The sequence below is a fragment of the Homalodisca vitripennis genome, chromosome 5, assembly GCF_021130785.1.
Source record: "Homalodisca vitripennis isolate AUS2020 chromosome 5, UT_GWSS_2.1, whole genome shotgun sequence".
Classification (NCBI taxonomy): Eukaryota; Metazoa; Arthropoda; class Insecta; order Hemiptera; family Cicadellidae; genus Homalodisca; species Homalodisca vitripennis.
In genome coordinates this window covers 104,150,454-104,358,165 of record NC_060211.1, presented here as the reverse complement: position 1 = coordinate 104,358,165, position 207,712 = coordinate 104,150,454, and the positions used below count along the sequence as shown (strand labels likewise).

General features: G+C 33.6%; 2 protein-coding genes across 4 annotated transcripts; one reads left to right on the top strand and one right to left on the bottom strand.

Annotated features, from left to right (window-relative positions):
• Window positions 1–5,942: 5,942 nt before the first annotated feature.
• Window positions 5,943–118,987, top strand: LOC124362626 (tudor domain-containing protein 7). 3 transcript variants are annotated; one of them, XM_046817288.1, is made up of 22 exons: window positions 5,943–6,092; window positions 18,831–18,925; window positions 25,156–25,361; window positions 28,962–29,222; window positions 57,046–57,219; window positions 57,366–57,485; window positions 64,432–64,494; window positions 66,661–66,735; window positions 72,177–72,398; window positions 81,600–81,722; window positions 85,449–85,628; window positions 95,933–96,067; window positions 99,384–99,641; window positions 100,025–100,267; window positions 101,722–101,973; window positions 103,840–103,944; window positions 105,295–105,518; window positions 107,560–107,606; window positions 110,098–110,189; window positions 114,310–114,461; window positions 116,402–116,553; window positions 118,587–118,987. In XM_046817288.1, the coding sequence occupies exons 2-22, from the start codon at window positions 18,838–18,840 to the stop codon at window positions 118,811–118,813; spliced, it is 3,399 nt and encodes a 1,132-aa protein (XP_046673244.1). In that variant the 5' UTR covers window positions 5,943–6,092; window positions 18,831–18,837; the 3' UTR covers window positions 118,814–118,987. The 3 variants fall into 3 exon arrangements, with proteins under 3 accessions (XP_046673244.1, XP_046673243.1, XP_046673245.1); XM_046817287.1 differs by having other exon boundaries at window positions 81,600–81,785; window positions 118,587–118,986; XM_046817289.1 differs by lacking the exon at window positions 66,661–66,735 and having other exon boundaries at window positions 81,600–81,785.
• Window positions 118,988–120,773: 1,786 nt separating this feature from the next.
• LOC124362625 (carboxylesterase 4A) lies at window positions 120,774–178,532 on the bottom strand. The gene is made up of 12 exons (XM_046817286.1): window positions 178,417–178,532; window positions 147,019–147,108; window positions 143,804–144,138; window positions 140,758–140,905; window positions 140,466–140,651; window positions 137,510–137,706; window positions 137,230–137,392; window positions 135,269–135,471; window positions 134,077–134,212; window positions 130,422–130,560; window positions 125,277–125,521; window positions 120,774–123,638 (listed from the first exon to the last, which is right to left on the bottom strand). The coding sequence occupies exons 3-12, from the start codon at window positions 143,897–143,899 to the stop codon at window positions 123,514–123,516; spliced, it is 1,638 nt and encodes a 545-aa protein (XP_046673242.1). The 5' UTR covers window positions 143,900–144,138; window positions 147,019–147,108; window positions 178,417–178,532; the 3' UTR covers window positions 120,774–123,513.
• Between the last annotated feature and the right edge of the window lie 29,180 nt (window positions 178,533–207,712).

Here is a 207,712-nt window from a genome sequence, read left to right as displayed (position 1 = left end):
TCGTAGATGACAGGTTTATAAATGTCAGAGAGAGTAGCGCTATGGAGGTCCTCACCATCCTAGAAGATAAGACAAAAATAGTTAAAGACCGGTGCTTGGCTAATGAGTTAAGCCTACATGCTGGGAAGATGCATGACTTTGTGCTTAGCTTGTCATAGACAAAGGAAGAAATCTGTGCTTTGAAATCCCAGGGAATAATTTTACAAACTGACTTAAAATGGAGAAATCATATTGCCAATGTAGCCGCCAAACTAGCTAAGGAACTCTTTTTGTTGAGATCTCTACAGTGCAGTGTTACTACTTACATCGTTCTGAGCATATACTACACTTATATTCAAGGTAATTTTAGCTACGGTATCTCCTTAAGGGGTAATTTCGGATGCTATAAAAATATTTTACGTTAAAGAAGAGGGAAGTCAGGATAATTTGTGGCGCTCTGGTTCAAAACCATTGTAAACCTTTATTTATATACCTAGAAGTAATTTCATTGCCATGTCACTGTTTTCTGCTTTGTATCCTTGGTGGAAGTAATTAGGTTTTAATGGAAAAGACATTTTTTATATACTTCCACATAAGATTTAATAAAAAAAAGCGCTTTCGCCGGTTAAGGCATCATCAGTTTGACATTGTTTACAGAAAAAAACATATGTGTAAAATAGAATAAACATACGATAAAATAGAATAAAATATTTAAAACTAACTGTAAAGACCAAAACTAATAAATTATCAAAGAATTATGTAGAAAAATATGGATTGCAATTCATAATTTTGGAATGGATTTCTTTTTTCACTAATGGTATAAAAATATCACTGAAATTTACGGAAGGTTGGGAAATACAATTATCTTTTAAAACTGTCATACACGCACTTTCAATTTTATTTCTTTTAGTCCAGGAAGATTCTTTAAACACTACACTAGACGATTCAAGATTTATATGATGATTTTCCTTTACTGCATGTTCAACTAATTTAGATTTTTCAATATTTTCTTTTTTATAATTATAAATATGTTCTTTTACCCTAATTTCCACAGGTCTTGATGTTTGGCCGATATACGTCTTGTTGCAACCACAGTCAATTTTATATATCACATTTTTGGTTTCTTGATGTTTGTTTTTCGGTTTTAATTTTGTTAAGTAGCTTCTTATATTATTTTGTGACTTAAAAACAGTGCGGATGTTAAATTTATAATTTATCCTACGAATTTTTTCTGATGTTCCTTTTACATAAGGAATAGTTACGGTAGTGAGATAATTAGGATTGTCTTTTTTGGTAATTTGTTTGCAACTTTTGTTTTTAGCCTTAGCTCGTTCAATAATTGACGGAGGGTAGTTGTTTTTAATCAAAAGTTCTGTAGTATAATTTTCTCCTAAAATTTTATCTTTGTTATCAGTTACAAAATTATTAATCTTCTGGAACAAACTTTGTACTAATCCTATTTTTACATGATGAGGATGATTTGAATTATAATTAAGGTACTGTCCACTGAAAGTCTTCTTGTAAAATAATGTTGTTTTAATTGTGTTTTCTTTTGTTTTTGTTATCAAAATATCAAGAAATGGAATTTCCCTGTTAACCTCATTTTCAATAGTAAATTTTATCGATGGTCTAATTGAATTGATGTGTTTTAAAAATTCGTCTTGGGTGTTAATTTTATTTTCCCATACACAAAAGACATCATCAACATACCGTAACCAAATTTTGGGTTTAATACTCCAATTTTCAAAAGCAATGTCTTCAAAGTGGTCCATAAATATGTTGCTAATTATTGGGCTGAGAACACCACCCATAGGTAAACCGGATACTTGATTGTAAAATCTACTGAAAATAGTTGTGGCTAACACATACAGTAAGAAGTTCCATTACACAGTTAATATGTTGTTCTCATACTGAAATTGTTATCATTAGAAAGTCGTTGTCTAATCAGACACAAAGCTTCAGAGACAGGTACATTTGTAAACAGACTATTTACGTCGTAGCTGACCATAATATCATTGTAATAAATATTAATATTTTTTATTTTATTGATAAAATCTTCTGAATTCTTGATGTAAGAATTAGCTTGTCCAAATATGGACTAATAATAGGTAGCAAAATTTTTGATAACTTTGATACAGGAGAGTCAATGGAACTTACTATTGGCCTAAGAGGAATTAAATCTTTGTGAATTTTCGGTAGTCCATACAAATGTGGTGGCTTTGAATATTGAGGGCTTAATTTTACAATAAGAGGTTTACCTAGTTCATTTTCATGGTTTTTAGTGTCTGTTTTATAATTTTCTCAATTTTTAATGTAGGATGTAAATTTAACATCCGCACTGTTTTTAAGTCCCAAAATAATATAAGAAGCTACTTAACAAAATTAAAACCGAAACACAAACACGAAGAAACCAAGAATGTGATATATAAAATTGACTGTGGTTGCAACAAGACGTATATCGGCCAAACATCAAGACCTGTGGAAATTAGGGTAAAAGAACATATTTATAATTATAAAAAAAAAATTAAAAATCTAAATTAGTTGAACATGCAGAAACGGAAAATCATCATATAAATTTTGAATCGTCTAGTGTAGTGTTTAAAGAATCTTCCTGGACTAAAAGAAATAAAATTGAAAGTGCGTGTATGACAGTTTTAAAAGATAATTGTATTTCCCAACCTTCCGTAAATTTCAGTGATATTTTTATACCATTAGTGAAAAAAGAAATCCATTCCAAAATTATGAATTGCAATCCATATTTTTCTACATAATTCTTTGATAATTTATTAGTTTTGGTCTTTACAGTTAGTTTTAAATATTTTATTCTATTTTATCGTATGTTTATTCTATTTTACACATATGTTTTTTTCTGTAAACAATGTCAAACTGATGATGCCTTAACCGGCGAAAGCGCTTTTTTTTATTAAATCTTATGTGGAAGTATATAAAAAATGTCTTTTCCATGTCACTGTTGTCAGTTCAAACTTTTTATATGTTAAAAAAATATTAAGACATTTAATGACTCAGCCACACAGTTCACAGTTTCACACAAACGAAACTGTGTTCGTATTCACAGTTTTAACGAAGATATAAAAATAATTTAAGCACAAAAAATGTACGCATACTAAAGCACAAAATAGTTTTGAATATATGAGTATAAAAATGTACAATGCTTTACCAGATAATGTCAAGAAATTGCCGTACAATAAATTTAAGTCCGCAGTTAAGAGCTTCCTAGTCGAAAATTGTCTATGTGAGTATTTTGACGTCATTCAATCTAACTTTAACTGGAAAATATTCTAGGCTTAGTGTTCTTTGGCCATTATTGTGCTGTACAGTTTCCAACAATAAAATCTTCAATCTTGGTAAGAGTATGTATTTTTTTTAGATATCCTAACATTTAGTATAACATAATATTTATCAAAAATGTTGCTAAATACAGGTAAAATAGAAACAGAACGGTAGTCTGTAGCTTCCATCGGATCTCCCTTTTAGAATATTGTGATAACTTTTGAGTATTTTAGGGATCTAAGGAAAATTCCTGTTGGAAAGAGAATATTTATTAATTTAGTTAAGGGTTCAGTATGCTTCGAGCATACTTTAACCAGCCACATTGAAATCACAGGAATATCTATAAATGAAGTAATTTTAGTTACCGGTACGTCTGTGTGTACAGTGAAAGAAAATGAGACAGTCACTGTAATTCTTAGGTTAATCCAATTTTATTTTCAAAGGCTTTTGTTTCCGATTTTAAAAGAGAGGAGACCTTGCATCCCTTTAAGTATTGTGTGACAAAAATGTTATTCAGTAAATATATTTGTTCTCGCCGGTTTGAAAAAAATTCAACAATCATATTTTTATCGCTTTTATTCATTACTTTCATTAACTAAATTGTATTTTTAAGAATAATAGAAAACTAATACTACTCCTCTCGTTCTCTACCATAAAACTCATTCACACTTCATTCGTGCATACAACGAAGTACATTCGCATCTTCCATTAATTCATTATAAGTTTTTTTAGTAAAGCAATAGTTAGTGTTCTCAATCGTCTTAGAAACGTACAAAATAAATTCTTCCTCAGAGTTACTAAAAGGTCCTTTAATCAATCTGTGAACTGCTTTTAATTGTCTAACTTTTTCACCCTTTCGGGAAGGTCATTGGTTAGTCTGACACCACTTGTGAGTAGAGTTGATTAAATACACGTATTCTACAGTCGATAGCTACCCCCTTCCTTTTGTACCATAAGCATACATGTCATTGCCCTGCACAATTTATATTGGAATCTGCAGTAGGATGTCACATAAAAATATATAGAGGTAACAAACCAAACTCCCCAACGGGAAACTGACTTGGTTTTAGTTTTGGCAGTACTTTCATAACTTTCTTCTAAATCTTAAAAACCTAATAAATCTAACTACAGCCCATTTGATCCTAAGGTGTATGCCAAAGTTTAGATGTAAATGTTTAGTAAGCCATCCTCAAAATCCTCTGAGGACTACAAATAAGCCAGATTCCTCATTGCATAAGCTCCTGAAGCAACATTTGCAAATACATGATCAACATGAATCTTTTTTCTTGAGTTTCTGTAACACCCCCGTCCCCTTCTTCTCGCAAGCTGGATTGAGAACAATGGAAGATGACAATTTATTGCAAACTCAGGCACTAACCGACATTCTTTTTTACGATGTTTGGATTTACGATATTTTTAAGTTTTAAGATTTGAAAAGCAATCGCTGGAAGACTTTAAAACAAAATTAATTGTTATGATAAATAAGTCCAGGATTTTCTCGAAAGAGACTGACAGAGACAATCGACCGTATAGTCAGCTTAATTTTCTTTGTTTGCTGTTCGATTTCTGGGTTCACACCACCAACTATGTAAACTGCTGCGAAAAACAGTAAAGAATGGCGGTGTCTTACACTAACTAGAACAGTTAAAGTATTTGTTATAACATTACCAATAGCTGTGTTCGATATAGTGGTCACTTTAGTGGACTAGTTTATAGACCACTACTATCCAAATGAATTTAGTACGTGTGGAAGCTGCTGAGTTTAGAGATCTGAATGATTTAATACATTGATATTAAAACCTTTAATTATAACAAACTACTTTAATTTTGCTCGAATTAGGGATTGAAGCTCCTCACTAAAAATGTATTTCTGCTATCAATTGGAAACCTGTCGATTCTAACCACATCAGATTTTACGTCAGAACATAGAAATATGCTCAATCCATTCACCTTAAAATCTATTTCGCAGCCATAATGTACTTAAAAATGCTTAAATGTGATATCGTTGTACATAAATATATGACAGAACGAAATAGGAAGATTCTGGAAAGTACAGGGGGAAAGCTTTCAAAGTATACAAACCGAGTTTTTAGTTTACTATGAGTACTATTACACAGTGTAACTGTTATGGTAAAAATATTGTTAGGTAAGCTTTAACACGAAAAGTTTAATCTCAGTTAGTTAATAGCGGATCCCTCCAAAGAAATCTTTTGTTTTACAGTTCATCCAAGGAGGTCTTTGTCCCATCTTTCTCTTAGCCTGCGTCGGAGACAGCTTAATTAATTCTTGATAAACATTTAATGTCCATATTTTTCATTTGTAAGGATGAACAACGGCCCGGTTAGCCCTGTTTCAAATAAACTCCTAGATAGCGAACTTCTAATATTGGGTTGTTATAAAGGACGATATGTTTGTTTCCGTAAAGGGAAAGTAATCCGATTAGATATGCTTGAATACACGTTCACTTTCCATTCTCGTATCGAATTTTTTATTTGAGTTATGTAACTGTAATTTCAAGTGATTGCTTCAAACTGTATTTTCAGAGTCAAGAAGTAAATAAAATAATAAATAAAACAAACAATTCCATTCTATGATTCACTTAAACATATGCCAAATTGTTAGTCTTTGTATTGTCTTTTTTTCTTATCATTGGTATTTACGAGGGAGAACCGGAGGGAAACCCTGACTGAACAGTTTCCTGGCAAAACCGTAAAAAAGTATAGCGTGCAGTGCATTGCAATACGCCAATGTTGCTGAGTAGTTAGCTATCGCAAAAATTAGTGATTAGTATACTTATTAGTGAATCCGGCAGTAACCTAAAGGTTAGTTACAGGCTAATAATTACTTAATCTGTAAGTTAAATTGTTGTCAGTAAACCGTTGTAGACTGTTAAGAGTGTATATTAAAGTGATGTCTATTAAGAATGTTTTAACTAGGCACAGTAAGAACATACAAAAACCATATTGGCTTCTACTTTACTAATATGAATTTGTCTACTATTCCTAACTAATATGAAATTGTCTACTATTCCCAACTAATATGAAATTGTCTACTATTCCAAGTTACCAAGCCAAGTACTCATAAACCTTAAAACACATCCATAGGCAATTTCAAAATTTGTAACTAGGCAATGGGGCTGCAGTATAAAAAGTGACCACTTTGACAATAAAAAGATCAATTTTCGTGATTAGTATGTCAAATCATCAATATTTATGAGTAGTGAATCCTTGATACCACTAAGCTTACTGAAACCAAATTGACTTGTAGGTATTTCAAATGACAGTATAGTTCGGCTGTTTTTATATCTTTAAAAATAAGGCTGGGGTACGGTCCAATAAGCGGACCCGGTTTTTTATATCGAAATTGGCAAACGATATTACTTAATCATAACCATCGATATAATCAATCGATACTGATGAATTATTTTTAACAACTTAAATAATCTATATGAACAGCTGTAAACACTTTCAAATAATACAAGGTAATATTTTAAATTTCACGTAACATTGTGTATTAAAATGGCCGTCAATCTTAGGAAGCTTCACGAAATTGCTTTAAAAGACGATAAAATATGTTTTTTATGGCTCCAGGATGTTGGGTTAGTACCTAAGAATCCATTATGTGATATTTGTGGAAAGGTAACAAATGTAACTGTCAGAGGAGCTAACATGGTCGTCTTCAGATGCAAAAAAAGAAGGTAGCTAATGGTGGACACAACTTTAGTAAAAACGTTTTCGTTCTGTTTCATTTAGTTAAAGTTATGAGTTTCCATGATTTTGGTTATGTTCATTTATTATTTGTTATAATTAAATTCACATTTTAATTTAAACATATGATTGTTATTACTTTTATATCGATTGATAGTCTATGATTCGATATGCGAATATTAGGTATCGATGATTATATTCTTCGATATAAAAAACCGGGTCCGCTTATTGGACCCTACCCTAAGGCTGCAGTATGCGTCCACAACCACAATTGAATCAACTAATGATTTAAATGCTGTCAAACATGTTTACTCTGAAAGTAATTTTTAATACTAAACGGTTCAAACAGTAGATAATTGTGAAGTTAACGTCCGGACCGGCAAAATACAAGTTTCTCCTATATTTAAATACTAACCTATTGGTATGGTGCTCCTGAACAAAACTAGGGTAGGGTACGATAAGTGGACCCGGTTTTTTTATATTGAAATTGGCAAACGATATTACTTCATAACCATCGATACTGATTAATTTATATGTACGTACTATTAATTTAAATAACCTATTTCGACAGCTTTAAACACTTAAATAATACACGTAGGGTAATATTTAAATTTTACATAAGTAACATTTGATTATTAAAAATGTCAGTGAATTTTAGAAAACTACACGACATTGCTTTGAAAGATGACAAGACATGCTTTTCTTGGCTTCAACATGTTGGACTCATACCGAAAAACCCATTAGTGAAATTTGTGAGAAAGAACCAACAGTAACTGTGAGAGGAGTAAATATGGTCGTCTTCAGTTTTCCTAATTTTGGTTATAATAACTTTTTGATCACTGTAAATATTAAATTCATATTCTAATTTAAAACATGTGGTAATTCTAAGCAATATATGGGTCAACCTCGATTTTTCTCATATTACAATATAATGTTCCAATAGTCAATTAGAAAAGGAAATGACTAGAATTTCTTGCTGGAAAGCAGTTATAGGGAGCAGGCAACCGCCAGACGGTCATATATTGCTTAGAATTACCTATTAGTGATCAGGGGCACTGACGTGATCTGGGCTTAAGATTTGGAACTACTCGAGTTAATTTTTTTTCTAAAAGAGCAAGCAGCGCGAAGCGCTGCACAGCGGGCAGGCATCGTGCGTGATCCTTTTTTTTATTCAAAATTACTGATAAATTGTTATTACATATTACAATATAATGTAGGTAATGTATGTAAAACAATTTTAAACACATAATTACATGCCGGAAAGCAAAGTAAAACCAACCAAAAACCAACAACTAACCTTAATAGTTGTCGGAGTTGGAGTCTGGCTCAATGGGTTGTTGTTCACAGCGGTCACGGTACGCTGTGACACCGTTGTAGACATGTGAAATTGCCCGAAAGATGTTGTGTACTCTAGTTTTATAATCTGAATATTTTCTTTTAAACATAAACTCAGCTAAATGTCCAACAAGATGATATTTTCTGTTGCCGTACCTTGGGATATTGCCTCTTAACTTCCGGCCATAAACATTCAATGGTTTGGGTGTGTGCGCCGGTATCGGGATCAATGAAATTGTAACTGTGGTTAACAGTAAGATGTTGGTAATTGTTATATTGTAAACAATTATAGCTTTTCCAACAATCATTGATTACTGTTGTTCCCGGCAACACGTACTTTTGTATTATAGGTAACAACGTTTCTTGGCCGCGTGTTGGTACAGGAACGAAAAAACGTTTTGTTTCACGCTCAGTACCAGCGAAAACCCAATTCCCTTCAATAATACGGCCGCGATTATATTTACGTCCCGATTTTTGCCTCGTCAATCTCTACTGTTTTGCCCACCCCTCCAATAGGTTCTGATTTTTCAACTAGAATAATCACACAAACTTCTCTGAGATAGCTACTCCAATCTACTACAGCAACATGAGACAGGTCGAGTTCATGTCTTAGCAGGTCATGTGTTAGTGGTTTTAATAACACCCAATAAGCCACAAATCGGCACACTGTTTGCGTTGTGAGATTATGGTTTTCGAAAAAAGTTAATTTATACTGAGACACATACTTTTTGCACTGGACTTTCACTTTCTTCCGGTTACGATCAGTCTTTTCTATCCTGTTCCAACATCGAAACATGTGATCCGTTTCATTTAAGGTCATTTGACCCCCGCAACTCGGACATGTTTTATTACGTGGTAAAACCGTGGTCGTACAAAAAATTTCTTAAAGTACACTATCCTCAGAACAAACTATAAATGACGCTAACGTAAACTCGCACGAATTACACAAAAAAGGATTAACATCCGAACGGCTGCACATCACGATAGCAACTGATTAGGACCGGCCGCCAGTGACTGATAACGCTGCGCGGACTGAAATTAATTCAGTATATACCCAGATCACGCACGATGCCTGCCCACTGCGCAGCGCTTTGCGCTGCTTGCTCTTTTAGAAAAAAAGTTAACTCGAGTAAGTTAGTTCCAAATTTGAAGCCCAGATCACGTCAGTGCCCCTGATCACTAATAGTTAATTCTAAGCAATATATGACCGTCTGGCGGTTGCCTGCTCCCTATAACTGCTTTCCGGCAAGAAATTCTAGTCATTTCCTTTTCTAATTGACTATTGGAACATTATATTGTAATATGAGAAAAATCGAGGTTGACCCATATATTGCTTAGAATTACCAAACATATGATTGTTAATGAAGACTATAGATACTTTTATATCAATTGATAGTCTAGGATTTGAGATGTGAATATTAAGTATCGATGATTACATTCTTCGATATAAAAATCTGGGTCCGCTTATCGTACTCTACCCCAAAACAATATACGGTTTCAGTGGGTGGAAATGACAAATAACAAAGTTATGGAACATTAACCCATATACTGGTGACGGTCGCTGCAGCAACAGTTTTTCACTTTCAACCATTGGTCAAAAACTTTGCCACAAAAAAGCCACTTTATAAAGTAATTAATTCTTTTTGACGAAAGTAATGGTAGCATTCGATTGCGGATAAAATGTATCGATTAGTATGATGTTCGGTTCTTTTCAATCTTTGATACAAAATGGAAAGAAGAATATTGTATTTACTTTTTATTCTTGTCATTCCTTTGCTGTTTACGTGTTTGTTTCTTTCTTTTTGCAAGTATGAATTATTGTTTGAAGTTATTATTTGTCAAAAGGTATAAAAATGTTTTAAAAAGTAATTCTCTTTCTCGGGAGTGATGTAGTGAAACAAATAATTAGCGTTTTGTTTCCAAATAACCCAAGTTTGTAATCTATGTAGGCCTAGGTGAGTAATGTCAAGTTTGTATTTGAGCAAGTTTTATTTATTTTATATGTTGAATTACCATTATTATATGAATTTGAAATGGATAGGAACTATCTAGATCAATCTAGTAATATTAGAGTTGTTAGAGAGTGAACCAGTAGACCATAACTGATTTAGTACAAAAATACCACTTCTTTAGGTATTGTCCCACCCCCATAAAACAAAAAATATATATAAAAAAGAATAAAAAACAAAACAAGGATGTGACTTATAAAAGTATGCATAGTTAAAAAATACATATTTTATGAAAAAAAGATATATGACAATGTATAATAAAATAAATGTTATAATATATAATATATATAATAAAATAGAATTTCTTATATTTTTTATAAAATACCCTTGCAAAACCTGGAAAAGTGGCCTGCCAATAAAGGTAATTTATTTGGCAGTTCTTGGTTTAAAGTGGAACTGCTTTCTCACGGGGAGTAATGTTTGATTATTCTACGGGTGTCATGATCGTCTGTTACCATCATATTGGTTTCCGCTGACATCACCCATTACGCCATCTTTGGATACGTAAAATAACAATGTTGAAATCAGGAGAATTGACCCAAATAAAATATATTTTTGTTAATTTAGACCTTCTAAGAATAAAAGTTCATATCAGCCTGATAATTTGAAAATAATGCATACAGATTGAATCAAACTATCAATAAATCAATAAATAGTGTAAAAAACAAACATTGTGTTTGTTCCACAGAATACTCAGTTAAGCTATTGGGAGCAGATAACTCTAAAAACCATCGATAAATACAGTAGACAGATATAACAACAAATTTACATTTACTTTTCAATTACCAAAAAATATACTTTTTTATGACTTGCACTCCCTAAGACCATTTTTATATTTGTTTAGGAGAGTGAGCAGAATATGTTAATAATGTTGACAATTTGATTGGCTACAACGGCTTTTAACGTACTGTTACTTTTTTTATCGATATTGCCAAATGATATTACTCAATTATAACAAGTATATATATCCAACTGATATTTGATTTTTGAACAATAACTAACTTGTTTGAACTTTAAACACTTTCACATAATAAATGAATTGTCTTTTATAAGCAATAACAGACAATTGAAAGCTTGTGGAGGATCTTGAAACGAAGTTTAAAAAGTGGCATATCAGCCAACCTGCTTGCAGATTATCTCTGTGAGTATTTGTACAGAAGAAAGGTACAAATTTCTAGAGAGGATGCTTTCAACAACTTCTTGAAAGCGGTTAATCATTGCTACCCTGGAGAAAACATAGTTACGCATGTTTCTTGTTTTTTGTTATAAATGTTTTTTTTGTTATCATTTTGTTTATGAGTTTTTCCTATTTCCTGTTCTAATTGTTTGTTTGATTGTTATAGCTCCTTTATTATTTATGAGATTGTTATTATATGTATTATATTAATTATTTTATTTCAAATATGATTGTTATTATGACTATACAAGGGGGTACCCAAAAAAAAAAAAAACCGAAATTATTTGATAAAAATCATATATTATAAAATTTTTTACAATACGACCTTATCTCCTTCAAAATAATCTCCATTACAACTAATACACTTGTCCCAACGGTATTTCCATTGATCAAAACATTTTTTGTAGTCATCTTTAGAAATGGCTGCAAGCTCGAGCTTGGTTTTTTTCTTAGCCTCTTCAACGCTGTCAAATCGTTGACCTTTCAAGCCTCTTTTCATGTGTGGAAATAAAAAAAAGTCGCATGGAGCGAGGTCAGGCGAGTAAGGTGCGTGGGGCAGCGGAACCATGCCGTTTTTGGCTAAAAACTGCCTAACTGAGATGGCTGTGTGTGCCGGTGCGTTGTCTTGGTGGAAGAACCAGTTTCCAGTCTGCCACAAATCGGGTCTTTTCTGGCGAACACTGTTGCGCAATCTTCTTAAAATCTCCAAATAAAATGTTTGGTTGACAGTCTGACCTGGAGGAACAAACTCAGAATGAACAATGCCTTTAGCATCAAAAAAGCAAATCAACATGGTTTTGATGTTTGATTTGACTTGCCGACATTTTTTTGGACGAGGTGAAGATGGCAACTTCCATTGGCTTGACTGTTGCTTCGTTTCTGGGTCATAACCATAGCACCATGACTCATCACCAGTAATTACCTTTTCCAGAAAATCGGGATCATTTTCGAGATGTTCTTTCAGAAGGCGGCAAGTTTCAACTCGATGTGCCTTTTGATGGTCAGTCAGAAGTCGAGGAACAAATTTGGCAGCAACCCTTTTCCTAAATCTCCTGTTAAAATTCGCTGAACCGAGCTCCAAGTTAACCCACTACTCTCTGATAGTTCCTCAATTGTCTGTCGACGGTCGGTGAGCACAAGTTCATGAATTTTCTCAACATTTTCGTCCGTTCGAGAGGTTGATGGACGTCCAGAACGAGGTTTGTCTTCAATCGACATGTCGCCATTTTTAAATCGAGCGAACCACTCGTAGACCTGAGTTTTCCCCATAGTATCATCTTTGTAAGCTGTATTCAACATTAAAATAGTTTCTGCAGCATTTTTACCAAGTAAAAAACAAAATTTCACAGCTGCACGTTGTTCACTTAAACTTGCCATGACAAAAAACGAAACAAGAACAAAACAGGGTTAGCAAAAACAGTCACTACGAACGAACAGAATGCACTAGGACAACGGAACTGGGGTCACTGAGCTCGCAATGGGTTGCGCGACACACGCCTAGCGGCAGGAATGTGTACTACACGCTGCCGGCTGCCAGCAATACAATTCCGGTTTTTTTTGGGTACCCCCTCGTAGATATGTTGACAGGCTCGTATTCAATATATGAATATTAAGTAATGATGAATACATACTAATTGATATAAAAAGCTTATTATACTCTACCCAAAATAAAAACAACTGGTAATTATTAATTATGAATATGAAATAGAGGTAAAATGATCTTAAATTCAATATAATTAGATAATTATAATAGATATTTGATTCGACTGTTGTGGTGGTCACTTATTATACTGCAATCGGCTATGATATAATAGGCCTACAATACTCAAGTTGACTCTCTCAAGACCGGTGCAACCCTTCCTTTAGTTAACATGGTGTCAAGACTAAAGTCACGCTGTGCCCGTTACAAAAGGAAACAGAAGTGCCTGAGCCTAAGAGAGTATGGCTAATAGCAGTAATAGGAAAATTGGAGGTACCTTAATTAAACAAAGTAAGGAAATATTGTGATTTTGTATATGATTATTTTATTTGATATCCATTGTATGTTTATGGTTGTCCATGTGCCTAAAGTAGAACCCCTCTAATCTGCCCCTCGGTTGGTCTGTCGCTCAGGTTAATCCAACCATGTTCGATCATGCGAGCTTGTACCGACTTGTCGATGATTCACTGCCTGTCACTAGCCATGGTTTACGGTTATTATTGCTTGCCCTCTTCAGAGCCGTGTCATCTCTCGTTTTGTTTCTGTTGATGTGTGTGTTTTTTTACTGTACTGTGTAGTTTTATATTTTGTTGGTTTTAACACACAGTCTAGAGTTGTTTATTTTTCAATGTGTAAGGAGGAAAACGTAACTGTTTTGCTAAATGAAATAGTAGCAGTGCTACAAAGACTGGACAAAGGAGAATCGCAACAAAAATTGCAAAGAAACTCAATGTAGGCATTTCCACAATTAAGGATTGGAGGAAAAATAGGAAAGATATTGAATCGTATACAATTACGATTGATGGCAAAAACGCTTTTAAGTTTATTTGGGCAAACAGTGATTTTTGTTTATTTGCTTGTGGGTTTGGGCAGTGTTCCTTGAATCTAGTTTTAAATGCCCGATCTAGTTTGCCTGATGTAAATGCTGATACATTCCCCAGAGTTTAACTTGTATACACCAATTCTATCAATTTCATTCTATTTTACATTTTCCTTTTTGATTAAAATATTATAAGATCTATTTGATGGTTTAATTTTATTCTTGAGTTATACAGTCTTTTGATGAGAGATTGTCTTGTCTGGCTGTATTTTCTACAAATACACAATTTATTTTCGTTCTCCTCAATCATGAGCATTCGTTATTTACCATGTTTATTTTTTTTAATTACTTAATTTGTTTCAAAACCATTGAATGAGACAATTTGTTTTATAATATTGATTTCTCTTTCATAATTTTGGGGCCTAATGGCACATTTGAAAGTCTATTGTACTATTGAATTATATGCAGCTAATTTTTGCATATATGGATGGACGATATGAAATGTATAGCTTGATCAGATGAGCTAGGTTCGTAAATGTGTTCAATTCTAATTTAATAAAAATTTTCCAATTTTAATTTTTTTTTGTGAGACTCAGAAGTAACGCAGAACATATCAATAGACGAAAAAGTGTCACTTGTGATACGAGTGGGTGGAAGGCCTAACCTTTGAATATTGTAGGTCGCTAAAAATTCACTGAGTTGTAAACTCTCATTGGATGGTACGAGAGAATCTATGTTAAAATCTCTGACAATGACAATAGTATGCTGATTATTAGATGAAGTCCACGGATTCAGTATAGCTGACAGTGTCTGTAAAGCCGTTGCAAAAGATTCTTTATCTTGTTTTGGGGGGCGGTAGACTCCTAAAATGCACAGGTTTGACTTGTTGTTTATGTTGACAGAAACGGCGGACACTTCACAAATTAAAGGAATACTTCGATTCTCAATGTTTAGTGATACTACTTCATTACTTAGGCTATTCTGCTTGTAGATTGCAACCCCTCCTTTAGTTGTATTATTTCTACTAAATGCAGAAACCAAGCTGAAGTTAGTGAGCCTTGTATCAACTATTGTGCTCTCATTCTGACCGTGTTCAGTGACTATCAAAAAGTTCGGTCTGACTAGATGTAGTAGGTGGTTCAGTCTGTCGATTTTATTGTTAATGCGGTCAGTATTTTGATGGAAGATAGTTAGATTCTCCAATGTATTCTGTTTGAATTCATGAAATGTCTTTTGTACCCCGATAACTTCTTCATTTTGTTTTTCGTCTTGTGCCCCTCTTCTAAAAAGTTGTGGGAAGTTTCATCAATGTTCATTGGATGTTCAGGCTGCCCGTTGCTGCTCGAAGTTTCAGTTATTTCAAAAGATTGTAACGATACAGGACCTTCCGTTTTCCGTTTTGAGCATTGTGTTAATTCTTGAGTCTGTCTTACTTGGTTATGTGTTCCGTTGTCCCTAATTTCCTGATCCTGCGTTTCTTCCACACGAATCCCAGTAATTTGTAGGGAAGAGGGTGTGGATATCTTATTTTTATTTAAGAACTCTTCAATGTTATTAACATAGAATTCTTTTAGTTTTGATGGGCATAACATTTCCAAGCTTCGTGAAGTGTCTTTTACTTCGATATCCATCGGAGTATTTCGACATTCTTCAAAGAAGGCTAATCTTTTTTCGATTTTAATTTGGCTATTAGTAAGGTTGTTTATTTCTTTCATCAATTCTTCCAGGACACCCCCTCAACATCTTTTGATTCAGAAGATCCACCTGTGGTTACTATCATTTGCTTATCTTCTACATAAGCAACTTTGGAGTCTTCTAGGATACGTACTTTCTGCTGGAGGCAACGTATAGTGACTTCTTGCTCCCTTATTTCTTTAATTTGTTCACAGTCGTGATCTTCATAAAATTTGCGCAGTGTTGTCTTTTCTTCTTTTATTTTTTCGATTTGTATATCTCTCTCATTTAACATTTGCAGTAGCTGTTTTTCCCTTTTATGTAACGTATCATTGTCAGATTGAAGAATCTCTACTTCTTCCACTAGCGTCAAATATCTAAAGTTCAGTTGAACCTTATCTGCTTTTAGGCATTTGATTTCCTCGAGCAAGGCGTTACCTATTTCACCTGCCATTCTCAGTGCGTCTTCATCATTGGTAATGTTATTTTCAACTCCATCAGCATGACTTAGTTGAAGTTTCAGTTCGTCCAGGGTTTTCATTGGTACCCCGCCATCTCTCTCGAGATCAGAAGTGTCACAAAAGGGGCAAAACCATAGGTCGTACCCTTTGGCGTTAGAAACAATCTTTTCAAAGTGGTCCTTCATCATGTCCATACAACGTGTGTGATACCATGTACTACAACTGCCGTCGCAGAGAACACTCTCGCGTTATTTTGTACTCGTAGTTCGCAAATAGGGCAAATTACATTTTCTTTCTTGTTAATATTTTTATTGCAGATCTTAAAAACATTGTACAATTTGCTTTTTGCACTTCTCTTGGCGTTATTGTTGACAACAAGCTAGGGTTAGTATCCTGTTTCATATTATATAGTGCTGCAGGGTAAAGGGAAGACGATATTCGAAGGCTGTGGCTCTTGAAGAATCAAGCGTGGGTTCAGTGGTCCTTGCATCCACAAGCAGAGAACGGTTCATCAGTCGTATTTAAGTGGTGAGGTTAGCAGACAAATTGTAGGTTAGGCCTTGTTAGTGGATGTAATGCTAAACATTTATACAACTCACTCTAATGTTAAAATTTTTGTAGTAGTCGTATTATGAGGTATAGTCCATTGTGTGTTGATAATTCAGTCTTTATAAGTAGAAGTCCATATAACCACCACACACCACGTCAAGTTTTTTTTTTTTTTTTTTTTTATATATATCAATTTGGTTTCTTTATGTGGCTAAATGATTTTTGAATCTGCACAATATAGTGGATCACATGTAGTGGCCAGCCAAGCTTTACTGGAAAACAGCAGGAGTCACTGTGGCCATCCAAGTTGAGAGATGAAGTGATGGTAATCCTCTGATCTAAAAATGAGAAAGGCCATGACCATAGTGGAGGACCGTCGCACTGAGAGAAAATCACATAAGTTAAAAACCTTGTGCTAAGGGACAATTGACCTCAGGAGAGTTCACTTTTACTGATTGGTATCTTCCAGTTGAACCTATATTCAATACAGAAAACCCGAAGCGTCACCTAAATCTTTTCTTTTTTGAAGTTTATTTTTAACGATGGAAGAAGAGATCAGATTCCATATCTCGAAACGTAGTGTTACTGATTTTTTGTTTCATTGAACGATGGTAGGTGTCCGGAAAAATCCTGTTTCCTTCACCTAAATTTGGTCAACTCTATAGAAGACTAGGATTGACAAAAATAAAAAAACTATTAACAGTGAAAGTTTTCCATATTGTGAAGTTTTTAGTGTGTAACCAACAAAATACTCACTATTATTATGCCAAACAACTTAAAATGTAATTTAATCATAAATATAGGCAAGAATTAAGTATCAAATCAAGGACCCCTCTCAGCTAAATATGGCACCACAGTGCCGACCTACTTTAATGGTTAACGATTACTTCTTTATATATTCCCATTTTCTTATGTTATTTCAAGAATAAGACACCAATAAACACCTTTTGCATTATTTAAGAGAAAAAACAAAGAAATTAAGAAATAATGTGTTTAGTAATCAATATAATATCCTAAAAGGGTAGACAATCATCACTGCAACTTCCAACTCATAGTTAGTAGTGATGCAAGATTCAAGACATAGCTGTGTGCTCAACAACTCACACAAGCTGCCAGAGTGCTTAATGCAAGTGAGGCACACAGATTGCGAATGCTGACCGGCAGTTGCTGATGCTGCAGTTAGCCATCTGGCAACGCACTGGCCCACTGACATGACTGCATTACCATACATCAGCACTGTTGACCTGTTTATTTACATGCCCTATTCTGAACAACCTGACATCTGCAACATTTTAAATATAACAATACTATACCATTTTAATAACGACTATAAATTTAATTTTAGTTTTAGGCCAAGAAAATTTTTGACATAAGTAGTCTGCTATAGCTTCAATAAAAAATTGTATATTTTACTACATAAACCAGTTTTCATAACTAATCGTGGAGTGTTTTACACTGTCTAACCACTGTTTTAATAACTGTGGCGTTTGTTTGTGTTAATTCTATTTATGCAATCAGGTTGAAGGACAACGCCTATTGTAAACTACAAATTGATGTTTAAATTGTATCAGATAAGTTTAACAAATTAGTATGAAATAAATTTAACAAATATAGTTTACTGTCATTCATACTTCTTGACTTCTGACTACTTTAGTAAAAACTGCATTTTAAAAATATTTATATTTTGCTCATAATAACTCGTAGCTGTTCTGTTATAATTCTAAATCATAAAGCAAACTTGTATTCTAACCAGTAATGGGTTGATTTTGTTCCAGCAGCTTGCGCATTCATATGGTTTTATTGGCAAGAAAGTTGTATAATGGATTTTACTGCCTACATGATCTAATTATGTTTACAATTTTATTTACAACCTCTTATTTTTGAAATTGTTGTAAATGTTCATAAAACGTTTCCAATCAGGCAGAATGCTGGATGACTTTCACAGGTGTAACACACATAAACAGTGTATTTTCCTTGCCATCTTTTAAAGCAAACTTTGCAGCACCTTCTTGTTCTGTTTTCTTTAGCATCTTATTCTTTATATGGTATGAAGAGCAGTTATATAATTTTATTGTGCCATTTGGAGATTAAGTGGAGATTCTATTGTAATCATGTTGATTTTGTTCTAGCCTCAATATGGATGACGACGTTGAAGGAGTTGTCTGCAATATTAGAGCAGTCATCAAGTCACACAAAGGACCGATGACAGTCCATAGTCTTATGTGTGAGTAAACAACATGTTTATTAATAATAGTTATGTGATTTTTAAATATTGGGCCATGCTGTGTGTATAAAACACGTAAATCATTGGAAATTAAGTTGATATCTGAATGGCAAGTTCTGTCTACGTGAATATGAGTCAAGTTTTGTTGTTCTTCTTCTTATAAGGGACGGACTATTACCATGCACCTAAGCCTTAAGGGGTTTTTGTACACCTTGGAAGTATACCACGAGGCCAACCAGTTTACGGTTTCAGTAGTTCTACAAACCACAAAAAAAGTATCAGATCCTCCTGGGGAAATTCACCACTCTTGTCCAGACTACGAAAGATGGCATTTCCTTGTTTTTGCAGAACAGTCAAAGAGCAGGTGTTCAGCAGTTTCCTCCTGCTCGTTACACATTCTACAGAGTGGGTCCTCCTGAAGAATGCCGACCCTGTGGAGATGCTTCCTCAAGTGACTATGTCTCAAAACCCGAGAAGACATCGATCTACTTAAGGGGAGAAGGTGATTGTAGTACCATTCTGCTCATTCTCAGACTCGGATGCAGCTTCCAACTTTTTTCATGTTCAGTGTGAACCCACTTCGAGACAGCTACAAACGATTCATACCTAGAAATGCCACAAAATGGTTTTTGACACTGAGTCCAAGTTTGGCCAGGGCATCAGCTCTTTCATTCCCAGAGATCCCCTCATTAACAGGAAACCAACAAACAGTTACATTGTTTGTATCAAGGATGACACCCAGGTACTTGACCTCAGACTTTTAACTTAGTGGAAGAGTATCACTAAGAATGGACCAATAACCATGGGAACCACCCTATTCGTAAGTAAGGCCCTTATCCAGTCATATATTTGTGCATCAATACCACTTCTCGAGGCCGCATTGACAATCACCCTAATGACGTGTATTGTCGAAAGCTCCTTTGATGTACAGAAAGACACCTATGACTACTCCTTTCAGTTAGTACCTTCACAATTCTGCATACCAATTGATGCACAATTATGCATACTAGTTCTATGATCTTCCTGGAGTGTAAGCATGCTGGATTACATGTAGAGGGAACTCTAAGAGAGATCCCCCCAAAAAACCCAAGCAATAAATATTTTCCATGGTTTTGAGAAAAAATTAGGACAGAAATATCGTCCTAAAGGACTTAGGGCGATTCAGACTAGACCTCCTGCTTCGGTATAAACTGGATACCCATTCCCTGGATACTCTGCAGAACGGAGGAATGTACCTGAAGGCCACAGAGGCCCTGTACACCCTGCACATCAGATGAAGGGGAATATCCAACCACCACTGCAAGGAAACCAGTCTCACTCCTTCTCCCCCACGAGCTTTATAAGGACTAAACGAATTTATCATCCACTCAATTCTTCTGAAGTGAGGGTTATTTGAGTGTGGTGCATTTTGTAGGTCTTTCTCTACAGCTGAGTGGTTGATCCTTATCATAAATGATACAGTCCGAAAAGTGTGTTCCTACTATTACTTTTAGAACTCCCTCCAGTTCAGTTCATATCTACCTTGATCATCCTTGAGACCACCAAGTGGGAAGATTGGATTTTTGTTGGTAACTTCTGTAGCCATGTACAACCTTTCACACTGTCAGTGCAGAGTTTCTAACAAGCTAACCTCTTAGCCGTACAAGCCTTGCGGTTGTTCAGTGCAAGAGCCTCATGATAGGTCTGCCAAGTACCACAAGTTTTTCATCCCCTGAATAAAGACCTGAATCTCTTCTTCATAGAGACCAGTTCAGAGCTCCACCAGGCTACTTTGGATCTCCTTGGTTTTCCTTATACAACACCTAGTCAGTATTTCTAAGATTCCTATATTGAACTTCACCAAGTTCTAGGTCTCCGATTTTAAAGCAGATGTGGGCATGATCAGAGACGGACAGCTCGTCAGACACATGCCAACTGTGTATCTGATTACCCATACCCTCCGCCATCATGGTTGTCTTACCACCTCCCTACAAGTCCGTGTATGAAACGTAGGAGAATTACCAATGTTTGCAATCACTAGATTTCGGGATATTATATACCCCCAAAGGCTCTGTTCACGACACACTGCCCCTGCCCCATGCATCGCTTATGTACGGATGGCTTCACACCATGGGTTTTGAGGCCCCTAGTCCATACAAATGTATATATGTGGTGCAATTCCTGACAGACCAGTAGAGGCTGGCCATTTTGGAACTGTCACCACTACTGGGAGGTGCTGAGGGCAACCGCCGTTGCAGAGTGCACAATCAGGGCATTTGCCTAGATCTTTGGTTTCGTTGACAGCAGGGCCACATGCAGGATGCTAAACTAGCGTTTATCCGAGTCCGGACTCGAATCCCCCTTGGTCACTCCTGGTGAGGTATTTTTCCAGTTCATTGGGGGATTTCCTGAACAAGGTCAGCCCATCCCCTAGACCCCAGTCAGCTTTTTGGTTGGACTGTGTAGTAAATGTGTTAGTACTTGTTTTATGTAATTGTTCAGAGTGTGGCTGGGGATAAAATCTTCAAAAAATTCTCCGCTAGCACTTATTAACATTTGGACAAACACACTTCTGAGCCTGAATGTTAAATATTTGACACGATATAGATAAGATATTGTGCTACAACATTGGTTACACAACATAGTGCTGTAATAACTAAAATTTTATTGGTTCAAGTTAGTTTAAAAGTGATAAATATGATATTTTTTATAATTAAAGTATTGTACAAAAAGTTGTTTAATTTTAAAGTAAAATATTTTATTTTTATTTTCAGTATAAGTTAAATACAGGTATTTGTTTTAGGAACTTATTGATTCATTAGCTTGGCCTGATCAATAAACCTAATGGATTGTCTGTGGTTTTTCTTTTTTTTCTGGATACACATCCGCATTAAAGCAAAGATCCAGTCTTAATTTTAAAATGGAGTGTACAATTTTAAAAAATTAGATGAAAAATGGTAAATATTGTACTTTTTTATTTTGTTAATAGACTATCAATCAAGTTGAATGTACCAAAATCCTATTTCAGTATGACTTGGTGCTGAACTGGTTTTTTTCTTGTGATATTTACAATATTAGATAATTGTATTGCTAATTGCGAGTTTGTAGAATTGTGTACTGGAGCAAGGCCCATCACATTGTTTTAAGTATATGAAGAGGGACTCTCATGTTCATACTGGAGTGGATTGTTTCTGGCACAACATCAGCTATAATTTTACCAAGTGTCCTGTGAATCTATTTTTAAGGAAAATAGGGGAAGGCAGGCAACTATGTCGAGAGCCATCAGTGGTTCTCAGATATAACTTCTAATATATTTGACAAAGTACTAAATCTCATTAACTCTAATATTCAATTTTGATTCAGCTATTCATCTTCGTTAGTTTCTTTTTAAGTTAACCTGACCAATAAGTACCACCAATATATACAACTCAAGAATTTTTTGATTTGATTTGATCTGTAAAGCAAGAAACCTCAAGATCATAAACTTTGTAAAATTGACGCCATTACATTTCCTTGTGATTTTGTAAATAAAGAGATTCTGATTTCTGATTTCTGAAGTATTAAAAGTAAAGTCCTATAGTAGTCTTGGAAGTAAAAAAATAACACCTTTGACTACCTGGAAATATTATGAGAGTAAATAATTGTACACAAAAGAAATAATACTGTCCACATAGGATCTTAGCTCTATAATATATTGATTGCAACTGTATTTTTCCTATACATTCTTGAAATAACTCAACTTCATACTATTGTATGAATTTGGATTTTAAAATAAAGTCATTGCAACTCATACTGGATTGCATTAACTTAATTTTAAACAAGTATTTTCTCTACAACCATAAAGGGTTCATTATTAGTGTACTAAACATTTTTATAAAGACATGAGTCATGTGTGTAGGTGTAAATATCACGCTCAACATTTAAAATTTCAGTTTTAAGTTATAAGGTTCTCACTTTTTTTGACAATCGAGAATCTTTATTAGTCATTTAACATCATTTAAATGCATTGACATCGTCACCTGAGCTTCAATAAAATATTAGATCAAGATATATTACATTAAATGAGATATGTCTAATTCCAGTGAAAACCTGACTGGCCGAGATGAAATAACAGTCTTATGTATAACTAAGCATGGAAAATCAACTATAAATACATGTAAATAGATCTAGAGAAAATAAATTAATATAATTGTAATAAAACGGTAAAACATTCAATAATAAATAAATAAATAGTACAATAAAAGACAATTAAAAGTTACATTTCAAACATTTATGTAGGCTACAATAAAGATAGGTCTAAAAATTAAAAAGAAACATCTATCACAGACAGTGCCAGGTATTTATCTATATTATAAAAAGGTCTAGTTAACAGCCATCTATACATCACTGATTTTAATTTATTAAGACTAATGTTATGACTGGTAAGAGGTAGTTTATTAAACAAACGGATACCGATAAAAGAATACATAGATTGTGTTTTACTTAATCTGCAGTAGGGCTTATCTAAATATAAGCTGCCTCTAGTAGGTTAGAAATAAATGTCATTTCTGAGTAATGTCACCAAGATTCTGTTTTAATTTAGTCAGATATGAATAAATATAAAGGTTGATAACTGTTAGAATACCTTCCTCCGCAAAAATAGGTTTACATGTAGTTAAGGACGAGACACCTGCCAAAATTCTAACAGCCTTTTTTGTAACAGTAATACTTTTTGAATATCATGGCTGTTATCCCATATGGTGATTCCATACGATATGGTGCTATAAAAAAATGCATAATATGCGGATTTAAGATAATATTTGGGAACAAGTTTTTTAAGTTGGTGCAGCAAAAAAATTACTCTTGACAGCCTACAACAGACACTTTGAACATGGGTTTGCCAAGTCAACTTAGAATCTAAAGTTATATCCAACAGTCTTACACAGGACTTTAAATTTAAATTATACTTCGTTAACGTAAGATTTTTACAAGGAGAAAATAAAATATTTTGTGATTTATTATCATTTAGTAACAGACCATTAGATGAAAACCAGTGGTTAGCTTGGTGGAGGACATGAGTTCTCTCTACAAACAAGGTATCTATATCGTTATTTATACAATAAAACATGGAGTAATCTGCAAAAATTACTAAACCTCAGTCCACATTGGTAGGCAAATCATTTATAAGAACTAAGAATAAGAATGGGCCAAGGATAGATCCCTGTGATACACCACCCTTAACTGAAAGCTAACTCAGAAAGTGTGTTGTTGAAGTACACCCTCTGAGTGCGATCAGTCAGGTAAGTTCGAAAGAAGTTTAGCTCAACACCATTTAGGCCATAATGTTGTAATTTGTTAAAGAGGATGTCATGTGGAGCACAGTCAAAATCCTTTGTCAAATCACACAAGCTGGCAAGTGTGCTAGAGCAGTGTTCAAAACCACCTATTACTCCTGAGACTAGAAGCTCAACCGCGCTCACAGTGGACAAACCCTTGCTAAAGCCAAATTGATGTTTAGAAAAAAGAGAATTAAATTCAAAAAATTCACTAACCTGGTATATCACAGCTTTGTCAATGATTTTGGAAAAGGTGGGCACCACAGATATAGGTCGCTAGTTCTCAGCCAGGGAGGGGTCGTCCTTTTTAAAAATAGGCACAACTTTTGACAACTTAAGCAAGTCAGGAAACAGGCCTGTAGAAAGACAATTGATGCTAGCCGTAAGGGGCTCTAGTATCACAGGCAAAACAAATTTCACCAGATCAACACTGATATCGAAGATGTCTTTACTGGAACTGCTTTTGATGCTTTGGACACACTTCAATACTTCCTCACTTGAAACTAGTTTCCACACAAAACGTAGGGCTGGAACCTGGTAGCTGCTCATAAGTTGACCTGAAACTGCTATAGAAGGCGGAACCTGACTACATGCTTCTTTCACTGTTGCAATGAAGGTGTAATTGAAGTCATCAGGGGTTAGGTTGTGGCGGATCTTGCAGGCGTTTGAGCTGCCTTTATAACTGTTACTAATTTCCCATGCTGCCTTTCAGCTATTAGTTGCAGAGGATATATTATTCAGCATTGAAATTTAGTCTGGCATGGATAATAACTGTCTTGTAGGTTTTCCGAGCTTCCAATAGTGTTTTTATAAAAACATGAGTAAAATTAAAGTAAAGTAGCAAATAGAAAATAAGTTAAAAGAATGTATTTTAATGTATAGTCTCATTAATAATATTTATTTATTATATGAAATTATTTATATTTTTGTGTTTAGGTGATTACAAGACGATTGTGGGATCTCCTATTCCTTATCAGCAATTGAACTTTCCAACTATCGAACTATTTCTTAAAAGCTTACCATCTCTACGGGTAACTGGTAGTGGTAGAGACATGATGGTAGAGGCTGCTGCAAGCAGCTCCTCAGCGCACATTACCAGTTTGATTTCTAAACAAAAATCTGCAAAGAAGAAGGAGTATTATGTAAGTTATTTACAGTCATTGTAAGCCAGTGATTTAACTGTTTCAATTTTAGTTTGAGCTTTAAAATATTGAATGTTATAGAGATAGGGAACAAAGTGTTAAACTGAACAAATCCAAATTATAATAGCATGAGCTTTGTTATTCCACAGTGTTCCAAACTTAAACCTAATCTTTTCTTATCTACATTTAAAATTTACCATGTGATAATAAATAAGATTGAACAGTTTTCTTATTACTGTTTGTAAAGTCCTAAATTAACCTTAGCTAGTCAGTAATTTAATAATTTATAAGCCAGTTAATTATAAGAACTTAGAATAATAAAAGAAGTTCATAATTTAAGTGTTGCAATTTGTGTGGGGTTCATAGTATTTTTTTATATTGGTTGCCGAAGTGGCCTAACTTTTAACAGAAGGTGGACATAATGGTTGGTCTGCTACTTTTATGTATGAAGCATCAGTTATTTTTGCATCAGTATAAGTTTTTCAGTCGCAATTTCTTACAGAAGAGTTTTCTTTTATATTGCTTTGGAAGATCTGTGATTGTAAACCTTCTTCTGAAATGTTGTATATTTTACCAAAAGAGCTATAGGTGTCTTTGTTTATAGCTCGTGAGATTTAAACTATGGTAATGAGCCAGTGTTATAAAACAGATGTAACAGCAAGGTACTCAAACTTTTTTTTATCTTTTTTCTTCTTACTATTGTGTGACTTTTTATGTTTAATAATTGTTATGTTATCATTCAGTAGTCTTAACAGCTTCACGGTTTTTAATGTAATATTACGTTCATAGGAATTACAAAAAGGTGTGCTACTAATGTAATACCATGTATTTTTATATTGTTCCTGTTGTTAATCGTAATATTGCACAAGAAGAATTTTATGACAATCACGTGGCGCACAAGTAATTTGGGCGTTTTCTACTAGATGTCAGCACTTCCTTGGTCCTCTGTCATGAGTTTTTGCACCTTGGTGAGTCCATTGAAGTCACAAAGCGTAGACAGCTGCTGCGTATTTTTGCATGTCACCCACCCGTCCTGGAGTGGTTTTTATTTCTGGTGTTTATTGTACCATGGAAATATCCTACACACAAATAGATGATTGGCTTCATTTGCATGATGATGACATGACCCGGATAGTGAAAATGGTGTATTGGACCATATATATAAAAAAATTTAAAAACAAAAAATTCAGCAAAACAACATCATTTTAGGTACAAAAAACCCGTTTTTAAGAGGTTAAGGGAGGATCAACCTAATCAATGCGTTGTGGCACATGGTGGAGAAATCTCAATCCCAAAATAGTTGTGAACTGTGTCATATAATTATAATGAAAGTTACATACCTGTATTTTGCATTATTCACAAAGAGTGATTTGGAAAGATGGTAGGATTTAGGACCTTTTTTATTATATTTTACAAAAGTGTAATTTTTTCCCATTTACAATTTTTGTAAGACATAACAATGGCAGATGTCTGAAATTTTGTTATAGTTTATTTGTTGTAGATGTTACCAGTCAAATACAAGTAAATTGTTTTCTTCCGCATCATAAACTAAATAATATTAGTGTTAAATTATATTGCAGTCTGGATTTTTATTGAAATGTTTTGATTATTTTGATAGAATGTACATATTTTAAAGTGATTTACTCAATTTCCTTAGCACATGGTATAGTAAGGGCTTAAAAATTGTGAGACAAATAACAAGTTTAACCCATTTATGACGGAGTAAATTACTCTAAAGTTTGGACTCCAGAACTGGATATTTTCCATGTTTTAATATAAGAATAGGTGAACTTTGCTCAAAACTTACTGTATAAAATGCTGTGAAAATTTATAAACTTACCTCAGTTATTCCTTGTTGTTGTATAAGTACAAAATGTTCTTTTTTAAAAAAAACATACATATATTTACAGTTTTTTTATGCTTCTTCAGAAGTTGTTTTGAGTGTGAAACACCTCAAAACATGTTTCTAGATGAAATGGAGCGTGACACTTTTTGCATTGGTAAACAGTTTCACTTCTTTCCCTTGTGGCTTTGGTGGTTGGGGGTATCTTTTCTATAAAAGGAAGCTGCACATTTCTGCAGTATTTGCTCTGCCAGATTTATTCTGAATGTTGAAATTGTTTCCTTTTTCTTAGTCAAATATTGTGAACTATGAGGCAATTTGTAGATAGCAACATCAAAGAGATAGAAAAAAATCGTTTTGTATCCTTTTATAGTTCTTCGCATCACTGGGAAGGAGGACAACCTCTGATCTTGTTTATAAACCCCACAGCATATGTTTTCTTTCCAGAAGCTCCTTGAAGAGTTTTGGTGAATTGTACCAGTTGTTACTGACTGAGAACAATTAATTGATTAGGCCTATCAGTATTTTCTTTGCCAGTGTAGATTTTAGAATTGTAGCAATACCCAGTTTTTAAATCGCATTCTTTGTAAATTTTTATCCCAAACCTAGCTCTTTTTGATGAGATGAATTGTATCCAAGAAAGCCTACTCCGAAACATCATCAAGCTCTCATCAATGCAAATATTTTTATTAGGGGTGAAGATCTTTTTGAAAGCTAGTGAAAGATAATCAGCTATATGCCTAATTTTTCTCAATTTATCTGTTGGGTTTAGAGAAGATGAAAAATGGAGATACCGTGAAATTGATTTGAACCGATCCCTTGCCATTGTTTCACCAAATATTGGCACATGTTTTACTCTTCTAATTGACCAATAGTTGCTAATTGTAGACTTAGGATTCTGGGCCAACAGGATAACTAAGGCAAAATAGACCTTTAGTTAATTCACAGTAACGTTTTTCCATTTAGAAACCCTGTTGTTGTCTCCATCTCCTAATCCTAGGCTATCACTAGCATATTTGTTAGTTTCAGTACATACCTGAACCCAAAAGGTTTCATCACGAAAGTGATTGAACACATCTAATTCAGTGCAGTTTTCCCCTAACTGCCTGGAAATGACAGGATGTATTCCATGATTTCCAGTAAAATTTGCTGTATTTACAGTGTTTGGTCCATCACTCCACGTAAAGTCACTAGGACTATCTGGTGCGTTATCATCACTTTCACTATCACTGCTGTCATCGTTCACACCATCAGACATTTCATTGTCATCATTAATCATGTCATCTTGTTCACCATCATTTTCCTCATAACCTTTTTTGTCTAAAACATTAGCAAAATATGCCGCAAAATTTACAAACACATCGGCCTGGTCGTGGTCCACCATCTTGACCGGTTTGTTTACAAACAACAGACAGCTATTTTGCCCAGGTAATATTAGATGTAACAACAAAGAAGAAGAAAAACATAGACTAGAATATTGAGAACAAAATGCACAGTAACTGTGATATCCCACTGCGATCTATCGGCAATATATTCAACTACGTTGACGTCATGTGTAGCGGACGGACGTTGCCCGCCTTTAGTCGTTGCGCCATGTGAACTGTAGGACGGAAAATGCCCGTTCAATGTCTTGAATGGGTTAAATCTTTAAAACAACTTATAATGAAAAGAGAGTTTTTTTATATAAAACAGTGTTTGTCATAGAAAAAAACAGGTATAATTGTTTAAAAAACTGATACAGTTTGTCTCTTATTCAGCCTCCATCTTCACGGAGGGGTCGTCCACCTACAAGACAATCATACTCTACGTACGGAAGGCAGAGAGGTAGAGGTCTGCCCCCATTAGCCGCTCCTCGGTTTCAGAATAACGATAATAGGGAGGAGCAGATGTACTATCGCAAAGACGAACAGTATAACTACCGCAGGGAGCCGACTTACTATCGCAGGGAGGAGCATGATAACTACTCAAGAGAACAACCTGATATCGTAGTTAAATTGGAAGGAAATGACAAGCGACAGGTATGCATAAACACTAATTTACATACTTTGTAAATAGTATTTGACTTGTAGTTCGTATTTGACGTCTTTATGTTTGAACATCACCAAACATTGCTTCTAAATGTCAGCTGCTCGAAAGTAAACGATCGGACAATTACTAAAACATGTTTTTGTCATTCTTTTTTTACAGGAAACTGTAAATAAATAACTACGGTAACTAAATACCATGGTTTTATAAGAAATATTTCACTTCTTTGTAATTTGTATTGTGTATGTCTAAATTTGTGCATCGTCTTGTGGAGTTTTGTAGTCATAATTATGTCCTTTATAATAATATGCTGTATATATTTTGTCTTGGTATGTTTTATTCTTAGATAGGAGTGGATTGATTTTTTTTGCAATGCATAACTAATCCAAATAGTAATGTGAACTTCACTTGTTGTAAGTAAGCAATTCTTGATGGATTTCGAGTAACATGTTTAAGATATTATCACTGCCTGAGATATTTTCACTAATAAACCAACCGTCCCTTAAATCAAGACGTTTCATCCATGATATTCTATTCTTGCACAAACCTCTAAACGCAGTCCTTGATTGCCCAGCTCCCCTGGAAAATAAATACCCTTCAAAATTTATACTACTCTCCATCTTGAAAACAAGCAGGTAAAAAAAGGGAAAATGCATTACAGCGGCTCAACTCCATATAAAACTGGCAAACATTTGACTTTTTTCCATCAAAACACTGATAAGATTACAGAACAAAATTGAAGTAATGAAATATCTTCTACAAGATGTAAACCCTGTCTTGATTGTCTTAACAGAACATGGAAATTCTTCTGAAAAGATGAAAAAATCCTAATCAGTTTCTCACATGTAGTGTATTGCTGTGAAAATTATATCAAAGGTAGATTTGCTTTCGACAGAACAAATAATAACTCAAGGAATGAAACTATAAATCTGGAAATGAAAAATGTTAGCATACCCCTCATTTGCAAGATACGGGAATCAAAATTATTCTCAACAATTCTAAGTTAGTTTTTATATTAGGAGTCTATCAGCCACCCAAAAACTGGTTAGCCCCTCCTGAACATGCTCTAGACATTATTGCAGACATTCTTGACTCACTTCCAAGAACTAACTCACATATTCTAATCATTGGAGAGTTAACCCTTTTAGTGCCAGACGTTTCCTAGGTTACTTTGCAAACAGTGCCAAAATATATGCTCTGTGATGTATCAAGAAGAACCAGGCCAAACTTTACCTTTTTACAGCTGCCCATATTAAATGTTATAACTTTTTTAATTTTGAATTAAAACACCTAATTAAAAAGAATTCATAAAAATACACTTTAAAATAATTATGAACCTATTTAAGATAATAATTATGTGCACGCATTAAGAAAATGATATATTAGTAATAATTAATAACTTATATTGAATTATTTTCTTTTTTTTTCATTTTGCTTCTATAAATGCACAGTTAAAACATTCCTCACACAGGAAATGGTGTTACAGTTCTCACCCACAGGTATTGTAGTGTATAACTTCAAAAATTCACTGAACTATCTTGAAAAATACACTTTTTATACTCATTTATGTAAAAATATGAGTTGCAATATTTCATGAATTTTTTATATTTTATAAACAAATGAAATATAAAAATAAAACATTTAGGCCTATTAAAAACAAGAATGGAAACACATTTTACACATTGTACATTTTGTAAACAAATTCTTTCTGTGTTTTCTAAAACTTTCGTAGTTTTTGCTTTATTTTACATTTTAGTACTTTGGTATTATCTGGAAATCACACGTTTGAAAGAGTTTTTCTAACTAGGGTTCTAAAAAAAGTAAAATTATTACAATGGACAGACTTTATTTGAATTACTGTGAAATTTACATAACATGACGATCGGTTCTTGTTTTCCATCTCCCAAAAGGAAGCAATGTCGGCGAGGAGGTCACTCTGTTTCTTGTTTATATTTAGTTAGTTTAATTATTTAATTTTGTAAATATGTATACACTATTTATTGTTATCTGAAGAAGTATGCTAAAGACATACGAAAATTCTTAAAGAGTTTACCAATATTTGGTTTTTTAATTTTATTTTTGCATGAAGAGAATACATATTTATATATATATATATATATATATATATATATATATATATATAATATAATGTATATAATAATATAATATTTTTATAAATACGTCAGATATTAGGACCTTTTAAGTTAGTTGGAAGTACTTCCTCTTTAAAACAGATGTTTAAACAAAGTTACCTTAGTTTTTAAGATCACTTCTCTATCTCCTTACAGATAAATTTTGTTGGAGAATTGAAATGTTTTTGTAAGCTGTAGTATGAATAAACTTTAAAACTGACTTAAAATTAAGTAGTACAGGCAAAGTTTAGGGCGTCCATGTTTCAGACAGTTACAAAAGTAGTGTATTAATTATATATAAAAATAAAACAATGAATTAAGTATATAAAATAATACAAGGTATGAGTAGGCCATACCACATGTCATGTAACAGGCTTTGCTGAAGCCACAGTAACAATTTCATGTCTATAGCTCATTTTGTTCTTGAGATGCCCTGAGGACAAATAGACAGACAGACTAAAAAGAAAATGTTACACCCTCCAGCAGACAACAAACAAAGTTGTACCGGCCCACTGAGTCATATGCTTCAGTGACACTTAACCAAATCCCATCATAACTCATTCTTGTAAAAAAGAAGACTCATTTCATGCAAAATTAAAAAAAATTAAGTCTTTCTCGATGTATGTTACATATGCTACTATGTCACATGTTAAAATGTAATTTTATTTCATTCATTTTGTTTGAAAATGTATTTATTCTGCGATTTACTATTATTTCATTATGGGTACTCATAAGACCAATGTAAAAATATTCACTAAAGCTCAACCAAATCCTATGGAGTGACATGCACCATCACCGAACTCGATGTTACCTACATAGAAATGAAGCTTCTTGCAAAATTTCCAATCTATGGGTCAAGTTTATTGTTTAGATATTATGCAGATAGCCAGACAGAAATGAACCTTTCTAGTCTCTTGAGTGATAGGCTTCGCTTGGCTTTACTGTTTAACAATTTTATACAATAAAAATATGTAACAAATTTTGCAATAAAAACGTTTACAGAAGTGTTATATAAAATCTTTTGAGTATAGTTAGTTACAACACTACAATATGTATAGATATTGTACAATATTTATTTATTGTATGAGGTGTTGTTTTAAATAATGAATCTTACACTGCTGCGGATCAAGAAGGTATATGCATCAACCGCTATTAATCAACAGCTGTTTAGTGTGAACCTTTCTCTTTAGTATGCAGCTAATCTTGCTTCTGTAAACAACACCATTTAGTCAAAGCCTACTTGTGTTATTGTGGTATTTTTATTTGATGGATAAAATGGTTAATGTAATAGTAGAGCAAGAAATTTTTGTGAAATGTCACTTTAAACTTGGAAAAACTGCTACTGAAACTTATAATTTGCTGAAAGAAGTGTATGACAGTGAATGGTGGACATGTGTTTTTGAATGGTTTAAGCGTTTTGAAGACAGCAGAGAAGACTTTGAAGGTAATTTGTTGCCAGGTCACCCTTCTATGTTTAAAATTGATGAAAATGTTGATGGATGAAAACATTGGTAATTTGATTCGGTCAGACCGTAGATTAAGTATTCACGCAATTAGTGAAACTGTAAGTATCAATAAAGAATGTTTCTACTGACAACTTTTACACGATGAAAATTACCCACAATTTTCGAAAACAATAACTTGTGATGAAACGTTTTTTTTTTTACTTTTGATCTGGAAACGAAGCACCATTCCATGCACTGGAAGAGCCCAACATCACTGAGAGCCAACAAATTTAATGTCAAGTCAAAATTTAAAGCAATGATGATTGTTTTTTTTATATCAGTGAAATTGTGTATCTTCACTGGATTCCAAAAGGTCAAACAATTAATCAATATTACTACCTTTATGTATTTTATAAAATACATCAAAGAGTAAGGAAAAACGCCCTAAAATTTGGAAGGACAAATCATGGGCTCACCACCAACACAATGCACCAGCTCATTCTGTGTTATCTGTCAAGAGGCTCCTAGTCTAGTACAGCATCCTAGTGTTAGAACATCCACATCCACCAGATCTTGCACCATGTGACTTCTACCTGTTCCCTAAAGGTGAAATCTGCATTAAAAGGGACAACATTGGAGTTTGTGGAAGCTATAAAAAAAGAAAGTAGCATGTGTCCTGAAGGAGCTGACAGAAGATGACTTCTAGCACTGTTTCTAACAACTTGGAAAATTTGCATGGAGTGTTGTAGGGATAGAGTAGGATACTAAAGGTGACAATAAATATAATGTATAAGATAAAAATAAAATTGTTGACAACTTCAGTGTTGTTATTTAATAGCCCATATATTGGATATTTGAAAATTTGATGTCTTGTTTATATTGCATGTTTTTGAAAACACATCCAATTTTTCTTTTCAGGTTAGTTGGAACCAAATTACTCAACAGATGTCAATTACTTTTGTCCCAGATAGAAACTAAGACCTTCAGCCTCAGCATCCAAATAGCGTTTAATAGCAATTCTTGTTTGTACTTAAATTTGTTATTTGTACAAAACTGTTAATTGAAGACTGACTAAATATTCTAGCATTTTCTGTCAAATGGCTATGAAAAGTACTGTGATTTTATTGCTTTAGTTTTGTATCAAGATGATGTCTTTTGTCTGTTTGTTAGCGTATTTACTCTTAACTTTGCTCACTATTTTTATTTTCAATTAAAAAGTGCCTTTTAAGTGCTTATTTGACTGTATAATATAATGGGTTATTTGACTGTATAATATAATGGGACCAATGGTTTAACTCCAGTATTAACTATTCATTGTATTTTTTAAATGTGAACTATTGTATTTTTTTTAAGGAGATATTTAAGACAAGTGGATTTTAATTACAAAATACATTAGGTTAGTACATAATTTTATTGTAATTATGATGCAAGCTTGAAAGAATTACATTCTGTAAACTTTGATATTTAGGTATTAGGTTAATTAATTTATTTTTATTCTGTTACAACATAGGCGTTAGAAATTTAAGGAACACATAATTTTTTTACTTCAATATAAACATTCCATTGAGGTCTAGTTAGAACTTCTTATGTAATATTGCTGTTATGTCTTGTTCCAATAAAAATTCTGCAACTTTAGGCAATGTTTTATTTTTCCTGATAGTTATAAAAAGTATAAACACATTATTATTTGTTAATAAATAGATTACTTTAATTTTATAATTGGTTACAATTTTTAGTTAATCTAAACTATGCTGTGTTAAGATTATGTTGCTAAACACAAAAAAGTTACTTTTCTTCTTATTGGCTGAGTGTTAGCAAAGCCTGTCACCCGAGGGGTGGGAAGACTTCATCTGTCTGTCTCTCTGATTGCTCAATATTTTGAAAACGAACCAACCTCCAAGCTTGAAATTTTGCATGAAGCTTCATTTCTACGTACGCAACATAGACTTCGATGATGATGCATGTTACCAGTTAGGATTTAGTGAGTGTTAGTGAATGTTTTTACATTAGTCTTATAGATAAACGTAATGGGAATGTGAAATTAATTAACAAAAATGATGTATTATGTGGCAGATGTATTGAGAAAAATGTCATATGTAGACATTAAACTTTGCATGAAACTTTATTTCTACGTAGCTAAGAATGAGTTCTATGATGGTGCATGTTCAATCATGGAATTCAGCTGAGCATCATTGCAGCCTCAGTAGGCTGGCACAGTTTCTCTTTTGTCTGCTTGGATGGGGAGGGGGGGTTGTAAAGATTTATATTCTGTATGACTGTCTGTCTGTCAGTAGAATTAAATGAGGTACAGTCTTAAAAGTTACTTTGCGTGTAACCTCAGCAGAACCTATTACTCAACACTTTGTGTGGTGCACTTCTACCTTAAAATAAGTGGTTTTGGTCTCTATCTTCAAGTAAAGAGAGAATGAGTGAAATGTCTGAATTATTTCTTCAGAAGAAGTAAAATTGATATAGGGATGCAAATTGTTTAATGTAGAATATAATATATTATCATAAATATCAGGAAACCGATCTTTGTTCGGTATTTTTTCTGGTAAATCGTGTGTTGGGATTCATTTTATGATATACTTGTTCGCAAACAATAAAACTATAAATGTCATGGCTATTTATTGTTCTGTCATATTCTGCATTAAAGGATGTAGAGCAAAAGATTTTTTATGAAATTTCTGAATATGGTTAACAGTTAAAAAAATGACGTACTAATTCACTTGAAAATTTTGACTGCTCCATTAAAATACATCCATGCAAACAACAGTCACCAAAAGAATTTCTATTTATGTGATTAGAAACCCATTCCTCAGGGAAATGCAATGCATCACAATGGATACACAAAATTTGAAAAGAGTCCTGAGGCATGATATTTTCGAATATCAAAAATAATTCTTAGGACTGTGTTATGAAATACGTGCATGCATGTCTGTTTTTGTTCCTTTTTGTCTGTCTCCAATTGTGTGCAGTAGTGTCGTCTGGTCGAAACAGTTTTTACTAATCGTGTGTAGTTAGGTTATGTTTTGTTTTTGGGTGTATGTTATGTTTGCTCACTGAGTGAAGTAGATTTAGTGGCTTTTTTCGTGGTCAGTGGATAAAGTAGTGTGAATAAAGAATAGTCTAGTACAGTGAGAGTGATCTGTGTAATAACAATAGTTTTGAGCGTTGTGCAGTGTAGTGGAATGTTGGGGCAGGCTAGTTGAGATTGGGCCAGGCTAGGCCTATTCCTAAGACATCTACAAATGGCAAATTTGTGCTTTATAGTTGATATAGAGGTCTAGTTATACTTAACCAAGTGTAGGCTGCCGATTTAAACTTCTTTAGATTTGGTAAATTTTCTATTTCACTTGGCAGCTGATTAAATAGATTAGGTTCTATATATTCTGGTAACCTGCGCCCATAGTCTGCCCTTGAGGTGTGTATTTTATATTTAGCTAAATGTCTAGTGTTATGGTTTCTGTCCTGGGTTTCTCTAAATTGTTTGCTTTCATAATATATCTGTAAAATTTTAAATATAACAATCCTTTTGGTGTTAGTTGTTCCTTTAAATTATAGTGCTGGTCCAATTGATTGTCATGTATGTCCAATTCATTTCTGTAGAGTGTCAAAGTCAAAGTCAAAATCTCTTTATTTACAAAATTTCAAAGAGAAATGTATTGGCGTCAATAATACAATGTTAAAGTTTAAAATTTACAAAATAAATAAGTTGAATTGAGCATTCTTGATGTCTAAGATGGTCATGTGTCTTAAACATCTTTTTTGTAAATTTAGTATTTGGTTTAAATGGCTATTCGCTGTTGTTCCCCAGGTAGTTATTGATTTGAATAGTGACTTATAAACTGCTATCTTTGCTGGTAGAGTAAGTTTATTTTGTAGTTTATGCATTATGGCAATACAGGGGCTGAGTTTTCTCTGTAATAAATTTACATGAGGTTTCCATGTTAGCCTATAGTCAACAGTTATGCCCAGATATCTCACAGTTTCAACCAATTCAATACTCTCACATTGAAATTGCTTATGACCATGCAAACAATCACAATCATGGTATTTAATATTTACTACTCTATCAATTTTCATAGTATTTTGGCAAATATGCATTAAACATATCTTTTGGTTGTTTATTATCAAGCCATTGTCCATTTGTTTAGCATGTTAAAATTATTTTGGAGTATTTCTTCTGCAATTCTTGTATCTTTATGCTGTGACAGGAGTAGTATGTCATCTGTAAAAGCAAAAATATGATGATCCTCAATTTTAAAATCTCATCTAGACAAATTATAAAAAGCGCTGGACCAATATGGCTTCCTTGCGGTACTCCGTACTTTATATTTTTCTTATCGCTTAGTGAGTTCAATATTTTTACCACAAATGTCCTGTCTTTTAATTAGCTCTTAAACCATTCTAAATAGGGACCCCTCATTTTGAATAGGGCTGAAACAATTTAATGCTCTACAGTATCAAAAGCTTTTGAAAAATAATAAACAAAGCCAATCCATGCTGTTAACTATCCATAATTTTATTTCCTATATCTGCAAACCCTTTTAATGCCATTTCAGTGTTGTAATTCTTTCTAAATCCAAATTATTCATGACCTAATATTTTCTCTACAGATAATAATATGGCTATCGGATGATAATTTTGAAAATCCTATTACTGTTATTTTTGTATACTGGTCAACAATCTATGTTTTCAAGCAATCTGGAAAAATTCCTTCTTTGGTTTATTTATTAATCTAGTCAATGGTTTGGTGATGCCATCCATTGCGTTTTGAATGTCTTTCATTATTACTCCCATAGATTCCTGGGGACTTCAGCATTAATGCATTTTATTATTTTTCCAATACTTTTCAGAGTAGCCATAAGTATGTAGAAATTCTGTCATACACTGTTATCCGCATTGTCATCTATATCACATTCCTCCCTATAATCACAGCAGTATTTTATTCTATCAATGCCTTCTAAAAAAATAATTGGCAAAGCTATCCACAATTTCTTTGTTTACTCATGGTTTTTTCCATAGCCACCTCAATTGTTTTATCAATATTATTTTTAGTTTTTCTTCCCAAAAGATAATTTATGTTTTCCCAAACCTTCCTGGAGTTGTTTTTGTTGATTTAAAATAAATGCTGCAATACCTGTTTTTTCTATACTTTATTTTATTGTTCAATCTATTTCTTAAATTCTTGTACAAATCTAGGAATCTGATGTTAGAGGGGTCTCCTTTCCTAGTCTAAATATTCTGTCCCTTTCCTTTATTAAGTTTATTAGTTCCTGGTTCATCCATTCTTTCAGTGGAGTCTTTTTGTGCTGTCTACCTTTCTTACCAATTCTCCCACCTGCCCTTAGTTAGTTAAGGTTTGCTGGCATTTAACTTAAGCAGTACATATGGGACAAAGTATATGAAATAGATAAATAGATTTAATTTTAAAAGAAGTGAAATTGTTCATCAATTTATATGTATTACAATACAAATTTCCTTTAGGTTTGAACCTTCGTTAATTTATACAACAATTTTTATTTTTACTCTTTGGCATTTCTGATGAAACATCAGCTGTGAGGATTGGCTTACTACTCTTGTTATGATACGTCAGATGTCATTTAATAGAAAATGTAAACAAAGAAATAAAAAATAAATAAATATTGACTTTTTAACAGTTTTTCATTGCTGGAAAACATGGATAAAACGTTTTCTAAAAGTGAAACCTAGCTTGATCAATTTATCGTTCCCAAAACCCCCTGCATACAAAAAATCGTTAGAGCCATTTCAGAGATTCAGATTATATATGTACCGGGTGTCCCACAAAGAGGTTTAAACGTTTGATTTTATATTACTTACCCAATTATGCACTGACCATGCTTAAACTCTACACAATTCATTAAATAGGTTTTTAATATTTTCTGTGAAAATTTCAGCTCTAGCAATTGTTGAAACAAAATGGCATTTTGAAAAACTATACTTTAAAAACAGTATTTTTGGTTTTGTAAAATTGTTTATTGTCATATTCTAGAGAAATAAAGCAAACAAGACTACTACATAAATCCATCTGACCAACTTTCTTCACCACTCACCCCTGCGCACAATAATCATTTCAATCAAAATTAGAACATGGCCTGTTCAAAAACCTACAATTACAGTCTACAATTATTCAAACTGTAATCTATCCACAGCAACACACTGATAACAGCGCTTAACAAATGAATCGTAAGCTCTTACAAAGAAATTTTGCAGTATCCAGAGAAGTTACTCTTCAATTGATAATTCATCATTATTGAGGCTACGAGTATAAACTTGTTCCTTTAAGTAACCCCATAGAAAGAAATCACACACTGTTACATCTGGGGATCGGGGTGGTCAATCTAAAAAATCACTTCCACGACCAATCCAATGGCCATGAAGGTTGTCATTTAGTAATTGCTTGACAGGATTTACGAAATGAGGAGGAGCATCATCTTGTTGGAAGATTGCATGATCCATTTTGGGAACCGTAAAATGAGGCAAGACTTATTCATTTAAAACCTGTTCATACCTATTCCCAGTCTTTGTACTGTCTGAAATGTCGTAATATAGCATCCCATTACAACTAACAGCTGCTCAAACAGTAATTCCTTTTGATTTGAGTAGAGTCTGTTCAAGAATATGTGGATTACCGGTGTTGTAATAATTAAAATTATATCTATTTACAGCACCATTGCAGTAGAAAGTGGACTCGTATAAAAAAAACAATTTGAGTATGCCAATTAGGACCTAGCTCATGAAACTCAATGATATGAGGATAAAATTCCACTCTTCTGTCCGGATCATCTTCAAGAAGATTATGGACTAGGTGACTTGTGTAAAATGTAATTTTGCTTTTCTTAATTATTCTCTGTACTGAAGACTGGAACACCAGTTTCAAGTTCAACCTTCCTTAGTGATTTCGGTTTTTCTGGAGAGCAGAGCAATGATGCGCATCTTAGTACTTCTCTTTCCTCATTTGATCTTTTAGAGTACTTTTTTACCACACTTTGAGTTTCTAACAAAAGATTTTTCCACTTAGTTATTGTTAGATTGCTAAGTGGTTCAACTCCTGGGTGGGCAACCTGAAATTGTCTAATTGATTCTGTAATGTTGCCAAAAGCAATAGCCCACGCACAACACTTCTTTTTTTGTTCAACATTAACCCTTTTGATCCCGGGAGTTTTCGCATGGGCGTCTGCCCACGTCCCGGCGTCTGGCGCTCGGGTATCTGCCCCAGTCCCGGCCAAGATTTATTGAAAATGTAGTGCTTCGGCAAAAGTTACACAAACTTTTTATTAATAAATGGATTTTATTGATTCTTTTTTTAATATACTTCTCTAAGACTCTACTACAACATAAGCCCACCTAGAATTATAATAAAAATGCACACACAATTTTTTTAAAAAAATGATACCAAAAAATGTTTTTTCAAAATTTTCTGTTTCTATTTGATATAGAAGGCATAAAATGAAATTTCTGCTCAAAAATGAAAGCATTATGTCCTTGTACATATAAACATGAGTTGTATTCTAAATTTTGACTTAGTTATATTCACAAATAACTGAGATACAGGTTTACAACTAAATAATGCACATTTAGTTCCACAGGCACAACATTACGAAAAACACATGAAAAATGTATGTACAGATAAAATTAAGTATTGTCACTTGCTAAGTTACAAATTATAACAAAAGAACATGAATAGTTATATTTTAGCTTTCATCAATTGCTTTTATGATGATCTTATTGTTACAAAAAATGTTTTTTCTGGTGTGTTCACTAACACTTGTGCAGTGGAAAACACTTTGTGTGTAGTCCTTTTTTACATTTTTTACAAATGTAGCTCGATTTCTTCCTCTTGCCACCCAGTCTGGTGCTGGCTGCACTGCAAACACAGCAATTTCTTTCCTTTTTATTAGGAAGTTTTTCAAAAAAACGGGGTTAGTATTCCAGCATCGCCTCCACCTTGATTTTCATCATCACTGACATCGGTGTCTGGAATCGGGTGTCTCTGTTCTTTGAAATCAAACCATTCAGCAGATAAACTGTCAACTAGAGTCACTAAAAATTTTAGTCTAGTCATAGGATTGGTGGTATTTTGTTTATACAAAATATATGAATTCAAAATCATCCTGGATAACAAATTGAAAGTTAATTTTTTACAAAATTTGGCCGACCTGCGATCACCCATGTATTGGTGTAACATTTGGTCATGGCCATCCACACCGCCCATAAAGTTATTGTACTCTCTTATTATTTTAGGTTTAGTAGTAATGTATATTTTATTTCCTCGTTTTTTGATTTTTGTTGTTCTCCAGCTTTATACACAGTAAGTTGATAACAACATTACAGGTTTTTTTGTGTTTTCCTTTGTCTAAAACCAAGTAACAGCATTGAATTTTTCCTTTTGTATTTTCTTTCCCCAATTGTGTAATTTTTTTTTTATTTCTTGAGGCACACCCTTCCTGTTCATTCTAATTGTTCCAGTCAAATGGGTACACTTAGTGTACAAAGCTTTGGCCAATCTAACAGAAGTAAAAAAATGATCAACAAATATATGAAAACCTTTGTATAAACATCCAGCTACATCAAGAAGTTTCATAACTACATTGTAGGCCAGGCCTGTTTCCCTTACATGTTGTCTATCGGTATTTTTTGCTCCTTTATAGACAAAAAAATGCACACAGTAGTGGGTTACTGCATCACACAGTACCCACAACTTGATTCCAAATCTATGGTGCTTTTTAGGGAGATACTGCATCAAGGGGTTTTGGCATTTAGTCGGTATAATACTTTCATCAATAGAAAGGCACATATTGGGACTATAATGGTGCTTAGATATCCTATTCATATGATCTATTAGGGGTTGCACACGGGCACAAGGGTCATAATTTGGCTCCTTAGGTTTAGGAAGGTTCCGTGTATCAACCATATGGAAATATGCCAAAATTTCTTGAAATCTATTCCTACTCATCATTCTCCCGAACCAACTACAATTCTGAATGTTAGATTTCCACCAGTAACTTGCATAGGTAGGTTTGTGATTTAGACCCATATTTATTAGGATACAAATAAAAGCCTGAATTTCTGCAGTTGTAACTTTGACCCATGTTCTCAAACTATTATTCGGTCCCAAATTAGAATTGTACTTTCTGACAACTTCTTCAGCGTACATATTTGTATATTTTACAAACATTTCCATCAATGTAACTGTGAAAAACAGCCTAAAGTAAGCAATTGATGGTGTATTCATGGGAGGACAATGTTTCAAGCCGGGCAATTCTAAAAATGAAAATGAATGACTATAACCTGGATCATTTTCTGCAGTAACATCAATCCATCATTCATTATTTTCTCCACTGGAATCATCAGTTGAATTACCATTAGTATGTCTAGGCCTAGGCCTAGAAGGTTGTCTAGGTTGCTGATGTATAGTAGTAAGCCTACTCCTTACATTTTCACCATCAATACTACTCTCAGATTCACTTTCCGATAAAATCCTAGGCCTACTTACAATTGGAAGAATGTTTGATGATGGTCCTGGTTGATCTGGATCATATGTGGGATCATTATCCGTGTCATCCACTTCAGAGGAACTACTGTCAACTTCACTGCCAAAATTATTCAAGAAACTCTCATCACTAGAAAAGTTTTCTTCTTCATTTATCACTCGACTAATCGTATTGTCACTAAGAGGTGAATTTGCCCGTTTCATTGTAAATAACTACAAAGAATCATAAACTCATTATAAATAACGTAACCAATAAACTTCCAAACAATAAGGTTAACTACAGCTCATAACAAACAGACGATACACTCACGACTGACGACAATGAGAGCAGACAGCACATGGCACTGAGCAGCCACAGCCTTCTAGTTTGAACAAAAACATCGTTGCCAAATTGAACTAAAAGTTCCTTTACATACTATAACTTTGTAAAGGTGTTACAAATGGTTTAATATAACATAAGAAGTATTCAACCGATTATATTGTATTAAAAAAAACATTTTTGTGAACGTCCGGAAAATCGGACGTTGGGATCGAACGTGATTTTTTAAAACGTCCGAAAATTCGGACGTTGGGATCGAACACGATTTTACAACACATCCGAAAAATCGGACGCTGGGATCAAAAGGGTTAAAAGCCATTTCTTGAACTTCACTATCAGTAAAACTGTAATGGAGGAGGTTAGCTTATGTTTTCATAGCACAAGCAATATTCTTCAATCAAACAGCTGTTTTCAACAATGAGCGTTATTAAACAACTGTTCTTTCTGTTTCATCATCAAATTACAAATAATATTGGCCAGTTTGAGATTATTTATTTATGTGGTCAAATTAACTTGCTACAAGACAGAAAATGCCAGTTAATGATTTTTTTGGTACTTTTTACAGTGTGCAAAATATACCAATTATAGTAATAGAAACAATCCAGTAAAATCTGTTGCATGCAGTTGTTTTATATATATAATAAAAGTAATGTGTTGAAGCCTAGTGGTTCAGAAGAACTTGATTTGTGTAAAATCCTGTTTTTCACCCATATCAGTCAAGTTTTACTTCAACATTTTTTGTGTTAATTGAATTACACTAATGTTAGATTGATACAAATAACATATTTTGAGGTAATCAGATTTTTAGATCTATATATGTTGATGATTTGTTTTGGAAAATTATCAATTTTAGATTTTTATTTAGATTTTTAAATTAAGAAATAATGCATTCAGGGTAAGAAGGGAACTAAATTAAGAAAAAGACTCATCCTATCTGCATGTTATATGGGCTATTTTAATTTAGGGTTAGCGAAACCTGTTAGTTAGGTAGCTGGAGAAATTTATCTTCAGTTTGTTTGTATGCACGATATATGGAAAATTAATGACTTGAAATTTTGCATTGAGCTTCATTATTATGTTTATAACATCACGTTCTATCATGGTGTATCCAAGGAATTTGGCTGAGCTTTAGCAAAGTCTATCTTTCTTCTGGATAACTCGAGAACATATTGAGCTTACAAAAAGATTGCAGAGTGTCCATCCGACCGGGAATAAGCCTAGAATTTGACGGACCGGGGAAAAACTGGAAATGAGCCGGGAATTTTTCTGAGAACCGGGAAAATTTTCAAATTTTAAACACAGTTTATCCGTCTCCAAGAACTTTATAAAACCAAGACGTAATTTGAAAGCTCCTTGAATCAAGAACTGATTAATCTCGAAACATCGTATTTTACGCGACTTGGATCGTAAAATTGTGAATGAATATGGTCGTGAGCTTCATCTGAGGGTTGCCTACAGTAGTGTAGTGGGAGTATATTTTGGTTAGTTCCGAACTTCAGCACTAAAACAAGCGGTACGCATTAAGTGGGAAAGCGGTATTGACTGCGACACAGACGAGTTTTTTGTATTTAAAAATTGTTCAGTTGTCAAAGTGGGTTATCCGGACGATGTCCAACTCTCATTCTTGAGTGAAAAATTATTTTGACAAGACGTGTATTGGATATATAGCACAGGCCTAAAATGTACAGTATTCACCCTATAATAGTTCGGTTTGTTGAATAATATAATATGTTTGAAGGTTTGATAAGAGGTGCAACCTGGTTTGGAGAAGAAATTAGTTGGTAAACTATAACAAGTAATTGTAGACTCTTGGAGCAATTGGAAAATTCTTTAAATATTACTAAATGTTAATAAAAACACTACTTTTTTCCAAATTGTTTATTTTTTGGACGAGGCCTTTCGAAACCAAAGGTTTCATCTTCAGGCAACTCTACAAATAAATATTTACACATTGTTTGTTACAATTAATATTAAAATAACATATGGTGTAAAAATGTAAATACAAAAATTTTGGAAATATTTCAGCCAGTATGAAAAATTAGATTTGACTAGAGTTTAATTTATGAATAAATTGAGAAGAAAGAAGATTGGAATTTTCAATAAGGCCCCTCTTCATTGTTCATGAATTTTTCTTTATTTCTGTTTATGTATAGTGTTTCCCAAGCATTCAAGTTCATTGGTTTTGTTATTTCTTTAATTAATTTTAGATTTTTAATCTATGTTCTGTGTCCTGATTCAATGCAATGCTTGGCTACAGCAGATTTGTCAACTCTTCCATATTTTGTGTGTGGTAAATGCTCTTTAACAAGTAATGTCAAGTAGGCCGTGTTTGCGTCGGACATGTTGCACAGCAATGACAGAATGAGCTGAGGGCTGAGCGGCAGGGGGAAACATTTATTGTCTAGAATTGGCGGTGGTTACGCACCATCGTGTTGTACCGCTCTGCTGCTCACGTCTGTCGTGGCTAGTGTCAAGTGTTCCCCATATGTACAACACAAACATTAAACTTTTAATTCGCCGCTCGATCCAGCGCTCACCGCCCACCACTAACTGCTCATATCGCAGCCAAGGTATCGGTTGGTCTATGAACGATTGCTCCTCACACACATGTTACGATTGGTCTTCAGGTTACATATTTAAAACAAAGAAAGTGATGTTGTGTTATGGTATCACGGTCACATCTTAAATCATCATCAATTGTACTTGCCAATGTAAACGCAGTTTATGTTGTTGTCAGTCTACAGACAGCCAGCTGACCAAATCAACCACGCATGTCAGTTTTTGTTATCGGAGCGGGATTGGTTGGACGACGGTAACAAATCCAATCAGTTCTCTGATCAACTATTTACCTGAACGACTTCCCCGCACTTGTGATGATCAGTCGGACGATTCGAACTGTCTAAACCAAATAGTTCAACGTGTATAAGGAGTCTTATGCCATGTTGGTTCGTAGTACATGACTATAATCTAACAAACACATTGTGACGATTCACAGCCTTTATATACTTTGTAGTTGTGTTGTCGTGATGGGGTGATTCTATTCTTGCATTATTGTAAAGGCTAACACAAAATATTTAGGAGCCAGTCATTGATAACATTAATTGTGCTCGTATTCTGGGTGAAACTGCATAAGGTACGATTCTATACTGGTGTCTATGTCTATTCTACAGATCGTGAACTAAACACACTTCGGTAACTTCCGTAGGGGATAACTTTCTGATGCATTCGTCATGTTTTGGCTGTCAGAGAGATATATATTGAGAGCCACAGAACTTACGCGGGACTTTAACCAGGGCTACCGCCACCGATGAAAATCTAGAAAAGCGTGCATTATGCATGAAAAATTTGCATTATTTCGGACTCCAGGAAAAACATGTGAACTTTTATAATGTCCCCGGAACTTTTACTAGGGATGGATCCTTTCCAATACTCGATACTGCGGCTCTTGACACTTGATTCCGATACCAACAGAAGTGCTTAAATACGCTTGAAAAATTACGATTTCACAATATCCTACTGATATGGGGAAGCTGAATCACGAATCCAAAAATAATTCTATTTGCGGACGACTACTGATCGGCAGTACACAAATTACTGATTGCTGAAAAATTGTTGTGCTTTTTGTATAAAAAATGTTGCTTATACAACCAAATTAACAAACTACTGTCGTTTAAAAAATAATATTTTAGCCATAGTTAGTATTTTTTATATTTATTTTGACTCATTCTCAAGAGTCTGCTCCGTCTATTGGTGGACAAAAACGATCGGCAATATTAAAATTACCGATTGATAAAACATATTTTTGTAGTTCTTTGTGTATAAAAACTATTAAGAAACATATGGTAACAAAATACCGTGATTTATAAATAATGTTTAAATGTTCGTATTTCCATGCTTATATTTGTTAAGGCCATCGTGTCTGCTGGTTCTATGCGTGGACGTTAGCTGCTCAGCGGAAAACAGTCGATAACTAATTTTTATTATAGCTATATGTCATACGTTGTGTTGTTGTACATAAATGGATGATCTATAAATGTAAATATATCCTTACATTTTTACGTACATGGAATATATTCTGGAATCTCATTTTACAATCTACCATTTCTATTATTTTAAAGAAGATCTAGGTTATGACTTGTAATTTTAAATATATTCATTTACCTGAATCTCTGCAAATTACTTTGTAGTTGCGTATTCATAGGCTTGCACTCCCCTCTCCCCCAAAGGATAAATTAATTAAGTAGAGTTCAGATAAAAGTAGTTGATGAAGTATCAGATAGCCTGTAACAGGTTAAGAGGGAGAGGCGATACAGTACAGTCAATGGTGCTACGGTCTCAGACAGGATTTGAACCTTTGCTATCCCTAACTCAAATGCAATGTACCACTTCTTAGACCGCTCGGCCATCGGCACACCCAAATTAAAACTGCCTGAACTATATACGTAAAATGTGCTTGAAGTCAATACTTTATGTAAGTCTAAAAACAGTAACGACTTTTAAAATATATATTTAATATTAGAACAACATAGGTTTTGACATAAAAATAATAGTTGTTAATAACCAAATATATATAAGCTTCAATCTCAGTACAATATTGATTCCATTTCTAACCTTAACCCTCCAAGTGATGACTAAACCACTTCAAAGTGCTAGGCCATTTTCGAGCATATGAGATTTCTTTTTTAAACAACTTTTTATATACGTACATATGTTCAAATTGCATGTATTACATATGGTTTTTTTACACAAACATATTTTCTATAAGATCAAGTAAAAATAAAAATGCTTATCTTTTATCATAAAAAAATCTGGTACTGCTAACCGGTTGTGTAGTTTTTTATATTTTTATTTTTCAAAATCCTTGACGTATAGTTTTTACAAAATGTAGTAGTCCTAGTTCTAAAAATATGCAAAATGTTCCAAATATAATGCTGAATAATAAAAATATCACTTCTTAACCTTTTGCACAACATATCACAATACTAATTGGTAAAAAACAAAACAATGTTTTTTCGCAAAAATTTTACTAAAATATTTACCACATCAACAAGTGGCAGTAAGTAGTTGAATAGTGATTATTGCCTCAAAATAAACATATATTTAGTTACTGATATGAGTAAAAGTAAGAAAAATGACAGATAAAGTATTAAAAATACAAAAAAAAATGGCTTACATACATATTTACATTAGACTAAAAAAAATTAGTCTGAGTCACTCTCTGGTGGGGGTGCTGCTTGCATCGCTATCATTTCCACTCAAATCGTCATCAAAACAGCGCCTAATGGCACTTGAATTACTAAGTTCACTCATAGCACAAATAATTACTCAATAAACAATAATATAAGTCACTTACAAATCAAAAGAACGAAGCAAAACAATAACGTCACAGGGCGTCGGCCGCGAGACGACCGTAACAGACAAACACGCATCGAAATCAGCTGACTATTCTTCTTAATCTTCCTCGTAAACTTCTGAATTACATAGTTCTAATTACGTTACTTGATAGGGAATTTATTCCTACATGTAGCCTTATAAACCACGTCGTTATTGAGCGAAACCGTTTGTCTGTGATATGAAAAAAACGAACATATCGCACAGTGCGATAGTAGCAGTTTGAAGTGGTACGAACATATCGCACAGTGCGATAGTAGCACTTTGAGGGTTAAAACTGCTCTTGGACCATAGACAGTACTGTAAATTTGGTTGTAACGACTTCAATTTCTTGAAAGACATCTCCTGTGTGGTTTGGCCATAACAATTTGCAGGACCACTTCAGGAAATTTATTATGGTAGTGTTGCTGTTACATTTGGTAAGTCAATAAATGATTGACCATAACATTTGTGAGTAGTGAAATGGAAGAAGATAGTTGTAACATAGTAGTAGCCACTTAACTCTCGAGGTGTCAGTACAAGATTCCAGTAGGCCATTTTGGGTTATTTATTTGCTTTCCATAAGATTTTTTTATATAACTTTTTTAACCAACATGTGTCTCATTTATATATATATATATATATATATATATATATATATATATATATATATATAATTATATAATTTTTAGACAAAGATTCAAGATTCAAGATTCAAGATTCAAGATGTCTTTATTAGTCATTAAGTAACATAATTAGTTACAATAGACTTCGTCACATTATTGGGCAGTAATACTTAAAAAATTAACAATTTTATAATTGGAGACTTATTTTAAAAATTAACAGGAATGTTGCAAGATATAGGAACTTACAAAACTAATAATTGGTATAAATAGAGAGCGGTTTGTATAAAATTATTTAAGAAATAAGAAAGCATTGTAGGGTAAATATATATAAAAAACACAGACTGGACAAGAAACACAAATAACACATACAATTAAAACCCAATGAAAAATGTAACAATATAAATATTTAAAATATGTAAGTCAGGTGGTTAAAACATAAAATCTCCAAACTATAAAATAAAGGTTAAAAAACTTAAAAACTTGACTAGACAAAATTATAAACTTAAGGAACTAATATTCACAGGCCAAATATTCATTCACAGAGTAAAATGCTTTTTCTTTAAGCCATTTGCTTACAACTCGTTTAAACCTATTTATATTTTACAATCCATCCTCCTTTTGGTAATTTATTAAATAGTTTTATTTTCATATAGAATATGACTACCTTTTGTTTTTTCAAGCCTGGTCCTTGGCAGCTCTAACATGTACTTTTTTCTAGTTTTATAAGTATGTATGGTTTCTCTAACAGTATAACTTTGCAGATTTGCTTTCACATCCAGTAAACAATAATATATATACAAACAGGGCAATGTCATGATATTTAAATCCCTAAAAGCTTGCAGGCAAGATTCCCTTTCATTAAGAATTTTTTTTATAATTCTTATTGCTTTTTTTTGCCAGACAAAACACTTTATTTGAATGGCAACTATTTCCCCATAAAGAAATTCCATAGACTAAGTGGGAGTGGAAAAAAGGCATAGTAGGAGGTTATTAGCATTTCTTCGGTGATGCAGATTTTCAATTTGCGCAATAGGAAAATTTACTCTCGCCAATTTAGTACAAAGGATTTTCTATATGGCTTTCCCAGCAGCTTAGTCTACTGTCTAAAAAGATTCCTAATAGTTTAACAGGCTTAAAACATTTGTAAATTACATGGTCCATTGAAAAAATTATATTTTCTGTTTTGCTATTGTTTACAACAAGCCTGTTAGCCTGAAACCACTCAGTTGCTACCTTCATTGCATTTTTCTTGTATTTTTATTAAACCATTAAGTGTACTATGGTGATTTAGAAGAGTAGTATCATCAGCAAACAAAACTGACATACAGGGTAAATTGAAAGGAAAATCATTAACTGCAAACGATTAAATAAAAAAGGACCTAAAAACTGAGCCTTGTGGCACACCAATTTGAATTGTTTTTATGAGAGACGAATTAGAACCCTGAACAACCATTTGTTTTCTATTATTCAAATAAGATACCAACAAATTCAACTCACTACCTTGCACACCATAGCAATAAAGTTTACTTATAAGTAACTCATGAGGTATGCTGTCGAAGGCTTTAGACAAATCAATTAAGGTTGCAGATGATGTTGTTTTATACTCAAAATTATGAAATAACATTACCAAACTAGAGTTTCTACAGCTTTTGTAGTATTCAGTCCTGGTAAAAACCCAAACTGCTCTTTACATAAGAGACCATTTAGCATGAAAAAGTTTTGTAATTGGTTTTTGATACAATATTCAAATATTTTGCTAAAAATAGGTATTAAAGATATGGGACGATAACTGGAAGGGTTTGTTTTATCACCCTTCTTATAGATAGGAACTACTTTTGCTATTTTTAAACATTGAGAAATGTGCCTTCAATTAACATTCGATTAAATAGATAAGTTAGTGTTCAGCTATGACACTGATAATCTGTTTAGTAATCTTATTCGAAAAAAACCATAGTAATCTTCACTACCCGATAGATTTAATTCAGAAGCACACTTTAGGACATCTTCAACAACAATTACTTTCCAATATAACGTATTTCTTGGAGTACAACTATTTACATAATTATTTACTAAGCTAAGAGCTACACTAAAATCATCAGGTACTTGAGTTTTATTCATATCTAGTGCTACATTTATAAAATAATCATTAAAAACATTAGAATCAATATAGACTCATTAGATTGCGATTCTGTGCTTTTTTCAGCTTTGATAATATTCCATGCAGCTTTACATTTATTTTTAGACCTCTTAATGTAATCTTCATTTGCCAATAGCTTTTTCTTCCTTAAATCAAGGCTTTATACTGTTTTCTAGCTTCCTTGTACACTGATTTTAGCCAACAGTTCTCTTTCTGTACCTTTACTATTTTTTAAATTGTCATAACAAACTAAAACAAAACTTCTAAAATTCTTAAGTTTTGGCGTAAACCATTGAATATTTGGCCTTTTTGAATTTTTTTAACTATAAACTTCTTTTAAATAACATGTTTCTTCATATAAACTAGTCAATAAATTAATAAAATAAGAAAATGCCTCGTCAACAGTATAAAAAAACTTAAAGCCTAGTCCAATCTACTTCAAGAAGTAGTTTTTAAAACTATCAATGGTGATAGGCGTCATCACTCTTATTTTTTTGTACATGTCATTCGTTTTTACAGCACATTGTATGTTTGTCAGATTAGATTTATATAAGCTAGCTAAGATGCCAGCATGGTCAGACAGGTGAGGTTCTACTACTTTACATTTAAGTTTTCTTGTATTTATATTAGTGATAATGTTGTCTAAACATGCCTCTCCTCTTGTGTTTTCCAGGTTCAAGCAATACATATTGTAAGTGCGTAATAAATTAAGAAAGGACTCCTTTTCAAATGAATTTTTAATTATATTTATGTTAAAATCTCCTGACAAAACTATGGTTTCTTTGTATGTTTTTGATAAAATTGTAAAAAGTGTATCCAGTAAACAGAAGAAAATCTTAACATCAGAATCAGGTGTGCGATAAATAGTTACAATTAAGAAATTTTCTTTTTTTAGTAAAATTGCTGAAGCTTCAAATACAAGAGGAAAACAATAATTTTCCAAGCTAATTATTTGAAATTCCAACCCTACCCTGGCATATACACTGCTTCCTCCTTTATAAGGGGAGGTTTTCTACAATAACTACTGGCTAAAATTAAAAACCTAGTGGAGGATTAAAAGTAATTCCTCCTCAACAAGCCAATGTTCATTAATTGTTATTATGTCGATAGTTATATTAAGTTCATTTATCCAAATATTTAACATTGTCTAGTTTATTTTTTGATCGACTGGATATTCAAATGAAAGATATTAAAATCCCATGAAGTCTGTTACTGTGTTGTCATCAGTGGCGAGGGCGGGTGGCGACTTGGGACTGGAGATGGTGAGTTTCCCGAGTTGTTGACTTTGTTTGTTTGGGGCTGACTGCAGCACTGGCGATTCAGTACTTAGAGATGATGTGGTCGCTTTTCTGGATTGTCTCTTACTGCTTGTATTATTTCATGAGCCAGCCACCTTTTACCACTAACACTAAGGTGTAAACCATGTCTAGTATGCAAGTGTTTATTTGCTTTACTGGCTTCAACTAGTGTCACATTAGGATACTTCTCAGAGAGCTTCTTCAGAATTTCATTGGTTTTCTTTGTCTCTTCATTAACACACGACCACTCAGCCAGGTCATATCGATTTGGCAAGTCCACCAAAACTACATTACTTGTGTAACATTTTGCCATTTCAAGAGCTTTTGTAATGTTGTTAATGGCAACTTTAGATTCGTTTTTAGCAACATCATTTGCTCCACACATGAGAACAAGTACATCGTCATTTGAACAATTTTCTTTTTCGAAGTTTATCATGTTCAGGACTTGTTCACTCTTTCCTCCAGGTTTTTACATAACCTATAGCCTCAAATGAGTTTTGAATATTATTAATATTCCAAGCAACATCCCTTCCATGACTGTCTGAACAAAGTAGCAATTTTCTTTTTTGTAACAATGTTTTGTACTTTAACTTGAACATCTCTCAGCATCAATATTCTGGAGTTCGTCTTCATAGTCGTCCGTGTCAGACGAAAGTACTTCATAGTAATTGAAGGTTGAAAATTGTACTTAATGGCTGCTTTTTTATATGCATTTTTGCCTTTAGAAGGATTTCTGATGTTCTTGCTCACGACATTTGAGAAGAGTTCTTTTTTCAGATGTCGCTACTGGAGTGTTGTGAGGTGTTTGAATATTCTTTACGAGAGGCAAACTTTTTCTTTCAGACTGCCATTCTTTTCCTACATTTACATTCATTTGGTCCAATAAGGCCTTTAATTTTCTTTCAAGTAACAAGTTCTTTTCTTCCTTTTCTAAGACCAAAATTTCTAATCTTGAAACTATGACTTCTTAATTCTTAATTCTGTAATTTCTTCCTTGGCAAAATGTAAGCTCTTCATTCAATGTCTTAATTACTTCATTCAAGTTTTCTATTTCTGAAGTTAGGTCCTCATTTATATTTTCAACATCTTGGTCTTCTTTGTAGCTCAAGTTAATTAAGTTACATTCATTACAGAACCACAATGTGTTGTGTTTCTCAATTTGTTTAAACCCTTCTTGTTTTAAGTCTGTACACTTCAGATGAAACCATTTTGAGCAGGTTCCTTTACACAACTACAGCGTGACATTTACCAACATTTTCTTGTACATTTTCCACAAGGATATTTAGGCATTTTTGATACTTTATTTTTAATCTTGTTAAAAAATAAATAAATAAATATAAAATAAACAACAATATTTATTTTTACTATCTTTGTATTAATATAATCAATATAAATTTTTTAAATTAAATTAATAAATAAGAAAAGCAATTTATTAGTTTTAAAAAAATTTACAAATAATAAAACACAAAAACAAAACAAAAAATATATTAATTATTAATAATAATTTGTTATTTTGACTATCAAAAAGATTCACTACCTCCAGTTGGATTCGACCTAAGGACCTCAGGTTTACTGAATACAGACTCAAGCACTGAGCTTATACAACTTGATAAGAGTGTCAGGAGATAAGAGTCTGTTCTCCTTCAGCTACACCAGAACAAGTATATACAAGAACTCTTTAGCAGGTTTTATTTAATCAAAACAAAGAAGTGGTTGTTTTTATTATTATTATTAGGACACCGATAAAAAATTGATATCCTTGCACCAAGCCTATTAATAAAATGTGCTTTGCTAACAAAAATTTTCACAAATTACAATTAAAAATTCACAAACCAAATTTCTTGTTTTATAGTTTTTAGGTTATCAAAACAGTCTAGAAATAATTATTGAATTATGTTTAACAGTTTTTGTAAACTATTACTCAGTAAATTAGTTTACAGTTTTAAAAATACATTAACAATGTTTTAAGCACTTACAACACTAAATTCCACTATTAAACTAACTAAATAATTAGAGCTCACTCAAGTCCTGTTTCAACTCAAAGCAGACGACTTGAGTTAGACAAAAAAGGTATATGGTTAAAAATCTAAAGATTGTATGAATAACTGATGTTGTTACATAGATACGATTTTGTTTCTAAAGTTAACAAGACATTTAAAATGATTAGTAACATTTTCTAATTTATTTAAAAAAAGAACACTATTATTACTGCATAATAATAATACTATAAAGGTATTATAATATTGCTGACTAAATATGAGGAAGCACTAGAGCCTAAGTTTTGTTTGTAGTGGTCCCCTAGTATATTTTACACATATTTATGATAAAATTCTAAATACTTACCTTACTAAATTACTATCAAATCATTTAACTACTTATTTCAGCACTAAAACAACTTCAGTAAAAGTATATTACACCATACTGAAACACCGAAAAGAAACAAGATGGCAAAATGGACATCTCCAATGACAAATTGTATAAGATTATTCTAGATCATGTGATATAAAACTAGAAAAACATTACTAGAATGAGAACTCTCTTTGAATCCAGTAATTTATGAATCATGTTGATTGTGTTGAAGTGTATGCTGTAATAAGCATTAAATAAGGCAAGTGACACATCAACATAAAATCAGCTGATGCCATTACAGAAACAGTAAAATTCTCGACAATCATTAGATTGCCTCATATAGGGGTAATAATGGGTATCTTCCAACATAGAAATTACATTTTTGTGTGTGTACCAGTTCTCATTGGTATTAATAAAATGTATCATTTGCTTTTAGTTATCTTGGATGTTTGGAATATTGCACAATGTAGAGGTGACACCATTAAATCTAGGGCATCACATTTGTGTTTTATCAGCACATGCAATAAAAATATGAATTGTAGTTGTAAGGAATCATTTAAAAATAAAAGGAAACCTCTAGGGTTTGTGTGAACTGCTTGTTGTATACAAGAAAATATCATATATCTTTTATACATAAGCTGCTGGAGATGCTGCCATGAGAAGTCTACATCAGTCACTCAATGTCTCTACAGTTACATAGCTCAAAAGTGTTTAAAGAATATTAGTATTGGCATCATTACCAGTTGCAAGTCATCTAGTATTTGAAACCTGAAATGAATATCGATGACAGCTGTACACTAATTGTGATTTTTTAACATATGCTTTTTAAACTTCCTTTTTTAATTTGAAAAGAATCAGGTTAAGTTGGCCACTTGTATGAAATATATATCTAAACCAAGAATATTCTTTTGCTATTCCAGGTTTGAATTCAGCAACATATCTATCAATGTATAATTAAGTTATAATGGAGTGTTATACCTTCTGTAATATAACAATGGCAAATTTCCGAAATCCTGTTATCCTTTCAATCCTTCCGTCGTCAATAACGAACTTTAAACAAAGAAATAATTAAGTTGTTTATCTCAAAAATAATAAACCAAACAAAAATTATTAACTCTTGAGTATGTCTTGTAAAGGAAGTAAAAAATGGACAGGTAATAATAAATAATATTCGTATTGTTAAAAATATCTGTACATATACAGGTTGTATTTTTTTTTAGAATCACAAGGATTTAATATATTACTACATATACAGATTTCTAAAACAGTTTTTACTTGTCTATATCCATTTTATGTTTTATACAAGATTTATTGACTAATAAAACGTATGTGTTTATATACATTAAAAAAAATTTGTAACATCAAGAGTGTAACCTGTTTCAAAATATTTGTATATTAATATTGGTTTATGTTGTTAGTTATATTACTTATTTGTTCCAATTCGCCTGTTTAGTAACAAAATAAAAGAAGACAAGTGGTAATTACTTTTATGACAAAAAAATGTAACTTGAGATTTAAATTACAGTATATTTCTAAAGCACAGTCGCTGTTTTCTTGTTAAAGTATGTCCGTAATTCTAAACATATTACAAAATGTAACAAATATAAAAAGTTTCAGGAAGAAATTTAAATCCTGGTATAATAAAAAGACAATCACTGAATACTTACTGTTAAGTGACTATATTGTTGAGTAAAAAATTAATTCAAAAACTAAAGTGTTCTTGTCTGTAAGTCCAGGTAGGACAGTCACCTTGTGCAGACACCCAGCTCAGTTGTTATTCCTTCACCTTACTGTAATTGGTGTTTAGAACGACACTCAATTTAATAATTATCCATTTCCTTCAAAATAACGTAGGAAACATTACGTACTAATGGGACAAATTGAACAAACTAATTCTGGTTTATTATAATTCAAGATAGTAATTTCAGATACTATGTAGTTAAAATTTAAATGAATAATATAGTTGTTTTTCGATAAATTTACATTTCAATCAAGTGATAAACAATTAACTGTTTATTTTTAATAATTAATTAATATTGTTTATTAAATTTCTTTCATACGTTATATCATTTCATGGGATACACTTACATAGAAATTCATTTATAGTAAACCAGTAACACAATATGATTATATGATAGGTATATAAACACATTATAACTGTTATACTCTACTAGTTATTTTAGGAGGGTTAGATTGTGTATGTATTATTATATTTATTCACTCAACCAACTTTGATTTAATTTAATATAAATTGTAAGTAATGTCATAACTAACTATTATTATGGTGACAAAATCTTATGTTATATTATGTTAAAAACTTGTAACTTTTTCCAGTCCTCGTTTGATGGTGGTGATTGATGTCTATTTATTCTAAGATTGCAAAAATTCTGAAAAGTTGAAAAAGAACATTTTTTAATGATCTTTTAAATTTAATTGAACTTATTAGTCTGTCTAAACTCTTAAGAGTATAAAAGTCAACAGTTAAACAGAAAATTATGTTTTTATATGAAAAGATTGTCTAGAAAACATCATGACAAACATCTGCATACCCGAAGTTTTCACTCAAAAATCTATAACAATATTATTAAAATGATCATAAATAAAGATATAAATGTGTTTTCAGGTCTCAATGGGAGGAGGTTCTAATGAAAATAAACCTTCATCTCACCCAAAAAGCACACGTCCTAAAAGTGAACTTCCTCCGAGATTTAGACGAATGCATCAAAGTGGACTTCACCAAGATGAAGTTTCTCAACAGATGTCACTTCAATCCTCCTCTATTCATGAAGTTGCTAAGGTATTCACAGTAAGAACCTGATGAACTATTAATTCAGACTTCAAATGTTTACAATAAAAATACGTTATTAATGCTAAAAATTAGTTTACTGGTAGAAGTTTATGCAGAGCTACCGTTTATTTTTATGAACATATAATCTTTTTCAGACAAAAGGGGAATCTTTATACTCAAACCATTCGAAAAACGCAGATATACAGCAGTCCAGCTCTATTATCTCACCCCTTGGACCAGGCCAATTGGTGGCGGCAGGTCGTGCTCAACAGAAGGTGAGTGTCCCATATTGTGGTCTATCATTGATGATAATTTTGTTAAACTTTAAAAAGTATATTATGGAATCCCTAACATTAACATTTCTTCCCCTCCCCCCAAGTGGCACAGTGTTTAGTGTCTTGTGCTAGACAGAAGAATCAGCATATTTAAGCTATGGGTATAAACATGTTTTATATATATATATATATAAAATAAGAACAAAGAAATTCTTATTCGTTAACATCAAGATGAGATTGTAGTCAATTACAATAAATTATAATTTTTACCTATGCAATGTTTAGAGTCTCTTCCACGTGTTTTAAACTCTTCCAAACTATAGACAGGATCTTCAGCTAGCCACTTCAGAACTCTTCCCGAAGTCCATCTGAAGAACCATCCTTTACTTAATCCTAGTAGTCCTTAATCCATCCGTCCACTCGTTACAACCATCGAAAAAGCTGTCTGTAGACAGGACAGATTCTGATGTTTGCAATGGTGCCCGAATCACGTTGATACGACGAGTTTACATACTATAATAAGTGAAATTGTGACGCCATAACTATCGATTGCCAACCTCCGCGGGACTGTCACCGACGAATAGTTGTTGATTGCCAACACTAGGGTTAAGCAGGAAGTAGGTTAAAATATTTGACTCTTGCATTAAATGGCTTCTTTGAGTATAGTGTGATTCTGTGGAGAGGTAGGATAAAGCAGTCTTCAGACCTGGTATTATACCTGTGGATTTTACCATTACAAGCCATTAGACAGAGCTTGGAGGTGTGTAAGACAGATTCAGAGATGTAAATTGGTACAGCTATTAAAATTTCAAGAGTTTTGAAGGCATCCCTGCAGCTTTGCCTTAGTAGAAGATTGGCTAAACTCTCAAAGGATACTTTTGCAAGATTAGCACTGTCTGAAAGTTTTCTTGTGAAGTTCTCAAAATGTTATTCGATATCTTACATGTAATTCAAATAAAACATAATAAATCAGCTCTACAACTATTGGTGTACTGATGGTCTGAATCCGCTTTATTGCAAATATTGCAGAGCTTAGCATAGTGTGAGTCGATATGGTCATGTCATGAGAGTTGACCATCAATGATCACTCCAAGTTGTTTTGTTGAGGATGTTGGGAGGTTCAGACACATCTTCTTTGGATCCTCCAATAATTATGTATATGGTCTTGTGTTCATTAAATACCAGGTCATTGTTTATGTAGTACTCTTGATATAGACCAACAGCAACAAAGTTTGCCATTTCAAGTTGGTCAGCCTAACACCTACTAGCCTGCAGGACAGTGTTATCTGCATACATCACAGCTTTACAGTAAATTGTACGAGCGTGGGAAGATCATCAGTAAACAGAGCGAACAAGACCGGTCCCAGCATGGAGCCTTGTGGAACTCCCATTTTTACCAGTAGTGGCTTGGATCTGTAGGCTCTTGTAGTGCCATCTACAGTTTCTCTCAGCTCAACCATGCTTATGGTCGCTTTGATAGTTCTTAAAATACTGCAATTTAGCTGTGTCAATTATTCCTAAATTGTAGTTTCTTCTGGGTCCAATCAAGGCTGTCAGAAGCCTTACTTAAATCCAGAAACGTATTTATAGTGGTTTTTCCAGATTCCAGGTTGTCTATAATGTTTTAGATGATATCATTCAGTGTAGTTGTAGTTAAACATCCAGGGATAAAGCGATGTTGTAGATCAAGGTTGATGTTGGCTTGAAGATGACTCCTAAGCCGAATTAGCACAATCCATTTGATAATCTTTGAAAATGTTGTTTAAGGGAGATTAGTCTGTAGTTTTGAATTTAATTTGTTTTCCCTTCTTTTGGAGTGGATAGACCTTTGATGTTTTCATTTTTGTAGGGAACACTCCTTGAACAAAGGACTTGTTCAGTACTTTAGTGTACAGAACCAGAAGTACATCTTGACAAAACTTCATGACTTGTTACTTCATAAGTCATCAATCCCTACTGAAGATGATGGTTTAGCTGAGTTGATGATTCATTTCACTTCCTGCAGACTAGTTGATTGAAGATGCAAAAGGAGCTGCTGTGGTCGCCTTTCTTTATTTAGCTTAACATTTTTTCTTGTTGACACATTTACCCTAAGAGATTCCTCAGCAACGTTCACAAAAACAAATATTGAAATGTTGGCATATAGACTAATGGTTTCATTTTTTGGTTTTAGGGACCATACTCAATTCTTAATTAGCCTTTTTGAAGCCCGTTTTGAATTTTTCAACTCTAGGATGAAATTAAATTTTAATTTGTTATTATTAGATGATTCTGCAATCCACTCATTATGTCTTTGAGTTTTCTGAGGTTGATATTGGTAGTCTTCCTCTTTGCAAGATAGTAACTTTATCTTCTAATCTTCTAGTTGAGATATACTTTTCCACTAGGCCTCAAAGAGTACTTTTTTAAGTTCATTTGTTTCATGTTCATAAGAGAAGTTTTGTTTGGATAACCTGTTTTGTGAAGTTTGGTAGGGGCATGTATGATTCAAGGTGACTGTTAGCAAACTATTAAATTTTGTATAGGTAATGTCAACATCTTCTTTAATCCCAGATGTTAGATGCTAGAATATCTTAGGGATTAAGTAAGCTGTTGTTGGTGAGCTGCGTAAGAGTCGAGACTGGCACTGGAACTTTCTTAACTGTATCTATTGAGGATTAAGTTGAATGAGTGATTTGTTGCAGGTCAGGAGATTCCAAGTGAGGCTAAAATCTCATTTAGTGTGGTCTTTACTCTAGAGTTGCGAGTACCGTCAAGATGAAAATCCCCCACATTATATAAGAATGCCATTATTCATAGAGAATGGGACGTTTATTATTTAAATGAAAACTGAGGAGGGAAATGTTAACATACGCTTGTTCATCAACAAAGTAAAGTATTTTATTCTTATCTGGTATAAGGCCATTATCAAGCTGTTAACTGTTCTGAAAATCATGGAATGTAGCTAAAATTATCCCAACTTTTTAAAAAGTCGCTCTACTCGGACTAATTACAGCCCATTGTCTGGCTTTAATGTTGTTGAACTATCTGAAATGTACCTATTGTTTTACCGAGTCTCATTAGTCTCTTTTATCCCAGATAAATTCATTGGCTTCAGAGATAACATGAAATACAATGCCAAATGCACACAAATGTACTTAAAAATAGAACATATTTTTTGTTTCACATCACTTTTCCCCTCTCATTTCATCCTAATGTTCCTAATATGCCAAATAGGTTTGCAGCTGATTTCACCAATTTGCCTAAAAATTTTGCCATAGAAGATTATTTAAATGATAACTTGAATTGAGAATTTTGAAGTAGTACATCCTAGCTTAAGGGTTGAAAGTGTGATTGGACCACTATAGAAGGAAGGATGCCAGAAAGGTTGAAATTGAAATGTTTAAGATAATTTGTATTTGACGCCACTTCCTTCTTGATGAATGTGAAAATAAAGAATTGTCTTGTCTTGAAAAACCTGAAATTATACCCTAACAACCTTTTAAAATATGCTATCTTGTCTTGGAAGGGTTCTCAACTCTCAGTTTTGATGGCAATACATCTTCGGTGAAAGAAATAATGTATAGTAGTGCACATTTTTATTTATAATATAGTATTTTCAGCAATTAAAAATAAATAATCCTGCAAATTGGCTGAACCATGCATGAGCAGTTATTAGTGAATAACCACTGGAGGGTTGATTCCATTTATCGATTAATAAAAGCAATTGTTTGAGCAACCTAAAATGGTTAACCCATCAGAATGTGGTATAACATGTTTCTGATTTCTGATTGGAGTTTTTCTCCACTCATGGATTTTTTATGGATTGGCTGTTGATAGCATTGTGTCTCAGTAAGCGGTGCATATGTGTGTTGAGCAATGCATTTTATCACATTTTTGCTTTGAGAGGGTCTAGAGTCTACCAAAGTTTTGTGTCAATGAACTGTAAAGTTTATTGTAAAAACAGTCAAGGACCACTGGCAACTGAGCCAAGACCTGTTTTTGTGCAGGAAGGGTTCATGTTATGATTTCATGGTTCGGAACTGGTCGGTACTGCTACTGGTGCGATGAAATAACCATTACATTATATGTTGCAACAAATCCAGAAAAACTAAATTCCCGTCTTTGTGTATTTATTCCCCAATTATGTTAACGCTAGATTTAATTTTTATTTCACATGTTTTTAATCTCTAACTATGTTTTCTTAGTTTTTTTATCTGTAATTTAAATCTAGTGAAAAAAGAGTTAATCAAAGAAAATAATGTGTAGAAAAATAAATTATGTACACAACTGTATTTACACTACTAATAAAATATTCTAAAAGAAAAGTCTAGTTAATATTTGATATTCATCCATGTACATGAAAGACTAGAGTGATTAGAGGAAATACTAACCATGTCACTACCAGACAAGCACACTGTATGATCTAGTTAGTGAATAATTATTTGTTATATTTTTAATAGCTGCCTCACAGTCTAAGTCCATAGCCTGAAAAAAACTAGGAAGCCAATATCTTAGTCACAATCAGTATCATTGAACATTTACTTCAATGACACGACTGTTTCTAACCAGGTAGATAAACATTTAGTCAATCACTGTGGGAAATGAGGTGACATGCAATCGCAAAATGTCGATTGTGGGTGTCCAGGATACTCTAAGGTTTTTCAGCCATTCCCAAGAATTAGTTAATGTCTTATTTTTTAAATCTCCTACACAATATTCAAAATTGTCATCATCAGAACTGTCTGAACTTGAATCAAATTCTTATTTGCCACAAAAGAGGTATTCAACGAGTTCATCATCCTCCTCCATTGAAGTATAGATACAAGTACGAAGTATGTTCAAATAGTAACGAGAATTTACATTTTAATATTTATTTATTCGTCTACATTAATGATATTACCTTCAAAATAGTCCCCATTAGATATTACGCATTTGCACCAGCGCTTCTTCCTATTCACAAAACACTTCTCAAACTCCATCTTTGAGATAGCCTTCAGCTCTTTCAGCACTTTTAATGTCATCTACACTTATAAAACAACCATTTAAGGTTCTCTTTATTTTTGGAAATAAAAATAATTTACACAGGACATTTCTGGAGAATATGAAGGCTGGGGTATCGTTATAGTACTGTTTTTGGCCAAAAATTCATGAAGTGTGAGCAGGTGGATTGTCATGGTACAAAACCATGACTTTTTTGCCATAAATTCAGCATTTTTTTGTAATTGGTTCACTCAAACCATGTTGACTTTCAGGTAGTACTCCTTATTGACCATTTGACCTTCTAGCAAGAATTCATGATTCACTGTGTTATTAAAATCGAAGAACACAGTAAGCACAATCTTCTTGTTCGACTGCACTTGTTGAGCCATTTTCGGTTTTGGTGGTCCAGAATGCCTCTACTGTGTTGATTAACCCTTAGTTTCGACATCATATCTAAAAACCCATGTTTCGTCATGTGTTATAATACATTTCAGTAATTGTGCATCGTCGTTTACTTCATTTAGTGACTTCTGAACAACTTCCATGTGCCACTGTTTTTGTTAAAAATTCAAGTTTGGGAACAAATATTGGTGCCACATGTTTCATACCCTAAACATTAAATTAAACCTTATGGCATGAGGCAATAGATATTGTAACATTGTTAGCATTTCTCTGATCATAATATGATGATCTTTATAACCATTTCTTCCGCTTCTTCACATTTTCATCGGCTATTGATGTGCTGGGGCATCTGAGTGTTCGTCATTTTCAATGTGTTCATGGTTACCTTTAAAACATTTATACCACTTGTAAACCTTTGTTTTACTCATAGTAGATTCACTATAGGCCTATGTTAATATTTTCCACACTTTTTGACACTTTATTTCATTTTTCACACAAAATTTGATACAAATTCTTGGATCTTCTTTTTGTTGAACAAATGTAAATTCTAAACATAACGTCGGAATAGCAGGAAGGGTTGATTCAATTGAATTTTGAGTTTAGCTCAGTTCACCTTCCTTGTATTGACGCAGCCTCAGACTTGCTCCATCATGTCTTGTCACATCGTAGTGCACTCACTCAATTGTGGACGTTGTGAGACTACCTATTTGTAGGTCTCTGATGTCAAAACAATATAATTGTTTTCTTTTAAGCTTCTTCGTCGTCGACTCTCTTCAGACGAACATGACTCCAGATCCCTCCAAGTCTGAGACAATGTAAGAAAAGGAAGGTCAAAATTCAAATGGAAATTGTTGAGTTCATATACATGTCTAACTTTAGCAGCTGCCACTAAAAAAGTAAACAATGAATACAGCTAGAAACTTTACTATACTTCAGGAGTATGAGTACTAACATAATAAACAAATTTTGACATTAAATAAATGTCTTTGGCTCTTATACCAAAGTACAAAGCCATTCAATAGAAATAATACTCTATGGAAATGTAAATTTTACTATAATTTTTGTTGTAGTCTCCGAGGAATGTCTCAGTAGTCTGTTTTTCGAATCGCACTCTCCAAACCTGCGAAATTAAAAAACTCCCATTACTTTTTCAATACACCTCGTACACGGCCTTAATAGAATAAACACAAAAACAAACAAAACACACAACAGAGAAGTTAAACCAAGATGGCAGTCCAAAAACAGTTGTGTTAAAAAAAAGTGGAACAAACACAACCTTCCCCTCCTGATACTGGGCTTACACTGAGGCAGTCAAGCTGTGAAGGAGCGGGTACTGTTTTATATTGGTTGTGGTAGTACTGCAGCACTACAAAAGCAGCCCACTGCAGCAAATGTGTCAAAATAACTATTCCAATCTATTTAAAATATTTTATATTAAGTATACTGTATTATAAACAACACCTATTTAATACTAAACTGGATTTATATAATAATTGACTTGATATGATTATAATGTTATTCTAAATAACAGTAAAATTGTGAACCAGTGAACAGTAATGTTATAAATGTTATTCATTTTCAGGCTGCAATTTCCAATTATGGAGAATTTTCATTGGACCCTTTTTCAATTGAAAACAAAGAACAGGTGAGTCAATTTAATTTTTTCGGGTTAATAATTCTATATATTGGTAGGTTTTTGGTTTGGTTCTTAAAACAAGTGAAACTATTTAATTAGCTAACTTTTTCTAATCTATCTATCTGGATTTTCTCTATCAGGTACATTTGATATTGAGATAAAACTGCATATTTCACTTGTTTACTGTGAAAAAGAAAATGATTTGATTTTCTGGATAACTGATGATTTTGTTGTTGTTTTCTTATGCAGCTGAAGACGAGTTTCGTGTCAAAGCAAACAAACATTTTTATATTCTAGCATAAAAATGTTTGTATGCTTTAACATACTCTAGTATGTTCTTAATACTTTTATTGAAAGAAATAGTTTTTGCCAGAAAACATAAATAACAAGACTTTTGGCATAGTTATAACAGAGTTGAGATTAAAATTTGTTGACCATTGATTTTACACAATGCAAATTCAATTTATTTAAAACACTTATGAAAAAATTATTTAAGAAAAATGATCAATGTAAAACAAACTTTAAAAATTTTAGCACAACTTATTAGAGACAAATTTACTACCAAACTTCTTTTGCTTGGTTGGTTAGTAGTGAAACAGCAATGTTTATATCATAAAGGTAAAATGTTAATTCTTCATAGCTTCAAACAGTTTATAAATTAAAAAACATATGTTCACTAGAAATATTTCATCACCACTTATTTATACAAGAGCTGTCCAAAATGTAGCAACAGGAAAATACCACATTATATATATATTTGAAAAATCAATTCTTCTGCTATTTCTACACAATCATCCAAATTAACGCTCTTATACCAAAGTACAAAGCCATTCAATAGAAATAATACTCTATGGAAATGTAAATTGTATTATAATTTTTGTTGTAATCGCTGAGGGATGTCTGTCAGTAGTCTGTTTTTTTTTGTCTTCCATAATGATTTTTGAAACTTGCCTAGCAAAAGAATTTTCATAACAAAGCTTTTCTACTACAATTGTATGCATCACAACTACAGGGGCTCAGTCTGCACACAACTACAGCTGGGTGCGTATTGAGAGTGTTTTGTTTAACATAAAGATTTTGACTCTAGCCCTGTTTACTGTAGCATTTACAGGCTAAAATGTCAAATGGACAGCTCTTGTATTTACATAAATAATAATTTTAATGCAATTAAGTAATACAAATATCAGTATTTTTAGTTTGTATTTGTGTACATATTACACAAATGTATGTTGCTAACATAAAATTTATATTGTTATCTGCAGTTTTGTTGTGTATCATCTATAATTCTTCATAACTGACTCTTGAGGTTTAACTTCATCTGTAATTGATTGTGGTGTTTAACATTTAACATAATTGGTATTTGTTTGTAATTGACTCTAATGTTTAATTTCTGTGTAACATATAGTATTCAATGCTTAATGGTTAGCCTAAAAGATTTGTATTCACTGTAAAGTTGTTAAATAAAAGTCTGTATTCACGTATCCCCGAGTTTTAGTTAAGAAAACAGATTTAAAAAAAGTAAAGGTGGAAAATAAATCTTATCAATTCTATCCCAACGTGTTGTATTTGTCCACTCCTAACAAATTCAGATAAAACATTACAGACCTACACTTAAATTGTATTTCTGGAAATGATTTATTCTAATCTGTGGGTCATTAAAAACCAGTATAAATAAAAAGTGATAGACTAGTTGTAAGTCTATCAGATCGTCTAAACCAGGAAAGTTTCAGTAGTCAAGTGTGAGCACTGTCTATTCAGTTGAACATGAGAGCTTTCTCTCTCTTCAAGTACCATCCAAGCCACTGTAGGAGACTAAACTCGACTATCAATATTAAACTCATTTGGATATTGAAAGAAATAGTTTAAGTAGTTATACGTACAGTATATCAAAAGAACTTTATCATTTTAAATGACTAGTATAATTCACTTCCTATCATTGCAGTGGTTATTTGCAATGCGGTAGTGCTATTGAGTACTTCTTTAACACCATCATTATATCCTCATATATTAGCACCAAGAAGCCTTTCATTGTTTAGCACTAGACAATGGATTGTTAACTGAATACAGATTATGTATTCTGTGTCCTTTAAGTGTAGTGAGTGGTAGCAAGTGATGCTGTCAAACCTGAGAGGTATGTGACAGTAAATGTGTTATCTTATATTAACATGTTTACAGATGAATTATGACTCAGCTGGGATGACTCAGGCATTTGATTTGAATTTAAGATTAGAAGAGGCGCTAAACTTTCAGGTAAATATATGAAATTTTAATTTAGTTGCCAGCTTTATTGATTTGGATTCATCTATCAATGACTTATACAGTTTTTATATTTAGGAGAACATGTGTATTATTACAGTTTTTTTAGTAGCATAGATAAGCTGATTTTAGGTAGACTTTGCATACAAAACAAGCATATTGCAATCATCCTAATGCTAGCGCTTCCGAAAGTTTCATAACTTCTCTGCAGTATAGACTTCTAAAAGCTATAGTTTTAGATACTTCTGACCATTGCTAAACAATAGACAGTTAGTGGACATAATTATCTTGGTAATCTCAATGTTTATTGCAATATTAAATTAAATTAAGGCTGTTGTAATATTGGCTGTAGTAATATAAGATTTGTAAAGTTTCAACATAATCACCTTTTAGCTTGATACATTTAGTCTAGTGTTTTTCTAATTTTTTTATTTTCTCCAAATAGCTATTTAGGCTCTTTAGCTATTTATACACCTATATAGGCTCTCAAAATAGGCGTAATGAATTTTTCATTCAACCCAGATATACCGCCCAGCTATTTCTTAAGGTTTGGAAACAGGAAATAGTCGCAGAGGACTAGATCTGGAGAATATGCTGGATTGGGTAGCAGTTTGTTTATCCAATTCATGGATTTTTGTCATCCTGATTAGACAAATGTGTACATGTGCATTGTCTTGATAGAACAGCACATTCTTCTTCGCCAAATGCAGCCGTTTTTGCTTCAAATCAATGTCTCATCTGTCCAAAATCTCAATAATATTCGTGGGTAACCTTTTTACCCTTCTCAAAGTAATTGATGTGAATAACACCCCGTGCATCCTAAAAAACTGTGGCCATGACCTTGTTGGCTGACAGACTCACCCTGGCCTTCTTTGGTTTATGTTCACCCCATCAACACTTCTTAATTGTTCCTTGGTCCCTGGCGTGTTGTGATGGATCCATGTTTTGTCCACAGCTACAAAACGGTGCCAAAACTTATCCGGATTACGGCTGAATATCGCTAAACACTCTTTTGAAGTGTCACACGGTTGCGCTTATGGTCAAGTGTGAGCAATCGCAGCACCTAGCTCGTGGAGAGTTTTTTCATGTGCAAATATTCGTGTAAAATGTGATTTACCAGTTCAGTTGAGTTACCTACAGCATGAGCCAACTCACACACTTTCATTCTCCGGTTGTCCAATATCATTCCATGAATTTTATCGAGGATGTCCAGTGTGATCACTTATTTTGGTTGACCTGAACGTTCGGCATCACTATTGCGGCCACAACGAAACTCTGTAGACCACTTCGTAACCATTGAAATTGAAGGTGCCAAGTGCCCTTAGTACATATCAAGTCTTTCCTTAGTCTCAGTGATGGATTTTTTACGTAAAAAGTAATGAAAAATCTTGGAGCATTGGAAAAAAGTTTAATTTACTATCACTGGTAAATGAATAAACAAAAATTTCCAATATTGTGAATTGCCTGAGGATGGAATTATTGATTCCAAAGGCCTTGCGCAGTAATAAAATTAATATTGGAAAGTTTTGTATTCATTTTATAGTAGTATAGTATAAGTAACATAAGTAATGCATCAGCATACAAAATTAATTTTTTCAATTTTCGTGAAAATTTACGAGGTATATTGGAAAATGGCGGCCATCTTCAAAAAATTTGAAAATGTATTTCCTGAGAAGTTAGCTATTGGATCACTTTAAAAAACTCACCCGGTATATATATATATATATATATATATATATATATATATATATATGAAGTGCTTGATGAGTACAAAAATCTGTATTTATGAACCTTCTTCAAAAAATCTAATAGAGGTTCTCTGATTAGATTTCAATTTCAATTTAATCTTTATTACAGTTATAATTATTGTAATATAAAATAGATACTCTGTAATTTCCAGTAAAACTATATAATGTTATCTAAAACTGCTTTTACATAATAGTATGTTCTATTGAATCCTTTATTTTACATTGTTTTTTGTATATTCTTTGAGCTTCTCCCTCGTCAGGTATATTTTTTTTTCAAACTTGACATTAATCTTCAAAGTCGGTTCTTTCAAATTAGATTCCAACCAGTAACTTTGGTCTAATAATATCAGAATCAAACCGTTATTATAAAGATAAATTATGTTTTAGAAATTTTCACTAACTTAATTAAATTATTTTCTTAGCCCTTGCAAAATAAGTATTTAGCATCAGTAAATTGATAGCTATATTGATATACCTTATTCATCAATTTTAGTTCATTATTAACAGCATTTCTTAGTAAAAATAATGAATTATATATCATAAGGTAGTCTAGATTACACTTAGTGTCCTTACTGAAAACTAATACGGTAGCTAACTCATAACAATTTTGACAATTAATTTGTATTATTTATCTGGACCCATAAATGTTCTGCATATTGCTAGGGTAACGTTTTTACCAGTGAAGTAGAAATCAAGGTGAAACAACAGCTGGATATTTAAATCCAATGTTTTATATCTGTCAAAGCACATTTGTTGTTGAAAAATTGTATTTTCATAAGCATTGTTTGTTACTTATTTTGTTATTTACATTTACATTTCTTAATTTTTCAGTTTTTATGTATTAATTTTTTATTAAAATGGAAATACCACTTCAGTGTTATATCCTAAAGAAAAAGTACAAAGCTTGTCCATTCATAAAACCTGTAAGTATTGGTATCATTCAATCGATTTAAACCAGTGGATTAAGTTGCTTATTAATACAGCTATTAACATGCTGCCAGTGTGCTTGGTTAATTACATCTCTGTTATAAAAATTTTGACAATGATAAACTGTTTTTTGTTTTAATAGCCTGTTATAAAGATTTCAGGTTCTAATCAGTTCTCATTAGTGATTCTTGTTTATTTATGTGTAGCTGTTGTTGGATTTTAAGAAGTTATAGACCCTTAATCAGATCACATGGATGCTCTAATATTCCCATTGATAGTTTTCATCCTCTCACCTGTCCCACTTTTGCTGGTATTTTTGTGCTTTTGTCTCTTGGATGGACTTTATATTTATCTATTGTTCTGTAAATGTTGTGGTCTTTTACGTCCTGGAAAGTATTGAGTACTGTACCTGGTCTTTTTGTCTAGGTTTTGTTATTCACTGATACTATTTTTTAATTTGTGTAATAGAACACCCTAAACTTAATATTGTACTTTACAAATTTAATTTTTTCCAATAATTCTAATTTATTTAATCCCTTTGAGGACTAGACATTATTTTTGGGTTTCACAAATTTTATAAATACCATTTAATTGCCAAGTAACTTAAAGAGACCAGACCAAAAATTAAAATTGGTTGATCTTCCTAAAATATTCGTAACTTCATTATGTTTTATGTAAACTCAATGAAATTTTTACTAAGAATAGCAAGTATTTTTAGTAAAACATTAAATTTTGTAAGAAAAAATGAATTTATTTTTTACTCTGATTTTTTAAAATTTTAAAATAAATACATGTACTGTATAGTTTGTTGTCAAAAAAACAAAAAAAATTACTAAGGCAAGCATGTTTTTTGCATTTGTAGGTTGCACAAACCACAAAATGCAACACCAAAACCTTATTATAATCAAACAAAATTTAAAACATTCCAGTGAAAAATTGCAGGTTTATTATGAGTTTTCCAAACATTACATACATTAAACAAAGCTACGAGTTAGGAATTTAACATATGAATAGCCATGTGTTGGTAGTTCATACAATTAAGAATCAGAAAAAATCTCAAATTGCTCAGAAGTTAAGTTAAGAAGCCTATTATAGCAAACTAAAAGATGTTGACCTGCATTATTCTACTGGTATGGGTATGTATATATATATATTTCTTGTGTTCGTGTGTATGTGACTGAACTCCTCCTAAACAACTGGACCGATTTTGATGAAATTTTGTGTGTGTTTTCAATGGAATTCGAAAATGGTTTAGATTCACAATTTGGTCCACTAGAAAATGTTTTATGAATTAATTTTTAATTTCTAAGTAGTTGTTGATTTTAGAATGTTTTACCTTCGATCCGGCAGACTGCGCTGCGACACGTAATACAAAATGAACTGATACTTAACAGCTGTTAATACTTTCAGCTGAAGTTCATCAAAGAGGCAGAAACATTTGTTTACAATAAAAATCTAGAAAATTGTTATTGTAAAGTGCTTGATCAGTAGTGTAATGCAGATTGCATAGAAGAAGTTAATGCCTAATTTTAAATGTATATTGCACCCGTGAAACCCGTAAACTACCTAATACAGTGAAAATACTATTAAACGCTGTTATAAAAACCACCTCATTGTTCAAAGCCGTGAATGTTTGCACATAAGGTAATCGAATTTGGTTAGATCGAAGGTAAATGAAAAGAGCCGAAAGAAGACGCGTTATGATCGAAATTGGTTTTCATTGATAGATTTTCTTAATCGGAGCACAAGACAAAGTCCACAAAAATACTGGAAATATCTTAGACAGAAAATTAATTTTAACAGACAGCATTTCGTTCTTTATAACCTAATTATTTTATCTATAAAAATTAATTGTACTGAATAACTTATCAACACCTAGCAAAAACCACGAAAGATAGAGGCAGGAAATATGGTACACACCTTCATAATGAGCCCAAGAGGCTCACGAAGGAACGACTATAAATTATCTCAGGAGTGTTTAGAATGTGATAGAAAAAGAATACGTGAATATAGTGTACTGTTTTTCAACTGGAAATTGGGTGTGAAGCCACGGGCAACTGCTAGTATATATATATCTGATACCTTAGTAACATAATATGTTAACTGTCTTTAATACTCAGAGTCACAATACTGTACAAGCAGAATATGTTAATTATTTAACAAAGTTGCTATAGTCTACATTTATTATCAAAAATGGTTTGCTACGCAAATTGTATGGCAATCTTTACTGCACCTTGAATAAATTGTTTGTGATCTTTTACTAGATGTTTTATAATTCTTTGTTTTAGATGTATAGACCAACCATATTTTAGTTTGCCTACTTTTACATTGGTTTTAAAATGTTATTACATAAAGGGGTTGTAAACTAAAAGAAATTGGAAATATATATTGCTGCCAGATCCTCAAAGAATTAAGCACCAGTGGTAAAATACTTTTAATTGTTTAATTAAAGAGCAAATCTGTACTTCTTAAAATAATGCTTTAACTTTGTAACTACACTCAAGTGACTTTAAAAACATTAAGCTTTTCCAAAAATTGTTAAAAATAATTGTTTTTTATTTGTAGTCTAACTGCCCAAAACTTTGACTTTGTAAAAGTAATTGTGTTTTCTCATTCCACTCATTAAAATTATTTCTTTAGTTTTTAAGTCATAATTTAGTACTTCATTAAATTATGTTGAAGTTGAAGTCAAATGTTTAAATGTTAAAATTTCAGACATGAGATTTCTTTGTTGTTATAAGAAAATTGGTGATATTGCAGCGTCCCCTAATGGTTGATGACAGCCTGTCCTCCCAGCTAGAACCCAACTTGTCTCCGCAGTTTCAGCATGTTCCTGTGCCTGCTCCTGACCTCCAGAACATGTCAGCCAATGTCCACATTCTGCTCCAATACACCACGGCTCAGGGTTGGTCCAACCCTGAGTATAAAGTGTTTGCAAGAAAACCCAAGGGGGAGCCAAAGAGGTTTGGTGCAAAAGTCAAGGTATTCTTTGTACATTATTCTTATTGTATTATTCTTCAAGGCCATAATTTAAAAATTATACATTAATACAGGGTGTTTCAGACCACCCGTCTCAAATGTCTAACGGTCACATGGCTAACTGCAGAATTTGAGTTTAAATGGATTTTCCACTAAATCGACCTCAAAAAATTTGTTTAAAGTAATTTGAACTCTGTAAAACTATAGGTGTTCCAAAACAGAAGATGCCATTTTCAAATCTCAAAAATTTCAAATGCTAACACACTTTTCAGTATAGATAATTTTAAAGGTCTTTCCATTCTAAATATTTTGGCAAAGAAAAATAAAATTAACTCTAATTCAAAATGGCCATCAAGTGCATAGAAAATAGTGTTTGTTTTTGTTTTTTATTGCCACTCCTTTGATACAAACCTACATCAAAATGCATTCTTTTTCACTAGCTCATGATACAAACTTTATAATAATACCATGCATGGCTGTACTTTTTAAAATTTTCTGAACACTAAAAGCTAGCATTTTAAGGCCTAACTAAATTTTTGTTAAGGCCTCTTAGTTGCCTAATTACTTGTAAAGAAACAATTTAAACTTCTACTTGGTACCCATAAGTACAGTTTATTTGCCAGAGTTTGGTGACGGTTAGAGGAGATAGGAAAGAACTTTAAATGTAAGAGTTGTTAAGTTTTGTACGTCAGAAGTCAGAATATTCTTTATTACAATTTCTTTAAGAAATGCAATGGTGTCAAAACAATACTGTATACAATATATAAGTAAATACATAAAATTGTAATACAATACATAACATCAAGTCCAGGTCGTTTGTTAGAATTCATCCATGGAATAGATTGGATTGTCCAACAAGAGGTTCTTCAGTCTGTTCTTTAGTGTTGCACCAGTTTCCTGTCTGAAGTCTTGTGGTAGGTGGTTGAGGATTTTCATACCGGCATATATTGGTTTTCTTTGCATATAGAGAAGTTCGATGAGCTGGGATGTTGAAACGGGTTGCATGTCTTGTATTAGAGTTGTGAAGGGCTGATCCTTGAGCTGGTTGTTTGATTGATGCATAGTGTGCCACCTCACAAATTGTACATTGCATACTCAGTCAAGACTTTAAGACTTTTAAAATGTTCTCGGCAGCTCTCCATAGGTTGTAGGCCTAGTATAGTTCTTAATGCTCTCTTTTGTAATATTAGTTTCCTGTTTCATATTGGTCTTGGTAGTACCACCCCATGCGGCTATGCCATACATTATGTGAGTTTCACAGAAAGCATGGTAAATGATTTTTGCTATTTCTGGAGTGCCAATTTGCGTCATTCTTCGAATTAAAAATATGCCAGTGTTCAACTTCCTGCATACACTGTCAATGTGGGCTGTCCAGGTAAAGGAACTGTCGATGGTAATGCCCAGGAAGCATGCGGTCTCTTCCACTTCCACCTCAGGTAATGCTGGTTCCTCCCTTCCTCTTCTACCAAACATGATTTGCTTTGTTTTTTGTGTGTTTTATAACTAGGTCATTTTCGTGGCAGTATTGAATGGCTAGGTTTGTAGCAATAAATGCGCTTATCTGAAGTGATTCAATACTTTCTTTGCCCAGCACAAGGGTGGTATCATCAGCGTACATTATTGGGGTACAGCTGTCTCTTAGATATGCTGGTAGGTCATTTGTGGTAAGGATGAGAGAGCAGGGCCCAGAACAGAACCTTGGGGTACCCCTCTTGTTATTGGTAGAGGTGTTGAAAGAACTTTTAATAAATACGTCCTTCAATGTGATGAGGTGGAAGCAACCCCTTACCATTTGTAATGTTTGGGTTGTGGGCATTTTTATATTTCCAAAATCCTTCATTTTTAAAGTCGTAGAAAAATTTAGATAAATACTGAAAAAATCTTTGGGGTTGATTTAGTGAGGTATCCATTTAACCGTTTAGCCTTGACGTCCGTATTTATATGGTCATTGTTAAAATTGTGTAAAATTCCAATGACTGTATACTGTGGACATGCACTTTTTATTACTTTATTGCCCACTCATTGTATAAAATGCTTTGAAATTCCACAGAACTTAGTATAAAGATGTACTGCATTGAAATATATTAGTTCATAAAGCTTTGAGTTTGTATTTTTGTCAGTCTGTGATTGAAAAAATTGCAATTAATCTCACCTGACTGCCCACTGATTGTTGCAGACAGCTGTATTTCACTATGTTGTGAATATTCCCACCTTGCTTCACGTTTTTTAGGTTAAAAATGGTATGAAGTATGGCAGTTAAGTTTTATTTTCGTATTTATTGATTTGAAAATGGGTAAGGAATTGTTCAAAGTCTCCATTAAGCGAAAAAGTCACTAATTAGTAACTTAGTTTTTCAAGTGGCGTGTATTTGGACAGTGATGATAATTTGAGTGATTGCTAGATAGCACATCACTCAAGATTGACATTTCTGAAAACATTTTCTAGTAATGTAAATATTGTATTAAAATGTTTGTGAATTTTTTAAATATAGACTATGAAACGGTTTTATCAGAAATAACTTTAGTTTTATGTTAAGTACTATGAATTTCAAAAATTGTGTTACATTTACTTGGACAGAAAGGGCAAAAACTAAAAATAACACGTCCTTAGAAAAATGTATTTTACTTCACCAATAAATAAGGGAGGCTTATAAATTTTGTTCCCTTAGATTAAGAATTAAATTTTAATATAAAAATTAATAAATACTATGTGTCATATATTTATTTAGCTGTATGGTTTTCATACACAATCATTAACCTAATAATGTTTCAAAATATTATAGTCGTACTAAAACATTTTTTTTATACTTGGTAGATTATAACAGATATTGAACATCACTCCATAGCTTCTTTACATACATCATGAAGTAGATTTATATTTTAATGCTATGTTTTATAGAAGTGAGGTAATGACAGTTTATGTGAAGGATAGATAAGATCATTAGCAGTTATTAGCTGTTAGCAAGTTAAAAACTACAAAGCTGAAAAAGTCATTATTTTTCACGTTTCATGAAGCTGGTATGTTTCTTTACAAGGATCTCAAGTTTCACAGCATTTGGGTTCATAATAGAACCCAATATTAAAAGAATAGTTGGCAGATGTCTGTTACAGCAACTTACAATAATTTAGCACATGTTCCCTAAAACTTTATAACACCCTTAAAATGTTTTTATTTTAATCAGTTAAGTAGGCTGGCTATATGCAATGAGACTTCCTAGTTGTAGATAACGAATCAGTGAGCATTTTTATTTCTTTTTTCTGTGGTGTGGGTCATGTTGATTGATTTAAAGCCGCGTCCACACTGAACAAATGTTTGACAAAACATGTTTGACAAATATGTTCGTTGAGGTGATCAGGGACAAACATTTTAAAAAGTTTGGTCAAACATTGTTTGTCAAACAAAAAATTACTGTTTGGCCAAAAATTTCAGTGTTTGCTAAAACAGTCAGTGCTGAGCTATCAAATGGAACAGACATGAACGATAATTTGTTGTACCGTCGTCGTCACCTTGCTTGTATAGCCGCGACGCGGCGTTTGTGTTCATCAACTCACCTAGACCTCGAAGATGGTGGCAGAGGCAGCTGTTGCAAAGGAGGTACGAGTATAGTGGTGAGGACTTGCGTACTGACTTGAGAGCTGGCTGTTTGTTCACTAACTTTACACGAGTGTCAAATGCAGATTTTGAAATACTTGCTAACATGATAGGACCCATGGTTGCTAAGAAAAATACAAACTGGCAAGAAGTGATAAGTGTGAATGATCGTTTGGCTATAACTTTACGATTTTTAGCAACTGGTGATTCTTACCATTCTTTGATGTACTTATTTAAAGTATCAAAGCAAAGCATATCTCAAATCGTTCCTGAAGTGTGTTCTGCCCTTGTTAGTATGTTGGAGGACTATATAAAGACCCCTAGCAAACCAGAAGAGTGGAAATCAATTGCAACTGATTTTAAGCGAGCTTGGCAGTTTGACCAATGCATCGGTGCTCTAGATGGCAAGCATATTGTGATACAAGCTCCAGAAAACAGTGGCTCTACTTTTTTCAATTACAAGAGTTACCACAGCATTGTGTTAATGGCACTTGTAGACTCTAATTACTCGTTTATCTATGTGAACATTGGATGCCAAGGACGAATATCTGACGGTGGTGTTTTTAAAAATTGTAGTTTGTGGAGAATCTTGGAAAATGGAACAGGTCTACCTGAGGAAGAAGCTTTACCTGGAAGATTATTTGCTGTCCCATATGTGATTGTGGCAGATGATGCATTCGCCTTACATAAGCACATAACGAAACCGTTCCCAGGCCACCAAGAAAAGGGAAGCAAAAAAAGGATATTCATCTATCGCTTGTCTCGAGCTCACAGATGTTCTGAAAATGCCTTTGGAATTCTCAGTTCAGTCTTTAGAGTACTGAGAAAGCCAATGCTCCTAGACCCAGAAAAATCTACTCTTGTTACATGTGCTTGTGTCCATTTACATAACTTTTTGCTTCAAAGTAAATCATCAGCAAATGTATACACACCTCCTGGTTCCCTAGACAGCGTAGCTCCAGATGGAAGTATTGTTCCTGGAGATTGGAGAGAAGACAACCAAGGATTACAGTCATTTTATCCACTTCCTCGAATAGGAAGAAAACCCAGTGAGTTTGTGAAATCCGTGAGAGAAGAATATGCAAACTACTTCGTCTCCAACATTGGTAGTGTACTGTGGCAAAATGACTACTCATGAGCAGTGTGGGATGAACTCTGGTTCCTTTTGGCATAAACAACTACAGCTGACTTTTTTATTTTATAAAGTTTAAATTTTTTTAATTGGAAGTGATGTTAGTTAGATGTTCTTCGAAATTTGGACATTTACCTTAAAGGCTGTAGGTAAATATATAACAAATCATACATAACTTAATCCATAACTATAACCTAATTATAATTTAACTAAACCTAACTGTAAGGTAAATCAAATAAATATTACTCACATTGTATCCTGAAAAAACTTGTATTTTCTTGAATAAACACTGAATACAACACTCTTAACAAATACTGAATACAACACTGTTAACCATCATTAAATTGTATTAAATGTAATCAAAAATAACTGCAACAACTGATTAGAAGTGTAAATGTTATAAGTCCTCAAAGTATCCAGAAACTGTATTCATTGATGAGGCTATCAATGAAGAAATATTTCCGATGTCTTCCTCTTCCACTGGTTTCTCAAAAGTTCCTGGTTGTTCAGATGTTTCGTTCAGGTTTTTCAGAAACGTCCTTGTACTCTTCCATTTCAGCTTCAAAAAGTATATTGTCTATCTTGTTTTTAACAATGCAGAGTCTCATGGGGTTTTGTATTTTTCTTATTCGGTTGGCAACGCACTCCCCGTAAACTGTATGCTCATCTTTCGTTGGTTTTGGCTCTTGCAACATTTCATTGAAACAAGTTGTCATGATATTAAATGCTTCATCAACTAGTTTTCTTTTATTTCCTCGTTTGGCAACAGGTTTACTACTGACACTACTATTCGAAGTGCCACTAAAAAGACTAGCAGACGAAAAAGGTGTGCTGGTTCTTGAAGGGCCAGCAGATGAAAGTAAATCTTCATTTTCACTCAATAGATCTTCAGAAACCTCATCCTATGTCTTGCTTGACACTGTTTGTCTAGGTACATTTTTGTCACTTAAAAACTGAAAAAAATTGTAAACCCCACCAAGCCTTTTTCTTGTCGGCAGTTCCCATTCTTGACTTTGGTATTACTGCCTTTTTCTCTCTTCTAAATTGCACTAAAAGACTTTCAATTTTTTTCTTAACTTCTTCGGTATTGTTTACACCTAACTCTTTAGCTATACTAGTGTAGGAATCTTTCCTCTTGTATTTGTTTTTATAGTTAGGTTCGTTAGTGTCCCAAAGTAACCTGTGCGATTCGTACAGTTGTTTTAACGAAATTACATTATCTTGTGTCCAAAAGTCCTTATTCATTGTTCTTCACTTACCAATCGAATATGAAACACAAAGAGCAGCAACTCACTAACAGAAAACACCACAATAGACCTGTTTCTGACTAGGAACTTGCATAGACTGACGACACACAGTTTGCCAGTTGTCGCTCTGAGAGTAAACATCGAGTCCAAACAAAGATGGCGGCACTGTTCTCCCCTACATGGAAATATTTTGTTTCTTGACGCGTCCACACTGGCCACGGGCAAACATTGTTTGTCAAACATAATAAAATTTTCCCAAACTGTTTGAACAAACACGTTTGTCAATATTTGTTCAGTGTGGACCCGGCTTAATTGTATCATTTAATTTCATGATGATAAGTAATTTTATGTTTAGAATGAACTCTTATGAATAAAATATTGAATCTAGAAATATTCAACAGTTCTTTACTTTTTTGTATATGTATTATATTTTACATATATATTTTATTCTTTAAATTCCTGAAGTAATTATAGTACAGTAGAGTCCCGTTAATCCGACCTAATTTGGGACCGAGCCCTGTTCGGATTATGTGATTGTTCGGATTAGCCGGAATTACAGAAAAATAACGGTTTTTAAAACTTGAGAATGGGTCTATTTTGTTATAGAATTATCAACATTGTTTATTAAAACATGTTTTATGACTGTTGCATTGTATTTCTTGACAAATAAACGTGTTGCGAATACTAAGCACATTTACCGTATTTAGCGTGAGAGTTCTATTGTTAAGCAATGTGAGCGTACTGCATTATTGTACGGGTCAGACTGTACTCCCCCTCCCACGGAGCGGCGTGCCAAAAATACACACACTGACTCATAGAATAGCCGCACATTGCGCTGTAGTCTGCATTGTGTCGTCTGTCATCTCAGTGCAAACATCGATTCCACTGTTGTGATTATTTGCGTAGTAAAAGTGTGAGAGCTGATTTTTATGGCGAGTAAGCGAAAGCATACTACCGTCACTCTTAAAGACAAGCTAGACGCCCTACAGCGTTTAGATAAGGGTGAAAGTGTGACTAAATTGGCAACAGAGTTTAATGTTGGCAAATCTACAATTTGTGATTGGAGGAAAAATCGTGCAAAGCTTGAGCAATATTGTGCTACTTTCTTCTGGCCAGACTCTTGAAAACAGACAAACAGTGAAGCAATCTCAGTATGATAAAGTAGATGAAGCGCTTTTTGTTTGGTTTTCCCAGGAAAGGGAGAGAGGAACTTCTTTAAGTGGGCCTATTGTTCAAGAAAAGGCAATTCAATTGAATGAATTAATGAACAGCGGTGAATGTTTTCATGCTAGTACTGGGTGGCTAGACCGATGGAAGAAGCGCCATGGAAATACGGCAGTTGTGACAATTACAGGAGAACAACTTTCATCTGACCACGATGCAGCAAGGGGGAATACGTGAGTAAATTTGAAACTTTGATATTGGATGGAAATTATTCTCCACAGCAAATTTTATAATGCTGATGAAACCGGCCTCAACTTTAGAGCACTGCCTACAAAGAGTTTGGCGTCTAAAGAAGAAATCCATGCTCCTGGTTTTAAAATGAGCAAAAGATCGAGTAACAATAATGGCATGTTCTAATGCTGCTGGTAAATCACAAGCTTCCACTAATGTTGATTAGGGAAATCTGCTAGACCTAGAGCTTTCAAAAATGTCAATATGAACTCATTGCCAGTTTATTTACAAGAACCAGAAAAAAGCGTGGATGAACGGACAGTTGTTTAAACAATGGTTTCATGACGAGTTTGTACCCCCGTGTCCAACAATTCAGTAATGACAATGATTTACCCCCACGTTGCTATTCTCTTCATTGACAATGCGCCATCGCACCCAAATACCGAACGAAGAACTTTCTAGTGGTGAAATTAAAGTATCATTTTTACCTCCAAATGTTACAGCCTTATTGCAGCCAATGGACCAAGGTGTGTTGCAATCACTTAAACTTAAATATACCGCAAGCAGTTTTTGCGAAACCTGATTGTAGATGAATCAGTCTCTTTGGTTCAAAAAATAAAACAAACTAACATCAAGGATGTTGTGTATTGGATTGCTGATTCTTGGGAGAACATTACAGACCAAACTTTGAGGAAGTCTTGGACAAAAGTATGGCCTACCCTTGCGTTCCAAGACAACCAAGCAGACAACGATAGAGAAAATGTGTTCCGGCTAGTTCAAGCAATTCCTGGTTGCGAGAAAGCAGATGAAACAGACGTCAATGAATGGATGGTAGCAGATGGTGCGTGCTCCGAATTCCTAACTGATCACGACATAGTTGCGGCAGTCACTCAAGAATCAATCGAGTGTGAGGAGGAAGGAAGTGACGATGAGAACCTGGGTGATAAAGAAGAGTTGGTGCCACACGCAGACGGTGCAGCAGCGTTTAACCTTGCACTACGATACTTAGAGCAACAGGCTACTGCTACACCTCCTGCCGATATCATGTTTATGACACGATGGCGAAACTACGCGTCATCCAATAGACTCTCTTCAATGCGACAGAAGACAATTACTGAATTTATGTCTTTTAACAATTAATATTGTACTCAATAATATTATCAGTACTGTACGTCCAATTTTGATTTCACTTAATACAGTAATTTAACTCATCACTTAACCTATAAGTTTCAATTTGGTACTGTATTTAACTTCATTATTTTTGTACTGTACCGTACACAATTTGTCTTAATAAAATACTGTATGTCTATTTAATTAAAGTTTTCTTTGTTTATGTACGAAATGATGCACCCATTTTTCATTTTTTAAGTAATTAGTTCCTATAACTGTTCATTATCGTTATAAATAATTCCTGCTGGACCTGTTCGGATTAACCGACGTTCGGATTACACGTGTTCGGATTAGCGGGACTCCACTGTACTTCAATACAATTGTTCTGTGGTACAAGGATGTACACTTATACATATCACAGAAGACAAAACTAGAAGCAAGTTAAAAAAATGTTACTAAATAATAAACCAAAAGATTTGTATTCCCATATTTGAAGGGTAACTCTGGAAAATTTTAATGAAATAAGAAATGTCTGTAACTATTTTGAGGTATTTCGTTATTTAAAACCTTACTTTTATCATTACTAAATTTGTTTTATGTTCAAAATGTACCAAAAGTCACATAATTATATTTTAGGATTTTACACACACACAACCAGTATTTTAACAAAGTATATACATTTGTAGCATTGTAGTTTTTTTAATCGATTCATGGATATTTTTGTTACAGATAACCAGATCGAACCAGGAGCTTAAGCAATGTGCAAGCTATCCGTTTGAAGATATCAATGAGAATGTAGCCAAAGGCTACGCTGCTAAAAAAGCTCTTGAGGAATTTCAAGAGGAAGAAAAGGTGAAGTTAGATAGAAAGACCATTAGTACAGACAAAAATGTTATATTCGATCGGGTTAGTGAAGTAAGTATAAATTTTAAATTATTTACTTACTTCACTTCATCAGTTAATTTTCAACGTTTTTTTTATGTTTTTTACATTCACAGAGCTGAGATGTACAAATACTCTGTTTCAAAAGTCTAAATCAATACCACGTTAACTTTGTAAACTATAAAGTTTATGGTTAATAAATTTACTTTACTTCTACAAACAATACTCTCTTCAAAACAAATACGTTTATTTTGCAAGTGGTGTTTTAACCCATTCAGACCCTGACTACTTTTGTATGTTGGTGCTAGAAGCAAGATACATGTGTAATTTGTGTCCAGTTTTAATGCCGATATTACAGCCATAATTTTGTTGGAACCTGAAAAAATGTATTTGCATGTGTTCACTCGATATTAGGAGTCATACATAGTTCAGGAGCTGAAAACCTACATGCATTAGTATTACTTATTTTAATCCGTAGTACACTAATTAATAAATTTTAAAAACCTACTAGTGTGCCTCAATTTAATTAATTTATGTTTCTAAAATTATTTCTTAGTTTATTACTTATTATTGAAGTATTGGTAGAATACTATATAAAAACACATTTTTTGTTTAAAAGAAGGTTAGTAAAACAAACAATGTGAGCTAAACTGTCTTTCACAAGTGAGTTTACTCACTTTGAGTATATAGACTCTCGGGCTGAGTGCGTGCGTAAGTGGTCAAAGCCAACAAAAACTATTATTGTGACTGACAACAAATCTTTTGATGCGTCACACTTCGTCAATATCGCAATGGAAGACCAAACAAGTCTGTATTCCGACAGAATTTCAGACAACTAATATGAATATTATGCTTTGTTACGAGATACTGCAAGTTATCCTACTTAGCACGTTATGGGTGGCGATATATACAGCTTATTACCGTGTACAAAGGATTAATTATTGCTGTTAAGTAACTGAAAATTACTCCTTTCTCTGTGGGCTAAAGACCAATAATTAATTGTGTTAAGAAGTTCATAAATAGTGGTGCTATATGGTGGACCATTATTTTTGTATGAAAAAAATTGCATGTACAAAAATGCAGTATTTGAACATCTCATTGTGTCATCCGTCTCATTTCTTTATGCTTTATATATAATTTTACTTTCTTGGTTTGTACTTATAATGTCTAATTATCATTTTATTGGGTTTGGTGAATGGCTTCTAACAATCAAGTAATGCTTTTTTATTCGTGCAATGTTCTATTTTTGAGTGTGCTTATTTGTTTGGATATTTTTGCTTTATATAATTATGTTTTAAAATATGTTAATCATTAATATCTGTTCATTGTTTTTAAAGAATATGCATTTATTTTAAATAACATGAACTAAAAACACTTTTGCAGTTGTACTAATCTAACATTCATTCATTTCACGCACACCTAAATAATTACATACACATAATGCACTCTCAAACTCATACTTATTTCATTGTCAGTTTCAGTTAATGAAGCTGCTGGTCATAACAACAAAACATAAACTCATTCATGCACAGAGTGAAAAACTCCAAATTCTAAAATCTGTTTTAATGGAGATTTAAAATCATTTGGTTCTTTGGTATTGTATATGAGCCCACTGATTGATCTTTTGTGTTCAGTTTTTAACTAATGTGACGGTCCCCTCAGCTCGGGAGTCCCTTATGGGCGGCTTTGGCTGTTATCTTTGTGAGATCAATGAATTATCATAACGTCAGGTCCTTCTTGCGGTGGGTCTCACTGTGTGGTCCTCACAATTTTCCAGTTAAGCTCGGCTAGCCATTACAAATAGCCCGTTTATTACACAGTTACAAAATTCAATCATTATCCAGGTGTAGCTGGAAAGTGCTGTAATCTCAAGGTCAAATAAGGAACTACATTAATATTTCATTGTTTGCAGAACATAACTTATCACAAATATTTGTTAGTTTTATATAGCATTTCAATAAAATTATAGTACACACTGTAGTAGTGACACTGTCACTAATTTTATTGAAATGCTAGATCATTTGGACATAAAAATTTGAAAATAAGATACTAGAGACCAATTAATATTTTAGAAACCTACTTGAGAGACTAATTGTATTTTTATTTAATTATAAATCTACTTTTAAATAGGTAAAACTATAATTTTGACAAAATTTGATGCAATATTACTGTTCCACAATTTGTGATGAGCATTCAGTACAGAGTTTGATGTTTAATTGCCTGTGGTTTACTGACAAGATGTCAAGGTTACACAATCGGCCCATACACAGACGATATAGTTGATTGCATCTATATGCCAGCTCGTGCTCCAGCCCATTTCCTTATTTAATAGAAGAAAGGTTAGATACTTTTTCTGCTTTTTATTGTCATCTCAAATCATGCTATGCGGTGACAAAACATATTTCCAACTTAAATTTGGTGTCATAATACAAAACACTAAATATGTTACTAAAATACCAAATACTCCTATCGTTATATGATTAAAAATCCTGAATTTATATTTTGTGGAATTATTAAAATACTGAGAGCATGTAGAAACTTGAATTTTTCATTATTAGTTTAGAAAAAAAATTATGGTTGCCTGTAAAGTCGGTTTTACGGGCGAAGATTTTACGCGACAACGTCTTTTTCTCGGTAGAATATTTATTGATATGAATATTATTAAATTGCACAATAGGAACAAGGAATTGAATGAAAATAAGAATTGCACAAATTTTAACTATAGAAATATATTTTGTTTACTAAAACATTGTACATAATTTGAAATTAATTAAAATTTGTTATTGTAAATGGTAAAGTTGAATAAAACATTTACTAAAATTGGAATTTGAAATTCTTGCTAAACACAGTTAAATTCTAACTCCACGCGTGGTGATTGGTCGGTTTAGTTCGTTTGTTTGGTCGCACTGTTATGACAGGTTAGAGGTTATAATTTGTTATTTTAAATGTTTGACTAGCAATACGCGCTGTTTCTTCTCAATCGACTGAATTACGATTTATTGCAGAGTGATTTAAACTAATAATTTACTTAACACTATCAACATTTGTCAATAGTATAACATAACCTATAAACTCAGTTTCTCAACTTTTGTGTCAATCTAACAATTAATCAATCAATCATAGTTTACGATAATGAAATATCACTGTACAATTATTTACCTTTATTGTTGTAGTTGTTGTAAATGACGAATCTAAGCACTCCACATTTTCACGAATAAACATAGTTATCTGCTTTATCCCGTGCGGCGGACCCACAGTTATCTGCTTTATCCCGTGCAGATCCCGTGCGGCGGCGGACCCACTGGACGGGCATCGTAACGTTACCGGGCGTTACACTTTTTCATGAGTGACTCCGAGCCGCAACCTAATTTAAGACGTTGTCACGTCAAAAATAAAGAATACATACCTTGTTTTTTATTGCAGGCTAAGAATTTTTGTAAGTCCTTAATGTAGGTTTTTAACTCCTAAAATAAACATTCAATCTAATAAAACAAGAATTGTATTAGTTTTATAAATAATTATTTTTAAATTTACTTTAGAACATATTTTAATTGGAATTACTCTTGTTTACTTTAGCCTTCAAGTTCATGACAACATTATGCTAATAATAATAAATTACTATAATTGTCATTGACTATACCTTGTTCGGTTTTTTATTGTGCACTGAACAATGACTTATTCCCATTGTTGTAACAGCTTGTTGCTGGCTTGGATGCTGGTATGTTTGCCAAAACTGTGGAAGGCAAATACTATGACACATTCTCAGAAAGTTTGCCAGATAATTGGATACAGACACTTACTACTTGCCCGACTCTCTCTGTGGAGTCCTCTCTAAGTGATATAATTATTGTATCAAAAGACTTCAAATTGGATCCTGTAAGTTTCTTTATTTACTTATATTTTGTTAATTCTTTTAGTTAATTGCTGAACATTGAAAAATGACTTGGTATTGCCTGTGTTTTATGTCAAGTATATTTAAGTGACATTTTATAATTCTTTGTGAAAGCTTTACATTATTGTAATCCTTTGTGCTGCTTGTGTTATTTTTATGTAAAGTTTTGTTTGCTATTGTTTGGCAATACTGGTTAAACCTGTTTTTATTTGTTTGTAGTAATAATAAGCCCTGTTTTATTACACAAATTATATACATGTATTTATACAATGAACGGTGGAAGAAGAACTTTATTCAGAAGGTTCTGCTGACATATTTGATGATGACTCTGACAATGATTCAAAATACAATCATAATGATGATGAATGGACTTCAAATAGGTCTTTCATGCCAAGTAGGCCTATGTTCGATTCATTGTCATGTGGAACTTTCATGAGACAGGCCTAGATCTCGGACCAACTAAGAGAGGTAAAAAACAGGATATCTCGACTAGGACTAGGCCTATAAACAGGCCAGTACTCAGTGATTCCTCTGATGAGGATCTTATTTATAAATCCAATGACTATTTTTTTAATGTTTCAGTTGTAACATTTTGTTACAACTGTATGTAACCAAAACTAATAGGTATAGTACACAAACCCTTAAAGAGAGAGAGAATAACTTTATTCAAAAATCATTAAGATTTGTAAGGTGTCAAAAAATTACATTACATCATATTTTTACACGAACAAAAGTTAGCCTACATTAAATATAGATGTCAAAGTTTCTCCAGGGTAAGAACTCATTGACTGTGTAGAATGGTCATTGACTATTCAAATGGAGTCTGAGATTATGGTTCTTTAGACTCTTCTATTCATCTGGGAGAAGGTTGTAAAGCGTAGCTCCAGTGTATGCTGGTTTCTTTGCATACCAGATTTGGTTCTTGGCAAATCTGGTATTGTGTTGATAAATAGCAGCAAGTCTTTGAAGTCCATTTGTACAAGCAGATGAAATCACTGCCACGACCAAGTGAGAAACCACTGTCAAAATTTCCATATCTTGAAAACTTTTCCTGCAACTATCACGTATTCCCAATGTTCTTATTACCTTTTTTTGGAAAAGCAGAACTCTTTCTAGTTTGCACAGGATGAGCCCCACCTCCTCCCTTATAAGGTGATCACATAGGTCATATGGCTCTCAAAAAGGGTGTGGTAAGCATCTCTTGCAGCCCCTGCTGTACCAGTAGCAACAGTTCTCCTTATAGCATACAATGAACTGCTGAGTTGTTTTACAGAGAATGTCAACTTGGTTCTTCCAAGAGAGGTCAACATCCATAATAACTCCCAGATGTTTGGTGTTGTCAGTGATTTCAAGATTAGATATAGCAGCTACTTTATTTTTATTTGCTCCAAATAACAGCTGCTTCGTCTTTTCTTCGTTAAGGACCTCGCCATTGTTGTTGCAATAGTCATTCACTACTATGAAAGAGTTGATCTCAAGATTGTTCACAGATTTGTGTGAAGATAAGATGACATTATCATCAGCATATATGAAGCATTTGCCATATGGGTTGATGTAGGATGATAAATCGTTAATAAACAATATGAATAAAACTGGCCCCAACACTGACCCCTGAGGTTGCAGGTCTAACACTCAAGAGAAGGTTGCGGGAGTAGATCTTCATCTTTGATTGAGTAGGTTAGTTCCACGATCTGAAATCTGCCTTCCAGGTAACTGGAAAATCATCCATGTGCTGTTCCATTATTTCTTAGATAACTCAGCTTTGACATAATTAGATCATGGCTCAGGCAATTAAAAGCTTTGCTGAGATCTAAGAATATTCTTGTGACGCTTTGGCCATCTTCAATGCTGTTGATTATTTCTTCAACCAGATCTTCCAAACCTGTCACTGTCGATTTGCCCCTCACAAACCCATGCTGACTCTCAGTATGCAGACCATTGATATCAAGATGTCGAAAGAGCCTTGATAAAACAATTCTTTCAATAATCTTTGAGAAAGTTGAAATCAAATATATTGGCCTATAATTTCCTGTTTCACCCTTATTTCCTTTTTTGTGTTGGGGAATGACTAGCCATTTGCAGACTGGAGGGAAAAGATCCCTGAAGAAGTGATGAATTGGCTACATATTCAAACAGTAAAAAAATCCTCTTTGCAAAATTTAACAATCTTGAAAGTAATCTCGTCTAGTCCCACAGATGGCTTTGGCTTTAAAGAGTCGATTATCTTATTTAGCTCAAGCTCATTAGTTCGTAAGAGCTCATTTAGACTTATATGACCAAAATAATTTTGGGAGGCAGAAGGTACAGATATAGGTCGATTTGAAACATAGCCAGCAGACTTCAAGGTATTATCAGCGATATTGATAAAGTAATGATTAAAGTGGCGTGCCATTATCTTGGAATCTATGAGCTTTCTCCATTTATAATCAAGGACTTTATCTCAGAATGTTAATCTGTACACTTATTCTTTCATATGATAGACAATAGTAAATATCCAAAAAGCAATGAACCCGGATATGATGCTACTCAACAATTTCAACCCCTCTAAGATCACTGTTGTTGCATGTTTTAGTATTTCTTTACCAGTTGATAGATGAAAGTCTGATTGGAACAGAGAATCAGACCAATGCAGTATGTATATGCATAATAAGCACCACCACTGGAAGTGGTGTTACTTTTGGTTTTATGCTGTACTTTAAGTAATTCGTGCGTAAGTTTCTTTTGTTATAAAAGGAGTTTGGTCACAAGAATATAAATATGAAATTTAAAACAAAAGGCTTGCGTGTTATATCCAAGCTTTTATCACCTTGTAGTTACTTTAATGGAGGCTATCAAATTTTTACAGACAATGTTTCTACCAGCAATCCTCTTGCTCAAATACTTTAAACAAAACAAATTCAAGACAAGAACAGGAAAAGTGTGCCTAATGAAACAAAATCTCAATTAGTACCTGGACAAACAGTTTACTGTAAAAAGGAAAGTATTGTTATATTAGCCTACCGTCAAAATAAAAACAAAAAGTAACCAGTTCTCCTAATTTCTTCAAAACCAGGCATAAGTAATATAGAAATAACCAAAAGACGACAAGGGAGGGAAACAACAGAAATTAAACCTGCAATAATACGGAATTACAATAAATATGTGGGAGGAATTGATCACATTGAAATGATGCTCGACAGTTACTAAATTGAGCGAAGGACCATCAAGTATTGGAAGAAAGTCATGTTCAACCTTTTTGCTAGGATGGTTTTGAATGCCTGCATACTGTACAAATAAAATTCTGTAAACAACAACATCAAGCCACTATCAAGACACCAATTTATTGTCAGTATTATTGATGCCATTTGTGATGGATGGTTGTCATTCAGGCAAAAAGATACTCCCAGCGGTGAGGATGGCCATGGAGGATGACTTGGTCTTGAAAGATTGCGTGAAAATTAGGTAAAGACCTGTTGGGTACGCACAACAAAGGGCAAGGACTACAATAAATCAAGATTTGTGTGCAACCAATGTAAAGAAGGATGCCATTCGGTTCGATTTGTCGAACATGCATAAATAAATTTAAACGTAAATAATTATTTGAACATTTTATATTGATCTGTAATTTAAAAAATGAATAATGACAACTTCATAATATAATGTACGTATTTAAAATGTGTCAGTATGTTTAGTTTATAAGTAGCATGATGCTTGTTTATAGTTGTCTACATTTCATAAATAAGCAGGTATTTTCGTTTTGCAAAACTGTTTACCATTACTATCCAAATAAAATAATGTTTTGTGGTCTTACTCATAATGTAGTGGGGAAGAAAATAAGTGTTCCACAGTTAGTATATTTCTTTATTTTTGTTTTTTTCAAAAAATTGTAAATTTGATTAAATATTTTTCTGTAAATTATTGTTATGGATATTTTAGTAAGGTCTAATTTTATTTTGGTACAATACTTATAGTTTTAATTCCAAAAACAACATTACCAATAACACAAAAATATGTTACATAGAATTCAATATATGATATTTTCCTCAAATACAAGTAAGTGTCCTTTATTGAGTACTGTGCAGTTTTTGTACACAGTACTTGAAAAACAAAATGCTGTTAGTGCACAAATTTGTTGACTATGTTTTTCAAATGGTTAAATTTGTACAAATATAAAATATATTTATTTATCTTACATTATTTAACAAGTTGTATTACAGTTAAAACTATTTACTTGCAGATGTTTGAGCAGGAACATAAAACATTGACAGAACTCATTAAACATTCCTTTTAACTATTAAAATACAGGGTGAGGCAGACCACCCTTACAGTACGTATAGCAGCCAAACCAAACAAGGTAGATTATTTGTAACAACTTAAACCCCCCTATTTCCACCCCAAAGAATTCGAAGAAATTATTTTGAAATGCCTAAAACTCCCCCAAAAGGGTAGTTTTTTTGGGGGGTAGGGGTGGTTTTTTGGAAAATTTTCAAATGTAAAGGTATGTTGAGTTATACCTCATTTTAAAGGTATTTCTTCACTGATTATTTTGATGCAAAAATTTTGAACCTATCTTGCCGCTTATGTACAGGGTACACCAAAACGTTAAAAAATCAGGGATTTGTGGGTAAATTTATTGCAACTACCTGCACAAATGTAGAGAGACGATATTTTTATTGAAAAATAATGATGAGATGGCTTTATCGAAAAATATCATCAAATGCCCCTAACCCTACCCCAAAAATTTACACATTTAAAAAAATACATAGAATTTTGAAATACTTAACCGCCCCAATCTAAAAAAAAATCAAATAGCAACCTAGGTGGTGTTGTACATAATTAGAAAGGTCTTTAAAAAATGAACAGTTTGTACATTTAAAGTTTGTCTCTATCTTAGGGTGACCAAACGTCCGGAAAAACCGGGATTGTCCCGGTTTTTAATCATGTTATGCGATGTCCCGAAAAATGTTATCGGGACGCCCAAAAGTCCCGGAATAAATATTCTTTTCTGCAAGGCCGATCATTACCCTCCACATCAAGCTGTGTTGAGTAATGTATAATGTAATATTTAAACTTGTGAACTATACTATTTAGCTATTTTTACCATTACATACCTACCATGATATATATAGTCAATGTTATGTAATAATCATGATGTTGTCAATTATTGTAATATCTATTATATACTATCATTTGATAACAAGTTAAATTTTGAACACTGCTATATGAACATAGAGTCTTGGAAGTTCATGAAACATTGTTTTGTGTGAATCTAATTAATTAATTGTAATTAAAGACATAAAACTATGAATCAAGTAGTTCTTATTAAGAATAATCCTTATCCAGGAAACAACTTACCAGTTGGCTAGTATGCGGCCTGGTGATGATGGGGAGGGAGGAAATGGTACATAATTCGAAGCCAAGGCGGTTACCCGGGAGGGGGGTTCAGAAGGGTTTAAAAGTCTTTCCCTACTTAAAATTAAAAGGTTATAGCTTTCAACGTTCAAGTTCTTTGGTCAAGTGGGTCAGATGTGATATGTTAATACAAAAACATTTAAATGACTTAAAAATCCTTTTACTTTTTTGTCAAAATTCTGGAGTCAACCCATTAGTTTTTTGATGCTAAACTCCGGTTGAATCAGAGTTAAAATCGGCCTAAAAATGCGTTCATTTTACACTTAAATTTTGAAAATTTCCGGACTTGATGGGGGTACTCCGTACCCCCCAGACCCCCTGGTGCTCAACCCCCCACTGGAGCTGTCCCGGTTTCTTCTGTGAATGATTTGGTCACCCTACTCTATCTCCAATGGTTTCAAAAACTGTAGTACAAAAATAGATCTTTTAATAATTTTTACTAAGTTAGTTTGTATTAATATCAAAATGTAATGAAACAAATGGAAAAACAAGTTGGACTTTTAAGTTTAATTTGTTTTTAAATAATGTAGTAAAAAACACATCAGGATTTCTATCAGTATAACATGTTTCAAAAAGCAATCTAACCGTGGTGTTCATGTTTTCACAATCCCAAATACACGAGTTACCCCTGGAAGAACTTTGGAACCAATTCCTTAGTCTCTTATCTAATCTCTGTTATTATCGTCTCCCTATTCAGTTGTTCTTATGACCATGTGGTATGAGGTAGATATTAATTTAAATTTTTTTTAAGTACATAGTGTAAGTTTTGTTTGTTCTAAAATGCCGTTCTCAAATGAGGAGGCATTCCAGATGCTTATGGTGTTAGGGGAATGTTTCCAAAAATTTACTCAGCTGCCGCTCTTCTTTATGCCCAACGTTACCCAGACCGCGAACATCACTCCAGGAACGTTTTTTCAAAGACTTGCTAGTCGAGTTCGTGAAACAGGTCATGTTCAACCTGACCACAACAAAGGAAAGGAACTCGCTAGACCCGTTAGAAGTGGATAGGTCACCCGAAGTTTTGGCAGCCTTTGAACTGAATCCGCATGATTCTACACGAAGAGTAGCTCTTGATTCTGGTATGAGTCAAAGATCTGTTTTTAAGAATCGTTCATGATCATAAAATGCACCCATATAAGATGTCATTACATCAAGAACTCCATGGAGATGATTACCTTCATAGAATGAAACTTTTGTTTGTGGGCTCGAGAAAAACTACAACAAAATCAAAACTTTCACCGTAACATTCTGTGGTGTGATGAGGCCACGTTTAGGAGTAATGGAGAAGTGAACCATCACAATATGAGATACTGGGCGTTTGAAAAACCCACACTGGATGCGAGAAGTGGACAACCAAAGGTAACTGGACACTAAATACCTGGTTCGGTATTATCGGTGACAAAATTTGTAGGTCCATTCTTCTTTGAACGATCGCCTAGACCGAGTAGTTTATATCAACTTTCTCATTGGTCACTTGCCTAATTTATTGATCGAAAATCCCTGAGGAAATCTTACAACGTATGTGGTTTATGCACAATGCGGCACCAGCACACTACGCCGAAGATTTTCGATTAATTCGAAACGAGCAATACCCAATAGATGGATTGGAAGAGGCGGCCCTGTGAACTACCCAGCGAGATCTCCTGATTTAACGTGTATGGACTTTTTACTTGTGGGGTAGACTAAAAGAACTAGTGTATAAATCAAGACCAACAACTAGAGAAGACATGATGCAGCGGATAAGGGAGGCTATATACACAATCAGTAGAGAAGAGATAATTAGAGCTGTAGATAGCTTCACCTCAAGGATTGAACTCTGTCTGGAAAACAATGGGTTGCAGTTTGAGCACCGGTTTTAAACTCCTCACTTAACTGACCTCAGTCAGTTACTAGGTTTTTGTTGGTTTTAGTTTGATAATTGATAATTATCATATTGATAATTTACCATGATGCTGCTGTAACATGGTAGATTTATTATCAAAGCCAGTTTTGAAGTGTTTACTTTTTTTAATAATTACAGGATATTCCTTCCTTCCATGGCACTCACATCAATGATTAAATAACAACAGGTTTTCTCCTATACATTTTTGTGTAATTTAAGTGTAAAACTTTTTATAATTGAAAATGTACTAATTTAATAACTTGGTAATTTTCCTGTTTCATGAGAGAACTCAGCACTTTATCGTAAATACATTGTAGTTTACAGTAATCCAATACCTTTTTATATTAAAAAAAAAAACTCTTTTAAAAATTGGATACAGTATTTTTTTCAATCATAAACGAAAGAGACGAGTTTACTGTTGGAACTTTTTTTACTTGCACATTGCACTGACATTTATAATAAATACATTGAGTAAAATTATTAAGAAATATATTTTTGTACTACAGTTTTTGAAACCATTGGAGATAGAGACAAATTTTAAATGTACAAAATGTTTATTTTTTAAAGACCTTTCTAATATTATGTACAACACAACCTAGGTTGCTATTTGATTTTTTTTAGATTGGGGCGGTTAAGTAATTTAAAAATTCTATGTATTTTTAAAATGTGTACATTTTGGGGTAGGGTTGGCATTTGATGATATTTTTTGATAATCCATCTCATCATTATTTTTCAATAAAAATATCGTCTCTCTACATTTGTGCAGGTAGTTGCAATAAATTTACCCACAAACCCCTGATTTTTTAACGTTTTGGTGTACCCTGTGCATAAGCGGCAAGATATGTTCAAAATTTTTGCATCAAAATAATTAGTTAAGAAATTACCTTTAAAATGAGGTATAACTCAACATACCTTTACATTTGAAAAGTTTCCAAAAACCACCCCTACCCCCAAAAACTACCCTTTTGGGGAGTTTTAGGCATTTCAAAATAATTTCTTCGAATTCTTTGGGGTGGAAATAGGGTGGTTTAAGTTGTTACGAATAATCTACCTCGTTTGGTTTGGCCGCTATACGTACTGTACGGGTGGTCTGCCTCACCCTGTATAAAGTTACTGCTCACAATTGTATGACAGTGTTGTGGAACCCATCCACATGGTTTCATCAGAACCACAAATCAAAGCCTTAAAAACAAGGTCAATCACTAAAGTTTAGTTACTACTAAAGCCCAATCTGATACAGGGTATTCTTTGACGTGTCATGAATAGTAATAAGCCTACTAGAATGAAACTGTGAGCAAAGTGAACAACTGTATATAGCCTTTCCTTAACTGTATTGTTCTCATAATTGTTCATCTCTTGACAATTGCTGGTCTATTTTTATTATAATTGAATAAGGTAAAGGTTTCTGTTATGATTGTATTTCAGAAAACGCATTGTGCATTTGAAAAACAATTATTAATGATCTTACATAAATTGTTGTTTTGTATATACATGGAGTAAATTGGAGAGTCAAACAATAAGTTGGATAACCTGTCTATAGTCTGAAAACTAAATAGTGAGCTGGGTCAGTTTTGGTTTGTTGGACTAAATAGGCTCATGTTTGTCAAACTAGATGTCTTACTAAAATATACCTAATCAGTGTTTTTTAAACGTTGGTAGTATGATTTTAATTAAAATTGACTGAGAAACACTCAAAACCTTTTTTTGTGTATTCCAGTCTCTATTATTTCCTCCATTATTAATGGGTAACCCCAATAGATTTGAAATGAATAATTTTTAAAAAAACAATCTGATTTTCAAGATTTTACTTTGTAAAATAGAACTTAAATATTGTACAATAATTAAAGCCCTCAATAATTTATAGTACAGTTTATATAACCATAATAAACTATGTACCCTTGTATATATGATTTATGTTGTGGTACCTTTTTCAATAATCATTATTAATAGAGGTAAAATTCAGAAGTAAACACTAAAATGTGGCAGACTGTCAGGATCAGATCACATATCTTGTTGATAATTATCCAGATTTTATGCACTACTGAACTATAAGACAAACACAAAAATTATATAACATGATATCATAAATGATATAACACAAAAGATTACAACTATAACTAACACTACATTTACAAATATTATGGTGTAAAACCTTGTTTTTGGTGTGAGCATATGTCGATTTTGAAATTTCGTTATTGGGCAATGGATACATAAATTAATAATACGTATTAATGATAGCCTGTTTATCTTAACTTAATAACAGACTGTTATATATACTTTACATGGAGTTGTTAGGGAAAATCATTTGATGTTATATCCTTTCAGAACTCATGTATACTTAGCATGATATAATTAATATGACAAGTCATTATTGACGAACATGTCAAATTACATGCTGTCTGGGATGAAATTGTGATCATAAAAGATTAAATATGAAACACAAGTTTAGGTACTCATAAAAATAATGTAAAGTAATGCAAGCACTAAGTATGAAAATTTTATAACAATGTGCTTATTTAATATGAAAAACAACCTTAATTTTTGTATTGGTAATTTTACTGATTTATTTCCTTTGTTGGTTATTAGGTTTCCTTATAGTTAAGCAAATAATGGTAAAACATTTTTATTTCAGCAAGCTTTACATTACAGCTGAATTTTCTCTACAGATTTGTTATTTGTACACTGGCACTTAAAGGTTTATAATAGAACAACAATTATATTATGTAATGTCAATCATATAAACAATAAATTATAAAATTCACAATAGAAAAGTTGTACCAACAAACTGCTGTTTTATTTGTTGGTTCCTATTATGCAATTTAAATTCTTTGTTAATACTTTTAACAATTCTAATGTTAATTTTATAACACTTATAATTAACTTTTTTAAAACGAAAACTGTGTGAGAAAAAAGTCAAAATTAAGATTAGTTGGCATGTTTATCACCAATGCCTCCTGTAGATGTGAAATGTGGTATGAACTTAAATTAAGGAGTACAATGCAAGTTTTGTTGTAGAGTCATAACCAACAAATGGTGGTACCAGAGCAACTCAACCTGGAAACCCTACCCGAAGGTTCCTTGGGCGTGTATATAACCCATGCCACTTCCACATGCGACGTGTGGTGTCAGATTGTGGGAGAGATGTTCAGTGTAAGTTTTATATTTTTAATTTTATAAGACCAGTTTCATTAATCTCTTATACTCTAGTTTATTATGGGTGCAGTGTTCAAAAATTAAAAAATTGAATAATTGTTGTTAACAAATATTTAGGTATCACCCAAAACACACTTTTTTTACTGTTCCTCTTGTAAGAAAATTTTAATTGGTGTTGGGGTCTTACAGTATAAAAAGTAATATGTGCATAGGTATTCTGTTCAAGAAAAATAAAGTTGTTGTAATTGATTTTAAAGTTTTAACTTATACTTCCTTATGTACATAGTGTACTTTTAAACATTAAATACAAAGATTACTTCTATGTACAATATAGTTTTTATAACTGTACATTTGGCTGTGGAGTAATAGCTTGCATGAGAATGTCAGTCATCACTGAAAAACATTGTAGCACTCCTGATACTTGGAGAAAAGCTGGCTAACTGTAGACTCGTCCATGGAGTACTAGCTTGCATGAGAATGTCAGTCATCACTGAAAACATTGTAGCACTCCTGATACTTAGTGAAAGCTGGCTAACTGTAGACTCGGCCATGGAGTACTAGATTGCATGGGAATGTCAGTCATCACTGAAAACATTGTAGCACTCCTGATATTTGGAGAAAGCTGGCTAACTATAGACTCGGCTGTGGAGTACTAGCTTGCATGGGAATGTCAGTCATCACTGAAAACATTGTAGCACTCCTGATATTTGGAGAAAGCTGGCTAACTATAGACTCGGCCGTGGAGTACTAGCTTGCATGGGAATGTCAGTCATCACTGAAAACATTGTAGCACTCCTGATATTTGGAGAAAGCTGGTTAACTGTAGACTCGGCCATTGAGTACTAGCTTGCATGAGAATTTCAGTCATCATTGAAAACACTGTAGCACTCCAGATACTTGGAGAAAGCTGGCTAACTGTAGACTTGGCTATGGAGTACTAGTTTGCATGAGAATGTCAGTCATCACTGAAAACATTGTAGCACTCCTGATATTTGGAGAAAGCTGGCTAACTATAGACTCGGCCGTGGAGTACTAGCTTGCATGGGAATGTCAGTCATCACTGAAAACATTGTAGCACTCCTGATACTTGGAGAAAGCTGGCTAACTGTAGACTCGGCCATTGAGTACTAGCTTGCATGAAAATGTCAGTCATCATTGAAAACATTGTAGCACTCCTGATATTTGGAGAAAGCTGGCTAACTGTAGACTCGGCCATGGAGTACTAGCTTGCATGAGAATGTCAGTCATCATTGAAAACATTGTAGCACTCCTGATACTTGGAGAAAGCTGGCTAACTGTAGACTCGGCCATGGAGTACTAGTTTGCATGAGAATGTCAGTCATCATTGAAAACATTGTAGCACTCCTGATATTTGGAGAAAGCTGGCTAACTGTAGACTCGGCCATGGAGTACTAGCTTGCATGAGAATGTCAGTCATCATTGAAAACATTGTAGCACTCCTGATATTTGGAGAAAGCTGGCTAACTGTAGACTCGGCCATGGAGTACTAGCTTGCATGAGAATGTCAGTCATCATTGAAAACACTGTACTGAGCTCTTCCGTATACTGGGGGAAACTTGTAAAGTAAATTAGTTACATATTTCACTGTCTTTCATACAATTTGAATGTTAAGATGATGTTTAAGAAAATTTAAGAAATTGTGTCAAAACATAGCTTAGATTGTGTTCGTAATGTAACACCTAAAATGTTATACAAATTCGTTATATATTTTTGTTGTTATCTATATTTGAAATATTTCTGATGAGATTAACAAAGTCTGAGGGCGTTTTTTGGGCGTGTGAAATTTTTAAACGGGGAAATTTGATAGGATTTTATAGAAATTTTGTAGATATGAAAAAAGATTTTTACTTTAACTCTCTTGCAAGGGATATACAATTTGGTAACATAAATATAAGCTTATTTTAGAATTTTTAATAAGAGTCTATAAGGTTAATGGGAGTTATTTTTCATTAATAAGTCTTAATGCATGTTTCTGAATTAAGAATATTATGTTGTAATTATTAATTTTTATAATAGATTAAAGTTTTATCATTTGTGACTGGTATAAGGAAAAAGAGTCTCTTTAGTGTTTGAGTTGTAATTCTTAGAGAAATTTAGAGCAGTGACTGGTCTTGACTGAAGTTCTTGCCTGTTTTTGAGATTCAATAAAATGTTCGATTAAAAGGGTTACGTCTTTTTTATCTTCCAAAACCGTATTTTCACCTGAGTTGACTTAAGTTTTTTTGCCCGAGTTTATAGATTTCCCCATTTCTTCACTGAAAATAGACCAAGTGGCTTTTACATAATCCCGTGTGTTATATTATTTTTATGTTTGTTATTATACCCTAGTATAGCCAATTTATTTGTTTTTTAAAAATTGGTTTGTAAGACGAATTTGCTGATTCTAGCAATTGTCTTTCAACAACTCGAAAAACTCACTTTTTTGCACTGAATTTTTATATAATCTTACCCATTTCAAAAAATTGAATTTTAAAACGAAGGTTTTCTAGCAAATTTGTAATCAACCCGGTACTCTTAATCAAAATCTTTCTCTTGATCAAACATGCCCTTGCGTAATAACTTTCTACAACATATACACCATCAATATGATTTGTTTAACATTATTTGGAGGAAGGAATGAGCTAACATTTATTATGGTTTTGCTTTTTATTAGTAGAGGTATGACGTAAAAAGTCTTGTATTTTGAATACAAAAGTGGAGAAAGGATCTGGTGTTTGTGTTTATCATCTTCTTGTCTATTAATGGGTTCTTTATCAGATTTTCTGTGTACATTTAGTATGATCCCATAACTTATAAGTAGTTTAATCTGTTTTGTTGTTATTTATTAATATTTGTTTAGTTTTGACTCAAACTAGCTAAATCAAACTTTTCATTAGTTAGATATCGCAGATTTAAATTTTATTATTCATACTCAAGCCATTTTTAATTTTTCATACCATAAAACATAATTTCTATAATATTCAAAAAATAAGTTAGGAATTCTAATTCGTAGTTCTGTATTGGGTATTCTTAGAAAATATTTAGTAAAATAATTTAAATGCAATTATACTATTGAAACTATAATTAAGAAACTCTTATGTATAAATCTATTTTTTGTTATTTACATGTGCATAATTGCTCTTTGTTTTAGTATAGTCTGTATATGTGTATAAAGTTAATGTTTTTCTAAAACAAAACGAAGAATAAGATAGATTCCAATCTTCAAAACTTTATTTTTGTCACATCAATTGTAAATAATAAACTTTAAACAAAGAGTCTACTGTTCTGACTCATTAATTTGCATATGCTTTAGGACAAACTTGCTGACCTGACCATGGAAATGCAGCGCTACTACAATGCGGAAGGGGCAGGAGAGTTGGTCCTGGATGTACAAGTGGGACAGTATTACGCTGCTAGGTCATCCCAAAGCTGGTTCAGAGTGTGCGTCTATGAGGTGAAATATGATACCAGGGAAGCAGAAGCTTGGCTCATCGACCATGGAGATAATGAGACTTTTAAATTCAATTGCTTGTATAGATTACCAGAGCAGTATTGTTCCCTCCCTAGACAGGTAAAAGTGTCTAAATATTTTTTTAAATAGTTGTTGAATTTCTTTTATACTGTCATTAACATGTTAATCAGATTACAAGTGCTGATATTTAAATTATTGTTTACTTAAAATTAAATCGTTGTTAATTATTGATTCAATTTATTTCAAATGTTTCTCAAGTCACAGCACATTTTTCCAATTGAACTGATTTTACGTTAATTTTTAAAATATAGCATTTTAACGCCAAAGCTTTGAATATTTGAAAATGTCAAAATGTTTACAAATAATTTTTCTTCAAAATAATAACTAATTACATAATTTGAGCAATTAAGGTCTTTATTGGAGCATTGATGTTTAGAAAATGCTATACTTATGGTGTTTTGTATTGTTTCTGTGCATTTCAGGCATTACAGATTGCACTGGAGGGCTTGGATTCTTTCAGCGATGATCCGATTGCCTCTGAAGTAGTGGCAATCAGTCCTTTTCTGATTGGAAAGGTTTTAGTTGGCCTAATTACTCACATAGATACCCAAACGGATTTTGTAAAAATGACATTATTCGACACAACAGATGCTAAAGTCGATATAAATGTCAATGATGCTCTTCTAGATGAAATTTATGCAAAGGCAGAACCCCAGTTGGTGACCGTAAGTATACAGATTTAAAGAGAATGAAAATGTCAGTCAATATCGTAATTAAACGGTGCTTTTTATAAAATAACTACAATAAGGTGCTGGTATACAAAGTATTTTTTTAACTACTCTCAAAGTTTACAACAATTCTAAAGTAAAGAAATTATGTGCAATTTTGTACTAGTCTATTACCGATTCTATAGTATCTTGTCATAGAATCTTGTACTTAATGTTTTTAACTGTTAATACTTTAGAAAGATTACAAAAATAAATAGTGGGTGTGTAGAACTGTTTACTATTTTTTAGATTGATCTATTATAATAAATATTCAACATTCCTTTGTAATATTTTTATATACATACTCATAAACTAAATTTATGTGTTACAATTTATATAGATGAAACAAATTTGATTTTCTACCTGTAAAATAGAAGAGAAGTAATAACAGTTTTTATGAAAATTACATAACTTGTACATTATTGGCAGTTATTTTAGTAACTGATAAGTCATTACATTGAGGTTAAAAATTAATTCCAAGCTGAAAAACATAAATATTTTTTATGTTTTGCAGGGGTTTTATGTTTTACTACAAGAAACTCGAGTTTCACTATAAATTATTTGGATTAGTAAAACTCCATTAATAACAAATAGTTGACAGGTGTCTATTACAGCTGTTGGTCATAGTTGGGTTAATAACAAATAGTTGACAGGTGTCTATTACTAACAGCTGTTGGCCATAGTTGGGTTAAGGAAAATACATAGTTTTGTTTTGTTTGTAATAAGACTGTTTCCATGGACAGGAATGATAACGATAACAATAACCTACCATAACGATTTTTGTAAATTTTTCCTCTGATCCAAAATCTTTTGACTCAACAATCACACACACACACACACACACACACACACGCACACGTGCGCGCACACACACACACACACACACACACACACACACGCAATGTACAATATATAACTATATTTTCTCATCACAAAAGTTTTTTGATAAACAGTGTTATTTTCATTATTTATAATGACCTTGGTAAACAATATTTTACTGCTACGTACACCTGACATTTTACATCACACTGACTACAGCTGTGAGTTGCTGCATGCAATCTTCAAAATAACAAAAAATACTATATATAAGGAAAGAATATTTTGTGCATATTTTATGCCAACCAGAGACATTAAATATATGACGGATAATATTTGAAAATTGTTAGCAGTATGTAAAAAGTGCAACAGTCAGAGACAGGATTTGAACCTGCGTTATCTCTAACTCAGACCCAAAGACTAACTATATATGTAGTAAAAATTTTGTGACGAGATAGCAAGATTATGCTACCGCTATTACAAGTGGTTCTCTCTTCGTACCTAGTCAATGAGTTATTAAATTATAATTTTGTTATTTTTCAACTGTTAATCACAGTGATGTTGTATCTATAAATAATTTACTTTTACCATTTCAGGAGGGGTGTGCAATGGAGGTGTATGTAAGTAGTATATCAAAAAAAGGAGAAGTGTACATACAGATACCAGGCGGAGCATGTGAACGTCTTGGTGAAGTACTGAATTCATTGAGTGATGAAGAAATCTCTAAGCACAAGCTAACCAGCTACAGACAAGTTGACACAAATAAGATCTACCTGGCCAAGTTTAGTAAGGATGAGGGCTGGTACAGGGCAGTGGTCACTGCCAAGCCTTCTATGCAACAGAATAAGGTACGACTGCTCAAAGTATAGTATTTAGCCTTAGAATCAGCTTTACTAGAACAACCTTATGAACGATGTGAAACCTCAAACACTTCTACATCCTCATATTCGTAATAACATAATGCAATGTTTCATTTTAAAGGTATGACTAATACACATTGAATTGATTGGATTATATGAGGATTAAATCCTTTTAACATAATAATATAAAGTTTTATTGTAAAATGTATGTTTAATGAATACTTAATCCTTTTGTAACCAGGACCAAGAAAGTAATGTGTCCCCAAAATTGTACTCTGCCATTTTAAGGGCATGCCCCAAAACTGCCTCTGGATATTACTCAATGAATTGCAATTCCTAAAAGAAATCAATACTGTATTATGTTTTGTAATTGTGTTTAATATGGGTTCTTAATCTTCTGAACTGATTGACGAATTATGTAAAAAATAATTGCTATAAAACCACTGTTTCCTTAAATATAACACTTATGAGTGTAAAATATAATGTTGAATTTTACCTCAAAAGCATTAAATTCTTTAGCAGCTATGTGGATTATACTAATATCATGATTGTCGTCATCCCGATCACCATCTTCAGTGCCCAGTACAGCAATCGCTAAATTGTACTTAGAAAACTCATGTTACTCATCAAAGTTCTCCCATTCTAGAACACTATCTTCATTTTTGTCATCAGAATTTCTTTCATTCACAATGAGAAGTTGATCAAAGATAGCAAATTAAACACGCTTGAAGAAATCTATAAACATTTTAAAATGAATTAATTTGGTGAACTCATGTTAAATGAGAAGCTTCAATTCAGCTCTCATTATTTATTTAACACATTAATCCATCGTAACGGCATCTTGCCAACCAACCGATCAGCTGATAATGTTGAAGCACCGGAAACTGGAATCACCTAGTGTCAGTTGTCCTGTCTTCTGCTGGCCGTGATATTATATCATGATGTTTAATATTCATGTGTGATAGGCCTATCAAATATGTTTCTCGTTATTTATTTATTAGTTATGTTTAGTGCTGTGTTCGTAAATTTTAAACTATGACTACTCCAGATGGATAATCCTTGCTTTTAATATTTATTGACACTGACACCAGAAGAGGACTTTATAAAAAGTCTAAACTACAGTAGTGTTAGCAGCCAACAGGGATCACTTGTGGCTGGATTATACCTTCCAGTTGAACCACACAGCAAAACCAGGCAAACAGGGTTCAGTTACTAGGCACAGCAAAAACTGATATGTCACTCAAATTTGGGCCTTATGGATACAAAAGCGGCTCATCACTAATAGCAAATGTTGAGATTCTGGAGTGCAAGGATAATTCAATAGGTCTAGTCTACTGTGGGAGATGACTATTGGAGTTGGTGAGTTTCGCTCCCTAAGTGTTAAAGGTTCTTGCTAGTCTCAACATAAGCGTGTGCCACCCCCTGCCTGCTGTGACTGGAGAGGCTGGTTCAGAGCTGGCCTCCCCTTCTTTCAAGGGGACATGGCTTGAGATTAGTGCCCTAAATTCTTCCTCATGGATCTTGATAGCAGGCTGCCTCTACCCTTAATCTTACCCATCCAGAACACCCTTGTCACTCCAGAAGCAGCGCAAAGGTCCTTATAAGATAAGGTGCAATTTATAAGCTTCTTGTCCTAAGAGAGAGAAAAAGTAGTGTTAAGACACAGTTTGATCTGATGAAGGTACGTTGTTATTGTTATTAGTCAATCTGCTGTTCAGGGCTATATAATAATATGGGAAATAGTAAAGATCAATATTGAAGAAAACATAGTAAGATTAAGATTAGCAATTTATTGTTTCACTTATTTACCAATAAGATATACATTAATTTAACTTTATTAATTTCTTATTTCAGATTGCAGTCAGATTCATTGACTTTGGTAATGCTGAAACTGTCAGCATATCAGATATTGCTGAAGTTGAAAACTTACCTAGCATCCTTAACAAGCTTCCTGCTCAGGTAATATTTTCACTGACAATTTAACTTATAGGAATATTTTACTAGCGTACTTTGTGAAGACAGATTTTATGCACAGCAGCCATTTTCAAAGTTTTCTGTTTTTAAACTGTTTAGTTAAGTCAGAAGGCATGAAAAGTTTAAACTAGGTGGCTCCAATGTGCTTTGGGATTTTATCTAAAACATTGTAGTGCACCTGATGGGACAATGAGAACACCTTTTCATCTAGGCTACACTTGATTTTGTAGTCTAGGTGTCTCTGACGTCAACACAATTCAAAGAGTTTGTTTTTAGCTTCCTTATCACCGACTTTTTTTAATCTCTTCAGTGAAACGTGGACTCCAGATTCCAAGAGTCAAGTCCCGTGAAAGCATCAGATTTAAAACATTGTGTAGATTACACTTTTGTTATGTTACTCCTGTTATTTTGTTGTTAATTTTAAATTTTGTTTATATTGTTGCTTAAATAGTTTAGAAACAAAATGTACTATTATAAGCAGTAACATAGTTTTTGTAATAATATAAGACTGACAAGATCTATTGCTCCAATGTGTGTCTAATGCTAAATAATAATCTTGAATCTTGATTCTTGATTCTTGAACAAATCAAAAACATACTGCACAACATTTAAATTACAAATTTTGTACACAAAAAAATTTATTTTAAAATTCACTCATGATAAGTTTAAATATTTAAATAAGTGCAGCTGCATAAATTAGAAAGATGTGCCTGATCTCTTATTCTCTAAAGTTTTTAATTCATCACTCTTTGTGTTATTCTAATAAGCTGAGCATCAGCGAAATCTTATCATTCGTTGGGCTGAAAACATTTTATTTATGTCTGTCTGTCCACACTATATTGAGAACAAACTGGCCCCATGGACTTGGAAATTTTGCATGAAGCTTAATTTCTATAAAAGCAACATTGAGTTTGATGATGGTGTGTCACTACGTGGGATTTGGCTGAGTATGAGCTAACATTTTTATAATGATCTTTTGGGTAACCATGATACAACAACAAAAATCGCAGAATAAATCAATTTTTAAACATATTGAGCACCATCATATGAAATTTTAACATGTGATATAGAAACACATGAAGCTATAAACTTTAAATTTTGCATGCAGCCAAAACATGTTAAACAACAATTGGTGTGGCATATACACTGTGGCATTAGTAAATACATTATTTCAAAATACAAAATAATTGTTGTACTTTCTTACTTCTAGGAACTATTTTTATGTTGGAAACATTACTTCTCTAGAACATCATCAGATTTCAAGATTACTCCTGGAAAGTTAAGAATGTAATGATTGGTGTTACTGTTATGTACGTCATGTTTTATATGTTTCAGGCTGTCAAATTGGCAATGCACAACCTCCCGGTAAACACACTTACTAATATTGAAATTGCTAAAATACATTCAATGCTACTGAACGAGGAGAAGGAGAAAACGGTTCTGATTAAAACTGTCAATCTTCAAGAGGACCCGCCGCTAGTGGAAATATTTTACAAGAAAGACGACGACAGTGCTCTAGTATCAGTCAATAATACCATTGTAGTTCAACGATTAATCAAGTAAGCAGATGTTATTATTGGGTGCTGTACATTCCTTTCATTAGTGTTACATTAACCCTTTTAGTGCCAATGTCTGTACATACGGATGTTTAAAAAACTACAGAGAAATGCCAACGTCCGTATATATGGATGTTCGTGGTAAAAATTCTACTGCAATAATTTTGTTATGTGAATGGTAACACATGATGTGCTTGCATTTGTGGATCCTTGTTGGATTGTGTTATTGGACCATCATTATCAAATAGACTCTCTCTAGGTCAGTTTCACTTACCAATACATTGCTGTTAGTGTTGTCCTCAACATCACTATGCCTAGATTTCAATTGCTTCAGTTAACCAGTGGAAGCTTTAAAATCATCACTACACCCTAGTTTTTATCATTTCCAATGCTTTTTCGTAAATCGAAGGACCACTTATGGGTTGGCCTTTGCATCTTACCTGCATGAACCATGTGTAAACTGCAGTATCCAAGTCCTGATTTTCTGCTGTTTTCATAGTTTTCCTACGCAAGCTGCCATCTTTGCTGACTAGTATACATGTAAACTTTGTAATAGATTTACTGTTGAATTTCTAACACCAAACTCTTGAGCTAATCTTGATTCACTTACACCTTTTTTTAATTAATGTATAATTTTAAGTTTATTGGTTAATCTGAGAACTACACATTGCTAGAAAACACACAGCATAGCATACAATAGTACACAGGTAAAACTAACAGTGATTTCAGTGATACAAAAGTGAGGTTAGGTGGATATGGAACATTACTGTATGTAACAGTATGCTGTAGTGGAATGACGGACTGTGTCAACTGCGCGCAGTGCTACGCCGCATGCACTCCTGGGGGCCAGTTCCATTATTACTGTGTTTCTGTTTGACCAATAGAGCCCTATCCAAGTCCTCCATTTTTGCTGGATTTTAATGTCGCCAGAGGAACTAATCCTTGAGCGGCGATGCTTGTTTAGTGGCATGGTAATATAGATGATAAATCATACTGCCGATATATCACACGATTTTTATTGATACAATATATTTATCAATGAATATGAACTTTTCAATGATTTTCAACAATATAACTAATGCCAACGATGCAAAGGAACAAGTGGTATGCATGCACAAGAGCACACATTGCCATCTAGCATTCAGTGACAATAAGAGCCTTCATTATCATAATATTCAACCCAAGTCTGAGCTGACCAATCGTAAAATTTCAGCGGGATTTGGCTTTCAATTAATCGACATTTTTGTTGACCGGCTTTCAGATAATTGACGCTCTACTACTATTATTGGGATTTTATGCTAATCAGGATATTATGGTATGTCCAATAATCTTTTGAAAGAAACCGCCTTCATAATGTTGGAACCTCTAACATATTGTATAAACACATGTATTATGAGGGTCAAATCCTTAGAAGTTTCAAGAGATGGCAACCGTAGTTTCTGAAATAAAATTTTGCCATTAAGTAGCACTCCACTCCTAACTAGTCAACTGTTAAAGTTTCAGCTGTATTCATCACATAGTTTAATTGTTGATTCAATTAAACAACTTTAATGTATTTATAAAAATGATAAAAGTAAGTTTCGAGCAGTGATTAAAGACTGTATTGAAAGGGTTGATGCCGAAGGAAATCAAAGCTGAATTGGGAAAAGTTCATGGCACATCTGCTGGTTGTACATCCACGAAAGATGAATGCAGATCCAGACTCCCTTTTGAAATGTCTATCCCCGGAATTATTGACAAAATTCACAATATGAATTTAAGTGATCGACGAATCAATAGGTGTGAAATAGTAGGTATAGTGGTTTCAATTATACACACTAGATTGGTGTGATAAAAATGTTGGCAAGACAGGAGAATCACAGTGGAGTATAAACGCAATCATGTGGTGAATTCTGAGGCTGTTTTGGCGCAATCCTGATGAGTTTCTGCAACGTTCTGAGAATATTTCTCTGTGTTTGATGTGGTGTTTTGTGTATAAACTGTTAATTGCCAACTTCAACGTTATTGATGATGTTTTTCTAAAAAATTTTTGTTTTTATTTCAGACCTATTGAGAGAAGAATACATAATGACAGTCAAAATGGAGTCCAGGGTATGTAATTCTGTCATTTGTTACTGTTTTATAGTTGTTAAGTTTTGTAAAATCTGTGTCTTCATTGTATTTTTATTGACTACTACTAGATGTATAGTATGCCCATCCTTTCCATAAAAGAGGTGAGTGACTTGCATTTTCAATTTTATAAGTAAATTAGTCTTATTCCATTGAATTTGATAGGACCAAGGTGGTTTGATATGGGAAAATTCGTTTGTATGAAATAATGCACAATTTTTTATAAGGATAACAATAGTTAAGTATGAAGTAGCCTGCATATCAATGAAACACTAAAGTTTTGTTTTATATTACGCTTTATTGTAAGATCATTATATATCTATGTAAGTGAAAAATTCAAAGTTCATTTTTTGTTCAAAATCAGTTTAGTCACTCAAGTTTTAGTTAATTAAGATTCTAATGTATATTACGAATAAAGGGCCATCCTTGTTAACTATTACAGGAAGAAAGTAGCATTAATAGTCTGATATGGTAACACATACTTGTACATCTACAAACTCATATTCTGAACAACTTACTTTGGGACAAAACAAAAAGATTAAAATAGGCAAATTCAATTTAAACTCTTTTTTGTCTCATGCATAAATATGAAATAGGCGACTAAAATAAAACTTTGAGTTTTCCTTGTTGCCACAATCCAGAAAATAAATCAAAAAGTGTGTATTTTTGGCCATTATAATTTATTCTGGTCTTATTATTTTTTGTGCCATAATTGATTTTGATTTGTTTCACTGAACAAGAATTTTTATATGTATATAAAACTACAGAATCAATACATTGTATTCCCCAAACAGTTAGATTTGCTTGGCTGGTGAGTGCAGACCTCTTGTGACATGTATTGAGTTGTAATAATGAGCGATTAGTTTTTATTAAGTGCATGTTTTAGAGTTAATGTGCATGGAATAGACACACAACGTGGCTGTTGTGGTTCCTGACTTATGCATGTCACAATGCTCTGGTACGTTTTGTTAACTTTAACCTAGATTATAGTTATGCATTAGGTTAGCCATTCACCTGAGGAAGAGATCAGATTGCAGATCTTGAAATGTAGTGTGACTGATTATATTGTATCACTGAACAATGACTAATGTCTGGAAATATCCTGTCTCCTTCATAATCCTTCCATCTTCAAAAACAAACTTCTAAGTATATCTTCTACTTCATTTTGGGTGCTAACAAAAATTAAAATTTTTATTATCTTTCACGAATTTTCAAAATTTATTTGAAACATAATGGTTTTTAATCAAGTAGCTACGGCTTCCGGTATTCACTCTTTTAGATTAAAGAGGCTTCACACTCTTTTCATTAGGTTTAACTTAATATTTCAGTACAGAATGTTGCATAATTAACTCCATATCATGATTTTTACATATCATGGTAAACCTATATAATTTGATCAAGTAAGTTTGACAAAATATATAAGTATTTTATATATATATATATATATATATATATATATATATATCTTTAGTTGATATCTAATTCCACATATCTGAAAAATGTTAATTACTCATAAAAAAAAACAGCTCAAATTTGCCAGTTACAAATTTGTATTCCTTATCTATTGATATTTTTAAAATACTATATAAATATATATATATATAATTTCAATAAACATTGAATCGCAAAAAGTACTTGCTCCGCCGGGAGTCGAACCCGGATCTCTCACTTGCCGGGTGAATGTGCTACCATTACACCACAGAGCGCTTACTTTTTCCGATTCAATTATTTTGTATTTGGCCGTATCTGTCACACATGCGTTTAAATAAGCAAACTAACATATGATCGGAAGACCAAATAACTGTCAAATGACTTTTATTTACGTTAAACTTTATAAATGGCAATAGCCTTATTTAATTTCAATAAACATTGAATCGCAAAAAGTACTTGCTCCGCCGGGAGTCGAACCCGGATCTCTCACTTGCCGGGTGAATGTGCTACCATTACACCACAGAGCGCTTACTTTTTCCGATTCAATTATTTTGTATTTGGCCGTATCTGTCACACATGCGTTTAAATAAGCAAACTAACATATGATCGGAAGACCAAATAACTGTCAAATGACTTTTATTTACGTTAAACTTTATAAATGGCAATAGCCTTATTTAATTTCAATAAACATTGAATCGCAAAAAGTACTTGCTCCGCCGGGAGTCGAACCCGGATCTCTCACTTGCCGGGTGAATGTGCTACCATTACACCACAGAGCGCTTACTTTTTCCGATTCAATTATTTTGTATTTGGCCGTATCTGTCACACATGCGTTTAAATAAGCATTTAAATGCGTATATATATAATATATATATATAATCTGTGTATATTACATAATACCAATTGATGAAAAAAATAAGATCTTTCACTTGCCGACTGGGAGTTCTAATCATAACACCTCAGGGCCCTTAAATCATTTTGTATTTTTTTAAATTTGTCACATATGTACATAATCAAAATAATTACAAAATTATATTTTCAGATCCCTTGAGTGGAAAACTTAAACGTCCTGATTTAGATGGAGATTTTCTGGATGTTTTGATTACACTAGCAGCCCACCCCGGAAATTTTATTGTAAGTTTGAACGTTTAGAAATGTTTTGTAGATAAATAATAACAATTAGTTTTCTTTATGAGAATTTGGAAAGAGCATCTAAATGTCTTTTATAATCAGTCCATAAGTTAAAACGATTAAAAATACAAATATTGGTTTCAATATTATATTTTAAAAACTAATTTCAAAGCCATTTTTATTTGGATATTTTAGACTTATGTTCAATTCAATTAAACAAATTTTTTATTCGTGAAATATACTGCTGTATACGAGGTGTGTCCAAAAAGTATCCGACCTTGACGTCTGGCATGAACTGGCGTTACTCTGCGGCAACGGCAATCTGGTTCCCTTCAAAGTACTCCCCTCCACAAGCCACTACCTTATTCCAACGCTCCTCCCTCTTCCGGAAACACTCTTCCGCAAAATTCATTTTGTGGAATGGCTAACAGGTCCTTCGTCGCTTTTTATTTGTTCAACACTGTCAAATCTTTTTCCTTTCAAAGGAATTTTTAATTTCGGAAATAGCCAGAAGTCACAAGGAGCTATGTCAGGACTGTAGGGAGGCTGTCGTAGTTGGTTGATGTCATGTTTGACCAAAAAACGCTGAATAAGATTTGAGGAATGAGCTGGCACGTTGTCGTGGTGAAGGATCCAGTCACGGCTTGTCCACAGTTCAGGTCGTTTCCTTCGCACTGCATCTTGTAACCGCCTTAGGACCTCAAGATAATACTCCTTATTCACTGTCTGGCCTCTTGGAGCATATTGGTGATGAACAACGCCGTCCTGGTAAAAAAAAACTGTCAGTATTGTCTTGACATTGCTTTGACTTTGTCTTGCTTTTTTCGGCCGTTGCTCTTCGCGAGTTTTCCACTGTGAAGATTGAGACTTTGTTTCAGGGTCGTAGCCATTAACCCATGACTCATCACCAGTAATAACTTTTTTAAATAGCCCTGGGTCACTTTTTATCAAATCCAGATTGTCCTGTGCGATTTCAAGTCGACAGTTCTTTTGGTCTTCTGTCAGCAGCCGAGAAACAAATTTTGCCGAAACACGGTTTATTTTTAAATCTTTGTGTAAAATGTTACAAAATGACGATTTTGGTATTTCTAAATCTTCTTCCAGCTCTCGGACAGTCAATTGATGGTTTTCATTAATTGCTGCACAAACAAGTTCAACATTTTCAGCGTTTCTGGCCGTTGAAGACCTGCCAGATCGGTCATCACTCTCCACTGATGTGCGCCATTTTTAAACCGCCTAAACCACTCTTTTATTTGTGTATCGCCCATAGACACGTCACCATAAACTTTCCGTATTATAGTAATCGTCTCTAATGCTTAAAATGCCCAAGTTTTTGGCAAAATTTAATGCAAATGTGCTGCTCAACACGTTCAGTCATATTGAAATGCGACGCACACACACGGCAGTACTGTACGGAACAGAGCGCTGTGACTCACTGAGTGTGCTTCATCTATGGTTCTGGCCCCTGTGTGTGAGGACGAAGTGGGACGTATTGTAAGAAGTTTTTCAGCTAAAACTTCCAATGACATAAATGGCATATCAATGTGGCTTATAAAACAATGTTATCAGCACATATTAAGCCCATTGACAAAAATCATAAATGTTTCTTTCGAAACTGGCACATTCCCATCCGCACTCCAATTGGCAAAAGTCGTACCTGTTTTCAAAAAAGGCGATCCAAAGATAGCGAATAACTATCGACCAATTTCAATTTTACCTGTTTTTAGCAAAATATTTGAAAAACTGTTCCTGGAACGACTTCTTAATTTTCTTGACAAACACAAAATTTTATCTGATCTACAATTTGGTTTCAGACCAGGAAGATCAACTTTTGGAGCAATCACACAACTTGTAGACTTTATTGTGGAAGGCTTTGAGACACACCAAAGAACGCTCAGTGTCTTTCTTGATCTCTCAAAAGCGTTTGATATTGTTAATCATGGTATATTGCTACACAAGCTGGAAGGCTGTGGTGTACGAGGGACAGCACACCAGTGGCTCCACTCATACTTGAGCAGTAGAAGTCAATGTGTTCAGGTCCAGAATGCAGTATCAATTACTATTAGAATATACCAAGGAGTCCTACAGGGATCAATCTTGGGTCCTGTCCTTTTCTTGATTTATGTGAATAATATCCATGCGTCAGCCTTATATAGGAAAATCATTCAATACGCAGATGACACGACTCTCTGTTTCCGGGCTGATTCTCTAACTTCTTTGGAGATTCAAACCTTCATTGATCTTAATTCCTGCATTCAAAATTTTCTGGTAAATAATCTCAAAACTAATCATGAAAAGACAAATTACATCAACTTCTGTTTACGTGTGTTGAATACTTATGAAACCCCAACAGTAATGATGGATAACATTGTTCTGGAAGAAACTGATTCTGCTAAATTTCTAGGAATACACCTAGATAAAGGGTTAACCTGGAAAGTTCACATTGAAAGTGTATGTGCTAGATTGGCAACTGGAATTTTTGTCCTTCGAAATTTATCAAAGTTTTGTACGTCTGATGTCTTAATGATGGCTTACTATGGATTAATATTTCCATACCTGTCGTACGGAATTTCTCTGTGGGGCAGTTGTGCCATATCAAACTTGGAAAGAGTATTCAGACTGCAGAAAAAAGCTGTTCGAATCATCGCAAAATTGAACAACAGAGAGTCATGTCGAAGTGCCTTCAGGGAGCTCAACTTGCTAACTCTACCCAGCTCGTATATTTTAGAGACTTCATTTTACTGTCGATTTCAGTGTATATTGATGCAGGGCAGTGATATACACAAATACGAGACAAGAGCTCGGGGGCGCAATACTCGGACTATTGCAATACAATGTAATATTATATATTGTCAATATAATAATATTGTCAACGCAATAAAATATATTCTATTCTATTCTAGTGTCCGGATCGTATTCAATGCCTAATATGAGAAGGAGTAGGCTCGCCCCTCCCCTCCAATAACCGGTTCGAGCCGGTCGGTTACGCCGCGGCCGCCTACTGGTCGGCGGTTCGAATACTTTTTGGACAGACCTCTTACATGAATGGTGTCAATTTTTACTTAAAACTAAAAAGGAAATACCAAATTATGAGTTTGTTTTTTATCAGTATTCATTTAAATTTTACAAGGCAGCCTCAACAAAAAATGTTTTTAAATATATTTTTGATCTTTATCAAATTTATTTAATTTTTTATCAATATTGGGAGGTGGTTAAAAAACTGTATTACTATATATGTTGGCTTCTTTAAAAAAATATGTTTAATTATTTAAAAATTGTTTTTATTTCTTGTGTTACAGCTATGTTAGTCAAAATGTTTAGGTAATGTGTCAATAATATTTTTCAATTCTATCATTATCTACTTCAGTGAACCAGAGACTTCTGTCTATAAGTAACCGCACTGTTGTCCCCTCCTCGCTGAGTTTGACCAGCTGTTACGCATTGGGCACCTATCTGTTATTGCAGACCTCAATTGTAAAAATACAGCTTGGGGTTGAGCCACAAATAATACCGAAGATCGACGCTTACTCCACTTCATATAGGATCTCTACCCCTAAGCATGCAACGTACTGCTCTATTTTAGCCCCAAAATTGTTTTAAGCTATATGAAACACGAATGTGTCTGTATTATGTAAACAGCAGGGGATACCAAACCGTTTATAACAAAAGGTATTATTTCTTAGTGTTAACAGGTGCTATCCCTGAAATTTGGGTGCTTGTTTAAGACATTCTATTAACCAGTTTTGCCCATAAAATACATAATCAGTATGTACTGATACTTATGTTGGTGTAAATGAATAAATAATTTGTGTTTATTACTATAAAAAACAAATAAAAAACTATTTCATTGCAACTGATAAAAGTAACATGAACTGTATAAATGTTGCAAAAATATAATAAACTATGTATTTAATCATAATCCTTATTATACCAGCATCTACTGGTACACTTATTCTGTAATGTACTTATTTAAGCCTACTTTAATCTATCCTGTTATTGCATTCATACCATTAGTTAGTTATACTAATAGTATAGTTTTTGTCTATTCCTACGATATTTAAACAGATTTTTAATGTATTTCGATATTTATCACTGAATATACTATTTATCCACGTTTTTTCAGTTCCAGCCATTGAAGTACAAGAGCAAGCTGACATCGTTGATGTACCAAATGCAAGCCTATTACCAAGCAACTGCATTGCCAGAAGCTGACACAAAATACGTAATCAAAGGTCGTCTGTTTGCCGCTCAGTACATTGATGAAACTTGGTACAGGTCAGTATTAATTTAATTAGGGTTCTGGTTATCCTGCATACGTATTTTGAGGCAATTATGATTGAATGAGAGATATACATTTTTACTAGCTAGGGTAGACAGTTCGTTGCTCAGTATATTGATGAGACTTTGTACAGGTCATGATAAACTTACATACATACTTGGCAATTATGAATGAAAGATGACTTTTTTTAATGAACGAACGAGATGTAGCCTTTTGTTAGCTTAAGTTAACCGGTTCTTAGAAATCTAATTAATTAATAGCCCAATAATCAATGAAAGTCTTCTATAACTTAATATTGATTCTGAACCATATACCTTAGCCATATCGGTAGACTGCGTTCATCTTTTCATCAGGCCTCCAGTAACCTTGACACCTGTACAAGGACCCTGATCACTGAAGGGGTTAGTGCAAGGCAGGCATCAGGTGACACAAATATAGCAAAGCCTCAAACCATCCTCAAAATCTGACTTCCAAATCACAAAATCAACTTGCCAAGCACAGTCTCTCAAGAACTTTTCCTTCCGTACATTTTTGATATGTTGTGTATAAGCCATTAATTTACACAAATTTATGGACAAGTATTTGATATTACTCGTCTACATACATAAAAATGAATGTTTGTGTGTTTGTCCTTTATAGACTCAGAAACTATTTGACCGATCATTATGAAAATTTGTATGTATGTGTATTTTTCCATGTAGAAGGTTTTTATGCTATGCCCATTGATGTAACTCACCACCAGGAGGCGCTGCAAAATATATAAGTTATCAAAGCGCCTGCACATTGTAAACTACAATTACGAGATAGTTGTATATAATAACCACACACTATGTGAAGGCGCTAAGTTTTTATGGATATTTTTGTCTTTCAAAAGAATTTCTGTTTGGCCTTATAGTTTGAATGTTAGACCACTTTATTATTAAGTACATGTACGTGTACAATGGCTATAAACATACACTTTTGGCAGATTTTCTTGATAGTGTCGACAAGGTAAATTCTACATCGGCGTTGACAATATAATTCACTTGAACCAGAAGTGCTCATACACGAGCAAAGCTTACAAAAAGCGTGCGAAGCCGCGGGGAACAGCTAGTATTTAATAAAACTATGAAATTTTACATGCCAACATTACTGAACTTCAGAGAACAACTTAAATGTGTCCTTTAGCTGGGGTTGTTTGAAGTAAAATAGATCTTATAAATAAATACCTGACCTCACATTTTGATTTTTTTTAAGCACTGCTTCACTGGAGTCATCCAACCACTCAACAATGATTCTAAGGGAATTGAACTTCGTAGGGGGGTTCACTTCTGGCTGGTTTATATCTTCCAGTTGAACCTATACTGGGTACAGCAATAACCGATGTGTCACTTAAATCTGGGCAGCCTTGTTCGTGCCCAGGAGCACCACATCGCTAACCGCAAATGTTGAGATATTGGGATGCAAGGTTAGATCGATAGGTTTAGTCTACTGCGGGAGATAACTGTTGGTGTTGGTGGGTCCCTAAGTGTTAAACGCAATTGCTGGTCTAGACAGGGCGTACCACCCTTGTGTAAAGAGCTCAGTACAGAGTTGATATCTCTTTTTTCCTGAGATTAATGGCCAATACCCTTCCTCATGGATTGCAACAGGAGACAGCTCCTACCTTCAACATTACCCATCCAGAATATCCTGTCACTCTGAAAGCAGCTCAAAGGCCTTTTTAGGACTAAGTGCAATGCTCAGCTTCTTGTCTTAAGGTAACAAAAAAAGAAGGGGAATTGAAGATTACATTACGTAAGGCTGCAATTTACAGAAACCATCAAATACAAGTTTACATCCATAGGAAAATATCACCTAAAAAACAAAATTTCAAAGTTACTCAATTCACTGGATTTAGTCTTTTTACTATTTTTGTGATAACTCAGTTTAATTTTAAAATGTGTCTTGTTGGCAGGGTGGTTGTTACAGAAGCAATAATTGGTACCAAAGTAGCAGTACGTCTCTGTGACTATGGAGACATGACATGTGTGCCTGTGTCCAATCTGCGAGACTTGGAAGAAGAATTCCAGAGACTACCATTTATGGCAATTAAAGGAAAACTGGCAGGTTAGATAATATATGTTGTTTTGTAGCAAACAGACAGTACTCTTGTATGATTTTCACAAAATAATTTTTTGTAAAATAATTGCTTAGGATAATGACATATGAAATGAAGATTGTTATAGACTTTTGGATCATTCTTTCTAGATAATTAAGAGCATTGATTTAATTAGAGTCAGAACTTTTATTTTTACAATAACTATTAGAAACTTCCACAATTACAATCAGAATGAAATAGAATAATTCTTTATAGTCATGTTAGATATTTTTACAATTTTGGTTAACACTAGGCTACTTAAAACACAGGTAACATTGTCGAAGCAAAATAAATATCTATAACAAAATAAAAGTTGTTCTGCAAATATTCATCAATTGAACAGCAAATCTTGTTTGTTTAGAAGTGTTTTAAATTACTTTAAATTTATCTTAGTCTTCAATGAGTGTTTTTCCCTTGGGGAGTTAATTAAACATTTCATTCTACATAAATATGATGAGTTATTTTGTAGAAAGTCAAAATCCTGACAAACATTTCAGTTTTAAAATGCATTTGGCATCATTTGATTATTTCTCTCAGAACTCTTCATATACAAAGGGGTACAATATAAAACCAGAAATATGTTTTTAAGCTGTATTTTATTTTTTTACAAAAAAATCTGCATCTTCATGTTTTTTCATTGTGTTTAGCATCAGTTCACCTTCCTCTCAGTGCTAATAAACTCAACATTAACATTGAATCAACCCTTCCCAACATAGCTACACTATGTGTATGTATTTCTGATCAACCAGTGACTCCATTGTTCAAGACATTTTATTATATTGATCTTCAGTGATGGCTGACAACTCTCTCTTTTTACATTGTCAATGTTCTATCATAACCCTTTTATATGTTGAAACAAGAAAAAAGAACATCCAGAGCTAGGCCAGATGAGTAATCTAAGGACAATTTCATTGGGTTGACTGTTTCTTGATTTCAAGATCAACTTTCAAAACATGATATGCCTCAACTTAACTGATATTGGTCACAACCTGAGAGTTAGACAGCAACCGTTTTAACCCCCCAAATCTCTAGTTTAAATTTGGTGAAACGGATTCCAAATAAGTTGACAATTCTACTTTATCGCTGATAATTGTTCCATGGTGTGGGAATGGACAGTTTATCAACTTAAGTATTCAAATTTTATTCTATTCAAGTAGAATGAGATTTTGTCAACATATAATCATTATAAACACGAAAAAATCACTTTTGCACATCAGTTGTACAGCAAATTTTCAAAGCCCCATGTGTTCTCTTAAACTTGATGGGAAAAAACAAACAGAAGTAATCAGGGCTAGCAAAAAATATTACTACAAGTGAACAGAAATACAGGTATAAAACATGGGCAGCACTGAACTGATAAGGAGCTCCACTTTACACTCCTCGTGATAGAATCACGTTCTATGCATGGATCACTGTTCCGAGTTCTTTTGGGTACCTCTTTTTAATTGATTATTGATTAAAACCATGAATGACATTCCATTTGTTAAGTTTGAAGACTAACATGTAATAGCAAAATATGTTCAGCATTTTAGACAATATTTCAATACACAATTTCCAAGATGTAAAATATGGTGATACCCAAGAAATGTAAGTTATTGTTCGATACAGACAACACCCGTTCACTCACACGTTCTTATTGAACAATTCTTGTGCATAATCATACACTTCATTTAGTACATATGGAAGGATAATTATTGTTTATATTTCAATGATTGTATACTTTTTGAAATCAGGAGTTTTATTGTCAATTGTAAAAGAAAAGTGTTGTACACAAAGTCAATAACTAGCCTATGAAGTATTACAATTAACAAGTTAAAATTACCAGTTAAGGCTAATTTAGTATATATATATATATATATATATATATATATATATATATATATATATATATATATATATATACCTATAATCATTGCTGTATGATTTCCAAACATGGTACCGGTGTTTTTAACTAGAATGATTAGAATAATTTTTCAAATTGGTAATTGAACATGTTTTCCAGGAGTTGTCCCACTCCACACGGACTGGTCCGTTGACGATTGTGTCCGGTTCCAGAACCTTGTAGTGGACAAGCCATTGACCTCAAATGTGACTTATATTGAAGAGAACTTTGAGGATCCAATGGAAACTGTAGTATCACTACACCTTAGAGACATCCAAAATGAAAAAGAAGAAGTGATCAAAGACATTTTAATTAAAGAAAATAGAGCCGTCAGGAATGAAGATTAAGATATTATAAGACTGTCTAACAATTTGTTAAATATGTAGTTATGATGTAATATAATGTATATATTACCGTACCTAATTATTATGCTATGATTTCTTTATATGTTATATATATGTATACATAAATCTTGTTTTATAAGTTGTTGCTTATTTTTTAATAAAGAAAAAATTAGGTAACTTTTTAATTCTTTAACCCTATCACTGCAAGGCTAATTGCTCACAGCCTGTTCCAAAACTACCAAGCCTTCGACCAGAGGCATGTCTTAAAACTGTAAGGCCAATTTTAGACATTTCCAGTGTTTTACGTAAAAATTCGTATAGCCATTATTACATATCATATGAAGCTAAAATTTGCTTTATTTTTCTATGAATCTTATTATTATGAAAATGTTCTATATCGCAACTTTAAAAATAAAAAAATTTACACTTTTGTTTGGAGTTTTTATAGTTTCACTTCAAAAAGAATATTGAAGATACAGCTCCATATTTGTTGTTCAATTATTAGTTGATACAAAGTATATTTTTTAATCAATCATAAATAGATAATAGAAATAACTTTATAAATAACATTTTTGTGGGTCCTTTTATAGTATTGCAAATTATATAATTCAACTTTGGGTATTTATTAATTTAAAATGCATTTGTCAAACGTAAATAAAACATTAAAAAATCAGTTTATTTATATTTTATAGTTCATTTTAGAACTCTGGCGTTTATAATTCATCTAAAAAATACGGAACTTAAATATAAAATAATTGGTTTGAAAAAAATTCTGTCTTGGGAATTGATTTAATTGAATTAAGCAGGAGTTAAGAGGGTAGTACTTTTTGTGAACACTTTCTGTGTATTTCCTTATATAGATACAAATACAGGGTTAAGAAAAAATTTTGGTAAACATAAAACAAAATAACTTACAGATTGTTGAAATAAAAGTAGTACTCGAAGAAAGAAATTATTCTTTAATGGTATTAAACTGTGGAAAATTTATCATCATTCTACAGTATTCAGGCATACCCTGAGTGTAATTTTTGTGTGGACATCCACACAAAAAACATAACACATATATTGAAAGATTTCATATGAATGGAATTATTCTGGAGCTCCTTTGTTAAATAAATTTATTTCTGCTAAATGCAGAAGAACAGCCCTCCTGAAAAGATGAGAAAGCACCTTTTAATGATACTTGTAGCCCATAGTACTGCAATGTGAGTTTATTTCATATCCCCTTTATTTACGTACTGGCCAATCTCTTTCTAAGCCTTATTCTACCCATCCTCATGGGCTGCTGGCATGTCCGAGGATCGTATTAAACAGAATAAGTGAAAAGGTTGATACAGTTGTCGATGGTGCTACGAAAAAGTGCTGTGGTCTCAGACAAGATTGAGCCTGTGCTATCTCTAATTTAGATCCAAAGTCCAACAAACTAGATCGCTCGGCCATCAGCTCTCGTAAACATTGCTGACCATAGCAAGTTAGATAACTGTCTAGGGTCTGCTAGAGATGCTTTTTCAATCCAGCCTGCCAACGATAGAGATGATTGGACATTGCAGTATTCCACTGACTCTTCCTCCTTATTACAAAGTCTACAGATCTCTACGTTACTCAGTCCTTGTTGAAATGTTTTATATGAGGCCTTAAACATTCCCATTAAACAAATTGATTTTTCTTTTAGCTGGGTCGAAAGCTGTTTCATTGTTTTCCCGAAGGGTTAATGAATAGTCTAGTCAGTGTGTGCTCTACTACAAAGATATTGTAACTTACCTCACCCGCTTCACAACATTAGAGTTCCTTTCTGGAACTGTGGGAATGCCAATTTAAGGTATGTTCTTACATAACCAATAAAATTGGGTATTTCAAAAGGTATGACTTACTTTTTTGACATGCCTTTTACTACTGTAAAAGAAATGGGTACTATTGATAAAACCTATTCTCTTTCAACACATAATGGTGAAAAGCAAACAAATTGGAGTATAACTAATTTATTTGTGACACTAATGTACATTACAAATAAGTGGTACCTAAGTTTAACTTATTCTAATCTGGAATCAGGCTTGTTTACAAAGATATTTACAAACTAGCGTTTACTAGAAATTAAGATTTCATTTCACAAGGAACAGCACAATATTAGTCGTTCCCAAACAAAATAATGTTTTTGGCTAGATCATAACAGGATTGCAACCTATAGTTATATGCAACTACCTGAATTACAGTAACGTTTACATTATTCATTATAGGCTGAGCAGCACTTGAAAGTACTCTTCTTCAATATTAAAACTGTATAGTTTAAATTAAATTGATGATAAAAATAAATAATATCAATTAAAAGTTTCAAGGAAAAGGTACAATATTGATATTGTTATAAATGTAACACCCTAAATTATAGTGTAAATAGATTTATAAATTTGGTATAAAAAGGGATTATTTAGTTTGGTAAACATGAACCAAACAACTTCAGGATCACTAAAATTTTGAAATATACATTTTTCTTTGTCTTTCTTTAAGATATAATTTGACTCCCTTTTGAATTAAATTACTTTGAAAGTGTACATGGTCTTGTTTTAAAAATATTATTAAGAACACAGCTAAGGAAGTATTTTAACAGATACTAATCAACATAATAGTTTTAAGTTCTGAGGCTTCAGTGGCTGATACCGTGATATTTTTAATCATCTAGTTTTTTTGTTTAGACTATGTCTAACATTGCTAACATAGTTAAAATATTAACGTTTTGCACTGGGCAAAACGTTAATACAAAATAAAATAAATACAAGTGGACTGAAAGATCCATTATGTATCTCATTGTTGTTTTTAAATTAATAGGTCTGTTGTATTAAATTAAAATTATGCAATAAAAAACCACTCAACAATCACTGTGAAACATCCACTATCTATTGTACTATCATAATTATAGAATCGGAGTCCTCAAAACTAACTTTTAACTGTAAAAATTTAAAAAAATTCTTACCAATGTCAGTTTTAGACATATTAAAAACATTTTTTCTTAGATGCTCAATTTTTAATCTAGTTTTAGATTATAACTATAACAGTATGAAATAACATTGTTGAGTAAATCCTATTGCAAGTCACATTTATGTTTACATGAACAAAAGATAATTTTATGCAAAAATTTGTTACTGAGTTAATTTGTAATAAAATAAATATATCACTTTAATTTGAATCATTTTTTAGATTGAATTGTTAGCAAAAGTACAGTCAAATGGATAACAAAGCAATACATTCTTATGGGTAAAAGAATATCTTTTACTTGTTTTGGTGGAAGATTACCACTGCCTTATAATATCAGAATCCACATCAGAACCTTAAAAAAATCATGACATTTAATTTATTTCTCATAAAAATGTATCAAAATTTATACAAGATAATAGACACAAACTAAAATAATCCCAATCCATTATGTGGTCTCTGAATAATAATTAGTAATCATCCCCAAATAAGCTCATATCTTGCAGCTAAATTTATTTTACAAAATGAAGAGTTAATATTACTCTTATATATGTTTACAAATTATAATAAAAATGAACACTTACAGTTATAAATTAATTAATAAATAACATAATGTATTATTTTATTTATATTGATACTTTAAAATACACACAGAGAAAAATTTAAAATAATACAAAAGAATTTTCAAATTTTAGACAAGTAAATTGTAAAACATTGTTTACAAAAAGATATATTGGAAAGTTAAAATTATACGTGAACATGTCACTAAATCATACAAACTTTCTTATACACACCTACAAATTATAATTTAAGTGTTAACCCAAGAACTGATAACTAGATCACCTCTATTGGTAGATAATCTACATACTTGAAATAGCAGCCTATTTAATTACAATTAAATTTAACAATAAATAAACAAATTTTGTTGCAGAATTTGATAAATTTATTGATCTAGAAAGCTTTAAATTTTCTATTTGTAAAATATTTATTTTCTCTTTATTGTAATAAAAGTATCTATAAACGGTAATATAATTTATTTATAATAAGAAAGCAAGTGAGACAAACAAAAGAAGAATGACAAGACCAAGAACGTTGCCAGAAAAAAATTTGGGGGGTCTACACAACTGATATTTTCCTGTAGTGGATAGACAGTAAGGCCCCATTTTGTTCCTTAAAAATTTCTTGACCTGTTTCTTTGTTGAGAACGATCTTTCAGCAGTACATGTCAGTAACACTGAATTATTTAAATAATAATTGTTTACTAAAAAAGTAATTGAAAATTTTGGGGGGTCCGGACACCTTGGATCCTCTTCCTGGCTACGTCCTTGGACAAGACTTATAAATCCGTATTGTCTTATCCCCCAACCATTGAAATTGATATTATTTTATTCAATATCCAATGGGAACATTTTGTTTGTGAAAAGTTCTGTTTGTTACTATTCAAAATTGTATTTCATTGCGATGTGTGAGATTGATAAAATGTCATTCTTCACCAGTTCTTGGGTTAAAATAATGTTATTTTAATAGCCCGTTGGCATAATATTACATGTCATGTAAACAATGATTACGTTATTTATAACAAAGTAAGTTTTTAATACATTGATGAGAATCTAAGATAGAGGCTAGAGTCAAAGCTTGTTCGTGGTGAGATTGTATCGCCAAGAGTGGGCAGGGGGAGGGGTGATGGAAACTGGGCCAACAGGACTCACGTTCGCTTCGCTCGGCCCGTCAGCTGACTGTCAGAACAAATCTCTTTCACGTTCCTTGGCTCTCCTCTTGAGTAGAATCACACACACAATGAGCAATATCAGAAGAATTACCACAAATCCTATCAGTGTGTACATGGCACTTCTATAGGGTTGATCTGCAACAGGAAAAATTATATAGGATTTGAATAACGATTCGTGTATTCTTCTTCAACAAACTGCGAATCATATATAAAAGACTATGATGTTATAAATACTAAAACATAGTAAAAAAGCTAAAGTATGATAGAATTTTAGTTAGCTAACTTATATCACTGAATAAAATTATTTCAATCAGACCGTTGGTTACATTACCATTTAGACATGGTAGCTATATTGCCATTATTATTATTAAAAGAGTGGGATTAATAATAAACATTTGTATTGAAAGTGCTTACACAGTGTGATATTTGTTTTCTCTATGACAGAGATATTAGTATAATCAGTTAGCATAATTGTATTGTTATCTGATGGGATTTAATCTTTGGAAGCTTTATAAAAATGCTAGAATTTCTTTTAAAGCTCACATTCTTTAAATAAAATGTAAAATTTTTCAGGTAAAATTTCCACAAATATTTTGAAAAAGGGAACAGTATTTGGGTACGCACTAAATACATTTGCTCAAGCAAAATTTGTCAATTAGTTTGATTACTGATATTGCTTACAAACACACACATACTTATAAGGACAGATTGATATTATGTATGAAACTCATATTTTGCTCAGGGAGAAATGTATCCAAAATGCATATTTCTAATTAAGTCCAGAATTTTTGAAACATAAAAATAATTTTATTAATGATATGTACCTGTAAAAACTATGAATTATGGTCTATTTATTGAGGAATAACAATATATTTTCTCTAATTGGTTTTGATGATTTAAAAAATTATTCTACATTATCAGACAAGTTCAAAAAATTCAAGGTTTATATACATTTCTATTAACACAAAGTATTTGAACGAAGTCAGAAAGAAATTTTTCACACCAAAATATTGACAGCAAAATTAGAAAATGTCACAAAAATTCAGTTACCATTTTTGACCACACAAAGAGAAAAACAGTTAACTTATATGATAAAATAAAAACCAACTAAAATTGTTACAATATTCGTTCATTGATCATATGATGCTCATTTACAATAAAAATATTAACAAATTACAAATTTACAAATACGCTCAGCATTGTCATAGAAAAGATAGCTTTTGGCAATATAGAATCTTTTATATCTGTACATAGAATGAGCGCTAGTTAGAGGCTTAAACACACATTTGTATTGAAATTTTGTATAAATAAATTTGAGAACCATTACATTTTTGCTGTTAAAATTTTTGTTATATTACCACTTTTTCTACATATCATTGAGTTGTTGTATTAGGTAATACAAGATCATAGAATACGATAATATCAGAGTTACCTTTACTTTGGAAATACAACAGATGGAGAAAACAACCAAAATGAGGAACTCTGTAGAAATAATTTATCTTAGTATGGACAATCTGTATACATCAGTTTTGGTATGGAGGTTTGGCCTAAGTATTTATATAGAGTCTCTATTTCCTAATAAATAATGGAGATAGAAAGAAATAACTGAATTAAAATATATTTACTATAGTACATAATGTCACTGTTTACAAACAGTCAACTAGTGGCCTAACGGCATAGTTTTTTATTGAATGTTAAAAATAAGCTCAATAGGTATTTGTTATCTTTTCTGAAACTTAAAATGTATAGTATTATACACATACTAAAACAAACCTGTTGTAAGCTGCATTCCTTTAACCCCATTTTTGACTGTTGGAGTCTTTGATACTGATATATTCCTTATCTGAGGCAGAAGTTCATTCCACATACTGATCCTGTACCTGCCCATCACATCCAAGTCAGGCTTGAGCCGGTCAGGTTGTAGGGTAGTCTGGGTCCTTAGGATAATATAGTTGTCCTCCTCCATAGAATACTTGCGCCACGAGAAACCATAACCATATGGATTGGATCCTAAACTCCTAACAAATAGAAAGATTTTTTACCATAATGTTTTTCAAATATCTAAAAATTACCCAAAAAATCATATGACATTCTAAAATAGTGTGGGTTTTTATAATTATATCTCTCTATACAGAAACAGTTTTGGAATTCATTTGGAAGAATTCTGAAAAAAATATTTAAAGTTATCTATACAGAATCTTCAGACATTGCTGTATCACTGTAATTCAATTTTAGTTTTTATTTTATTACTCTAACAAAAACGTGACCGATATAATGAAGTGAGAAGGAGCTTGCCCATTTTAATTTTATTTCCACACTCGATTGCATACATTTTCTTTTATTAAGCAATATAACATAGAATTAAAAAGTTATGTGATTGTTACTTCTTATTACTTAGGAAGTTCTGAAACTTGACAAGTGAAGTGAGAAGGAGCTTGCCCATTTTAATTTTATTTCCACACTCGATTACATACATTTTCTTTTATTAAGCAATATGAGATAGAATTAAAAAGTTCTGCGATTGTTACTTCTTATTACTTAAGAAGTTCTCAAACTTCATGTGATTGATTGGCAGCATTGCTAGCAAAAGTGCCAAGCTGTTTGCTGTACCTTTCCATTACTGTTGTTACAATCGGTTAGTAGTTTCTAACAAAAGTTTATTTGTTGGATTTTGAAATATTGTCTGTAAGCACGCAAAAGTCAGATAAAATTATGAGAAAACACTATATGAGATGCTGAGTTGAGATTCCATAAAAAATTGTATGTGTGAGTTCATAAAATATGTTTTGAAGGTCATAAACACCAAACATAAGTTTGGGAGCAGATGATAGAGTTGATTTTGCATTCAAGGGTGACAACTTCTGGGAGAAAAATGGAACGTGCAAAATGTCGGTCTAAACACACACTGTTTGAAAGGTATCATTTAAAAATCTGATGAATAATCACAAACATTTAGAGACACCTTGTAGTTTTTTGCAGCTGTAAAGGAAACCAAAAGGTTACTTTTGTGTGAATCGCTGCTTGAATATAGATTACAATTTTATTGTTTTGTAAATAACATTGGTAATAAATAAGTATTCATAAGTTCATTTAATATATGAATCTATATATTAAAAGAATTGATATAAATCTAATAACAGTCAGTAGGTACGTCAGTTCTATCCAGTCAATTGCCTTCATTTTGGTTTTAAATTATATGTTTACAGATTAGGCATTAAGTATACCAAAGTCACTAAGCTTTGGTTTTTTTCATGTTCTACTAAAAAATGTTTTCCTCATATACATTTCTTATGGGGATCTGAAACGTACCGTTACCATTTCTTTTTCAATTTCTCTGGTGTGAATAAACCTAAGTTACAAACTTCGTTTTTATTTAAAAACACTCAGTAAAATGTGCGCTTTATTTTGACCTACTGACCTTTCAAATCGGTTGATACTGAAGAGACTAAGGCACGGACATTCTACCTAAATCTTGGTTTTATAAAAGAACTTTTTTATATCATAAAGCCATTGTCAGCTGTACATTAGTCATCTCAAGAGAGGGTTTTTAAAATTCAGTATTGGCTGTAGTTCGTTTACATTCCGATTATTTTAACCTGTTCATGTAAGTTTAATGTAGCTGTTGGTCTCGCCACTTTTCAAATTTCTTTAGTTGCTTTATAAGTTTTGTGAGTATTTTGTACTTTGAATTATGGGTCTAGGAAGGAAAACAAAAGATGCTCGCAGGGAGAGTGCAAAACAGAAATTGCAGAGTGAAGGAACTAATTTAATGTCATGTGGTTCTTTAACCACAAGAAAGAGACAAGTCACTGATGATGCTGATTTTTTTGACATCTGATCCTTCTTCCTTTAAAAGAAGATGGCTGATACCTCCATTAGTTAATCCTAATTTAATGTGGTTCTTCAACCATCAACAATTTTGAAGTGATTCCCATTGTAGGTGATGGTAACTGTTTATTCTGGGCAATCTCTTCATGTTTATTTGAAACTGAAGATAGGCACCATGAGGTCTGTTTGACTGCTATTGACCACATTGCTAAGAAGTGGTGTGTATTTACAAATTGTATCGATGGGGATGAAACATATGAGCAAAGTATTAAACATGCTACTGATAATAAATGTGTAATGAGCACCAATGGGTAGTGTGCAGGACATGCTAAACTCCAGAGTGTGAATGAGGAAAATGGTGACATAATTGCTAATTATGGTTCTGATGGACTGTTCATGACTTGCTATTCTCTGGAAACCGGGATACTGGACATTGTAGTGCCCTGGAGGATAGTTCTCGAACACTTATGAGGGAAACACGTGATATAAGTTCTGTAGTTGTTGATCCTGACATTAAGAGAACTTAAGGCAAGTCCACTCTGACTGGCTTCCGTGAGGCAAAGGCCGAGGCCCAAAAAGAGGGAGAAAGCAGAGTATTTGTGAGTAGTAAGAAGTTTAAATTTACTTCAAGGTGTGCAGTTTCTGATGCTACTCCAGATGTCAGTCCTTACTCTGTAGGTGGTCTTGAGGGAGTTTGTCAGTATTGTTCAGCATTGTATTTCAAAATCTGAGAAGAATACAGCTGGAAAATTCACTCTCTGTTGCTATTATGGAAAATACAAACTTCAACCTTCTACTACACTTGAAGAAATGAAAGAGTTGTTAACTGGTAATAATGCAAGATCTAAAAATTTCAGAGACAATATTCACTAATATAATAAAGCAATGTTATTTGATCCTCATTTCTTTAGAATCCATGACTAGTTTATCACTGAATTTCTCCACTAATTCCTGATGATTCTGAAGTACTTCATATGGTCAGTAATATATTCTTGATTTTGCCAAAGCTAATAAAATGAGAATGTCACATAATGCTGAAAAAGATTTGGCCAAACAGACACCAACTTGAGTGATATGCTTAGTAAATTCAATCCTTATTTCCGTTCATACAAAACCATGCATCAGAAACTTGAAGAGGAAAAAGCCCTTGCACTTTAAAAAAAATCATTCACCATTAAATTTTGTTATGCGATTCTACCATGAACCATCTTTAGATCATTGGCGTTATAATAATCCTACTACTTCTGAAATTGCTGCAGTGTTTGAAACAGTTGATGGAGCACCTTCTTTTTATATAACTGTTTAAGAAAGAGCAGGTGCTTTACAAAAGATAGATTATGATAGTATTCATTGTGATTCTATCTGCATGCTTTGATTTGGTCATGTGGTGAAACTGGTTGGCACATAGATATGAAAATTCAAGGTGTGCATCAAACTACAAATACAAAAAACTGTTACTATGTGAGAATATGTATAAAATTGCATTCCGAGAAAATGGTCCTGCAGATGACTTCAGTGCAGAAATAAATGCTAGAAAACTTACTCAGCAACTTTTTGTGGACTATACTGCCGTATTGAAGGAGATAGACTGAAGTATATCCAAAGAGAACTAAATTGCGTGCAGAAACGTACATAGGCTTAACAGCTGCTTTACTTGTGAGGGCTGAGCATGAAAAGTTGAGAGTAGGTCGGATTGTAGTTTTGCCTTCATCTTTTATTGGGAGTCCAAGAAATATGATGCAGAATTAGCAAGATACTATGGTATTAGTGATAAAATTTGGCAAGCCAGACATCTTCATAACTTTTACTTCCAATCCTACATGAATGTTTGAGAACTGTTTGGATTTGGAAATTATGATTGGTAGAGAGGTTGGTCAATGCTTTGGACTTATCACCAGCTGACACTAATGTTCCATTTTCATTTAAGCGAAGACAATTTCCTATCAAAGTTGCATGAGAATTAACAAGGGGCAGGAATTAACAATCAACTAAGTCGGAGTATACTTATTTGAACCAGTGTACAAATTTAATATGGTCAATTGTATGTGGCCCTATCGCATGGAAAATCGTTCAAAAATGTGAAGGTAGAAACTAAACCTCAAGGTCGGCTCACATCCAATGTGGTATAGAAGGAGCTATTGAAAATTAGACAGTCTTTTTCTGTCAGTGAGGTTGTAACAACATGCCGACTAATTAAAAAATTTTCATGATATGTGATTTTTAATGCAAAATTCAAAATATGACAACTGATTTCTTGACTTATGTACAAGTATGTTACTTCTTACTATACTATACTATTTTCTCCTTAGGCAAGGTAAACAATTACTAAAGCGCGCCTCCCCACATTAATTACAATATCGAGTAACGCTGCTGGGCAACATGGATCCACTAGTATACTATTATTATACATTAAATTAAAAGTATTAAAATAGCCATAACTTTAAAAAAATACCGAGTTTTCTTACATACATATTTATATACCTAATATTAACAGGTAGTGACAATTATATTAATGGAACAAAATTGACCTTATACCTTACATTTAGAAATAGGGGTTTCACATAGTTTCCTCTACTTTTGTGAATGGATGTTAAGATAAAATTTGTATCTTGAAATGTTCGCGACTTTTGCACTTTGTTTTATGAATATTTAGACGTTTTGATTCATTTGGATGTAATTTGTGAAGAAAGACAAGTGCAATTGTTGTAAAATATGAGTTATTTCCTGAGCAGCTGCTTTAGTTGGTTCGTATGAGTACAATGAATAGTTTTATAAGAATAAGGTTTGAGTTCTATGGCTGTAATAAATGTAATAGTCTCCATGAAATCGAAATGCAATTAAACAAACTTTTTACAGTTATTTATACAACATTTTTATTTCAACGGATCCAACAGATTTTCCTTAGTATTTTTAGCATTTCTTTAAACCATTTGTCACATACTTGTTAATTTATTTGAAAATGTTGTAATTCTAGTTATCAAATTTTGACTTAATCAGTTGAGAAAACTTTTGTTGCACATTAGTACTTATCTCTGAAAACCACCCAGAAAAAAACTAAAATGTTATTTCATGCAAAACACTTGTATTTACCCCTGTCGGATGAACTCAGCCCAAATCCTTTTAATGGCTATGCTAAGTCTCTCTTCAGCTGAGGAGAACCTGCGACCGATAGAACTCTGGATTAGAGTTGGGCCAAACAAAAATACCAACTCTGTTCCGTGACCAGCTCCTGGAGTAACAATAAATGAAAATGTTAAAATGTTTGTTATTTGACCAATTTTTTTAATATGGCATGACATATATTACACAGATTTTTTACATATAAATAAAACACATTAACTTATTCACTGCTGATTTTTGTGCTGTGGCTATATAAGGAGACTGATGTTGTAAAAAAACCTTTATAATTTTATACATAATTACTTATTATTATCATCTTCAATATCACTGTCTCTATCCCTATAATGCTCCATGTGCATTTTTCATTGCTGGAAGTCATCTTCTGTCAGCTCCTTCAGGACATGTGCCGCCTTCTCTTTTACAGCATCCACAGACTCAAATCTTGTCCCTTTTAATGCAGATTTCACCTTAGGGAACTGGTATAAGTCATTTGGTTAAAGATCTGGTGAATAAGGTGGATGTTCTGGGATGCTGGACTTGGCTAGGAACCTCTTGACGGATAACACGGAATGAGCTGGCACATTGTCTTGTTAAAGAGCCCATGATTTGTCCTTCCACATTTTGCGGCGTTTTTCTTTACTCTTTGATGTCGTTTAGAAAGTGTCTCAAGGTAGTAATATTGATTAATTGTTTGACCTTCAGGAACCCATTGAAGGTCTAATCCCAGAGGTATAAAAAAACAATCATTATTATTTAAAATTTTGACTTGTCATTTGAGCTATTTTGGCTCTCTGTGAAGTTGCCTGACAAATCTTTTTTGTCTGGAAACTTCCCATCTGCTCTAAAAATGGCCAAAGTCTACCCATTGTTCAAACAGGGATCCCCAACCCAAGCCTCAAATTTATCGACCGATTTCTCTAGTTCCAACATTCCCTAAAATAATTGAAAAACTGACACTAACCAGACTCATAGACCATGTAACGACAAATGAACTCCTTACAACCCAGCAACATGGATTTCTGAAAGGCAAGTCAACAACCACCGCCCTAATATGTCTGGTAGAATTCCTTATTGATCAACTTGAAGATGGCAACACCACCACTGCTATTCTACTAGATTATAGCAAGGCTTTCGATTGCCTCAGCCACGAACACCTCATGGCTAAGCTTAGTGCGATAGGTGTAATAGGGACTGCCTATAACTGGTTTCACAGTTACCTGACAGGGAGGTGCCAAATGGTTGAACTTATGTATAATAGCAAGGGGATTATGCAACAAATCAAATCTGAACCAAAAAGCATCACACGGGGAGTTCCTCAAGGGTCTGTACTGGGTCCAGTACTTTTCATTTTATTTACCAATGACTTTCCAAGATATCTAAAAGACTATTGCAGATCACTAATGTATGCAGATGACACTGTATTGCTATTGGGCAACAATAATCCAAAACATCTTGAAGTGACCTCTTATATTGCTCTTAACATGGCAATTCAGTATTGCCATAGGAACGACCTCGTTGTAAATGAGACAAAAACTAAGCAACTTATTTTAGGCAAGCATAGAGAGGCTGTAGGCAAGTTACCTGACCTTGAAGAAGTTACTGTTGCCAAATACTTGGGAGTAACAATTGATGAAAGCCTCTCCTGGACCCCCCACATCGATCTCCTGTGCAACAAGCTAAGTGTAAGCCTGTTTGTAATTCGCAGGATTAAGAACATCTGTGATGTGGATACAGCCAAGATCGCCTATTACAGCCAGAGCATGGATTGGCACTTTTTTCCGGATCATAAGTAAAAAAACTACATGTTATTATGGTTTCCAAAATATTTGGGTCATTTTTAATTGTGTACAAAGTGTCAGTACAATAATTTTTGTGAATTTCTTGTTGTTCAAACGTTAGAATTTTAGGCACCATTTTAGCACACACTTATCACATGTTCAAATTGTCATGTAAAATTTTCTGTACACATTCATTATCAATACATAAAGTTTCACCAATTGTGTGAATACTTAATCTATGGTCAGACCAAATCAAATTACAGACTTTTTCGATATTTTCATCTATTTTTAATGTCTTCAACGTCTTCTCTGCCATCTTTAAAACACTTGAACCAGTAAAGAAGACGTGCGCATGATTAAAATTCACTGCCTTACACTTCTTTTAGTAAATTATAAGTTTCAATAGCAGTTTAAAGTGAATTTCACAATAACTCATTGCTCTATTATTACAGTAACCATTTTATCCGGCAAAACAAAGACAACAATAACGTGATCCTAGGCTCTTACTAAACGGTGTTGTTTACAGAATCGAGACTAGCTGCATACTAAAGAGAAAGGTTCACACTAAACAGCTGTTGATTAATGACGGTTGACACATGCCTCCTTGATCCACAGCAGCATCATTCTCGTTATTTAAAAGCCACACTTTGTATACTGAGTGACACAGACTACTATTAATGTGATTTTGCATTGTAAAGCATCGTCCGCACTTAACGTGTTAATGAGTGAGATAGTGAAATAAAAATATTTTTCTTATGAATACATTACTTGTTCATACACAATAGACAATACAGATTTCTTAGTATTTAATTATACTGACCACTACTATTTAGTTTTCATCTATTCAATGAAGAAGGTAATTTAGTCATTTAAAAAGTAATTCCACAAAAATAAAAACGGGCTGTAGCCACTCAATAAGTCCAGATGATGATTTCTTAAATTAGCGTTTTGGTTTTAACACTTATTTAGGCTTGATTTTGTTTTTTCATTAACACTAGAAGTATGGCCAGAATTTCTTTGTGGGAGGGACTTACACTGAAGATTGAAGATACTGAATACACAGGGGAAGAATGATTGTGAGACTCTTAGAAATGTTTTGTAAAATTTACCTTAAAACTGTTTAACACATTGACTGTGGTGGACTCAATTAAGTACTAATCCCTATAGTACTCAAGTCTGAATGTTTCAGATACAACAAACCTTTATTTTCAATGAAAATCACATGTTTGTAGAAAAATGTTCATGACACAATTACTCTTGCATTTATTAAGGATATTTATTCATTGCTGATCATAAAACTTCACCTCAACAATCACTTTCAGATAAATTTGATTTGGATTTAGTGTTAATATCTTTATGCAATAGTCATATGCATGTATATTTAAATGGCCATGTGATTGTTAAATATACCTGTAGAAATAAATATAATAAATACATTTCTCAATTCAATCCGTGGTTGCAGGAATATCGTTATCTCTCTCTATTCCTTGAGCAATACACATGAAAATGAGATGTGTTAAATTTTGTCAAAATAAGGCCATTTTTAACTTAATAATTACATTTTTAGTTTAAGTAAAACCTTTGACTATATTTGTTACACAAGAGATGTCATTCAAACAGCCAAGGTGTGCTGAGGTCTGGTGGATTATTTCAGTTACTTCTAAGGTCCAACGCTAGAGCTACACTACGTAACTTTGATTGTTCTTGTTCCAATATTTACTAACTGAGCTGCTTGAGTCTCTTACTCCATAAATGGAAATCCGAACACTCACTTTTTCTGCGCCTCAATTTACATTACTGAATGAGTTATCCCTTGTGTAACTAATAAAATCCTAAGATAAAACTACCTGAGATATTAAAATCTTTTCCAAACAGGTCCACACCACTCTGCTCAAATTGATAAGCATAAACACTGATGTCGGATTTTGCCAGCAGCTGGAGCTGTTTGAGATGAGGTGCCTTAAACTGTGCATCTGTGTAGAACTGAAAATTAAAATCAGGTCAAAATTTTACCAATTTGTTTATTGAATATTTATAAAGTACAAATGACCTAGAACTATTAATGTAGAACAGAGGTTTTGGAATAAAAGGTAGAAATAATTTCACACAAACTATGCATTCTTATTCTTTATTAAATTACTTTGAATACCAAAATTTATCTGTATTAAATAGATACTTAAGATGATGTGCTGTTTGTGTTTCAAGATGTATTTGTTGTAGGCTAGAAATCAATAGTTTATTATGATATACTTTACCTTTGCAGAAGCAAGTTAAAGAACTTTATCATTGTCACTTCCAAATGAGCCTAATGGTGTCAATAAAAAAAATTGGTTACTCATTAATTACACTGTGTTTATAGATTTCTAGCATAGAAAGCCCACAACTAAGCGGTTTTGAATATTTCTGTTGTTTCTAGAATAACTCAATTCTAGGAAATGTATTAAAAAAAGTAGAATCAAGGAAGAGACGGAACTATCTACAATTCCACAAAACACCATCAGGGATCACAGTTAAAGACTTACAAATATTTACAAATTAGTAAAAAAGGAATACATATGCAATGTCCTTGTTGTCTGTCATTATGACATTGATATCATTTGACATACAGAACAAAATAAGAAATATATTGTATTATAGGATGACTACATATTTAATTTCATCTACTAAGACATTTTCAAGAATAAAAGGAAGATTATATGCAAATTGTTTGAAATAACACTAAAACTTAAAAAAAAACTCTGGGGGTTGTGTTAAATAAAAATTTTTATAAATGATTATGGTAAGTTTTTGTAAGTATTTACAAATCTATAAGAAACATACACAAATAACCAATATATAAAGGATTGGCAGTTGTAAGTTTCTTGAACTTGCTAACACTTTCTGAAGTAAATATATGTATAATAAACAAAACATGATCCCAAAAAGCAAAATTGGAATGTATTGCAATAATAGTTTTTTAAAAGTGAATAAAGTACTGCAAATGCCCTTTTTCCGACCCATATGAGGGGAGATATCAATTTAACCAGATTTTGCTCTTACATCAGTTAATTGAGAGATGAGACCCTGTGTATCTCCTGGCTTCACACTATCGATGTACTGCCATTTTAGTATCGCAGCTATTTCTGCCTTGCTGTTGTGGTTGTGGAACCCGTAGCGAGACATAACCATCGGTAGGATAGAGCTGGTAAATAGCTTCAATAGCTGGGAGTATCCTTGGGCTAGCAAATCACCACCCCAGTGTGCTGCAAATATTGAACAATACTGTCTTTACTATTACAAATTATAATTATCAAACGCTACTTGCTGCCAACTTAATATAATAATTTTCATACTTCACAAAAAAAAAAAAAACAATATCATCACAAATAAGTTATTGCATTTTGTTGAACACTATCCCAGAATCTCCGTAAGACATGTAATATAATCTCAAAACAAATAATTGCAATTATATCATGTTTACTGTTTTCCTAAGGCTGTGTTGTAATATTAACTAGCCCATTTTAATGTTTAAAAAAATTGTACATAATACTTAGTGTGTTTATATCTCCTAATCTGACCAACAATTTAAATTTTACAACACCATAGACATTAATTGAGAATTTTGCTTTTGTACGAAATATCAGTTAGCATCACTGCTCACTTGTTTGACTATTTCTCTGTAAACACAACTCTAAAACAAATTAAACCTAGAGTATTAATCAGTGTTGTGTATAAATTGTGGTATGAATAATATTGTTATTCTGTTTGCTTAATAAAGTTACTAAGTGAGTCACTTACAGTAATGAGGGAGAGAGAACCTAGTAATTTAATAAACCTGACAGTAAAGGCATGAGTAATTGGAGTGAAACAGAATTTTACACTTTGTAGTTGTCACAGAGTAGACACACAGTAATCTGGTGGCCTATACCAATTTTAGATCCAGAGTTCTTAGTTAGGCCATTGAATACAAAATACTAACATGCAGTCAGTACCCTACATCAATTTCTATTTCAAAATTATCCTCTCCAAGTTCCAAGATCCAAGCTTCAAAACTATCTTTTATTCTTCACAATATAAAAGCAACAAATAGCAAACAAACACTATTACAACAAAATAAACACAACTCACCAAAAAAATTGAACTAAACCAGCAATTGTTTGGATTAAGTGTGTATGGGGTTTGGGTATGTTTTGTGTTGTATGTTGGGTGATTTTTGATAGATAATAGTACAATAATAATGTAATGACCAAGAAACAAATAAATATATGCACAACTTCTGTATATTTTGAATTCGGGACAATTTCAACTAAATATTCAAATAAAGACCTTGATTCTGTCAATGTCTAAAATTTGTTTAAAGGTATTTTCTTTTTTGAATTTTTCAGTTTCAGAAAAAATCATCGTATGATATGAAGAGATCATAAAATAATAAGAATCCCTAATCTTCTGTTTCAAGTACTATGAATTATAAAACAAGGAAATGTAAAAAATAAAATGTTCATGTGTGTTTAAATTTAAGTACTATTTCTCATAGTATGAGAATCTGAACTGTATGAGTATGGATTGTGTTTAATACAAGGTAGGATTATGCTACACATTACTAGGTTATATGAAAAATGTCAAGTCTTACTCATTTCATTAGGGTACATGTCTTACTATGTCACATTAAAATAAAATGACATATGACTGTACGTAGAATGTTTACAAATTTACTTGTTCCATGATTTTCACATTGCCATCATGGTCACCCATAAGACCAATGTAAAATTTTTCACTAATGCTCAGCGAAATGCTATGGAATGACATTCACCATCACCAAACTCGAGGCTGCTTATATGGAAATGAAGCTTCATGCTAAATTTCAAGGCTTTAGGCCAAATTGTTCTTGAGATATCATGTGACCAAAAATATAAATAGAAAGAAATGACATTTTTCCAGTTCCTTGATTGATTATGCTTAGACAATGCTCAACCAATAAATATCTGTTCCAGATTAATTAGGAAAATAGGTTAAAGTCTTACATATAGCAATAACCCCTTCATGACTGGTAGTTCCTGTGAGCACCGGGATCTTGAGAAAGGATCCGTCACGTAGAGCTTCCAGCGGAGATTTCGGCAGGTACTGCTCAATATCTGGCAGGAAGTCATCAGTTACAGGTAATATCATATCTGTCCAGTTTCCGTCCTAAATTATGAAAATACCATGTTATTAAATTACATTTAAAAAAGAATAGTTATTAAAAACAAGGAGAAGTAGTAGTGTATAAGGAGTAGTCTTGAATTTCCTATGGACCATATGTACCATGTATTGAGTTTCAAATGCCCTAAGGATTTCTGTAGTAGACTTGTTGCGCAGACAGGTCAGAATCTGACGTGTTTGATTGACCACCATACAACCCAGACTGCGCGAGATAGCACGGGATGTGTTTGCTGGGTGTTGGGAGTGGCTCCAAGGTGACAATATGCTTCCAGACATCACTATAGCACGGTGGAAGAGATCTGCAACACCATGACACTTTATTGTAGTTATGCTTTGTTACTCATTGGAGGAAAAACACTCCTCCACAAGCTTGATTAACTTCATACAAATGTAAAAGCAATTCATTTCTATGCTAGAATATATTTAAATGCTTCAATCAGTTACTTTATCCCTAGAAGTAACCCCCCTCCCCACCCCCAATAATAGTTTATATCGATGGTATATTCCACTAGATTATTGCCAGTGATCTTTGCTTGATGTGGTTCTGTTTTTAAAGTTTCATGTGTTTTATGTCCTAGTGTATATAATTAAAAAATACTATATAGAGCATTTAAAAAAGTAAAATCTCAAGTGTAATCAATGAAGTATGAGCAAAATTTAAGCATAATAAAAAGAAGTATAACCGTGATAATAAAGGGCGATTCAAAAAGAGCGCCGGTTTTTTATTTATCAAATTAAGAGATTTATTTTAATGAAAATCTGAAATCAAATACATAAATATGTTCATCTAACCTTACGATTTTATGTATGAAAAATAATGTCATGCATGTGTCCTCCTCTGCTACGTTGGCACGCAAAAACTTTGTCCATGAAATTAGCCGTGACTGCACGACAAGTTTCCACTTCAATTTGGCCGACAACCCGTCGAATTTCCTCTTTCAACTCATTGATGGTTCGGGGTTTATTGGCATAAACTAATGGACTTTAGATAACCCCAAAGATGAAAGTCACAAGGTGTTAAGTCACACGACCTTGGTGGCCATTGATGGTCGGGATTACGAGAAATGTCGCGATCCTGAAAGCGGTCACGGAGCAAAACATTGTTTCATGGACAGCGTGGCAGGTGGCACCATACTGCTGAAACCACAACTGGTCAATGTCTATGTCTATGGTATCCAAGTGAGGCCACAAAAACTCCCTAATCATTGTACAGTATCGGTCTCCATTCTCTGTCACAGCTTGCCCTTCCTGATCTTCAAAAAAATAAGGGCCGATGACGCAGCCCGACCAAAAGCCGCACCAAACTGTCACTCGTGGATACATTTCCCTTTCGTTAATCATGCGAGGGCTTTCTGGACCCAAGATACGGCAGTTTTGTTTATTAATAAATCCATTCAATTGGAAGTGTGCTTCATCACTGAAGATGATATTCATTGTGAAGTTTTCTTCCTCCTGCGAATTTCTCAATACCCAATCAACAAACTGTTGTCTCTTCTGGTGATCTGCCTCTTTCAATTGTTGCGTCAGCTGAATTTTATAGGGGTGATGTTTGAGATCGTACCGAAGAATTCTCCGTACAGAAGAACATCTTAATCCCAATTGTTGAGAACGGCGACATATTGATTTCGCTGGGCTAACAGCCACACTGTGACGAACCACCTCAATGTTCTGTTCAGTTCGGGCACAACGACAACGTCGAGAACTTTTGAGGTCGACTGTTGAACACGTTTCTTGAAACTTTTTCATGAGTCTGCGAACTATTGATTCATTCGGTGCTTCATTACGTCCTAGAGTACCGCGAAGTCGCCTAACAGTAGCCGCATAACTCCCTCCACTCTGATAAAACGTTTTCACTAGTAACACTCGTTGCGCACAAGTAAACTTCTCCATGGTTAGACACAGAATGCACTAATGAGAAAAATATCAGCTGCGTCAACAATCGGAATCTAGTCAGAAATAGAATCAAGGTCAAACATTATTGCCAACCGATAAAATAAAATGTACTAGTCTTTTCAAAACTGGCGCTCTTTTTGAATCACCCTATATTTTGACAACTAATATAAATGTCTTCAAAGTATACTTAATTTCAGCAATTAAATAATAATACATTCACAATCAAATTGTACTTGGCGTAAGATGTAAGAGATATTGATAGTTATTGTTTGGAATTTAACTATGATTAGTAAATTTGAAAATTGATTGAGGTTCATTCCTTAGATTTCTAAAATCAAGTCTTAGACTTCCTATCCAAGAAAATTTATTATTTAAATAGCTTATGGTTTTTGTGAAAATAAATTCTTAAAATATTTATACAAATTTTCATTTAGGTTTAGTTATATGATAATGCTGTTATGATAGAAATCGTACAACTCTAAGAGAGTTTTCTATTTTTAACCTGAAGAGGCTGTACTGCGTTTTGTTACATGTCTTTAGGTTTAAATTTAACATCATCCAAATATTTGTAACTATAGACACTGAATTCCAAAGTTATATTTTTGTTTCTATATGTAAATAATTACTACAGGAAAGGAAATAAACTGTTATGAGGTATAAGACATTCAGGAGGCATCTTAGCATAGTAGTGTTTGAGAAGGATACAATATGGAGGAACACTCTCCATATTCTGAGTCAATGCTATGGTATTGGGAGTGTTATCCCCAGTCTGAAGATCTTAAAGGGCTGAATGGAGGGAGTCTGTCTTTGTATTATAGAGGAATCAATGAGGAAACATAAAAAAATAAGCTTTTAATCTAAGAAAACTGTAACTTATAATTATACTAATAACAATAAAAATAAACACCTACACTGTTATCAGAATATTTACAAATATATATTGAAAACATTTTCTGAAGTTGGACCATCTTAAAGCTAAATATTCAAACAGACCTTTAAAACATTCTGTAGAAAAGGCCTGTAGAAATAGAGCTATGAGCCACAACACAATGCTACCTTACTACTAAAAAGAAGTTTAAAGTTTGGATTAAAATAAGTATTATGCCTTTATACTATCAGAATTAGATTTGAACAAACTACTGCTAAGTGAACCTGGGAGTCTCACTTGCAGTTCGAGGAGAGATCATATGGTACATGACACTGGTTGCACCAGCCGAGTGTCCCATCAAAGTGACACTGCGGGGGTCTCCACCGAATGCTGCGATATTCTCGTGGATCCAGACTAGGGCCAAGTACTGGTCTAATAGGCCCAAGTTTCCTCTAGCTTCTAGGTCTTCTAGGCAGAAAAACCCTAAAATAATGGTAAGAAAAACATTTTAAAATGTGAAGTCCAGTTTTTGTTCTACACGTTGTTTGTTAATAAAGTAAATCAGTGGTCATTTGATGGCCAAACTTACCAAAAACATTCAGCCGATAAGCGACAGAGACAATGACAAGACCCTCGGCTGCTAAGTCCTGAGCGGGAAATCTGGATGGGGCTCCTGCCACAAATCCTTCCCCTTCAAAAAACACGAGCACTGGAGCATTCCGATAGTTCATGGCTAGCTAGTGTTCAAATAGGACATATCAGCTACTATTAATGACTTACAATTAGTAAATTAATCTTAAAACAAAATATTTTGCTAAAATTTGTGTCTGTTGTTTTTAGATATTGATTCTTTATCTAAATAATAATTTTTAGTATTTGCAGTTACCAATTATGATTCTAAATCTAATTATATATAGAATTAGATTAGCTTATGTGATTATAACACGGGTTATGAACAAAATAACACTAGAATAATTTCTAAAAATCTCAATAATTTTCTTTTTTTGATTTCAATTAAATTAGTGATGTTTTCTCTATTACAAGTACACATTAAATGAGTTTATGAATCAACTAACTGATTAAAAAAAAAATATCTTAAGATATACAAAAACTTTACCAATATGATTTTTAATATATATGTATATATATATATATATATATATATATATATATATATATATATATATAATTTCAATAAACATTGAATCACAAAAAGTACTTGCTCCGCCGGGAGTCGAACCCGGATCTCTCACTTGCCGGGTGAATGTGCTACCATTACACTACAGAGCGCTTACTTTTTCCGATTCAATTATTTTGTATTTAGCCGTATCTGTCACATATGCGTTTAAATAAGCAAACTAACATATGATCGGAAGACCAAACACCTGTCAAACGACTTTTATTTACGTTAAATTGTATAAATGGCAATAGCCTTATTTAATTTCAATAAACATTGAATCACAAAAAGTACTTGCTCCGCCGGGAGTCGAACCCGGATCTCTCATATAATATATATATATATATATTAATCACCTTATATATCACATATATAAAACATTATTTTTAGATTTTTTCCAATAATACCATATATGAAAAGCCATGAAAAACTAACCAAATGTCATGTATTATACGTTGCTCAAGAGTGAAGTAAAACTTCATATTATAGTAATATTTCCAAAAGTGCAATTTACTTACTTAAAGGTTCAAAGGGTTTGGGATAAAAAGTTATTGTAAAATAACTATTCATCAAATTTTTTCAATCATTTGATTAATTATAGTTTGTTAATTAAAATACACATACTGAATTCAGTTTTGTATTTAACAAAACAAACAAAAGAATTAACTAAACAAAAATATTACTATCTATATACTACTAAATATTATTATCTAAATATACCTATCTATTTCCCATAACATTTCATGTTTGGACTAAGTTTTGTTAGTATGCACTGTGTTTTAGATATATTATAGTGTTAATATGTATGTATGAGACCATAAATTCTAAATAAATTTATGTAGAAGTTTCTGAGATATAAAAACAAATTGGCATTCTAATATAGGCACTAAAAATATCAATACCACCCACCTATCGGGCTATTGCCCTGTCTATCTGTTAAAAAACTCTAGAACAGATACTTTTGTCTGGTACTTTTAAATGACTGGTCTCGTTGATGGCAATTTTTAAATATATTTATGTTTATATTATACCAAGAAAAATATTCACTAGAATGGTTCCTGTTGCTTGCAATTATAAAATAGACTTTAAAGAACAGCACTAGTAAAATAGTATGCCCCATTAACTTTTTTCACATCGGTTCTTAATTATATAGCAAATTTACGAAAGATTTGAGGTTTTACCGAACGGAGTGTATTATAAAACTTATACAACCGGCTTATAGCTGGAAATACTGAACCCATTTGAAAAATATCCATCTGCCATCCAAGTCACAATTAAAGGGTTAAAATCGACTGAAAAGAAAAGCCAGAGAAATTATGTTTTATAAGTAACTAGCTGTTTCCCGTGGCTTCGCACGCTTTTCGTAAGCTTTGCCCGTGTATGTGCACTTCTGGTTCAAGTGAATTATATTTCCAACGACGATGTAGAGTTTTTATTGTTGCCACGATCAAGAAAATCTGTCAAAAGTGTATGTTTATAGCCTTTGTCTACGTACATGTACTTTATTATAAAGTGGTCTAACACTGAAGCTTTAAGTTCAACCAGAAATGTATATTTGAAGACAAATATACATCAAAGCTTAACGCCTTCAAATAGTTTTTCGCTATTTAATATACGTAACTATCTCGTAATCGCAGTTTATAGTGTGCAGGCGCTTTAAAAACTTTTAACATATGCAGTACCGTCTGGTGGCGAGATACATCAATAGGCATAGTATATAAACCTTCTCCGTCGAAAAATACATATACATACACATTTTCATAATGATCGGTCAAATAGTTTACGATTCTATAAAGGACAAACACACAAACATTCATTCAAACATATATATGATGTATATTTGTTTGATGTATATTTATTTATATATATATATATATATATATATATATATATATATATATATATATATATATATATATATATATATATATATATAGATGTAAGCATTTAAAGAGTCGTCCACAGTTTGAACTGAAATTTGTTTTAGCAAATTTCATTGTGCGATCCTGACCTTGCATGTTGGATGGGCTGGTATACTGAATGACTATAATGAAAATTATTGAAGCATTGGTGGCGGAGAGGGCGGTGGCATGATCACATCTGAATGAATAAAAGATTGATGCAAATCTGTTTGGAAGGTCAGCAGTGACAACTATGAATATTTCATTCTGACTGTGATCAAATGAAATTAAAGCTAGAATTATTTTGAGATATTTTCAATAGTAATGCTTCAATAGGTAAGAGTGCACAAGAATATAATAACAATCCAGATGAAAGAACACAACCTAAACACCTTTATTTCAAAGAACATTAATTATTAATTATATATTAATTAAGAAAACTACCTACCAGAAGGAAAGCGAAAAGTAGTGGAATTGTAGAACTTTTGACGAGCTCCTGGTGAATGTGCTATTTTAATTATATTGAAATAAAACAATTCAGCATGCAGATAGCTTACATCAGTGGTCCAAATGTTGAGGTAGAGACAATCCTCATCCTGTCGAGTGAGTGTTCCCATATCGGGTACTAGTTGGTTCAAGGGTTGAGGACACATGGACTGGAAGCTGCCTGCGAACAGTGACCTCTCCCACCCTGGGTGTCTCTCTGGAGGCTGTACAACACCTGCAGGTAAGCTGCTGATCTCATCACATTATATTCCACAGTTAATTAACACTCATCCTGTCGAGTGAGTGTTCCCATATCGGGTACTAGTTGGTTCAAGGGTTGAGGACACATGGACTGGAAGCTGCCTGCGAACAGTGACCTCTCCCATCCTGGGTGTCTCTCTGGAGGCTGTACAACACCTGCAGGTAAGCTGCTGCTCTCATCACATTATATTCCACAGTTTAATAATACTCATCCTGTCGGGTGAGGGTACCCCATATTTGTTGCCTAATCTACTGTAGTAGATCAAGTAATACCTTTCAATCAAAAAGCATACAACAAATTATCAGTTAGTATTTTATTATTGTTGTATTAATATCACATTTACGGAATTATAAAATTACATTTTTTTATAACTATGTTCCATTTTTACGTACAATTCGTCAAAATCCCTTTCTTCTGTCAAACTATCTTGTTTGGGTAGGTCAGAAAGACCTTTATAATTTGTCACTCACTGATAGGAACAGTGGCTGGTGGCCAATATTGAAACTAGTTAGGAAATTCACTAGACTATTTCTTCATAACGTTTCAAATGTAATAATACCACATTTTGTTTCAAGTACATTACTTTGACTGTATTTTTAACAATTTATATACTAATAATTAGTTTAACCTGTAAATCCCAGATTAAAAAAAAGAGTACCAAACTCAGTTGTAAATACTGTACAAACTACTGCTTCATATAGCTACAGTGGGTTGTTAGGGGTTGAAATATATATTGATGATAAAACAGGCATCAATGCATTCTGAATCATTCCAAGCAATAAGAATTAAATCAGTGTTGGACAAACTACGTGAAGAGTTTACACCTTATTGCGTCATAACTATAAATAGCAAAAATTATTACCGCAGTAATTCACACGTTGCTGCTTGGGAATTACAGGATGTACATATATATTTAGGATATGCGTTCGAGAAGCACTGCGGACTAGGTTCTCCCTGAACTTTGCCCCTTCATTAGCGACTAGCGTATTACTGTACGGGCACACAGGGCTTGGCGCAGCTTGTCTTCTGGTATCAAGAACAAGTTCAAGGCGGGGTGTATGAACACATAGAAAGCTGTGCACACGTCACGTTTTGGAATAGTTGAGTTTGATTTTTCGGAGTGTCTACACGTGTTTTTGCCATGGATGTTTTATTAACAAGGTGTTCTCAAGATTCCCTCAAGTATATACGATCTTGCTTTTGTAAATGATAAAAAAGTTTATTTTAAACTTAGTCAAAGGTATGAGTAGAAAGTTTGTTGTCCTAAAAACACATTAACTCAAATTAAATCTTTATTAGCCATGGACCAAACAGCATTGGAAAATAGTCAAACTTGTAAAATATATAAAAATGTACAGCTATGGAAGGTCACAAAACAATTCATCTAAAGTAATTCTTACTGTACAGCTTTAGTTAGTGAGTGTGTGTAACAAGATTTTATACTACTAGGCAATTTAAATTTGACCTAAAGTATAAAACTTAATTTTTAAACAATGGAAGATTGTGTTTAGGAATGCTATATCTAGTTTTATTTCTAGTATTGTAGAGGTAAGTTGTTTTTTTAAAAAGGCCAGGACTCTTGAAAATAAAAACTGAGACTGTAATATATAAAAGGAAGGAAATGTTAATATATTCTCCCTTGAAAATATCTCTATACAGCTTCATCTATAGCTAAGGCAACAAACGATGCTCATGGCACGCTTTTGCAAAGTGAATATTCTGTTAACACATGGTTCTGATTCGGTTCCACAAACAAAAGTCTATAGGAAAGAACAGATTTGATGTAACAAAAATAAATAGACAGCCTTCAGTGTAGTTTTATGAAACATTTTGATATTTGACATAGAGAAAACGGTTCGCGGTTTAGCTTTTGGCTAACAGCACCAATCTGTTGATCCAAATTGCGGGTTGCACTCAAAGACCACGTCTAAAATTTGAAATAATCACAGACCGTAATAGAGGAGTCTCCACCATTGAATGGGTATTGTGGCAAGAGTCTTAAGTTGAAATGCATTAATATTTCTTTTACGCAGGTTCAGTGACAGGCTATTACCTGAAAACTAAGTGGGTAGGTTTGCAACGGTGGAATTCAAACGGGTTGATACTTCACTTTGATTCTGAAGCCATAACAATACTAGTATCGCCTGCAAATTGAATAACCTGCTAATTTATTTGGAAATAGACATTTTTACAAAAAAATAAAAAGTAGAGGCCCTAGCACGAATCCCTGTGACACTCCAGACTGAACATTAAAAAAACTCTGAAGAAGCCAGAGTACCCTCTAGGGTAGTCAGCCGAACAGATTGTCTTCTTTCGGAAAGGTATGACCTAAACCACAAAACTGTTATACCTTGCCGTAAGACTCCACATGTTTTCATTTCGTTTAAAAACTGGGATTAAGTTATGGTATTTGCCATATTGTTGTTTTTCCTCGCGAAAGTCGCTCTCTTCGTCGCTTAAAATATTTATTGTTAAACAAATAGGAATGACCTAAACATAGCATAATGATCTATAGGACCCCTTGCTTAGTGCCATTTTAACTACTGGATAGCAACAGGATCGTGCCGCACCTCCAGTGCTCTGTGCGTGTACTGTGTGCAAGAATGACGGCATTACTCCGCGCTGCTTGCGGTGTCACGCGTACCGCGTCCTGCATGTTCTTATCCTTGGTTTCCCACAGGTGATTTACATATTTTTTGTGAAATTCACTCCTTTTGCATAAGTATAGCAATTTGAGATTCACTAATATGGTGTAAACCATGACGTAAATTGTTAAAGTTCATTTTCTAACACTATTATGATATATTATATACTGTTTTAAAAATTACTGTATTTAATTAAATGTAAGGATAAGTTGGTGCGAAATATATGTACATCACAATCAGCATCATAAATTATTAGTAATGCAACTATTGCTGAATGCCACACTCTCTCATAGTTTCTTAAGAAATGCATCGCTACAAATCATATTACAGCCCGCTATTAAATACTAATAGAAGATAAGAAAACAGAAAAGTTACTTACTGCAAATCTGAGTTCCCCAATGGGTGGTAAAGCATATGGCACTCCAAGATATGCGATAATCCCAGCTTTTGACTCAGTATAGAGTTTAATCTGTAACAAACCAATAAATACATGTGTGGTATGATTAAAATCCTTTACGAATTACAGACAAACAAGGCTTTTATGATATAATAGTTGGCATTCTCGCCTGGATAGTGAGAGATCCGGGTTTGAGTCTCGCCAGAGCAAGTACTCTTCTTCTTCCATCTTGATTAAAATTTATTTAAGTTGATTATACAAATGTTTATACATAAATATGTAGCCTAATTAAATTTTAATCATAACACTTGTTCCTTAGAACGTTAAAATGTTCGGTTTAAGTATATCCAAGCATAAGCTGTCTAGACTACTCTAGAGTAGTTGTGTTTATTAAAACGATTTTGATCCTTAGTCTCCACTTCCTTTGATTTACTAATTGGACCCAACAACGAACTTAATCTTGCCATTTACCTATAGAGTCGAGGCTATATAGATGTTAGTAAATACCATATGAATTGAGGATCTAATCGTGATGGTGCAGAGTTGAGACTGGTTCATTCATTCACATTCACTGCTGACGACGCCTTTAGGCGTCACGCCGGTCTTATGGTGTGTGCGGCTGACGCCTTTCGGCGTCAAAGACCGGTTATGGCGCGCGCTTATTTCCCGCCATATTCTGGTGCAGCCTGTCAGTCAGTGGTTACCAGTGATAGGTACTGTCAAATTGCATTTGGAAGTTATATTACATGGTGTTATCGATAGTTTTTTATTACATGTTATACATCGTATAAATACAAGCAAAACAAACCACACGCAATAATATCAAATGTAAATATGACAAATGTGGTATAAAAGACTATTATTTGTGAATTTTAATATTGGAAGACATTATACAGGTGTGTATTTTATTATAATAAACATTTGTACAATATGAAATCGTTATATTATGTCCTGTATCAAAAATACACCAAACGCCAATAGGCGTCATGAGCACACACTACAAGAATGTTGTGTTATGTGCTGACGACGCCCATGGACGTCATTATTATTTTTTATCAATTTTGACTAAAAATTATTATCAACATGCATATTTAATACTAATAAACGATTAAAAATACTAAATTTATTTTTTTATATCTATTTTCAGCACACGGTGTAGGTGTAGATGATATGGTCAGCAGTGAATGTGTTAAAAATCTGTCTAAATCACAGGCGGCGAATAATAATGATTACACAATTTATATGGAGGATAGCATATTTGTTAAAAACAGTTTTGTTTGTGAGAGATGAGTGATCGATCATTGTTCAGTGAAAGATCACCACAGTAAGAAAGGAAAACATAAATAGGTTATCACTAGAATAATTGTTCACAGCGCCATCCAACGGCTAGTACTATGATCACTATAGACTGAACCTAACTTGAGATGTATGTTGATTTGACCTAGGTACTACTAATCTGAATAAGATGTCCAAGTTTAAATTGCCATTAACTTAAATTCACGTTATAAATACTGGTTTATTCACGACATTTCAGTCTTTCTTCGTGTTTTTAATTAGAAATGTTAATATCCAAGAAAAAAGTTAAATCGGGAAAGGTGATCATATTGAAGCTATAGGCCTACATTTATACAGGGTTTTATATTTTGCAAACTAAAACCTGTATTTATAGGCGGCTATTAATAGTATGTATATATAATTTCAATAAACATTGAATCACAAAAAGTAATTCAATATATACATGTGTCAATAATATATATATATATATATATATATATATATATATATATATATATATATATATATAGGTGTACATAAATTAAGTGAATATGACTGTCAACAAACATTTCTTTCTAGTTCTAGAGAGGCAACATGAATTTAGCTTAGGTACCGCAAAGCATACTTGTACGTAATGCTTTAACTAGTTCCATATATAAGTGCAAAATTATAATTCCCATTCTATGATTGCAAGTTTGTAACATTGACATTTCAAGAGCCTCTCTTAGTTTACTGAGTTTATGAAGACAGATATGAGAAAACCGGAAATGTTATGCTTATGATTATAACGTTCTCCGATACCAAACCTCTTTAAAAATGACCTCACGTTTACAACAAAATTCTATCCTGATTTTTACAAATTCAGGAGTGTTTAAAATATTGAACTCACCCTTAAAAGACAAATTACTATCCAGACAGTCTAAACTAGTTTATAATAGACCTAAACATTTAAAGAACGTGCCTGTGAACAGGCCCATACTCAAACCGGATTTTTCGGATAATTTTACCGGGGGTCCCGCCTACCACTATTTGAAGGGACCTTGTCGACGGAGATGACGGGAGGTTCTTTAGATAGGTAACTTCGATAAGCCGGCAGTCCCCTCACGCCAGGAGCCCTTGATACCGAGAGCTCTTAGGGACCAGGTGTTTTCAAAGCTCTGGAACACTCAGTCGTGCAATTTCAGATTCTAAAAACTTTAGCACCTAAATTCCCATGTTGCGTGACGTTCTATAGACTAGAATCTTTCAAATGTCAGATTGGTATCAGCGATCTACAAAATAGGCCGTCTCCCACAGTTCTTTGTAGACGTCCCAAGATCTAGAAGTTTTAAGAGATATAGATCACAAAGATTGGGCTACAATCCTTGTAAGTAGTTTGGAAGCTATAGGGTAAAGTCTCCAATAAGTCCAATAGAACTAGATACACATATTTAAGCCCATAGCATTTATTAAAGGCTGAGATGAAAAAATATACTGTGTTACATAAGCAGTCTTAAATGCTCGATGCTCATCATATATACGAGGGTGGTCTGAAAAGTTTCTGACCTAACGTAAAGATGGCAGCACTAGAAAATTAAAATCTATTGAATTTTGTTGTCCTTCCGTTGACAGGTACGCACAAAAGTTTCAGCCATTTTTGAAGCATAGTTTTGATGTAAAAGTCGTTTAAGTGATTTGATGTCCTGACGAGATCCTATTTCACCAAGACAACGCACCGTCTCATACCTAAGTGGACTTGTCTTGCCAAAAATCCAAAAATTACGGTTTGAACTGCTTGATCATCCGCCTCACTCAACAGATCTAGCCCCAAGCGACTTCTTTTGTTTCCTCATCTAAATACTGCGCTCGGAGAACAAACATTTTTATCAAAAAAAAGAGGCAATCACCGTCGTGAACAATTATTTTGCAGAGAAAAATTAGTACTATTTGGACGGGTTACAGAGATAGGTTTATCACTGGGAAAAGTGTGTAGAATTACAAGGAGACTTTGTTGAAAAATAAAAAATAATTTTCAGAAAATATGTCTTGTGTCGGAAAAAAAAGTTAAGTCGGAAACTTTTTCGACCATCTTCGTGCGTTTAACAATATCTGGGCGATCCTAATAACCAATCGAAACGGGTTTTTAGAGGTTATACTGTTCCAAGGGTGGTTTAGTGAACACTCTACAAGGTTTCAGGAGTCAGGTGGTTGGTGCCGCTGGTAACAGTGATTTGTTATGTAACTGCTGAAGATACTACTGGTGCTACTCCATAAAAGTTCGCACGTCAGTATTAGTGCACGTGGGACACAAGGCCTGTCGAGTGGCAGTGGAATGGTATGAAGTGCGTGGACATTGGAAACGTGTAAACAACATCCGGCCGGGCCGGGAGCGGAACCAGCGGAAGCAGACAGAGCCAGCACGGCGCGGCCGCCAGCTAATCGTCGGACTGAGGTCGCTATATGGATTGGATACGCCCCCCGATATATCTGTCTCTCTTCAATACTGTCAAACTGTGATGGTGTCGATACTGCCTGTGTGATGTAACAATGCGACGAAATAAACAATTGTTCTAAAAAGGTAAAATGATAATGGGCTGACTGTTTTGACATTTTAACACTAAAATCAAAACTGTTCTTCCTAGAACCAAAGGGAAAACTATACACACACCAAGTTTCAAGGATCTATGACCTTTCTACTAATAGTAATCGCACTAACAGGCTGTTCTTTGACCTTTAGATCCCAAAATCAATAGGCTTCTTTCTTGCACTAAGAAGAATCTGTATGCCTATTTTCAAGTCTCGAGGACCTTTCTATTAAGGGTTGTCGCACAGACGCATGGACAATCACACTATTTTAAGAAGGCGCTGTCGAGTCCGTAATAATTTATGCTACATTTAAAATGGCAGTTTTCCAAACCGTGGAGTGAGCCTTCGTATAGTAAGTAGGTGAGGTTCCGCAATAATTTAATTACAATAAAACACATTCAACGAGCACTCAACTAACGCAAATAAACGCATATTGATTATAGTGATAGAATGTTTACGTTTCGATCCCCAAAAATATAAATTTTTTGTGACAATAATCTTATGTTTTAAGCACATTTGTCTTTAAGATAATGAAATGATTTTGCTTTGTTTACATAATTCAGAAATGCTTGGATTTAGTTATAAAAAACGACTTCCATAGTTTTTATGTGTGTTTTTTGTTTCTTTTATTTGTTTTCAAATCGTATAATGTAACTGATGTCTCAGCCACCTGCAAATTGTAAGTTATTAACCATCATCTCTTTAAATAATTATATCTTGATGATATATTTGAAACAGAATTAGTAATCTTGTGGTTTGGTTATTTTCAGTTTTTGCTGGCACGGGTCCTTTCCAGTTTTGGTTCCACAGGCTCCGAAAGCCCTTTGAGAGATTTCTACGCTCTCTCCTGCATAAAGGCCGGACTAGTTTGTACGAGAACAATCAAAATAATACATAATAATAATAATATAATAATACATAAAAATAATAATATAATGCGAGTGTAAACCGTTTATATGTATAAGATATGCAATTGTAAATATATCGTAAGATTAACATTAAAATTTAGGAGGTCTACGGGATAGTGCCATAGGGGACGCTGCCTTAGCACCCCTTGGAATAAGCACCTCTTCGGCTCTGTCGTCATGCCTGGGGGATGCTTATTCAGTGCACGGACACGGTCAAGGCGCTGAATTAGCAGCCCTCAGTTTCAACATTTCCCAGTTATTCCATACATTTAAAACTAACGCATTACTGTTCCAATAGAGCAACAAAAGTGTTTAACACCAATATTAAATAGGATATAATCGTTTTTAGATTATTTTCCATCGTTAATGTTACAAAAATAAAACACTGCTTTTCGAGAATTGGAGTGTTCCTCAGTAATACACTTTAAACACAGAACTAATGTTACGTCCACATACTAAGACAAAGCGGTTGAAGTTTATATGGAATAAACAACTTTTTACTCTATTCCTGGCGTTATATGTATTTAAATTATATATATATATATATATATATATATATATGTGTGTGTGTGTGTGTGTGTGTGTGTGTGTGTGTGTGTGTGTGTGTGTGTGTGTGTGTGTGTGTGTGTGTGTGTGTGTGTGTGTGTGTGTGTGTGTGTGTGTGTGTGTGTGTGTGTGTGTGTTTTTTACATTTTTTTATAATTTAATAATGATACTTTATAGTTTGTGAAATACCCAAATGTATTATATTTCTTTGTTTCACCGTTTGATAATGGTTAATTTACTCGTATCTTTTTATAAGAGTATTTAAAATATTAATACTTATTTGTAAAGATTTTTAAAGTGTAAATATTAGAACTAATTGGCACGATAATGCTGCATGTATGTTTTCTATATCGGGAAACAAAAAATCAAAAATATAAAATTAGTTAGATGTGTGTTAAGTAATTGTTCTGATAGCTTGCAAACAAATTTTTAAAACTGTGTTTATTTACGTATTCAAAGGAACATGTAGGATGTGAGCTATTTTTGACTCGCAAGGTCCAGCCCGTAAGGTGCCTGCCATATTGCTTAAAAGTTCCTATTGATTATATTTTCTAAACACCTTACTAAGCATATAAATAAATTCTTTATTGCTGACAATATTTTATACAGTACATTAGATTCCAAAGGCCAATTAAACTAACATGTGTTATTTTAGATTACATGCGGTAATGTAACGGGATACGGTAACGTAACAGCCTTACGTGTTAATGGAATTGCTGTCGTGGAAATAAGAATTGATGGCAATTAGTTTGGAGTTGTTTCTTTGAACATTAAAATCACGAAATGTGTGAAATAGCAACTCCGCTGCTATTTCTCTGTTAATACGTGCAGTACGAATTACTCTTATATTAAAAACAGTTTCCACAAAAAGTAATAATGTGCCATAGCAGGCACTTTTCTATGTTACCTGTGCTAACCGGCAAACTTACTTTAATGAAGAGATCCGCAAATGATATAACTAGTGGCATTAGAGAAAAAGTTCTATGTCATCATTAGGGCGTTATTCGAGTAATTTATTATTGTGGAATAACACAAATAATATGCTTGGCTTACGTATTGTTTGTAGTTGTATAAAAACGTACAACTTAAATCAGTGCAGCTTACTCGACTTGGCTAATAAATAATTATCTGAGATTTTATTTAGGTAAATAGAAATTAAATGTTGTTCGTTGGTAAGAACGGCTGGTGCGATGTGGCTCTTTTTATTTTAAAATGCCCGCAATAGTCTAAATTCATCTTTTTATGGAGAAAAAAATGGGATATATGAATAGATCTCAGAGTTTCCTATGATACGGTAAATTCCAAGCATTTCAAAAGAAAGTAATGTTCAGCAAACAGCAAGGATAATGTATAGTAGTACTGATTTGTATTATATATGGCACCTTCTAGTGTATTATGGATATTGTTTAAACGTTACTGTACAATTCAATTTAATGAACAAAATTGTGAATATATGCACGTAAGGTACCCGGTACCCATAATTGGGATTCCTGGACATTGTAAAAAGGAGTATTTACAATAGCTGAAAAAATAAAAAAGTGTGACAAGGCACTAACATGATCCAACGAGCCATTTCCTCCGTCATTACAATGTCTGGAATAAGAGAGCACAGCGAGCTCGTGATCATTTCAAATAGAATCGAGGGGGTGCTAAATCAGGACATGAACACGGTCCAGGCGCTGAATAAGGATCCCCCCCCCTATTCTAAGGGGGGTGCTTATTCCGGGTATGGACACGGCTACTCCGCGGATTTAGCATCTCCTTTCGTGGCGTCAAATTGACCTCACGAGCGAGAGGGTGCTATGTCCAGCGGGTGCTAAATCAGACGAATCTACAAAATCCACGAAAGGCACATCTAGAGTGTAAGAGCTTTCGATTAATACTAATATTTAATATAACTAATAGTAAATAGTACTATTAGTATAATAACTATTAGTAAATATTTACTGGTATATAAAATTATTCAAATCTACGAACAACAATCGATAAAATCTTTAGATCTGTTTACTGATAGCTCAATGTGGATACATATTATTTGAAATATGGAGTATATCTATTGTTTAAACTAACTAGTACATCAATATTGTTTAAACTTCCCATATTTTATATTTTACAACCCTACATATAATAGCTATGAAATATAAAATTTAATACTTTTATCACTCGTGTTTACAAGCTACATTATTTTTTTAATGATTACATTAAATGGCTAGAACAATAAAAATACACTCTTTTATTTATTTTCTGCTTTTAATAAACAAGGTACAAAAAGTCTGTCTGATTAGCAGAGCTCTTTTATTATTTTGTAAGGCATTTACCAACGAGTCAATTAATTATGAACTGTATTAAATGGCCACCAATATGAAATAGTAACTTTTTTAATAATCGATTATGAAAGACGCCATTTTTAAACGAAGATTTTTATTCCTGAATAATATCACGATATAATAAGATGAATATCACAGCAGACATAAAATATTGTATAAGTAAAATCATTCTTTTTTGTTATTAGTTTAATTAATAAGTGATCAATTAAATAAATTATTAATTAATTAATAAAGCGATGCAACGGAGTATCGAAGGATCAAACACAACGTAACAAAAGTCTTACCGACTAATCGAACAAAGTAGCCTCATTATATGTGTTACCACGTATTGATGTATTAAAATGTCAAATACCTGTACTCAGTTTGTTTATAAGTTAATTTTATCAGCAATTTTCTTCATAAAACCAATGTAAAAATGTTCGTTAATGCTCAGCCAAATCTTATGGAGTGATATGCGACATCACCGTACTAGATGTTGCATATAGAAATGACACACTGTGAAAATTTCATGTCTAGAGGTAAATTTGCTCTCGAGACATCTTGTGTATAGACAGACAGACAGAAATGACAATTTCCAAGCCCTTCGAGAGATTTTTGTTTACTTTCAGAAGGCTACTTATAATATATGTCCAACAAATGCGGTATTATTGTCGTGTGCTCATTGAGTTGCGGGTGAGAGTGCTGGTTCATTAGATATTTAAAATTAGTAATAAGAGTTTGGCTATATTTTAAGTGTAAAAATACTATAGTAGGGAATTACGAATGTAACGAGTACTTCTCTCGGTCATTCATTCGGTTTTAAGTAACAGATTATTAAAGTGGCTCCCTGTTGGGCGTTTCCAAGTTACTGACGGTTTCTTTGTGAGATTTTACATTTAAAACAACTGCCATTTGGAACTAGTTAATATATTCAGTCTTTAACAAGGCAGCAGTACGCCGCACCACATGTCGCGTACAGGCTTCGCTGAGGTTGCATGTAAGTATCGTTTGCAGTTCATTGCAGTTCATTAAATAATTGATATATCCTGAGGATAGCCAGACTACTAATTGTGCCAGGCTACTGAGTGATAGGCTTCACTGACGCTCAGCCAAATCTTATTGATGGGCATGGACCATCATCGAGCTGGATGTTGCATATAGAAATGATGCACCGTACAAATCTTTTAAAACCATAAGTGAATTAGCTCATCGCGCAGAAATATATGGAAAATAATAAAAATTATGGTTGCCTGTAAAGTCGGTTTTACGGGCGAAGATTTTACGTGACAACGTCTTTTTCTCGGTAGAATATTTATTGATATGAATATTATTAAATTGCACAATAGGAACAAGGAATTGAATGAAAATAAAGAATTGCACAAATTTTAACTATAGAAATATATTTTGTTTACTAAAACATTGTACATAATTTGAAATTAATTAAAATTTGTTATTGTAAATGGTAAAGTTGAATAAAACATTTACTAAAATTGGAATTTGAAATTCTTGCTAAACACAGTTAAATTCTAACTCCGCGCGTGGTGATTGGTCGGTTTAGTTCGTTTGTTTGGTCGCACTGTTATGACAGGTTAGAGGTTATAATTTGTTATTTTAAATGTTTGACTAGCAATACGCGCTGTTTCTTCTCAATCGACTGAATTACGATTGATTGCAGAGTGATTTAAACTAATAATTTACTTAACACTATCAACATTTGTCAATAGTATGACATAACCTATAAACTCAGTTTCTCAACTTTTGTGTCAATCTAACAATTAATCAATCAATCATAGTTTACGATAATGAAATATCAGTGTACAATTATTTACCTTTATTGTTGTAGTTGTTGTAAATGACGAATCTAAGCACTCCACATTTTCACGAATAAACATAGTTATCTGCTTTATCCCGTGCGGCGGACCCACAGTTATCTGCTTTATCCCGTGCGGATCCCGTGCGGCGGACCCACTGGACGGGCATCGTAACGTTACCGGGCGTTACACTTTTTCATGAGTGACTCCGAGCCGCAACCTAATTTAAGACGTTGTCACGTCAAAATTGTAAGCCCCTTGAGTGATAGGTTTTGCTAACGCTCAGCGAATACTACCGCGCTAACATTACATTTTGTCTCCTAAATTAGGTTCTTGTAAGATTAATTTAAATGTTTAATTATGATGCTGCACTCCACGCACTTGCAGCTCCCGACTGTCAGAGACTATCATCATACGTTCACTGATTTCGCAAAGTTCATTTACAAAATTGGTACGATTATTTCTAAAATCGACACAAAACCTGATTTGTTCTTCGTGAGTCGGTTATTCCATGTATGAATGTTAGGAAACAACTAGTTACTAAAAATACAAAAGAGACAAATAGACTTAGGCCTATAATTCTAGTCAGATGAAACGAGAGGACATGTTATAGAAGTTTTTTTGTATATTTGAATGGTCACCACCCTTTTATAAGGTATATAACACCCTAAGAATTGAATGAGCCCGCACAGTACTCAGTTTTTTAGTCGATATAACCAATCTAACAGAAACCTCTGCATACCAGCTAATGCTGGAAGGAAGTGCATATGTTAAACCGTATCTATAAGTCTAACACATTAGATTTTTAAACAGTTAAAATTGAGATTAACCTTAAAATAATTAACACCTCTCCATATTTTGTATTTTCACATACATGATAGAATGACTCATTTGGGATTTACACAATTACAACTTGAATAGGAGTGTATGAACGTTGATGTGTTAAAACATCGTGCATGTTGAAACTTAGATATTTATGGGCATTTATTACAAAGTTAACGACATGCATATACAGTGTTGCCAGAAAGTTTAGGGACACCCCACATAAAGTGATATACTACTTGTGTCCCTATAATAACAGCAGATTGGCTAACTCTATATATTTCCCCATTAACGCAGTGAAAACGAAGTATTTTGGTGTGACTTTCATTACTTTATGTATAAAGTCTTTCAAAATATGAACTTTTTTGTGATTTAAAAAAGTTTGGAGGAAACACGTGTTTTTTGATACATTAAAATTTATAACTTCTAAAATAAATGGCCAATCATCTTAATAATTGGTACGTTGTTTTAACATCAGATATGGAGTAAATAAATGCTATTGTGGCAACTAGAAAAAAATCACTCACAGTTTGGTGATCGCTCAAAGTTCCTTTATTATGTGGGGTGTCCCTAAACTTTCTGGCAACACTGTATAAACACACACACACACACACACACACACACACACACACACACACACACACACACACACACACACACACACACACACACACACACACACACACACACACACACACACACACATTTTCTTGTTTTATTTATTTAATTATTTATTGGCATGTTGATATATATTTATTTATTTAGCATATTTATTTATTTAGCATATTTATTTATTTAGCCTGTTAATATTTACTTATTTATTGATTTAATCTGTTAATATTTACTTATTTATTTATTTAGCCTGTTAATGTTTACTTATTTATTTATTTAATCTGTTTTATATATATATATATATATATATATATATATATATATATATATATATATATATATATATATATATATTGCATTGTTGTTTGATATTTATATTTATAATATTTCTGTTACGTTTATTCATTTTGTGTTGTTGGCGTTATGTATGATATTTAAAATTTTGAAAAATTTAAAGGACATATGTTGTATGGTCCTGCACTGCAGAAATATTAACAAATAATGCATGTTTAGTTATGTATTTACTTATATTGCATGTTTATAGACCTTTAAATTAATTTAAATTGGATAAATATATTTAAGATGAGTAATTACATGGTATAATTTGATATGTACAGCAAGTGGTGTGAAAATGGACTGAAATAGACTGCATTCATCAACTCCACTCCCGCACGCGCTGACTGAAGCGCACTGGGAGTAAAATTGTATTTTTTGTAATATTGTTAAATTTTGTTGAATAAAGGAATTTTGAACTTGAACACACACACACACACACACACACACACACACACACACACACACACACACACACACACACACACACACACACACACACACACACACACACACACACAACTTATATGAATGTATATATATATATATATATATATATATATATATATATAATGCATATAATATATATTCCAAGTCTTCACTGTAGTTTGCACAAGTATATGTATCAAGTTATTCATCAATACTTATACTATTTATGTATGTTAATTAAACTGTGGTGTGCAATGTAGGCTATTTGATGAATATTGTTTCGGGGTTATAAAACAGTATGCAAGACGCAAATATTCGACAATATTTATTTGTAACGCTTAGGTTAATAGGTATACGTAAATAAAAATTCGATTACACGTTATTTAACTTTGAACCGACGACGAACGTAACGATCCATTCAATAACAGAAAATGTGTTTTAAACTCATAATACATGTAAACGATATACATTCCCATGATATAGAAAAGTATACGTTCGTACATAGTATGAAAGCTAAAGTTGTAACTCGCCGATTGCCGCTACATACGTAGTATTACGTTTTACATAGGCAATATAGCCTTGTAATGGACCTTTGAGCAGCGACTCCATCATTAAACTGCTTTATTAGTTAGTCAAAGGGCCTTTGTTGGACGGACTATGGGCGGACGATACTGGAAACAATTACGAGGTTCATGCAACACCGGATTAAAACCAACCTGACGTCGCATCACATAGCCATCGTTTACCTCCAACTTGCACACAGTCAACATGACGTTGCATCACATAGCCATCGTTTACATCCAACTTGCACACAGTCAACATGATGGTTGCATAACATAGCCATCGTTTACCTCCAACTTTCACCCCATCAACCTGACGTCGCATCACATAGACATCGTTTACATCCAACTTTCATACAATCAACCTGACGTCGCATCACATACCCATCGTTTACCTCCAACTTTCACACAGTCAGTATGACGTTGCATCACATAGCCATAGTTTACATCCAACATTCACACAACCGACCTGACGTTGCATCACAAAGCCATCGTTTACATCCAACATTCACACAATCGACCTGACGTTGCATCACATAGCCATAGTTTACATCCCACTTTCACACAATCAACATGACGTCGCATCACATAGCCATCGTTTACATCCAACTTTCACACAATCAACCTGACTTTGCATCACATATCATCACATGCATCATTTACCTCTAACGTTCACACAACCACCTGAAGTCGCGACTCATCGCGATCGCTTACCTAAAATTTGCATACAAACAACTTCACGTCGTGTCTCATTGCCATAGTTCAACTACAACTTTCATACAACCAACCTCGCGTCACGTGTCATCGCTATAGCTTACCACCGACTTTCATACAAATAACCTCGCTTCACGTGTTAAAGCCACAGCTTACGTACGACTGTCATACAACTAAACTCGCGCCACGTGTCGTCGTCATAGCTTACCACCGACTTTCATACAACTAACCTTGCTTCACGTATCATCGCTATAAATTACATACCACTGTCATACAACTAACCTCACGTGACGTGTCGTCGTCATAGCTTACCACCGACTTTCATACAACTAACCTTGCTTCACGTATCATCGCTATAAATTACATACGACAGTCATACAACTAACCTCACGTCACGTGTCATCGCCATAAATTACATACGACAGTCATACAACTAACCTCGCATCACGTGTCGTCGTCATAGCTTACCATACGACTGTCATACAACTAACCTCGCGTCACGTGTCGTCGTCATAGCTTCCATACGACTGTCATACAACTAACCTCGCGTCACGTGTCATCGCCATAAATTACATACGACTGTCATACAACTAACCTCGCGTCACGTGTCGTCGTCATAGCTAACCACCGACTTTCATACAACTAACCTCGCGTCACGTGTCGTTGTCATAGCTTACCACCGGATTTCATATAACCAACCTCGCTTCACGTGTCATCGCCATAGCTTACCACCGACTTTCATACAACTAACCTCGCGTCACGTATCGTCGTCATAGCTTACCACCGACTTTCATACAACCAACCTCGCTTCACGTGTCATCGCCATAAATTACATACGACTGTCATACAACTAACCTCGCGTCACGTGTCGTCGTCATAGCTTACCACCGACTTTCATACAACTAACCTCGCGTCACGTGTCGTTGTCATAGCTTACCACCGACTTTCATATAACTAACCTCGCTTCACGTGTCGTCGCCATAGCTTACCACCGACTTTCATACAACTAACCTCGCGTCACGTATCGTCGTCATAGCTCACATACGACTTTCATACAACCAACCTCGCTTCACGTGTCATCGCCATAAATTACATACCACTGTCATACAACTAACCTCGCGTCACGTGTCATCGCCATAAATTACATACGACTGTCATACAACTAACCTCGCGTCACGTATCGTCGTCATAGCTTACCACCGACTTTCATACAACCAACCTCGCTTCACGTGTCGTCGACATAGCTTACCACCGACTTACATATAACTAACCTCGCTTCACATGTTAAAGCCATAGCTTACATACGACTGTCATACAACTAACCTCGTGTCACGTGTCGTCGTCATAGCTTACATACGACTGTCATACAACTAACCTCGCGTCACGTGTCGTCGTCATAGCTTACCACCGACTTTCATACAACTAACCTCGCGTCACGTGTCGTTGTCATAGCTTACCACCGACTTTCATATAACTAACCTCGCTTCACATGTTAAAGCCACAGCTTACATACGACTGTCATACAACTAACCTCGTGTCACGTGTCGTCGTCATAGCTTACATACGACTGTCATACAACTAACCTCGCTTCACGTGTCGTCGTCATAGCTTACCACCGACTTTCATACAACTAACCTCGTGTCACGTGTCGTCGTCATAGCTTACCACCGACTTACATATAACTAACCTCGCTTCACATGTTAAAGCCACAGCTTACATACGACTGTCATACAACTAACCTCGTGTCACGTGTCGTCGTCATAGCTTACATACGACTGTCATACAACTAACCTCGCTTCACGTGTCGTCGTCATAGCTTACCACCGACTTTCATACAACTAACCTCGTGTCACGTGTCGTCGTCATAGCTTACCACCGACTTTCATACAACTAACCTCGTGTCACGTGTCGTCGTCATAGCTTACCACCGACTTACATATAACTAACCTCGCTTCACATGTTAAAGCCATAGCTTACATACGACTGTCATACAACTAACCTCGTGTCACGTGTCGTCGTCATAGCTCACATACGACTGTCATACAACTAACCTCGTGTCACGTGTCGTCGTCATAGCTTACATACGACTGTCATACAACTAACCTCGCTTCACGTGTCGTCGTCATAGCTTACCACCGACTTACATATAACTAACCTCGTGTCACGTGTCGTCGTCATAGCTTACCACCGACTTACATATAAATAACCTCGCTTCACATGTTAAAGCCATAGCTTACATACGACTGTCATACAACTAACCTCGTGTCACGTGTCGTCGTCATAGCTTACATACGACTGTCATACAACTAACCTCGCTTCACGTGTCGTCGTCATAGCTTACCACCGACTTTCATACAACCAACCTCGCTTCACGTGTCATCGCCATAGCTTGCGTACGTCTTTCATACAACCAACATTGCGTCGCGTCTTATCGGCATTGTTAAACTACAACTTCTTACATCTAACCTGACGTTGCGTCGCATCGTCATCACGTACCTACCAGTTCACACAACCAATCAGAGGTAGCGTTACATCGCCATCGCTTACGAACATCCTTCACGCAAACAACCTGGCGTCGCGTTAAATCGGCATTATTCCCTCCAACTTTTACATTTAACAACCACAGAAATATTGCTGATAGTAGTAATATTTTCTAACTGAGATTAAAAAAGTTGACGATAAAAGTTTTAGAATAATATTTGAAATATTTAAAATCAATCATCAATTATATTTGTAACTATCATCTACGTTTTTAAGTCTTCAGGAAGATTTGGTCTTACTGTGGAGAGCCGTATTAGTTAATAATTAATAATTTGTAAATATCATTTTTTTAATTTACTACTATCTAGGCTACTGCCATTGTCACTATCATTATACGGCAATGACTCAAAAGAATTGTGATTACGTAACGCTTCAATCAACTGGTCATTATCAGTGGCTAGAATAGGAATTCATATAACAAGAGGGTTATAGAGTTCGTCATTGACGTCTTATAAGGTCAATTGAGACATCGATTATTGTACTAGGAATTCATTGTTTAACTGTGGCATTAGAACTTGCATGTCATTATAATAACCAATAACAAACAGTTTAATTCCTTTAATGTGGTGAAGAGTATACCACTAAAGTGAAGTCAATTAATGTAACTAATATACTATTTAAAAACTTATAACTCATTGTTGAGAAGAACACAACTCGAATTACTCACCTTTCTCACAACTTTCCCGCCTATTTTGTAATAGATACTATTGCATAATTTTCGATTTAAATATGTATAATAAGATCGTTTAAATCTAATCATGTTCATTTTAATGCACGCATATAATATGTTAAAAGAGAACAAATCATATAAATAAAACTAGTCTTAGTTACCAAGAACCCATGGAAAACTTACCATCAGAAGTGGAGCAAAACTGTGTATAGTTCGTTTCAACTTGCTTCCTATTCTATTTTTTTTTTTACCAAACAAAGCGAATGTTAAATACGGAAGTAATTAAATTTAATCAGACTTGTGACCGGTCTCCACCGAACATCTGGCTGTGAGAACATTCTCGGTCCACATGCAGACAGACACATGCTACCCCGCCATCACACGTGTGTCTGGAACAAGGATTGGTTCCTCTACAAAACTGGCCGCGAAATGGAGTTTACTACGTTTTTTATTTACATATTTTTTGTAAGCCAAGGTCGACTCCTTTTTAAGCCGTATTCTGTCCGTCCACTGGCATGTGCGAGGATCTTATCAAACAGAATAAGGGGGGGAGTCGATGGTACTGATAAAAAGTGTTGCAGTCACAGGCAGGATTTAAACATGCGCTAGCTCTAACTCGGTTACAAAGTCCGGCGTCTTCAACCGCTCTACCATCCACACTAAGATCAGCTAAGTTTCAAAATCTGTATTGCGCATAAGACAAGTATGGTCGTTGTATGCGATCACATGCCACGGAATATTGCAGCTCCAGAGCACACAGATCTTGGTAAGCTTTTAGTGACAGAACGAAATCCATAGTCGTTCTAAAGACTGCCAGGGTACTCAGCGCTGGCACTACAGTAGAATGCCAATCACACTTTGAGTGTTTGCACTGTTTTACTAAAATTCATGTAAAACAGCAAATATAAACACAATTTACCAAACAACGTTTGTTTGAAAGCTTATTTTTCATCCTAACAGAGGGTAACATTATTATATGAAGTAATTTATGTTATTTTTTAATTACAATAATTTTAAAATATGTTTCAATCTTATAAAGTCAACTAAGTAGAATTATTTCCTTGAGGAATATAGTCTTATTTTATAGATACACTAAGACTGTACATACACAAAATATGTCAACCCATATTCAAAAACTGTACGGAATACAAAAAAAAAACTGTTAGAATCACCAGCGCATTCTCTTTTGTAGTCGATTTGTACCACTTACATACGAAGATAGCATCTCACGAAATGAAGATAGCTTTGTTCGTTTGTGGACTCTTATTTAGTGGGTGAATCAATGTTTTGAAGATAGCTAGACCGAGCTTCAAGATTTAAGTGGAGCTCGAGAGGAAGGAGTAAAGGAGTAAGAATCTCCAAAACTTACATACGTGCCCGCTTGTCCATAATGAAATATAAACAGGTAAAATAATAAGTACCCCACACCACGGCTTTGCTAAGGTTTAATGCAAAAAGTAAAGTCTGTAGGTCATTTCATTATATAGAACGACAGACAATCATACGGAAAAATACATTTTTGAATCTCCCGGCAAACAAAAGAGAAATTGAGTCCACCTACTGAGTGTAGGCTTCAACGACGCTCAGCCAAATTCCATGGTGGATATACACAATCTCAGTGAACTCATTTATAAATTCTCATCTCATAAACTCATTCTTGCCTATCTACAGTATACGAAACTTTAAATCTTTCTCTAAATATCTTGCCACATGATAAATTCATATTCTTGTTCATTAAATTGGTTTCAAATGTTTGTTGAAATGTAAAAGGCCACTCGCACCAAGTCACCATAACTGATGTTGAATGTAACGCAGTTAAGGTTGAAGAATTCATTCAATCCGAATGTTGAGTTCAGCCCCATTTCACCTTTCGCTGGGTGCAGCGTCTGAAATACGACGTTATCACAGACTTGACTCCCGGAAACTGAAGTCTACGGGCGTCTGAAGAGATCGAAAAATAATTGGGGACGAAGGACCTTAACACGAACTGTTTGCATCGTTTCGATATTAGAGACACATAGAGTACAAAATCACGAATAATTTAGATGAATAGTTGTTCTCGTTGTCTCTTCGGAGAACCATTTCACTAAGCATAAGGTAAAATGGATCTTCTCAATACTCACAATGTTATGTGTTAGGATAGTTAGGCTATATGCGTTAATATATCACGTGTTAAAATCTCTTATCAGCGTAATGAGTTTGTTTATTCATTAATTTATTCGGTTATTTTCTCGTTACCATCGTGGTTACCAATGAGACCAATGTAAAAATATCTCTAACGCTCAGCCAAACCTCATGAAGAGATATGCACCTTGATAAAATTCAGTGTTACTCATATACAAATGAAGTTTCGTACAAAATTTCATGTCTGAAGGTTAGTTTGTTTTTGAGATATCATGTGGACACACATAGGGGATGCCATTTGTTCACCCTCTCGAGTGATAGACCCGAGTGCTATAAATAGTATAATATAAATAAGTAAATATAAAAAGTTTTAAAATTATATATGAATGAATTTAATGGAATGTGATAGAAAGTATGATTATTAACATAAACAATTTATTATTCAAGTATTACACCCATTAAGCCATAATTAAGGGTTATCGAGTAATTAGTATAACAGTGAACTACAACCTTTGGTTGTACCTTATAAAACAATTAATATAATGTATAATATGTAACAAATTAATGAAATAAGAATTGTGCCGAGCATCCATATATACGGACGTTGGCACTAAAAGGGTGAAATCACTAACAGAATTGTTTGTGTACCCACACGAACTTTCGCAGGTTTCAATAAGACGCAATATACTTCGTCTTTTGATGATATCAAAATTGAGAATGTCTCCAATTATATTGAATAAGTTATGTTTTAACACGACTAAATTTTGTATTAGCCCCATGTCACTTTAAAATGTCAATTTAAAATGTTATTCGTTTTTAAGTTACCATAAGAAAGAAAAGTTTCAATTTGAAAAAAAAACTATGTTGCTACATTGTTGCTTCTTGTATGCTACTGCGCAACAAAGATAATTTGCTTGTATCCGTGCACTTTGCACAACAAACACGGAAAGGAACACTAAGTACGTGCAGTGATAGGTATGTGATAAACTATGTTGCTACACTGTTGCTTCTTGTATGCTACTGCGCAACAAAGATAATTTGCTTGTATCCGTGCACTTTGCACAACAAACACGGAAAGGAACACTAAGTACGTGCGGTGCTAGGTATGTGATAAACAAATCTTGGCCGGTGTTGAGTCTGGTCGCCCAAACAAACAGTCTCGCCTGCGCCAGACCACATGTAGGCGCGGGGCTACAAAAGCTATTATCAGAGGTGCCGCTATAATGATTGTATGTTGATATTATGTGTGTCACAGAGCCCGTATCATACATAGTAAGTCCGATCTCGTGGGCCCGGAGCCCAATCGGTAATAGCCGTACATTTAGGTAATGAGGGGAAAGTGGCGCTAGCCCTGACAACAGCGATTGCATATCACAGACGGAAAACTCGCTGCCTCTTCATCAACACCTTATTCGGATATAGAAGTTTGTACTGACCTTAGCAGGTACGCAATAGTGTACCCACAACAATAATCGTCCATTATAGTAAACAAAAATAAAGCCGCCAATAGGTTTCAAGGAATCCGAAGTAAAATATGTTCTGTAGCTGATATACTACCGCCAATGTTTAGCTAGAATTCGTTCATCAGTATAACAGAATGGGCATACCTTGTCTGCTACCGTAACATATCAATGTATCACGAACTCAAATGACTCAAATCCATCAATCAAATCAAATGACTTTATTTGTATCATATTCGTAATGTACAAAAAGGGCGAATTTAGAGCCACAAGGCTCTGTTTTACAATTAACTCTAATACAATACTTATTAAGTCAAGTAAAACAACTGCATTTGAAAACAAAATCAATTATATAATAAAGGTATTTTGAAGAATTTATACTCAGGAGACGTTATTAAACGTAGTGATATTTAATAAAAGTATTTTACTAATGTGTGTTCTTGTACTGTTTGCCCAACAATTTGTACTTCACGTCTGAAAGATGAGAAGACGTGACAAAATGGATATACATAAATGGTATTAAAACACGTAACGTAGTTATGGTGGGAAAGTTGATTCAGTGCGAATGGCATGGACTTAACTCCTGGAATCTGGAGTGCACGTTCAGCGATGCCTCCTGGAGTCATATCCGCCATTAATTGAAATTTCACAGTAACAGACCAGATGTGTCCATTCTGTTCTCCTGTGTATGTATGTATAAAACATTCTATATATAAAACTAAAACACATCATCTGGCCCAGAAGTTCAGTGTGTTGAATAAAACAATCATATTATCTACATATCTGTTAAAGATAACTGTTAAAATAATTGAAAACACTGTTTGAGATCAATGAAGGACACGATTTCATTGTGTTCGCATAGAGTCTATGAAATTCCATATACAGTAGTTGTGTTTCAGTCTATATTGAGGAACAAACGTTTAGTAGCTACACGAGTTCGTGAACCCATCAGATGCAAAAAAACATCAACATCCGGAAAATCAACCATAGCAGAACGTAATTAGATAACTAACCATGCATATTGCATTCGATAAAACAAAATTACCGTATGTTATCCCAGGATTATTTCTGTTATCAAAAGAAAACTTCATAGATAACCTAGAAGAAAAATACCATCAACAAAGAAAACGGCATTAGATTGTCATAAACCTGGCAGCTAGAGACTAAGAAACCAGATTACAATCGCTATTGGTTAGATTAATAGGAGGTAATTAAACTTCACCAATCACGATAAATTTCAGTTCCCTTCACTTATGTGACGATGGGTATATTATTGGTTCTACCAGTTTTCGTTTTACAATAAGTCTTTGTATGAACCACATTGTTTATGGTTTCAATCAAATTTTATTTAAGTTTTACAGCAAATCGCATCGGAACTCACGTTAGTCAGTTATGTATAACTAAAATGTAAGTGCAAAATTTTTGTGCAATATTTTATATGATTAATATTAATATTATATTAATATTATATGATTCACAATTACTTCAGCTACCTTTGAATTATCTTTTTAATTTCATAATCAATTGGTTTACATTAAATCGTTCTATGCTTCTCACTGATATTGGTAGATTAATGATTTTCAGAAAGCAATATATTTTTCAATATAATTCTCGTATTAAGAATACCATGTTGTACTCACAAACGTGTGTGTTTGAAATTCTCGGATATCATTAAACAATGTTTGTTTGTATTTTCGTAGAAGTTGTTCCATATTCTATAAGAAGTGCGCGCGTAACTGTGTAAATACAAGGGGCCGTAAAGCTCTCAAGTAGTTCCCTGAACACGAATACCCAACTGAGAGGCCTTATTCACATTCACAAAGCTTCAACATTTGATAACGAACTCTTTACAAAATGGATTTTGTAGTCGTTAACTCAAATCTTATTGCACTATTTAACCCAATCTTGGATTTGTGTTCTCGCTGTCACAACCAACTGCCAGATTTACCTTTCACCAGGATTACATTTCATCAGTTGATTATTCTGTTGTTTTTATATGTTGACCCTCGATGATCACTTTTACAAACTGTACCTATCCTTACTGATGGAACCAAGTTTATTGTATTGATTAGTACAGCCTCTCTACCGTACGCCATTCTTTGTTTCACGTTTGGCAGATTGGCACAAAATTCATCACCCACGTCGTAATTTGTAACATTAAACAATTTAAAGTAATCTTCCATTTCGAGATTTGTAAATTACAGTTTCAAGCAAGTGGAAAAGAAATGTTTGGCTTGAAATGTTCTTATTTCCGACTTTTCACACAATTTAATAAAACACCTGCAACAGAAATATTCGTAGTACATAATAATACAGGAGCCGAGAGCCAGTCTGCACTGTATAAGCAAACAGTTTGGTTGTTATTGAAATCTAAATAGGAGTTTTTCCTAATTAAATAATCAATTGTCAGTCACGAGGCATTGGAAGAGTTAAAAATATGGAACTATAATTTTTCTCAGATTATATTTTTCATAGTTTGATACACTTCGAACCAACCGTCCGCCAAACACATAAATAACCGTTACATCATCATCAGACAAATAGATACAGAGAAAGACGTCAATTCAAGGATCTGTATGTGGTTAGCTGACGCTGATATGACATTTATTTGTCTGTTTTACGGTTAGTTCTAAGTGTTAAGATAAAAAGTGTAATATGAGAACAATGTATCATTTTGTATTTTTTTATCCTCTTAGTGCTCTTCTCATTTCGATCTTCGCCAAAACTAGCGCGGCTGACGGTGGAATTCTTTCGGATCAAGGCTCGTGCGATCCGTGAGGCCGCATGGGGTGCTGGAAGATAGGGGCGCCAGCAAATTCGGCGCACCTACTTTTCCAAACTGTCCAATGAAGCACACAGGTAAAAGCGAGGCGCAGAAGAATTCTTCGGTACTCCTAACCTGGTGATCAGCGAACTTAGGGGATGCGGCGCAGAAATCGATCTGACTAAAATAACAATTGGAATTAAACAATTTGGCTTTCTTAAGTATCATTTCTATAGGAAATTCTTAATTTTTGAGAAGGAAAACCTCGCCCCCTTAATTTATTATAAGTGATAATGAAGTAGTTCTATTAAACTATTTTAACCTAATTGTTTTTTGTGTGTATATTTTACGATGCACCTATTAAATATAATGTAGTCTTTTAAGCGAATTACAATAACATGAAACCTAGATATAATTGAAAATAAAACTAGTAGCCTACACATATTTAAATAAGGGCTTTTCCCATCTTTTCATGAACTGTATTAAATTGGCAAGAATTAATCAAAATAATTTTAGAAGTTTGTTACTATAATATTTAGAAAATGGACAACGGACAACGAGTTTTAGTTGGGAAAAAATCTGCAATGACGAACTAACATTAACTAACGAAATGTCATTGAAAGACTTGAGAAGCCACAACTGATCCAAAACTCGATGCCCATGGAAAGAATACCGCTACAGGAATTACAAAAAACTGAATGATTTCAAAATGTTGTACTGCTAAGGTACATGGTGGAGCATACTTCTTAAAATAAACTTAGTTAGCAAAGAACTTCAAAAAAACTTACAGGATGCTGTTGACATGATTGATAATGTTAATCATTGTTGGAAAATATGAGATGAGAGGAAGGCTTAAACAGTTTCGTTACTGATGCCAAAAAGAGCTGATTAAAAAAATTCAGATAGCCCCATAATTCACCATTGAATCTAAAATCAGGTCAATAAAAGTAAAAAGTTTTCTCATGAAGGAGAAGTGGCCAAATGAGATGGACCAAATGAACTAGGAGGGAACTCTTACATTTGACTTTTTATGCCGTTATAGATACAGCAACGAACTCCTTTACAGAAAGATAACAACAAACGCAAAATCATAGCAGTAAATTTAGGCTTCTGTACGAGTTTTCGATTTTGTTGTAAAAGTCTCCGACCAGTTATGAGTAATCAGAACGAGTGCGGCATAGATGGAGACAAGTTTGTGGAAGAGCTTCTACTTCTATAATTTATTCTGCAAAAAAAAGCAAAATCGAACATTGTCCTATCTAACTGCGAATTCACATGTTGATCCTGACACATCTGTTAGTTTAAGAATCCTCCTTACTATTCGTTTTCGCTGCCAGCAGAGAAAACGTTTTCAAAAGTCGAGTTGTTAAAGAATTATTTTGAGTCGACCATCTTATAGTGGTTTGAAATTCGCGTAAGATTTTTAGTATCAATAATTAAAATTGTAAATATGGCTTTTTTAGATTGTTATACAGTTGTACAATTGGGAGGAGCCAAACAATCACTTCGCATGGTCCATAATTTTCTTGGTCGTGTACTTAAGGAAATTTCTATGTACATTTCAAGAACATCGAGGCAGGGTGTTTGTACAATGTAAATTGGCTATCAGCTCCTGGACTATGAACGGATGTGGTCCACTCCCAGTTCCGCATGTGGTCGCTTTCCGTGGAATTCCGGTTGGGATGGTGCTTAGATTGCACATGTTCAATTAGTATTGTACATATTATAAATAATTATTACAGAATTTTACTTATATAATTGTACATATTTCACCCAGCAAGTGAGGGATCCGTGTTCGAGTCCAGGTGGATCAAGTACTTTTTGCGATTCAATGTTTATTGAAATTGTACATCATTTTAATAATGTTAGAATATCCAAAATACTACACTTATTCGTTTTAAATTACTTTCTAGTTCATAAAAAAAATTAAAAATTTAAACATAAATAGTTTGTGAGTGTTAAATATCACTGAAAAATATTATTTTATTTTTTTCATAAATAGTATAAAATTAGTTAGCAAAAAGATATTCTAGTGTATATTTAAAAAAAGTTAAGTAATGGCTCATTTTTAATGCTGTCTATGAGATGTACAGCTGTACTAAGACGACTAAAATTTAATCTAGTTTTGTGAATGGGGTAATGCAGCACAGAAGATTTTCTGGTGAAATGGGAATGCTTAGGGTTCTTGCTGTCAAAATTACGTCTTTCAAAAATCACATCCACACTACGAGATAAAAATACAAAAAGTGGTAATGTACATAAAGATTGCAAAATTTTCCAGCAAGGTTCTCTAAAACCTGCACTAGTCAGAATCCTGACAATAAGACTTACTGAACTTTTCCAAAAACATCAGACCAAACGAAATAACGTTATTCAAATACGTTGAGAAAGTTAGAATTTAGTAGAATGGTTGGAATAAATTATGTTCAGTAACGGGCTTGGAACACGTCTATAACAGTTTTCACAGAACTGAGAGTGCAGTTGAACTAACATGGAGTACAAAAAAAAAAAAACGCCGTGACGTCACAACCTGTGTGATATTGACGAGTGATTGAAGTCCCCGTTCCTACATCACTAAAGTGTCAAATAAAATATCCGAACTCTCAGTCATCAAAGCTGGGGTTGTCTCAAAGCAGTAATGACATTACAAACATCAATTCTTGATTGTTTAGGGAAGTGATGAATATGATTTTCCTAAGATGTGTCATTTTCCATTAGATATTTGGCACATGTATAACGTTTGTTGTAATACGGCACACTCGAAACGTTTAAATGATGAAAGAAAAAAGTTAGGTGCCACGCCGAAAGGAGTGCAGCTAGTCTCATTGTGCCACGTTCTGATTATCTAAGGGACATTATACTGCAGCATTAAGAGACAGTTTAAGCTCCGAGCTTCATACCTGTGAGTTTTCCCAATAAGAACAATGCTAAACCGGTCGCACTTTTACATTGTTATTTTTATCGTAGCGCTATGGGAAATGTCTCATTTTGAAGATCTTAAAAAGCATCCAAATTGTTTTTAGGTTGTTTTTGTAAAGTGCTAATGTACGGTAACGCTTTTTAATATTTAAATGATAAAATACACAAAGTTTTAGTTCTGACTAACCAAATAACAGCGTTGAAAAAGTCCCATTATAATGAAACAATTTCCTGCAATTTATTATAGTAGGACTATTGTAAATTAAAAGTGTTTGAAATTTTACATTGTTCTTATGGGGCTAAAATTAAGATGGCAGCCATTAGGACAAAATTTAGTGAATGGACAAGATGACTACCGAAAGTGAAAATGCTGTGTTGAGTTAGGGTAACATTTTGGCATTAGTGTAACATCCTAATGTCACAACATATCAAAAACTTTAAAATCATAAATACGTCAACAAACCTCTGTATATTTGTAATTGTATAATGATAGTTTTTATATGCTCATTATAAAAGAGATAAACACCACAATCCATTTTTGTTCATTACGTTTCAGTCTTTCTTAGATAAAATATTAAAGTGTGTAAATCTAACAAGAAACAATTTCATCTATTTTGAAATATCGTCTCACTATTTTCGAGACCAATTCAGAAAAGTCTAAGAAATATTATAATTGAAATGTTTAGTTCCTCCAGCAAGCAGCCTAGGAAGACATTTTGGCAATTTTACAATTTTCTCTGGATAATTCACAACAAGAGCAACGTTTATAGCACATTACGTGTAGTGTGCCACAACTTTTACAGTATGTGTCAATGTGAAATGTTAATAAAGTTCTCAAAACTTGTCGCTTGCGTTAGCTGCGGCAACGGTTGACTAACACATGTAGACCATAATTGCTGTCTGAAGTACGCTCATACTTAACTTGTTTATTAAAGCGCTCAAACATTCCTGCTGAAACTCTTTTTACGACTAAAGCCCCAGGCTTTTATTTTGACTGGCTCTGTGTTCACTAATTATTATATAAACTAGCCGTTACCGTCAGTTCCACACGCAAATTTTAGCTATGGGAAGGTATTCCCATCTCCGTAAGCACGTTCGAAAAACTAATTATTTAAGTTTTAATTATTAAGCCTAAGCTTTGGAGTCTGGCAGAGCTAAAAAGTTAATTGCTATAAACAACAAATGAGATATGTCGAAATTCTGTGTAAAGTTACCTTTAGCATTACTAGCATGTAGGCCTACTGCTGAAAGATCGCTTTCAACATTGAAACGGGCCAAGAACTTTTTAAGGGACAAAATGGAGAATGAGCGGTTAACTGCACGTCCTTTACTTTCATTCCATTACGGGAAAATATCAGTTTCTCCTGAGCAAGTACACAATGGCTCAAAAGTCAAGAAGAACTTTACATTTGTAAAAACTCTTTTGTATATTATCATTTCTCAATAAAAGCATATGCTTTTATAAATACATTACTACATTATGTCTAATCAATTTCAATTATTAATCCTACACAGCCTACTAAAGCAGTGCCTCCACAATTATGAATATCAAATGTCAGTACAGCCAATTAAAAGACGCAAAGAATTTGTGCAAAATTGTAAGTTTAAAAACTTTGAAAGTTTCCTCGGGAGGCCCCCAATTTCGTCTTGATCTCCCCAAACTTTTTCCCTGACTACGTTACGGAATATATGGTGTTATATTTTCGAACATATATTAATTCTGAATAATAAATATACGCAGAGGTGTTTTTATTGTCTCATCAGGTGCACAACTGAGTGAACTACATTTTAGACACGATCTCTAAACACGGTGGAGCAACCGAGTGTTCTACACATAATGTAGGCTATCTGCCTGTATCGTAGGAGGGTTGACACAATGTGAATGTTGAGGGAGTAAACTGGCACTAAACTCAACATTCACAATGGATAATATACCCTTCCCACCATAGCTACATACCTGTATCGTAGGAGGGTTGACACAATGTGAATGTTGAGGGAGTAAACTGGCACTAAACTCAACATTCACAATGGATAATATACCCTTCCCACCATAGCTACATACCTGTATCGTAGGAGGGTTGACACAATGTGAATGTTGAGGGAGTAAACTGGCACTAAACTCAACATTCACAATGAATAATATACCCTTCCCACCATAGCTACATATTTTAAGTTATGTGATTTCTGATTATTTTTACACAAAATCTTAAGAAATTGTACAATTAGAAATATTTTAAATATGTATTTTTGAATGTAGCAACATATCAGTTATTTGTGGTTGTTACCAGGAAATTGCTGTGTTTTATATAGTGCTCAAGTTATTTTGTTTCAAAACTGACTAAGCTGTTTTCTAGCTAGAAAGACCTGCTGTTTGCATTCGTTGAGAATACGCCTTCATGTAAGACTCGTAATGCCAATGAGTCATTCAATAATACTGTATGGCCTCGAAATGTGTTTCCAGGGAGGAAATTATTGATCTTAGGATGATATATTACTAACTTTTAATAACATTTACCTAGATAAGGCTTAAAGTTAAAACAAAACTAGGGTTAACTGATTATGGGGTAAAGACTGTCGCAGCACTGCGTAAATAGACGAAGAGCGTGTTTGCGGAAATTCAAACAAAGAAATTACAAAGGAGCAAGAGTGGTTACAAAATAAAAATATCGTAAGCCGAAGAAGGATCAAAGGACAGTCAAGGACTTGGACTACGGTCCTGGAGCATTTTAGAGTAAATTACACTTGCATATTGTATATCTCGAAGTCTTTCTTTGTTTATGTTTCCTGAGGTTATGTAAATCATACTTCAGGAACTATTTGAAACACTGACTTGTGTGATATATATATATATATATACAGGGTGATTCAAAACTAAACGGCAATCTCTCGAGAGCTTATTCTATAGCTAAAAACAAGTAAAAAAGTTCATATAACCATATGCCCGGAAACGCTTCGTTAGCGAGTTACGCCTAGCGAAAGATTTCGCCCGGATTTCAGAACCCTTGGTGAAGTCAGGCCGTATAAAAATGGTAAAGGTAGTTACAAAGATACAAATACGATTGTTTTTTATGTTTTTATATCTGGCAAATTTATTAAAATTCGTCCCAGAGCTGTAAATGCAATACTTTCAGAGATATCTTACGTAAAACACAAGAATTGGTGCAAAGAAATAACACATTTTTGTGTTTAACGTAAGATTACTTCCATAAATGTTAAATAAAGGTCATTTTTTTCTTAAACAGATTTGTAGAACATTTAATTCTGAAAAGATTCATGTGAATTACTTAGGAAAAAAATTAATAATAGGTATTGAAATTTAGCTTTATTTAAAAATAAAACAGACGCACAAAAATGCATATTCTTATCTGCATAAAATATTAACTAATGTTTAGGTTGTGAGTAACAGCTGATCATTTATTCTAGACTGAACATTAACATAAAATGTATTTACCTTTATAAAACTGTAATAATCACCTATAATAGTTGCTCAAAGTGTCCTCCGTTGTTAGCAATGCACGTTTTCGCACGACGAATCCACTCTTTTCTAGCGCGTTTCATAACGTTTGGAGCATTCTTGATAGTTTCTGCCGCCTCTGTAATGCGATTACGTAACTCCTCTATGGTGTTAATCCGTTTTGAATAAACAATTGACTTCATCCAACCCCATAAGAAAAAGTCTGCTGGCGTGAGGTCAGGAGAACGTGGTGGCCATTTTACTGGTCCATTTCGACCAATCCATTGTCTACCGTATGTATCATTTAAATAGTTTTTCACATCATTAGAAAAATGTGGAGGTGCTCCGTCGTGCATAAACCATGCATTTATTCTGTTTTGAACAGGAATATCTTCCAAGAGGGTAGGCAGGTTTGTTCTTTAAAAAATTTAAGTACGCTACTCCATTAAGTCGATTAGGGAGGAAAAATGGACCAATCAAATTATCACCCAGAACACCAAGCCATACATTGACTGAAAATGTATGTTGAAAATGCCTCGTCGCAGTTTCATGTGGGTTGTCTGTCGTACGCCCAAGTATGGGTATTACGAAAATTTACAATTCCATTTCTAGTAAAACAGGATTCATCAGTAACGAGAATACGCCGAAGAAAATACTGATGTCGTAAACAATTTCTTCTTAACCAGCGGCAGAACATCTTCCGTTTATTAAGATCTTGCGGTAATAAGTCTTGAACACGTGTTATATGGAATGGGTACAACTGTGCTTCATGAAGTGTCCGCCATACGCTTGACTGGCAAATATTTAACTGACGTGATAATCGTCTGGTGCTTGTGGTTGGTGATAATTCTACAGCATTTATTATTGCTTGTTCACTACAATAGTTCCTTGCGCTACGTTGACGACCAGTATCTATTCGCTTCAGTTTAAAGCTACCAGTTTCTCTAAGTCGTCTCTCCACAGCTTCAAATGTTTTGCGATCAGGTGTTCTTCGATGTGGAAAAGTATCACGATATTCCTGAACTGCAGCTAAACCATTCTTGTTAACTTTGCCGTAAATCAGTATCATGTCCGTATAGGCTACTCTTCAAACGAATACATACCATTTACATTATCTGCCATTATTTACTAAGATAATTACATACACTTTTATAAAAATATTTAATAAAATATTTTAAAAATAAATATTTAATAAAATATTTTATACACTTGTATAAAATATTTCCAAATAATCACAGGATCTCACAAAATACAATCTTCACACGCCACAATACAAAAACCTCCATAAAGGTTATTCAAATATTACTTCATGAACTTAATTGTTGATCAGCTGATATTGCCAACCTTTGCAAAGAAAATATGACGATAAAAAGTGTTGAATAAATGATCAGCTGTTACTCACAACCTAAACATTAGTTAATATTTTATGCAGATAAGAATATGCATTTTTGTGCGTCTGTTTTATTTTTAAATAAAGCTAAATTTCAATACCTATTATTAATTTTTTTCCTAAGTAATTCACATGAATCTTTTCAGAATTAAATGTTCTACAAATCTGTTTAAGAAAAAAATGACCTTTATTTAACATTTATGGAAGTAATCTTACGTTAAACACAAAAATGTGTTATTTCTTTGCACCAATTCTTGTGTTTTACGTAAGATATCTCTGAAAGTATTGCATTTACAGCTCTGGGACGAATTTTAATAAATTTGTCAGATATAAAAACATAAAAAACAATCGTATTTGTATCTTTGTAACTACCTTTACCATTTTTATACGGCCTGACTTCACCAAGGGTTCTGAAATCCGGGCGAAATCTTTCGCTAGGCGTAACTCGCTAACGAAGCGTTTCCGGGCATATGGTTATATGAACTTTTTTACTTGTTTTTAGCTATAGAATAAGCTCCCGAGAGATTGCCGTTTAGTTTTGAATCACCCTGTATATATATCACACAATACAATAAATTTTCTATACCAAAACCAATTGATTTATCAAGCACTTCTCAATCTAAAAATCATAAACTTTATAGAAACATTATGTTAAACAAGTTGGTATATTAAAAATGGATTTAAGCAAAAGCTTCTAAAATATACATATTATTTTGGTACAGGAACTACAGAATATAGTATGGATAATGGTAATAATAAACTGTAAGCTCAGTAGATTTTCAAATACAAAACCCCCAAATCTAGGCAATTTACCATTACCTTTTCAACTGGCGCCTTCCTATTTTTTAAGGAAGATTTCCAGCTTTTATTTTATTAGCTCATCCTATTTGGCCTTATCGTTTTAAAAACATACTCCAACATTCCATAGATACCTGTATTCTTGGAATACATTTAAGTATTCTGGTTTCCATGTATGAGTTTAAAATACCATTTCAACTAAGTTCATGGGGATTTAAACAACAAGCTCCCTAGTAAATTTATTTTCTATCTAACCTGTATTTTTCAGTTACTTCCTGAAGTTTACTTTTAAAAATATTCTTTATACTCTAAAACTCAACATTGGAATAATGAATAAAACATAACAAATTTATTTATATATGTTTACTGAATAACTCACCCCCACAAGGGGTCCCTGGCGCAGATTCACCAGAGGGTCGTGACCCCTGACGCTGACGCCGCGGGTCCTGCGGACCACTGACACCCACACAAGCACACCTACACACAAGCGACACCAGTCCATCACTGGCCCGCTCACCTGATTGTTCTACTTCCGCCCCTACTGTTATTGTTGCCCATTGCTTCCGGTGGCCAGAAGGACAGCCGCGGGGGCGCCCTGATTTACAGACCAATCTGCACAGGATTACCAACAGTTGGATAACCTAATTAATTAGGAAACTAAAAGCCAAAGCTGCTAGTCAACGAAATATAAGTCTGAGTATAATGTTTTGTGTGTTTATTATTAATAAATTTTATAATTTATCTTTGTGATGTGATGTGGATTGTTCTAAAAGCATCTGATTCGTGCCAAAGTTCATGGGGACCAGAGAGACTGTCGAGCTATAGAAATGGAACTATAAAACGAAACCAAGAGAAAATTATGTCATTTACAAATGCTACAGTGAACGTTATCATTAACTCGCTAGTATTATTGATCACTCATCACTCTAATCTGGCGTATGTCTAGCGAGTTAGCTAGCTGAAGCTTTGCTTTAGCCTTGCGTCATTTTACGTATCAGTTCATACGTTATCAAAGTATGTATACTTATATACAGTATTTACAGTACACTGTCTTAGTACAATAAAATAATTATATAAAGAATACTAAAATTCGTCAATTAAAACCCATATTATAATTAATTTTTTCGCTGAAAGTATATTTTTAACTGAACATTAGAAACTAAAAATCGTGTTCGTACAGTGTAATAAGACTTCAACATTTGACAAGAACTGTAGTAATTAAGAAGGACAAGTTCAATTTATTATTAAAATTCCAACTGGCCATAGTAATTTCTATAAAGATAAGCCCGTTTTGGGGGATATGCAAGGGGCTTTCTTAACTGTTTTAAAACGACACGCTTCATGCAGGTTACATTATAATATAAGATATATTTTTTCAAAGTTTCAAAATTTAACTGGGAAAAAAGTTAGTCACTTAAACAAAAAGTTACCTTCTAAAAGTACTTGTTGGTGAACAATTTCAGAGTAAACCCACAAGTATCGAAGTCTTTGGTCTTGTAACAAAGTTCTTAAAAATACAAAATAGCCAAAAGACGAAGAATTTATCAGCCAATAAAAAATATGAAACATTGAGTAAAAATAATATATACAACTTACACATTATACTAAAATATAAAAAGTAACAAATTGAACCAAAACGCAATAGTTTTTGATAGATAAATACAAAATATTGCTTTAGATACACACATGATAAATGTTATATCAGAATAATCCCAAACATATGCTCTATTGGGTAAATACAAATTAAAAAATCTTACCAAAGAAAGAAAAATACAAAATGTTAAACTTCAAAAGTATAAAAAAGTTAAAAAGGTAAAACTATGTAATATTTATGTTGTTAACCTTTGTCAATTGATGAGGTTTATCGGACATTTCAATTCATATTTGGAATAGTTGAACATATAGGCATCATATTTGTCGGAGCTAAAACCTCGTTTTACAGTTAAATAGATGATAGTGATTAAAAATGAGGTGCTTACCATTACAGAGTGAACGTAGAGGAACTAATAATGAGTCGCTGGTCTATAGGGTGGTTATTACTGGCCCACGGAAGAACTTTATTAAATTTGGGGTCAAAGGGGCAAAGGGCAGTTCACCCATCTGTCTATGCAATAATTAGACGAAAAAGCCTTAGGAACTTTAGTCTTGGTACAAAGGTTTCTGTTGTCATAGGTTTGAAGTGAAAAGAAGCCAAAAGCCAATTCGGTCCGTCCACCTGTACTTAACTCGTCATAGAAAAGTTCTAGAGACTTGAAAGTTGTTACACAAGTTCCTCTTGGTCTGAGGAACAACTGTATTGATGTTGTGCCAAAAGGTTAAAGGGTAGTCCGCCCGTTTAGGTCTCTCCGCCTGTGCGACATCTCTTTCATTACGTTCTTCAAAAAAGTGAAATGTGTATTAATTATATTACTTATGTTGTATTACTTCATTAGTAGAGATAAATAAGGAAATGTTTGTTAATTTTAACGATGTAGAGTTCGATTATGTTTTTCCTTTATATCCATTCTAAAAATATTTAATTAATTGTTCTTAATATTGTCAAATAAATTTAGCAGTGTCAACAGTGTTTCCTTTAACTTTAAATTCGTATGTGCACAATGAGAGTTATCCTTTTTGGCTTAATATATACACTGTAGCCTAACAAATTATGTCTCGTTATCTTTATACATAATATTTAGTATTGAATGACTGACACGGCCTATTTTCAAGTAAACGAAATGTATCCTGGAAGTCCATTTTAGAACGTATAGATTCTAGTTGTGTGTAAAAGAAAATGTATCTAAATAGTATAAACTCGCAGTTATATAAAACAATGTCTATTCATTTGTGTAGGTGGCAATGTGATAATGTTGATGAACTGGAGCTGAACTCAATATTCACATTGTTAAAAGCAGTCCTTTCCACCATAACTAAGTTATGTTTAAAACATTTTTATGATTCTTATACTGCATCATATATTTCCTCTATGTTGAATTTCAATAGTCGATAAGCATCAATTTTACTTGGCCCATCTCTTCTGTTGACATTTCTTTGGTTGATCTTAGAGTTTAAACCAACTAAAACTCGTTTTCCGTTATCCATTTTCAATAATATAGCGACAAACGTTTAAAATTATAAAATTTACAATATCATTACCATACAGTTTATCGGATAGCTCTGCTTCAACTAACAACGTTTTAAAACACATTTTAGGAATAAGATTTAGAAAATTAGTACACCCAAAGTTACCTGAACACAATAAGCATAAAAACAAGAAAACATAACAGCCAGATCACATCCTTGCGACAAACACATACCTGTATGTTTAGAGTACAACATGCGCTCCACTTCTAAACCATTTACAAGTAGAGCTACACCTAAATCCTACAGAATATTCAAAAACATCCTGTAAATCCAAAAATATTATTTATCGAATTCAATGCAGGATATGTTCTAAAGAATGCATTGGCTCCATAATAAATTATCTGAAAACAAGGATAAAAGGGCACAGGTATGCATATAAACAAAAAATAGACAGAGCGACCTGTAGTAGCACATGGCTTGCTGCATGTTTTAAATCTCGAAGAAATATATTCAGTAAAAACAATAAGAAAAATATCGTAACATATAAGTATAAATAGCTTAAACTCCATGGTATAAGCCCATCAGCTCCCCATAAAATCAAAAGTATTGTAGATTGAATTTAATACTATGACTTAGACAACAAAGTTAATTTAGAAAATCAAACCGTATGTTAACACATGGTGTAAGGAGACAAGGGTGTGCTCATGCGCATGTGGGCGGAGTTACGGGTGGCGTGGTGACGTCAGCCAGTCCGCAGATCTCACTAGCCGCCACGCGCCGGCCTACTCCGTTCCACGTGGTTGTTGTTTACAGCTGTTTGTACGGTCTTTGTCTGTTGTTTTAGTGGTTCGTTCTTCAATGTTTATGTTACTTTTTTAAAACATTAACTTTATATAATGCCTGGGTGTGCAGTGTTTAGTTGCAATAACTACTACTACCGCTCTACAAAAGGAACTGATTTGAAGTATTACACGTTCCCCAAAGATGAAGATTTGGCAAGGCTATGGATGCAGGCTTGTCGGAGGAAAGACAAGGTCATTACCTATTGAAAGGGCCAGAATTTTTTCAGTTCATTTTAAAGGTGACTGTTTTTTTCAACCATTGCAACACAAGTTGTTTGCAATATTCTCCTACAAAGTTTAGAAATTTTAGAAGTGATGCAATACCAACACTACATCTGCCGAGTACTGACACAATTCAGGATACTTCCGCTCGGCAGCAGCGATACAAGGTTAAGAGAGAAAACAAATAATCAAAGAAGTTTTGGAAAATTTTTTCTAATGTAAAATGCTCAGTCTCCATGCGAAAACAGTAAACAGTCGTTTAGTAGTTCTGTCGATGTCGATCCTGATAGTCCCCTTGAGATCACACATAACTGTATTGATATTGAAAAAAATTAAAAATCCTTGCAGAAGAAAACTGTAAACTTAAAGATAAATTAAAAACTAAAAACCGAGGGGCTTCGAAAAGTCGAAAAGGCTTCTGTCTACTGTCAACTAAAGGATATTCAAAAATCCAACAATTTTGATGTCAGTGTCAAAGAAGAAGTCAAGTTACAGAAGAATTTTCGTGGATAGAAACAATGTCCAAAGGATGGCTAAATATCCCAAGCAATGAATGTTTTGAGTGTTCAAAAGTTGTGGAAGAAAATTTTTAATAAGTTTCATGGGTTAAAAAACTTGCGTAAGGAATGCAATGTAATACAAAAAGTTAAAAATCTTACTGACCAAAAAATAAGCCTCATTAAAATCCCTGATGAAGTTGTAAGTCGTTTAATTTTAGTTAGAACATATATAAGACTGCGACACATAAACAAATATGTTCTTAATAAAAAAGAAGAGGTCCAGAAGAAATTTTCATAAAAAGTTTAAAATTTAATTTTTACTATGTGTGACTAGTTTATGTTTCATTTGTGTGTTATCATAGTGTTCTTATCCCTTATTGACATGATGGTTATTTACTATTTAAACATTTTAGACAGTTATATTTCTGTTTTGTATCATATGTTTTTCAATTGCAATAAACACTTATTTTTCATAAGTATTTTGATATGCAGTATGTAATTTATAAAAATAAAACAATTACATTTATATATCTGTAATAAGGATTGTCATTCAAAGACCTGTCAACTATCAGAACAATATAAAGCGAAATTTTCATCATTGATTTGAAACTTTAAGATTTAATATCTGAGTTCATAGGAAATAGGCATAAGTGTAACAGCTTTTGAACACGGATATTATGAACATTTTATTAGAATAATTAAAATAAAAGCTTAACATTTTAAGAATCTTAATTATGGTAAGTAATTTTATAAACAAATTATTTACACATTTTTTGTTATAGCTGTATTTTAACGTTTCACTTACGTAGCAAACTGTTTTTAGTAATAATACAAATATTTGTACTATGAAATAATAATAAATAACGATAAATTTGAGGATATAATTATTATATAATTAAGTGAATAGTACCAAAACATTTAAAATAAAGAACTATTTGGGGCCTTTAAAGAATCGGACTATTTAAACATTATATTGTAGCATTAATGTTTAATTAATAAATGTCCTAAATTTTCTATGTAAGGACTAAATTCAAACAAAACTTTTAATATTAAAAACAAATTTCAATATAACAAAAGAATACAATCTTGTATTAGGTGACAGCTGTGAGAAACACTGCGGAGCACGGTATAGAGAGCAGGAAGCCAACGCGTCGTGCGGACTGAGAGTGACGTCATGCGCGCCGCCGACACAGTTTCGTTCACCGTATGAGCACACCCTTGTCTCCTTACACCATGATGTTAACATATATTACCAATCCTCATTAATTGATATATAGCAGTTGGTGGCTATATAGTTTATACAGATTATATTATGAAATCCCGTCAAGCCGTTGGTGGCTATATATAGTTTTTACAGGTTAGAGTGTGAAGTGCCGTCAAGCCGTAGGTGGATATATATAGTTTTTACAGGTTAGAGTGTGATTTAGTAAATGAAGGCCATTTTGAGCATTTACTTTGAGCTTAAAAAGGGTTGGGTATGGCTCGTTTCACACTACAACGACTGTCGTGAGTCGTGTGTCGTTTACCAGATTCTTGGGAAGAAGAGTATATGAGCCACTTCACACTGAGCCGGCACATGTCGTGGTCGTGTAGCCGACTCACGGCTGTCGTGCAAGTGTCTAGGGAGCCACGACATCCCTCGACTCGGGCCGACTGTCGGTGTCGTTCAAACGACTTGAGGGCGCCGCGATCCACTGAGACTGTTCATACTACTCCGACACGACAGTCTTAAGTCTGCTGCTACCGCTCTTGTTTATCCTAGTTCATTGAGTTGTGTTTGTTTGTGATCATGGACACAATAGATTTAGAGTTACTAATCACAGTGGTGCAACAGCACCCTGTTATTTGGGATAAGACAATGGATGATTATAAGGACCGCATTCATACAAAAAACGCATGGATTGAAGTGTTTAAACAACTAAATGACAACTTCGAAGAGATGGAAGCCAATGAAAAAAAAAACGAATATGGTAAGAGTATTGTTTAATTTACAAAAACAAAAAAATAACTTAAAGTAGTATACATGTAATTGGCATTTTGCTCTGTTAAAGCGAATACTTGATACACCATACCTTAAATTTTAGATAATTGCCATTTTACTGAGCCAACTGGTGTTAAAAAATAGTCTGTCATTATCTTCCTTACGTTGTTTGCCGATAGTCCAGCACGAACAGATTCACTTCTTGGTAAGCTTTCTAGACCTGTTACTGTCAAAGCATCTTCAGTATTGTAACCATTCCGCACAATAACAAAGTTGTGTAAAATGACACAAGCTTTCACAATCTCTGCACAAAATTCAGGATCCAAATTTAAGGGTCTGTGGAAGATCCTCCACTTGTTTGTAAGGATACCAAATGTACATTCAATGTATCTCCGAGCTCTCGAAAGACGGTAGTTGAATACCCTTTTCCCAACAGTCAAATGATGTCCAGAAAATGGGCGTAGAAGATTTTTATGCAATCCCAAATGCTTCGTCAGCAACAAAAGCGTATGGTACTTTGGGGTTCTTCGTACCTGGAAGACACTCTTCTTCGGGCAATCCCAGTGTACCGTTAAGTAGTGCCTGCCACAAAGAACAATTTTGAAATATTGTAGAGTCACCGTCCTTACCATAACTTCCAACATCAACATATATAAATCTATATTGTGAATCAGCCACAGCCATTAACACAATAGACGAGAATCCTTTGTAGATAAGATAAGATTTCAACGGTAAGTTTAATTTAGCATTACTTAGTATTAAGAATAAGTCTGAACAGATGAGTTAAGAAAAATAGTGCTTTTTAGCATAACTTTGTAATAAAACTTTGACAAGCCGTTGTTTCGTACTGGATTGAGATAGAGTAGAGGTCTGTGGCATTGTTCTTCTTTTATAAAGAACTTTCAAATGAAGTGTCATTTGATGGGGGTTTGCATTTAACAATTTTGACTTGACCCTCCAACCCCCCATTTTGGGTTGAGGGACTAAGTTCTCATAAATGTAGCGCAAAAATCATCATTTTGTCATTATATAACTACCCCCCCCCCAAAAATATTGTTTTTTTTAAATTCCGTTCAAAAGTTAGAAGGGGGGGGGTGGGACTTTTGGGACACCCGGTACTCACAGGAGTATGTTGAATGTTGAGTAGAAATTATGACATTGGTGCACTTCTTATAGGTTGATTTTAGTTTGTATTCTTATACAAACAACAAAATTGCTGTCATACCGCCGGGCTACAATATATCTTTCTAAGTGGCGGTATATCTTACTCTCCGCACCGGGTGTCAAATCATTTGTGACGGCAATAACCACCTCTCAGGCTCCAGAGTTTGACTGGATGAGGTAATTATGTCAACCAGTTAGGAACCTGACATGGACACTTCAACAACCGATGTCGCAGAGTCGGTCAACTCCCGCACAATTCCCACGATCTGTCACCTCTGATAATTATAGTTATAAGGTGGCAAATTAATGTTTGAATTGGATTTTCAAACGTTTATATATTTGTTTACTTTATGTCTCCTCTGAATTTTCTGTGGATTTGATTGTTTTCGTTGTAGATTGGTGGGTACGTATTTTTTTTTTTTTTTTTTACTTAAACGACTTTTTTTTAACATTTGCACGATATGACTTTTGCTTTATTTCCTGTTGTGACCAATCTCAGAACATTGATTTCTGATGCACTGATTTTTATCTCATAGCACCTTTATCGTGGTTTAAGTTTACTTATAAAGCTCAGTGCTTTCAGAATACAGGTATACCGCAATAGAAGCAGATTGTCGTGACAGGTCACAATACAGGTCACAAAGTATAAAAACTTACAACACTCTACTTTTACGGAACACTTAAATATAATCATATAGAGAAACCAGCACTTTTTAATGAATCCTGAAAGAGTTAATAGACTACACAAACACGTTGAATATGAACTAAATCTGCCCAGTAGGTAAACACTCAGGTGATGATACTAGATAAGTCAAGATGATGTATCTAAATGGTTATATGAGAAGTAAAGGGTTGATAAATCTTTTGTACATTCGTTATTATTTTGTATTACCTAAGCAATTGTTTGAATTTTAATTTTTACACACAAGTAAAATGTTAAAAACATATATATATATATATACGTGAAAGAAACGGCCAAATACAAAATAATTGAATCGTAAAAAGTGAGGGCTCTGTGGTGTAATGGTAGCACATTCACCCGGCAAGTGAGAGATCCGGGTTCGAGTCCCGGCGGAGCAAGTACTTTTTGCGATTCAATATTTATTGAAATTAAATTAGGCTATTGCCACTTATACAAATTTAATGAATGTAAACAGAAGTCATTTGACAGGTATTTGGTCTTCCGATCATATGTTAGTTTGGTTATTTAAACACATATGTGAAAGAAACGGCCAAATACAAAATAATTGAATCGTAAAAAGTGAGGGCTCTGTGGTGTAATGGTAGCACATTCACCCGGCAAGTGAGAGATCCGGGTTCGAGTCCCGGCGGAGCAAGTACTTTTTGCGATTCAATATTTATTGAAATTAAATTAGGCTATTGCCACTTATACAAATTTAATGAATGTAAACAGAAGTCATTTGACAGGTATTTGGTCTTCCGATCATATGTTAGTTTGGTTATTTAAACACATATGTGAAAGAAACGGCCAAATACAAAATAATTGAATCGTAAAAAGTGAGGGCTCTGTGGTGTAATGGTAGCACATTCACCCGGCAAGTGAGAGATCCGGGTTCGAGTCCCGGCGGAGCAAGTACTTTTTGCGATTCAATATTTATTGAAATTAAATTAGGCTATTGCCACTTATACAAATTTAATGAATGTAAACAGAAGTCATTTGACAGGTATTTGGTCTTCCGATCATATGTTAGTTTGGTTATTTAAACACATATGTGAAAGAAACGGCCAAATACAAAATAATTGAATCGTAAAAAGTGAGGGCTCTGTGGTGTAATGGTAGCACATTCACCCGGCAAGTGAGAGATCTGGGTTCGAGTCCCGGCGGAGCAAGTACTTTTTGCGATTCAATATTTATTGAAATTAAATTAGGCTATTGCCACTTATACAAATTTAATGAATGTAAACAGAAGTCATTTGACAGGTATTTGGTCTTCCGATCATATGTTAGTTTGGTTATTTAAACACATATGTGAAAGAAACGGCCAAATACAAAATAATTGAATCGTAAAAAAGTGAGGGCTCTGTGGTGTAATGGTAGCACATTCACCCGGCAAGTGAGAGATCCGGGTTCGAGTCCCGGCGGAGCAAGTACTTTTTGCGATTCAATATTTATTGAAATTATATATATATATATATATATATATATATATTATAAATCAGTTTCAGAAATATAATATGTATTAAGAGAATTATGTCTATAGTGATTATTCCAACTACCTTCCGGAAGTTTTTCACAAATCTTTCCATATTTTATCGGTCATAATCTTGATTAAAGATGCGTGCGCACACACATCTACATGGATTGCACTGTAAACTAACGTATAAAAAAAATGTGTGCCCACAAAGACAAAATATCTTGTATTTTATATTTATAAGGCTTCATATTGATTAATTAAATATATTTGATACATTTCACCAAAGGAAATGGTTTACAATTAAATTAAATGTTATAATTTATATTTCTTACTATAGTTAAATGTTGCTTCATTTGTATCTAAAAACCTGCAGGAGGTTATGAAATGATTCTACATTCTTGGGTGTTAACACCGAATAAATAATTGAAAAAATTAAAGTAAAAGAAATATTTCTAACAACAATTGAGCACTTTGTATTACTATGGTAATACACGTTTAAAAGTTCATTCAAAATTTAAAATTGAGACAAACACTACTAAATTTTGTGTTCTCCTTTAAGCTGTAATAAGAAAACCCAGCCGAGCTTCAGTGTGCGTTACACATTGTATGGAAGGATGGTCAGCTACAGAGAAAGTATAGACGAGCAGAACAGTTTTTCCCAACCTGTGGACTTAGAAGAATAGCCACCTCTAGTTCCTAGTGAGCAGAGGTGATATTATGGTACCTTGACTGAAGAATGAGTATAATGGTGGTACAATAATGCCGGCTGGAAATACTACAAAATTATGGGTCACCATACAACACAATTCCTTGTAAAACATCAAGGTAAGAAATACATCCCAAGTTCTCAAATTAATTGTCTTAACACCTTGACAAACCAGCCGAGCTTCGATATGTTTTACACTTCATATGGATTGATGTTCTGCAACAGAGAGGATATAGACCAGCTGATCAGTTTTTCCCCACCCATGGGCGTAGAAGAATAGCCACCTCTAGTCCCTAGTGAGCAGAGGTGATATTATGGTACCATGTTTGAAGAACGAGTTTAATGTTGGTACAATAATGCCGGCTGGAAATACTACAAAATTATGGGTCACCATACAACACAATTCCTTGTAAAACATCAAGGTAAGAAATACATCCCAAGTTCTCAAATTAATTGTCTTAACACCTTGACAAACCAGCCGAGCTTCGATATGTTTTACACTTCATATGGATTGATGTTCTGCAACAGAGAGGATATAGACCAGCTGATCAGTTTTTCCCCACCCATGGGCGTAGAAGAATAGCCACCTCTAGTCCCTAGTGAGCAGAGGTGATATTATGGTACCATGTTTGAAGAACGAGTTTAATGTTGGTACAATAATGCCGGCTGGAAATACTACAAAATTATGGGTCACCATACAACACAATTCCTTGTAAAACATCAAGGTAAGAAATACATCCCAAGTTCTCAAATTAATTGTCTTAACACCTTGACAAACCAGCCGAGCTTCGATATGTTTTACACTTCATATGGATTGATGTTCTGCAACAGAGAGGATATAGACCAGCTGATCAGTTTTTCCCCACCCATGGGCGTAGAAGAATAGCCACCTCTAGTCCCTAGTGAGCAGAGGTGATATTATGGTACCATGTTTGATGAACGAGTTTAATGTTGGTATAATAATGCCGATTGGAAATAATACCAAATCATGTGTCACCAAACATCATAATTGTAACAACAGCAAGGTAAGAAATACATCAAAATTCTTGATCATTATGTCTGGACACCTTGAAAGCCCAGCCGAGCTTCAGTATGTGTTACACATTGTATGGAAGGATGGTCAGCTACAGAGAAAGTATAGACGAGCAGAACAGTTTTTTCCCCACCTGTGGGCTTAGAAGATTGGCCACCTCTAGTTCCTAGTGAGGTGATATTATGGTACCATGTTTGAAGAACGAGTTTAATGTTGGTATAATAATTCCGGCTGGAAATAATACCAAATCATGGGTCACCATAAAGCACAATTCCTTTGTACTCTTGCATAATATGAAATACATCCAGACTCAAACTGCACGTCTAGAGATGATCTGGGAGATGTGCGAAAGGTTAAGAAATCTTCAGTGAAATACTCAAGAGCCTCCATTTATTTCGATTGTATGCACCCTGCACAGCTAGCTGTCAAAATTGTCTGTCCACGAGCTGTCTCAATCTTGGATGTGACGCAAGACTGAGGGGTGGCGGGGGGTCCAATTTGTTTGAATTGTAAAAAACTATGTATAAAATATACTTTAGCAATAATACGAATAGTATTTTTTATGGTTATGTTCTCAAAATAGAATCATGCATCATAAAAACTTTGTTACATTTACAGTAGGTATTGGTTTATTAGGCAACATATATAATGAATTGAACAGAAAGGGCTGGGATTGAACAGAAAGACCATTTAAACTATGCTTGATTTGGTTTTGTTACAAAAATAACTTTTAGATTTGTATTAAACATTTTGCGCTAGATATTCAGTATAAGACAACACTAAACAAAACTGCTTAAAACTTATTGCTCTCGTACAAGTTCACAAGTTATATTTATGTTTCGGTCAATGTATTACATGATTACAACTCTGAAGAAGAAAATAACAAAAAGGATTATCTAAACAACAATACAAAAATCAGAAACCTATATAATTACTGTTACCTCGTAATCAGAGAACACTTTTAGCTCCAAAAAGGACCTTTCTTGTATAGTATCGATATCAAAATCTCTGTAACCTCGAGCTTTGTTTCAAACATTAGTTGCATTTTAAAGTTGACTTCGGACTAGGATCTGTAACACAATATACAACAACACTCATTCTTGTTAGAAACTAGCAAAAAAAGAATTTTTTAATCAGCACTGTTCACATACAGAACAGGTGGAGCATATGCGAATAGAAGGAAGGCTTGCTTGCCCCAGGTACCATCGACTCTGGCCCTGAACAGAGGTGGATGACTCAGTATCGTGTATTAATATTTTGATCAGTATATTATTAGTTTTTACGTTACTAAGCTTGAAATATTTAAACTGCCCTCCATCTTGAAACATTTTTAGTTCATCTTTAGTTTATCTACTCCGCACTGATGGCATTAAAGTTGAGTAGTCTTGTGTTTTTTGTTTGCTGTGGATATTTAACTCATTGACTGCAGTAGACGCACTGATGCTATTCCGGCTGTCGGAAAGCCAGTTCTTGACCATTGTCGCAGTGAAGGTGTTAAAATCAAAACAAACAGATTATACTGCAGACTGTGAGATTTGTTCATGTCTTGACAGCAAAGTTTGTTAAGGCAGTCAAAATCCATTGCTTACAATGGAGAGATTATTAGGGAGATTTACAATGAAAGTACAAAGGCAATGGCGATGGAATGGTGCGATATGGGTTAGGCAGTTTGGTGAGGGAAAGACAAATGTCTATGACAAAAGATGAAATAGAAGGCCTTCTGTTGTGAATAATGATTAGGAAAGAGGATGAGACAATAAAGTAGAACATACAATTTACATTAGCAATACTTTGAGATAATTTTCCACAAGTTTCAAAGAAATATTTTCATGAGGTTATAACTAACAGCTAAGTTAAGCTATCAGAGACATTTGAAAACATATAAAGGCTAATTGAACCGTTACATTGGGAATGGTTCACTTACCCGTTGTACAACCCAGACCTGCTTTCAGACAACCGCTAGTTCTGAACATGTAATGTGTAATGTAAGGATTTTAAATGTGATGACGATACACAAAACTCTGTTCAAATATTATTGTCTACACTGACTGAATATGTCTTTACAGATACAAACAAACTGGTCATTCATCACTATCATACTGTAAGGTGCGATGTTTCGTGAAGAATGTCAAACTATCTTTAACATAATGTTATATTACACCGGGTGTCCCTAAAGCCCCACCCCCCTTCTAACTTTTGAGCGGAATTAAATAAACCAATATCCTTTGGAGGGTAGTTATATAATGACAAATGATGATTTTTGCTCTACATAATAACTTAGCCCCTCAACCCAAAATGGGGGTTGGGGGTCAAGTCAAAATTGTTAAATGCAAACCTCCATCAAATGACACTTCATTTGAAAGGTCTTTATAAAAGAAGAACAATGCCACAGACTAGAGGTCTCTATATCAATCCATTACGAAACAACGGCTTGTCAAAGTTTTATTGAAAAGTTACGCTAAAAAACACTATTTTTCTTAACTCATCTGTTCAGACTTATTCTTAATACTAAGTAGTGCTAAATTAAACTTAAAATAACTAAGCTTACCGTTGAAATCTTGCCTCAACCCTTTTTAAGCTCAAAGTAAATACTCAAAACGGCCCCCATTTACTTCATGGCAAAAATAAAGTCTTAATTCAAATACAAAACAAAGACTTGTCAATAAAAAAAAAAAACAATTCAAATCAATTGAAACAATTATCAAATTTTTGGAATGAGAGTAGGAATATGGTATGCTTAAAACATTTAAAGAAATCAAAGTAAACTGATTTATATTATGTAAGTGCAAAGGTCATTCTGGACATAGGAGTAGAGTAGCTCTTATCTTTGGTTCAAAGTTCGGTGACTATGAGCACGTTGTTGTGTCTTATAATGCCAGTTGTGACATTCGATTTGTGAAGAGTGGTTGTAGCTTTCAGTATACTTACGCTTTAAGATTTGGGGGTTTGCATTTAAGAATTTTGACTTGACCCCCCAACCCCCAATGGATATTGGTTTGTTTAATTCCGTTCAAAAGTTAGAAGGGAGAGTGGGGCTTTTGGGACACCCGGTATAGTTTATACAGGTTATATTGTGAAGTGCCGTTAAGCCGTTGGTGGCTATATATAGTTTATACAGGTTATATTGTGAAGTGCCGTTAAGCCGTTGGTGGCTATATATAGTTTATACAGGTTATATTGTGAAGTGCCGTTAAGCCGTTGGTGGCTATATATAGTTTATACAGGTTATAGTGTGAAGTGCCGTCAAGCTATTGTTGGCCAGGAAAGTGGGGTTGAAGCGTTCTCGGTACATTCTTGAGAGTTCACTTCACACTATTGTCTCTATATGTATATCTCTCTCTCTCTCTCTGCTTCTAAAATCAACTGTTAGCACGTAACCCCTAACCTATTAATGTATAAATAAACCATTTTCATATTAAGATTTGCAATTTTCAATAGGTTAATCATCAAAACGGTAGCCTGCGGTTATTACAAACTTTGTTGTACGGTCATTATAAGTTATATATATATGTGTATATATATCTTATATATATATATATATGTAATAAGATATATATATATCTTATATACATGTAATATTATATATATATATATATATATATATATATGTAGAATAATTGAAAAAAATATATAAAAGAATAGCACGTGTTTAAGAATTATATTTGTAATTTTCAATTCTTTGTTTAAACGACAAGTGTGTTATCCCAGTTTGTTGATAACCATAGTGTAATCTTATTACGATAACAAACGTGAACGTTCCAAACACTAAATATATTAGTCGCCGCCCATTTAGGTGAAAACGTGAAATTTGTAATATAGAAAGGGGCTGGGATGTAATATTTTACAAATTATACATAAATTACATAAGGATTTCTCAATAACCTTTAACTGGCAAATAAAATACTAAACTAAGTCCAAACTTGTTGCAAAAGTGTTTTTTTAAAATATCTCGGCCAAGTTTATTCGCAAGTTTGGAACATCATTTTGTTCTAAAATGGCGGCTGTTAAAACTTTTGAAACATTCACAACTCAGATATTTACGGATCTGGAGAAAAAATACAAAGTGTTCTAGAACGCTTATGATACTCCAAAACCTTTTTGTTATTAAATTGTTTTTGTATTTAGAATCAATTTTGAGATATTCATTACATGTAGCCTACATTATAAGTTACATTATTAATATTTATGTTGGCATATAAGTAAGATCTACATGTCCGACTGAGTCGAAGGGACTATTTTGTAGTAAGCATATTTTAAACCAAAAGAGTATCAATGTATTTCTAGTGGCAAAATAACAAGAAAAAATGGATGTCAAACTAAAAAAATTACAAAAATTAATTCTATCAAATCTCAGCATGCTTGAAGATTTTATAAACTAATAGCGTACTACGTAGTTGGTTTTGAGATACCTAATTCAAGATTCGATGTAGAACGTACAATACAGTTCAGTTTAGAATGTCTGTATTATCTTGTGAAGGAAACAGGATGTTTTCAGACATTTGCCATCGTTTGATGATAGAATATATCAGTAAGACTACGTTTCGGGATCTGCAATCTAATCTCTTATTCAAGTGAATAACTAACCTAACACATTCAAAATAGGTTAAACTATACAAATCATACCGGGGCGTTATGACACGCATAAATCAGGAATCATAACCACCATGCTGTGTGTCAACTACACTAACCCTAAAACTTAATAAAAACAATACACAGCACTAATTATCACAACTGAAGTACTAAATACAGGTTGCAAAAGGTCTGCATTCGCCGACCAAACACCTACGACTACGAAAGTCGTACTTAAATACAAGAACAACAAGCCACATCCATACTCGTATATAGCCATTTTCCTGAGCCTGTGTTATTCTCTTTAAAATAGCATCGTTTTCTTGAAATTCTTTTATGGCATCCCGGTGGTCTCTAAAAATGTAATGTTATAGTCCTTTTTAGGGCATTTTTATTTTTATTTTATTTTATTTTACATTTCAACGGACATCTCCATTTTTACAGTTTTGAACATAATATTAAACAATGAAAGTAAACAACCACAGTGACAAATAGAGCAATAACGATTAATAAACTATTTAAGTGACGAAACGGATATAAACTATGAATGACAATAACGTAATTAATTATTTGTGTACCGTGATTTGAACTATGGAAAACAACGAACAATAACAGCAATAAATTAGCACGAAAAAATGAGAATAAACAAGATTAGACAAGAAATAACAAGACACAATATATAAATAACAGCAATGAGAGACGTACAGATAAAGTGTAAGAACGAATGTCTTCCCTCATTGTGCAACTCCTAGGCAGATAACTCATGCAGATCGGCGATCTTCCTCTTGAGCACTGGTATACTGTCCACAAAAAAGTCAACGATGTCGGCGACGCTATTACCAGAACTCTGAAGTCGGTACATCGTATCGTTTGCTGCGTAGTTGGTGCGATGTTGCTGCCTAGCGAACAGGTCTCTGGAGCGAGTGGCTGAAGGGGTCCTGAAGAGGATCTGGCTCAGCATATCGGGACAGTCGATCTTGCCGTTAAGGATCTTTGACAGCAGTACAACGTCAGCGGAGAATCTGCGATCCGCAAGAGTCAGGAGTCCCAGATCACGAGACACTTCCTCGATGGGAACCTGACGATAGAGAAGACCACTCCTGACACCCACTATTCGAATAAATCTTCTTTGAATAGTCTCTAGTTCATCTATGAGAAACTTCTTGTGGGGGTTCCACACTGGAGAGCCATATTCAAGGATTTGGCGTACCAAAGCACAATACAAAGTTTTTAAAGCCGTGTCACTTAAGCCTTTTGAGAATCGGGAGACAAATCCAAGCATTTTGTTTGCTCTGCTGCAAATGTTTCGCACATGCAACTCAGGATTCAGTGAAGGTACTAATGTAATACCAAGATCTTTTACCTGCAGTACACGAGTTAAGGGCTCCCTGCGTATATTGTACTCATGGACAACGGGGGAGAGATTCCGATGGAAGGTCATCACTTGGCATTTCTTAGTGTTGAGTTTCATTTTGTTCTCTTCGCACCAGCGGTCGATCGCACAAAGATCTTCCTGGATTCGTAGGCAGTCCTCTTCAGTGGATACGATGGAAAACAGTTTCACATCATCAGCAAACAGAAGTGAGTCGCATTGTAGAGCCTCAGGAAGGTCATTTATGAAGAGTGAAAAGAGATAGGGTCCCATTAAAAGCATGAATTAAGAATAATTTGCTTTCGAACGGTTTCATACTTACAATTTTAATATTATTAGCATTTAACGTATTCCGGGAAAGGTACGGAAAATTTGTATTGGTAACCTTCTATTTGGTCATCCTAAATTTAAATAAATAATATAATGAGAAATTCCTAAAATAGAGCTTGTTAAAAATTACACTTATTTGACAACAGCAAAACTGGAGCACATTCATTGTGGCATATCCACTCTACCATACCGTGAAATGAATATTTAGTTTATACAGGAAACCTGCGAGTCAACTGATAGTCAAGACTATCAACTACCGACGGCAAAACTCCATACCAGAGCGTGAGAGAATCATCTGTACAGTCAGTATGGAGCAACATTAGTCGGGATGACTTGTGTAGCGAACGACTCGTGAAAACTAAATTTCAATGCCTTTGTTGTGTGTTATGTATACGTTTGTAATACTGATCTGTTGTGTATGTATACGTTTGTAATACTGATCTGTTGTGTATGTATACGTTTGTAATACTGATCTGTTGTGTATGTATACGTTTGTAATACTGATCCGTTGTGTATGTATACGTTTGTAATACTGATCCGTTGTGTATGTATACGTTTGTAATACTGATCCGTTGTGTATGTATACGTGTGTAATACTGATCCGTTGTGTATGTATACGTTTGTAATACTGATCCATTGTGTATGTATACGTTTGTAATACTGATTCGTTGTGTATGTATACGTTTGTAATACTGATCCGTTGTGTATGTATATGTGTAATACTGATTCGTTGTGTATGTATACGTGTGTAATACTGATCCGTTGTGTATGTATACGTTTGTAATACTGATCCATTGTGTATGTATACGTTTGTAATACTGATCCGTTGTGTATGTATACGTTTGTAATACTGATCCGTTGTGTATGTATACGTTTGTAATACTGATCCGTTGTGTATGTATACGTGTGTAATACTGATCCGTTGTGTATGTATACGTGTGTAATACTGATCCGTTGTGTATGTATACGTTTGTAATACTGATATGTTGTGTATGTATACGTTTGTAATACTGATCCGTTGTGTATGTATACGTTTGTAATACTGATCTGTTGTGTATGTATACGTTTGTAATACTGATCCGTTGTGTATGTATACGTTTGTAATACTGATCTGTTGTGTATGTATACGTTTGTAATACTGACCTGTTGTGTATGTATACGTTTGTAATACTGATCTGTTGTGTATGTATACGTTTGAGAATTCTATAACAGTGTGTAATATGTCACGCAAATAATACTCCCACTGTATTGATTTAACTGTTATACCAAGAGTGCTAGTAGTATGAATACCAACGTGCTCAACCTATAAATCTTCTGACCCTCAGTGGCGTTGGGACATTCTTACTTCATTAGTCCGTGAACTCACCAACTCGAATGACCATCGCATATACTCCTAGTACAGTCATCACAAACACGCAAACAGAAATTTCGGTTTCGGTACTGACCATATTTGACCGCTGTGCGCAGGGAACTGCATTTACACACATCATAGCCCAACATTCGAGCCGTGAGCAACTCCGTGAAAGTGAAAACAAAGCAATAACACAACATTTTTCAAGAATGTTTCAGGATATAATTATTCTCTTTTGAATTCCTCCGAGTCAGTACATGATTGCTTCCACTAGTTGTGGGCAGTTTAATTCCCTATTCAAATGTCAATTCCCCATTCAGAAATTACTAACACCGTACTCAAGGGAGAAGTAACATCCACATTACAAAATGTTCTTGACATTTGACAAACTAACATTTAATTAATACAGTCTGAAAACGACAAACCTAATACATTTTTGAAGTGCAACAGAATTATTACCAAGAAATAAGTGCCAAACCACGCGAACATGCCAATTAAGGGGAGATGTACGCCCGAAAATTAAAAATTTTGATTTATTTTTTTTATATTTTTTTTGTATTGTTTAGTTTGTTCTGATTAAAATGATATATAATACATGCATATACGGATCCTAAATAATATAAAAATAATATTTTTTTCTTGCATAAAGCGTCCACGGACGACAACCCACAGCATCAGCTTTGCGACATATCATGGTGTAGGTATAAGCAAGCCATTCGGGATGCTAAAACATATGAACATAAAAATTCACTGGACCAGCCCATAATTGATCTGATAAAACCTATATTCAGGGACCTGGCAAAAACTGAGTTGTTAGAGTTGTTAGTCTGCACGTCCGCACTCAAAATATTAACGAAAGCTTCAATTCTGTTCTCTGGTCCAGAGTGCCAAAAAAATAACTTTGTAGGACTACAAACTCTAAAGTTAGGTACATATGATGCAGTTATTACTTTTAATGAGGGCAGTCAGGGGAGATTAGCAGTCTTAAAAGGGCTTGGGGTCAAAATTGGCAAAAATTGTGCAAAGTGCCTTAGTGAAATTGATCGAGGTCGGATGATAAAATCAGATATAGCATGTGAAGAGAAGACAAAGCTAGCCAGAAAAAGGACCAGGATGATCAGGAAGAAACTCCTTGATGTTGAGAAGGAAAATGATCAGAATTACGAAGCTGGAATGTTTTGAAATGTAAGTAAATATATGTTTATCATGTTTTCGCGATTTCCCGAAAATCTATTTTTTTTACACAAAAGTCCCATTATCTCAGAAAGTAGAAGGCCAATTCATTTCAAATTTTTACAGGTTATTAAGAATGTCTGTTTACACAACCCCTACTAGATTTAAACTTCTAGCTCAACAATAAAAAATTATTTTAAAATAGTAATCCAAAATTATAAGCAAAAAAATTTACAAATATTTAAAAAATAAAAATAATGCCAAAAAGTTAATGGAATTCAATGAAATTAGTAGGGTGTCTTTAGAATACTATGTTTATTTCAGGGTAAAAATTTCAATCTTATAACTCTGATACTTTCTGAGATAATGGGTTATATATATGCATATGTTTAACATTACGGGCTTATGGGCGTACATCTCCCCTTAAGATCAATCAAAAAGTGTGGGACATTTAAAATTAAGCACAAAACAACAAAGTTTTGCAAAAGCCTTACCTTATTTCTAAACTTGAAACTGAAATCGAATAAGTTATGATCTTAAGTAGCTAGTGAATTTAATATACTCTTTTCAAACCTTCGTAGATAAACAAGTAATTGATTTAATTTGGATAGCCCACACAGAGATTTGTTGACGGGACAGGACTAGTCTAAATAAGTCGGAGCTAGTCCGTAGGCTATCATGCAAAATCCTAAGCAAAAAGTCCAGTGACATTAACAACATAATATAATTAATGAAAATGAATTTCAAGCTATTTAAATTTTTCATTCGCATGAAGCGTGTTCCCTTTCGCATTTAAGAATGCCAAAAGCTTCTAATAGTCGATTTTTTCATTAAAAACAATTATGATTCAACTTCCATTTTCCAAGTTATTAGCAAAAGTTAAAATAATTACCTTTAAAGTCAATTTGGACGTTTCCTTGACTGTTTTAAGGTTCTCTGTCCAGATCAGTTTAGTTTCAGGGAAAACAAATTGACTACCAGTGAGTGCTGCAATGGATCTCAATCCCAATGCTGTCGATGATCTGAAGAGAAGAAAGTATGTGCTTAACATTATTCTTCAAAACTCAGGATTGTGAGCGTCGAGCGATACTTTTTCACAATTTATAGGCAAATGGAAATATAGATTTACTGTACAGTTAACTGCTATCCTAACTGGAACACTAGTTCTTTTCCACGGATAAGTCTACGGATGAAAAATTCTCAATCTAGGATGTAAAGGTGATTCACAATGTTATCACCACGTACTATCTAGACTAGCTTGTAATATTGGTAAGTAAACTTCTCAGGCCTTGTATGTATATATTGTCTTGATTTGGGCAACAAAGCACTCAACTGTGGTACCAGAAATATCTTACACTGAAAGTAATTTACAATGGCGGAAAGTAGACGCCTATTACAGAAGTATGCCTCTCAGGCCTTTGTATGTATATATTTTCTTGATCGGGAAAAAAATCAATCTCAGTTGTGGCATCAGAAATATCGTAGACCGGATTAAATTACAATTACTATAAGTATACACGTTTCGACATATTTTCATGGTCATACCTTAGACTGGAATTAAATTACAATGACCGAAATAACATTTTATAACCGAAGTGGGCTTCTCAGACCTGTGTTTATATGGAGATTTACTTGAATGGGAAAACAAGGCGAAGTCAACCTTGGCGTCGGAAATATAATCATTCGATCCAGAAGTGCTCACGCACGCGCAAAGCATAAAATAAGAGACGTTGGCAATTTTGCTTATCATCTAAAACTGTTAGCCATAAACACTAACACAATATGTACCTAAGATATGTTTACTTGTATTCCTTAGCTACAAAGAACCCCACCATTCACTATACCATTCAAGTGCCAATGCCTTCGGCTTAAAGATCCTCCACACTAGCATAAAATAGTTTAATTTTTACTGAAATTGTTGGAGCAATCCAATAAATTATCGTGGATTGTTGGAAAAAATTATAATTATTTCACGGATCTATATAAAAACTGTTTCATTCTCCAACTTCAGAGTCCCAAAACACTGTTACTTAAAATTAAATCTAAAGTGGATTAGGAAAATGGAACATCATCAGTGAATCATCTCTGAGTGACCATCACTTATCTCAAGAGTTTAGAATGTCATATAAACAGAATATGTGAGTAATGTCCCTGTTTTCAGTGGAAAATTACGTGCGAAGCAGCGAGTAACTGTTATTATTTTATAATAATGAAATATGGTGTATAATAACCCAAAAAATAAAATGTATTTTAATCTTTTTTTTAAGTGAATGCATAGAGTAATTTTGATTATCAATTTTAAAACAAACATATCTAGATTAAATAGGATGAATTTTGTCTTTATCAACCGTAAGCACGATATCATCAATCTGTCTGCATTGATGTTGGATTACCTACCGTGGTATAGTTTGGTTTTATTATAATTTGTTATAGTATAACTTTCTCCTTTTGATGGATTGTAAAGGGAAACTATAGCTTTGTACGTTCAATTTAGCCAGTGGACAAAATGTCTATATTTTAGTTATATCAATTACTGGAAGTTACTCATGGCTTCATACGTAATTTCATTTTTTTAAACAATCACGAGATAAGTGATAGTCACTGAAAGATATTCCAATCACTAGATCCAATTTAGATTTAAATTTAAAGATGGGGCCAGAATTCCGAGAGATAAACTATTTTTTTAAGTACCTCTGAAATTTCTCGGATTTTTTCCTATTTCATGACATTTTATTGAATATATAGCTACAAATATTGCACAATAACACAAAACCAAACAAACAAACTCCTCTATACGAAACAATGATATTTGTAAAGTGTTACTGACTTTAACGAGGAATAATTACAAACATTTACTATCGCCTCTTCAAATTTGTATAAATTATTATACGTATTATTGTGGACTTTGACACGTAATTAATTCCCTGGAGAAGTTTCAAATATATTGCTGAACAATAAGAACATCGAGTTTTAAAGAACAATATGACAAAAATCAAGATAAAAACTGGTAAAACTCGAAGAAATTTCAAATATTACAATGGGTTGTATCTTGAAAATGTTTTATAGTTAATTAACTTTCGTAATTTATTGTTATCTTAAATGGCCATAAAATAACAAAACTGTTTAAATAGGTTACCAACATTTCTAAATATTGCAGTTAAGAAATTTGTAGATGAAATAAACTGTTAATGGCTAATTTGGAATTTTTGATCATGACCACAGTGACGACAACCTCATCATAATAACCCCGAAACATGTGTCGGTTAATAAAAAGGTTTAAAGAATATTTCGAGTTTTATAATTACGTAGTTTCTTCGGTGTATTCTTCACTTGTAAATAAGTGTTGCATTACCACTGCAATAATTTAATAATTACTGCGCACAAAACAATACTTACACAGACTAAAACTCAATTACTACCAACAGAACAATACGCATATGGACTGAAACTCAGTTGAAAGCTCTCAAAATATTTTTTGTCATTGTTGAACAGCTGTTTATTAATTTGCTAACGAATAAAATAAACATTTTCCGCAAAACATCATCATGTGTTTTTAAATCAAATTAAATCAAGCCGTACAGTATGTCACATGCACTGCTAAAATCAATCTACTCTATGAAACATTTTTCATTTAAGAATTAACATTTAAAATTTCTTAGTAGAAATTGAATTTGTTTAATGGGTAATTAACAAAGTTATTTTCAGTCAAATGTAAAAGACGTGTTGTACTGTTATGAATAATTCATTTAATCAAACATCTATTCGCTTTCTGTGTACTTTAGTTACACCGTTTTGTTCAGAATTGTAGAAGAGAATTGTTGTAGAAAAGTTTCTACAAGTTTCATAAAAACTTTTGATTTGTTACTTGGTGAAATAACACTGCTATTTAAAAAATATGCACACAGATGAAAAATATTGTTTTTTCACGCCATGTTTTGCATTTGACACTGGTTTTCTCAAGAACTACTTGACTCATGGACTTGGTTTATTCAATTTATCAGTTAAAACCCATAAGAAACGATTGAATTTGACCCTTAATCTACACCTCACCAGAATTTCAGGAAGACCTCGTTTTACATGGTGAACTGAATTCCGGGTGAAATCTTTCGCTAGCCTTAACTCGCTAATGAAGCATTTCCATTTACCTGATTTACTCACTTACCCGAAACAGCATTCGTTTAAAATAGAATCTAGAACAAGTTTTTAAAAGTCTCCAGAAGTTCATAAGGCAATAAATTGCTCGTGCTTCCATTAGGCTCGACTAGTTTCAGCGAGTCGATTTTAAATATTTATAGCATTAAGATCGGCAAAGCAATTTTTATTAGTTATTGGTTCATAATATTTTATTCCTAATAATTTTCATTGCAGCCAGTGGTAACAAACGATAAAATAGTTTCTCTTAGTTACCTGAAATATTTTAAATACGATTAAGTGAATTCCTCTGGTATTTTTTTACCTCATGACAACCATACTTAAGTGCTGGACCGTAGTTAGTAGGGTTTCTGATGTGTTTTTTTTTAGATGATAGCTAATTATTTAGTTTAGCGAAGCCAGTTGATGATATGTGTGTGTCGCAGTCTGTGTTCACGATAACGTTTAAATTAGTTTTTTTGTGAAACTCTACCGCAGCTTCTCTACGTGAGTATTAAAATTGTAAACATCCACATTGGTTTGTTGGGAGTCACTCCTCAGGACAGAACGTCAAAGGGATGATCCAAGTTGTGGAGTGACAATCCAAAACGTGTTTTGTCACACAAAAATCTGATATTTAGTTGTTTTCGTCTCACTGAATCCTATCAGACTAGAAATAGCAAATGCCTCCAAAAAAATGTGTTATTCCCTTAAAATTAACAATGAATATTAACAATTTGTTTGAAACGTATTTTGTCCATTGCCACTTTTATTTCAAACAGTGATTTGTCCAACAACCAGTAGGAATCAGTTAATGAAGTGCAATGATTGTCCCACTGGATCACATGATCAACAGGTGGTGTGTTGTAAAGGTTATGTTAGTAACGTGTTGTAGTAATACAGTCATCAAATTTATGTTCATTTGTTATTAAAAAGAAATCGTAAGATTATTTAATAATTATGGAAGGCTTTTCAGTGAGCGAGTTGAATGGCAGAGTGCCTGTTTCTTTGATCAACAATGGGTCAAGAAAAAGGAAGAATGTAACAAATAAGGAGGTAGTTAAAATGAGAAGGTATTCAGTCCCAAGCGGATCAAACGTGTTTGACCTTTGTAAACATAACACAAAAAAATGTAATGTGCTGTCAGATTAGACCAAGGAACGCTAAACAAATTCGAACTAAACTTTACAAAGTCCCTGATTAAATAGTCCAAGACAATATTGTCTCTAACCTAATTCAGCTTAGAGCAGTGAAAAGGCGTAGGCCTCGTAAGGGGCGTAGTGAGAATATGTTAGATGCGAGCAAGCATGCATTATCAATGCAGTACTTTGTTTTATCAGCTACTAATGCTAAACAAAAACACTTTACGATCATTATAACACTTGGCCGAACCAAACTAGCGTCAGTAATAAAAAAGGTCAAAGGTGGAGACATAATTGCTGAGAATAGAAGCAGAGGCCGTAAAGGCGTAAAAAGCATTACTAAAAAGGTTAGAGTATTTATATACATTTAATTACATGCTACTGAAAGTCATTACAACAAGAAAAATCCAAAAGGGATTACCTAAACAGCCAATGAAGTATTAAAAAATAACACAACGCTTATCACTTTAATCCTTTCCGAAGAAGAAGCTAGCCTGAAGGTTACTTTTTCTATGTTTAGAGACATTTTTATGAATGAGTTTGATACAAGTTTCAGAACTCCCGCGTCCGACGTATACATTCATTGTTTACTATTGAGAGAAAAGATTAATAGTGCACCACTGAATTCACAAGAGTAAACTTTTTAATTCATAAAAGGAGAGCAAAGGTATTTTATGAAAAAGCGAACCTGAAAATTCTATCTCCTTATGTTTTGATCCCCAACAGATCCAACCTTTGCCAAAAACATGTATTCAGCAGCCTTTTCAATGAAGCAGCTAAATTTTTATTCCTTAGTAGTTGTGGACCTTGCAACAAGGAATTCTACCTTTTATACTTTGACGATGACTTGTCTGGAAAGGGAAGTACAGAAATATCTTCAGCATTCTGGTACACTTAAAAACATGGGTTACAAAATAAAAATAACATAGTACTCCATACACTTGTGTATTACATGCACACAATAGAGACAACATTGAAGGAAATTCAGATGTATTTCCCTGCCAAAGGTCATAGTTTCTTACCCACTGACCGTGTATTTGGCAGAGTCGAGTAAATATAACAAAAATGTCACAATGATTTCAAAAGAAGAATACGTAGTTTTGTGTAATCAAATTGGACAGGTCAAGCACTAAGGAATGACCGCCAGATTTAAAATACAAAATCATTGTTTTATTATTTCAAGAACCTAGAAGCTATTAGTGTCATTGGCAAGTTCACACAGAGAGACCTCGGCTCGAAGGACCAATGTTAAGTGTGGAAAGAGACATTGTAATAATTCATTTTTAACTAGAGATCCTGACTCGGAGGACCAAAACAGCGCATTCACGAAGAGATACAAATACAATTAGGATTGAAAAGAAATACATCCGGAGGTGGAAGGACGGGAGAGGCATGAGGTATAAAGGGTGCGTTTGAGGATAGATGCCAACTCACCAATGTTGATATTGGTTCTTGCCTCGTTTCATTCTAGTGGGGAGGGATTTCCAGCTCACCGAGGGCTTCCAGGACTGCAGTAGGATCCCTGGAAGAACGGGTCATTTTAAATAAAAATCGTTACTGACATTGGGGTAGGAACAAGTTTAGAGAGGGGCCATCATGAGAACAAAAAGGTAAGCGACTACGGCCAGACCAGGTCGCCTCCGACGAGAACTATGATACACACACGAGTACACAAAGAGGGCATCGAAACCTAAGAAGGCACTACTTTGCTCAAGAAAGACAGATACGGCAAGCTCTAATACGAGACTACACCAAGAACAAAGTAGGAGACTTTGGAGTGACCGAGTCCATACCATGTCACCTCGACGATACCAACGAGACCCTTAATGTTTGGACGTCTAAGGGACGCTCATGGGCGGCGGACAGGCAGATAGATGGGAACACGCGATGTGTCCACCAAGGAGAGAAGGCGTATTTACATCAGACGACAAGTACAAGGGTCACTGCAAAGTTCACCAGTTATTGTTTTTATCATAGGAATTCCTTAAATTATTTCCACTGCTATCAAAGAGTCTTCTACTGAATATTAAGTAGTAAACCCTAACCTTCTCTACTGGATATATTACAAATATTATACAGTAATGAAACAAGTTTTTATTACTAAGGGAGCTGTTGTTACAAGGCAAAAGTGAAAAAGAAAGACGATCTTGATCACTCAAAAAAAATCTTGATCTTTGCTTGTTTTCTGTATTACCTCAAGAGGTAATACAGAAAACAATTATGAAAGTCGGTGTTACGGCTACAAGGAACTACCCATTCGAAGATGTGGAAGAAGATAAGTGTCAACTTTTGATCAAGAAACTAGTCAGCAACAAGAAGGTGATGCAAATCGAACTGGAAATGGTTCCATTAGGCCATTCGATCACAAATGAAAAAAGAACGATGTGAAAAACTTGTTGCAGACCATGCACTGCGAAGACAAGAAATCTAGCTGAGCATTTTCAGTAGTTTAAGATAATCATTGCTGACCCTATGGTAGCAGAACAAGCGATAACAACAGTGATGACGATTTGTGTAAATGTTTTGAAGATGAGGTTTGTTGAAATTAAGTATATAATGCTCTATGGACACAATGTTTATCACATGCTTGTTAGGTGACGTGTTTTGTAAAACATTGAACAATAAGGAGTTACAGTTTTTTGATAAAAAGTATTCTCTATATTTCTTTATTTAATATTAATAATTGTAATGACTGGACACACAATTTGTTAAATTGCTGGAAACCCTTTATGTCCTGCCCCAAATGTTTACACTGAACAACATTAAATTGTATGTCGATTATAAGGTCCAGCTGAGTCCATTGATGAATTTATTGCAGCTCTTCGGAAGTTAACTATAACTTGTCCATTTACGTGTGAAAATCAGGAATGTGCAAGACGCCAATCAATTTCTCAGAGCACAATTTATTAGGGGATTAAATGACGCTTACATCAGAGAAACGCTGTTACTGAAGAAATTTGAACTAAAAATGAACTAATGAACAGCACAAACCAACTCAGAGAAGAAATCTGTCAGTCTTTTAGGGACATATTAAAAAAAAAACTAATTGCTTTGATTCAAAGTACAAGTGTAGCATTAAAGCCAAATATGCTTTAAAATCAAATTTTGTAAAGGCAAGCCCAGTTCTGTATGCATTACGAGAAAAAGTGGGAAAAGAACTGGACAATCTTGAAAGTCAAGGAGTTATTACAAGAGTGGAATATTCTGAATGTAGAGTCGCCTTTTGTAGTAGTGGTAAGTCTGATGGGTACATCAGACTATGTGTCAATTTAAAACTAACTCTTAATCTTCAACTGATCGATTCACACTATCCAATTCCAAGAATTGAAGTTTTTTTACAGAATGAAGGGATGTAAAAACATTACACCCTTGATGTTCACAAAACGTATCTACATAAATCATGACAGTAAAATGTTAGAAACAATATCTACACATAAGGGATCTAACTTGAGGAATTGACTTGCATTTGGTATTAAAATTATAGATACACATGAATGCTTACTATTTTTTAGATCACCTTTGGTTGACAAACATGAAAAGATCGATGAATAAACCATTATGAATTAAACCCGTGAAGTTATTGTACAATTTATTTACAAATATTAAATTCTATCACAACTAAAAAGAGACATGGAATCTTAGAATGAACGGAGCACCGAATTTAACTTTCACGAAGGAGCAATATTTCGTGGACAAAGAGTAGTAATTCGTTCAAAGTTGCAACCCAATGTTTTTCTCAATTACATATTACTCATCCTGGAATTTTAAATATGAAGGACCTTGCTTGGAAAAATGTTTATTGAAAAGTACTGACAGAAATATTGGGCTTACAGTAAGAAGTTGTGAAGCAGGATTTGCAATTAAGAACAACCCAAATAAGGTGCTTGTATGAGGACCAGCCAGAGAAGAACTAGCAGTGCTGTTCATATGGACTATGAAG

Excerpts from the sequence above, each read along its gene's own strand:
- LOC124362626 (XM_046817287.1), top strand. The coding sequence starts at position 18,838 with ATGGATGACGACGTTGAAGGAGTTGTCTGCAATATTAGAGCAGTCATC. Across the intron at positions 81,786-85,448 it reads TATTCGATCGGGTTAGTGAA|CTTGTTGCTGGCTTGGATGC; the intron begins GTAAGTATAAAT and ends TTGTTGTAACAG. Across the intron at positions 101,974-103,839 it reads CTTCTATGCAACAGAATAAG|ATTGCAGTCAGATTCATTGA; the intron begins GTACGACTGCTC and ends TTCTTATTTCAG.
- LOC124362625 (XM_046817286.1), bottom strand. The coding sequence starts at position 143,899 with ATGTGTCCTCAACCCTTGAACCAACTAGTACCCGATATGGGAACACTC. Across the intron at positions 140,652-140,757 it reads TTATCGGCTGAATGTTTTTG|GGTTTTTCTGCCTAGAAGAC; the intron begins GTAAGTTTGGCC and ends CCATTATTTTAG. Across the intron at positions 137,393-137,509 it reads CATTTGAAACTCAATACATG|GACGGAAACTGGACAGATAT; the intron begins GTACATATGGTC and ends TTCATAATTTAG.